We start from the raw sequence: 288,358 nt of genomic DNA, 5'->3' as shown, positions 1-288,358 counted from the left end.
CAAGAAGCTCTCTTGGCTGCCTCTTCCAGGCACATCTAAAAACGAAATGCCTGAGGCACCTGGGTAGCTCAGTGGGTTAAGCATCTGACTTTTTATTTCAACTCAGGTCACAATCTCAGGGTCATGAGATCGAGCTCTGCGTCATGCTCTGTGCTGGGCATGCAACCTGCTTAAGATTCTCTCTCTCCACTCCCTCTGCTCCTCCCTTGCCTCTCTCAAAAAAACAAAAACAAAAACAAAACCTTTGAAAATGCCAAACTGGAGATCCTGCCCCTAACATCTGTCTTTTGGTTCTTCTTTATAAGGGAGTCAGTAGATCCCATGGCTTTTCTGAATTTCAACTTCCTCATTCATAGGATGGAAATAAAAATACAGCTTCATTGCCTTTTATGGATACAGATTAAAAGGTCCAGAACATTTTAACCATTGCAAATTTGTTACATTTTTCTAGAGTTTCCCAGTTGGATTCAATTAGGATCATGACTGGTATGGTTGCCTCCCCTAGTCTGAAAGAAAAATGCCACCATTAACCTTTAATTATTCATTACAAATCCAAAGGAAAAGTCCTTGGTCCAGGTCCTAATAGAGCTATTAAAGCTATTTTCCTACCCAGAGTTTAAAAAGCCGGTAAGCTGGTTTAAATAACTTGGTACTTTTTTTCTATTGCTCTTCTCCATAGAATGTAAAGGACCAAGAGTGAACCCTCCCTACTAATGTCTGTTAGGCAGGTGCCAAACTTCTTTACCTTCTGTCTTCTTGGTTTACTTTTTTCTCCTACTGTTCTCATTTGGTTGTATTTTTAGGGTGTGTGTGTGTGCGTGTGTACACATGCATGTATGTGTGTATAGGAATGCATGTGTGTGGTCTGTTTAGAGGGAGACAGACTTTGGAAGCACAGAATGGTAACGCATGGTGTCTGACACCCCCCCACACACCTGACACACACACACCCCAGGAAAAGGAAAGACCAAGAGAATAAATAATAAAGAAATGAAAATAAATTGAGACAAAAATAGGCAACACAAAAAAGCCTATGTACAAAAACCAAGTCTTTCCTTTTCTCAATTTCATGTTCTTTTTTCCTTTTTTACTGAATTCAGATTTTTTTCCTTCTCATTTCTATAGGTCTCTTTTCTCTCTCTGTTCCCTTATTGACTCAACCTCATTAACACTTCCAAAACCAGAAGTCATTATCCTGACACCATCCACTGCACTCAAGTCCTACTTCTCTCTCTGAATTCCCCAATCTGTTCTCAGGTTCCACTTTAGGTCAGCTGCCCAAGTTAAAAAAAAAAAAAAAAGCAACTCAGAATCATTCCTTATTTTTAAAATCTGCTTTATCGAGATATAATTTACATAGGACAAAACCTCACCCATTTTAAGAGTACGGTTTAACACATTTTTAACAAATGTATGCAGTCATATAACCACCACTATAATCAAGATATAAAATAGTTTCATCACTCCAGAAAGTTTTCTTTCTATCACCATAGTTTTGCCTTTCTTAGGATGTCATATAAATGGCATTAAATGGTAGGTAGATTTTTGTGTCTGGCTTCTTTTCTCAGCCTACTGCTTTTGAGGCTTGTCTATATTGTTGCATCTATTGGCAGCTCATCCAATTTATTGCTGAGAAATATTGCACCGTACAGAAACATTGCAATTGTTTGTTTATCCATTCACCTGTTGATGGACATTTGCATTGTTTTCAGTTTGGGGTTGTTATGAATGAAATGCTATGAATATTCACATATAGGTCTTTGTGCGGGCATATATTTTCACTTCTCTTGGGAAGTTTCATTTCTAGGAAGAGAATTATTGGGATGGATGGTAAGTGTAGTTTATTTATTTTTTTATTTTTTTTATTTTTTTAAAGATTTATTTATTTATTTATTCGACAGAGATAGAGACAGCCAGCGAGAGAGGGAACACAAGCAGGGGAGTGGGAGAGGAAGAAGCAGGCTCAGTGCGGAAGAGCCTGATGTGGGGCTCGATCCCATAACGCTGGGATCACACCCTGAGCCGAAGGCAGATGCTTAACCACTGTGCCACCCAGGCGCCCCAGTGTAGTTTAACCTTATAAAACATGAATAAACTGTTTTCCAAAGAGGGTGCATCATTTTCATTCCCACCAGTAATATATATATGAGACTTCCAGTTGCTCCATATCATTGTTAACACTTTGTACTGTCAGTTTTTAAAATTTTAGCCATTTTTGTGGATGTGTAGTATTACCTTATTGTCCTTTTAATTTATATTTCCCAGATGCTAATGTTGTTGCACATACTTGCAGAATGTGCTTATTTGCCTTCAGTATAACTTCTTTAGTGAATTGTCCACATTCTTTGCCCATATAAACATTGGGTTATTTGTTTTCTTATTATTGATTTTGTAAGAGTTCTTTACATATTCTGGATATAAGTCCTTTATCAGATACATATTTTGCCTACAGAAATAACCTAAAATTCAAAGAGTCATGAACAAGGTTTTCCTATCAATGTTATTTACAATTATGATGAAACTGGAAACACGTTAAAATCTAATAAAAGGGAAACCGTCCACTTCTTTATGAGTCAAAGGAATATTTTACAGTCACTTAATATTAAAAATTTAAGGATTTGTAAACCTGCTTTTGATATAATTTTAAGTGGAAAATAAAATTATGTCTAATATCAGTCATGCATTAAAAAAGCCTGAAGTATATGCTGAAATAATAAGAATGATAATATCTAAGAGGTAAGATTATGGCTAGGGTTTAAATTTTCTATACTTTTCTGTATTTTTCTTTTTTTTTAAGATTTGTATTTATTTATTTGTCAGAGAGAGAAAGAGAGAGAGCGCACAAGTAGGGGGAGTGGCAGGCAGAGTGAGAAGCAGGCTCCTCACTGAGCAAGGAGCCCAATGCGGGACTCAATCCCAGGACCCTGGGATCACGACCTGAGCCGAAGGCAGACACTTAATCAACTGAGCCACCCAGGTGCCCACTTTTCTATATTTTTCAAGATTTATACAGTAGGCATGTCTTAGTTAAAAAGGAAAAGCATCTCATAAAAAAGTACATGGTTAAAGCAGTGGTTGATGCTTCCTTTAAAGGTTCACCTGAACTGTGGCATGATTTGTGATACTAGTGATATTTTGTGATATTAGGAACCAAGTGAGTTAGTTAAATCCTTAACAGACCACCCAAAAGCTTTGAACTATAATTCCAGCTCTGTCCTTGAACTCCAGGCAGTTCTTCTTTCCATCTAAAATGGGATTCAGAACTGTGAAGTACCTAGCAAGGCTGCCATGGGCTCCCCGAGTATGTGCTCTAAAATATGCAGAAGCTCCTAAGCTTGGGTTCAATGACTTGGGAAGACCTTGAGAAGTCAGATATGACTTTAATACTTAGAAGAGAGAATATCTGTGTTTCAGTCAATAGAGAATGAGACCAAAGAGACACAGACTCAGACAGCTGGAGGGAAAGCAGTGTGGGCAAAGAGAAAAGGCTTTGGTTGAAGAAGATATTGGAGCTATGAAGAGGACGGACAGGAGGTAAAGATGAAGTGGACAAAAGAAGGGAGAATGGAAGCAAACAGGTCTCTGGACTGAGAAAGGTCAGACTTGGAATCAGAACTTTGTAGATACATTTTGCATCTGTGAATTCTTAGCCTACAAATCATTTGTAACCTTTTACTCATTTTCATTTCTAGCTCTGAAGTTGTTATCTTATGAAGACTGGAAAGAAAGTACATTTACTACTGGGTTTATTGAGAGGAAGGAACTCAGAGGTCCCTGTAGGGATTACTCTCAGAAGAAGGCAATTTCCTCAGGTAAAATATCTTGAGAAGGTCAGTGATTCAGCTGATAGCAGAGAAATTTTTGAACCCGGTCAATTACTTTACCTAAGGTAGACACAGTATGTATGTTGGCTGATGAGTCATCCATGAAACCAAGAAATAACATTCAAATGATTACTCAGAAGATCCAGTAGAAGTTTTTTTTTTTTAATTTGTTAGCCAACAAAATCTAACTAAGATTTTTTTCTTTGAAGCTTGATAAAATGGAAATGCAAAGGGCCAAGAATAACCCACACAATCCTGAAGAAGAACAAAGTGGGAGGACTTCCTCTACTGGATATTTACATGTGCTATAAATAATTTTGGCACAAGGATAGACATATTGACCAGTGGAATAGAATATAAATCTGGAAAGAGATCCATGTGTATATGGATAGTTTATTTATGACAAAAAAGGCACTGAAAAAAAAAAGGCACTGCAAAGCAGTAAAGAAAAGGTAACTTTTTCAATACATGGTGCTGGGACAATTGGATAATTATGAGGGGAAACATGACCCTTACCTTACATCATACATAAAAATTCATTCTAGATGTATCATTGACAAAAATGTAAATGGTAAAATAAAGCTTCTAGAGGGCGATATAAAACTAGTTTCATGACTTCAGGTAGGGAAAGATTACTTAGTAAGTACTAGCCATAAAGAAAAAGATTGATATATTTGAGTACATTAAAATGTAAAACTTCATTAAAGGTAAGGAAAGATTTTTCAGAATTACTTATTTATTTACATTTATTAAAAAAAATTTTTTTTCAGAGAGAGAGAGAGTGTGCATTCGTGTGTGACAGTGGTGGGTGGGGTTGGGGGAGAGGGGGAGGAAGAGAGAATCCTAAGCAGGCTCTGCACTCAGTGCAGAACCCTACATGGGCCTTGATATCACAATCGTGAGATCATGACCTGAGCTGAAATCAAGAGTCAGCCATTCAACTGACTGTGCCACCCAGGCACCGTGGAAAGATTTTTTAAACAGGACACAAAGGATCTAATCACAAAGAAAAAGATGGATAAATTTGACGTTTATTTAACATTTAAATTTAATATTAGTATTAAGAACTTCTATTCATTAAAAAATTGAAACATGGAGAAGATATTTGCAACAACTATCACCTACAAAGAGCTCAAGTATGGAATACATGAAGAAATTCTACAAAGCAATAAGAAAATGACAGTCAACCCAAAAGAAAAATGGGCAGATACTTGAACAGATACTCTTGGGGGAAAAAAATGGATATCCAATGGATAATCGACATATGAAAAGATACTTAATCACTAATAATGCAAATAAAAACCATAACCAGACATCATTATATACCCACCAGAATGGCTAAAATTAAAAGACCAAACCTACCAAGTGTTGGTGAGGATGTGGGCAAGAAATACGTTCATATGCTGCTAGAGAAGTGTAGATTATAGTATCTAATAAAATTGAAGTTATATATAACTTATGTAACTTATAAATAACAACATCATTTATAGGAACTATACCCAACAAAAATACATGTACATATTGTCTATAAGACACATATAAGAATGATCATAGCAGCTCTATTTGTAATTATCTCAAACTGGAAACTCACTCAAAGTCCACCAACAGAAGAATGAATATAGAAATAGTGGTATATTCATACAATAAAATGCTATTAAGCAAAGTAAAAGAAAAACATGAGCTACACATAGTAACCTGTATGAATCTTAAAAACATATTGTTGAATAAAAGAGGCTAGATCCGCAGGAATATATATGGCATAATTCTACTCTATATAAAGTGAAATACAGCTAAAAAATTACTATTTAGGGTTCCATGCTTAGGAGATAAAACTATAAAGAAAAGCAAGAAAATAGTTATCACAGAAGTTAAGGTAGTAATTATCTTTCAAAAGAAAAGGAGTAGTAATTAGGAGCAATCACTTTGGGGATTTCTGGAGTGTTGGCAATTCTGTTAACTCTTGACCTGGGTGTTGCTTTGTGACAAGTCATCAAGTTGTTTTGTAAACTTTACTGTTTGTGCATCAGATGGGCCCAGAAAGATATAGACAAATCGAGTAGCCAGTAACCATAGAGGATGGTAGCCAAAGATTTACTTCCTAAGAGGAACCAGATCCTGTGATTTTATACTTAGATTCTAAGAAACTTTCGAGGAACAAATATTTCCTATTTTATACAACTATTCCTGTGCTAGCACAATCTTATAACAGAACTAAATAAGAAAAGCAGAAGAAATTAAAAACACAAGTTAAGCTTACTTATAAAAAGATTCCAGCATTCTAATAAAGTACAGTTGACCCTTGAACAACATGGGTTTGAACTGCATGGGTCCACTTATACAGGAATTGTTTTCAGTAAATATACATACAGTACTGTAAACATATTTTCTCTTCCTTATGATTTTCTTAATCACATTTTCTTTTCTCTACCTTACTTTATTGAAGGAATACAACATAAAATACATACAACATTCACAATATGTGTCAATAGACTGTTTATGTTATTGGTGAGGTTTCCACTTAACAGTAAGCTATATTAGTAATTAGCTTAAGTTTTTTGGGAATCAAAAATTATGTGCAGATTTTCAACTGCACAGGGGTCAGCAACCTTCATTCACTTGTTGTTCAAGGGTCAACTGTACTAGTCAGTCAAATCTTGCAATTCATTAACAGAATAATAATTATGCCCACGCAAGATTTATCCCAGGAATGAAAAGATGTTTCAACACCAGAATATCTAGAATGCAATCCACTGGAAAAGCAAAATAAAAGAGGAAGATCATATGATCACTCACTCAGGAGATGACACAGAAGTATACAACCATACCACACATAAGTGGGGTATTATTACCATTTACGAGATATGATTCAGCCATGAAAAAGAATGATGTACTGATACATGGAACCTTGAAAACATTATGCTAAGTGAAAGAAGCCATACACAAAAGGCCACAAATTGTATGATTGTTTATATGAAATTTCCAGAATAGGCAGATCCATTGAAACATAATTTTTCTACACCCGCTATAGCAAAAAACACACCTCAAGCAAGTGTCATGCCAGAAAATGCAAGTATGGTTCATTTTGGGGATTTGTTTTAATATGCCCCAATATTAATAGATCAAAGGAGAAAAAAATACAATCATCTCAGAATGAAATGCCACTTAGCAAAATCGAACATCCATTCCTGATTAAACAAACTGAGATCAAAATAAAACCCAGAACATCTTAGTATCCTAGGAAGAGCTAGATTTTTTTTTTTGCCATCATAAAAATCTGGCATCATGCTTTCATTTCCATTAATGTAAGGAAGAAGATTCCATACCTTGATAATGTTCTGAAAATCCTAACCAGTATAATTAAGTAAGGAAAAAATTTAAGAGGTAAAGAGCATTAAGAGAGAGCATCTTAAGCAGGCCAGCTCAGAGTGGAGCCTGATGTGTGGCTCCATCTCATGACCATGAGGTCATGACCTGAGCTGAAGATAAGAGTCAGTTACTTAACTGACTGAGCTACCCAGGTGCCCTGAGGTAAAGTGCCATTTAAGGTAAGAAAGATTTATTATTTGAAATAATATCAGAGAATAACTAGAGGGGCACCTGGCTGGCTCAGTCAGTAGAGCATTCAATCCTTGATCTCAGGGTTGTGAGTTCAAGCCCCACGTTGGGCATGGAGCCTAGTTAAAAAAAAAAAAAAGAACAACAACTAGAAACTTAAAGAGAATAGGCCAAGGAAATACTAGAAAGCTGAGGGAAATTGCAAGAATAGCTATACTATTTTGCAGTTCTTCTCAGAGGTGGAGTTTATTTCCCTACACTTTGACTGAGTTGGACCATTGACTTTCTTAGGATAATGGGACGTTAGTAAACATGAAACAAGCAGAAACTTGCAAAGTGCTTATGCAATGGAACTTGCCCTCTTTTTTAACCATTTTAAGGAATTCAAAAACCACTACCCTTTTTAAAAAAATTTAAATTCAATTAGCCAACATATAGTAGTACTTCATTAGTTTCAGATGTAGAATTCAGTAATTCATCAGTTGCGTATAACACCCAGTGCTCATCACATCACGCGCCCTCCTTAATGCACCGAATTACCCCATCACCTCACTCACCTCCCCTCCAGCAACCCACAGTTTGTTTCCCCTAGTTAAGAGTCTCTCATGGTTTGTCTCCCTCTCTGATTTCTTTCCATTCTGTTTTTCCTCCCTTCCCCTATGATCCTCTGCACTGTTTCTTATATTCCACATGTGAGTGAAACCATATGATAATTGTCTTTCTTTGATTGACTTATTTCACTCAGCATAATAGCCTCCAGCTCTATCCTCATCGATGTAAATGGTAAGTATTCATCCTTTCTGATGGCTGAGTAATATTCCATTGTGTATATATGTGTGTATATACATATATATATATATATATATCACATCTTTATCCATTCATCTGTTGATGGACGTCTCAGCTCTTTCCATAGTTTGACTTCTGTGAATATTGTTACTATAAACATTGGGGTGCATGTGTCTCTTTAGATCATTAAATTTGTATCTTTGGCAAAACCACTACTTTTGAATTGAGCCCACATTAGCCTGCTGGATGGTGAGAGACATGTGGTTAAGTCACCCCACAGCCCCAGCTGACAGAACCAACTACTAAATATATTTAGGAGTGAAACCATCCCAGCTACCTATGTTAGCTAAGGTGTCAATTGAAGAGATAAATGGAGCCGGCCTAGACCAGAACAACCAGTTGACCCACAGAGATGTGAGAAATAACACATGCTTGTTATTTGAAGCTACTTAATTTGGGGGTGGTTTGTTATGCAGCGAGAGCTAACTGGAACAAAATTATACAAGAATTTATTAAAGTGGTCAGTTCCTTTTTGTACAGTTAATGTGCAAAATTGATACAATGTTAGCAAATACAATGGGAGAAAAAAAATCTCATTTGCAATAGCAATACTACCACCAATTTACCTGAAGATCAACTTAACCAGAAATAGGCAGGACCTCAGTAAAGAAAATGTAATATCTCTATTAAGGGATATTAATTCTTGCTAAATTAATCTATAAATGCAATGTGATCTCAATCAAAATGTTAAAAAATTTAAACATTAAAAAACTAACATTGGGTTTATTTGTAGCAATAAAAATCTGAACAGAAAGATATTGGGAAGAGGGTGGTCAGATTAGACATTTAAATGCATTTTAGAGTTACAAAGAATTAAAAAGTTCAGTTCTAGAAAAAATGTAAACAGATCAATGGAATAAAATAGAAAATCCAGAAATAGACTGAAATACACATGAGATTTTAGTAGATGATAATGGTGACATTTCCAGTCCATGAGAAGAAAGATGGATTATTTTTAAAAAACAGTGTTGGGACTATTTGGGGAAAAATTTAAGCTGTATAACCCCACTCCTTTCATCAAAGTAAATTCCCAAAGGAAAGTAATAAAATGTTAAAATGGAACTATAAAGGTACTAGCAATAAAGAAGCCAGATACAAAAGGCCACATATTATATGATTCCATTTATAGGAAATGTCCTGGAAATCCATAGAGACAGAAAGTAGATTGCTGATTTTCCAGTGGCTGGGGAGACAGGGAACTGGGGAATGACTGCTTGATGTATATGAGGTTTCTTTGAGGGTAAAGAAAAAGCTCTAAAATTAGTGGCAATGGTTGCACAACTTTGAAAACACTAAAAACCACGCACTGTACACTTTTAAACAGTGAACTTACTAGTAGGTCAATTATACTTCAATAAAACTTGTATTTGGAGAATAAGAAAAAGAAGGAGAAGAAGAAAGAACCCAGAGGCTGGAGAGGCCAGAGGGGGACTCTGACCCCAGTAGTTAGCTCAGAGACACTGTAGCTGGGTCTGGAAGGGTGTTTTTTAGAAGCAGATGTTACAATTTGTAGGTGAGAAAGGTAGAAAAGGGATTAACCTCTCTTGCCTCTGACTATTCCATTATTCTGCCTTTCCCCAAGACCTTAGGACTCTGCATGCCCTGGATAATCATTTTAAACTTACTAAATGGTTTTTGGGTTTAAAAAAATGATAGAAGAAAACATTGCTGAATTCATTTATAATCTTGTCATAAAGACATTACTGAGCATGACACAAATCCCAGAAGTCAAATAAAAACGACTGATGAATTTGCACAGAAATTAGTTTTTATGTTAAAAAGCCACATATATGTGATAACAGTATTATAGTTGTTTTTTAAAAGGTTTTATCTTTAAAGAAACATGCGGAAATACTTGTGGATGAAATGAGATGATGTCTGGGATCTGCTTCAAAATAATTTGGGGGGTGAAGCTTGGTAATGAGTACATGGGATACTCTTCTCTCTGCTTTTTTATGTTTGATTTTTCCACAATAAAAAGTAAAAAATAAACAGCAAGAAAAAAGCCTATGTCCAAATTTTCAAAGATGAACTGGAAACAAATATTTGCAGCATAAGATATTAAAAAAGGGCTAATTCCATAATTTGTAAAGATCTCATGAAAGTCACTATGAAAAAGACAACCCAAATGAAAAAGGTAGGTGGAAATATCAATAGGCAGAAGAAAGCAAAAGAAACAAAATAGCCAATGAACTTGTGAAAACATGATGAAGTCAACCATACTCATACATGCAAAGGAAAGCAAAAATAACATGTCATTTCCCACCTGGCAAACCAGCAAACCTGAGAGGTTTGATGAAAAGCAATATTGGGGGGCGCCTGGGTGGCTCAGTCATTAAGCATCTGCCTTAGGCTCAGGTCATGGTCCCAGGCTCCTCGGATCGAGCCCTGCATCAGGCTCCCTGCTCAGTGGGAAGCCTGCTTTTCCCTCTCCCACTCCCCCTGCTTGTGTTTCCTCTCTCGCTGTGTCTCTCTCTCTCTGTCAAATAAATAAATAAAATCTTTAAAAGAAAAGAGAAGCAATATTGGTATAGGAGGAGACACTTGGACTGTCCACTACGGTGGGAGTGTAGGTTGGTACCACCTATTAAAAAGACAATTTCATGGGGCGCCTGGGTGGCACAGCGGTTGGGCGTCTGCCTTCGGCTCAGGGTGTGATCCCGGCATTGTGGGATCGAGCCCCACATCAGGCTCCTCTGCTATGAGCCTGCTTCTTCCTCTCCCACTCCCCCTGCTTGCGTTCCCTCTCTCTCTGGCTGTCTCTATCTCTGTCAAATAAATAAATAAAATCTTTAAAAAAAAAAGACAATTTCATAAGATATGTCAACATGTTAAAAATACATACTGCTGTACATATAATAGAATATTATTCAGTCTTAGAAATGAAGGAAATTCTGCCATATGAGACAACATGGATAGACCTTGAAGACATGATACCAAGTGAAGGAAGCCAGACACAAAAGACAAATGCTGTGATTCCACTTAACCTAGAATAGTCAAAATCATAGAGATTCAAAGTAGAATGGTGATCGCTAGGGGCTGGAGGCAGGGGGTTGTAGAGTTGCTGCTTTGTTTGTTGGCTGGTTTCACTGAAGCAGAGTTGACACACAATGTTATGCTAGTTTCCGGTGTACAACATAGCGATTCAGCTTCTCTATACCTTATGCTGTGCTCACAAGTGCAGCTCCCATCTGTCACCATGCAATGCGATTATAAAACTTTGACTCTATTCCCTGTGCTGTGCTTTCGTCCTCATGACTTATTCATTTCCTAATTGGAAGTCTTGTCTCCCACTCCCCTTCACCCATTTCGCCATCCTTCCATCCCTCTCCTCTCTGGCAACCATCAGTGTGTTCTCGGTATTTATGGGTGAGAGTTATCTTTTGATGGGTAAAGAGCTTCAGTTTTGCAAGATGGAAAGAGTTCTGGAAACAGATGATGGTGATGTCTGCAGAACAGTATGAATGTACTTAATACCACTGAACTGAACTATATACACTTAGTCTTTAAGACAGTAAATTCTACATTATGTGTATTTTATCGCAATTTTAAAAAAAATGGGGAAAAAAACACATACCCCTTGACTCAGCAATTCCACTTTCAAACATTTACCTTATGTTAGAAAGTAAAAATATGCCAAGTATTTCATTCCCATTGTAACAGCAAAAATTTCAAACAACCTGAATGTCCAACAGTAGTAAGTTGGTTAAATGAATAATGGCGAAATGATAAAACAGCCCTGCAGAAATTTCAAAAAGGCTGGGGTGCCTGGGTGGTGCAGTCGTTAAGCGTCTGCCTTCGGCTCAGGGTGTGATCCCAGCGTTCTGGGATCGAGCCCCACAGCAGGCTCCTCTGCTGGGAGCCTGCTTCTTCCTCTCCCACTCCCCCTGCTGTGTTCCCTCTCTCGCTGGCTGTCTCTCTCTGTCAAATAAATAAATAAAATCTTAAAAAAAAAAAAAGAAAAAAAAAGAAATTTCGAAAAGGTGAACTGAGTTCTGAAATACGTTACTGTGTAATCAAGGCAACGGAGTTCCAGAGAGTGTGTATCGTGTGGCCCATGTGGACACATTTTTAAAAATGTGTGTGCTCTGTGCATATTCATGATAATTTTTATATAACCATAAAATGTTTTGCTGCAGTTACAAATAAATTATTAATAAGGGAGAGAGGAGTAATGATGGTGGTGGTGAGAGTAAGACGTCTCGTCAAACCTTTTGGTAGTGTTTGGGTTTTTTCCCCCATTGGAATGTATTCCTTTTTGGTTTTTCTAAGTATAAAGGAAATGTAACATTTTGTACTCAGATGCTGAGCCTCGGCATATGGTTTACCAGATGCACTTCCATTTGAGTATCTTATCTAAGCATCCTTATTAAAAAGGTCAAATTTCAAAATCATAATGTTAAACGTTACTTTATCTACACCTTTCTTCTGTTTTTCCCTCTCTCCTTCCATTCCTCCCTGGTGCTCACTTTCCTGCCTAAATTCAACCACCACCTTGCGTGTGGCTCTTAGATGCTGCGTCAGGACGTCTTTGGAAGTGCTGCCTCGAACTTTTTGTAGCTCTCCTTGTACCTGGTACATGCACAGCATGTACTGAAAGTTCAATACCTCTCCAAAAAATACATTTTTCTTGGTCGTGACTGATGCTCTTGCTTTGAAAGCCTCCACGCTGCAGTCCTGACACTTTGTTCCCAGCATCTCAGCCCCGTACCTCTTTTCCTCTCTTGGTTTTTAGTAGTGTCGTGTGTCGCCGCAACTGGTAAGCCTGTAGCTGTTTGTGTATGGGTAACCTGTAACTTTTCACAGAAGGTTTTCCACGTCTTTGGTCCTTAGCTCCCTTCTCAGGGTGAGCAGAGTAGAGTCCTGGACCCCTGAGCCCACAGACCAAAGTTTAGTCCCAGATTGGTGACCAACTTCCTGCGCAATTCTATGAAATGAAGATGAACTTTGGACCCCCTGACCCTCTAACCACCCCTACCCCATTCTCACTACCGGTTCAAGTCTCGGCAAAGAACTTCAGCAACTTCTTTCAAGACACGTCTCCAAAGTCAAAGGAAACAAAAGTGAAAATGAACTTTTTGGACTTCATCAAGATTAAAAGCTTGTGCTCAGCAAAGGAAACAGTCAATAAAACAAAGAGGCGACCCACAGAATAGGAGAAGATATTTACAAATGACACTACAGATAAAGGGTGGGTATCCACGATGTATAAAGAACTTCTCAAACTCAACACCCAAGTCAAAAGATGGGCAGAAGAAATGAACAGACATTTCTCCAAAGAAAACATACAAATGGCCAATAGACACATGAAAAAATCTTCAACATCATTAGCCATCAGGGAAATTCAAATTAAAACCACATTGAGATACCACCTTACACCAGTTAGAATGGCAAAAATGGACAAGGCAGGAAACAACAAATGTTGGAGAGGCTGTGGAGAAAGAGGAACCCTCCTACACTGTTGGTGGGAATGCAAGTTGGTACAGCCACTTTGGAAAACAGTGTGGAGGTTCCTCAAAAACTTAAAAATAGAGCTACCTTATGACCCAGCAATTGCACTACTGGGTATTTACCCCAAAGATACAGATGTAGTGAGAAAAAGGGCCATATGCACCCCAATGTTCATAGCAGCATTGTCCACAATAGCCAAACTGTAGAAGGAGCCGAGATGCAGTTCAACAGATGAATGGATAGAGAAGATGTGGTCCATATGTAAATGGAATATTACTCACCCATCAGAAAGGATGATTACCCAACATTTGCATCAACATGGTTGGAACTGGAGGATATTATGCTAAGTGAAAGAAGTCAAGCAGAGAAAGAAAATTATCATATGGTTTCACTTATTTGTGGAACATAAGGAATAGCATGGAGGACATTAGGAGAAGGAAGGGAAAAATGAAGGGGGAGAAATCAGAGAGGGAGACAAACCATGAGAGACTATGGACTCTGGGAAACAAACTGAGGGCTTCAGAGGGGAGATGGGTGGGGGATTGTGATAGCCCAGTGATGGGTATTAAGGAGGGCACATGTTGCACGGAGCACTGGGTGTTATATGGAAACAATGAATCATGGAACAGTACATCGAATACTAATGATGTATTATATGCTGACTAACATAACATAAAAAAAAAACAACTTCACACTCTCCTCTTCACTCATAATGTATATCTGAGACATATCTTACTCTCGAGGTTCTTCCCCACCCCCAGAGTCTTTCCTTTAATTCATTCTCTTAAGATATCAGCACAGTGTATTTTCCAGACTTTGTTGTTTAGCATTTCCCCCCTCCTTTCTCTCTTTATCTTCTTATTTCCTTTTGAAGGATGCTGATTCCTTCTCTCAATACTTCAAGTCACAAAAACAAATCTAGTTTCTTTCTATCTTTTCTTTCCACTCTTACTTGAAATTACAACTTGAAATCACCCCTTGCTGAGCATTTGTAGTTTACATTACAGTGTTGAGAAGCAGGGATAAAGCTCGATACGGCAGAAAGAGCATATGTCCTAGAGTGACAAGGACTAGAGTTGATTCCAATATGACCACTTACTCTCTTGACCTCCTTGGACTTCAGGTCCTTCAATGTGCAGAACTTCCTCAACTTACGGTAGGGTTATGTCCCAATGAACCCATCATAAATTGAAAATATCCTAAGTAAAAAATGCATTTAATACATGTAACCTACTCAACATCATAGTTTAGCCTAACTTAAACGTGCTCAGAACATTAGCCTATAGTTGGGCAAAATTATCAAACACAAAGCCTATTTTATAATAAAGTATTGAATATCTTATGAAATTTATTGACTACTGTACTGAAAGTGAAACATAGGATGGTTGTGTGGGTATAGAATGGTGGGAAGTGTATGGGTTGTTGACCCTTGTAATTGTGTAGCTGATTGGGAGCTGTGTCTTGCTGCTACTGCCCAGTGTCATGAGAGAGGACCCTACTGCCTATCACTAGCCCAAGAAAATTCGAAATTCAGTAGGGTTTCTACTGACTGTGTACCACTTTTGCACCATGGTAAAATTGAAAAACAAAAAAATTGTTCCTTGAGAGGCACCTGGGTGGCTCAGCCCGTTAAGCCTCTGCCTTTGGCTTGGGTTGTGATCTTGGGGTCTTGGGGTCGAGTCCCACATTGGGCTCCCTGCTCAGTGGGAAGTCTGCTTCTCCCTCTTCCTTTGCCCCTCCCCTCTACTCATGCATTCTTCTCTCTCAAAGAAATAAAATCTTAAAAAAAAATCATTGGTGAACCATCATAAGTCTGGACCATCCGTATTATGGACAATAAATAGTCATGCTTGCCGATTGCCCAGTCCTGCCCTGCCCTACCTGGTCAGAGCCTACAACTCAGTTTGTCCCTAGGAGCCATCCTATAGGTGACAGCTTCGGCTCCCAGGCCCTCCAGGACTCCTTCTCCTCTCCCACTAACTGCACCTCAAGGCTTACTCCACTTGAGCCTGTCCTCTTAGTCAAGCGAGCTCTCTATGGAGAAACAGTGGGGAAAGGCAGGCGGAAGGCTGCGGAAGGCAGCTGCGAAGGAGATGGTTGGGGGAGATGAAGGACAGCTCTTCAATTCCAAAGCATTCAGTGGGAAGTGGATCCCTGGGGGGTCTGGTCCTCATGTGCCCTTGTATTCACTGTTTCCCCAGGGGACATTTTGAATGATCTCAGAGATAGGATTGCTGGTTAGCTGGAGATTAATCTTACACGGTGAGGTGAGTCATGCTTTCATTCCATTGTTTGAGAGGCCAGTGGCCGCTCACAAGAGGATACCAGCTCTCCCCGGATAATTTCTTCTTAACTTCATGGCTTCCATCCAATCAACAAGAAGAGCATGCGGGTGTTGTTTTATTTCACACTCACGGTGTGCTGCTCTATGCTGTTTGTTATAACACTTTCCACAACTTTCTTTCTCTCCCCCACCTCCAAAAATAGCAAATGACATTGCTTGCCCAGATTTTCCACCTGAGTTTGTTTTTCATTTTGAGAGATCTCAGCACGGTGCTGAGTGCTGCCTCAGCACCAACTAAATACTGGTATTTAACCCCAGGACAAAGTCACATGTTACACATTTCTGTTATGCAGCTGCAAAGCTGTCTTTATTCTTGGGCATGAGAAAAAAGGATATTGTTTGTGGTGTGAGAACTATATATGGGAGTATCTTGGATGTGCATGGATTTTTGCATTAAATATGTTCCTGAAATTTAATGTGTACATAGATTTATCTTGCAGCAAAGTTAAGCTTACCCAGTACGGCTGGTAAATAGGGTTTCTATGATAATCGAGTATCTTGAGAGAAGGAAATCTACATTCTATAGAACACATGTGTAACCTGGTTTCTCCAGGCTACATTGGCCAGAGGATTCAAATGGGGGTCACAGGACCAGTGATAACTCTCTGGCAGGGTCAGCTTTGTGGTCAGACAACCTATGCCGTTGCATAGGCTTCACACTCAGATGGGTCCTGTGCTTGCTAACTCCCTGCTGTGGCCGTTATGTCAGGAAATTCTTTAAAAAAAATTTTTTTTACGTTATTAGTTTCAGACGTAGAATTTAGTGACTCATCAGTTGCATATAACACCCAGTTCTCATTCCATCAAGTGCCCTCCTTAATGTCCGTCACCCAGTTACCCCATCCCCTGACCCCCCTCCCCTCCAGCAACCCTCAGTTTGTTTCTGATAGTTAAGTATCTCTTATGGTTTGCCTCCCTCTCAATGTTCATCTTATTTTATTTTTCCTTCTCTTCCCCTATGTTCATCTGTTTTGTTTCTTAAATTTCACAAGTGAGATCATATAGTATTTGTCTTTCTCTGACCTATTTCGCTTAGCATCATATCCTCTAGTTCCATCCACGTCATTGCAAATGGCAAGATTTCATTCTTTTTGATGGCTCAGTAATACTCCATTGTGTGTATATGTGTGTGTGTGTGTATACACACACACACACCTCATCCTTTCACGAAATTCTTCATGTAAAAACAAGGGGCCCATATTTTCATTCTGCACTAGGCCTTGAAAATTAGGGAGCCAATCCTGTTCCCTGGCTCTGCTTCCATCTACTTTTGCTCCCCATTGCTACAAGCTCTTGTTAAAATCAACCCAAATTCTGTCCAGCAGCTCCCCGGGTTGTGGGTTTAACAGATTCGATGAAATCACCTGGTCACCTGCTTTGTGTCACTGCATTTCCTTCCTTTCCTGCCCCCACAGATAGACACCATGGTTGGGATGCGTGGCAGCTCGTGGGGAGCTACAGGAAGGGTGCCTGCACCCTCTGGAGTGCCCAGAGGGCTGATGTCATGCTGCATGTTCCTGTAGGAGTGCCCTTGGCTCTTTTTGTGATACATCTTACATCTTGCCCCAGAGTCCATCTGCTTGTGCCCCAAACGCTTCACAGAGCTTAGCAAGAAAACAGCTTCTCTGATGTCTGCTTGTGGCCCCTCTCCCCACTCGCAGACCCTAGACAGGACCAGCTACCTTCCCGGTCTCCCTGCCACTGCCTCTCCTCCAAGCCTTCCCTTCTGCTCCAGCTTCCTTCTGCCCTCTGCCCTCTATCCCAGAGCTTTATCAGCAGCCCTTTGACTCCGGCTCCTGTTTTCCTTTGAAGTCCTCACTAAGCAGGGTGAGCACTTTTCGAAGAACAGGTCCATTTACCAACTCTGTGCTTCCCAGAACACCATTTCTGGAGTATATTAATAAGCACAACAACAAAGAGGGGGTATCTTAGGCAAATGAATTTGTGAAACACTACAAATTAGATGCTGTTCTTAGAGATTTAACTAATTACTATTATGTTGAAAGTGTGGGGAGGGGCGCCTGGGTGGCTTAGCCATTAAGCGTCTGCCTTCGGCTCAGGTCATGATCCCAGGGTCCTGGGATCGAGCCCTGCGTCGGGCTCCCTGCTTGGCGGAAAGCTTGCTTCTCTCTCACACTCCCCTTCCTTGCGTTCCCTCTTTCTCTGTGTCTCTCTGTCGAGTAAATAAATAAAATCTTAAAAAAAAAAAAGAAAGTTTAGGGAAGAAACTACTTAATTTAACCCAGTGTTTCTTAAATTGGGCATTCAACCTGCCTCCCCTCCCTCTCCCTCTCTCTCACAGTCGCACACACAATTAAGGTAGCATTCTGCAGACAGTGTTCTTGGGTGATGCCCACTTAGAATATAATACATCGATGTAAACCAATTCTGAATATATCTTAATCTTTCTCCGAGGACTTATAAAGTTCTAGCATTTATCTTTTGATCTATGGACAAACAGAAATAGAGTATATTTTGAATCACATTTAAAATACACCAAAGACATTCAGCCTTATACAACTAGGCACGTGGTAGATACTCAGCAGATACTTACTGCATTACTGAATTTAAAGAAACTTTTTGGGTCTCAGTTTCTTATACTTAGAGGATTAGTTGGTCCTAAGTTGGTCTCTATGATTACTTAATAAATATTCAGTATTTTTTATGCCAGACACTTGGCCAGACACTAAGGTGCAAAGAACAGGCTCCTCCTTCAAAAGAACTCATAGCAGAAAACACGCAATAGACAAATAATTGTAATACCATATGATACCGTTATGAGAGACATATACTAAGTGTTATGGGAGTATAGAGAGGAAGTAACACTGAGTTGGGTCTTAAAGAATGAGCAGGAGTTTATTAGGATGAGAAGATACAGGGAAAGGGAATTCTAAGCTAAGTGCACGGAATGTATAAATGCTTCCAGGCCTAAAGCACTAATTTATCTGAGACATTTCTAGATCTAAATTCCTTGCCTTTATAAATGTTGTAGTAAATTGCATAATGCAAATTATCATGCCCAAATTTATATTTTTATTTAGTTTTTTAAAGATTTTATTTATTTATTTGTCAGAGAGAGAGAGAGCACAAGCAGGAGCGGCAGGCAGAGGGAGAAGCAGGCTCCCTTCTGGGCAGAGTGCCCGATGCGGACTTGATCCCAGGACCCTGGGATCATGACCTGAGCTGAAAGCAGACACTTAAGCGACTGAGCCACCCAGTGTCCTGCAAATTTATATTTTTAAATTCGGAGTTCTATATATAATTCTCCTTATAGTGGTTCCATCTGAGATAATAGCCTGGGCTTTTCTTAAGAAAAATAAGTTACTAGATAGTAACTAATCCCACTTCCCTTCAAGGTCTACGTATGCCAGGAAGCTCAGCCACAGTGGCCAAATAGCTCTGGCCCTGCTCTCTGTTGCCATTCTGCTAACTTCTGTCCTTCTAGCATGAGATCTGGACAGCTCAGGAGGATTACTCCAGACCCTCCACCACAGGCCTTTCCAGATTGTACTCTACAGGTCTCTGGATTTCAGTGGCAGCTTCCAGGGGTCGGCAGCTGGATCTGATGAAATACCTTAGAGTTGTGTGCGTGTGTGCGCGCGTGCGGGCATGTGTGTATAAAATTACTGAGGTTTCTCTTATTTTTTTTTAAGATTTATTTTATTTATTTGACAGAGAGAGATCAGCCAGCGAGAGAGGGAACACAAGCAGGGGGAGTGGGAGAGGAAGAAGCAGGCTCCCAGCAGAGGAGCCTGACGCGGGGCTCAACCCCAGAACTCCGGGATCACGCCCTGAGCCGAAGGCAGATGCTTAACTGCTGCGCCACCCAGGCGCCCCCTGAGGTTTCTCTTATTTTAACCTTGAGCCTATACTTTTTATTCTGGTTCCCTCTTCTCTTCTGTCTCCAGAATAAACTCTCATCTTTATCCTGTGGTGGGTCATCTGTTTTTCAATGCAAAGACTATCCCAGGAAGTGGTGGTTTTCCTGGGCAGAGTATTTGTAAAAGTTGGATTTCTGTTACCCACATAAGGCAAACAAGCAAACAAACAAACAAAAACAAACCAAAACAAAAACCCTGCCATATGAAAAGGCAAGAAAAACTGCTGCCACATCCTCCATCCCCAGCATTCATATGAACATACGATTTACCATTATTGTTATTTATCGGTTACTTCAGGATGTTTGTGCCCAACAAGGTCCCAGGATACTTTCACTTGTGGGTTGCTTTGTTTGTTTTATAAACAATACTAAAGCGCTATCAACTAAAACATGGTACTTAATAAAGCAACCAGTGATGCCTTGATATATGCGCATCTAAAGTCAAGGCCTCATGTTACGGAGGAGAGGTGACTCATGAGGTGGGTAAAGCTTTTGCAGGAGTTATTTTTAAGTGAACTCCTCAGCATGCATTGCCACCTCAAAAAGAGCAGGGTTTTAAGGGGATGGACCGGAAAAAAAAAAAAGGCTTAATTTAGATGCCTGAGAGAATTGTTTGAAAAATATAGGACATTTGCTCAGGCTAGAGAGTGTCCCAGGGAAAAGGGTATTGGAACCAGACAAATAGCACAGGCCTTCTAAACAGGTGGGAGGGACAAACTGAGGGCAAATTTCAAGGGGTGCCTAAATTTTATCTCAGCAGACCATGTTCCATGTTACGATGCTTTAAATTTTAATTTTGATTAAATGTGTCTAACATTCAAGTAACAAACCCTGTGCTCGATTCCCACAACGGAGTACTACACAGCTGCAAAAACAAATGAGGACTAGAGGGAGCAATCCCGGGAATCCACAGTGAAAACAAAGCAAGGTAGAAAAAAGTATCTATAGAACACTCCTGTTTTATCTAAGGAGGGAGTATTCAATCTAGGGGAGCATTTGCTTCTTTTTTTTAAGTGAAAGAATAAACCATAAAACTTGGTTTTTAAAAAAGATCATCTATGTGGAAGGGAAGGAACAAGGTGGAGAGGACCAGAGTAAAAGACACACTCCTCTGAATGCAGCTGGGATTATAGATTTGACTTTAGACACTTGTAAACATTTTACATAATTTTATAATAAAAAAAATTGAAAAGTAGTTCCTAAAAGCCAAAATCAAAATGAAACAAGTGAGCTGAAATGTATACTCTGAATCTGTGGAATAAACACAAGGCAAGAAGCTACACCAGTGGCTTTCATTTGATTTCCACTGTTACTTATGTTAAGCCCTAAAAATAAAAATAGCTACATAACAATATTAAATGGATTTCAGTAATCCTATTACTGCTAGTAGTATTGGAACAGTTAATCTAAGACAGTTGCATGTTTACTGTGAAATAAAGCAAATAAGCAACTGTGCTGATGTCTTTGAGAGTTGGGATTTTTGATAAGAGAGAAAGAAAATATAAATGCAACACTGGTGAAGTTCAGAAAGCATCTTGTAATTCTGTTTGAAATGTCCTATGAACTCACTGTGTATTTTCTCTTGAAAAAGGTGGAGGAGAGGAAGGGGAGGAGAAAAAAAGTATTTCCTAACTGTTTCTACTGAAATGGCCTAGAAACTATGATCAACTCAGTGGCCTGACAACCCGAGAGCCCAGATTATTGTCTCTGAATCTCGTTTCCCATTAAAAAGAATTGGAGCCCTTGGAGAGATGGCTGATTTCAGAGCTGAGGCAGAAAATATATGAACTAAGCCTGGAAAATAAGGAAACTTGTCATACTAGAAATCAAGAAAATTACTAAGATCATGTTAAAAAGACTTGAGAGCCAACATGAATAAAGTCCCACTACCCAAAGATGGCACAAATTAAATATTAATAAGAATAGCGATGGATTGAAATACATTAAAAAAAATCCATGAGTTCATAATGATACTTAAAATCAAATATCGACTTCCAGGAAGATGGAAGGTGGGTAGGTAGGCAGGGGGATGGGTGATATAGGTGAAGGGGATTAAAAGTACACTTATTGGGTGCCTGGGTGGCTCAGTCAGTTAAGTGTCTGCCTTTGGTTCAGGTCATGATCCCAGAGTCCTGAGTCAGGCTTCCTGCCTCTCCCTCTGCCTGCCGCTCCCCCTGCTTGTGCTCTCTCTCTCACTCTCTCTGTCGAACAGATAAATAAAATCTAAAAAAATAAGAGTATACTTATCATGATGAGCATGGAGAAATGTGTGGAATTGTTGAACTACCATATTGTACACCTGAGACTAACGTAACACTGGACGTTAACTATACTGGAATTAAAATTAAAAAAATAAAGCAAGTCAGGAAATAACTACACCATGGACACATGAAAAAAAAATCGAATACCTCACTGGTCAACTTTGGCAAATGCCAACTCTGGCATTTCCTTGGCAGATGCCAGGAAACCAGTTCATCATTTTGAAAAATAGTAAATAAGCATCCATCTTACATTTCCTGTGTAGCCTGTTTTTCAGGGTACAAATAGTTGAGGAAAAGATATTTCTCTTTATAGAAGTACTCCAACTAATAAGCGAAGGAGTGATAGAATTGGAATATCACCATTTGCAACTCCTAATGAATCTATGGACCTAGACACATATTGGTGGCTGTTGACATAGCAAAGAGAGAGCCATACATTGTTCCCTAATGAGAAACATACAATACCATCCATGAAATGTTCCTCCCCCTCCAAATCAAACATGGATCTAATCACAGGAAATACAGGGGATAGAGGAACACGTTACACACATCATGATAATGTGGTCAGAAAAATCCAGATTGGAAAATTCTCAAGGACAGATGACTCAGCACAGCACCTTCAATAAATGAATTGAAAGGGGAAAAAATAATGAAAGGAAAACCTATGGATTGAGAGAAACTTAAGAAACACATCAACCAATTGCAATGTGTAGACCTTAGTTAGATCCCCATTTGAGTAAATTCAAATAAAAAAATTCATGAGACAATTCATAAAATTTAAACACTGGATTTTAGATGATATTATGGAATCAATAATAATTTCTTAAGTGTGATAAAGGTATTGTTGGGTATATTTTCAGAGTCCTTATATTTTAGAGAACATACCAAAGTATTCATGGAAGCAGTGAGGTGATGTCAGGGTTTTGTTTCTCAACAATGTCAGGGTTTTGTTTCTCCACAAAGGATGTGAGTGTGGGTGTGGGTATAGATCATAAAGATCAGACACAAATTGATAATTGTAGAAACATAGTGATGTAGTCACGATATTATTCTTTCTACTTTTTAATATTTGATTTTCCCTAATAAAAAGTCTTTTTAAAGTACACTGTACCACCCTTCTTTTTTTAAAAAAAGACTTTACTTATTTGTTTGCTTACTTACTTACTTACTTGGGGGGAGGGACAGAAGAAGAGGGAGAGAGAATCTCTATCAGACTCTGTGCTGAGTGCCGAGCCCCACCTGGGGCTCGATCTCACGACTCTGAGATCACAACCTGACCCGAAATCAAGAGCTGGATGCTTAACTGACTGAACCACCAAGGCACCCCTGTACCAGCCTTTCAATATGAGCCAAGCAAAGCCAGGAGTGGGGAATGCCTCTTTGCATGTACCTAGAAAGAGCAGTGGATCAAAAATCAGGAAATCACAGACTTCAGGGAGACTCTATTCCCTCCTACAGTGCCCCTAAAGGTTGTTGCCCACTTTCTGCAGGGTTATCCTCAATCCATTCCCCTGTGACAGCTTTGAAAGTTCTTCCTTATATATTTCATTCATTCATTCATTCATTCATTCATTCATTCATTCATTCATTCATCTATTTACTTACTCTTTCTTATATTGAGCAGAAATCTGTCCCCTGTATCTTTTCTTTTACCCATAAATTCTAGGCCTAGACCCTCCTCACACAACAGTCCCTCAAATACGTGAAAACAAGCCTTCACCTGTTCCTCCCACCCTAACCCCATATGCAGGGCCTTTGAGCTCCAGCCCTAACTCTGACCACTGTTCCACAGACCCATGACTTTGGTCCCCTGCCATCCTGGCTGCTCTGCTCTGATCTCAGAACAGTTTGACTTGTAAGTTATGTGTTCTGGAATGAAGTGATCTGGGTGTGGCCTGACAATTGCAGAGAACAACAGGGCTATCACCTCTCTTGCTCCAGTTACGCATTTCTTGTTACTATGGGCTGGAGCCTGGGTACACAAAGTTCCAAGAGCTGAATGTTAAATTTTCAAGAATTCTTTGAGCCAATTGTTAAACACAGCCATAATTAAAAGTTAAGTTACATAAACTTACAATACATATATTTTATTAAAAACAAAGGTAATAAATTTAAGAAACAAAACAGATGAACAGGGACGCCTGGGTTGGGTCAGTCAGTTAAGTGTCTGCCTTCGGCTCGGGTCATGATCCCAGGGCTGTGGGATCGAGTCCCACATTGGGCTCCCTGCTCAGAAGGAAGCCTGTTTCTCCCTCTGACGAATAAATAAATAAAACATTTAAAAAAAGTTAAAAATATAACCCAGATGAACATAGGGGGAGGGAAGGAAAGGAAAAATAAGATAAAAACAGAGAGAGGTAAACCATAGGAGACTCTAAACTACAGAGAACAAACAGGGTTGCTGGAGGGGGTGGGGGTGGGTGGACGGGCTAAATGGGTGATAGGCATTAAGGAGGGCGCTTGTTGTGTCGAGCCCTGGGTATTATATGTAAGAGATGAATCACTAAATTCCATTCCTGAAACCAATACTATGTTATATGTTAACTAACTTGAATTTAAATAAACACTTGGGAAAAAAAAGGAAAAAACCCACAAAGGTAATAAATACTTGAAATGCATCACTTCCTCATTATTTTACTGCATATTACTATTAACTCTTTTCTTGAGCTTATTTACATTTATTGTATTTGTGGGGTGAGGATACTATATAATGGTGTGCTACTGCGAATCTCTTCCAAACAGTGTTTGGTGACATGATGTTGATAGCTTGAAATTGGCCATGATGGAAGTAATTACACGACAGAAATTGGCAAGTGCTATGAATCAAGGTGCTTTTTTCCTCCCAAGAGCCAGTTGTTTCACATTTACCACCACATCACTAGATACAGCTTAAAATCTTAGGGCTTTTTGGCAACCACATTACATTTCTGACTCAAATTGGGCTAAAGCTCTTAGCTACTGCTAAAGCAAGTAAAGCCATTCCTACAGATACAATTAGTTCCTTAAGACCTCATCTTAATTGCTTTTAAATTCATCCTTGTAGATTCAAGTCACTGATTCTCATTCTGTCATCCAAGTAGTCACCATACCTCTAGCTTCAGGTGACCTATAAATTGGATGAGCGCACCTTCTGTATATTTATTATGAAAGTATTTATGAGGGGCAGATGAAGGACACAGCCCTAGGACTCATCATTATATACTCCCTTGTAGTTTGGTATCAATTCGTTAGTCAGCACTTTGTGTATATAATCAACTGGTCACTAATTCATTCAGTATGCTAGAGTCCAACAATTCATATTTCTCCTTCTTTTCCAAAAGAATATCATGAAAAAGCTCATTAAATATCCAACCAATAACAAAATACTCTAAAGCTATGGGCTTTCCCAGAGTTACAGGGCTCATAGCTTTGTTGAAGAAGGAAGTTGATAAACCAGTCTTGGCTCGTCCTTAGTGAATTCATTCTGGGTTTTAATCATTCATTCTTCACTTAGTGCCTGAAACTGTTCCTCTAGTAACCCCTTGTTGAATCTTGCCTGAGACTGAAGTTGTAGACAACTGTCTACAATTTCTCTGGCTCTGGCTTCTCTTTCTGAAAATTAGAATATTGCACTGTCTCTAGTCTTTTGATACCTCCCGTATTCTCCATAATGCCCAAAAGATCACTGACAATTGTTTGGTGATCCCATAATAACTTTTTCTCAGGGTCCTAAGACATTATTCCTCAAAGTTGGGGGCTGGAACTCACTTGGAGCAGCTCTGGGCCTTTCCACATTACTCCATCTTGGGCTTCCATCTTCTGTTACCAAGGTTCATTCCATTTTTCTATTTCTCCTCACCTTACTCATTCCATCTGGAGAAGAAATGTCCTTGCCCTGAAAGTCAGAAACAAAAGAAAATGCAAGAGCTCTGTTTTCTCTGTATTCTCCCATTGACAGTGGGCCCCAAGCTGCAAGTTCTGTCCTTTACTTGAAGTTCTTCCTCAAACTTTCCTAAAAGGAATGGAAGACCCAAATGGCAGTCATAATAGAAAACTGTTGTTTTGGAAAAACTTGAGCTTATTTGCAGCTTTAGCATTTCTGAAGCATACGAATGTGTCCCATGGATATCCCAGCACAGGTATGACAGTAGAATAGATATTTGATAAGAGATTCATGACCTTTCAGAAGTTGTGAAATCACATCCTTGTTTGAATTTGCAACAAGCTCCCCATCTCTGAAAGTGCAGCACTGTGTATATTAGTCTTGACATTTTTAATTAATTGGGTCTGGAGAATTTTTCATCTTTAAGTTTTCTGACAAAGAAAAAAAAAAACTGTAGATAGCTCTGATATCACAAAATCACAATTAAGGGGACCTGCAAATAGGGAAGAACTCCGTATATTTAGGTGTTTTTTTTTTCTTTAATTTTACTGAGCTGATCTTTAACATAAAACAACCTCTTAATATAATCAACTCTTGTTATACCACATTCTTTTACATGGAACTCTCTAAGTTGCCCTTATGCACAGTTCCAAAAAATGTTAACAATGTTTATGGGTTTTAACCGGAGGCCCTGAACTAATAAGAATGTGAAACCAAGGTTTTCCACTTTGTTCTGACACTCATCAACTGTGCAATCTTGGACAGATCCCTTTGCCTTTCTTGTTCACATCTAATTATTGTTGTAAGTCCCTTTTAGATCTAAGAGAAATATCCAACTATATTATCTGTGGGTTCTTGGCGACCACCATCCACTCTCTGTACTTGACATGGGGGTACAGGTTTTGTATGGAGGGGTGGGGAAGAAAGATTTGAGTTGAGTCTTGGTAGGGGGTAGGGAGAGAAGGAGGAGGTAGGGTAGGAAGACAGCCCATATCATTCCTCTTAGGTTTTTCACAAGAGGTAATTTCAAAACAAAAGTAAGTCAACCTATCAAAACAAGATAATGACAAGGGAGAAAGTAAAAGTTTTTGGCCAAATTCATCTCACAATCCTTCTTTCCTGCCCCCACAAAGCTATCTGAACTGAGATCTTGCTAGTGCACCTTCATTTCCAGTAAACATCACTCAGAACAAAAACGGGAAGCTCCCACGTGTAGCCACTGGAAACATTCCCAGATGCAGGAAGAGGTTGTATGACATCATTCAGAGAGTTATGCAGTAGGAAGGTCTCGGATTAGAATAGCTCACTGAAGAGTTCTTTTTGCTCAGAACTTTTATCCAGTATTTAGAAGTCCCAAGTTTCTTGGAAAATGTATTTATTGATATGTGTGTATATTTGACCCAAGTGTAGAAATTGCTGAAATGCTAAGGAAAAGTATTATTTATGTGTCTACATATTTAGTTAAAGGCCAGGGGGAAAAACAGGTAAATATTATTGTCCCTCTGTATGTGAAAAGAGTTTTGTTCGTGCTTTTAAAAATAAACTGGTTGTTTTAGTAAAAATGATTCGTGCTCACTATGAGATGTTGAAACAAATCAGAAAAGTACAAAGAAGATAATAAAAATCACCTGAAGACTCATGATCTAGAAATAAACACTGGCAGATTGTTGGTAAAGTCTCTCCAGACATTTTCCTGTGTATATATATGTTTTAATTTTACATGAGTGGCATGTTCTTTATTTCCTGTATTATATTCTTCCTTCCTCCTCAATAATGTCATTAACATCTTTATGTGTCACTAAATACGGCTATATTGCACGACTTTTTAAGGACTCCTTAGTTTTTCACTGCATTTTGTTTGTTCCATATACTTAGTCAATTCCATATGGATGAAAATATAGGTTGTTGAGAAGGAACTTTTTTAAGCTTCAAAAGAACTGTTATGTAAAAAATATAAAGTTATGTAAAGTAACACATTTGCACAAGAATCTGGTTTGGTTGTTCCTACTGCAAAAGCTTGAAATAGTGTATGGAAACAGTGAGTGTCAGCCCTATAAGATGTACCTTTATTATTACTGAGCCATTAACAAAATTAAACATTCTGAAAAGCAAGGATGAATTGTGAAGTAAAACTCGATAGTTTTGACAACATAGATATGTAAAATATCATAAAGAAAAATAAAAAATAAGAAACAACCTGTAGGGGTGCCTAGGTGGCACAGCGGTTAAGCGTTTGCCTTCGGCTCAGGGCGTGATCCCAGCGTTATGGGATCGAGCCCCACATCAGGCTCTTTTGCTATGAGCCTGCTTCTTCCTCTCCCACTCCCCCTGCTTGTGTTGCCTCTCTCGCTGGCTGTCTCTATCTCTGTTGAATAAATAAATAAAATCTTTAAAAAAAAAAAAAGAACCTGCAAAATAGCTATAGCAAATATGACAAAGGATTAACATACTAATACATAAAGAGCTCATATAAACCAATAAGGACAATAATTTACAATAGAAAAATAGGCAACTAACAATTGACAAATAACACTTAAAATGGCTTACAAGTAAATTACAGCTTAACAGAAACCAAGTATCTTAAAAATATTTATAATCTTTACTTAGTAATTCTACTTCTAGAACTCTCTCCTAAATAATAATTTGAAATGCAGATAAAGTCTTTATACATAAAGAAGTAGATCGCATTATTTATATTAAAAGTTGTAAATGGCTCAAATGTCCAGCAATCAAAGAATGATTAACCAAAGTATGATGCAGCCATAATTAGAATACTCTAAAGACATTTAAAATTATGTTTAGAAAGAACTAGTTACAGACATATAGTATATCGAGTGAAAAATTTTATGTATAGTCATTTCAGCTCCATATACAAAATAGCCTGGAAAAAAAAATACACCAAAATATTAACAAGTACTTATTAGAGGTGGGAGTATGGGTGATTTAAAATTTGTATATACTTTTCTTATTTTCTAAATTTTCTACAAGGATCATATATTCTCTTATAGCCAGAAAAATAATTTTTAACAAAATGTAGAAGCTAATACATATTTAATGAATTTAAATACAAATTCAAACACAATAAAACATAACATTTAAAAATCTGAATCTATAACAGTATTAAATAGCTTAATCACTCTTTATTATTTAGTAAAAATTGCCGAGATTTTCACATCTCTATCATTCAACTAGGTGTGAGATTTTGTTACAGACTGAATGTTTTTGTCCCCCCCCATACATTGAAATCCTGACTTGCAATGTGATGGTATTTGGAGGTGGGGCCTTTGGGAGGTGATTAAATCATAAGGATGGAGCCCTGGGGAATGGGATTAGTGCCTTATTTACATATTTTTTAAGATTATTAATTTATTTTTTAGAGAAGGAGGAAGGGGGGGGCAGAGGGAGAAGCTGACTCCCCACCGAGCAGGGAGCTCAATGTGGGACTTGATGCTAAGACCCTGGTATCATGACCGGAGCCGAAGGCAGATGCTTAACCCACTGAGCCACCCGGGCACTCAGATAAGTGCCTTATAAATGAGACCACTCAGAGATGCTGTTAGCATTTGTCATATGAGGACACAATGAGAAGTTTGTGACCCAGAAGAGAGCCCTCACTTGACCATGCTGGCACCTTCTAGCCTCCGGGACTGTGAGATACAAATTTATGTTGTTTATAAGCCAGCCAGACTTGAGCATTTTGTTATAGCAGCCTGAACAGACTAAGATTTCAAACAAGTGAACTAGTTACCAATTCTGGGCCTCCCACAATTTCAAAGTCTCCTTCAATTCTCATTAATCTACAAACCACATCTGTTAAGTTTAATTTTTAATTTTGAGGTAAAATTCCTTTATTCATTTGTTTCTGAACCTACCATCCTGAAACTCAATGCATTTTAACATTAATGTATTATTTACATAGTATCACATTTGCAAAATGAATATGAGGCAGCAGATGTTATTACTTGGTAATTAACTTTGTTTAGTTTTTTAAAAATCATTCTTTATTGCATTAAAATATGCAAACATAAAATTTACCATTTTAAGTGTTTTAAAGTTCAGCAGCATTGAGTGCATTCACATGGTTGTACGACCATCACCACCATCAGCCTCTAGAACTCTTTCATCTTCCCAAACTGAAACTCCCATTAAACAATAGCTCCCCAATCCCCCTCTACTCCCGGCTCCTGGTAACCATCATTCTACCTTCTATCCCTATGGTGGACTATTCTAAGTACTTCAACTTTATTCAGTTTTAAGCCCTAAATAAATCTCTTCTCTATCTTGGTTGAGAACACTGCTAGTTTCAAAAAGTCAACTTAAAAAAAATCCCAATGTTTTTTAAATGAAGGTAATATTTTCATGCAATAAAATGCATTCTAGATACTTAAAAACATACACATTTTTATCTATCTTATGTGAATGTATATGCGATAGCGTATTGTCAGCATGATTATAAAGTCATGAGGCTCATGTGCCATTTTATTTTGAAGTCACATTATACACCTAAATGAAATAGCAGGCAAATCTATATGCTGTGATTCCACTATGTAAAAGGAATACCTCTGTGTGGAGAAAGACTGGAAAGGAAGACCATGGAAAATAAAAATAGTTTATTTTTAGAGTGCTACAATTTTTGAAATGCGAAAATATCAGGAATGTTATCAAGTTAGAGAACAAAAAGTTTTGATTATAAGAGGATGGCAGAAAACAGATATTGAATTCACAGATCAATCATTTAGAGGAGAGAGGGCTGATAGTATCTTATATCTTAATGTTTCTAAAAAATCAGCTCTTGTGAAAACTTTTTCCAAGCCTAACCAGTGTGAATGTTGAAAGCATATGTATTTTTTTTCCTTCCTGAAAATAGACACAGAAATCACTGGGTATATTTGTAGAAAGGCTGACCCATAAAATGTCCATTATACTTCTGCACATGAGGTACATTTTCTTTTGTTAGCTTGCCCAGGAACAAAAACAAGTGTCAATAGTTTGTTCTTATCAATTCATAATTCTCCATTTCTGTCACACTATGTTCCCATTGATTACACACAGGGATAAAAATAGAAAACTCTGAGATGGTGCTCTGCCAGTTACTCAGATGACTTTCTGAACAAGAAAGTTTTATATGGATGGATGGGTGTAAGAACTTGGCTGGAAATAGGAAAAAGGCAGGAAAAGACAGCAGAATCTGCTTCTCATTGGCGCAGAGCCCAGATTGTCCTGCTTATCTGAAATTAAGCCCAAATCCTAAAAATTCTGAATACCTGCTGTCAGCCTCCTGCAAGTGGGCCAGGTTTCCCGGAGAATGCTAGCTAGAGTGCTGGCAGAGGTAGGCAACTCGACAGACGATAGTGAACACCACTTCATTGTGTAGCTATTTTCACGTCCTACCAGCAGCTCACTGTAGTGCTGACAATGGCTTGGGTTGACTCAACAAATACATCTGGGACACCTCCTTTGTGCCAGGCACAAGGTGTAAAAAGCATGGTGGAGAGCCAGTTTCCCTTCAGCCCCTAAGCCCTACTGGCTACCCTTGGGGACAATTCAGAGCAAGGAATATCAAGGTAGGCCAGATGCAGTCCACCCTTACACCTTAGCCTGCAGGGAGGTAGAATCCCAGAAGGGCCCTCCCAGATCAGTCCTGTTTGGTGCTAGGCTGAGCAAAGGAGAGAGATGGTGAAGTCAGCCTCCACTAAGGGAAGCAGCAAGGCGGCGCTTTTTTCCTTTGCATGTTTGTCTTTGGAAAACATTTTTATTATGTCTACCAATTGACGGCATAGAAAAAAAAATAACATAACACACTAAATAACATGTAGCCACTACCAGCTTTATCAAATCTTTGCATGTTCCCACAGTTGTTTTAGATTTTAAAAAGAAATAAAGTCGTAACACAGTTAAAAGACTTGATTAATCTCTTCCTAAATCCATTTCCTTCCTTCTATGCCCATGGGTAACTATTATTCTGAAAGTGGTGTTAATTTTTTTTCATTTCAAAAATATTTTTTGAAATGTATATATTTATAAAAATGAAATTAAACTGGCCTTTATTTCATGGAGACTTATTATTTTTTTTTTGCTCAGTAGTATGTTTTATATTCAATCATGTTGAGCCATGTAACTGCAGTTCATGAATATTCCACAATTTATCTCCAATCTATAAACGACAGGTTGCTCCCGATTGTTTTTGTTTATTATAAACAACACTTTCAGATCATTCTCCACATGTCTTATGGCACGCATGTGCAAAAGCTTCTCTAGGACATATAACCACAAGGTTGAATCACTAAGTCGTAATGTTTGTGGACCTGTAGCAGAAAATAGCAAAATGTTTTTAAACTTGTCAGTCTCAACAACAGTGAATGAGTGTTCTAGCTGCTCTACATCTTCATGAACACTTGGTGGTTTTTGACGTTTTAATTTCGTGCCAATCTGATAGCTATGATAAAATATCTTCCTATGGTTTTGTGTTGCATGCCCCTCATTATGAATGAGGTCAATCATCTTTTTGCGTCCTGAATGACAATTTATATTTATGTATTTATTATATTTTAAAAAGATTTTATTTATTTATTTGACAGAGAGAGGGAGACAGTGAGAGAGGGAACACAAGCAGGGGGAGTGGGAGCAGGAGAAGCAGGCTTCCCACCAAGCAGGGAGCCCGATGCGGGGCTCGATCCTAGGACGCTGAGATCACGACCTGAGCCAAAGGCAGATGCTCAACAACTGAGCCACCCAGGAGCCCCAGACAATTTATATTTTTAAATGTTTTGTTATGTCTTTTTGTGTATTTTTCTATTGAGTTGTCTTTTTCTTACTGACTCATAAGAATTCTTTACATATTCTGGATCTTAAACCTCTGTTACTTGAGTTGCAGATATCTTGAGTTTGTAGCTTCTCTTTTTACTCTCTTTATGGTGTCTTTTTATGAGCAGAAGTTATTGATTTTGGGTGGGGGATTGGGATAGGCTGGTGATGGGTGTTAAGGAGGGCATATATTGCATGGTGCACTGTGTGTTATATGCAAATAATGAATCATGGAACATTGCATCAAAAACTGGGGATGTACTGTATGGTGACTAATATAACAAAATAAAAATTATTAAAAAAAAAGAAAAAAGAAGTTATTGATTTTAATGTAGTTAAATTTATCAATTTTTTTCCTTAAATTTTTTTTGGTCTCATTTAAGGAATTCTTTCCCACCCCAAAGTCATAAAGCTCTTCTGCTCTTTTTTTTTTTTCCCTAAATATTCTAAATATTTGCCCTTCACATTTGAGTACATTCTGAATTTATTTTTACGACTGGTGTAATGTAAAGGTCCACATTCATTTTTTTTTCCATAGATAACCAAATTTTCAGTACCATTTACTCTTTCCTTACAGATCTATCATATACCAGGCGTCCTGTAGGTCAGTTTCTGGTCTCTTGATTCTGTCAACGGTCTAATTGTCTATCCCTGTGCTCACACTGCACTGTTTTAATTTCTACAGCTTTATCATTAGAGCAACAATGCGTCAGGCTTACTGTGGTGTCCAGCTGCCAACCAGTTTCGCATCTGTTTCAGATTTGTCATTTTTGAAAACCACATACCATTGTTACTAGTTGCATCACAATACGCTGGAATGAGCTTGGTAAACCTCCACTTTGTGTTTCAGCTTCTGCCATCTCTAGTCTGTGAGACACATATGCAGCAAACAGAACTCTCGCTGTGACTCACAGTTAAAATTGAAATATAACCAGCAATAATCTGTATGTCTTTTTCCAACCCTTTCCAGAGTTAAGAGATCTATTAACTCCCTTTCAAGAACAACATGCTGGGCAGTTACTGAACAAATAAGGCAAGGACAGTGAACTCCTTGTGATCTTGGGCAGTGGACACAAAAGTATTAGAAGTATTAGACACAGAAGTATTAGATGTCGCTGCCCCCCCCCCCCCCCCCCCCNCCCCCCCCGCTGATTATTTGGTATACCATGCAGCAGTGCCAGGCCTGCTGGGCCACCCGTCAGTGGTAAACGTGGGAAATTCGAGGTGAGATTATGCAGACTGTGCACAGGAAATAGAAGCTGAACAGCGCTGCAACAGAGTACAGAGAGTAGACTGGACACTCTTGTTATAGTGATTCTGCCATTCATTTTATGGTGATAATAAACTATTCTTTATGTTGTTTGGTGACACTTTCATTTTGTGCAATAAGCCCCTTGACAAAAATGAGCGCAAGGGAGAAAAAAAGAAAGTGCCAATTTAAGAAAAAGTTAAATACTTAATTTAAGTTTCTCCAAAAAATTTATAATGAATATATACGTTTTACTGGAGAAAGAGGAAGAGCCCCGAAAGAATATACATCAAGAGAGACCCTCTCTATAGGTAGGGGAAATGATCATATTTCCTTATGCTCATTTTACCTGGCTATAATTTCTTCATTCCTTATACTTCTGCAATAACACATAACAATAGAAGAAATTTTACTTCCAGAGGTAATTCTTTACTTCAAGACTAAATTCACAATATAAAATAAACTACGTTGAGTTTGTTAAACAGATAAGCAAAGACTTATAAACACAACTATATATCATATTAATGGCCCAATTACGGGCTCCTTGTCTCCATCTCCATATGCTTTGCCTTGTAACTTTGTAGGCCCCTCTCCCTCTAACTCCGGGTTCAGCCCTGTAACTTACTGAGGCAAATGGAATGTTAACAGATGTGAATGAGCACGGGCTTGGAAAGCACCTGTGCATTTCTGCTTGCCCTCTTGTCCCCTGAGCTTGGTCACTTTTCAATCTCTGCCCCAGCATGAGAACTTGCCCCGGCTTGTCCATCTGAGGGATGTAAGATACAAATGAAGAAAAGCAGAGTCCATCCTAGTCCAGAAAACAGCCAGCCAACCTCCACCCTGTGGGAGAGCCCAGCCAAGATCAATGCAAGATCAGGTAATGGCTCAGCTACCATGGACTTGTGCGCAGCGAGAGCAAGTCTTCAGGTGGTTGGTCATCAGATTATTGTGTCAACGGATAACTGACACCACAAAGAAAAACTAAGATGCTGTAGAGAGTGGAGAAAGCCAAGAGACAAAAAGGAGAGTTCATATAAATTTTGCCACCACATCTCCAGACATTGCATCACAGAATATTCTGTCCCTTTCTCTAAGAATAGGCTGGAGTACTTCTTAAATTAGACTAAATCTTAGTCTGTAACACTTTTATGGGACTTTGTTTTTCAACAGCTTTCTTGAGGTATTCACACAGGACACAGTTCACCTATTTAAAATGTACAATTCAGTGGTTTTTAGTATATTTGCAGAGTTGTGCAAGCATTACCACAATTAATTTTAGAACGTTTCATCACTCCAAAAAGAAATCCTGTATCTATTAGCAGCCATTCCCCACTTCCTTCCAACCGCCCTCTCCAGTTACTGCAGCCCTAGGAAACCGTTAATCTACTTTCTGCCTCTATAGATTTGCTTATTCTGGATATTTCACATAAATGGAATCAGTATGTGGTCTTTTGTGACTGGCTTCACTTAATTAACATAATGCTTTAAAGGTTCATCCATGTTGTAGTGTCAATACTTCATTCCTTTTTATGGCTGGGTAATATTCTATTGTATGGATTATACCCTATTTTCCTTATTTATTAGTCAGATGATAGACATTGAGTTGTTTCCACCTTTGGGCTAATATAATATACTAATATATTCTAATTTATATAATATATACTATTATACTATATATATAACATATATCATTGTATATATTATAGTACATTACTGTATACAGTATATATTATATAGTTATATATTGTTATGTACTATAATACATAATATATATTATATATATTATATGTAGTATAAGATAAAATAATGCTTCTATGAACATTCATGTATATTTTTGTGTATAGATATATATATTTTATTTTTCTTGAGTATGTAAGTAGGAGTGGGATTGCTGTTATATGGTAATGCTATGTTTAACCTTTTGTAATTGCTAGACTGTTTTTCACTGGCTGCACATTTTACATTCCTACCAGCAGTGGATGAGGGTTCTAATTCCTCCATGTCTTTGACAACACTTGTTATTGTTTCTCTCATTTATTACAGCCATTCTGATAGATGTGAAGTGCTATCTCTTTGTGGTGTTATTTGCATTTCTCTAATAATTAATGATGTGAACATCCTTTATGCATTTATTAGTCATTTGTGTATCTTCTTTGAAGAAATAACAATTCAGATCTTATGCACATTTTATTTTTTTATTTTTTAAGATTGATTTAGAGAGAGAGAGAGAGAGAGAGACAGAGCATTGGGGGGAGGGGCAGAGGAAGAGGGAGAAAGATTTTTTTTTTTAAAGATTTTATTTATTTATTTGACAGAGATAGAGACAGCCAGCGAGAGAGGCAACACAAGCAGGGGGAGTGGGAGAGGAAGGCAGGCTCATAGCAGAGGAGCCTGATGTGGGGCTCGATCCCATAACCGGGATCACCCCCTGAGCTGAAGGCAGACGCTTAACCGCTGTGCCACCCAGGCGCCCCATGTGCCCCATGGGGAGAAAGATTTTTTTTTTTTTTTATTCTACAGAGATAGAGACAGCCAGCGAGAGAGGGAACAGAAGCAGGGGGAGTGGGAGAGGAAGAAGCAGGCTCATAGCGGAAGAGCCTGATGTGGGGCTCGATCCCGTAACGCCGGGATCACACCCTGAGCCGAAGGCAAACGCCCAACCGGTGTGCCACCCAGGCGCCCCGGGGAGAAAGATTTTTAAGCAGGCTCCATTCTCAGTGCAGACCGCGATGCAGGACTCGATCCCACCACACCGAGATCATGACCTGAACTGAAATCAAGTCGGACGCTCAACCAACTAAGCCACCCAGGCGCCCCCAAATGCACATTTTAAAATTAGTTTGTCCTTGGAACACAATACAGAACCCTCAAATGGACCCTCAAATCTATGGTTAACTAATCTTCGACAAAACAGAAAAGAATATCCAATAGAAAAAAGACAGTCTCTTCAACAAATGATGCTGGGAAAATTGGACAGCCACATGCGAAAGAATGAAACTGCATCATTTTCTTACACCATACACATAAATAGACTCAAAATGGATGCAAGACCTAAACGTGAGACAGGAATCCACCAAAATCCTAGAGGAGAACACAGGCAGCAACCTCTGTGACCTCGGCTGCAGCAACTTCTTGCTAGACACGTCTCCAAAGGCAAGGGAAACAAAGGCAAAACTGACCTACTGGGACTTCATCAAGATAAAAAGCTTTTGCACAGCAAAGGAAACAGTTGACAAAACCAAAAGACAATCGACAGAATGGGAGACGATATTTGCAAATGTCTTATCGGTAAAGGGCTAGTATCCAAAACCTGTAAAGAACTTATCAAACTCAACACCCAAAGAACAAATAATTCAATCAAGAAATCCAAGCAGAAGATATGAACAGACATTTCTCTAAAGAAGACATACAAATGGCCGACAGACACATGAAAAAATGCTCAACATCACTGGGCATCAGAGAAATACAAATCAAAACCACAATACCACCTCACACCAGTCAGAATGGCTAAAATTAACAAGTTAGGAAACTAACTAAATTAACAGAATTAATTAAATTAACAAGTCAGGAAACTACAGATGTTGGCGAGGATGTGGAGAAAAGGGAACCCTCTTACACTGTTGGTGGGAATGTAAGCTGGTGCAGCCACTCTGGAAAACAGCAGGAGCTTCCTCGAAAAGTTGAAAATAGAGTTACCCTACGTTCCAGAAATTGCACTACTAGGGATTTATCCCAAAGATACAAATGTAGTGATCTGAAGAGGTACATGCACCCCAATGTTTATAGCAGCAATGTCCACAATAGCCAAATTATGGAAAGAGCCCAGATGTCCATCAACAGATGAATGGATAAAGAAGATGTGGTATATACAATGGAATACTACTCAAACATCAAAGAAAGAAAGAAAGAAAGAAAGAAAGAAAGAAAGAAAGAAAGAAAGATCTTGCCATTTGCAACAACGTGGATGGAACTAGAGGGTATTATGCTACGTGAAATAAGTCAATCAGAGAAAGGCAATTATATGATCTCACTCACATGTGGAATTTAAGAAACAAAACAGAGGATCATAGGGGAAGGGAAGGAAGACAGAATGGAAAGAAATCAGAGGGGGAGACAAACCATGAGAGATTCTTAACTAGAGGAAACAAACTGAGGATTGCTGGGAGGGATTGCTGGGGCACAGAGGGGTGGGTGGGTAGGGTAATTGGGTGATGGACATTAAGGAGGGCATGGGATATAATGAGCACTGGGTGTTATATAAGACTGATGAATCACTGAACTCGACCTCTGAAACTAACAATATACTATATGTTAATTGAATTTAAATAAATATATATAAAAATAAGGATGCTCCTTTTTTCCATGTCTCAACTTTTTATTCATATTTTTCATCTTTTTTTGCTGCCTTCTGTGTAAGATTCTCAGATTTAGCTTCTAGTTAATTAGTACTTTCTCTTCCATTGTGTCTAATCTGCTGTTTAACCATTTGTTTTAACTTTCTAGGATTATGTCTTCCATTTCTAAATTCTCTCTTTGGTGGTTCCCCATACCCATCTGTTGTTTCTTCATACGGTCTTTCCCTTAATCTTAGGGTTTTGATCTCTTTTATGTCTAAATTAATTTTAAGCATATTCATTTTATCTTCTTTTGGATCGTCAATCTAATAGTTCTAGATTTGAGGCCTCTAATCCTTCTGTTTTGTGTCTCCTGACTAAGCTCATGGTTGATTTCTTTATGCATTTTATGGTTTTTTATTATAAGACTGTTTTTTGCGTGGGTGACCTGAGGTGAAGGAGCATTCTTCCAGAATGGTTTTACATTTGTTCCTATAAGTGCCTCAGGGTTTTTCACTGACCTGGGATCAATCTGTTAATTTCTTAATTTAGGGATTCCTGACTACAAGGGTACTATTAAGTCAAAGCCAAAACCAATGCAGACCTGGGTTTTCAATGTTTCAGTGGAAAAATGTCTTCTTACCCAGTGTATGGGCAAAGAAATATATATTTTCTTGTCTTCTCCCTGTGCTGGTGAGATTTTCTTTTTTTTTTACTACCCTTTCACTGAGGGTGACACCCTTCGAGAGTTCTAGCTTCTCATAGGGATTACTGTTCCAAGTTCCTATTTGAAGCAAGTCTAAGAGCACGTCCTTAATTCTTGAATATACCTTAAAATCTAAGTCCCTAGCTTATGGCAACTCCCTCCACCCCTTCATACCCCCAGAAATTGCAATGGTAGCTGGAACTGTTTCTTTCAGATTTCAGTCCCTGCTTCCTTTCTGTCATCTGCAGATTTCTCCTTCTTTTTTGCAAGCTCAGCTGTATATTTAAAGACTTTTTCTTATATTTCATCCAGCAATTCTAAGTATTTGTAATGGGAGATGCTCTGTGTTTCCAGAACCACCACCACCTATTACTTTCTAAATTTTTTTTTAAAGATTTTTATTTGTTTATTCGACAGAGACAGAGACAGCCAGCGAGAGAGGGAACACAAGCAGGGGGAGTGGGAGAGGAAGAAGCAGGCTCATAACGGAGGAGCCTGATGTGGGGCTCGATCCTATAACGCCGGGATCACGCCCTGAGCCGAAGGCAGATGCTTAACCGCTGTGCCACCCAGGCGCCCCTACTTTCTAAATTTTTTTTAAAAATGTCTTAGGAGTATAGTAACTGTGGGAATGTTGAGGGAGAATGCATACATTGTAAGGCAAAGGGGGTCATGGGCATATGATATTAGGGGAATTAACTCAAGATGCTTCTATTTTCATGTGAATTATATCCTAAAATTGACTCATCTGTGATAAAGGTGGGTGTTGACCCTCTCCCACCATTCCTTTCAAAATTGCCCTCACTCACTTTACAAAAAGGAAGGCATACCCGTCACTATTTACCTCCCTGTGCAAAACCCTCCAGATAGCCAAACAAAAGGATGACGGGAAATACTGGTTTTTGGGAAGCATCTTATAATTACTAATCAAGCCACCAAAACTATTCTTTAAGGCTCTGTATCTTATACTGAATTCTGTTAAGGGTGAAGCGAGGTTAGAAATGGAATATTTTGTTTGTGTTGGGATGTGCCTAATTCAGTGTGAGTCTGGGGGAGTAATGTCAATTTTTTTTAATGACTTTGCCTCTTCTATCCACACCCCACCATTGTCAAAGGAGGCATCACTTTAGGGGGAGCCCCATGAGGGAAGAACAAAGAAGTGTTGGTGAAAAATACTGAGGGCCATAAGGAACTTTTTAAACATAAGCAATTCTTTTAGGCTACTCTTAATACTCATCCTTAGGATACACCATTAGCTGGAAAGAAAGGCATCTTCATACTGAATAAGCAGGACAGGCTTGTGACATTGACTCTTTTAAATGTAAGTTGGGTGTTTTCTGGGACTACTACTATATGACTTTTGATGAAAAAGCTTACTTAATTTTTAAAAAATTCAGTATGAATCCATAAATTAAAATCTATTTTATAAATAATATAATGAAATATTTATTTCATCCAATTAAATGCTTAATATTTTCTTTTTCCTGTTAAAAACAGAAAATTAAAGTATACGCTAGCTTGCAGACCAATTAGTTTTTAGTTTGTCCTTTCTCTTTTATTAAATACACAAGGAAAGTTTGAACATGATATCTAAAGAGTTAACAGGGCTATTTCTGATTTTTTTTTTACATGATTCTTATTCTAAAAAGCCAATGCTTGTATTTCATACATTTTATCATACTCCTTGCTTAGTAAGTGACTTACTTATAACTTCAGCTATACATTTTAGTTCATTATTTCAAAATAATAACAAAGAAATAGCATATTCTTTTTATCTTATTTCATAACATAAAATGTAAAAGCCAGTTATAGTAGACCTAAACTATTATTATTATTATTTTAGACAGGGAGAGAAAGGGGGGAGGGGCACAAAGAGGGAGAGAGAGACTCTCAAGCAGGCTTCATACCTAGCACGGAGCCCTATGCGGGGCTCATTCTCACAACCCTGAGATTATCAAGAGTTGGACGCTTAACCAACGGAGCCACCTAGGCATCCCAGATCTATATTATTTTAATCATAATTGCTTTTAATAATGTTGTTAGATACTATCTGTAATTTACTTCTCAATGTTTTATAATCTTTCTTGAAACATTTAACCATATATTTGTATTGAAAATAAAATTGGGGGAAAAAAGAAACTAGACTTTTCACACAAAGCAAGTTTGATTTACCTGGTAGTTTGAGTAAGAGGACTGGTTTTTCTAGATAAATTAGATCATGTGACACTTTTATAAGTTAAATGAGTAAAATCTATCTCCACAGTTTTGACAAAAATACATTTAAATCACCTTATAAAAATAGCATTTTATTAAGAAATACGCAAGGGTGCTTTGAAGTTAACACTAGTTCTATTTTCTTAAACGTTTTTGAGAATATTGGGTTAAATGACATACCTCTGAGGGAAAGAACAGCAGTCCTGTGCTAAATCTTGGTAAAACCTTTTTGATATATTTCCCAGAAGCAGAGGAAGAAGATGGCTGCAGTACCTGGGTAACAAATTTCTGCAAGTGGTAGTTTTCACTTTTCTGATTTTGATCAAATTTAAGAGGATCAATTAAGTTAAAGTTGATATACTGTTAAAAGTAATTTTTTAGAGTAGATCCCTCTGAATTTTTTTGTGTGTATATCTCAGGAGTACAAAGAATAGTGATAGGGCTAAAGGAAAACTCCTTCAAGTCCCATCCATTTATGTATTAAGAAAGTTTTCCCAGTGCTTGTATCTATAAAAATAAAAAATAGGCATAGAACTGATGGGATTAATGAACTAAATTTTAAAAAGCCCCATTCATCTTGTGAAGAAATGCCTTCCCAATATATTTTTGCTTTTTAACAATTTATCAAAATTTGTATCACATTTGTTGTTTCAATCAACTGTATAAAGCTAATAATTGTTATGATAAATAAACAGCTAACCAGAAGGAATTTTTTAAACACTTAGAGACTTTTACTTACAGGAAATTAAAAACTTAAGTTTATTTTGTTGTAGAGAAGTATAATGATACAATCAATGAAAAAATTTCAAGCATATAATTCTATTACTTTAGGATAAAATTCTGTGGGGGAATTAGAAATATGTGTTCCATAGAGAGGGAGGTTAAGATGGCGGAGGAGTAGGGGACCCCTTTTTCAGCCGGTCCCCTGAGTTGAGCTGGATAGGTACCAGACCAGCAGGAATATCCACGGAATCAGCCTGAGACGCAGGAAGATACATCTGGATCTCTACAAATGAACATCTCCAGCGCTGAGTATCGAGGTACGAAGCGGGGAGCCGTGAAACCGCGCACAGATATCGGAAGCTAAACAGAAGGGGGAGGGAGCCGCCGTGTCAGGGCGCCGGGAAGCGGTAGCCACCTGCAAGGGGGAGCGGACAGACCGCGGACCCGCACGCTTGAGACAGCAGGCTGAGAAGGGAGCTCCGGGAGCGCACGCGGGACGGCTGGCGGTTGGCGGGCCACCTGCACGGGGGAGCAGGCGGACTCGCGGACGGCACCCGCGAGACAACAGACTTAGAACGCGAGCTCCAGGAGCGCGCGCGCAGGGCGGCTGGCGGGCCACCTGCACCGGGGAGCGGGCGGACCGCGGACCCGCACTCTGGAAACGGCAGACTGAGTCCGTGAGCCGGGAGCGTGCACCACCAAGCATCTCACGGAGCTCCGGAGCTCCGGTGTGCTCACTGGATCGAGGCTGAGACCGGGAGCTCCGGGAGCGTCCGCGGGGCGGCTGGCGGCTGGAGGGCCACCTGCACGGGGGAGCAGGCGGACTCGCGGTCAGCACCCGTGAGACACCAGACTGAGACGGGGAGCTCCGGGAGCCCGCGCGGGGCGGCTGGCGGCTGGCGGGGTTGGAAACACAAAGGACAGAGACGTGCCGGCCCTGGAAGTGAGGGCTGGGACGCCGGGTGTGGGGCGCACAGCCCGGGATGCTGCAGGGTTGAGCAGCACCAACAGAAACAGAGTTAAAGTGGCCAGAACATCAGTGGAGAACGATCCGCGATCCCTCTGTTCTGAGACAGAGGCTGAATTTCAGCCGCTGCTGCTCTCTCAGAAGAGGCATAGCAAACCGCCAGGGAAAGCCGCCAGAGAACAAAAGCCCGGAAATACCGGCTCACAGGGTGCCCATCCCCATCCCCCCTCGCAAGGGACACAGAGACTCTACCCAAACAGGGTTTTCTGAGTACCGGCAGGCAGGCCCCTCCCCCAGAAGGCAGGCTGAAAAATCAAGAAGCCCACAACCCGGAGCGCCTGAGTGGCGCAGTCACCAAGCACCTGTCTTCGGATTAGGGTGTGATCACAACGCTCCGTAAGGAGTCCTTCATCGGGCTTCTCCACCGGGAACCTGCTTCTTCCTCTCCCACTCCTCTGCTTGGGTTCCCTTTCTTGCTGACTGTCTCTCTCTCTCTCAAATAAATAAATAAACTCTTTAAGGAAGAAGCCCACATCCCTAAGATCTCTATAAAACAAGGGCGCACGGCCTGGGTCCCAGTCAACACTTGGGCTCTGGACAACCCTGCAATCTCTCTTCATCAGAATGACGAGAAGGAGAAGTCCCCCCCAGCAAAGAAAAGATAATGAGTCTGTGGCCTCTGCCACAGAATTGGCCTCGGCCACAGAATTAATACATATGGATGTATCCCAATTATCAGAAATGGAATTCAGAGCAACAATGGTCAAGATGATGAGTAAACTTGAAAAAAGCATCAGAGAAAGCGTTGCTGAGAATATAGAATCCCTAAGGGCAGAAATGAGAGCGAATCTGACAGAAATTAAAAACTCAGTGGGCCAAATACAGTCAAAACTAGAGGCTCTGACGGCCAGGGTCACCGAGGCAGAGGAACGCGTTAGCGAATTGGAGGATGGGTTAGTAGAAGAAAAAACGAAAATAGAAGCTGGTCTTAAAAAAATCCACGCCCACGAATGTAGATTACGGGAGATTACTGACTCTATGAAACGATCCAATGTCAGAATCATCGGCATCCCTGAAGGGGTGGAGAAAAACAGAGGTCTAGAAGAGATATTTGAACAAATTGTAGCTGAAAACTTCCCTAATCTAGCAAGGGAAACAAGCATTCGTGTCCAAGAGGCAGAGAGGACCCCATCCAAGCTCAACCAGGACAAACCTACGCCACGGCATGTCATAGTGCAATTCGCAAATATTAGATCCAAGGATACAGTATTGAAAGCGGCCAGGGCAAAGAAATTTCTCACGTACCAAGGCAAAGGTATCAGGATTACGTCAGACCTGTCTACAGAGACCTGGAATGAGAGAAAGGCTTGGGGGGGCATTTTTAAAGCTCTTTCAGAGAAAAACATGCAGCCAAGGATCCTTTATCCAGCAAAGCTGTCATTCAGAATTGATGGAGAAATAAAGACGTTCCAAAATCGCCAATCATTAACCAATTTCGTAACCACGAAACCAGCCCTACAGGAGATATTAAGGGGGGCTCTATAAAGGTAAAAAGGCCCCAAGAGTGATACAGAGCAGCAAGTCACAACCGATACAAAGACTTTAAAGAGAAATGGCATCATTAAAATCATATCTGTCAATAATCTCTATCAATCTAAATGGCTTAAACTCTCCCATAAAACGCCACAGGGTTGCAGATTGGATAAAAAGACATGACCCATCCATTTGCTGTCTACAAGAGACTCATTTTGAACCCAAAGATGCATTCAGACTTAGAGTAAGGGGATGGAGTACCATCTTCCACGCAAATGGACCTCAAAAGAAAGCTGGAGTAGCAATTCTCATATCAGATAGACTGGATTTTAAACTAGAGGCCATAGAGAGAGATACAGAAGGGCACTATATTATTCTTAAAGGAAGTATTCAACAAGTGGATATGACAATTATTAATATATATGCCCCCAACAGGGGAGCAGCAAGATACACAAGCCAACTCTTAACCAAAATAAAGAGACATATAGATAAGAACACAGTAATAGTAGGGGACCTCAACACCCCACTATCAGAAATAGACAGAACACCCTGGCAAAAACTAAGCAAAGAATCAAAGGCTTTGAATGCCATACTCGACGAGTTGGACCTCATAGATATATATAGAACACTACACCCCAGAACCAAAGAATACTCATTCTATTCAAATGCCCATGGAACATTCTCAAGAATAGATCATGCTCTGGGACACAAAACAGGTCTCAGCCAATACCAAAAGATTGAAATTATCCCCTGCATATTCTCAGACCACAACGCTCTGAAATTGGAACTCAACCACAAGGAAAAACCTGGAAGAAACTCAAACACTTGGAGGCTAAGAACCATCCTGCTCAAGAATGACTCGATAAACCAGGAAATCAAAAAACAAATTAAACAATTTATGGAGACCAACGAGAATGAATACACAACGGTCCAAAACCTATGGGATACTGCAAAGGCAGTCCTAAGGGGGAAATACATAGCCATCCAAGCCTCACTCAAAAGAATAGAAAAATCTAAAATGCAGTTTCTATATTCTCACCTCAAGAAACTGGAACAGCAACAGAGGGACAGGCCTAACCCACTGACAAGGAAGGAGTTGACCAAGATTAGAGCAGAAATCAATGAATTAGAGACCAGAACCACAGTAGAGCAGATCAACAGGACTAGAAGCTGGTTCTTTGAGAGAATCCATAAAATTGATAGACCACTGGCAAAACTTGTCCAAAAACAAAGAGAAAGGACTGAGATTATTAAAATTATGACTGAAAAGGGAGAGGTCACGACCAGCACCATTGAAATTGCAAGGATTATTAGAAACTTTTATCAACAGCTATATGCCAAAAAACTAAACAATCTGGAAGAGATGGAGGCCTTCCTGGAAACCTATAAACTACCAAGACTGAAACAGGAAGAAATAGATTTCTTAAATAGGCCAATTAACTATGAAGAAATTGAGTCAGTGATAAACAACCTTCCAAATAATAAAACTCCAGGCCCAGACGGTTTTCCTGGGGAATTCTACCAAACATTCAAAGAAGAAATAATACCTATTCTCCTAAAGCTATTTCAAAAAATAGAAACAGAAGGAAAGCTACCAAACTCATTCTATGAGGCTAATATTACCTTGATCCCCAAACCAGGCAAAGACCCCCTCAAAAAGGAGAATTACAGACCGATTTCTCTAATGAATATGGATGCCAAAATCCTCAACAAGATCCTTGCTAATAGAATCCAACAGTACATTAAAAGGATTATCCATCATGACCAAGTGGGATTCATACCTGGGATGCAAGCATGGTTCAACACTCGCAAATCAATCAATGTGATACATCATATCAACAAGAAAAGACTCAAGAACCATATGATCCTCTCAATTGATGCAGAAAAAGCATTTGACAAAATACAGCATCCTTTCCTGATTAAAACCCTTCAGAGTGTAGGAATAGAGGGTACATTTCTCAATCTCATAAAAGCCATCTATGAAAAGCCTACTGCAAGCATTATTCTCAATGGGGAAAAGCTGGAAGCCTTTCCCTTAAGATCAGGAACACGACAAGGATGCCCACTCTCGCCACTATTATTCAACATAGTACTAGAAGTCCTTGCAACAGCAATCAGAAGACAAAAAGGGATCAAAGGTATCCAAATCGGCAAAGAAGAAGTCAAACTGTCTCTCTTTGCAGATGACATGATACTCTATATGGAAAACCCAAAGGAATCCACTCCCAAACTATTAGAAGTTATAGAACAATTCAGTAAGGTGGCAGGATACAAAATCAATGCCCAGAAATCAGTTGCATTTCTATACACGAATAACGAGACTGAAGAAAGAGAAATTAGGGAATCCATCCCATTTACAATAACACCAAAAACCATGCGTTACCTTGGAATTAACTTAACCAGAGACGTAAAGGACCTATATGCTAGAAACTATAGATCACTTTTGAAAGATATTGAGGAAGACATAAAAAGATGGAAAAATATTCCATGCTCATGGATTGGAAGAATTAACATAGTTAAAATGTCCATACTACCCAGAGCAATCTACACTTTCAATGCTATCCCGATCAAAATACCGAGGACATTTTTCAAAGAACTGGAACAAATAGTCCTTAAATTTGTATGGAACCAGAAAAGGCCCCGAATCTCCAAGGAACTGTTGAAAAGGAAAAACAAAGCTGGGGGCATCACAATGCCGGATTTCGAGCTGTACTACAAAGCTGTGATCACAAAGACAGCATGGTACTGGCACAAAAACAGACACATCGACCAATGGAACAGAATAGAGAACCCAGAAATGGACCCTCGGCTCTTTGGGCAACTAATCTTTGATAAAGCAGGAAAAAACATCCGGTGGAAAAAAGACAGTCTCTTCAATAAATGGTGCTGGGAAAATTGGACAGCTACATGCAAAAGAATGAAACTTGACCACTCTCTCACACCATACACAAAAATAAACTCCAAATGGATGAAAGACCTCAATGTGAGACAGGAATCCATCAAAATTCTAGAGGAGAACATAGGCAACAACTTCTATGACATCGGCCAGAGCAACCTTTTTCACGACACATCTCCAAAGGCAAGAGAAATAAAAGATAAAATGAACTTATGGGACTTTATCAGGATAAAGAGCTTCTGCACAGCCAAGGAAACAGTCAAAAAAACTAAGAGACAGCCCACGGAATGGGAGAATATATTTGCAAAGGACACCACAGATAAAGGACTGGTATCCAAGATCTACAAAGAACTTCTCAAACTCAATACACGAGAAACAAATAAACAAATCATAAAATGGGCAGAAGATATGAACAGACACTTTTCCAATGAAGACATACAAATGGCTAACAGACACATGAAAAAATGTTCAAAATCATTAGCCATCAGGGAAATTCAAATCAAAACCACACTGAGATACCACCTTACGCCAGTTAGAATGGCAAAGATAGACAAGGCAAGAAACAACAATTGTTGGAGAGGATGTGGAGAAAGGGGATCCCTCCTACATTGTTGGTGGGAATGCAAGTTGGTACAGCCACTCTGGAAAACAGTGTGGAGGTCCCTTAAAAAGTTAAAAATTGAACTACCCTATGACCCAGCCATTGCACTACTGGGTGTTTACCCCAAAGATACAGACGTAGTAAAGAGAAGGGCCATATGCACCCCAATGTTCATAGCTGCATTGTCCACAATAGCCAAATCATGGAAGGAGCCGAGATGCCCTTCAACAGATGACTGGATTAAGAAGCTGTGGTCCATATATACAATGGAATATTACTCAGCTATCAGAAAGAACGAATTCTCAACATTTGCTGCAACATGGACGGCACTGGAGGAGATAATGCTAAGTGAAATAAGTCAAGCAGAGAAAGACAATTATCATATGATTTCTCTCATCTATGGAACATAAGAACTAGGATGATCGGTAGGGGAAGAAAGGGATAAAGAAAAGGGGGGTAATCAGAAGGGGGAATGAAACATGAGAGACTATGGACTATGAGAAACAAACTGAAGACTTCAGAGGGGAGGGGGTGGGGGAAGGGGATAGACTGGTGATGGGTAGTAAGGGGGGCACGTATTGCATGGTGCACTGGGTGTTATACACAACTAATGAAGCATCAAACTTTACATCGGAATCTGGGGATGTACTGTATGGTGATTAACATAATATAATAAAATAAAATTTAAAAAAAAAAGAAGAAAAAAAGAAATATGTGTTCCAGAAGAAAAAGGAATCATGTGAAATTCCTAGCTGTAGAAGAAGAATTTTAAGTATTTTTAAATGGATGCTGGTGAGTACTTATATTCCATCGAATGTGTGGTATTTAGTCTCCATTGCATACATTGGAAAGAGTGATGGAACAGTTTTATTTTTATTTTTTTAAAGATTTTGTTTATTTATTTGAGAGAGAGTACGAGAGCATGAGCAGGGGGGAGGGGCAGTGGGAGAAGGAGAAGTAGACTCCCCGCTGATCAGGGAGCCTGATGGAGGGTTCAGTCCCAGGACCCTGGGATCATGACCTGAGCCGAAGGCAGACACTTACCCGACTGAGCCACCCAGGCACCCCTGAACAGTTTTATTTTTAAGTGACAGCATCTTTAATATGCCATAGTGACATCCTTTGTAATTATTTAAACTTAAGATGAAAACTTTTACATGTCAACTTTAAAACGTATGAAGGAGGGGCACCTGGCTGGCTCAGTCTGTAGAGCATGCAACTCTTGATCTTGGGGTGTTGAGTTCGAGCCCCATGTCGGGTATAGAGATTACTTTAAAAATTTTTTAAAAATCAGGTTAAAAAAATGTATGAAGGAATACAGGATTAAAAAAAATGAACTTAATGATGTCAGTGAAAACACCTGAAGACCACTGTAATAGTTCCCAAGTAATGTATGATAGTTCTCGGAGGCCTATCTGAAAGACTGTAGATTTCCTCTTGTTAAATCAAGTCCACTGGCAAAAGGAACTATTTGGAAAATATTTGCTGAGAGGCGCTTGAATTGAGGTCAATGCAGCATTCAATAGTTTCTTCAAAGATCATGACCATGAATGATATTTTAAGACTCTTCATTGAGGTATGGCTGAGGATTGGAGCCTGGTCCTCGAAGATACTCTTTTGCGGAAGGACAGTCACTGGTTAAAGTGTCTGCTTGGGCCAAGTGGTCGAGACACAGTGTCTAATTATGTCAGTTTCCAGGAATGGTGTAGGAAGTGGTAGGCACAAGGGGTTCAAGTGTCATTGCAGAGCTATCTTATCAGTGTATGGGGCCTGGGATTTGGGAATTAGGGTATATTACACTCAGGAAAAGAAAGGCTTAGGAGGTAATTTGATAGGTATGTCCACAGGGCTCTATCACTAGTAAATTCTAAGGGTGAAGTAACCATGTTCTAGTTTGCCTGGAAGGTACAGTTGATGTCTATTGTTCTGGCATAAATATTAATAGTCCCCTGTGATATTGTGATTTATAATAAGAAATATATATTTGGTCTTTCCTCCCTGCTTCTGTCATAGAGCTCCTAAAACCCTTGGAATTTCCTAAGTGATAAGAGTGATAGATCTGTGGGCTGCCTGAGTGGCTTAGTCAGTTAAGTGTCTACTCTTGATTTCAGCTCAGGTCATGATCTTGGGGTCCTGAGATTAAGCCCCCCATGGGAGCTCCAGACTGGACACGGGCCTGCTTAAGATTCTCTCTCTCCCTCTCCCTTGATCCCACCCTCCCCTGTGTCTTAAAAAAAAACAAACATGAAAAGAGTGATAAAGGTGTCTTTATTCATAACAAACCTTTTTCAACCACACCTGAGTTTATGTCAGTAAGATGACTTTCAGGAAGTACCTAAGGATTGGGGCTGGTTGCCAGGGGAACCAACTATGTGATCGAAGGGTTGGAACTTTCAGTATTCTCCTCCCCCTACCTCCTGGGATGGATTAGGTAGGGCTAGAGGTTGAAAAATTCCCAATGGTCAATGATTTAATCAACCATGCCTATGTAATGAAGCCTCCATAAAAATCTAAAAGGAGGGGGTTCGGAGAGCTTCTGTATTGGTAAACACGTGAAGATGCCATGAGAGCGGCTGGGAGAGAGCATGGAAGCTCCGTGCCCCTTCCCAAGTACCTTGCCCCATATATCTCTTCCATCTGGCTGTTCCTCAGTTATATTCCTGGATAATAAACTGGTGATCTAGTAAGTAAAATGTTTCTCTGAGTTCTGTGAACCCATCTAGCATATTAATGGAACCCAAGGAGGAGGTCATTGTAACCTCCAATTTGTAATCAGTCAGTCAGAAGCCCAGGGAGCAAGCTGGGCTTGTGATTAGCATCTGAAGGGGTGGGCAGTCTTGTAGGACTGAGCCCTTAACCTGTGGGACCTGATGCTATCTCCAGGTAGGTAGTATTAGAATTGTGGAAAATTGCAGGATACCCAGCTCGTGTCAGAGAATCAGCAGTGTGGGGAAATACTAGAATACTAGAATTAGGGGTGCAGAATCATATCCCCCTTTCATTTCCAAAGTGTTTCAATTGTACTGTAAGTTGTATGGAACTTATTATTATAAATGTTTATTCTTAATTTATGGCCTTATCTCATTGTGGACCCGTAAGGAAGAGTTGAAGGACTGGCACTAGTCTACAGACCATACTTTGGGTATTACAATTCTAAGCAGTCAGAATAAGACTTCTAGGAGTATATCCTTATTGTGGGTATTTGATGAGTGTTTGTTCGGCAAACAGTGCTAAAGTAGTTAGACCCAGAGTCCTAGATTGAACACTCACGTGGATGAGGGGGTAGCTTCCTTGTTGTTCCCTAGACATACACTGTACACCTTCAAAATCCAACTAAGAGGATATGGATGGATGGCAAAAAGATCTCAAGAATACATGCCTCACTAAGGATGGGCCAGGGACACTCATACTGTGCTCTCTGACCATTTCAGGAGCCTCAGTTTACATTTTACATTACTTATAACAAGTACATCTTAGTTCAATTCTTTAATAACAAATTTCCAAAGTGAGAAGGCTGAGTCCCAACTTAAGAAGGCATCTGGCTAGATGTCCATTAGCTTCCCCAATGACCCAGTGAAATTCCTTAAGTGACTCAGAAAAATATTAAGACTCGTAACAACACTGCTTATCTAGAATAATTAAATAGGGGAAAAGAATTCTAATAGGTTTATGAAAAGATTCTACAGCATAAAAAAGCAAAACTCAGTACTCAAGATGTTGAAGAAGGCTACCTTTTGAACAAGATTTACCAAAAGCAATTTCTTTAAAAAGCATCTACTTTATATTTGCAATGAAAATTCAAAAAAGTGGACACACACACACACACACACACGAGGTGATAGATGAGGCACAAATGAAGATGGAAAGGGGGAACCGGCAGTCTGGTAGGGAAGAATCAAAGGAAGGCAGATAAAGTAAGGGGCATTTGTAAGGAAACTAAAATGCAGAATCTAAAGCTACATTAGATGCAGTAAGAAACTACATGGTATGGAGGGCAAACTTTACAAAGTAGAGGAAATGAAAAAGGCATGATGATGATGAGAGATGACACCACAGACTCAAAGGACAGAGAATGAAGATCTGACATGTACATAGTTGTTCCAAAGAAAAGATGAGATTTTAGGGGCATATACCCACAAAGGCAAGAAAAAAAGTACAGGGGACAATAGCACTAAACTTTTGGAAGAGGGAGAATAAAAGAGTAGTAAATATTTAGCAGACCAGGGAAGGGTGCATCCAAAGGCAGCAGGGGAGAAAGCTGAGAATAAACCTCATGTATACTACTGAGTCTCCAAAAGGCTTAGGAGTTGGTTGCAAAAGGTGCCTATAGAAGAACTGGTTGAAAATTTAGAAGCAGGCCAGATCTCCTACCTGAGTCTGAATGGCCAGGTGACTGCCCTCTCCAGCCCTGGCAAAACACTAACGGTTTTTCTCTGAAAAGAGTAAAACAGGGTATCTCCTCTGGCAAACCAAAATATAGCATTGATGCTGAGAAGATTAAGGAATTGCACACTGCATGCCAGCTCCCCTTGGTCTCTCCCTTAACTGGGTTCTCCAAAACAGTTTCTGCCCAGAAAATATGACCAGCTTAGGTCTAAAGAAATGAACTTCAAGGGCGCCTGGGTGGCTCAGTCGGTTAAGTGTCTGTCTTCAGCTCAGGTCAGGATCCCAGGGTCCTGGGATGGAGCCTCACTTTGGGCTCCCTGCTCAGCGAGGAGTCTGTTTCTCCCTCCACCCTTCCCTCCTGCTCGTGATCTCTCTCCTTCTCTCACTCTATCTCAAATAAGTAAATAAAATCTTTAAGTAAGTAATAATAATACATTTATTATTATACATTAAAATACATTAAAAAAAAAAAGAAACAAACTTCAGACGTTTACCCTGTAGTACTGCTTATAGTCAACAAACCCTCGCTAAGCACTCGGTTTCTAGTCATCTTTTCAAATGCCCAGTCTTAAATCTGAATACACAGCCAAGGATTGTCACATGTTAAGGAAAGTCTTTACAGGAAACAAAGAGACCAAGTCAGCCAAATAAATAGAAAAAGGCAGCTTGATGGAAACAGAGACCACGTAAGGAAAACAAACAAAAACCTGTTAATCCTCAAGGAGATTTTATATTCATGAAATAAGAACAGAGTCATATAAAAAGAAATGATTAAAGAATAAGAGTTCTTGGGGCGCCTGGGTGGCGCAGTCGTTAAGCATCTGCTTTCGGCTCAGGGCGTGATCCTGGCGTTCTGGGATCGAGCCCCACATCAGGCTTCTCTGCTAGGAGCCTGCTTCTTCCTCTCCCACTCCACCTGCTTGTGTTCCCTCTCTCGCTAGCTGTCTTTCTCTGTCAAATAAATAAATAAAATCTTTAAAAAAAAAGAATAAGAGTTATTGAAATTAAAAATATAAATATTTCAAATATTCAATGGAAGAATTAGAAGACAAAGGTGAGAAAATACTGAGCAAAATAAAACAAAGACCATGTTTTTCAGCAGAGAGATGGAAAATAGAAAATTACAAAAGAAAAATAGAAGAAAAGGGATGGGTAAAAATCATCAGTGAGATAATTTAAGAAAAATTTCCAGAACTGCAGGATATGTACTTCTAGAATAATACTGGGGACAAACAGAATATCCTATAAATAGTGAGAGAGAAAGAAAAAAAGAAAGACACAGAGAAAGATTCACATTCAAAGAGTCAGTTATCATAATGGCTTTATACTGCCTAAGAATAACCCTGAAAGCTAGAACATAATAGAGTAATGCCTTAAAAATTCTGCAAAAAATTATTTCTATCCTAACTGCGTACTAAGCAAATAACCAAGTATTAGAGTAGAACAAAAACATGGCAGACATGGTATTTTTCAAAACATTTATCCTCTGTACACTATTCTAGAGAAGGTACTGAGGGTAATTCTTATAAAAATAAGAGGGTAATTTTTATCAAAATAAGAAGACGTGGGATACAGAAAACAGAGGTTCCAACACAGGAGGAGGGCAAAGGGAATTCCCAAGATGATGGTGAATCATAGGATGTCAACTGCATATCAGGCCCAGAGGGCACGTATGCCAAACTGAAGTAGTCAGAAGACTCCTAGAAAGATTTATATAGAAAGACGGAATTGATACAATACCTGATGTGAATGATCACCTTGACAGCTGGTAAGAACTTGGAGTTGAATTAGCAAAAGGTATATAGAAAACTAAAGAAATAAAAAAAGAAAACAGCTATTAACTCCAGGAAAACTAAAACGTTCCATGACAAAAGAAAAGAAGTAATCATACCACGTGGCTCCAGTGTGAATAATGTTTACTTATTAATGATAATGTGAACACTGACTACTAATCTAACCAAAACGATGATATAGGTAAATTACAAGATGGACATGGGAAGGGTAATTGAACGTGGTGGATGCTGGAGAAAAAAGGAAGCAAAGTTAATTTCTACCACAATGGGAAATCAACAGATTATGACCAAAAGTAAAAAATCTAAAAGTAGCAATAAAGGCATATTATTTAAATACAAAGAGTTAAAGACCAAAACAATCAACCAAGAAAGGTGAAAATAATTACTTTCTGGAAGGGAGAAACAGGAGGAAAGTGGGTAGGAGACTGCTATTCTTCACAACGAACCAGAGGGAACTCTTTTAACTCTTTAAACTATGTCATATATAACTCTGATATAAATGAAAACTTATAAAAAGTTAAAGCAAATAATCAAAGGTTGTATTTCAATATAGAAGAGAAGACAACTTCCCTGAGGTGAAAAAACACCTGAATCTATAGGAACAGTTAATTAAAAGAACCTATTACCTAGGGACGCCTGGGTAGCTCAGTCGGTTAAGCGGCTGCCTTCAGCTCAGGTCATGATCCCAGGGTCCTGGGATGGAGTCCCGCATTGGGCTCCCTGCTCAGTGGGGAGCCTGCTTCTCCCTCTCCTGGTCCCCTGCTTGTGTGCTTTCTCTCTCTCTCTGTCAAATAAATAAATAAAATCTTAAAAAAAAAAAAAGAATCCTACAGTAAAATTTACTACAAAGGAACAAAAATAGAGAAGGTTTTAGACTTTTCCTCAATAATAAACATTAGAGGACAATGGAGAAATTTCTAAAGATTTGAAGGAAAAAATTACATCCAGGAATTCTATAGTTAGCCAATGTATCTTCTCTTTAACTTGTAAAGACAACAAAGAGACATTCACAGGTATCTTTAAAAGCACATCATCCTCATATCTTTGTAGAAGACAACTGCTTGATGATATATTCCACCTGTTTGAGAGATAACTCAAAAATCTCAAAGATCATGGTATAAAAGAACTCTCTAGAGGCATTAAAATGAGGCAAACAAAGAATTTAATCAATATATTTTTATAATTGTGGTTTCAAAGCAATTCAAATGTGAAAAATTATTGAAAGATAAAATAATAATTTCATAATAGTAACAGCTAACATATTTATAAAGTGATAGGCTCTAGTCTAAATGCTTTATGTGAATTATCTCATTTAATTCTTAGACTAGCCCAATGATGGTAAGTACCATCATTATGTCCATTTTACAGATGAGGAAACTGAGGCATGGGGGAATTAAGTAATTTGCCTAAAGTCACACAGCTAGTATACTGGCTATTTAACTGTTCGCTGAGATCCCAAGGCTGGAACTCTGCAATTCCCATTTCCCAAACTTCCTTGACAGCTGGCTCCCTGTTTCTGCTAATAAGAGGCATTAGAAGAAGACTGGAGGGAGGAAGTAGGACAGAAGATCTGTCCTTCCTGTCTTCCAGTACTGTCAGTGTTGTTCCACCATCAGCAGCAAATTGGCTCTAGTTCCCAGGTTCTTTGGGCCCCCCCAGCAGGAATCCTGCTTCACCCCTGCAGAGGTATTTCAGCAGGGGTGGGGTAGGGAATCCTCTCCTCCTCTGAAGTTCAAGCACCAGCTGACAATTTCCCCTCAAAGATCTGAGCACCACCACTACAGGGTCTCTCCTCTGAGCTCCAACGTTCTGGAAATGACTTCTCCCTTTATTCTTACAGCCCTAAAAGTGGAAGCTTTTTCCTGCAGTTATCAATCTTTGGTTACCTCAGTTTCTCGTTTTTTCCTTTTAGTCTTCCAACATCTATGTAACCAATTCCCGGCATTAAAGAGTCTTTTGAAGTGAAATTATTTTTTTAAAGATTTTTTTTTTTATTTGAGAGCATGCACGCACAAGTTGAGGGGGGGAGAGAGAGCACACAGAGGTAGAGTGGGAGGGAGAAGCAGACTCCCCACTGAGCGGAGAGCCCGATGTGGGGCTTGATCCCAGGACCCTGAGATCATGACCTGAGCTGAGGGCAGACACTTAACTGAGTGAGTCATCCAGGAGCCCCAATACTCTGTTTGAAATAGTGTGGTTTCTATTTTTCTGATTGCACCTTGACTTACACGGTTAGTAAATGACAGAGCTGGGATTCAAATCCCGTAGTTTGACTCTAGAGCCTATACTCTCAATCACTATTCATATTATTCCAAGCTCTTTTTTTTTTTTTTAAAGATTTTATTTATTTATTTGTCAGAGAGAGAGAGCACAAGCAGGGGGAGTGGCAGGCAGGGGGAGAAGCAGGCTCCCTGCTGAGCAAGGAGCCTGATGCGGGATTCGATCCCAGGACCCTAGGATCATGACTTGAGCCAAAGGCAGATGCTTAACCGACTGAACCACCCAGGAGTCCCTTATTCTAAGATCTTAAAAACAAAACAAAAATAAGACAAAAGAGTGAACATGACTTTAAATAACCTTGGGACAAAGAGAGACTAAACACTGTAAAATATAATAAGAGTATTTATTTATTTATTAGAATTAGAATATTAAATAATGATAGAGAAAAGTGAAAACTTCTGTGACATGTGAAAGCTATACTGAGTGAAAGGCTTAGCTTTAAATGGTTTTATTTTGAAATAAGAAAAAAGCAAATAAACCAAATATTTGTCTGAATAATTAGAACCATAACAAAATAAAAAAAAGTAAAGCCAAAGGAAAAACAAAATACAAATAAAAGCAGAAAATAATGAATTAGAAAAATCTCCACAGTTGATTTTTAAAAATCTAATAGCAATTTCTTTGAAAATACGGACAACAGTTTTTCTGATCAAATTAAATGGGAGAAAAAAATAAATATACAAAATTAGAAAGAGAAATGGATATAATAACAGAGAGAGTATTTTTACACTCATGAGAGAATGAAAAATACAAATGAATGAAAATAAACCACTGATTCCCCAGCACTATTTTATGTGCTGAGGATACAGTGGTTAATGAGATAAAACTTCTATCTTCAAATTTTACATTTATTTGATTATTTGATTAACATTTATATCTTAACCATCTTCTTGCCTACTCTGCCCAAGCTAAACTGAAAAATTTATGATTTTTAAAATATGCAAGTCTCGTGTCTATTTTTGCTTATTATTTTATTATTTGAAAACTTTTCAGTGCCTGTTAGAGGTCCTTGCACATAGTGGAAAAAGCAGGCTGTAATGCAGTATATTCTCTATAAACTAAAACTATTATACACATGTTCATTGGTAATATATATGCATACTGAAAACCCTAACTGTTGTAGGGTTTACTTGTGAATAATAAGATCAATTATTTCTATTTTCTTCTTTCTGCCTTTCTATTATTTCCAAATTTTACAAAATGATTATATATTATCATAACTAGAAAAAGTTTTAAAAATTAGCCATCAAAAAAAAAAGCCTAAGATCAAAGTGGGAAAAAGGGCTTTCCATTTATGTGACAATGGTTTTAATTAATGTCATTAATATATAAAAAGTTGAACATCCAGTCTAAAGTAGTCACACAGGTACTCTATCACATCACCCTAGTCTGTATGGCATTCACCACTAACTAACATTTTCCTTGACTTGTTTGTTTATTGTGTTCTCATCTGACCCCAGTGTAAACTCTCTTATAAGGAGAAACCTTATTTATCTTGTTCCATATCATCTTCCCTGTGCCTAAAACATTGCCTTGCACACTGGAGGAGCTCAATATTAAATAAACTGATTTAATTGAATAAAAAGCATTTTCAAATCAACTCTTTAGAAGAAATACTCCAACAGGAAAACGGAAAAGGATCTAATTTTAAAATGAAGAAATATACATATCCAATGAGTATTAGACTATAAACTCTGTAAGGGAAGGAATACATCTACCTTATGTATCATTTTTTCCAGCTCCTAGTGATGAAGGATAGTTGGAAGAAGGGTAGGCAGGGACAAGAGGCCCTGCCCTATGAGGGAACCACTCTTAAAGGGATTTTATGCCAACTTCCACCTCTTCCCACATGATAGATAGATGGTGATAGATGACAAAAACCTGATCAGATGACAGGGCATGGAGCGTTAATCAGATTAAAACAGACCACCAACAAGCCCATAAAAATCACTAGACTTACAAACTTCCTGGTGGCAACCTTCTCGGGTCCCCTCCCTCTCTGGGAGCTTTGTACTATCACTCAATAAACTTTGTACTATCACTCAATAAACTTTGCTTTGCTGCCCACCACTCTTCATCTGGTCTACCTCTTCATTCTTCGAAGCAGTGTGACCAAGAACCTCAGGCGCCGAAGTCAAAGAAATCCTGTAACACTAGCATAGTTTTGGCATGTAACAGGTACTTAACGAAACAACTAATGAATGAAGTAATGAACATGGTGTTAAAGAAAAAATTTTCCTGACACTTGTCAAAGACAGTAAGGAAGATTTTATTCAAGAAGAACTATTGCAATGAGGGTTTTTGAGTAAGGGAGAGAGATGGAGCTCAAGTCCAGATACAACCAGGGTAGGTGGGGACTTACAGCCAAGGGTGGGGGTCAGTGGACAGAAAATTCCTAAGGAGAAATATCAAGAGGAGAAACATCAAGCTAGGGGGATTCTTGCTAGACAGACTCAATAGGATTCTCACTGAAGGCAACCCAAGGTGATAAGATACATAGAATGGGGGATCAGATATCAAAAGTGATCAGATATGAAGGGTGGAGGATTTTTGCTAAACTGACACAGCAGGATTCTTGCTAAGACTGGACTAAGTGGGCCAAGGTCTGGCCCAAGGTCAAGATCTAGTCAAAAAGAGGACTCTGAGGAGCCTGGCTCATGTTTGGCTAAGGACAGAGTCCCTGTCAATTAAAAGTACCCAAGCTCACTAAGTTAAACAACGACAATTTAAAACAATGAGCACCATCTCTACCTATCAAATGGGATAGATTTCTCTTTTAACTGTACAAACTCAGTGTTTTTTGTTTGTTTTTTAGAGAGAGAGAGAGAGAGAGAGAGTACACATGATCAGGGAGGGGTAGAGGAAGAGAATATTAAGCAGACTCCACACCAAGCACATGGGAGCCATTCTCACAACCCTGAGATCATGACCTGAGCTGAAATCCAGAGTTGGATGCTTAACCAACTGAGCTATCCAGGTGCCCGGACTGAATGTCTTCTTTTAAGACGAAAAGCTCCTTGAGAGCAAAGAGTGTATCTATTTTGTTCATTGCAATAAAATTTCTGGTGTGTATGTAACCCATGGTAGGTGTTTAATAAATATATGTTAACTGAATCAAGAGTGGAGAGCAAATTAGTATAACTTTCCTGGAGGAAACACAATTAAATATATATACATATATATATATATATATATATGAAAATTATATACATGTAAATGTAATGTAAATGTATGTAATATACATGTAAAACATTAAAATTTTAAAATAAAATAAAATATTCAACAGTAAAGAGCTGATTATTAAGCATCCATTAAAATAATGTATCTGGAAAATATATAATGAAGTGGGAAATTATTAAATGAAAAAAATAATAGAATGTATCAAATATGCAATGGGATCTAATATGGTAAAAAAAAAAACCAACTGTATTTATATACTGAAAAAAATGCTAAAAGGAAATTGATCAAAATAGCAGAAATAAATGGAAAGACATTCCATGCTCATGGATTGGAAGAATATTGTAAAAATATCTATACTACCCAAAGCAATCTACAGACTCAGTGTGATCCCTAACAAAATACCAATGGTATATTTCATATAAATAGAACAAAAAATCCTAAAATTTGTATGGAACCATAAAAGACCCCAAATAGCCAAAGCAATCTTGAGAAAGAAGAACAAAAGCATCATGCTCCCTAATTTCAAACTATGTTACAAAGCTATATTAATTAAAACAGTATGGTACTGAGCTAAAACAAATGTATCAATGCAACAGAACAGAGAGTCCAGAAATAAACCCCTGAATATATGGTCAATTAGTAAGACAAAGAAGCCAAGAATATGCAATGGGGAAAAAACAATCTCTTCAATAAATGGTGCTGGAAAAACTGGACAGCCATACGCATAAGAATGAAAATGGACCACTATGTTACATTGTACACAAAAATCACCTCAAGATAGATTAAAGACTTGAACCTGAAACCATAAAACTAGAAGAAAACACAGGAAGTAAGCTCCTGGACACAGGTCTTGAAGATGATTTTTTTAAATCTAATACCAAAAGCAACAAGAACAAAAATAAACACCAAACTAAAAAGCTTCTGCAAAACAAAGGAAACCATCAACAAGATGAAAAGGCAACCTACTGAATGGGCAAAAATGTTTGTAAATCATATATCTGATATTGGGCTAATAACTGAAACATAAAGAACTCATACAACTCAATAGCAAAAAACCCCTCGAACAATCCAATTAAAAGATGGCAGAAGAGGGGCACCTGGGTGGCTCAGTCGTTAAGTGTCTGCCTTTGGCTCAGGGCATGATCCTGGTGTTCTGGGATCGAGCCCCACGTTGGGCTCTTCCGCTGGGAGCCTGCTTCTTCCTCTCCCACTCCCCCTGCTTGTGTTCCCTCTCTCGCTGGCTGTCTCTCTCTCTCTGTCAAATAAATAAAATAAAATCTTAAAAAAAAAAAAAAAGATGGCAGAAGATGTGAACAGATTTTTAAAAAAAACCATACAGATAACAATAGGTACATAAAAAGATGCTCTATATTATTAATCACTAGGGAAATGCCAATCAAAACCGCAATGAGATATCATCTCACACCTGTTAGAATGCCTAGTATCAAAAAGACAAGAAATAACAAATGTTGGTGAGGGTGTGGAGAAAAGGGAACTCTTGTGCACTGCTGGTGGGAATGTAATTGGTGTTGACACTATGGAAAATAGTATGATGGTTCCTCAAAAATATTAAAAATAAAACTACCATATGATCCAGCAATTTTACCTCTGGGTATTTATCTAAAGGTAACAAAACCACTAACTCAAACAAATATCTGCATCCCCATGTTCATTACAACATTATTTACAATAGCCAAGATATGGAAACAAGCTAACTGTCCATCAGTGGATGAATGGATAAAGAAATTGTGGCATATATATATATAATGGAATATTACTCAGCCATAGAAAAGAATGAGATCTTGCTATTTGTAACAACATGGATGGACCTAGAAGGCATCATGCTAAGTGAAATAAGTCAGAAAAAGTCAAATACCATATGATCTCTCCTACATGTGGAATCTAAAAAATGCATATATTAAGCTTATAGGTACGGAGAACAGATTGATGGGTGCCAGAGTCAGGGAGTGATGGGTGGGAGAAATGGGTGAATTGGGTTTTTTTGTCTGTTTGTTTAAATAAATCAAATTTAAAAAAAGGACCTAGATCTGTTTATTGGACACAGTAATGTGGAGAACTAATAGAGATGACAAGGATAGACAACTGCACTGATGTGCTTTGCTGGAAAAAGGTGGAGAAAAATGGGGTAGTTACTGGAGGAGAATGAAAACTCAGGGTAAATTGATATTCAACTAGTGACATCAAAATAAACTGCAGGAGAAGGTGGAAATGAGTGACCTAGAACATCTCGGGTGCCTTTCATAGTGTTAGGGAGGACTGAATATTCTGTACCTTTTCTTTATTAATCCTTTGAGATTTACTGATCATCAAATTTTCAGGTCTAGAAACTTTTATGATGAAGGAATTCTTCTAAAAGAACATTTCTGTGGTTAATGAGACTATTAGAGCTCAATCTAATTAGGACCCTGATAAGAAGCATTAAATATGTTTCAGTATTTTGATAGATTTTTTTCATTAAATCACTAACTCATTTCTTAAAAATATTTATTGATTACCCACTATGTATGTGTGAGTCCACTGCAAAGGACAGAAAGATGAGTGTGATGTAATCCTGAAGGGATAAACAGGTTAACCAAGGCTATAATGTAGGTACATTCAAAGTTCTGCAGTAACAGTAAGTAGCAGAACACAGCAGAAGGAGTAGCTGAAAGATTTATAGGGCAATTAAAAAGAGAAAGGGGATTTAGACCTCCAATAGGCTGTTGGACTGGATATGCTGAGAGGTCCTTGAAATTTTGAGCTTCATGAAAATAGTCAATGCAAAAAAAAAAAAAAAGTCAATAGTAGTTATCTCTGAGTGATTTTTACTTTGAGTTGACTTTTATTCTTTATACTACTTTCTTCAATGATTATGTAATTACTTTTCTAACCAGAAAACAAGAACAATAAATGTTCTTGTTAAAGAAGGACAATTGTCGTTGTAATTTCCCTTCTGCTAAACAGTGGTTCTCAAACTTGAATATGAATCAGAATCACCTGGATGGTTGGTGAAAGGGGGTTGCTGCCCCCGCCCCTACCTAAATACGGTCTAGCTGGTTTTACTACGATTGTGCCTTTCTTACTATTTTTAGTTCCCTCTCTTGTTTAATACACTTATTTTACAGGATTTTAAATTCCTTGAAAGGATGATTATATTTTATTCACTTTTTTTTTTTTTTTTAAGATTTTATTTATTTATTTGACAGAGAGATACAGACAGCGAGAGAGGGAACACAAGCAGGGGGAGCGGGAGAGGAAGAAGCAGGCTCATAGCGGAGGAGCCTGATGTGGGGCTCGATCCCATAACGCCGGGATCACGCCCTGAGCCGAAGGCAGACGCTTAACCGCTGTGCCACCCAGGCGCCCCTATATTTTATTCACTTTTAACCCTCTGCTCTCTTTTTAAGCACTAACTAAGGAATTGCTGAAAAGAAATTTCTGAAAACTGTATCTCTGTGTACCATTTTTAGTGCTGGAGAAAATACAACAATGATAAATATGTCAATTATATCTCAGAAAAGCAGGAAAAATATTTATATTAAAAAAAGGTTTTTTAAAATGTTAAACCAGAAGTGGAGTAAAAAAGTATATGGCTCTTCCCCTTAAGTGATGCATTTGATGAGTTCATTATTAGTAATCAAATAGTTAATGATCTGAGTGGGGCCTGATAATCTGTATTTCTAGTAAATTCCAGTGGACTAAAAGCTGGCAATATAGAATGGCTACATGGTGTAGTTGAAAATGACGAGGGTTTTGAGGTCAGTCAGGTCTGCCTCTGCCCTTTACAGGCTCTGTGTAGCAATAGTTGACATACGTTAACCCCGCTCAGCCTGTTTCCACATTGACAAAATTAAGGGTAATGCACCCCTCATAGGTGTATTGTGAAGACTGAATGATATGATTAAATACCCAACACAGTGCGGGTCTTAGGTAAGGTAGTTAATTAATGTTGGTCCCCTTTTCTTTGATTTTCTCTAAGGGTGCACCACACATTGCCATAACTGGGTTTACTGTGACACGAGTTAGCCACACCACAGGGCAAATCATTTTCTCCCAACAAACCATGCACATCCCTCTGCTACTAACAAATATTCACTGTTTATCTATAAAATTGGGGATAATAGGATAATAGCATCTACCTTAATATAATAGATAATAGTATCTATTTTGCAGAGTTGCATACAGGAGGATTAAACAAGATATGTTAAGTGCTTAATACAGTAGCTGGCATATGGAAAATACTCATTAAATGTCACTTTCTTTTCCCCTTCTCTCTCTCTCTTTTTTTTTATGGGGTGGTGGGGGGAGCAGAGGGAGAGGGAGAGAGAGAATCTTAAGTAGGCTCCATGCCCAGTGCAGAGCCTGGTCTCACAACCCTGAGATCATGACCTGAGCCAAAATCAAGAGTCGGCTGCTTAACCTACTGAGTCACCCAGGTGCCCTCCCCTTCTCTTTGATTAGGTATTTATCCATAGTATCTCCTAGACTAAGTTCAAAAGCTCACCTAGTCCAGAATACTTCAAATCAGTTTTTCCACCTTATTCAGATTACTCTGTTTTATGTCACATTTAATTTGAAGTCAATTATTTGGCTTATTTACATACTGGCAAAGGACACACACTATAGCTTTTGTATTGAATGCTCAAGGAGATAAGTAGAAGACTGTTCCTTACTCTGAGTACTTGAGGTGACAATATACATGAAAAGTTGAATAGGAACGCAACGAAGGGTGGGACAAATCACACAGAAAGTAAGTGTAGTAGGAGTTTTGGGAGGATGGTGGCTGGTCTGTGATTATTTTGCACTCAGCAACAAGAAAATTATTAAGAGTTGTAAGAGAGCGCTGGTTTTATGGCTGAGAAAATAGGTCCAGAGATCTAAGTGGTCTAGGGCACAGCTATGGAGTGGCAGAGATTTCCTGCCTCCTGGTCCCTTGCTGCTTGCAGATATGTTTCTAACTATTTTCTAGTATTTTAATCAGTTTATATTTGTTCTTTCTAAGTAGGTAGTTCAGTGTAGCTAGTTAAACACTGGGCTCTAAAGCCAAAAAGTCTGGGTTTGAGCACTGGCTTTGCCAGTCACTATCTGTGTGACTTTGGACAACTTGTTTATCTCTATGCTTCAGATCCCCCATTTACAAAATGAGTACAATTACTATTACCTTATTTCATAGGGTTGTTATGAGGATCAAATAATTTATTATATATAAAGGATTAAAAACTGGAGTTTTGTCATTATAATTATTAGTCTCTGAAAGAATGGAAAGCAAGAAATCCAGTGTTCCAATGTTTTTTCTTTCTTTTGCTTCTTTTTAAAAAAAACCTCCTCAAAGCATCAGGTGGATGCTTGTTAGCTGCCTTAATCCTATCAGATTAAAAACAAGTTTTTGTTCCTCAGAAGTGAGAGTTGGGATTTGCATAAGTCTGGCCTCGTCTGGTAATAGGAATGTCTAGAAAAGTAAAAACTGAGATAGCAACAGATTCTAGGACCCAACAGAACTTCAAAAAAGTCAGTCAAGATCAACAGATGTAGATAAAGATGGAGGTAAATGAATCTAATTCCAAATGAGCTTTCCCATCTATTTTAAGGTCTATTCCAAACTTCCTTAAGAGAAAATCTAGCTTTTTAAGGAAAGTGCAGAGAACATGCCTCCGTGGGCTTCCTTTGAGGGAATGTTTTAGCAGGTGCTGTATTCCGCCCGGGAGGTGGCTGCATGAATTTGTGAACTGAGGTGACAACATTGACTCCCTCTGGAAGAAAAAATGCTGTCTCTACACAAGAAGCTTAACTACAAAGGCACTACTTGAAAAAAGGGGGGGGGAGAAGAAGGAGGAAGAGAGGGAGAAGGAAAAGAGGAAGGAGAAGCAGCAGTTCAGGGCTCAGTTCAACATTCAGAATAGAGAAGGCAAGAACCATTTTTTTCCCCTGGAGTACCTCTCTGGCCTCTCCTCAAATGCCTGTTGAAAAAGTTCTGGGATGAATTACAAACCAAGAGCCCTGTCACAGAATTAGGGAGAGCTGGTGGTGGTGAGAAATAACCTATATTCAGGTGGTTAGAAAAATCGTAGATTTTTTTGGGGGGGGCAGGGATTTGGAACTACTTTCAGCATCATCCATCAGGAAATCTAGGGATGGAGAAGGGTACTAACCGGCCTTCCAAATCTTCTGCATTTGGCTGAAGAAAATCACGTTGTGGACTTTGGCACTCAGGCGGTATCAGGGTAAAATAAGCATCAAGGAGGAAATCTTGAAGTGAAAAAGAAATGACAGAACGTCAGCCTTGGGTTCTTGTGTGAGGGGTTTGTGAAGGTCAGGACAAACAAAGCATCAGCAAAGGGGAAAGAATCAAGCGTCACCGTCGGCAGCCAAGCCCTGAAGTTTGGGATCAGAGCCAACGATTTGGATCTGCTGGTACCCTAGGATCTGCCCCGCACACAGCCCTTAAGTTTCTCGGGTTTGAGTCTCGCCTGTAGATTCCCAGAGGAAACACCGTCTTGTTAAGCTTTCTCACAGCGCCTAGCTCAGAGCTGACTGCTGAGCAGTTCTCAATAACAACTGGGAGCAAAACAGCTTTTGAGGTTGCGGGCAGAAGGGCACAGGTTTTACTTAGGGTTGGCGTTTGGGTGTGGCCTTGTACCAACTGCCAGCAAAATTCTCCCGACCACCCCTTGTCTTCCACTTATTGCCCAGGTGACGTCGGTAAGCCTCGCAGAGCAGGCCAGAGGCTAAGAGGTTAAGCCGCGTCCTTCAGGTGTCAGCCTAAATCCTTTTGGAAACAACAACCCCCAGAATCCCTTGTGCAGGGAGGTCAAGCCGCAAATAAGATGGCTCCAAAAGGGTGGAACATGCAGCAGTTTCCTAGTCCTTGGTCGTCTCTTTACCGGATGTGTTTAAATAACCGAATCCCCACAAATGCACCACCCCATTAACCACCTTCGAGGCCGAGGAGGCCACCGCAGCCGCCTCGTTCGCTCCTTCCGGGGCATTCTGGGAGTTGTAGTCCAGCCGCTGAGTTGCGCCGAACTACCTTTCCCATGGTGCCATGCGGATGCCGTCGGGCGATAAAAGTTATTTTCCAAAACTCTCTCCACTCTGAGACACCCCCCTCCCGGGTCCCCTTCTCTCCGACGACTGCTTCTCGTCTGTCGCGACTGAGCGGCAGCAACAGGAGGGCCTCGGCCCGTCGCCGCGCCGTCCCGAGAGGCACTTCCGGCGGCGGTTTACTTCCTGGTTGGGTGGATGGAGCCGGGCGGGAGCGCGCGCGGGGGAGGGGCGGCGGGTCAGTCTCCGCTGGGCGCTCCGGGGATCAGCTGGCGGGCGGGCGGGCGCCGAACGGGGCTCCGGCTCTCGCTGCAGCGCCGCCTTCTCTCCGCGTCGCAGGCCGGCCCGGCGGCCGTGAGAATGTTGCAGGACTGGTAGCTGGGCGCCAGCCGCCGAGCCGTCTCAAGTGGGTGCCGCCGGGATGCTGCCTCTCGGGGCGGCGGGGAGACCCGGGAGGAGGAGGAGGCAGTGCCCGGCTGGGTCGGCGCTACCCGAGGCGGCCGAATCCTTCCGTTTTCCGAGCCGCAGGCACGGGGGTCCCGGGCTCTGCCGGGTTTTCAGCCCCAGGGCTTTTCTCGCTAGGAAAATGCATGAAGCGTTTCCCCGGGATGATGGCTTTTGCTCTCTCTAGGACTCAGCGGTTGAATTCGTAAGTGTGTTACTGATTCATCCTCTCTCTCTTCTGTCATCACAGGTTTAAACTTACACGAATCGCTCTCTTGAGGAGGAGGGGACCGCGGCGCGATTGACACGCATATTCCTATAGGCATCCTCCCTCAGCCCCCACCCCCACGGCCGGATTCGGGTGGCTCCTTTCCGAGCTGAAATCCGAGAAGAAATCCTTGGATCTCTTGTTTTCTTTAAGAAAAAAAAAAAAATCCAGAAACCGTCGGTATTTTGCTTTACTGCTTCCTATTCGCAAGATGAAGAAGTTTTTCGACTCCCGGCGAGAGCAGGGCGGCTCTGGCCTGGGCTCCGGCTCCAGCGGAGGTGGGGGCAGCACCTCGGGCCTGGGCAGTGGCTACATCGGAAGGGTCTTTGGCATTGGGCGACAGCAGGTCACTGTGGACGAGGTGTTGGCGGAAGGTATGGTGGGACTCTTTCAGTGCGCCGTGAATTAAAATCTTATGCTGATGCAGCAAGACTGGTTTCTAGTTGTTCAGTCTATGAATGGGTTTTGACCAATTGACCCTCCCTTCCCCCTTCCCTTGCTCAGTGAATTATTGTCCTTGAGAAATTTAAAACTGAGATTTGGAAGTGACAGGGCTTGTGGGGTGGAAGGACGTTGCTGGAGATTGTTTACCGAGTGGCCTTTTATTTTATTATTTTTTAAAAAATTGGCAAGCCAATTCTTGTCTGCCTCACTGAATTATAAGGATCAGACGAGAAAACGTATGTGTGAAAGTGTAAAGCTTCACATCAGATGTAGGGTGCTGGGCTTGTCATCCTCCTTAAACTTGAGATTGTGATGCAAGGGCTGAAGGGTGGAGATGGAGTAGCTTTAAGAAGAGAAAGGGTTTTCTCCTTCTGTCCAACTTTCCCACTCCCAGGAGCAGGCATTTGAAGAAGAGAGGATTTTCAGAGAATGGGAATATGTCTTTCTAAGAGCCGAGGCTCTTGGTGGATTTGACTAGTTTTGTTTCCTGACCCAACTGTAATCAGGTCCCCAGGATGTAGCCAAGATAACAGAAATTACATGAGATAAATGTGGTTATTTTGAAACCAGTCTGCTAGGCCCCTCTTCCTCCTGTTTTAGTTTTTATTTTTATTTTTTAGCCAAAAGAATTACTTGAGAGTGCCATCTGATTTTTGTTTTTCCTCTATTGGAGATGTTCTTTAGATCTGCTGTGTAAATTCTCTCCATGTGTGTTCATCTGTATATCTATAGATATGTAAATATATATTTTTTATCCCTGAGGCTTTTTGGAAATCTTTGCATGTATCTTTTGGTAACCTTAACCTCGACCTTCATAATTACGCTAGACTCATACTTTTCACAGCCCATTGCCTGCCTTGTGTGCTTTTATTTTTAATAAAAGCAGCAATTTCCTTGGCATGAAGCTCTTCAAACTAATTGGATGGGGCCAACATGCTGTAGGTTGTGTTATCGGCTGAGAGGGGATGGGGGAAGGGGGAGGCTTCTGTAACTGCAACATGGTGGTTTTAGGGGGACAGTTTATTAGCTGGAGAAGGAGCCTTTTTGCAAGCTAAGGTTGAAGCAAAGGTCCTAACCTGGGCCTGGGAGATGCCCGTCATGGTGAGTGTTGCAGGCGGGTGGATTGAGAGGAAGAAGCTGTGTTTGGCTCTCAGCTTGTGCAAGTACTGGGTTCAACTTGGGCCCATTTTTCTGGGGTTAGGGTGGAAGCCTTTACTTTAAAAACACTTAAAAAAAAAAAAAAGATCTGATAATGAATGTCCTTGTGCAATTCTTGCTCTTTTCCATTCTTAGCCCTGTTCTAGCTGGATTTAATCCGGGGCCTGAGTCACTGTCCCTCTGGATCTTTCCTTGTGGGCTTTGGTGCAGGATGGGAGATGCTTCTGTGCCCGCTGCCAGATCCGCACCCTTGAGTCTGATCTGTGTCTTTCATCCCTGTGCTAAAGCCCTTAACTGCAGTGGGATGGTGAAGGAGTATGTGAGAGAGAAATCAGGAGGGATGAGGGGACACAGAGCCCTTTCCTTCTTTGAATGGCTTCTGCTGACCTTATAGCCCAGGAGCATTTTGTTCAGCTGGGATATTGTCTCATTGTGTAGTTGGTGCTACCCTAAGCAGTGCCTATTCTTAGAGTCTGAATGATGAGGAACAGAAAGAGTAAAATTGGTCTTTGTTATCTAGGCTGTCCTCCTCTTCCCTGAAATTCATCCCTGAAAACTGCACATCATGCATTATGGTATTTTTATGTGGAACTTAGGGCTTGCAGCTCTGCATTCATTTATTCATTCAACAAGCAGTTATGGGGTATTTATGATGTGCAGGCACTGTGCTCGGTCCTGGGGATATGACATAAAACTAGCTGCTATCGTTTATAAACTATGTTGAGAGATGGAAAACAGCCAGTTAGAATAGAGTGATATGTGCTATCATGGAGATAAGCTTAGGGTGCAGTGGCCCCCAGTTTTAGAGAGCCAAGAATTGCTTTCCACAGGAAGTGACTGACTGAAGAATGAGTAGGAGTTATCCAGGTGTGGAGACAGCCTGGACCAAGACTCAGAGCAGCAGGAGAGAGTCTCGTGTAAAACTGGGTCTGCTGATATTGCCCTCTTTATAGTCTTTGACTGTGAGTGAGTTTGAATTTGTGGCTCATAGAAGTATATAGCTATGTACGAGCCTGTATACAAAGTATTTATGTAGCACCTACTAAACCACTAAGTTCTGAGAGGGATAACAGGGAGTTCTAAAGGGTGATGTGCCTTTAAGGAGCTGCCAGTGCAGTTGGTAAGATGAGGCAAATATTCACAAATATAGTACAGCATGGTTACCAGCACTGTCTGCAGTCAGGCAGATCTAGGTTCGAATTCTGCGTCTGTTCTTTACTAGCCGTGAAACCTTGGATAAGACATTTCAAATCTCTCTTGAATCTGTTTCCCTATGGCAGTGGTTCTTAAAGTGTGGAGTCCTGGATCAGCAGCCTCAGCATCACACGGAAGCTTGTAGGAAATGCAAATTAGGCCTCACCTCATAAACCACGAGGGAGGGGCTTTAACAGATTCCTGGAGAGATTCTGATGCAAGCTAAAGTTGGAGAACCCCTATCCCGTGGAGTGGTCGTGAAGATGAAGTGAGGCAATGTATATGAATTATTTAACATTTTTCAGGTGTTCAATGAGTGGTAGTCATTATTTGCCAGCAACGTTGTATCCTATATGTACTTAAGGGGGAGTGGAGGATAATGGGAAGGTTAGTTTGGCCACAGCAATCTGCAGCAATCCTTTTCCCCATTCTGGGTGGACAGTGTCAGATATTTCTCTGCAGAAGCCTCACTGGCTCCTTGAAGGGTCAACAGATGTTTTGGGTAACCATGTTCTTTCCTGCACCCTCTTCTCTTTGAGTCCCCAAGTGTGGACATAACCACCAGTTCCAGCGACAGTTGTCCAAGGATGATAAGGATTGTGCATCGAGTTTCCAGGGTAGTAACCAGGCAGTTTGGGGAGAGTGGGCTTTAAACACAGACTCTTGAGGACACATCCCACCTGTCATCCCTGTTTCTCTAATGTGGGTATCAGTCTATGCTTTATAGTGAGGAATGCAAGAACACCGAGGAAGAGGTGCTGGAGTAAGACAGGACAATGCGTGGGCTGCCGTGTCTCCATCAGCACCAGCCCTGCTCGCCTGCTTTCACTAACTAGTGCGTTGGGGCTTGTTTGGGGGAAGTGAAGGCTCTAGACCACGAGTTCAGAGGGATATGGCTGTCTCCAGGCTGGGTGCAGAGGAGGTTATTTTCTCTAGCTTCCTTAGTGAGGATGCCATGATGACTTCCTAATCATGTCTGAGGTCGTGGGCATGTGATGTCAGGGAAGATTTGGTTTAAGCTTCTGGAATGAGCTCAATGGGAAAATTGGAGCAATGCTCAGAGAAGGACTAGAGAGCTGTGCTTTTGTTATACGTCCTTAGCTATATGAGGCCTTACATCCAAGCTTTAAACAGTAAATGTTTGTTGAATACCTGCTGTGTCCAAGACCACTTTCCAGAACTGTGTCAGTTCTATATAAGGTAGACCGTGTGCGCCATCAGAGCAGTTTCCTTACTTCCACTGAAGGAGTCCAGGTCTAGATTTAATGAGAACTAGTGAGTGAGTTTCCATACTAGTAAACTGACAATTTTTCCTCCCAACATCACAAGTAGGTTTAAACACCTAAAACAAACATATGTGTACATGTATGTTATGTTTGTGTACACACACACGTAGCATATAATTACATCGTGTTTGTATTGATATAATGCACACATGTATTCATTTAGTGAATGTTTGTTAGGCCTTCTTTGTGGCAGGCACTGCATTAGATTCCAGAATTACTAAGATGAATAGGATGTGGGCCTGGCTCTTAAGGAGCTCATAGACCAACAAATAACCCTAAGATCAGTGTCCAGCACTTGGCATGGCCCTTGGTATACAGTAGATGATAGCGAGATGTTATGAGGTGATAAAGAGAAAGGGCCTGAGGGCCGGGGTTTATAGATGAAGTGTGGTTTGAACAGGAATGGAAATTGCCCAGCAGATGGTCCAGATGAGGGTTACCCAAGGCCTTCCCAGTAGAGAGAGTAACATATGCAAATGTGGAGTGGTGAAACAGTATGATGAGTTTAGGGATACGGACTAGTCTAGTGCTATCATCTGGGTTAGTACAAGTTTCCCTTTCAGAAGCAAGGAAGGAAGGACATGGAATGGTAGAAGGAAATTCTTTTATGTTTGTTCCCTGGCTGTTCACTTGCTGCTTGCTTTCTTCAGTGGCCCTGGGTCTTTCGAGTAACTATTGAATAGCTCTCCAGTGTGCTTTGCTACCCTCTGTGCCTCAGCCCTATGCTAATTGTGGGACAAGGGAGGGAATAGTGTTTGGGGGCAGGGGAGCGGTCCTGAAGGTTCAGTGAGAGGCAAGCAGCTTGAAGGAGAAGCAGGTGGGGGAGTGGGATGACCAGTGTTACAGAAAGCAGTGGACGTGGGAGGGAGTGAGGATGGGTGACCAGAGCAGAAGGTATGTTGGAGAGAAAAGAAGAGGCAGTAAGGTTATGGAGAGCTTTAGTGCCAGGCAGAGAGGTTGGTTCTAAGCACCTGAGGTCTTCTCTGACGCAAACGCCAGTTTGATCCCTCCCACTTCAGATGTCTTTGCCTGCTGGGAAGTCTGGTTTTTTAGTGTCAACTGCAGATTTTCAGGGGGTGGTTTGTGAATGGTGTCTTCTTCCTGGCTTCGGGCACGATGACGGTTATAGCTTTGCTAAATATAGCCAAATCTAGAATTCAGGAATGAAATCCAGAATAAGCAATTGCATGGTCAAAGCCTTTCCTTTGGTCTTTCTAACAAAGTCACACTTATTTAATGAGAGATGATAAAGTTTCACATGGGTTTTGAGTGGGAGGTTATGAGGGGAGGGGTCCACTTGTACCTCAGTAGCTAAAACTGCATGGAGAGTACACAGGAAAAGCTTGATAAACGTTCATCCGGGACATGTGAAATATGACTGCATCAGAGCAGTCATTCCAGTATTTGAAAGGTGACCCCTCAGAGAGGGGACTAACACCACGACGTACCTTCATTTTGTGCTCTTCCAAGGATAAATGCTTTCTGAGCCTGCTTAAGAAATAACTGTGACATCTGTATCTGAAAGAGCCAAACAGTGATAATAAAAGAAATGGTATTGTCTATTGAAGTAGCATCTGGCACTGTGAAGTAGCAAAGAGTAGCCTTCAGTCTGCTTTTCTGGAGCCATTTTTTTGATGTGGTGAAAGGAGTACTGCCGTCTAACTGTGGGGATCAAGGTTTGTTGGTTCATTCGTTGCTGTATCCAGTAACCATTACCGAGCGCTCACTATGTGCTGGGCATGAGCCAGTGATCAATAAGACTCTGCCTTGAGGAACTCCAATGTTAGAACTTCAGATGCATGAGCCAGTAGCTCCCAGTGCTGGAGTGGACGGCTATAAAAGGGGGAGGGGAACAGACATGAGGCAGCAATTAATTTTGTCGGGTCAGGAGCAGTCAGGGAAAGCTAAAGAAAGGCGATATTTGAGGTAGGTCTTCAAAAATAAGAACTTATCATAGATGGACAAGAGAGAACATTCAAGGCAGAGAGAAGAACATGGCCAAAGACAAAAAGCAGGGAAGTGCACTGCTTGCTGGGAGCTTTATGTTTTGAGATAGCATAATCTGTTAGTGGTCCAGGGCTATGCTGTCCAATAAAGTAGCCACAGCCACAGATGGCTGTTTAAATTTAAATTATCAAAATTAAAATTCCACTTTAATTCTTCAGGCACACTAACCACTTTAAAGTTGTTTAATAGCCACATGTGGCTAGGACCTACAATTTTGGACAGCACAGATAGAAAGTATTTCATCATCACAGAAAGTTCTATTAGTGTTGGTTTAGAGCAGTGGTCGCTAAACTTTTTGCATAGAATGGCACTATCAGTTAAACATTTAATCCCTTTGTTATATGTATGCTTGTTTGTTTATACATTATATGCATGTCCTGCTGTCATTAGCTAATATCAGAAGGCACAGTATACTTAAAATGAAGTTAATCATTTATGAGAGTAGAGGCAAATCTGTATTTTAAGTCATCTGGATAGGTTTTGGTGAATTTCTTGTCATATCTTACTAGATTTTAATTGTTTTTACATTGTAATGTGACTGATGAAAAGTACACCAGGAGGGACACCTGGGTGGCTCCGTTGGCTAAGCATCTGCCTTTGGCTCAGGTCATGATCCCAGGGTCCTGGGATCGAGCCCCACATCGGGCTCCTTGCTCAGCGGGGAGCCTGCTTCTCCCTCTCCCTCTGCCTGCTGCTCCCCCTGCTTGTGCTCCCTCTCTCTCTCTTTCTGTCAAATAAATAAATAAAATCTTTAAAAAAAAGAAAGAAAAGTACACCAGGAATAGAAATGAGGCACTGCCATATTTTTGTTGTTCGTGTATGCTTGTGTTATCTTTAAGGTATCTTTGCAGGAATCTTCTTAAGCCCCTTGTTTGCTTTATGAGGATTAATTCACTTAAGACAAATGTGATCAGTAAATCCACCTAACCAAGCATGTGCTGCTCGTGCTGTGGAGCTTCCATTCTTTCCTCATTATTCCATCAGATTCATATGAGACCCAGGACTGACAGAGAGACTGGATGGGAGCACTAGTGTTGGGCCATCTAGTAAGTATTAATAAAGATAAAATCTTATTTTTTAAGATGGAAATTAATATAAGTAGAGTCGCATCTATGTATTTTTCTACCCCAGTGGATTGTTTTGTGTACCTGTGTTTGGAGACTACTGGTCTAGAGTGTTGGCTCTCAACCAAGAGCAGTTATCCCCAGGTGACATTTCGTACTGTCTGGAGACATTTGTGATTGCTACAAGGTGGCAGGTAATACTGGCATCTAGCGGGTACAGGCCACAGATGCTGCTAAGCATCCCACAGCAAACCCAGTAGCCCTCCCTTCCCGCCACAACAAAAAATTACCAGCCCAAAATGTCAGTAGTGCCAGGGTGGCGCAACATGACGTGTTGACCATTGTGGGGAAAGAGAGAGGAGTCAGGGATGGCTCAGAAGGGTCTAATCTGACTTCAGGCGAATCACTTCATTTTTAAATTCATTTTCTCAGAATCAATGAGCTGCAGTCTTTCTGTTTAACCTGTTATGGTTAAAAATCTTTGTCATTTTCTGTATAAAATGGCTACTTCCAGAAATAAACCAGTGAACTGAAGGAGACAGAATGGTAAGTCTTTGTAGGCTCTGGCCGAGGGAGTTGTAACTCTACCACTGGCTGATTATGAACTTTAGACAATTCTCTTTATATTCTCATGGCTGATATGTGAGCAACCCCAAAGTATTGTGGAAGCATTTTCTGACTTGAATTGCTTATAGGGAGGTTCAATTGGGAAGGGTTATTAAAAATTAGAATGTTGTGAGAGAAGATGTTGATAATCCTTTGTACAAAGAAGAATTTTCAGGAAGGGTCTAGCACTTGCAATTAAGGATATTGGGTTCAAGTTCTTTGACAACTGTTTGCCCGTGTGGCTTTGGGGAAATCATTTAACCAGTGTCAGCCACTGGTTCCTAATTTGTAATAAATGTCTTTCCTTCCTCTGTAGGGATGTTGTGACCATGAAACAGGAAGGTATAGGTATAATGCAGAGTGCGGAAGAGACAGCTTGCCCTGCCAGCCAGGATAGCAAGGGTTACTGAGCATCTGTGGTATTTTCAGCTCTAAGATGCTGTGGCATACAGAGAAATAATGGAAGATTTGGCTCCTGCCGTCCTTGTTGACATAATGTGGGTAATACACATGAAACAAAAGCACCCTACAACAGGGTGTGTGGTGTAGTCTCTGAATTCTGGAGGTGTTGAGGGGAAGGAGATCAGTGAGGACTGCAATTGTTAGGAAACATTTTGTGAAGGTGGATTGTTCTTAATGGAGTCTTCTCTGGAACCCCTTCTTTGAGTAACCTTGTTTTAGGGAACACGTCTAGTTCTGCACGTTTGCATATGTTACATTCTTAGCAAAGTTGAAGTGAGTATTGCAACATTTTTGGTTTCTTTTGAGGAATAAAATTGCCTACATAAATAAATCATATGTTCTGTGCTTATACCCTAAGTAAAAAAGCCTTTTCATTCCATGTGATTTCAAATCACTTAGCAATCCTGGCTGCGGTATTTTGTGCCTCCTTCCCCCACCCCAGTATCTTTAGTATTACTAGTCTGCTATCTTTATTTTTAGTGTATTATGTACACTTTAAACAATCTCAGTTCTTCTTTGGAGTTATGGACAATTGTTAGGATAGAGGAGTCCTTCTTATGAGTGAGGCTTCCACCTTTGCAGATGGCAAATTCTTCAAGTTGGAACAAAGTTTAAAGAGAAAATCTGGAGTTTTATTCGGGACCTGCTGTGAGTGAATCAGCCTGAACTGGTCAGTTTTCTCCTTGGGCTCTGAGTTAACCTTGGCAGACAGTGGATGGCAATGCCAACTGAAGCTTTGTTATTCATGATTTCTGAAGAGCTGAGAGATAATTGGATGAAAGAGTTTATGGCATCCCTATATTATTATCATAGAAGGCCAAGCATAGCATTGATGTTAAGATTATCATTTGTAATTACAATGATCTTAAATAATGATGCCTTTCATCTAGGACTTGAATCCTGGAGAAAGCAATATAATGCCATGTAATTTTGTTTGCTGCCTGTTTTTGAGGATTCTTATGGCTATTGTACTGGGACCTTTAGGGTGAGAGAGAGATTATTGTCCCTCTGGTACAGAGCATGAGTTTGAGAACAAAATGGAGACTTTATTACCCTTTGGGAACAAGAAAAAAGAAGAGGACTCTGGCCTCATCAGTTGGGCCCCTCTTGGAGGATTGGGGCTTAAGCAACATTTACAGAGGTGGCAAGTCTCCTGCAGTTTCCCCAACTCATCATTTTCCCTGGTCAGTGAAACTTGTTGGTTCAGGAAGTGCTGATTATCCTACTGGTTTGTTAGATTTGTTTAATTTCCCCTTGCCTAGCCCTGTTCCTTAGATCTTTGTCCTCTAATGTTTTTAGAAGCCTGGGCATCTCAGTGGTGGGGATTAGGCAGTGTTGGGAGAAATAATTCCATCTGACCTTTTGGCTATGGAATAATCTTGGTTTGACCAGAAGGAGTAACTCAGTACCTGCTATCCGGTACTGTCTTTCCTCCCCTGTACCCCGGAATAATGGAAGCACTGTGGTGTTCTCTTAGGAGAAGACTTCAGACGTTAGCCCCATGTGCGGTGGTTTAAAAGCCTGGTAATTGGAGCTAGGCAGCCCTTGGCCTGAATCCTGGATCTGTGATGTTGGGCAATGAAGATCCTGGCTTCATTTATAAAATATGGATAATACTGTGGGTGGTTTTAAGGATTCGATGAAATTATGCAAAGTGCTTACCATAGTGCCTAGTGTATAGTTAGCAGTCTATAAATGGTAACTTAGTATTGGCGTGCATGAATTTTGTCTTTATTAGGCAGTATTTGTTTTGCTGTAGTATAACCTGGTGAAGTTAGTGTCTTGGAGATACACACACACACACACACACACGTATCTGTCAATCTCAAAAGTAGAAATATGAGTTACAAGTATCTTAACTCTATAAAGGAACTCAAACTATTTAAATGAATGCTATACTCTGGAGATAGATAGATATAGATGAGGAATAAGGAGAAGAGAAAGAATCTCAGATAAATATTGTGGTTTGATTTTTTTTTCCCCTGCTTGAAAGCCACCCATGTGTTGGAAAAATTTCCCCAACCTGTCATGTTATTATTAGTATGAAGGTCCTCTCTGCCCCTGAGGAACGTCTGATCCCAGCTGCCTCTTCAGCTCAGATTCTTAACACTCTAACACAGGTTATCTGCTTCGTTCAGGCCTGTGCCCTCCTCCTCTCCCTTGTACTACGGATTTAGTTCTTTCCAGCGCTTCACTCATAGTGCTCCCTCTACCTGGGATCCCCTCCCCTGCCTTGCCCAACTATCTTAATCCCACCTAACCTCCTGGTAGTCATCCATCTCTCCTTCTGTCCTGTGGTTGCTTGTCATTCTTGCTGCCTTTGTTGACTGTTGGGGCTCATAAGCTCAAATTTTTGCTTTACTATTTATCTGCTCATTTGTTTCTACTTTCTAGTGTTAGATAATTCTTAGAAGGCAGGGTGTAAACCTTAGGCTTATTTTGTATTCAGGACTCTTACATTTGAACAATGCAACAGTGGGTACTGGAGAATAAATTAACTGAAGACATAATGCAGTAAATCAATACTAATTCAGATTTACTGGGTAGGCAAATGTGAGATATACAGAACTCCCTATTCCTATTCCAGTAATATAGTAGATCTCTTTGGGACATTATTACAATGATAAGAGCTATCAAATCTTGTAGGTTTTTGGTAAAGTTGAAAAATAACAATTCAAACCAAAGTAGAACACCTTCCAGAAAATCACATAAATCTCTTTATTGGTTGTATTCAATTATGGGTACCTAAATCTGTCAATCTCAAAAGTAGAGATACAAAGTATAAATATCTTAAATATATAAAGAAACTCTAAAACTATTTCAGTCTGTATTGTGAAGATGGAGAAGATTAGGTCAAGTATCAGAAACTCAGAAGTAACTAAAATTTGTCTTTAAGTGTGGCATGCATTAATTTTCTAGCTCGTGGTGGTGGTTGGCCTGCGGTAAATTAGGACAGTGATTCTCAACATATTTCGGGTAGTGAGCATGGGAGCAAAGGACAAATAGGAAAAGAGTATATAATTTGAAAAAACACAGACTATCTCCAGGTCCAGCTAGGAAAGGAGGGACCTCAAAGAGAATGGGGAATGGTGGTGTACACTCTGAAGAGGTATAGTGTAGTTCTAAGAGGTTGAGGGAAGGGAGGCCATGAGACTTTTATGTTTATCAAAGAAAATATGGTATTGTTTTGTTTTTGAAATATCTTATTTATTTATTTATTTATTTAGAGAGAGAAACGGCACAAGTGGGAAGGGCAGAGGGAGAGGGAGAGAGAATCTCAAGCAGACTCCACACTGAGTGCAGAGCCCGATGCCAGGCTCAATCCCAGGACCCCGAGATCATGATCTGAGCTGAAACCAAGAGTTGGGTGTTTAACCGACTGTGTCACCCAGGTGCCCGAAAATATGGTTTTTAAAATGTTCATAAATACGCCCCTAGCAGCTCAGTTGTAAATTGATTCTAGAGAGGTGGTACCTAAAATTGATCGCTGTATGTAGCTCTTAGAACATAGACAGACACGTATTTCTCCCTGTTCTTGGTACTTTCAGAGAAAAGCAGTGAAAAGGGGGATCATCAGTAAGTCTTGCCCAGTGCTTTGCCCTGTGAGTTCTGTGACCTTGTTGAAAGATCAGATGTCGGTGGCTCTCTGACCAATGATGAGAATTCACTTGAACAGAGTTAATTTGGGATAATGCAGACTTTCTCAGAAAATGAAGTATTTCTTTCTCTTTTAAAAACATAGTTTTAGACTATTATTATGTTATGTTATGTTAATAATATAAAATGGGTCATTTAAGTGGCTCACCCAGCAGTTTTGGAGTGATTTTAAGGTGATGTGATAGAATAATGTCCAAGTCTATATATTCAAGTTCTGATTCGAGGTTCAGCTCATCTGAGTGAACAACTACACAAGGTAAAGGAAGTAGATTGTGTACTCTCTTTCTCAGTAATCTGGGACACATGACTTCCCTTCTGTGAGCGTGTGTTTCCTTATATAAATATGGAGATCACTGGGTGGTCTTGAAGATATCTTCTAACTGGAAGAAATGATTTTTAAGTTCTGTAGTTTCTGTTGAGACTGAGAGGGACAGTGGTGTGGGTTGCTTAGGTTGAAGTGTTATACTTGTGTAGCTGGGACTAAGACAACATTCCTGAGATGGGTTGTTAACCTTGGCTTCCATGTGAGCCATACTGGGAGGTGTCATTGTTAGTGCAGGCAAAAGATTCCATTCCTTTTCTGTTTACCTTCTTCTGTAGCTCTCCCTTAAACTTGAAAAATCAGTGTTCATAATTAGATATTGGAGGTGAGAGGAAGCTAGGTTGAAGCTTGGGCTTCCTGCTTAAGTGACTGGGTTGATAATGGTGTCAACAAAATGAAGAAAGAACAGTGTATGAGGGAAAGAGAATGACTTTAGTGTGGGACTGTTCAGCATGAAGCACCAGTGAAAATCCGAGTGTGGATATGGTTCAGGATGCTGGCGGATAGGCCTGGCCTGGATTTAAAAGAAAGGTTTGGTGAATGTACCACATGATATTAATGAAAAGTGAAATGGAATGAGATCTCACAAGGAGACTAAGTGGAAGAAGAGAGAAGTGGGCTACGGGTAGGTAGAGGAAGAGGAGCACACCTGGAGTAGAATCCAAACTCCTCGCTCTGACCTGCAAATCCCTGCAGGAGCTTCTGTCTCTTCACCAAAATCCTGTGTGCTCTTTAGCCACAGCCATTCCCCTTTATCTCTTTCGAGCATTTTACATTGTTTTCTCATTGGTATCTTAGGCTTGGCTGGTTCTTTTGCCTGGAATATTCTTTTTTTTTTTTTTTAAGCTAGGAAGGAAGAAATCAAGGGTGGAGGAAAGAAGAAAAGAGCAAAGGAAATACAAAAGGAAGGAGTGAAATAAGGAAAGTGAAAGAGGGAAGGAGGGGGACAGATACTTGGATAGAAAAATATATTAAAATCTATTTTTAAACTAAAGTAATTTTTATTGATGTGTGATTTAAATACAGTGTTAAATTAGTTTCAGATATACAACTTAGTGATTGAACAATTCTGTATGTTACTCAGTGCCCATCATAATAAGTGTAGTCACCATCTGTCACCCAGCAACGTTATTGCAGTATTATTGACTATATTTCCTATGCTGTCCTTCTCATCTTTGTGATTTATTTATTTTATAACTGTAAGTTTGTACCTCTTGAACCCCTTTATCTATTTCATCCCCCCCACCTCCTGTCTAGCAACTACCAGCTTGCTCTTTGTATTTCAAAGTCTGTTTTTTTGTTTGTTTCTTTGTTCGTTTGTTTTGTTTTTTAGATTCCCCTGTATAAGTGAGATCATGCGGTATTTGTCTTTCTCTGACTTACTTCACTTAGCATAATACTTCTAGGTCCATCGTGTTGTTGCAAGTGGCAAGATCTCATTTTTTCTATGGCAGAGTAATACTGCATTTTATTTATATACCACATCTTCTTTATCCATTCATCTATTGATGGACACTTGGGTTGTTTCCATATCTTGGCTGTTAAAAGTAATGTTGCACTAAACGGGGGGGGTGCATATATCTTTCTGAACTAGTATTTTTGTTTTCTTTGAGTAAGTACCCAGTAGTGGAATTGGATCACATGGTATTTCTTTTTTTAATTTTTCATGGAAACTGCAGTCTTTTCCACAGTGGCTGCACCAATTTACATTCCCACCAACAGTGCGCAAAGGTTTCTTTTTCTCCATACCCTTGCCAGCATTTGTTACTTTTTTTAAAAATTATTTTTTATTTTTATTTTAACCATTCTGATTTTGATTGCATTTTTGATTTGTGGTTTTGATTTGCATTTTCCTGATGATTAGTGATGTTGAGCATCTTTTTTTTTTTTTTTTAAGCATATTTTTATGTGTCTCTTGGCCATCTGTGTGTTGTCTTTGGAAAAATGTCTATTCAGGTCCTCTGCCCATTTTTTACTCGGATTATTTGGGGTTTTTTGGTGTCGAGTTATATAAGATCTTTATGTATTTTGGATATTAACTCCTTAGCAGACATATCATTTGCAAATACCTTCTCTCATTTAGTAGGTTATCTTTTTGTTTTGTACCAAACAACACAAAAACTTTTTATTTTGGTGTAGTCCCAATAGTTTATTTCTGCTTGTGTTTCACTTGCCTTAGGAGATGTATCTAGAAAAAATATTGCTGCAACTGATGTCAAAGAAATTACTGCCCATGTTTTCTTCTAGGTGTTTAATGGTTTCAGGTCTCATATTTAGGTCTTTAATGCCTGGAATGTTCTTCTTCCTGATCTTTCCGTGGCTGACTTCTTGCCATTCAGACCTCACACAGGTCTTACTTCAGAGACACCTTCCTTCACCATCCAATATAAGGAACTTACCATGTTTTATTTTGCCAGGTAGCCTGCATCAGCTGATTGTTGCTTGTTGTTTATCTCACTCCACAGGAATATCACCTTCATGAAAGCAGACACCTTGACTGACTTGTTCATTGCATATCCCCAGCGCCCTGTGTAATGCCTGACACATCTGAGGAGCTCAGTGAAAACCAGTTGAAGGAATGAATGAGCAGATGAAGGAGGCAGAATGATTGGAGATATAGATGTAGAACCAGGAGATACTAAGTGATGGAAATGAATACTAAGTGGATTTAAAAGGAGGAGAGTGTAGATACTTTGGAGTTTTAGAAATCAGAAAGGTCATGATAAGGATGGAAGAATGTTTTTGGGTTTGGAAATATGGAGATTATTCATGAGCTTTGTTAGAGCAGTTTAAGTGGAGCTGTGGAGTGGAGTCAGGAGGCAGTGATAAGAGTGAATGGGAAGTCAGTTGAATGCTGAGTCACGGAGGAATTTATTATTATTTTTAATGGTGGAAGAGTCTTGAGTACATTAAACAGAGAAGAAATAGCCAGTAAAAAGAAAGGGGTTGGAAATAGAGCAGAGGGGGGATTATTGATGGAATCGGACTGAGGAGTTGATGACAGGTCATGGATAGAATCCTGAACTCAGGTGCAGGAGAGGACTTTGGGCAAGAGAAGGGGCACTTCATTCACTGGCTTGGAAGGACACAGCAGAAAGAATGGGTACAGAAGATAAGAAATTGGTGAGGTTTGACAGGTTGAGGGAGTTCTTCTTCATGGCTTTTGTTTGTTTTCTTCTTCTTTCTTTCTTTCTTTTTTTTTTTTTTTGATGCCTCCTGGCTTTTGTTTTCTATCGAATGCTATGAGATGGAAGTTGAATTGGGGGTTTACAGAGAGTAAGGTAGGATGGGGAGAAGTTCCTTAGGGTTATGAAGAAAAGGACTGACAGGATGAATAGAAGAGTGGCCTGCCTGGTCATTTGGAAAGCACATGTGAGATGACTCATCTGGGAAGACAGGTGTCCTGACCCCTGAGGGTTTATCAGTTTTGAAAATGTACTGTTTTGGATAGGACTTTTTCTGAAACAAATTATATATTTCCTGTCTTCTAGATTATGTGTCATGGAGGCAGCATGATGTAGGTAGAAAGGATGCCTGATCAGAGCCTGTCTGGTGACCACCGTGCCCTATACTCTGGACAGCTTACTTCCCAACCCAGTCCATCCAGGTCCTTGTCTGTAAAACGAGGATGACGTGATGGTGACATTACTTTCCAAGTCTGACACCTCACCATTCTTTTATTTCTCAAATGCGTTGTTATTAGATCTGTTAGGATCTTTGCTTGATATGAGTAAGACAGTTTGCTCCTGAGTAAACCGCTCCTGGCTTGCACTGCTTGTGGAACTTCATGTTTGTGCTTTATTGTGTTTTCTGGTTCCTTTCTCCGGAGACTATCCCTTATCACTTCTTGCTGCCATCCGTGTGCCTTCCTGAATTAGTGACTCTTTGAGTTGCCGCTTTTAATTTGCAGCGGACTGGGAAACCAGATGACTAAGCCTGTTAGAACCATGTGCAATGGTAAGGAGGCTGTGAGTGAGAGTTGGAGGGTCTTGTCTGTGATTAAAGTCCAGGAGCTGCTCAGCTTGGACTTTGTCTCCTGTTGGCACAGAAATTAGTTTTTTATGCCTCATGTTCCAGAAAGATTGAGTTCTGAAGAGATAACGAGTTACCATTTGATAGTTCTTATAGTTAAATGTGCTTGGAAGCATTTGTCTGAAAAGTTGATTATCAATGCGTAGGGACCTAACCTATTTCCATTTTCCTTTTCACTTTCTGTCCCTTCTCGTCCTGTCTCCCACCCACCCTCCTCATACACAGAAGGCCCTTCCCCACACTTCCAGTGTAAGGCAGTGTTCTAGGCACTGTTATAATATTATCTCAGTCATTCACTTTTCATTTATTTGAAACCACAGAGAAGTTTCCAGGATTATTAACTCACTGCTCAATGCTGTATATGTATGTATCTCAGTAAGGGCTGTGTTGGGGGCTGGAAGACTTGAAACAGTGAAATTAATGGTAGTTCCATATATGATGTGTGGTTGATATGGAAGAAAGCAATCATGAAGTCATAAAATATTTTTTTAAGTTTTTTTTTTAAGTAATCTCTATACCCCTCTGAGTCAGCCAGGCGTCCCTCATAAAATATTTTTTTATACAAGTTAATCCATAGAGATAGTAGAATAGTTAGAAGATAAAGTTAGACAAAGAAAGAAAATATTGGGGCATCCAGCTAGCTCAGCCTGTAGAACCTGTGACTCTTGATCTTGAGGTTGCAAGTTCAAGCCCCATGTGGGGTGTAGAGATTCAGTGAAAAAAAAAAAAATCTTAAAAAAAAAAAAGAAAACATTACCCATAATCCTTATAGATCACCATTGTTAATGTTTTGGTATGCCTTCCAGACTTGTGTATTTTTATAAAAATAAGAATGCACTTCACATCATTCTCTGTAATCTGTTTCTCACTTGGCAGTATATCCTAACTATCTTTTTGTGTTAAATGTCTGCATCATCAGTTTTAGTCCATTGTATGGATGTGTTGTGATTTATTTAGCCAATCTCCTATTAGCCATTTAGGTTATTTATAGCTATTACGAAACAACTGCAATGAGTATTTTTCAGGCCTTGGGTACTTGTTCTGTTACTTCCTTAGAATAAATTTCTTTTTTTTTTTTTTTTTAAAGATTTTATTTATTTATTCGACAGAGATAGAGACAGCCAGCGAGAGAGGGAACACAAGCAGGGGGAGTGGGAGAAGAAGAAGCAGGCTCATAGCGGAGGAGCCCAATGTGGGGCTCGATCCCATAACGCCGGGATCACGCCCTGAGCCGAAGGCAGACGCTTAACCGCTGTGCCACCCAGGCGCCCCCTTAGAATAAATTTCTGAATGTGAAATGGCTGGATTAAAAGATAGGCATATTTTCACTTTTGATATGTATGATAAAATAGCCTCCAGAAAGATTAAACCAATACATAACATAATAAAAAATTAAAAAAAACCGAAAACCAAAAAAAACCCAATACATACTTCCATAAGAAGTGTGTCTTTTTTTTTTCTTTTAAGATTTATTTATTTATTTGAGAGAGAGAGTGGGGGGGAGCGGGGAGGGGCAGAGAAAATCCCAAGCAGACTCCCTGCTGAGCGAGGAGCCCGACACGGGGCTTGATTTCAGGACCCTGAGATCATGACCTGAGCCAAAATCAAGAGTCAGATGCTTAACTGACTGAGCCACCCAAGTGTCCCAGAAGCGTATCTTCTTTTTGAGGTTAAACATGTTCTCTTTGTTTCTTTCCGTCTGTCTGTATGTCTTTTTATCTGTCCTTTGTGTTTCTTCTGTGGTGCTTTTTTTGTTTATGTTTCTTTGCTCATATTCCTGTTAGAGTGTTCATCTTCCTTAACAATTTACAGAAGTTCTTCACATATTGAAGATGTTAATCCTTTCACACACACATATGCATTGTGGCCTTCTTTCCCTATTTTGTCATTTACTTTCTGTTAAAGTGGGGTTTTGCAGATATTTTTAATTCTTGGGCAATCAAATATGTCAATCTTTTCCTTTATGATTTCTGTCTGAAGTCATACTTGGAAAGACCTGAGGAGAAATATAGGGCGTAGATCACAGAGACCCCGTGAGTCTGGTTTGTCTTTTGAGCAATAGGGAAGCCAGCGGGAGTTTAGGAGGGGATGCATGATCAGATTCGCAGTTTAGTTAGATTGTGAATGACGGGGAGGAGCGGAGTCGAGAGCATCTGGGAGGCTGTTGCCACGATCCAGGTTAAAGGCAGTGAGGGTCTAAGTGGCAGAACACGAATAGGAACAGAGAAGAATGCAGACAAGTATTTAGGAGGTTCATAGAGTCAGGACTTGGTGCTTGATGGGATTTAGAGGTTGAAAGAGAGGTATGGAATGGAGAATGAGTCCAGGCTTCTAACTGAGTGCGCAGGGCACAAGACAGTGCGGCACTAGCTGAGCTGTGTTACTCAGGAAGAGAGGGAGGGTGGAAAGAGGGAAGACGCAGTTTTAATGAGGAAGATGATGGGTTGGATATGATCAGTTTGCCCTGTGTTTGGGTGTGTTTGGGTTTTCTGCTGTTGTGTAACAAACTACCTACAGCCCCAGGGGCTTAAAACAGCAATGGTTTATAATTTCTCATGATTCTGTAGGTTGATAGGGGCTCCACTGAGCTTCTGCCAGGGCTTCTGCCCACCTAATTTAGGGTCTGTTAAAATTGTCTTTACTCCTACTACTCTACTCTACGATATACCTGAATTCAGAACATGGACTTGTACATCCCCTCCTCCCTCCCTCCCTTCCTTTCCTTCTTTCCTTCCTTTCCTTTCTTTCCTTCCTTCCTCTTTCTTTCCTTCCTTTCCTCTTTCTTCTCTTCTTTCTTCCCTTTTCTTTTCTTTTCTTTCCGGGGGAAGGGGGAGAGGAAGAGAGAATCCCAAGCAGACTCCATGCCCAGTGCCAAGCCCGATGCAGGGCTCGATCCCACAACCCTGAGATCATGACCTGACCCAAAATCAGTTGAACACTCAACCGACTGAGCCACCCAGGTGCCCCAGTATATCACATTTCTAAATCCATGCTGCATCCTTTACAAAAATATATGTCAGAGAAATTTAAGAAACCCTATGGATTTTATATGTAGAACTCTGGTGTTTTTCACACTCTGGTGGATGCATCACAGTGAGAATTGGTTGAAGGTGTGCCTTTTACAAATTTTGCTCTCTTATTTATTTCTGGTAAAGTAAGATAAGGGCTTTGGGGAACTTAGGCAAATCGTTTAGGAAAGAGTACCTAGGGAAGTTGAATATTATGAAATTGATTTGTTTGGAGTTGTCCATGTGGAGATACTTGTACTCAAGTTTGAAAAGTCAAGAGTGAGAAGACCAGTGGGCTGAGAATGAATTGAGGTTTAAGAAGATTTAAATGATAGCTTGGTGGGGAAAGCCCTTTAAGGAGACTGAGAAAGAATATCCAGAGACGTTTGAGGAAAATCAGTAGACTGCAGTGTCTTCGCACACATGGAACCCTACAGAGGTAAGAAATTGGAGTCTAGAAGAGTATTAGATGTCCCAGAGTGGTCAGGTAGGATGAAGACTGGAAAATGTCCTCCAGTTTGGACGGTGGGATGTCACTGGCCTCCACAAGAGTAGTTTCAGAAGAGTCGAGTAGTGAGTTGATGGTGCGTGCCCCAAAGGTTGCACTATTTCTTCAAGAAAGTGAGTAAGAAAAGAAAAGGACAGATTGTATGGTAGCTAGGTGGTGAGATGTTTGGGTATACGATTAGGCTAATAGGAAGGCATGAGGAGGCAGAGGGGGAGAAAGAGAGAAATTAAAAGAAAAGTAAGGGCAGTTGCCTATTCGAGTGAAGTTCCAGAAGAGACTGGAGGAGATGACATCTTCATCTTTTTGAATTTCAACTCTATCCTTTCAGTTACTCAGGTCAAAAACATTTCCTCCAGTGAGCCAGTTGGGTCTTTCTATATTCTCAGGCTCCAAACCTCTTACTTATCATCTAGCTTGTCAGAAAACTCTGTTTGCCATTCATAATTTATCCCCACACCCAACCACTTCTAACCTCCTTACCTGCTGTCTCCCTGGGTCAAGCTGTCATTGGCCTGGATTACACCAGCTGCTTCTTCATTGGTCTCCACTTCTCCCTGAGCCTCTTCAGTCTAATATCCTCACTGTAGCCAGAATGATCCTTTAAAATGCAAATCATTTCATGTGACTCCTCCGCTCAGAACGATCCTAGTGACTGCCCATCACACTGAAAGTTAAAACTGCAAATCCTGAAGTGGGCCTAGAAAATGCTCTTCTCTGTCCCATAGTCACTTCTCTCCTATTTTACTACTCTTCTCTTTGGTTGTTGTACTCTATCCACCCTGGCCTCCTTGTAGCTAGTGAAAGCAGGGTAAGTTCATGCCACTGCCTCAGGGTTTTTGTTCCTTCTGCCTACAATGGTCTTCCTCTAGGTAGCCCCAAAGCTTGCTTTCCCCCACCTGTTTTGCTTAAATTTCACTTTCTCAGAGAGTCCTTTTCTGACTGTTCTATTAAAAATTACAACCCTCCATTTTTCCCAGCTCTCCTTATTCTTTTTCCTTCTGTCTGTATGCTCTGTAATTTACTTATTTATTTGTTGATTGTCTCCCTTCATTAGAATGTAAGCTTCATGAGCTTGTCTGTTTTGTTCACAGGCTGTCACAGGATAGGCTTAGTAAATATTTGTTGATTAAATTGCTGAATGAATGAATGGGATCGAGGCTGGTCCTTGGAAAAGGAGGAGGACATTTCACCCTCAGAGACAGGAGGAGATAAATGAATCAGTGTAAACAGAATTCAGTTTGTAGTGGGAAGGCTGGGGTTGTGTGGGGGAGATAGGAATTTGAAGGTAGTCATGACAGATACCCTCACTTTTGGGGAATAAGGAGGCAAGGTTGTCTGCTGAGGGTAGTGGTGATTATGGGGCTGAGGTGACTCCTGAGGATTTAGCTAGTCATTAAGAGGAATAGGAGCGGGAGCTATTCAAGGACAAGTAAAGGACGCAGGCCAGGATGAAGACCATGAATTGATAGTGATACAGTTTTGCAAGACTGTGATTTTTCTCTGGTAGAACTCAGGAGATTGGGGTTAGGAGCCAAGTAGGTGGATTTAGCATTGATTCCGGGTTGGGTAGATGTGATGGGAAGCCAGGGGTGCAAAGGAATCAAAGGAGCAGTCCACATTGTCAACCATGGGGCAAGAATCAGGAGAGAAGGCGGTGCCAGGGTGGCTTAGTCAGTGAAGCATCTGCCTTCAGCTCAGGTAATGATTGTAGGGTCCTGGGATTGAGTCCCGCATCAGCCTCCTTGTTCAGGAAAAAAAAAAGACTCAGAAGAGAAAACCTGGGATTGAGTCCCGCATCAGGCTCCTTGCTCAGGAAAAAAAAAAAAAAAGAATCAGAAGAGAAGACTATCTAAAGAGCAGGTTGGTTGATGTGAGAAAATGGAAAGAGAGCCTGGAGGACGGACGAGTTTGAAGAACAGATCAGGCCACAGTGAAGGCAGGGGAGACTGGAGGTGTTGATAGGTGTGTCAGAAAGTGAACAATTGACATTTAAGATTTATATTGACAAGGTCTAAGGTGTGGCCATGGATGTAGGTGTTTGAAAAGACCAAAGCCTTTGTAGTGAAGAAATTTAGAGGCTAATAATAGGAGTAAATCATCCTTGTAGATTTTGAAACCATCCAAGATGGTGGCAAGAGTTATGGCAGAGAGGAAGCCAGGATGCCAAAGTCTTCAGTGAATTTGGGGAAATGAGTAGGAGGTTGGAGGTAAAAGGCAAGGCAGGATAGAAGCTGTGGGAGCCAGGTGGCATGAGCTCAGAGGGGCGGGGATTTTTTTTTTTTTTTTTTTAACATGAGAGTGGAAGGTGGAGGCAGTAATGATCTGGAATTAATTTAAGAGAGCAAGGAAGATTCTGACCTCCTGCCCTGAGGTTGGCGAGGTGTAGGAAAATCTGGCCCGGGAGGGCTGGTGATGCAAGCCATGTTGGCCGGAGCAGAAGCAAGCCAGAGCAATTTGGATGACATATCTTTTGGCCAAGTTAGGAGCTCAGGTGTTGTTTATGGCATTTATTTGACAGCTTTGTGTTTCCTCTGATTATTAAAAGGAATAAACTTTCCTTTCAGTTATATTTACTTGTATTTAAGTGTATTTTTGTAAATTTTACTAAATTCTCCCTTGGGTCTTAGCTTTGTAGAGATATCCTCAGTATGCGGTTTTGAATTTATCTTTTGTATTTTATGGATTGTTGGGACTTTCTGCTCACCTTTAACTTTCAGGCCCTGCTGATCAGGTTGGTTGCCTCTTGGTTCTCTTTCGTTGCACTGGACTAATGTTTAACTCTTCTGGGAGCCTTTTACCTCAGAGGTTGCTGAGTGATGAAGGACCACTTCTCCCTGAGTCTTTGCCAGCCTCTAGATAAAGGAAAAGGTCTTTGTCAGCAAAAATGCTCGATTTGTGAGTTAGACATGGTATCTTGCCTATTTACAGTTATTCAAGAACCAGAATAGTTAGCTCGAGAAGTCTCTATTAAATTCTGCCTCCTCCACACCCCTACAACTTCAAGCTCCTTACTTCACCTCCTGCACAGATCAAGGGTGCTCCTGGGAATACCTGTTGACTTATTTTACATGTGGTTAGTTGTTCCTAGCATTTGTTCTTTCATACACTCAAGCTCTTGGCACACATCTCTTTACCTTTTGTTCCATCTTAACTGTGTTCATTTATCTCTTCATCGTCTAAGCTGTTCTCCACCTACCCCTGACCCAGCTTGGGCTCCTAAAGGGTGTGGTTAGGTTTCCACTCACCTTTCATATATGCTTAATAGATAGAGATACTTAGCAGGTATTGAATTAATGCATTAAACTTAGAATTCAAACAGCCTGACTCACACATTTTGCAAAGGAGAAAACTGTGCCCAGAGGACTAAATGACCTGTCCAAGGCTACACAGGTTCAGATGGAATTAGAATGCATTTCTCCTTTCAGGGTTTTCGGGTTTTCTGAAAGATTAATGTCAAAACAACTAGGCCTCGATTGTGTCCCCCAAAGGTAGAGATAATTGAACTTTTTGAAAATTAATCCTATCTTCTAGGGATAGGGGCTTTCTACTTCTCATTTCACCTGTCAGCCTGTTTGGGGATGGGATGATGGGTGGGACTTTGATTGTTCTTTAATGAGCTACTGAGATTGGGGGATGAGGGCCTAGACACAGGAAGGTTCAGTCCTACTTGTAAAACTGGTAGGTTTGCTTTTTCCCTGACCTGAACCTTCAGGATGCTCTTCTGCCCCGTGGGTGCTCATGGGGACCTGGAGCCGGGCACTGGGAACCTGTAAGGGGTACTGGGTAATCTCTGGCCTGGCAGGCAGAAAGCAGCATATCTGGGGCACTTGTGAGTGGTTTGGGGGAACTTGGGATTAGAAGAAAGGACATTATAATCAGGTGCCAGAAGTTCAGAGATAGGTCATTTGTGGCTGGTAGGGTTGGCAGGAAACAGTGAGTCACATTGGCAGGTTGACAGGGGATTGAAAAAGAACAAATTCTTAGTAATTGCTGGGAGAGCCCTTTTTCCATTTAGACCAGTGGTTCTTAATCGGGGGCTATTTTGTCTGCCAAGGGACATTTGGCAATGTCTGGGGACATTTTAGGTTGTCACAACTTGGCGAGTGGTATGTATGTGTGCTACTGGCATCAAATGGGTAGAGGCCAGGGATGCTACCGAGCTGGTCCTGCAGTGCACAGGACGGCCCCTTGCGACGGAATTATTCACCCAGCCCCAAGTCAAAAGTGCTCGGGTTAAGAAACCCTGATGACTAGTTAAGTCATTAAAATGAATGTTTTTATATATGTTATTTACTTTGAAGTCTGTGGTTAGATGGCAAAGTTGGATTTATTTCACCTTTTTATTCTTTTTTAATTGAAGTGAAATTCATACAACATACAGTCGTTTAAAAGTGAACAGTTCATTTGCAGTTAGTGCATTCACAAGGTTGCACAACCACCTCCTCTGTCTAGTTCCAAAGTCTTTTCACGTCACCCTAAAAGGAAACTGGTTCCCATTAAGTAGTTACTCCCCATTTCCTCCCCCAGCCACTGGAAGCCACCGAATGGCTTTCCGTCTCTATGGATTTACCTATTCCGGATATTTCATAAAAATGGAATCATACAGTATGTGACTGTTTTTTGTGACTGGCTTCTTTCACTTAGCATAATAATTTTGAGGTTCATTCATGTTGTGGTATGTATCTGTACTCCATCCTTTTTTCTGCTTGAGTAATATTCCATTGCTATAATATTCCTCAAAATTATTTGCTGTATCACAGTTTGTTCATTCATTCATCCATTGGTGGATATTTGGGTTGTTTTCTATGTTTGGCTATTATGAATAATGTAGCCATGAAGATTTGTGTACAGGCTTTTGTTTGATAAACAAAGTTATTTTTCAGTTATTTTGGGTGTCTACCCAGGAGTGGAATTGCTGGGTCATATGGTAATTCTACATTTAGCTTTTTGAGGAACTCTAAATTGTTTTCCACAGCAGCTGAATAATTTTACATTCCTACCAGTAAGGGTACCAATTACTCCACATCCTTGCCAACACTTGTTATTTTATATTTTGATAATACCCACTCTAGTAGGTGTGAAGTAGTATCTTGTGGTTTAAAAAATTCTTTTTTATTGTGGTAAAATGTACATAACATAAAATTTACCATTTTGGTATTTTACCTTATGATACAAACTGGTTGTTTGACCAATATATTTTGAAGCCCTGCTCATGAGGGTGAACATTACTTAAATTTTGATGAGCAGGACAGGTATAGGCCCTAAGGAGGAAGACATTATTGACCTCCCACCATGAGGTTGTCAAATCCTGGAAGTGATTTTAGCAGAAAGTAAAGGAGGTGTAGCTACTATATCAGACTTGACTGTCACAATTTATTGGTTTCTACTGTGTGTGTAGTTCCTTTCATTTATGGACATAGTCATAGTGTGAAAGACACAGGGGAAAAAAATAAATGAAGAGAAATACAACACCCAGCAGTGAGGAGGATGGGGAGGAAGGACTGGGGCTGTGGCATTTGTCTCTGTCCTGTAGTCCACTGGGAAAATCCTGTGTTTCAGATCCCTTTAGAAACTCTCTAGGCTGGTTCCTAAAACACCTTCCATTGTGGTCTTTTATCTTTTGAGCCAGGTAGATGGGACAATCATATTTGCTTTTGAGTTGGTTTGAAAGCAAAACTGCGTACCTTCCTCCCCCCCCATCTGCGTCTCCTGTAAGGATCAGAGTCCAAGCGAGATGAGGTGGGCTGGGTGCCTGGCGGGACTGAATCGTTTGGGCGTGTGGAGCCTCTTCCTCTGTGAAGTCCCTGGGATGTGGCTAAGCCAAGGTCCAAGTCCACATGGAAAGCACAGTACCAATGGACGTGAAATTTCCTTGGTAGACTATGTAAGTGAAGCTTCCCCAGAAGGAAGACTTTTGATAGTGCCCATGAGGAAGGAGTACAGCAAAGTGTTTGTCTTTTTTTCTCCCATGCTTGGGGTCATATTATTTTTTTAGGGCTGCTGTGGCTAATGACCACAACAGAGAATTTACCTTCTCACTGTGCTGGAGTCCCTGAACCTGCAATCAGGATGTCAACAGGGCCGTGCTCCCCCTCTCAAGTCTCCAGTGGAGGACCCCTGCTTGCCTCTTGCAGCTCCTGGGGGCTCCTGGGGCTCCTTTGCTTGTAGTGGCATCACTCCAGTCTCTGCGCCCATCTTCACATGACCTCTCTTCTCTTTGTGTCTCTCCTCTGAGTGTCTTGGTCTAAGGACACTTATCACTGGATTTAGGGCCTACCAGTATAATCCAAGACGATCTGATTTTGAGATCTTTCTCTTAATTACATTGCCAAGACCCTTTTTCCAAATAAGGTCACATTTATAGGTTTCTGGCGTTAGGACATGGGTCACCATTCATCCCAGTATAAGGGTGAAGGAGACAAGGTTCTGGGAGTACAGGAAAGCCTTTTTTTTTTTTTTTTTTTTCTGATTGGGAGAGGAGGAGACAAGGTGGGTGGCAAGGGGCATATTTTGCTGCAATATTGCTGTTACCCTCCTTGGAAGCTCTTAGCTTGAAATGCCAGCTCCACCAGAGGAAAGGACTGGGGCAGCCTGACTAAGCCTGGCTTCACCTGAGATAGTTTATTAGACCTCGCCCCACATCTACTGAATCTATCTCCTTGTGACCCTATGTCTGTCTTCCTTCCATGCGCCCTTCCTTTTTTCCCTTTCCTTCCTTGCCAGGTGTTTTTGCTGGTATTTTGCTTTCTTTTGGTATTTTTTCTGTCCCCATCATGAATGGTAAGTGAAACAGAAGTATGTGTGTTAGTAATTTTAAAGCTTATTAAGTAACTCTTTGCTTTTTGTCTTCTGAACCGACTCAGCAGATGATGGTGCTGGAACCTTGCGGTGACCTTCCTTCCTAGGGTCTTGATCTTTGGCCACATGATTGGGCATGTGATTCTAGGAACTATTGGGACTGCACAAGGCATGTGCCTTCAGATATTTGCATCTCACTTTCCTTGACAAGAATACTTTTCTTACAGGGAGCCATTGGACTTGGGGAGGGGATGGGCCTCCTGAGACATTGAATCACCCACTTCTATTTGATTTCCTCCCCTGTCCCTGCCATCCCCTGCCCCATCTAGAACTTGGGCCATCATATATGGTTAAATGCACATCTCCCCTAAGGATAATGATCCTCCTAAAGGTCTGAAGCCTAGTCAGCACTTCTCCAAATAAAGCTTCAAGATTGACAAAAACATGGGCAAATCTATAAAGTTGACATTGTAGGCAGAGTGGAGGACACATAGGATCTGAAGTCTTTGCCTAACATGGAGATCATCACCGAGTTGCTTTTTATAAACTGGAACATCTTCCGCTGTAGGATGAAGGTGCCAGTTCTTAATTTTTCCAAGGAATGCCCTGTCTCCTGAGGCAACATTGAGACTTGCTGGGTAAAAATGATGCAGGATGTAGTTCAATCCTAGAAGAGTTGAATGGTGAAGGGGGCAGGGGTGAAGAGATCTTAATCAGTAAAATACCAAACAAAAATGAAAGCACCCTTCCCTAGATAGTGATTCAGAAATACAGTTACAGCCCTTTTCTGGCCAAAGTCCTGGGAGTCAGCTGTGTCACCCTCATAATCTTAGTCGTCGTCATCACCACCACCACCACCATCATCATCATCATAGGAGGTAACTTTTAGTGTTTCTGTGGTGACTGCTTTACTGGGATTATCTCAGCCCTATGGAGTAGGTGCTGGTATTACCTCATTTTATGTCAGAGAGGTTAAGCAACTTGCCTAAAGCCACAGAGTTATCTGTGGATAAAGGGACTGATGACTCTAAGCCCAAGGCTTTTTTTTTTTTCTCTCTCAGTCGTAAAAGATACATACTGTAAAATATTTTAACCATTTTTAAGTATACAGTTCTGTGGCATTAAGTACATTCCCTTTGTGGTACAACCATTGCCACCATCCCTCTCCACAACTGAAGTCTATAGGCATTAAGTACTAACTTCCTATTTCCCTCCCTAGCCGCTGGCAGCCACCATTCCTCTTTCTGTCTGAGTTTGACTGCTTTTGGTACGGCATAGAAGTGGAATCATACAATGTTTGCCCTTTTGTGTCCAGCTTATTTCACTTAGCGTAATGTCTTCAAGTTTCATCCATTTTGTAGCATGTGTCAGAATTTCCTTTTTAAGGCTCAACAATATCCATTGTACATATTTACATTTTGTTTCTTCATTCATCTGTTGATGGACACTTGGCTTGCTTCTCTTTTGACTATTGTGAATAAGGCCACTGTGCATATGGGTGTACAAGTATCTGTTCAAGTCCTTGCTTTTACTCCTTTGTCGTAAATACCCAGAAGTGGGTTGCTGGGTCCAGTGACAATTCTTTGTTGTTTTTTGAGGACTCATCATATTGTTTTTCACAACAGCTGCACCTTTTACATTCCCATTAATAATTCACGAAGTTCCAGTTTCTCCACATCCTTGCTAATACTTGTCATTTTCTCTCTCTCTCTCTCCCTCTCTGTGTGTGTGGTGTTTCTGTTTCTGTTTTTTAGTGGCCATCCCACTGGGTGTGAAGTAGTAGGTCGTTGTGGTTTTGATTCAAATTTCCCAAAAGATTGGTGATGTTGAGCATCTTCTCATGTGCCTTCTTTGGAGAGATGTCTATTCAAGTCGCTTGTCCATTTTTTAATAGGGTTGTTTGTTTTTTTGTTGTAGAGTTGTAGGAGTACTTTATATGTTCTGGATATTAACTCCTAATCAGACAAATTTGTGTCCCATTGTGTCCCATTCTCTTTAAAAAAAAAAAAAAAAAAAAGGGCACCTGGGTGACTCAGTCGTTGGGTATCTGCCTTCGGCTTGGGTCATGATCCCAGCCAGGGTCCTGGGATCGAGCCCCACATCGGGCTCCCTGCTCAGTGGGAAGCCTGTTTCTCCGTCTCTCACTCCCCCTGCTTGTGTTTCCTCTCTCGCTCGCTCTGTCAAATAAATAAATAAAATCTTAAAAAAAAAATTGTGTCCCATTCTGAGAGTTGCCTTTTCATACTGTTGATAGTATCATTTGATGCAAAAAAAAACAAAAAAACAAACAAAAAAAAAAACCTCTTTAATTTTGATGTAGTCCTGTTTATCTTTCCTTTTGGCATTTGATGTCATATCCAAGATATCAGTGCCCAGTCCATTTTCATGAAGCTTTTCCTTTATGATTTCTTCTGAGAGTTTTATAGTTTGAGCTCTTATGTTTAGATCTTTGTTCCATTTCGAGTTAATTTTTATGTATGTTGTAAGGGTCTCCCTTTTTCTTTCTTTCTTTCTTTTTTTTATCTTGTGCATCCCAGTTTTCCCAATACCATTTGTTGAAGAGTCTGTCATTTCCTCCTTGAATTGTCTGACACCCTTGTCAAAAAATTGACTATATATGTGAAAATTTATTTCTGGCTTTCTAATCTATTTCATTGATCTCTATACCTGTCTTTATGCCAGTATCACACTGTCTTGATTACCGTATTTGTAGTAAGTTTGAAATTTGAAAGTGTGAGACCTCCAGCTTTGTTCTCTTTGAAGATTATTTTGGCTCTTCAGAGTCTCTTCAGGTTTCTTATGAATTTTAGGATGGATCTTTCTGTTTTACTGGGATGTTGATGAGGGTTGCATTGAATCTATAGATTCCTTTGGTAGTGTGGGTTTTCCCCTGTGAAGGTCTATTAGAGGACAATATTAAGTCTTCCAATCCATGTACATGGAATGTCTTTCCATTTATTTGTGTCTTTAATTTTCTTCAGAATTGTTTTGTTGTTTTCAGAGTACAAGTCTTCAACCCCCTGGACTGTTTAGGTTTAGTTTGTTCCTAAGTACTTTATTCTTTTTGATGCTATCGTAAATGGGATTGTTTTCTTAATATACTTCTTGCATTGCTCATCACTAGTGTACAGAACTGCAACTGATTTTTGCATGTTGGTTGTATCCTGCAACTTTAATGAATTTATTGATTTTCACAGTTTTTTGTTGAGCCCAGGCTTTTAACATGCTGTGCTCTTTCCCTGTTCTGTACTTTTAAAATTAATCCCTACCCCGTTTTTATCTTCTTTAACTTCTCTGAGTTCTTGAGGAATTTAAGTTTTACTTTACTAATTTGATTTTCTGTAGCCTTCAATTTGGTGTTCCTTTCCTCCATTACTATTTAAATTGGCATTCAGAGTTTTAGTTACCAGTCTTTCCTGGTTTAGAAATTCCTTTTTAAGTGACAGCTTACTTGAGTAACATAGTTAAATTGATTCCTTAAATCTTATTCCGAACAGAGTTTTGCAACCATCATCTCATGAGAGACGGATTCTTACAGAGATAACTGAGTGTCTGTCTGACTTCTTCATATCCAAGTGAAGAAACAAGGGGAAATTTTAGGTTGATTGAATTTATGTTGGGGCTGCCCATGCCACTTCCAGTTCTTTAGTGCCACTCCCTCTGCCAGACTTGGTGGCCTAGGTGATAGGAGGGTGGGGTACTGCTGGCTCAAGGCTCTGAGAAGAGTCCCTTTGGTGTGGGCCTTGACCAGTGCTGTGGCAGCTCTGTGTGTGCCGTGCTTGCCCTCTTGTGTGTTCTGCTGTCTGCTGCCTGCTGCCTGCATTTAGTGCCAGAATACTTGTTTCTCCATAGAAAGCTTGCTAGCCTTTCTTTGATCCTGCTCCATCTTGAGTGTATCTAGCAGAAATTCCTCAAAGTTCTGGGCAGGTGGGATGACATTCTTCCTGGTTTCTAGCTCTCATTTTTGTGTCTTTAGTTTATTTTAAAGGAAGCTGGGGGCAGGAGACACCTGTCCTCCTGTTACCATCTTGCCCAGATGTTCTGTAAGATAGATGTTCTCTCCACTAATCCACCTGATGGGATTAACAGGCTCCCCTCATTCCTTTTGTAAAACACATGACTGCTCTGCTCACAACAGACTGAGTGGTCAGGGGCTAGTCTCTGCTATACCCACACTGTTAATGATTTCAATCATTGGCCTAATTGAATCGTAGAAGAGAGAATTTCTCCTGTATTACTCTGATAATTCAGGGAAATTTTTTTTTTTTTAAGTAGGCTGGGAGCCCAATGCAGGGCTTAAACTCACAACGCTGAGATCAAGACCTGAGTTGAGCTGAGATCAAGAGTAGCCACCCAGGCACCCCGGGAAAATATCAGTGTTTTAAAGAAGAATTGCTGAATTTAGAAATGGGTTGATTTTAGTATAAATCTAATCTAGAAGGCTTTGATGATGCATTCTTACCTTTTGATGGCCACATTCACATCCAATATGTTTTGCATCCTGGTAGCTAGGGATTAGTTGGTTATCTGTATTTGATAAATTATTTTAACCCTGAGTGCTATTTGGGTGCTTGTGGGAGTAGGAAAGAGTTGCCAAATAACATGGGAAAGACATACAGGTAGAAAGGGATAAAGAGTTACATAAAGTGTCGTCAGTAATCAAGGCAAAGTCCTTCTGTGTCCATGAGCCTTCTTGCTAGTCCTTGAATATGTTCGATATGCTTCCGCCTGCTTTTCCCTCTGTCTGGGACAATCATGAGCCTTCTTGCTAGTCCTTGAATATGTTCAGTGTGCTTCCGCCTGCTTTTCCCTCTGTCTGGGACGGTCTTCCTCCTAAGTAGCCCCATAGCATGCTCCCTTTGTCTCCTTCATGGTTTTGTTCAAATGTCATTTCAGGGAGTCCTTCACTGACCATTGATTTAAAATTGTCCACCTTCCCCTCAACATTTATAACCCCCTGTCAACCTTCTTGTTTTGTGTTTCTGCAAAGCACTCCATACCACAATCTGTAACCTACTTTTAAATTTAAGTATGTATTTTATTTCCTGTCTCACTGTACTTGAAAAGAAAACTCCATGAGGGCAGGTATTTTTATCAGTTTTGTTGACTGCTGTGTTCCTAGTACCTTGAAAAGTGCCTGACATGTAATAGTCGCTCAAAGCATTTATTGAGTGATCAGTGAGTGTGGCTTCTGTGTCCCTCAGCAGCATCAGTATCCATGACTAATGTATTTCTACTCTAGGTCATTGTGTCTTTAAAGTGTTTTCAGGGGACCTGCAGATTCTCAGGATTCACTCATTCCAGAAGTTTCTGGTGTGTATCCTCAGCGAGCCAGGCACTGGGGTAGCACTCATTAGCCCCTTATAAGCATATTTATTTTTGCGTCTCCAGCACTAAGTGCAACTAGTGACCAATAGCACAAAGGAAGGATTTGTGAAAGTTGGTTGAAACCAAACCACTGGGTCTTGTGAAAACAAATGAATAATACATACCCCTGTGTTTGCTGGATTATGGTAAAGTGGGGAAGACATGGACACACAACAATTCTGTGCTCTGAGTGCTGTAACAGAGGGATCACAGAGAAGGGAAAAGTCAGGTGCTTCGGGATGTTGGAGGTCAGGAAGAGCTTTTTATAAATATGACATTTGAGCTGAGCCTTTAGAGATGGTTTTTCTGAGTGGAAAAACCAGGGCGGGAACGTATAGGCATAGGAACAACATGAGCAAAGATACAAAGGCAGGAAAGTGCGAAGCGTGTTCCTAGGGAGTGCATTGTCTTCTCTTGCTGGAATAGTGAGTTTATGGGAGTAGAGGTAAGGAATATGCTGGGACAGCAGATCCAGACCACATCATGAATGCCATGCTGAGATCTATAAACTTTATTCTGTAGGCAGCGGGACACTGCTAAGAATGTCAGTTATGGAGATAGAGAACATATTAATTGTTGTCAGGAATTAGGGTTGGAGCCAAGGGTTTGGTGGGGGGAAGGTGGGGAGGAGGGTGAGTTGACTGTAAAGAAGCAGCACAAGGATCATTGTAGTGATGGAACCATTCTGTATCTTGATTGTGGCGGTGGTTACATAAATCTGTACATGTGGTAAGTTTACATAGAGCCACACCTATACGTACACGTGCATATAAGGTAAAATCTGATAAGATCCGAAGATTGTGTCAGCATCAGTCTCCTGGTTTTGATATTGTACTATAGTTATGTAAGAATGTTACCATTGGGGGAAACTGGGTGAAGGGTAGATGGGTCCTCTCTGTACTATTTTTCCAACTTCCAATGAATCTGTAATTATTTTGAAATAGAAAGTTAGAAAAAAATGCCTAAGAAGGAAAACTTGATGAAGGAGAAGCTGGAGCAGGGAGGCTGATTAGAGTTTTTATTTATTTAATAATATTTTATTGTGAAATGCTATGTTGAGATACTACGTAAGATGCTGGGAAAGCTGTAAAACTTGGTGTCTGCCCTTGAGGAACTTGTCGAGGGGAGGAGACAGACATGTTTTAAATCATGCTCATACCGCACGCTGGTTTTGTACTGGTAAGGACAGGTACAGAGCACTATGAGAGCAAGGGAGCCGACAAACTGCTGGTGGTGGGGAAGGCTTCATAGTGACACAGCGACTGAGCGGATTCAGGGAAGAGGGGGGTTTGGGTAGCATACACTGGGTTCTGCAGTCGTCCAGGTGAAAGACACAGCTATGGTTAGCAGTAGTAGGAAATGAGAGTGGGGACCCAGCTTCACGACCATTTTGGAATAGTATCAGTGCCAGTTGTTGGTGTACTGTGCTTGGACGAAGAGGGAAGAGCCTGAGATGACTGAGGTTTTGAGTTTACCTGAACCCGTGGTGGCTCTGTTAGCCAAGATTTAGAGTAGAGCAGGAGAAAGGTTTGGGCCGGCACAGGTTTGTGGTATCCGAAGAACCCCACGTGGAGAGCCTGGTGTGTAGCCGGTATGTGGTGCTTGGGAGAAGCAGCCCCTAGAGGTAGAGATGTAGTAGACATTAAGCTGCATCCACCCTGGACCACTCGCTGCTTCCTCAATTATCCACCCTCAGCGTGTTTTTTAAGTCTGGCCTCGGCCTGGACCATCCCTTACTTTCTTCCCCATCTAGTGAAATCCCACTCCTGTCACTGTCTACTCCAGAATAGAGGTGATGGCTGGCACTTCGCTAATATGTCAGTTTTGCCACGGATACTGTGGAAGGGCATGATGAGAGGAAGTTGAGTTAGGAACCTGTATTTGGAGGTGGTGAGCCCTAGAGAAGGAGATGAGCAGTGGCGAGAGTGGAAGAATCGAAAAAGTAGTGAGGCCAAATGGAAGTTTGGCTACTCAGCCACAGCAGAGCTAACCAACCAGAATTAGACACATTAGGAGATGAAAGAGGCCACAATCTAAATTGTAGAAGTTCCTGACCATAAAAGATCAGCCTTCAGTCCAGGCCTACTCAGAGCTCTGTTCTCATACGTAGAGCTGCCTGACATTGGACAGTGCTTTGCCAGCTGGATTAATTTTTAATATCTGCTTCTCTGGTGCAGTGGCCGGGCATTGAAGTGTATCAGTGGCAGCTTTTGTTTTTAAGAAGGTTGGACAAAATAATACTGGGGAGTTAAGTTACTGTAACCTTGAGCTCTGGCTGTTCTGAAGGGATGAGATCAGACTCTTTAACTTCCCTGGTTCCAGAAGGCTCTTTACCTTTTGCAGGGCAAGTTATTTGGAATTAGGAGTGGGTATGCTTCCTGTTGGATGCTGGGCCCTTTATTGTTGGGAAATGCCTTATTTTCTGGCCACAGATAGAGAATAGCATCGGTGAATCGGGCTTCCTCTTGCCTGCCCGCTTCCTCTTCTGTCCATTACTTACTTGAATGATGACATGTGTTGTCTGAATTCTGAAAAACTATTGCCTGCCCCTGAAACACCAGAGAATTGAAACACAAGTGTGCTTTGAATGATACGCTTTTACACTGTGTAGTCCCCAAAGCAGATGGTGATGAAGACGATGATTTTAGCATGGGTTCTACTATACAAGAGTCCCTTGATTCTTTTAATTCTTCCATCTGTACTTTTAAATGTTATACCTAAATGTTCTCTTTTTAAATTAAAAAACAACTTTTTTCATCCTCCTATCTTTCTGCACAGAACACATTGATAACTGAGGCTGGCTAGGATCTGAGTGGTGAGGACCTATCTGTGGTGAGAGCTTCTCTGAGGGGACTCACAGGTAGACTGCTCCCATCTGGATCGCTGGTGATTGGTCGGGCGAGGGGGGAGGGTGGTGGAGAAGGAGGCGCACACTCTGGTGGATTCTGTTTTATCAGCTGTGTGCTTTTTGAGAGCCCCTAGTTCTAATAGAGTAATTGGTAGGGGCAGAGTCTGCCTTTTATTCTCAGAATGGGGTTTTCTCTCTCTCCTCTTTTGTTTTCTTGTTCAGCGGCTTGCTATCTATCTACTTATAAATACACCTTCACAAACTGGAAGGACTTACTACTTACTCCACATTATCATGGACTAGGCAGAAAACTTTCTACTCTACTTGCTTTTACATTACTTGAAAAATTTCGCAATAATTGTAATTACTTTTATAATCAGAAGAGTTACAGATATTCCCAGTGGAAAAGAAACACTTAAAAATCTGGAAAAGATGTTCAAGTACTGAGAATTTCTCTTTATTGAATTTATAAGCCTTTTTCTTTTTTGATTCCTATAACTGATTATAATTATTTTAATGGATTTCTTGATATTCATTCATCTATCCATCCCTTTCTGAAAGAACTTGATTTTTGGTCTATTATTTTAACATACTGCCAGATTCCATTTGCTAGCATTTTATTGACTATCTCTGCACCTTTATTTATAAATAGGTAATCTGTAGTTTTCTTTTTCCTATATTTAATGCCAGAGTTTTGCTAATATGACTATAGTTTCTTGCCCCATAAAATTATTTACTTGTTCCCATAAAATAAATGCGGAAGCCTTCTATATTTTTGTTTTCTTTTTAAATTTGAAATAATAAATACCATCATTTATTTTAAGCTTAGTTCGTGCAAGGCACAGTGATTAGCACCCAGATCTGCGAGCTCCAAAGGTCTGTGCTCATCCAGTCCATCATTGCTGCCCACGTCAAAGGAGAAACGCCAGTCTTAGAACCCAGGGCTCTGTGATCAGAAGGCTCAGTCTTAAACATATTATAACCATCTGTGTGTCTGTTTCCTTCCTTCCTTTCCTTCCTTCCTTCCTTCCTTCCTTCCTTCCTTCCTTCCTTCCTTCCTTCCTTCCTCCTTCTTTCTTCCTCAGATTTTGAAATAATTCAGAGTTACAGAAATAGTTCAAAAATAGTACAGAAATTCCCATATATCCTTTACCCATATTCACCAAAAGCCAAGGTTTTGCTACATTTGCTTTTCATTCTATCTATATACACATTTTTTCCTGAACTCTCTGACAGTTACAGGCATAATGTCCCTTTTCCCCTAAGTACTCCAATGTTTATTTTCTTTAAAAAACAAAACACCGTACAGTGGTCAAAATCAGAAGATTAACTTTGATATAATACTGTTATGTAATTATTCAGATTTTACCAGTTGTCCCACCAACGTCCTTTATAACAAAAGAACATTTCCCCCCAGTCCAGGAACTAATTCAGGATGGAACATTTTATTCAGTTGTCTCTTAAGTCTTTTCTAATCTGGACCAGCTCTTCAATCTTGCTTTGTCTTTCATGACCTTGATTTTTTTAGAGTACAGATCAGTTTCTTTTTGTAAGATGTCCCTTAATTTGGTAAGTCTGATATTTCCTGTGATTAGATACAGGTTATGTATTATTGGCTGGAATACCGGAGTGTCATTGTGCCTCTCGGTGCATCCTGTCAAGAGACATGTGATGTCTATTTGTCCTGTCACTGGTGATGAACTTTAATCACCTGGATAAATGCTATGTGCCAGGTACTATTTTTTACTTTATAGTTAATAAGTATTTTCTGGTATAGTACTTTAAGACTATAAATACCCTGTTCCTCACCAAACTTTCACTCAGTAATTTTTAGCATGCAAAATATCTTTTGAGGCCACAAGCAAGGATGCTCAAAGTGAATACAGACTTGCTTCCCTTGGAGCTAAAGTGAAGCCAGGAGAAAGGGACGCATTCAGTCTATTAGGAAGCTCAGCCACATTTTTTTAAACCACGGCCTTTGGTCTTCGAATTTTGTCTTTATGTATGTTAATTTAACTTTAGTCACACTCTTGAGAATAGTGTTTGGCTGTAACCTATAACCTTTGGGCTCCTGGTTTGGTCACCCAGGGCCCAAGATCCATCCAACCAGTTTATTTGGTCACAAGTGCCCTTGGCTATTTGGCCTATGGCTCTGTTTGGTCTTTGACCCCTTATCGTGGCTTCTGATTAAGATGCTGTCAGATGGAGGCCGGAGTAAAATGCTTATGTGTTGAATCACTTGTGAATGAGCATTGTTTCTGACTACAGGGCCTTTCTAATCAGATAACTGTCTTCTGAGCCCAGTTACATATCCTGTGCTGTGCTGAAGCTGCTGTTGTGGGAGACACAGGGGCCAGTTTCCAGTATGTTAAGAGTCCAGCACATGGTAGGAAGTATAATATGAAGAAATGTTTAAAATACTAGGGGGTATATAATTAATTACCAGTTCTTACAATTAGATGCTGTAGAAGTTAAAAGAGAGGTGAGGAAGCAAAAAATAACCAAGGCAGACTTCTTGGGGAAAATGAGCCCCAAATGATAGGATTGGGAGGCAAGGATATTATGAGAAAAGGCACATTGGGTAAGAATGTGGAGCTTCCACACAAAGGATAGGAGTCCATCCTTTCTAGTACATGTCTCATCCAGAAGCTGAGAAGTAGGATGGGGAGGCAAGGTGGTGGTACTTCCCTTTGGTGGACTTCTAGCACTAGGAATATTCGGGAAGGCACAGGCTAGTTGTCTCTATGCTAGTTTGCGGGCATTCGTAATAGTCATATCTCTGCTTCTGGTCTCTGGTTATGGTGCCTTCCAGTTTTTCAGTTGAACTAGAGGTTAGATTGCATGTTGAAACAAAGAAAGTTGGTTTTTTTGGGTCAATATTGGTAACGAGGAAGCTGCTCTCCCGCCTTAAACACGCACACTTACTCAGCAGGTTACCTCACCCTTTTTTAGAGCACAGTTTCTCAGCGTTTGTAGGTTTCTGACCTCACCAGGGTCCTTTTGGGTAAAGCTGGTGACTTCTATTCATGAGACATCAATGAGGTAAGATATGATTAACTGGACATGGTATTCAGCACTCACATTCCTGATAGCCATGACCTTGAAAACACAGCTCTCTGCCATGGTGTCACCACACACCTCTGTCATGTTGTTAAATATAAAACACTGCATTTTAAATAATTTATTTTGAAACACGTTCATATATGGACACCTGAATAAATTCAAGGTTATCCCCTCAATAACCTGACTGTCCCTCAAGGTTTGACTTTTCTTGAGTGCCAAAAGCTACAGCTTTTACCCTTTAGGAGTTAGACACAGCCCACGGGATGTTCAGACTTGAGCTAGCCCTTACGTGAGCCCCCTGGATGTCCAGAAGTGTATGTCTTATTTGTGCATGTCACTGAGCATGCATGCCATGGTAGAGGACAATTGAGTGGCTGGGCTAAAACAGATTCGACTTTGGAAATATACCACTGCCTCACCTCCCTTTCCCAAAGAAAATTTTTTGGGTGTCAGAAATCTCTCACAAAAGCCTCCTCTAATTTGTACCTTAGAAGAGAGACGATGCCCTCCCTTGGTCTTTTTATTCTTTCTCTTTTTCTTAATGAGCTCTTAAACTTTAGGTTTACTACTTAATTAAAAGGGATAAATTAAAATAGAGAAAGACAGCATCCTGGCAGTGGTGAGAAATGACAGGAGCCACTAAGTAAGAGACAAAAACATAAAAGCTGACAGAAGAGTTAAAAGCATTGTAGCCTGGGCTACTAAATGAGTGAGAGAAGTAGTATTACATATTCCAGTAGCTTCCGAGGGCAGCCTGGGGTTGAGTACAAAACAGGTAATTAATATTTGTAGTGATTTCACCAGTTAACGATAAAAGGTAGACTTGTATCCAGTATGCAATTTGGGAACATCTGGATATGAATAATAGCTTATCTGGAAAACTTCTACCATAACTAATTCATATTAATTGTAAATATTTAGAAACATAAAAGAAAAAATATTAAAAACAGCCCACATCTTATCATCTATAAACTACTCAGCATATTAGTATTTAGCTCTCTAGCCTTTTTCTGTGTATAAATAGAAATATATATAATAACATATATCTATGTTATATAGGAAATATATATTATGTGATAGATATTTATGCCAGATTTGTGTGTGACAACTTGGGCTGCTTTTGTTATCTTTTTTCTTTTAAAAGTTGTGGTAAAAAACACATAATGTAAAATTTACCCTCTTAACTGTTTTTAAGTGTTACAGTTTAGTAATGTTAACTGTATTACTACTGTGAAGCCTGCTTTTCTTTGCTCAACAATATAATGTCAACATTTTCCCGTATATGAGTATAGATGTTCGTTTTTGAAGGGGTGTGGATATACCATAATCTAGTTAATTTCCCATTGTCAAATATTTAGGTTTCCAAGATTGGTTATTAACACTGCATAAAGCATTTTTAAATATACATAACTGTATATTTCATCAGGATAAAGTTCCAGAATTGTCAGATTAATAGATGTGTACTTTCTAAAGGCTTCCAATGTATATTGTCAAATTGCATTTCTGTTACTATATTTAAATGCCCTCTTCATTGTATTCCTGCCAATATTTGATGTTATAGTTCTTCTAAATCAGTGTTTATGTAATTCTGTCTTTAATGCAAAAAAAATGCCAACAGGGCAGTAAAAGCTAAAGAAGTCAATTAGAAAAAATGCATTTTAGGGAATGTGATGCATGAGATGATTATGGTTTATAAACTAACGAAGTATTGTTCTTTACAAGAAGAACTTAACATAGTGCACAAGCATGGTAACTTTTGTCTTAAGACACCTACTCATGGAGTATACAAAATCTGAATCAGTCCTCATGAAGGAGAAGAAAAGAAGAGGTGTTAAGTGAGTCTGATTCTCATAACCCAAATTTGTGATCTCAGGATTGGATGTATTGATTTTTGTGTAACTTTTTTATGGTAAAATTTTTTTCAGTTGTCTTCAACTTTTTTGGTGTGTTTTGTTTGCCACATGTAAGTTTCAAAAAAAAAATTTTTTTTTTAAAGATTTTATTTATTTATTTGAGAGAGAAAGCAAGAGAGAGAAAGCAGAAACAGGGGGGAGGAGCAGAGGGAGAAGCGGACTTCCCACTGAGCAGGGAGCCTGATCTGGGGTTCCATCCCAGGACCCTGGGACGTGCCCTGAAATGAAGGCAGGTGCTTAACCGACTCAGCCATCCAGGCACCTGTAAGTTTCAAAATTTAAGGAGGGAAAATCCATTCAATTTTGGTTACTCCTTTCATACTATGTTTGTAAAAAAATTTTCTCTACTTCAAGGTTATAGTACCACCTTAACTTTATTTTAGTACTGTTGTAGTTTCAGTTTTTACATTTAAATCAGAAATTGAAAACATTTTTATTTAATAGCCTGAATTTCACCTCTAGAAGAGGTGGGGATTTTTTGTTAATTTTTTCCCCCCAGTATAGTGTTTTTAAAAGTTGTCATTATCAGGGCGCCTGAGTAGCGCAGTCGTTAGGCGTCTGCCTTCGGCTCAGGGCATGATCCCGGCGTTCCGGGATCGAGTCCCACATCGGGCTCCTCCGCTGGGAGCCTGCTTCTTCCTCTCCCACTCCCCCCTGCTTGTGTTCCCTCTCTCGCTGGCTGTCTATCTCTGTCAAATAAATAAATAAAAAATCTTTAAAAAAATAAAAATAAAAATAAAAGTTGTCATTATCTTCTGATTTGCCCCAGTCCTCAAAACTCCCACTTGTCGTAAACCTCACATATTTAGATTTGAACGTTTTATTTTACCTACATGATGCTTAAGGACATTTGAGTTTGTGACCCCTAATTAGTCAATCTAGAGTTTGTTTTGGTATTTGAGTGATAGAGGGAATTGACTTGAATTCTCCCCGCTCTCTGCGCCCCCCCACCCCACACCCCAGTGACTAGTACCAACAGTTTTTATTGGATAATTCCCATATATATTAAATTCTTACACATTCTTGAGGTCTTTGCACTTTTCTGTTTGTTGTTAAAACAATCACATTTTATAATTTTTTTTTAAAGATTTTATTTATTTATTTGACAGAGATAGAGACAGCCAGCGAGAGAGGGAACACAAGCAGGGGGAGTGGGAGAGGAAGAAGCAGGCCCATAGCAGGGGAGCCTGATGTGGGGCTCGATCCCATAACGCTGGGATCACGCCCTGAGCCGAAGACAGAAGCTTAACCGCTGTGCCACCCAGGCGCCCCACATTTTATAATTTTATATCTAAATTATATGTCTTAAAAATTTTTATGTCTGGTAGGACCAGCTTCCCCCCATCCCCACCCACCATTTGACAATTTCAGTATTCTAGTTATCTTTTTTCCCTAGATGAAATTTAGATTTATTTATTTATTTAAAGATTTTATTTATTTATTTGACAGAGAGAGAGACAGCCAGCTCTCCCTGAGCCGAAGGCAGACGCTTAACAACTGAGCCACCCAGGTGCCCCGAAATTTAGAATAATTTAGCTCTAAACAAAAGTAACCTATTGAAATTTTAGTTTTAATCTTCATTTAGTTCAAAATACTTTCTAATTTTCCTTTTGATTCTGTGTTTGACCCATAGATTATTTAGAAGTGTTCTATTTAGTTTCCAAATATTTGTGGATTTCCCCAGAGATCTTTCTTTTTTTTTTTTTTTCTTAAACATTTTATTTATTTATTTGACAGAGATAGAGAGACAGCCAGCGAGAGAGGGAACACAAGCAGCGGGAGTGGGAGAGGAAGAAGCAGGCTCACGGCAGAAGAGCCTGATGTGGGGCTCGATCCCATAACGCTGGGATCACGCCCTGAGCCGAAGGCAGATGCTTAACCGCTGTGCCACCCAGGCGCCCCCCCCAGAGATCTTTCTATTATTGATTTCTAGTTTAGTTCCATTTAAGATCATGTTAGTCAGAGAACATACTTTGATTTAAATCCCTATAAATATATTGAGAATTATTTTATGGCCATTGAATATGGCATGTCTTGGTCTTCTTTGGGCACTTGAAAAGAATGTATTCTGTTGTTAAATGGAGTGTTCTATAAATGTCAATTAGGTCAAGTTGGTTATTAGGTCAAGTTGGTTGGTAGTGTTGTTCAAGTCTTTTTTTTTTTAATTTTATTTATTTATTTGACAGAGATAGAGACAGCCAGCGAGAGAGGGAGCACAAGCAGGGGGAGTGGGAGAGGAAGAAGCAGGCTCCCAGCGGAGGAGCCTGATGCGGGGCTCAATCCCACAACGCCGGGATCACACCCTGAGCCGAAAGCAGACGCTTAACCGCTGTGTCACCCAGGCACCCCTGTTCAAGTCTTTTATATCCGTATCGCTTTTCTGTTTATTTGTTCTATTAATTATTAAGGGAAGGATATTAGGATCTTTGACTATTATTGTAGATTTGTCCGTTTCTCCTTGCAGTTCTGTTAATTTTTGCTTCATGTATTTTGAAGTTCTGTTATTAGGCAGACATTTAAGAGTATGTTCTATCGATGAATTGACCTCTTTATGATTATGCAATGACCCCGTAATATGCTTTGCTCTGAAATCTACTTTGTCTGATATTAATATAGTCTCTCCAGATTTCTTTTGATTAGTGTTAGCATAGCATATTTTTTCCATCCTTTAACTTACCTGTATCTTTATATTTAAAGTGGGTTTCTTATAGGCAGCATATGGTTGGATCTTTATTTTTTTTCCAGTCTGACAATTTCTACATTTTAGTTGAGGTGTTTAGCATGTATTCATATTTTTTTTTTCTCTCCGGCTACTTTTATACATTTTGTTTTTGAGGTTCATCTATGAACTCAGTATCCTTATAAAGGTAGTTCATACCTTCTTATTTCTGTGTAGTATTTCATTATATCGACACGCCACAATTTATTTATCCATTCACCTTCTTTTTTTAAGATTCATTTTTTTATTTGAGAATTTGAGACAGTGAGGGAGAGCATGAGCAGAAGGGGCAGAGGGAGAGGGAGAGAGAATCTCAAGCTGACTCCATGCTGCGTGCAGAGCCAGACGCAGGAATTGATCTCAGGACCCCAAGATCGCGACCATAGCTGAAACCAAGAATTGGGGGCTTAATCGACTGTGCAACCCACGCGCTCCTATCCATTTGCCCTTTTTTCTTTTTTTTTTTAAAATTTGTTTTATTTTTATTTGTCAGAAGTGAGAAGGAACAAGCAGGGAGTGGCAGGCAGAGGGAGAAGCAGACTCCTGGCTGAGCAAGGAGCCAGATGTGGAACTTGATCCCGGACCTGGGATCATGACCTGAGCTGAAGGCAGATGCTTAACTGACTGAGCCACCCAGGCGCCCTTCCATTTGCCTTTTGAAAGACCGTTGGATTTTTCCAATTTTGGTTGTTAATATCCTCATGCAAGTCTGTGTGTGGATGTTTGTTTCATTTCTTTAGGAGCAGGGTTGCTGGCTCATAGGGTAAGTGTACATTTAACTTTGGAAAAACAGTCTTTTATGAAGTTGTACAGTTTTACATTATTTCTAGCAATGTATGAAAGTTTCTGTTGCTGTACATTCTCACCAAGTTCTTGGATTGTCAGTCTCTTAATTTTGGAAAGCTGTAGATTTTTGTGTGTGTTGGTTTTATAACTAGTTTTCTTACTTAACTTTTATTAGTTATTTTTTTATGTAATTGAGTTTTCTAGAGAGACAGTTACATCATCTGTAAGTAATGGAAGTTTGATTGGAACATTTTCAGTATTTCTCTCTTTAGTTTTTCTTCTGGCTGAATTTCATTGACTTAAACTTCCAAAATAGGTTTAATAAATCTGAAAAAGAATTTTGTCAGAAGAATTAAAATCAACATATGTTGGCATTCTTTGGAAGAGTTGAAAAGCTCAAAACAAACTTATTCTTTAGTGATGTAGTGTGAATGAGTGTTTCTAAGTTGTTAGTTAAATACCTGTAGGCTCATTTGGAAGGTTAAACAAATTCTCTAAGTTTGTCCCCTTGACAGGTAGAAGTGTGTAAAATCCTTTAAAGCATTTTAGTTCTACAACATGTTACATGTTGTAGAAATTCTATGATGGATTTTTTTAAAGATATATCTTCAGTTCTTATAGTTACCACCTGCCTGGCACAGTCATTGTCAACGTTTATGAGTTAACAGGTATGGCTTTGTAATTCTAGGATATATATGTGACAGATCATTGCCTAGAGCAGGGTTTTTCAATCTTGACACTATTGACATTTAGGGCCGAATCGTTTTTTGTTGTGGGGTCCTGTCTTGTGCATTGTAGGATATTAGCAATATTCCTGGCCTCTACCCACTTGATGCTGGTAGGTCCTGCCACCACCTCCACCCACCCTACCCCATCCCCCCAAACCAAAAATGCCTCCAGACGTTACCAATTGTTTCCTCTGGGGGGGCAAAATAGCCCTCTCTTGAGAAATAGGCCTTGGTGTGACAGACCTTGGAGTGGGTTCAGGCACTACCTCACAAGAAACACTGGCAGGACATGAGATTAGTTCACTGGCTGATGGAATGCCCTAATGGACCATTTCTTGAGAATTGTATTCTAGTCTAGAGATCGGAGAAACAGGAAATTTGCAAGACTAGTCTTCCTTTTGTCCCAGTTTGTGGATTCCACAAGTCACTTGGTTCCTGTGCCTCACTTCCCCATCTTCTCTTATTGACCGCCCCTTTGGGAAAGCAGAACCAGGAGAGGGTAACTGGGAGCTATTAATAAAATGTTAGGAAAGTTATCAGCAGATCGCTTGATGACATCTCGCCCCAACTTTCCTATTTAAGCCCATTAGACTGTCTTGTGGTCATTGTGGTTTGAAATATAGAACCAACTCTAACCCTCTTGGTTCCAGAATAAAGTGATTTATAAGTCATTTACACAGACTTCTTCCTCAAACGTGGTCTTATTTCTCCTGCCCTGGTTCACTGTGAGCTGTGGGAATGGTACTTCTGTGCTCTGGTGGCTTACAGCAGAGTCTCTCACGTGGGATCAAGGTGGTGGTGTGGATGATCAGTGGACCTTTCTGGTTTTGATTGATTTCCAATTATTTTCATGCTCTAATTGAGCCAGGTAACATAAGTCACTGAACTGGACTTCATTTTTTTGCTTTGCTGCTGTGACCTTTTGAATTGAGTTCTTTATCTACCTTATGCCTTAAATCTACCTATTTCTCAAAGTCATCGAGAGTATAAAATTGCGGTGATATTTATAATGTTAACCTCTTAAGTATAAATATTTGAACTACAGTTTAAGTAAATGCTGTGTAAAATCTGGACGTACAAAATGGATTTGCCTTTCCAAATCTTTTCCAGCCCTTCAGAATCCATCCAAATTTCCATTTGTCTCCAGAAACTTTCCCTACCAGTTCTACTAGCATGTGTCTTTCCATAGGCTTACAGTTATTGCTCATTGTTTCACGTTTTATCTCTCCAACAAAGCTGTAAATTTTTTTTTTCGGGGAGGTAGGAGTGGGGATTGGAAGGGACATCGCATTTTTGTGTAATAATAAATCCCTTTTATGCTTTATCTCATTTGATCTTCCTACTAACTTGAATATTGTTAAAAAGATTGTTAGAAAAGATATAATTATTCCCATTTACAACTATGAAAATGGAGCTTTAGAGAAGTTGAGACTTACTCAGTGTTAACCAGTTAATAGTTGGTTAAGCCAAGGATAGTATCCATTAGATATTGGGATTCCTAACTAGAGAAATTGTTCAAACCTAAAAATTGTTTTTGATTTGCCATTATGTTTGCAAGGTGCAGAATCTTAGTGTTGCTGGTTAAAGTATTGAGACATCTAAGCCTGCTATATTAAGTAGTCTGTGTACAACAAGGTTAGTGGGGATGGCTTGTGCTGAATCACTCCTGCCCTGGCCCTGTCCTCCAGGAAGGACAGGCACTGCGGAATAGCAGTCTGGGGGTGGGTATGCAGACTGTGATCACACAACAGCTTCTCTATAAAGCCTTCTTGGAAGGTGTGCTCTTTCCTGTTCTCGGGCACATTTGCTGACCAAAGTCCCCAATGTCCTCTGCTTTAATCCTTAGCATTTCTGCTGCTACTGATAGAGCTTTGTGATAATACCAGCTAAAACTGAGTGTTTTAGGGACAGGTTCCAGTATGCCCTGAAGTGACCAGGAAGTTAGTATGCCTCAACCAGCGTGGAAACCACAGAGAATGGCTCTGCTGGTGTAAGAGGATGGAGCTCACAGAATAGAGAATGAAGTTCCCGGCTTGTCTGCATGTCTGACCTCTGTTGTTGGTTTTCCCGTGCATTGAACAGTCATAAAGAGGTTTTTGACTTATTCCCAAGGCCTGGCAGAGCTAGTTTCTGTAGATTATTTTATCAGAACCAGTTGGACCGTTTGGGTTTTTTAAAAATCCTATTGCTTGTCGTTCTTCTGCAAGATCAAATGGAAGCTCCCTTGAAACCATCTAGGAGCTGCTAACTGCGCTGTGCCGGAACGGCTGGTCCAGGTGCTCTCTTATCTGTACTTGGTGCCTGAGGCAGGTCATGCCAGGAGGGTGCTTCTCCTTTCAAGTACGCTTAGCACCCAACACTCCTTTACCTTCTTTAATTTGGAATATTGTGTATCTCTTCTGTTCACAACCCCTAGGTTTCCTTTTCCTGATGATGTTCTTTCTAAGTCTAGGCCCTGTACCTCAGTACTTGACCATTAGCCATATTCAGAGTTCAGCAGTCGTATCATCTGCTCTGTTCAGAGTACAGTCGGCAAATTATCTGGGCTCTCTGATTTATTCCTGACTTTGACAGGTCTCCACCTAGTGTTAACTAGTCTAAGTAAACTGTTTAACTCCTGTCCAACCTGATGGATCTGTGCCCCCTGACCTCGACCAGAGCATTCAGCGAAAACCCTGGTTGCTCATCGGTACGCTGACCCTTAATGCCAGATGACACTAGGGATGGCTTTGTGATGAGGTTATGAGACTGTTTCCCACCCCCCTTGCATACCATATGAGTATTTGTTTATGTGTCTCTCAAGACTGAGTACACCTTTTCTAAAAGACATCTAAAAACTGGCAGAAAATCAGAAGCTGTGTTTTTGGTTAGCTGTTCCTTCATTTGTTCTGTTGGAGATCCTGATTGAGCTCTTTATAAAATATTCTTCCACAAAATGTACTGGCATAGGACTAACAACTGTAAACCTTGATCTACAGTTCAGGTGTGCCATTTGATAAAAATAAATAATGTGGAAGAACTCAATAAAACTAGCCTGTTTAATGGAAGCATCATAAAAGCTTGTATGTGTGTGTGGGGGGGGAGCCTGTAGCTGTGGTAGCAAGTATAAAACAAGTGTCAGGACTGAGGAGTCATAAAATTACACAGCTCAGCACCAAGGGATGGTTTCACGGATGCTCGGATGCCATAGCCAAGACCAAGGCCTCATTTTGACCATTCAGGCAGTAGGATTTCTGGATACTTGCATCATCAGAAGCCATCTTTTACAACAAACCATTATAACGTATCAAGAGTCATTAGCTAAGAAGAAGATGGGTTTAGTGTTCCCTCTTAATATAAGGGATGGAGAAACTGATGCTCATGACAAATATTGAAATTGGAGCAAAGTTTGTACCAGCAGAGCTCCTGTAACCAGAGTTTTACTGAAGACGGCGGGCGGTGTCCGAAACCCATCTAATGCGCATTACTTAGGGAGGACGGGGTAAGGGGAGATGGGGGTGAACATTTGTTGGCTGCTTCTGCGGTTGGATATGTGCCAGGTGCTTTGTGACACTGTCTTCTATAATCTTGATTAACACCTCAGTGGAGTAGCTGGTGGTTCCTTGTTTTATAAATACACTGAGGTGACATTACCGTGGAGTGCTTGCACTGGGCTTTGCCTCCAGTTCTGACTCCAAAGTGTGGCTCCTTGCTACCCTATGATCCAGCCATTGCACTACTGGGTATTTACCCCAAAGATACAGACATAGTGAAGAGAAGAGCCATATGCACCCCAAGGTTCATAGCAGCATTGTCCACAATAGCTAAATCGTGGAAGGAGCCGAGATGCCTTTCAACAGATGACTGGATTAAGAAGATGTGGTCCATGTATACAATGGAATATTACTCAGCTATCAGAAAGAACGAATTCTCAACATTTGCTGCAACATGGACGGCACTGGAGGAGATAATGCTAAGTGAAATAAGTCAAGCAGAGAAAGACAATTATATGATTTCTCTCATCTATGGAACATAAGAACTAGGAAGATCAGTAGGAGAAGAAAGGGATAAAGAAAGGGGGGGTAATCAGAAGGGGGAATGAAGAATGAGAGACTATGGACTCTGGGAAACAAACTGAGGGCTTTAGGGGGGGTTGGGGGAAGGGGATAGGCTGGTGATGGGTAGTAAGGAGGGCACGTATTTGCATGGTGCACTGGGTGTTACACGCAACTAATGAATCATGGAACTTTACATCAGAAACCAGGGATGTACTGTATGGTGACTAACATAATATAATAAAAAAAATATTATTAAAAAAAAACAAAAAGAAAACAAAGTGTGGCTCCTTAGAATGAGTCAGGCTTGCTTTAGAAAAGGAAAGCTGCATGGGGCGCCTGGGTGGCATGGCGGTTAAGCGTCTGCCTTCAGCTCAGGGCGTGATCCCGGCGTTATGGGATCGAGCCCCACATCAGGCTCCTCTGCTGAGAGCCTGCTTCTTCCTCTCCCACTCCCTCAGCTTGTGTTCCCTCTCTCGCTGGCTGTCTCTATCTCTGTCGAATAAATAAATAAAATATTAAAAAAAAAAAAGAAAAGGAAAGCTGCTGATTTTGGCAGAAAGGCTGGCGGTAAGGACTTAGTCTCAATTCCCTCCTTTCGTAAAGATTGCTGCATTTGAAAGCAGGGTCTATTAGTTTCCAACACCAGTTATTATGATCACCTGTGTCTTGTAGGATACCCTATGGAGATTTCAGAAAAAACAAAACACCAAAACCCCAAAACAAACCCACCACCCTGAGGATTCGGAATCTCAGTGGGTTCTGGCTGTGGGGCTGGGGCTTCCAGGGTGATTGTGATGTGCTGTTGGGCTTAAGAAATGTTTCTATAGAGAGAACGATGACATGGATGTGAGCCCTAGAGTGGCCCTGGAGGTAAGATCGCCAACCTTCTTGTGAGCGGAAACTGAGGCCCAGAGAGTTCAGAAGCCAGATATTTCTTCATTCAATATAGCACTTACCCAGCATTGCCTGTTTGTTATTTTAGGTGATTCAAAAAATGCAAAAAAAAAAAACCCCACTTTCCCTGCCTTTGAAGAGTTTTTAGCTAAAGGCCACGTAGTTGGTGAGTGCAGTGCCACAATTGGAATCTAGGTTTCGTGGCCTCATTGGTGTTTTAAAGCCTTTTGAATGTTATCATTGCCAGGTCCTCTTTGAGATCTCTCCAAACTGGGTAAGTGGTTGCTGTTAACGCTGTGGTAAGTAGCCACCAAAGCCCATGGCTCCCTGTCCCAGAAGTCTCCTGCCTGCCTTTCTGCCTCATTACCAGCCTGGTATTCAACCACCCATTTTGCTGTAGGTTCACAGCCCCACAGCTTTTTAGTTGACTGCTTTGTTCTTGATTCATTTTTAAGTGTCTCACCTGGAAAAGGCCTGAAAAGCTGCACAATGATTATTTTAGGAATGTGATGCTTGGACAAAAACTGTCCTTTGGTGGTCATCGTGATCTCTTTGCTGTGCTTTCTAATTAGTACACAGTCGTCTGACTCATCCTAAAGTGTTTTTGTGGGCTGCATACTTTTCAGAGTTTTTCCCAGACCTCTCGGGACAGTGAACACAGCAGAGGGCAGGGAGCCATTCCTTCCAGTCACTGGGGAGGGAAGGAAGAAGGCAGTGTGTGTGCCCAGCGCTGTGCGAGACCCTTTCGCGTGCATTTTTTTTCTTTAATGCTTCTCAGTAGCCTTGGGGAAGAAGTTTTCTGCACCTGCAAAACATGGGTAATAACTGAGCCTTACAGAAGTTAGGTAACTTTGCTAAGGTTATGTAAACAAGTTAAGTTTTGTTGCTAGAAATCCAACCATAGAGCCTTCCGACCTAGAGACCATGCTCTTTTCCTTAGACCACATGCGACATCATATGTAAAGCTTTTGCTCTAGTCCAGACCTACTTTTTGGATAAGTGACCCTCAATTTGATTTCTGGTATCTTCAGTAGGTTTTAGAAATCGAGGCTTTGATTTAACCGTCTAGGAGGGATATAGTAATTGGGACAGGACTCCAGGCAGGGTAGCATTAGGTGTCATAGTCTGAGAATTGTGGTGAGGCGAGGCACTGAGCCCGTAGGCCAGCCCAGGCAGCCCAGGAGCAGCAGTTTTGATTTTGGGTGAAGGGAGCAGTGATTTTTGGAGTGCGGCTAACTCCAGGAGAAGCAAAACCAGTGTGGGGAAGCTGCATTGCGAGTAGGGTGGAAGGCTTCTGATTTTTTGGGGATGGAGGGGCTGTAAATGAGATCTCTGAGTGCCTAGAGTTGGAGGTCTTGGGAGATCAAAGACTAAGCCTGATTTGATGCTGACCTGGGGTCTTACTGAAAGTAGCAGTTGCTGTGTGCTTCTGGACACCATCTTGTGCAGTCTTTAGCTTGGCAATGAGTTGTTGAGAGCCTGACATGACACGTAAATGTGATGGAGTATCCTGTAGAAGTTGAGTCATGTACTGTAACGTGTATTTAATGGAACCAGTGCATCTGGGGTTTGGCATGAGTCTATATGACAGGTTGTGAGACCAAGGTACCAAGACAGAGTTATCCATACAAGTCTGGACTGCTCAACGCTGAAGTTAAAAGCAATATTTGACTCTTACCCCTCCCACACTCTCTTACCCTGTTTCTTTTCCTTTATCAAAACGTGGTATGACTGTGTTCTCAAGAGTGAATTATAATTAAAGTAACCACAGTGTAAAGCTCATCAACCCAGGGTCTCCGAGTGAAGTAGAGAAGCTGGTTAGAGAAGAGGTATTATGTAATGACCTAATTATGAGGCCTACCATCTGCTTAGGAGTCACGCCTGCCTGGCTAGGGTTCCCTGACTGTGTTTTTCAAGGAGGATGCTAGATTGTTCAGGGAGCTCTGTGTGTGTGTGTGTGTGTGTGTGTGTTAGGTACACAACACTAGAAATACTACTGCCTTTCTTGAAGGAGTTTGGTAGGTTGTGGGAAGGGAGTAGAAACAGCCTTGGAGGGCTCCTAAGGAGATGTTACCCATTAGCATGAAGAACACTGGTAGAAGGTTACTTATTCTGTAGAAGAGGCCCCACTTATTAGAGAGGCATTCGGGCGAAGGTGACTGTCAGGATGTAGCCAGACACCTCTAGCCTACCTGGAGAACCAACTGAGACATTTTTCTCCATTTAGGGGAAAAAGCGAAATATCCACTTTGTTTTTTCAGTGGATGGTTTCTACTAGAGATGGAAACATTAAATCCAGGATCCTGAAAATAAAGGAAGAGTCAGTAATAGAACTGAAATGCAAAGCACTGTGCACAGGGCACCTGATGAGTGAGTTGCCTCTGAAGGGACATAGGTCCAAGAATCAATGAAGAAACCATACAGATAGCAGGAAAGTGGCAGGTGAAGGGACTGTGTCTTTGGACCTTCAGTGGGTATTGTGCTCAGCTGGAAAGGAGGCTTTGGACTGTGAGCCATGAGGCGAGACCCAGGGTAGTGATGTGACACAGTTTGTACACTAGACAATAGGGAGTGACTTAACTTTCAGGGAAAATATCAAACTTCCGTTTTTCTTTTGAAAATATCAAACTTTCTAAACTTTGTTTAGGAGAATCTTTTTTTTTTTGATTTGTCAGAGAGAGGGAGAGAGCACAAGAAGGGGGAGTGGCAGGCAGAGGGAGAAGCAGGCTCCCCACTGAGCTAGGAGCCCGATGCTGGACTCCATCCCAGGACCCTGGGACCATGACCTTAGCCAAAGGCAGATGCTTAACTGAGCCACCCAGGTGTGCCTTTAGGAGAATCCTTAACAGAAAATCTCTTTGCCTTCAGGTTTTAAAAATGTGCCTATATCAAGATAATCAGCAAGTGATTGAAGTGAACATCCCAAAGGAAGCAGTGTTTTCCTAGCTCCTACCCCTACTCCCACCTATCAGAGAGCTCTTTAAAATTTATTTTCTTCTACTGCCCAACTGCTAGTCTCTAGTATGAAAGCAATATTATCTTTTAAAGAATAATAATTCAAAGTCCTGGATAGAATTTAGGAGCTCATTTGATGTGTTTCATATCCCTAAAGAATCATCAAAATATGGCAGATACCTCACTCTAAATGTCAGATGTTTTCCTGTCCTTTTAATCCAGTGCCATACTTTTATTTTACAGATAAGGAAATGGAGGCCCAGAAAAGTGTAGTGACTTGCTCAAGGTCATAGCTTGTCAGTTGTGGAACTTGGACCAGAACTCGGTCTCCTGACTCCTTGCCTGTTCTTTCTCTTGCCCCTTGGTATCTTTCATGTGGAGATTTATTTGAAGTGTTGCCAGGAGTTCTGTGGTGGGGACAGTCACACATGACTGCAGTGGGTATGTATTCCAGCGCAGTCTATGGAAAGAACCCTTTGGATGTGATGTGGGCTCTCTCACTGGTGTCAACTACAGCAGAGTTCTCAGAGCAGCAGGGCAGACTTTGAAGGTGCTGGACATCAGTGTTCTTTTTCCAGGAGTTTGCCAAGACTCTGGAGAAGAAAGCTTTGTTTCTACACCTAAGTCTGCCTCTTATCTTCCCTTTGACCACCGCTTCTTGTTGAACCCCATGTCTCTCTCTCTCTTTTTTTTTAAGATTTTATTTATTTGTCAGAGAGAGCACAAGCAGGGGAGCAGCAGGCAGAGGGAGAAGCAGGCTCCCCACTGAGCAAGCAGCCCATTGCGGGTCTCAATCCCAGCACCCTGGGACCATGACCTGAACTGAAGGCAGACACTTAACCGACTGAGCCACCCAGGTGTCCCTGAGCCCCGTTTCTGAAACAACTTTGGGATAGCCTTTCTCTCTCTTTTTTTAAAAGATTTTATTTATTTATTTGACAGAGATAGAGACAGCCAGTGAGAGAGGGAACACAAGCAGGGGGAGTGGGAGAGGAAGAAGCAGGCTTATAGCGGAGGAGCCTGATGTGGGGCTCGATCCCGTAACGCCGGGATCACGCCCTGAGCCAAAGGCAGACGCTTAACCGCTGTGCCACCCAGGTGCCCCTAGCCTTTCTCTTTTGCCCGACTTTCCTAGCATTCAGACTTGAGAGCTGGAGAGGACATCTGGCAAAGAGGTTTCTCTGTAGGATCTTGAATAGCTATTTAAGCTGTGGATTATGTTATATTTTGTTTTTCCCAGTGGCAGTTCTTTTCAGGAGAATAGGAATTTGCAGTCATTAGCTTCCTTTCCTCAACAGACAGCTAGCATGGTCAGACTTCCTTGCTGTTTCTCTTACCCTTAAGCCACTGGTAGGCTTCGTTTAAATTAGTCACACACAAAAAAATAGATTTCAGGGCCCCACCCAGGCCTACTGAATCAGACTCTTTATCAGCATTTAGCTATTTACCAAGTACTGTATCAGTGATGTAACTTGTTCTTTGTATATTGGATACTTAATAAGTGGCTTAAGAATTTCTCTAGAGCCTCTTGAGAGGACGAAAGGTTTTGTTTTTTAGAGCACTTAGTGCACTAACATTCAATGTGGCGTTGTAAGGTGAATCTTTTTTTTCAGCAATGATATAAGAATGAATAGTGAAAAGCATTCTCTAAATATGTTCTGAATTGCGCCATTTGAAAATGGACAGGCTTACCTGCAGAGTGTCAAATGAGTTCTACTAAAAAGCAGAGAAATGTTTTAGTTTAGGGCTTTAAGAAAGGAAACAATTTTAAAATGTATACTTATGGTAAACCGATTGAAAATTGACATGAATAAAACACTTTCTTTGTGTTAAAATAGATATTCTATTTGTTTTTAAACTCCATGTCTTTTAGGGGCGCCTGGGTGGCTTAGTCGGTTAAGTGCCCAACTCTTGATTTCTGCTCAGGTCATGATCTCAGGGTCCTGGGATGGAGCCCTGGGTCAGGCTCAGAGCTCAGCAGGGAGTCAGCTTTAGGATTCTCTCCTTCTCTCTCTGCCTCACCCCCCGCCCAAAATAAATAAATCAGTCTTAAAACAACAACAACTCCACATCTTTTAAAAACTTGGTTATTAAGAAGCACAGTCCTAAGATATGCATTTGGCTGTCCATGATTTTGCACATACTGGATATAGAAATAACGCATATTCTACCCGAAAATTGTAGCATGTTAACGTTTACTGTCCTCACAGAGTTTATCTAATTCAGTCTTCTACTTTTACGGATGGGGAAGCTGAACTCCAATGAGGAAGGGTGAGTTAATCTGAAAGTGTTAATCAAGACTTTCTATAGGCACACGATAGTTAGCTACTTAAACTAGCTGACATATAAAAAGGAAAATTATAAAGAGACAAGATAGGGAGGAGTCTAACATGGAACCTGGGAGCGTGTGTGCCGCTGACCCTCAGGAAGGGGCTGAGATCAGGAGCAAGATGGCTTTCAGGAGTTTCTGTCTCTCTGTCTCTCGCCTCTCTGCTTTTTTCTGCTTCTGTGTTGGTCTTTTCGTTCTTCCATGTGAACCCACCCTGTTCATTCATTCGTGTGGCTCAATATGGTTTACTGTATACCTCCCACTTTTACTTACAGTTTAAGTTGCCTTCCCAGACTTACACCAAATTCCACTTCTGTGGGAGAGAGAATCTGGTTGATCAAGCTTGGGTCAGCTGGTTCCAGCACCTCTGACAGGGTGGAGCTGAAGTTATTCTTTAGTCCCACGTGACTGGAGGAGAGGGGAATATCCAGAGGAAGGTGAATCACTGAGTTGGGCAGATACCCCACAGCTTTTGGGAGAGTACACTAATATATTGTAGCATTCTAGGGGAAGAATGAGGATGATCTGAAATAAGGCAATGGCAATGAGTGTGGGAAGAATTAAGAAGATTTGAGAGAGATGGAGAAAAATCAGTGAGCTCTGGTAATTAGTCGGATATTGGGGAATGGGAGTTGTTGAAGATAGAAAATGGGGTAGGGGGTGGTCACAATCACAGTAACAGAGAACACAGGAAAGGAGGCTTGGGAGGTATGAGGGGGGCAGATGGGGCTTGATTTCAGTTTTAAATATGTTGACTTGGGAGTGCCTGTGAAAATTACAGGTGGAAATGTCTGTCAGGTTAATTGAGTAAGTCAAAAATGTATGGGTCTGGAGCTCTGGGTAGAGTTGTCAATATTATGAATGTAATTAAAGGATGCTTAATGGGTGAGCTCGCCCAGGGAGCATTTACAGGGCGAATAGAGATGACTCAGGACTGAACCCTGAGGAAACACTAGCATTTAAGAAGCAGGAAGAAGATGAGGCATTCTAAAGGAGATTAAGAAGTGGACAGAGATGTAGGAATATGTAATGACCTTTCCTTTTGGAAGCCCAGTGGAAAGAGTGCATGATTCAGGAGTGTCACCAGTGAAAAGTGCAACATGGTTGACACGTGACACAACACCTGAAAAGCAACATACTGGACTGAGCCCCAGAGAGGGTCGTGCAGAGGGCAAAGACCAGATGACAGGTGGCTTTTAAATGACTGGGAGGTAGAATGTGCAGAGAGAAGAGTATTAGACGTTAAAAATGTCTGGTTATAAAAGAGAAGAAAGGGGTGGTAGTTAGGTGGGCGAAGAGATTGCTTTTCCTTTTTTCTTTTTAAGATCAGAGAGACTAGAGCATATTTAAATACTGGTGGGAAAGAAGCAGTAGGGAGTTGCCACTGGAGATACAGGAGACGAGGCACAGTTTCTGGAGTGAAGTCCTTAGGGAGTGATGGGCTCCAGGGACAGGAGGAGGGATGGAGGCAGGCTGGCTGATGGAGGGTAACTAGGAAGAAGGAGTGGTGTGAAAGTCAAGGACATTAGCTGGATTCAGGACTTTCTGGGACTCTAGAACTCTTGGTAGTTTGGGGAGTTGAAAAGGAAGGAGTTGAGCCCCTTTCAGTGTTGAGATTTTTTAAATGATGCTTTTGACCCTGCAAATAATTTTAGAAATGAAAGTGGGTGTCTGTGCTACATAGATCAGTGGGAGTTGGGGGGAAGGTGGTTCACCTGGGAATAGGATCTCCTTGCACTTGAACTCTTATCTGAGCCAGGTTCTAGACGTGCTCAGCATTGGAGTCTCTGGTTTCCTTAGGATTGAATCACTAATTGCAATGAAGCAGGCTCAGACCAGTCAGCATCTCTTAATAGTCAGCATTCAGAGATAAGTCTAAAGGCATCTTTCGGTTCAAAATTTCACTGAAAATAGTTCCCACAACCCCACATACTCTTACTAAATAGTCCTGTTGGGATGTTTGTGTGGTCTGATTTTGTCTAATGCCAACTGCTTTTTACTTCATCCCAAACCCCAAGCCCTTGACATTGCCATAGTGAGTTACTGCTGGAAAGCTGAGAGGTAAGGCACCATGATCCCCTCTACGGCCCTGGGAGTGGGAGGGAAGAAGGACAAGGAGTTCCTCCCCAACAGAGGCCTTCCCCTCCAACTGAGACCACATTGCCCAGGGAGCCTGAATTCCCCAGGGTGCCTTAGTGAAGGTGAAGGTGAAAGTGATACCCAAGGCTAGTGAAAAGAAGTAGAATTTAAGAATAAGATTAGTATCTTCACCGTCTTCACTCCCTCCCCGACCTAGAGTGCTAGTCCTCAACCAAATCTGCTGCTGCCGCTTTGTCTGGGTCTCTTATGCCTCCCGTGGAAGCAAGTGTGGTAGGGATAAGGGTGGGTCTCTTGCCAGTACCTGGCCTTCTTTGGTAGATTGTAACCTGCCTCCCGCTGTTAGAGTGAATACAGCCCAACTAGAGAACAGGGGTTAGGGCCGGGAAGGAAGGCGTGCAACCAAAGCTTTGTAGCTGAGATCCCTCCCACAGTCTGCTTCTGCGGCAGCTGGCCGCTCGGGGAAATGATCTCTTTCACTGTGCTGGAAGGTAGAAGATGATGTGCTGAAAGCTGGCGCACAGTCGCTACTTGGCTGTCTCGCATATTGTCACTCGGCTCTCCTTGTGATGGGTGGGGGGGGGGTTACCGAGAAGGGAGCCCGATTGGAGTGTTAGGGCATCATTTCTCACTCACAGTCGGGGAGTAAATTCTACAGAGGAGCCTGGGTCCTCAGGAAGCACAATGGCCCACTCTTAAGTGTATGGTACCAGAGGTCAGATAACGAAAAGTTCAGTGAATTCTTCGCTTTGCTGAATCCTGCTTTTCTTTATTGTTGAAATGAGACTTGAGTCTCTGAATGGACAATGAGAAAATCACAGTCGAATAAGCTGGGGGAGCCTTTGGAAGCCTGGTAGGTGGGCTTTAGGAAATGAGTGTGTGAGGCACAGAATCAGGGCACTGGGCACGTGCCTGGGTTATTGGGGTTCTGCTGCTTACAGAGTGAACCTGTGGTTCCCCATTGGATAAATGCATATAATAATACTTGCCTCACAGGATTGTCATGAGGATGCAATTAGATGATGCATGTGAAAGTGCTTGGCACAGAGCTGAATCTCAGTAGTGCTATTTTTGGATGTGTCCTAAACAGATGTGCTATAAAGTGGCTGGAAGATGTAACGATCTGATGGAGAACAGGCCATGTAGCGTTGTATTGTGTGTATGTTTCTTTACCTTATATTCCCATTATGTTTGTGTTCTTACTAGAGCAGTTACTCAGACTGCTGTCCTGATGGATGGTGCTTCTGTGATCATTGACTTTATCTCTTGAGCTCTTGAGCTCTAGAGGTTGTTTTTATCTAGACATATGTGCCTCTTCTCATCACCATGAAGACTCAGGCCTTGACAAACTTCTCATAAGCATGGTTAATTGAGCTTATTGTTATAGTTCATTGTCATTCCCTTGCTTCCTAGATGTTTACGTGTGTATCGTGTGTCTATGCTGCCATTAAACTCAAGCATAATTGTTAACGAACACATTTTTTAAGTAACATTCTTTTAAGGACTGATGCTTCTTTTATGGTTGAGTGGGGGTGTCAGTCATTGTGTATTGTATATTTTCTGAATAGAAAGGAGTTTCCTATTTTGATCCCAGGAAATCACTGGAGTGAAAGGTTGGCTGGAGTTGGGTCGGGGGAGCCTGGGAGAGTGCATGGGGCTCTCTCAAGGCCATCACCACTCTTTTGTTCCTACTTAGTACTGCCGTCAGACCAGATAGGCACTGGTCCACCACACTGCCCTGGCTGCGATGGAGGGGTGCAGACATTTTCCAGGAAATTAGCCAGTCAGGATTTGGGTAAGCACAGAAACACATTTTTTGGGAAAGGTTTTATTTATTTGAGGCGGGCAGAGGCAAAGGGAGAGGGAGAGGCAATCTCAAGCAGACTCTGTGCTGTGCGTGGACCCTGAGATCATGACCTGATCTGCAGTCAAGAGTTGACTCTCAACCAGCTGAACCACCCAGGCTCCCGAAGCATAGAAACACATTAATGCAAAGTATCTATGATGAACAAAATATCAGACTTTTAAATAAAAACAGGATCAGTAACAGTGTTGTGCCCAGCCATGTTGGAGCCTGAGGCCAAAGGAAAATAAATATGGATCCTGTCTTTATTTAAAAAATTGAAATTTGAAAAAATAATTGAAATTTATTGGTGAGTTTTCTGCATTGATGTTCATTTACAAAATATGTTAGTATTTTATTTACTTTGATCACTGAGTTTTTTGGCACTCCCTTAAATTTTGTCCCCAGACAGATACCTCATTCTCCACACCCTACTCCCAGCCCTGGTTTTACATCAAAAGCAGAAGGAATTTTCTCCACGTGTAATTTAGTACATTGTTTGGTGCTGGTGTGCTCCTGGTCCTTTTTGAAGACTTACTTTCTTTTTTTTTTTTTTAAGATTTTATTTATTTATTTGACAGAGACAGCCAGTGAGAGAGGGAACACAAGCAGGGGGAGTGGGAGAGGAAGAAGCAGGCTCTCAGTAGAGGAGCCTGATGTGGGGCTCGATCCCAGGACTCCAGGATCACGCCCTGAGCCGAAGGCAGACGCTTAACGACTGAGCCACCCAGGCGCCCCTGAAGACTTACTTTCTTAACACGCCCCCCCAGGTTTGGAGGGCAGGTTTTTCTAAAAAAAAAAAAAAAGAAAGAAAAAAAAAGTTGTTTTTTAAAGACAACTAAAAGAATTTTTTATAACTTAAGAAAGATATGGTCATTATAAAAAAATTTGGAGGGACCTGGGTGGCTCCGTTGATTAAGCGTCTGACTTTTTTTTTTTTTTTTTAAAGATTTTATTTATTTAACAGAGAGAGACAGCCAGCCAGAGAGGGAACACAAGCAGGGGGAGTGGGAGAGGAAGAAGCAGGCTCCCAGCGGAAGAGCCTGATGTAGGGCTCGATCCCAGAACGATGGGATCACGCCTTGAGCCGAAGGCAGATGCTTAAGGACTGTGCCACCCAGGCGCCCCTGACTCTTGTTTTTGGCTTAGGTCATGATCCCAGGGTCATGGGATGGAGCCCTGTGTTGGGCTCTGTTCTCAGTGGGGAGTTTGCTTGAGGATTCTCTCTGTCCCTGTCCCTCTGCCCCCCCAAATGAATAAATAAATTCCGTTTTTTATTTAAAGACTTTATTTATTTCTCAGGGAGAGCGCATAAACGGGGAGCAGCAGGCAGAGGGAGAAGCAGGCTCCCCGCTGAGCAAGAAGCTAATGCGGGACTCAATCCTGGAACCCTGGGCTCATGACCTGAGCTGAAGGCAGATGCTTAACTGACTGAGCCACCCAGGCATCCCTGAATAAACAAATCTTTAAAAAATTTGGAAAATAGAGAAAAGGATAAGGACGAAAGCAATAATCTATAATCCCACCATCCATAGGCAATTCAGTCTTTGAAAGTTTTTGCATGTTTTAGTCATAGCATTTTGTTGTATTTTCTTCTAGTCTTTTCACTGCACATATGCATTTTCACGTAATTGTGTTCCTAACAAGGCTAGAACTTTGTATCTTGCTTTTTTTATTTGCTGTATTGTGCACATTTTAGTATTTTAAAATGTTAAATATTTTAATAGCTATACATCCCTCTCCTCAACTTTATTTATAGCCTTAACAGTAGTACTGGATACTTGGGTCAAATTGTCCTCCTCTTCTTCCAGATTGGGTGGGATCCTCCGTTCTTCAGATCTACTTCCCTTCCTTGTTTGGCATAAACCTCTTAGAACCCTATGACATCTTGGTTTTTCTTAGTGCCTGCCCGGACTCTTGAAAGAGTGAGCACTTTCCTAATCAAGCTTCAGGTATTTTTTTCCCATAGGCTCTGCACTGACCCTGTAGCTTCTTTCTTCAACCCTTTGTTGAGGACTAGAAGATTCTTATCATTGGTGGATCCACCTTTCTCCCTAACTTACATTTCTCTGTTCTGCTGTGGTTGGTACTCACTTGTTATCAATCTAATTGATGACCTTATACTCATTTGGTATCTGGGTTGTTTTTTTTTTGAGATTTTATTTTTTTGGGGGGGGGGGGGCTGGGGAGAGAGAGAGAGCGCGCACAAGCAGGGGGAGGGGCAGGCAGAGGGAGAAGCAGGCTCCCCTCAGAGCAGGGAGCCCAGTGTGGGACTTGATTCCAGGACTCTGGGATCATGATGACCTGAGCCGAAGGCAGATGCTTAACTGACTGAGCCACCCAAGGCATCCCTGGTATCTGGGCTGTTAATACTTGATCTCAGCTTCAGTGAAATTTGGTTTCTTTTTGTTTGTTTGGTGCCTGAGTCAAGTCTGATCTCTGCTGTGTCCAAGAGGGCTTGGGAGTAGGCCATCCCTGGAGCTTTACTGTGTCACTGTAATTGCCACAGAAAGCCAGAAACGGACTCCACAGTTCTGTCTCTCTTCCTGTTATCCAGCCCCCACTGCCTTTAGAGTCTCTCACTGAGTTTCTGTGCCCCCCCTCCAAGGTGTGTCTTGACCTCTCAAGTCTGCCAGGGAGTAGAGGGCAAGGACAGTGTGGACACTGGTGCCTAGGGCAGGTTTCTTTCCAGTGCAGACAGCAGTTTCACGTAGAGCTGAGACTAGAGTGAGGTGCTTCCCTCAAGTCCAGAATTTAAGGGGCACCCTAAAACTCAGTAATCAATCTTAGTAATATTTTTATGCAGTATTTAAAAAATAAAAATGCAAAAAGCAATGACGAACAAAATATCAGAGTTTAAAATACAGTATCAGTTTGGGGAGCCTCAACTCTTGATTTCAGCTCAGGTCATGACCTTAGGGTCATGAGATGGAGTCCAGTGTCAGGTTCCATGCTGGGCCTGGAGCCTGCTTAAGATTCTTTCTCCCTCTCTCTCTGCCCCTGCTCCAGCTTGTGCTCTCTCTAAAAAATAAAAAAAAATAAAATATAGATCAGTTTAACATTGCTGTGCCCAGCCATACTGCAACCTGAGTCAAAAGGAAAAATCAGTAATACTAACTAACTTTGTCTTTTTGTGCCTATGGGATGTGCCTCTCACTCTGCTCATCCTAGTCCCGACCTCGGTTGTACAGCAAAGCAGGGGAAGTTTTCCCCGAGTGTAATTCAGTGCCTTGGTCAGTGCTGGTGTATGCCTGATCCTTTTGGAGACTTAACCTTCTTGACAGCCTCTCCAGGTTTGCCCATGCCTGAGCTCTTTTTTCACTTGGTTCAAAAGATCCCACCCTGTCTGCTTCCTCTCATTGGGGAGCTAAGTCCTCTTCTTGGTGATGCTTTCTGATAATCCCAGGTAAAAACCATCTTCCTGGCTTTACCGGATAATGAGTGTTCTGGGTGCTGAGGATTCCCCCACTCCTTGACTCCGATCTGTGAGCCCAACAAAGGTTATAATGCAGACCATGTTCCCCTGTTCAAATTCCTTATGGACACTCTTTGATAAGGAGCCCGTATTGGTTAAAATTATTAAAACCTAGGTTGTATCAGAGCTCATGTATTCTGTAATCATATTGGTACAAGGTTTCTTAGGGTCATCAGGGTCAAGGAACAGAACTTTCATTCAAATTAGATTAAGTAAAAAGGAATTTATTGGATAAATATGGTGGAACCTTCCAGAACCCAATAGTAGGAAGTGAAGCTGGATTTTGTGACTATTGGAAGGTTTTCAGATGGCCCTTTTTTTCTGTAACTCTCCCCTTGGAGCCACATAGCCTTGCATTGCAGCTTCTTCCAAGTGTCTGCTCCATTTTCCTGCCCTTTTTTTTTTTTTTTTTTACAGAACTTTTTTTTTTTTTAATTGAAGGATAGCTGACACACAATGTTACGTTAGTTTCAGGTGTACAAAGTAGTGATTCAGCAAGCCTATACATTATGCTAGGCTGACCACAAGTGTAGCTAACATCTGCCACCATACAGCACCATTGACTATATTCCCTATATTGTATCTGTTATCCCCACGACTTTTTCATTCCGAGACTGGAAGCCATTTTCTTGCCTCAGGCTCTCAAGGGAGAATGTTCACCAGCTGCCCACTCCTGGTCCAGTTCAGTGTGGCTAGGAGAAGGAGGTCACTGGATACAACCTATCTAATAATTATTTCAGCATGGGGCGAAGAGTGCGGTAAGCTAGACCGCTGTGTTTTTTACAGTGTGTAATAATAAAGTAAAGTCTTTGTCCTCTGAAAGAATATAGTCCTAGTGAGACAGACTGGTATGTAGACAGGTGGGATATAATCAGGGTGAGAAAATAATGTGGGGATGGGCATTCTGTGAGGTGAAAGTTCACAAAGGAGTTCTGGTTTGAGCTACACTTGTATTTAGAGCCACAAGTTTACTAATGAAACAGAAGACAGATAATCCAGATAGAGAATGCAAGGAAAAAGTATGGAGGCATCAGAAAACGCTGTCCAGCAGCTCAGTTCAGTGTGGGCTGCAGATTATGATGGGTCTTGTATACATACCACGTTAAGACAGGGATTTTGATCTTACAGCTGGTTGAGAGCTAGCAGAGAATTATAAGCACGGAAACAACATTATTGGATTTGCTATTTGTGAGACATCTGTTAATCATCTATCATGTACCAAGCACTGTGCTAGCCCTGAGGATTCCAAGAGGAATAAGTTCTTGACATTTTAATTTTCTTTGGTGACCCATTTCTCAAGTGCCCCACCTGGAAAACAATGTAGAATGTTGTCGCTGTGATTTCACAGTATTCAAAGTCCTTAAGGTGGTGTTTAATGAGGGCATTCAAGGGTAATAAAGTATAAACAGTACGCTTCATGTAAAAAAAACACTTTGTAAAGTATCATATAGTACGTCATAAAATTTGATAATGTAACAAGCATTATTTCTACCACGGCAGAAGAGAGTGCCTCCCTCTTTGCCTCAGCCTATCTAGTGAAGTGATTAACATGTATTGCAGATAATCCCAACATGTTGTGATAAGTGTGACAATAGAGATAATGGCCAAATGTGTGCTAATATGAAAGCCTGGAGGTGAGTGTTGGGAAAAGTGAGGACTTCACCAAAGAGGTGAACTTTTGTCAAGCAGAAGATTGGGACAGGATATTCCAGGCGGAGGGAATAGCCCATGTGACCCTCCCGGGGATAAAGTGGCAGAAAGGTTCAAGTTCTGAAAGCTTGGTGGAGGAGGAGGAGGTGTTGGGGGCTGGAGCTCGGGGAGGCAGGGCTGTCTTTAAATTATAAAGGGTCTAGAGCTGTCATACCTTGTTGGTGGGAGTATAAAATGATATCAGCACCTTGAGGAAAGGTCTGGCAGTTCCTTATAAAATTAAATATACACCTCCTCGGTGGCCCAGCACTTACACGCTTGGGTGTTAGTGATTTACCCCAGAGAAATATTTATTTTATGATACAAAAGACTTGTACAAGAATGCATATAGAGCTTCCTTTATAATAGCTCCCAACTTGAAATAACTCAATGTTTCTCTGTAAAAGAAAGGATAAACAGGTTAGCAATAAGAGTAATACACTGATACACTCAACAACATAAGCTATTACGGTGAGTGAAAGATCCTTACACCAAAAAAAGCCTGCACTGTATTTTTCCATTTATATGACATTCTAAAGCCTGCAAACCCAGCAATGGATTAAAAAGTCAAAACAGTGGTTGTCTCTAGGGGGGATACAAGAGTGGGATTGTCTGGAAAGGGGTATGAGGGAATTTTCAGAGTGATGGAAAGGTCTGATATTTTGGTAGGGGTCTGGGTTACATTGAGTGTATGCGTTTATCAAAACTCACCCAATAATAAACTTAAGATTTGTATCTTTCGCTGTAAATAGATTTTATTTCTACCCTCTGTCCTTCCCCCAAAAGAGAACCGTGAACTCTGAACACAAGTTAAAGATACGAATGCTGAAGTGTTCAGGATGAAGTGCACTGAGTTCTGCACCTTACTTGGAAATGGGTCAAAAATAAGATGAGTTGATATTTGCATAGATGGAAGATATATATGTGATAAAACAAGTATACTAAAACATTGTAGACTCTAGGTGGTGGGTGTGTGGCTATTTGAAGTATGATCGTCTCAACTTCACTGTGTGTTTGAAATTTTTTATAATAAAATGAAAGATATAAAGGTTCTTACATACTGCTGTGTAAGGAATTTGGTCTTTATTCTGGGGAACTAATGAATACTTTTAAGAGGAGTTACTAGATATGAATTGGGGAAGAGGAGATTTTAGATATGAGTTGGGGAACCAATGAATGTTTTTAAGAGGAGTTATTAGATATGAGTTTTAGAAGAGAAAGAGATTCAAGGCATATAGAAACTGAGGACTCTCTTTTAGTTCTCCTGGTAAGAAAAGAAGAGAGTGTGAACGAGTACCAGGGATGGAGTGGAGAGGATGGATCCTGGAGAGGTTTAAGGGACAGAATTGTTAGGATTCAGTGAAATCAACTAGGTGATGGCAGGAGTTGGGAGAGGAAGGAAACTGAGCTGGTGCACAAGTCCAGGGGGAGGGACCACACCTAGGGGATGGCGTATGGCAGTGATGGGCCATACATCCAGAAATCCTGAACCTCAGACAGAAGGCTTTAGCACGAAGTGAAGGTGGAATGCTCTAGAATTAACAATTGGGAGCTGAGAGAATGTCAGCCATCCTTTGCCTTTGCCAAAACCCCAGTTCTCCTTTGGAGAGTGTGGACCAGTGACATACAGCAGGGCTTGGTGGAAATGATTAGAGCCAGAGCTTGGATGTCTGTGGTTGGGGGCTCACAGAGTTGACCTCAGCCGCTCTGTTTGCACACCACTTATCAGAAGATTGCTGGCACCAGTGGCTTAGAGAGAGTGAGACAGTTCAGTCCCAAGAGGCTCTCCACTTGTTCAGGGGAGAGGTGATGCAGGATGGAGCATGGGGGTGTTTGATTTCTTTTCCTTCTCCACCGAAGAGGGTTTTCATTTCCAGCTCAAGTGTTATTTTTAAAAGAAGGGATGGCGCACAGAGAAAGTGTCACGGTGTGACAGCACAGAGATTTCTGTACAGCTCTCCATAATGCCACACCATGAGCATGCTGCTGATGTAATTGTCCAGTTGGCTCTCATCTCACATGGCCCTCAGTTGTGCAAGGCTGAGCACTCAGGGCTTTTCTGTATAAGGGTAGACTACCTTTTCCCCAGGGGACCTTTTCTCAAAATGTGGCCCTTCTATCTCCAACTAGAGTTTAATCTTCTGAAAGCCTGGGACCATGCTGTGTTTTCTATTGTTTTGGGGTTTTTGGCGGGGGGGAGGTGGTGGTGGTGTATCCATTTTGGTGCTAGGCAGACACATTGTGTAACAACACTGAGTACCTTCTATGCAGTGGGCACGGTGCTGGGTGACAGAGGCCACAGTGAGTCAGTCATTGTCCCTGATCTTGTGCACTTTACAGGATTCAGGGGAAGAAGGCATCAAACCAGGAATTACCCCCAAGTATTTAATGACACTCCTGATGTGTCCCAAAGGAAAAGTAGAGGGTGCTGTGTGTAACAGGGGATTTAACTTAAATCAGAAGAAGGGGGTGAGGCCATGGGCAATCAAGGAAGCCTCCTCCAAGTAACAGCCTGAAACCTGAAGGATGCTTGGTAGGAGCTGGTCAGGCCACGAGTGCATAGTGCAGAGGGAGGAGCATGTGCAGAAATCTTCAGGGAGGGTGGAGTGTAACACTGGGGAAGAAAGAAGGCAGTTGGGGCTGGACCAGGGTGAGCAGCGGCAGGCTGTGGCGTCCGAGTGAGGTTGCCCAGAGATCATGTCCCGTCACATAGCGCCTCACAGGCCATAGCCGGCATTTGGAGTTTTATTCACAGAGGGGCCGTGAGCCACTGAGGAGTTCCACACGAGTGAATAATACTCACTTTCCATTTTTAAAGGATCATCACCTGGGCTATAGTAGAGAGAACAGGAAGTGGCTCGGTCTGACCCAGGGAAGCTGCTCAGTGATTTAAGTGAACAAAGAACGTGGCCCTATGATGTCTCTTACCCTTTCTCTCTCCTTTGTCCAATAGCTGACCCCATGGGAACGCGACAGCGACGGTGGGGCCAGGGAGCTCCGGGGAAGGCTCTCTTGCTTGGCCTTAGCTGTTGACAGACGCGGCCCCGCGTGCTCTGGCCCTGGGTCTGTGTGCAGTACTTCCTCACACGCCTCTGGTTGTATGTGAGCCAGCTTGAGTTCTTAAACCCTAACCTTTTGTTCCAGGCAGCCAGGTGCCTTCCCTGAAAATGTCTCTCTCTCTTTTTTTTTAAAGAGACTAATGCCAAACCCCCAAAGAGAACCCCCCGAGCTGGGGATGCTCTCCAGTAGTCACAGTCCTGGAAAGGAAGAGGCAGTTGCCATCTGCCCCACATTCAGCCTGGGCTGTGAACTGACTGGGCTGGGTTGACGTTTCAGCACCACTGCCAGAGTTTGCCGGTCTCTGACTTTGTGCCCACGGTTCCTGATGGCGGGCAGGGGGAGAAAGTTGAATATCTCTAGTCTTCCCCCATCTGGGTGTTCTTTCTGCCTGAGGAAGGGACTGCTTAGACATGTTCCCCAGAAGGAGCTGGCACATGGTGATTTTTAATTTGAGGCAAATAAGGAGAGATTGACGTTAAAAAAAAAAAACCCCAAACCCAAAACTCCTAGTCCCCACTGAAATCAGTGTTGACAAATGATGCAGATTGACCTTTTCTCCTGTAAAATCTTTGTTGTGCTCCTTGCCATCTGTGAGAGTGTTGAAAATTTTTGTTCCTTCTGAAACTTTTGGCAAAGTCGTCTTCGATGTGAATGTACAGTAGATGGGAGTTTGTCAGCCTCTTGGTTGTCGCTGTCTGTGGGAGCTCGCAGACACCGCGACCGTGCGCCCAGGTACTCAAGAGAGGGCTCCGTCCCACCTGGTCAGCTGCAGAGGCCCCTGGCCTGTCACTGTGTCTTTTCCCTTCCTTACCTTCCCTAGCTGTGCATGGCTTACTGCTAAAGGGACGGGATGGTGACAGGAGAGAGTGGACCAAGGTGAGGGCCAGGAACTGGCACACCTATATTCCAGCCCTGGCCCTGCCGCTAAGTGGCAGGACTAAGTCCACCTAGGCTTTTCTTGGTGCCTCAGTTTCCCAGCTGGCCAAATGGAGATTGTAATACATGGCCTGCTTACTTCACAAGGCTCTCAGAGATCAAAGCAGGTTTCTGTAGTTCAATCCCAACCTGGAAATAGATTTCCTTAACTGCACAGGTTTTAAGAGATTTTTTTTTAAAAGTTTGTTGCCTGAATTTAAAAATCAGGAGATTTGGGGGCACCTGGGTGGCTCAATCGGTTATATGTCTGACTCTTGATCTCAGCCTAGGTCTTGATCTCAGGTTGTGAGTTCAAGCCCTGCATTGGTCTCCATGCTGGGCGTGGAGCCTACTTAAAAAAAAATAATAATAATAAATAAAAATCAGGAGATTTCACAGAAAACTCCAGCTGCTCTTGGAAGTCAAGAAACTTGGTAACCCTCAGCCCACCTTCCTCCATGGCGACGGGCTGGATTTGAAGAGTGGCTGCTTATGAGCTGGGGAGTGCACTTCTGGTTGGTGCAGTCCCCACCCCGTGGTCCTTCTGCCAGTGAGTTCGTGTCACTGGCCTCTGTCTATACATTGTGTTATACCTGGACTGTTTCCCGCTTTTGCACAATCTGTCTGGTCCCTGTTAGCATTTGGATTTAATGCCCTTGATTTCAAGAAGATGTTCCAGATTTAGAACTTTATGCTATGTTAGGTATCCTACAGATACAGAGGATTTGAGGGGGGGGTTACAGATGGAACCCTATACCCATCACATACCTTTCATGTGCTTGGTGCTCTGCTTATCATGTAATCCTCCCCTAAAGCATGAGGGGGATATCAGCCGCCCTTGACAGGTGAGAGGACAGGGTTTCACGGAGATCGTGGCCCGCTTGAGCCAGGGTTGGAGCTAACCTGTTGGACTGTGAAGGAAGACTGCGTGGTCTCCGTGTACAGTGGATGCAGTGCGCAGCCCCTGCCCCCGAAGCTGCCTGTATGTATTTATATCCGCAGTAGGCGTGTAGGGAAGGGCCCTTTGTATGACTTGCAGTGGTGTAGTCTTTTTCTCTTTATAAAATACTTTTACATAAAACTACAGAATATTTTGGGGTACTTTTTTCTCTTCTCCTTTGAAGCAGAGTCACCCCCTTTTCCCCCCAGTGTCTTTTTCAGAATTAATATTAAGCAGATAGAAAGAAGCTGTGTGCAGAGTCCTACCTTGGCATGGGGTCATTTTTCCTCCTGGGGCCACTGAAGTACCTCCTGTATCCTAGGGCTCTGAGGAGCTGTTTAAAAACCACTAGTTGAATCTTAATTTCTGCAGTTGAGAAAATGGAGGCCAAAGAGACCCAATAGCTTGTCCCATGTTGCCCTTACTGTTTTATCTCCTGGCTAAATTCCACTTTACTGTTCTCTCTCTGATGCTTCAGAGAGGTTCTGAGGGTTAGTACATGCTCATCTTCTCTTCCTGTGTCATTTGAAGAGAAATTGCATCAAATCAACAGCTTTCATTGGGTTAAATCTTATTTTAAAAGGGAAACAAAGAGTTTGTAGGGTGGAAAAGTGGAAGTCAAGAGCAGAATATGGATCCGGACGAGGTTTTCCCCATTTTAGTATCCTCTGGTTCCTTTCATCTCAGACAAGTGGAAGCCATTCCTGAAAGTGTAGGTGAGACTTCTGTTAGGAAATGATATTTCTTTTACCTGTAGGAAATAAGCAGGTTGCAGTTTTTTTGTGGCTAGGATCTATGCCCAATATTAAATACCCACCCAAGCCTCTTTGGCAGCAGCTCCAGAAACCCTGTCTCAGCCCATGCTGGGCTTCTTTTGTCTCTTAGTCCTGCCTCTCATCGTTCTCATTGTCTTCCCAGCTGTTTCCCATCTCTGTGCACAACGCTCTGGAGATAGTCACTGTGGTGTTTTTCTTCTCTTGGCGGTTACCTTATCACTCCCACCCCTCCCGGGTCAGGTCTCAGTTCATTCAGAGCGGCCCCTGGGGCCTGATACTATCTAGCATGATTCAGTCTTTGAGACAAAGCCCGGAGAGGTACTACATACGTGTGGGTTTTCAAGAGCCCCAAGAGCCCCATCGCGGTGCTGAGGGTCATGATTAGGCTCCCGAGGAGGTTCTGCTTAAAAAGCTTCAGCCATGAAAATGACATGGAGGCCCATGATCTCTTGCTGGTGTCAGAGGTGAAAATTTTTAGAGATTATAGAATTCCCCCTCTGTGTATAAATTCTCACTTGTCTGCTTCTCACAGAAGAGAACTAAGCACTTCTGTCCTCCTTGCTTGAGAGGTAGAAGTCCACGCGACCTCAGTAATTCATCCGTGACTCTGCTCCTGTGCTTATTAAATAAAGCCTTTCATCGGGAAGGTGCTGGAGAGCAGCTAATCCTAGGAGTTTAAATGCTGAAGGATCTATAGAGAAATGTAAATTAAAATCATAATGCAGGGGCCCCTGGGTGGCACAGCGGTTAGGTGTCTGCATTCGGCTCAGGGCGTGATCCCGGCGTTGTGGGATCGAGCCCCACGTCGGGCTTCTCTGCTAGGAGCCTGCTTCTTCCTCTCCCACTCCCCCTGCTTGTGTTCCCTCTCTTGCTGGCTGTCTCTATCTCTGTCGAATAAATAAATAAAATCTTTAAAAAAATAAAAAAAAATAAAAATCATAATGAAATATCGCTACACACTAGAATGGCTAAAAGAAAAAGATTAACAATACGAAGTGTTGATGAGGGTGTGGAACAACCAGAACTCTCATCTGTGGCTGTTGGGAGTGCAAAATGGTACAACTGTTATGGAGAACTATTTAGTAGTTTCTTTTTTTTTTTTTTTAAAGATTTTATTTATTTATTTGACAGAGATAGAGACAGCCAGTGAGAGAGAACACAAGCAGGGGGAGTGGGAGAGGAAGAAGCAGGCTCATAGCAGAGGAGCCTGATGTGGGGCTCGAATCCCATAACGCCGGGATCACGCCCTGAGCCGAAGGCAGACGCTTAACCGCTGTGCCACCCAGGTGCCCCTATTTAGTAGTTTCTTATAAAGCTGAATAAATATTTACAATATGTCCCAGCAACTCCATTTCTTGTTATTTGCTCAAGAGAAATAAATACTTATGTCTACAAAAAGTGGACTCCTATATGAACATTTAATTTATAACAGCCCAAAGTAGAAACACTGCAAATGGTCTTTAACAGGTGAGTGGATAAACTAATTGTGGAATATCTATATAATGGAATACTAGTCTGCAATTAAAAAAAAAAAAACAACCAAACTACTGATACATGTAGCAATGAGGATAAATCTCAGAAATATTATACAGAAGAAGCCAGACATAATAGTATATACTGTATGATTCCATTTATTCTGGAGCAAGCAAAACTAATCCATAGGACAGAACGCAGATCGGAAGTTACATGAGGTAGTATGGGAAGGAGCAGATGCCTGCGGAGAGGCACAAGGAACTGTTCACTGTCGTGGACTGATGGAGGTGATGGTGTGTAGTGTATAATGTATGAAGGTGTGAAAGCTCATCAAACTCTACACTTAAAAGGGTGCATTGTATTGTATATAAAGTTGGTTTAAAACATTTAAAAAGATGAAGGATATAGTCTGCACGCTCCCGCTAACTGGCTGTGTGTATTTTTGTAAAAGGAGCTTAATCTCTCTATATTTCTTTCCTATCCGGAAAATGAGGACAGTGGGTAGTTCATCTACCTCATTCAGTTATTGTGAAAATATAAATGAAATAATTTATTTTGAAATGCCTTTGAAAAAGTGTAAAATCAAATACAAATGCTGGGTAGGGGCAAATTCCATAAACTCCTCTTTAGGGAAGGGAAGCAAGAACTGTGATAACCAGCATATGAGCCCCCCCCCATATATATATATTCACTTTGTGTACCCCTGGCTGTGAGACTTCCTCCCCTGGCCATCAGTAAGATGAGAGGTTAGACTAGATCAGATGGAGGAGACTCAGCCTTTCAGATGTGTTTCCTTTAGCTCTGTAGTGTCAGCCTCTCCAGCTTTAATTTAAAATGTGATTGTTGCCTGGATATTTCACATATGATTTTGGGGTTCCAGCTTATCTTTAACACTAGCAGATCTGGGCTTATGTTCCCGTGGCACAGCTTACCTGGAGTTGTGTAGTGGCTGTTCCTTTACATGAGCCATTGCTTCAGTTTCCCGTGGTTCCCCGCCCCCGCCACTTTCTGTAGCCTTTTCTATTCTCTGTAGTAACAATAAGAGGGAAGTTAATTAATTTTTGAGGGCCTTCTGCATGTTAGGCACTATTCTAGGACATGAGGATACAGAGGGGAACCAAAGAGACAAAAACCTCTAATCTTACAGTGAGTGACAAGTACCCATCCATATCATTAAAAATTAGGGGGAGCTACCCTATGACCCAGCAATTGCATTACTAGGTATTTATCCAAAGGATACAAGCATAGTGATTCAAAGGGGCACCTGAACCCCAATGTTTATAACAACAATGTCCACAATAGCCAAACTATGGAAAGAGGACAGATGTCCATCGACAGATGAATCGATAAGAAAGAGGTGGTATATATATACAATGGGATATTTCTCTGCCATCAAAAAGAATGAAATCTTGCTATTTGCAGTGATGTGGACAGAACTAGAGGGTATTATGCTAAGTGAAATAAGTCAATCAGAGAAACACAGATACCATAGGATTTCACTCGTGTGGAATTTAAGAAACAGATGAACATAGGGGAAGGGAAGGAAAAATAAAATAAGACAAAAACAGAGAGGGAGATAAACCATAAGAAACTCTTAACTATAGGGAACAAACTGAGGATTGCTGGAGGGGAGGTGGGTGGGGATGGGGTAAGTGGGTGATGGGGATTAAGGAGGGAACTTGTGATGAGCACTGGGTGTTATACGTAAGTGATGAATCACTGAATTCTACCTGAAACTAATAATACAGTATATGTTAAATTGAATTAAAAAAATTTTTTAAGCAAAAGTAATTTTAAAAAATTAGGGGGAGAAATACCCAAGAGTGCTATATATTTTAGGGAAAGTGGGAGAAAGCATGTTTCTTTGCAGAAGTACAAAGGATATTCCGACCTGTTTAAGGGGCTAATGTGTGTCTGTGTCAAAATTATCACTGCTATTTCACTTGCTTACCTCACATAATGGAATGAATCCTTTTTCCCTTTGTGATTCAATAAGTTCATGAATTTTCCCCCAAAATGGATTCCAGTGAAATCATAGGGAATGTCTTAGCGTTTCAAAAAAGAATGCAAGTAGGCTGAGAGACTGGCACAGATTCCAGTGGGCAGATTGGCACAGCTCTGCTGCATGTTAGCTTTTCTTACCTCTGTCCAAACCCTCCCCAGCTCAGCTTTAGGTTTTTCCATTTAATCAAGGTCTTGTGATGCAACTCAATCTGAAATAAGCATCTCTATTGCCAGTCTTATAGTTGCCTTCTTCTGTAACAGCCTGAGCTCTGTTTAGCTGTGGCCGAGGATCTTCGTACCCTGGTCTGTACGGTGGCCCCGGGCCTGTGCTAGAGCGGTACCTTGAGTGGTGCTCTCTCCCCCTTCTTTCTCACGGAGTAACTTACATCTCTAGTTGGTCAACTGTACACTGATAGTGACCAGCATCTTTAAACTGACACATCCTAGCAGCCTTTGAATTTGATCAAGAAGCTCTGACTTACATGCTTCTCACCTGCAAATAAGCCCTTTTGTGGGCATAGAAGCTAATCACGTGGTTCCATCTGTGTTAGGCACACAGGTTCATTGTTTTACCTTTAGCTCTGTGATGGTCACAGGCTTTGAGAATCTAGGCTGGCTCTTCTCAGCCCTTTGTGCTTGCCTCGATCATGATGTAGGCATATGCCACATTTCTTCAGTTTCGGCTGGAAAGGTCATCTTGCTACCTGGCAAAGAAAACTACACTGCTCCCATCTGGTGCCAGTTATCTCGGATTGCTGCATCATCAACCTGCTTCTGAAGGGACTGCCCCCAGTCCGGTGGTTCCATGTATCACAGAACTGCAGAAATGGTCCTTCCCAGCTCGTGTTCTACAGCACTGTCGGATGTGTCCTTCGTATTTAAAGGGGCTGTTACACAGGTTTTCTCTAAGATGAGTAAAGTGGAAAGAACATTGTTTGGACAGTCAGCAGAGTGACACCATTTTAGGTTCTGCATAATTAGCCAGGAGACTCCTAAGCCTCACTTTCATCTGCTCATAAAGCAAGATGCTCAGATTTAATGCTGACTAGAAGCACTACTGATGCAAAGTCTGTAGTTCTGTAATTTTTTTTTTTTTTAATTCAGATACCTGAGGCGCCTGGGTGGCTCAGTCGGTTGAGCGTCAGCCTTCAGCTCAGGTCTTGATCTCTGGGTCCTGGGATTGAGTCCCACATCGGGCTCCCTGCTCAGCGGGGAATCTGCTTCTCCCTCACTCTGCCCCTCTGCCCTGCTTGTGTGCGCTCTCGCGCTCTATCTCAAATAAATAAAATCTTTAAAAAATATTCAAATACCTATAAAATGAATACTCACTTGGACTGTTTACAAAATAATTATGAATACACATAAATATCTTATAATTTATATTAGCATTTCTAATTCTGATTTAAAATAAGACACATCATGAATTTAGTACCTTTTTGGGGAAAAGAAGATTAAATACTACTGCATTCAATGTACATATTTATTTCAAGAAAAATTCTGATAGCCTAAAAATTCCAGTGTAAAAAATACACATCTTAAAATTGAGATTGTGTGTGTGCGTCATAAGACCTCTACTCGTCAGTACATGGTAGGGTTTTAAACAAATAAGTCTTCGCCTCAAGATCTAGAGTCACTGCTTTTGCTCTGTATCAGTTTTGCATGTGGCTACTAGCCCCAGCACTGCACCAGAGCCTCAGCTCAGCTTCCCACGCTGGTGACTTCTCTCTATGTTCCTCTCTATCAGTTAGTGATCACCCATGTGCAAACAATAGCCTCACAACTTTTTTTTTTTTTTTGCTACCGAGGTCAATGCACAGGATAGGTCAAGCTAAATTATGATGGTGTATGAGCAGGCAGATGGACTAAGTGCCCAGTCTAACTGCTGCTTACCCCAAAGCCTGCAGCTTTGACAGCTTTGCTGCACCTTATCTGTCTATAAGCCCTGTTAACAGTGGCACTGAACACCTTCTACAGTGTTTGGGGAATGAGATCGAAGGAAGGAGTTCTAAGAATCTATGGAAATGCTAAGGTGCAACCAAACCAGAGCATTTAAGAATTTCTGTTAGAGTTATATAAACATTGTTAATGAATTTTGGTCTTTAAGAGAAAGATTGATGTGGACATTAAAACATCTGCCCAGTAATTGAGTTCTACTTTCCTGGTGTCTGCTATGGCAGGGAGCACTTTCATATCTATATTTTGTGTCTCTTCCATAGCCCATGAGGTAGGAAAGGCAGGAGGACTTCTCAAGGTCAATTGTTAGATCTAAGTTGGGGGAGGGGTGAGGAGGGTTGAAAAGGAAGAGAAAGCTTCTTGAATTTGACAGTTATTATTATAACAATTATTAAAATAATTTCCAAGCGTCTCTGGTTAAGTGCTGGATTTAATTTTTTTTTTTTTATTCTTGGTTGAATCTAATCTCTTTGAGCCTCTGTTTTCTTTAGCTGGTAATAGTCTTTAAGAGAAAAATAATACCCAGCCTCATAGGATTGTAGTAAGAATTAATTAAGAGCTCAAAGTGCCTAGGTCAGCAGCTAGAATGTAGTTCTTTTTTCTTCCATCTGTTTGTTCATCTATTTATTTGTAAGTTTTTCGCACGATAATTACTGTTCTTCTTTCTTCCTGACATAGGTGTTTAGGAACAATTTTTCTGAATCTTGCCAGACAATCCCATAGTAATATCCCTGAGTCCCTTGAATCCAAGAGTGCCTTCTAGGCCAGGCCCACCCTCAGGTCTAGCTGATGATGGCATCAGTACCATTAACAGTGACAGCACAAAGCTGCAGCCACTGTAATTATCTGACTGACTTTTTGAACACGACTCAAAAGAGCTTGTATGTGTGTTTCCCTCACAGGTGGATTTGCTATCGTGTTTCTGGTGAGGACAAGCAATGGAATGAAATGTGCCTTGAAACGCATGTTTGTCAACAATGAGCATGATCTCCAAGTGTGCAAGAGAGAAATCCAGATAATGGTAAGGCTGCCCCTCAGACTTGGGATTGCTTGTCTAAAATGTGCCCTCTCATAAGAAAGGTGTTGGGGGGTTTGGGGAGGCTTGTCCTCTCCCTGAGATGGCAGGGGAGTCTCAGCACAAGATAAAGATGAAGAGGCACAGCGTGGAGCATGCTTCTCCCGTCTTGGTCACTCTTAGCTGGAAGGTTGGGGAGAAAGCATATTGAGAGAACTGACCAACTTTTAAGGTTAGAGAAATGTTTGTGCATCGGGAAAAGTTTATTTCATAACTTCATTCCCAGAACTAACTGTGGAGTTTAATCCAGAAACCCTAGCTCTCCAGTGAGCCTCTTCTTCTAGTCTTGTCTACTGTCAGTTACCAACCCTGGTTTTCATCCGTCTTGAGCTTCTCAGTGTTCCATGAACATACCCTTCCATACCTTTATATTTTATGTGTGTAGTTCTTTCCTTCAGAAATGGTTTTCCCTTTTTTTGGACTAGAAACCTCTTATGCATACTCTATGATTCCATGTATAAAAGTCCAAGAACAGTGATCTATGGTAACAGAGATCAGAAAGTGGTCATTTGAGGGGCACCTGGGTGGTGCAGTCGTTAAGCGTCTGCCTTCGGCTCAGGGCGTGATCCTGGCGTTCCGGGATCGAGCCCCACATCAGGCTCCTCCACTAGGAGCCTGCTTCTTCCTCTCCCACTCCCCCTGCTTGTGTTCCCTCTCTCGCTGGCTGTCTCTGTCTAATAAATAAAAAAATTAATTAAAAAAAAATTAAAAGAAAGTGGTCATTTGAGTGGGGGAAATTGACTTGAAGGAGGCATGTGGGAACTTCCGGGGCCATAGAAACGTTTTGGGTAGTGGTCATACAGGGCTATACTGTGAATTTTATTATATGGAAATTATACCTCGCATCTTAAAAACTTTGTTTTTACAATTCAGATACATACTGTGTTTAAACAAAGAGTTCCTGTTAGAGGTATATGCGGAAATATTTATGGATGAAATAACATGATGTCTTGAAGTTAATGAGTGGATTTAGAAGAGAAACAAAATTGGCAAAGGGTTACGATCGAAGCAGAGCGGTGGATGCGTGGGAGTTTGTTAGTCTCTTTCACTTCTGTTTGATATTATACATTAAAAAACAGTCTTTTTTTTTAAAGAGAGAAGGAGAGTGTGACTAGGGGGGAGGGGCAGCGGGAGAGGGGGAGAGAGAATCTTAAGCAGGCTCTACACCCAGTGTGGAGCCCAATGCAGGGCTCGATCTCATGACCCTGAGATCATGACCTGAGTTGAAATCAAGAGTCAGAGGCTTAACTGACTGAGCCACCCAGGCACACCCCTAAATAGTCTTTTATTCTTTTGTGTTTCCACAATACTTTTGTTTACACCAATTATATTGCTTATCTTGTTATCTTATAAGTAATTCTGCCATCAGAAGGGAAGTTTTTTAAAATCGGGAACTTTATATTCCAGCAGACTGCTTGAAGTAAAGTAAATACAGTCGATCCTTGAACAACAAGGGCTGGGGTGTTGACTCCTGAACAGTTGAAAATCCTCATATTATTTTTGACTCCCCCAAAACTTTACTGGTAGCCTGCTGTTGACTGCAAGTCTTACTGATAACAGTCAACACATATTTTGTATGTTATATGTATTATATACTGTATTCTTACAATAAAGGAAGCTAGAGGGAAGAAAATATTAAGAAAATCATGAGGAGGGGCAGCTGGGTGGCTCAGTGGGTTAAGCGTCTGACTCTTGATGTCAGCTCACTTTTTTTTTTTTTTTTTAGTTTTAAAATGGATTATTGAGGTCTATTTTACACTGTAATTTTTTTCTTACCTTTTTATTTTGAAACGATTATCAATTCATGGGAAGTTTTCAAAAATAGTACAGAGAGGTCCACATACCCTTCTCCCAGCTTCCCCCAATGGTTACAGCTTATATGACTAGAGTACAAGCTCAGGTCTTGATCTCGGAGTTGGGAGTTCAAGCTCCACATGGAGCCTACTTAAAAAAAGAAATAAGGAAAAAATCATAAGGAAAATACATTTACAGTACTATACTGTGTTTAAGGAAAAAACATGCATCTAGAGTCGCACAGTTCAAACTCGTTCAAGTGTCAGCTATGTTTAATAGACTTCGGATGAAATGAATGTATGAATAATGGTAATATCAGATGCATATATTCACCTAGAGGTGATGATTCCTTTATGCCCTGGATTTTAATGCTTTCATAAAGAACAAAAATAAGTCCAAAAAATGGGTGAAGGTGGCACCGTAGGGATTCCACAACGGTTTGCTTGCCCCGCCCCGTGGAGTTGCCCTCTTGGGCTTCTTAGAGTAACTAGCTGTACTGTAGTTGGGTTACTGAAAAAGACCTCAGGATTTTAGAGAGCCTGGTGCTATTTTAGATTCCAAAAAGCTGAAACCATTTGAGAAGAAACCACTTGCTGGGAGAAATAAGTGTTGCTGTCATCGTTGCAACACAAAAAACCCCAAGGCTCAAACACACGGGGCCACCTGGGTCTGTCCGCAAGGCACCAGTGCGCGCAGACTCCCACGCCACAGGGCTCCCAACAACCAGCCTCACTTCATCTCCCTCCACCAGCCACTGGGTTTTCTGGCTGCTTCTCTTTGCCCCTCCTCCCCTTGTCCCTGCCTTGCTGAGCTCTCTCACACACACTCTGTTTCCTGTCTTTGCTTCTGCTGTTTCCTCTGCCTGGAATGCCCTTCTCATTCATTTTCTGGCATTATGAAAGTAATCCCATTCTTTAACTTTCTCCCATTCATTCAGAAACATGTTTGAGGGCTGGCTCTGTGGGAGGCAGGTGTGGAACTGGGAGGACACAGGTCCCTTATGAGCTCACAAAGTAACACACCTGATTGGGAACTGAGTTACATGAGTTCACGTTCTGGCCCAGGTGTATATTAGCTGTGAAAGATTTTGTTGTGCTTTGAGTTCATTTTTTCAAAACTTAAATAACTCACATAGGTGAACTAAGCTTGTTCCCAAAAACTTCAGGCAATTCCCTGAGGGGCCCTCGTCTGTCACTGCAAGGTCCCAGAGACAATCACTTTTTGTTGATTCATTTGATGTGTTTCAAAAGAACGTGCTGATATTGCTAGTTCCTGATTTTTTTCTCCATTTTAGGCATTATATAGTATGGGAAGTAAAAATTTAGCCCTCTTTCATCCCCTGCACACCCTTCTCCCCAAATACCTGCAGTCATGCTCATTTCCCATTCTGCTGCAACAGCAGTTAAGTTTTGGTAATATATTAGTTAGGGTACTATTAAGTTTTTACATGTACAAAAACACTACTCTTGCAGAATCTTCCGGTGGACTAGGATTACTGTTCCTTTTCTGTATAACTCTCTTTTCACTGGAATTGATAATCTTTTTCAATTTTTTGATCTGTTTTTTCTGTGTACTTTTCAGCAGTTTAACTCCAAACTCTCCTTAGGCTGTAGAAATCATTTTTTAAAATACTTTTAAATGCATTTATGTGTTCTGTCCATTTTATCTTGAAGAAATCTCAGTCTCCTAACTCAGTGGAATCTGGTTTGGTTGCTCTCTAGGCCTAATTTACAGTCTTATCTTGGAATTTCTTAGTCATTCCCTTTGCCTCGCTTTTTTGTTAGATTTCCTGACTTGTTTTTTGTTTTACTTCCTCATTTTGGTGGAGCTTATCCTGTGGTAGCTTCCTTATGCATGGTAGGTGAATTTTTGAGATCTTGCAGGTCTGGAAGTGTCTTTATTTTATGTTCACACATGTGAAATCTCGTATATAAAGTTCTGGCTCAGGTTATCATTTCATTCAGATATTTGAAAGCGTTGCTGTACCGTATTGAAGCTTTCATTGTTGTGCATAGGAAGTCCAAAGTCATTCTAATATCGGCCCTTTGGGTGTGACCCGTTTTTTCTCCTTAGAAATTTATCAGTTTCCGCTTTGTTTACACTGTTATGAAATATCTTGATGATACACCTTGCTGTGTGCATTTATTATTTATTAATAAATGGTGTTCTCATGTAATATAGAGATTCCCTGCATTGTGAGGAATTTTAGCTTGCTCATTTGGTGATTTCCTTTTCTAATTTTCTTGTTTTCTCCCTTTTATTTTTCATTTCTTTGAGGTTTTTCCGCCTCCACGTTCCAGCAGATTTCCTCAGCTTTACATTCCAACCACCCTAGTGAATTTTTCATTTATCAGGCTTTTTAATTTCTAAGACCTTTCTGTTTGTTTTTGTTTTGTTTTTAACTTTTAATGAAGTCCAGTTTATCTGTTTTTCTTTTCGTGGAACATATTTTTGGTGTCATTTCTAAGAACTCTGCCTACCCCTTGATTCTGAAGATTTTGTGTTTTTTTCCTAAAAATTTCATAGTTTTACATTTTATATTTACATCTGTGATCTGTTTTGAGTTAATTTTTAGGTAAGGTGTGAGACTTACATTGAGGTTCATTTTTTGCCTCAGGGTATCCATTTGCTCCAGCACCCTTTGTTGGAAAGTCTGTCTTTCGTCCATTGAATATGTTTGTCAGAAATCAGTTGGGGGTATTTGTGAGGGTCCATCTCCAGACCCTCCTTTGTTCTGTTCCCATTAATCTATATGTCTATCCCTCTACCAATACCATATAACCTTGATTACTGTAGCTTTATAATAAGTCTGGAAATCAGACTGATTTCTTCTACTTTTCCTAAAATTGTTTTACTTATTCTAGTTTTTTTGCCTTTTCACATAAATTTTAGAATAATCTTTATCTACAGAATGTCTTGCAAGTATTTTGATAGGAATTCCATTAAACCTGTATATGAATTTGGGAAAAATTGACATCTTTTCTGTTTAGTTTTCCAGTGAATGAACATGGTGCATCTCTCCATTTATTTGTAGCTTTGATTTTTTTCATCGACATTAAGTAGGCTTTGTATATGTTCTTAGATTTAGACACAGATTTTTGGTTTTGTTTTGAGTGGTTATAAATGGTATTGGATTTTTAATTTTGGTGTCCATGTGTTTATTGCTAGTATGTAGAAAACAAATGGATTTTTCTTCATTCATTCATTCGTTCATTCATTCATTTTAGAGAGAGCGAGTGCAAGTGTGGGGAAGGGCAGAGGGAGAGGGAGAGAGAATCTCAGACTCCCTGCTGAGTGCAGAGCCCAGCACAGGGCTCAGTCCCACACCCAGATCATGACCTGAGCTGAAATCAGGAGTTGGATGCTTAACTGACTAAGTCACCCAGGTGCCCCAACCAATTAATTTTTCTGTGCTTATCTTTTATCCTATAGCCTTGCTAAATTTATTTACTAGTTCTGGAATTTTTTTCTAGATTCCTTAGGATTTTCTACATAGACCATTGTGTTACCTGCAAAGAGAGGTGGTTTTATTTCTTCCTTTCTGATCTGTATCCTTTTAATTTCCTTTTCTAGCCTTCTTGCATCGGCTAGAATTTGCAGTACTATGTTGAGTCAGAATGGTGAGTGGACATCCTTGCCTTCTTTCCAATCTTAGGAGGAAAGAAGATTTCCACTATTAAGCATAAGTTTAATTGTAGCTTTAAAAAACAGATATAAAAAATAAATTTGAGAAAGTTACTCTCTACTCCTATTTTTCTAAGAGTTTTTATCATGAATGGGTATTGAAGCTTGTCAGATATTTTTTTCTCTGCATCGATTGATATGCTCATGTGATTTTTCTTCTTTAGCTTTCATGTGGTATATTACATTGACTCATTTTCAAATATCAAACCAAACTTGCATCCCTGCAATAATCCTCACTTGGTAATGGTCTATAATTATTTTTATATATTTTTGACTTCTATTTGTTAATATTTTGGTTAGGATTTTTACATCTGTAGTGAGGGCCAGTGGTCTGGTTTTATTAATCTGTCTCTGGTTTTGGTATTAGGGTAATTCTGGCTTTATAACATGAGTTGTAAGTTTGAAACTGTTCCCTCCTCTTCTGTTTTCTGGAAAAGATTTTGTAGAATTGGTGTTTGTTCTTCTTTAATTAAGCATTAGTTGGAATTCTCCAGTGAAACCACGTGGGCCTGGGGATTTCTTTTTTGGCAGTTATTAAGTTACAAAATCCGTTTCCTTAATACTTATGGGGCTATTCAGATTATCCATTTTATATTAGGTGAGTTATAATAGTTTATATTTTTGAGGAATTGGTCCATTTCATTTAAGTTAAGTCAAATTTATGCAAGGTAGAGTTAGTTGTTAGTCGTATCCTTTGATGTGTGCCAGGTGTGTGGTAAAATCCCTGATTCATTTCTGATATTGGTAATTTGTAACTTCTTTCTTTTTTTCTTTGTTGGTATTGCTAGAGGTTTGCCACTTGATGTTTTGAAAGAACCATCGCTTTGTTTAATTGATTTTCTCTATTTTTCCATTTTTTCTTTCATTGATTTTTGTTCTTATATTTATTATTTCTTTCTGCTTGCTTGGGGTTTATTTTTTTCTTCTTCTTTTTTTTTTAAGATTTTATTTATTTATTCGACAGAGATAGAGACAACCAGCAAGAGAGGGAACACAAGCAGGGGGAGTGGGAGAGGAAGAAGCAGGCTCATAGCAGAGGAGCCTGATGTGGGGCTCGATCCTATAACGCCGGGATCACGCCCTGAGCTGAAGGCAGACGCTTAACCGCTGTGCCACCCAAGTGCCTCTATTTTTTTCTTCTTTTCCTGGGTACTTGAGGTGGGAGTTGACACATTGACATGTCATTATAATCTAGAGTTCATAGTTTATGTTAAGGTTACTCTTGGTATTATACATTGAGTTTGGTATTGTGTTATAGTTGTGACAAATGTATAACATGCTATCTACCATTATAGTATCATATGGAATAGTTTCACTGCCCCAGACATTGCCTGTGCTCTGCCTGTTGATCCCACCAAATCCCCTAACCCCTGATAACCACTGATTTTTATTTTACTGTCTCCATAGTTTGGCCTTTTTTAGAACATCATATAGCTGCAGTCATTCAGTGTGTAGCCTTTTCAGATTGGCTTCTTTCACTCAATAGGCATTTAAGTTTCTTCCATGTCTTTTCATGGGTTCATAGCTCATTTCTTTGTAGAGCTGAATAATATTCCATTGTATGGATGTTTCACAGTTTATCCATTCGTCTATTGAGAACATCTTGGTTGCTTCCAAGTTTTAGCAATTATGAATAAAAGCTGTTATAAACATCTGTGTACAGGTTTTGTGTCCGTATAAATTTTCAACTCATTTGGATATATTGCATAGATTATCAACTAAGCAATCATTATTTCAATTCTGAGGATTTCTTTTTGTTTTTAAACCAGTATCTAACTTTTTATTTTATTTTAATTTTCCTCTAACTTTTAAAAATTGTGGTCAAGGGGCACCTGGGTGGCACAGCGGTTAAGCATCTGCCTTTGGCTCAGGGCGTGATCCCGGCATTATGGGATCGAGCCCCACATGGCTCCTCCGCTATGAGCCTGCTTCTTCCTCTTTCCACTCCCCCTGCTTGTGTTCCCTCTCTCGCTGGCTGTCTCTATCTCTGTTGAATAAATAAATAAAATCTTTAAAAAAAATAAAAAAATAAAAATTGTGGTCAAAACCACATAACTTAAAATTTACCATCTTAACCATTTTTAAGTGTACGGTATTATTAACTGTTGGCACAGTGTTGTACAGCAGATCTCTAGAACTTATTTAGCTGTTTTATAGACCTCATGTAAGTGGAATCATACAATATTTGACTATGACTGGCTTTTTTCACTTACCATAATATTCTCATGGTTCATCCATATTATGGAAATGACAAAAAGATTTCTCTTTTAAGGTTGAGTCATATTCCATTATAAATATATGCCACATTTTCTTCAGCCATTTATCCATTAGTGTATGTTTAGGTTGCTTCTACCTACCCCTTGGTTATTGTGAATAATGTTGCAGTGAACACAGATGTGCGAGTATCTCTTCAAGATCCTGTTTTTAATTCTTTCAAATATACCCCGAGAAGTGGGATTCCTGGGTAATATGGTAATTCTATGTTTAATTTTTTGTTTTCCGCAGTGGCTGTATCAATTTACATTCCTACCAGCAGTGCACAAGGGTTCTAATACCTCCACATCCTCGCCAGCACTCGTTATTGTCTGTGTGTGTGTTTGTTTAATAATGGTATCCTAACAAGCATGAAGTGTTATCTCCTTGTGATTTTGAGCTGCATTTTCCTGATGTTTAGTGATGTTGAGCATCTTTTCCTATACTTGTTGGCCATTTCTTTGTATAACTTTTCAATATTCTAATTAATGTTATATATATTAGTTGTATATTATGTCTGTTATATACATATTATATGTGTATATATTACACAGTATGTTATGTATTATATGTTCATGTTATATATGTATATTTTTATATATTAATATGCTATATACATATATAGTGTGTGTGTGAAGATGGAAGTCTGGGCTCCCCACTTGGCTTTTGCTGGCATGTCTGCGGGGAGGGGCTGCAGTTTTTTCTGTGATTTTTGGCTGGAATAGAGTAGTTAGTGTCTATGAGTTTCTGTCTTGCCAGGCTGTCCTTTTCCTGGGTTTGGCTAAAGAGAGCAAGCTTTTATTGGGGCTTTTTTGTCTCCACCCATTGGTGTTTTTAACTTACCAGTTGCTTCAGTTTCCAGTCTAGGATACATGGGACAAAAAGAAATCTCAGGCAGCCCACCACCATTTCATTCCTTGGGTTCCAAAGTTTCTAGTCAGTCCGCTTTCTGTCCACATTTCAGGCCCTTCTTATTGTGCTTTTTAAAATCTATACTAGTGTCCAAAGTATTTAGTTGTACTTAGAAGGAAGAATAGGCAAAAGCACATCTACTCCATTTTCCTGGAAATGGAAGTCTTCAGTTTGTGCTTTTTAAAAAACACAAACTCTTCACATCATTTACTAAGACTTTAGAAGGAAGTAGAGATGAAAGCAATTCAACTTACTTAAAAATTTTTTTCCTACGATTTTAATCAGAAGCCTTACGTGATGTTTTTATCCCTCCTAGGCTTAGACTTCTGCCAGATAGAGGCCATACCCACACCCTACCTCTCTCAGACAGTGTCAGAGCTGTGAAAGGAATTGGAGGAGGTAACATGCTTTCTCACATGCGTGTTAGTGGTCAAAGAAGCAGCGTCCTCTCTGCACTGACAGCAGAGTGAGGATGTGCCTGTTGAACCTACCCAAACTCAGAAATGGTTACTAGTCTCACTAGAGACGTTTAATTTTGATAGATGCTGTGTACCGTTTACCAGAGTAAGGTTGGAGTCCTTTGATTACATCTGGGATGTGTACCCTGATGGAACCAAAGGGATTTTGGTTTCGACGGACAATTGGAAGTTGGGCTTTGGACTTCAGATTCCTTTACCTAAAGGCAGGAAAAGATGAATTATCTTCAGACTTAAAGGAATAAGAACTCAAGCTCAAGCTTGTGCCAGACGCTCCGGGTCTGTGTTCACGTTTCCTGGCCCAGATGGATTACATCCGCAGTGAGCTTGATAGTGAGGACACTGAGCTGCCGCCAGTGACGTTTGAAGACTTGCTTTCAGCAGAAGAGATCTCAGAAGATTTGAGGTGGGAAAATGTTTCCATATTCCTACAAGAGAGGAAGGTAGATTGCGCACAGTAGGGACATCAGGCTTCGTGGGGGACAAGAATCTGGAACAGATTATTTAAAAAGATGCTTTGATGCTATTTTCTGTGTAAGAAAAGATGTGTGTGTGTGTACACATCCATAATACATACTGTTTGGATTTGCCTAAACAAAACACTGAAAGGATGAGAGAGAAGGAGAGAGGGAGGGAGGGTGAATGGGAGAAAGGGAAAGAAACAGGGAGGGTTCCCTATAGGGGATGAGTACTGGAGTAGAAAGTAATTTCGTTTTTTTTTCTTTTTGAATGTTAATATATTACTTATTTTAAAAGTAAAATAAAATTTTAAGCTGTTTTGTAGTCCCTTGGATAAGTAAGCAGGGATCCAAAAAACTTTCAGGTTGGGTAAGAGCAGGCCATGTCATATCAACATCATGGCCTCTTTGGAAAGGTTTCTGGATAGGAAGCTTAGGAGAGTGCACTAGGTCCAGGGTCTATGGATTGTGTCATTTGGGTAAGGACACTCATGAGAGATCTGTGAGCAAGTTGGAGAGTGTAGGCTGGATGCCAGGAATAATAGCTACTGTGTATAATGGTGTCTGACCTGTGGTTTGATATTAATTTGGAGGAAACCTTCTATGGAAGAATGCCCTGCAGCTTACCATTAGTTTTATGTTATTTTACATTTAGCAAATAACTTGGTTAAAGAGAAGACACAGTTATCAATTATGTACCTAATATAAAGTTGGAAGATATAACCACTACATTGTGTAATAGAATCAGGATCCAAAATGATCCGTATGAATTGGAGCAATGGACTTATTCTAATGAGATGAAATAACAAGGCAGGTCATACTCTTGAATTTTTATTTTAACAACTTCACAAGCATAGTTCTGGAAGGCAGAGATTTAAAGCAGTGTAAAATGGAAAAAGGCTTGAGTATTTTAGTGGTCAATTAACTCAATATGAATGTGTAGTGTAATTCAGATGCCAAAAGAAAAAAATGCCATTTTTAGCTACATTAATAAAATTAATAGTAGGTGATGATACCGGTCTACTCTGCATGAGTCAGACCACACCTGGAGTATTCCATTCATTTCCTGGGGCCATTCTTGTCGAAGGGATATAGACAAAGTGAAGCATTTAAGTGGTGATGCAACCAAAAAACTTCCATGTCTATGGAAGTAGGTATATTTAACCTAGAGAAGGAAAAATTTAGAGTCTAATTGATGATCTTTCAATTGTTTAGAAAGTGGAGAAGACATCTTACTCTTTTTGCTCTGAAGAGGACAGTCTAGGAACAAGAGATGGAAGTTTCCAGTTGGATGTAAGGAAGAGTACAGTACAGGCTGTCTGCATTTGGGCTGAGGGTCCAAAGAAGTGGCATTATTGTAAGAAAACTGCTTGTCCAAAGGCTCTAGAAGGGATTACGATTCGAGCTGCCTGACTGCTCTAGATCAGTGCTTCTTAAGGGACCTTGTTTTCTTTGCCTTTCTCTGGCTGGTGTGTTTATTTTTTCCCTAGCTCCTCATACTACTTTTCTTTGTAAATCAAGATAAAATTCACCCTTTTAAATATAATTCAGTGATTTTTAGTATATTCACAGGGTCATTTATCCATCACCGTGTATCTAATTCCAGAACATTTTTTTCCATCATCTCTGAAGGAGACCTATCCCTGTTGGCAGTCATTCCTCATGCCCCCCTTGCCACAGTCTTTGGCCACCGTTAGTCAACTTTGTGGTGTATATTCGGGACATTTCTTATAAATGAAATAATATAATATATGGCCTCTTATGACTTCTTTCACTTAACATAATGTTGATGGTTTAACCATGCTGTAGCATGGATGAGTGCCTCATTTATCCATGTGATAGTATGTTTGAGTACTTTTTCCCCTTTTCATGGCTGCATAATATTCCATGTGTGTATATCACATTTTGTTTATCCTGCTGGACATTTGGGTTGTTTCCACTTTTTGGCATTATGAATAGTGCTGCTGAGGACATTTGTGTACAAGTTTTTCTGTGAACGTGATGTTTCCTTTCCCTTGGGTATATACACAAAGATGAAATTGCTGGGTCAAGTACAACTCTGCTTTTTGAAAAAATGCCAAACTGTTTTCCATAGGAGCTGCACTATTTTGTATTCTTCCAGCAACGTATAAAGGTTCCAGTCTCCACATACTTGGCAACATTTTTTATTGTTTCTATTTTTTGATTATAGCCATCCTTGTGGTTTGGAGTGATACCTCATTGTGGTTTTGATTTGCATTTTCCAAGTGATTAATGGTATTAAGCATCTTTTCATGTGCTTATCAGCCGTTTCTGTATGCTCTTTGGAGAAATGTCCATTCAGATCCTTTGCCAATTTTTACATCGTGTTGTCTTTTTATTGTTGAGTTTTAAGGGTTCTTTATATAGCCTGGATCCTTATCAGGTATATGGTTTGCAAATATTTTTTTTTCCATTTTTTGCATTGTCTTTCATTTTCTTTTTTTTTTTTTAAAGATTTTATTTATTTATTCGACAGAGATAGAGACAGCCAGCAAGAGAGGGAACACAAGCAGGGGGAGTGGGAGAGGAAGAAGCAGGCTCATAGTGGAAGAGCCTAATGTGGGGCTCGATCCCATAACACCGGGATCACACCCTGAGCTGAAGGCAGACGCTTAACCGCTGTGCCACCCAGGCGCCCCTGTCTTTCATTTTCTTAATAGTGTTCTTTGAAGCGCAAAATTTTTTAATTTTGTTGAAGTGCAGTTTATCTGGTTTTTTTCTTTGATTGCTTGTGCTTCAGGTGTCATATATAAGAACTATTACCTAATCCAACGCCATGAAGATTTGTGTGCATATTTTCTTTGGGGAATTTTTAGATCTTCAGTCCATTTTGAATTATTTTTGTATACGGTATGAGATAGGGATCTGAATTTTTTCTTTTGCATGTAGATAATCTAGTTGTCTCAAAATCATTTTTTGAAAAGACTAATCTTTCCCTCATTGAATTGTTTTGGCACCCTTGTCAAAAATCAATTGGCTATAAACGTATGGATGCTATTCAGAGGATGTTGTGCCTGAATGTAAATCCAGGAACTGTGTTCCTCGTGGGTAAAATATCACTAGGAAAAGAAACAAGTCAGCTTAGTTACTTAATTGATTTATGGCCTGGAGCAAATTTCTTATCTCCTTATGGGCTGGTAACAGTTTACTAACCAGCACACTTTTGTGGGCCACACCTAGCACTACTCTAGGTGTTTGCTGCTTTAAATGCCACTGAGGAATAGCATCCTGGGCCCTTTCCTAGAGCTACTGGATTAGAATCTGCTTTTAAACAAGATCCCCAAGAAATTCATATGCATATAAAAGTTTGAGCAGCACTGTTCTAAATCAGATTTTAGATGACTTTAAAGATCTGTTCAGTAAGTATGGGATTAATTAATGAGTAAGACTCAGGAAAGGGAGAGTCAATGTGAGTGTGGAGGAGAGTGGTATTTGGGACTTGTTACATAGCAGAAGCCCGGATACTTTGGCCTTCATAGAACACCAGAGCCAACCTAAATCTCCAAGTGTTTCTTTTCAGTACCATACTGGACTTGATGTTTTACTTTGCCTGTGAATAATTCCTTGAAGAGAGTTATAAAGGAAATTTAGAGTTATTGAGGGGAAAAGGAGCAAAGAAGAGTAAGGCAGAAGATTTTCACAAAGCAACCAGTAGGAGAAATAAACAAACTTCAAGCCTTAGAACTGGATTCCTTCACCTTTAAGTTGAAAAAGAAGCTGAAATTTGCTTTTTAAAAGGGTCTGTGGAACCATGGTGTGATCCCAGAAGCAAGCAGCAATAATGCTGAGTTATAAAAGCCGAAAATGTTGAATATTTGAATGGGGTCAAAGCAGGTAAATTACCTCTTTGGAAATTTGCAGGTATCATGCTGACATTCCAAGGAAGGGTGACCTGAGCAAATATATAGGGAAATTAGTTATATGCCATACTCCTTTTTCCTGTTTGGAGGTGAGCAGCGTTATTGATACGCTCTTTAGAATGCTATCTTCTTTGTTTTCCTGAACTTATATGTAAAAGTTTTTATAGATGTACTTAGGGATTAAGTCCTCACCTAAGGCCTTAACATTCTTAACTAGGAATCCTCTTGCTGTGGGAATTTTGAAGATGGGGATAGAATACTGTTTTATGCTACAAGTGTCATTAATTAGGACCCCAGATAAACTTGAGATTTGTGATAACCTATAAGATCTGGGTTGAAAGCATGATTTTCAAATGGCAGCTTTTGCATGTATTTATGAAGAAAGTTTTTTAGCACTTCAAACAGATAAATATATTAATAAGGCAAATACAAATCATTTAAAATATCTGCTTAATAAAGCAGGTTTTCTAATAGCATGTTTATGTCAGTACTTTATTAGTCCTCTGTAATGTTAATCTAAAAATTAAGTTTAAAATGACAATATACACTCCTTAGACTTATCACTGTTTAAATCATGTAATATAAACTGATCTGATCTATAATTTAACTGAACATTTCCCACTCCCCCGAAAATCAGGTTTTGACTTACACTTACCACAAAGATTTTTATTTCAGTGTACCCCAAATAATAGTTGTAGCCAAGGGCATCAAGGCATCCTCCTTATATCCTGCCTTTTCCTGTGTGATTGAGCTCTAATTCCGTGTGGGCTCTATCCCATACCTCTGTGTCCATTTCTGTTCTCCAAGCCTGGGACAGGGCTTTTAACGAAGGCCAGGGAATGCTTGGGCCTCCTCTGGCCTATTGCTGCTGCGATCTGGGCAGCGCACCCTCAGTGTGAGTCAGTCTCACTTTGCAGCAAGTTTTTCTCTTGACCTTTTCTGCGTTTCGCAGCCATCCAAATCGATCTTCCGCATCAGCTGCAGACTAGTGAGGTGTTACTCTAAAATCTGAGATGTGCTGCATCATCACGCCGTTAAAAGTAAGTACCATGGTCTCCCTCCAAAGAGGAGATCTTTTCTGCTTGGACGTCTCTCAGGAACTGTGCAGAAGACAAAATGAACAGGAATTTGGGCTTGAACCGATCAGCAAACAGCCTGGCACCTGTTCTAGCATGCCATCTGCAGATGTTAATTATCCAGTTTGGGTCCTCTAATAGCTCTTGACCTCCACTTGGCTCTACCAAATGCTTTTTTTCCTTCCTGATTCTTTATTATTCCTCTCGGGGTGAAACAAATCAGAGGTAGCATTGCTGATTCTTTTTCAAACAGTTAAATGTAGACAAATTACTAATGTGGAAACATGAGTCTTTGATTCCTCCTGCGAACATTTGGAGAACATGATCTTCTGCTCTATTTTGGCTTCAAGAACTTCTCCCCGTTCTTCCTCCTTCCTCGACTGTGTAAATGAAATCAAGTTTTTGAAGAGTTGGTGATGAGAGTAAAAAGCAGAGGGAAGAACGGGCCTCTACGACATGAACCCTGAAATCACATTCTGTTGTGCGGAACTTGAGAGACTGCATTTTCTGCCTCATCATCGCCTTTGTCTGTTATCCGAAGTAGTTGCTCTAAGCCTTTTATTTCTCTCATCAAGCTTCTTTCTCATTCCGTTATACTGCAAACGTGGTCTTGTTCTCTACCAAAAACAGAACAATAGAACTGAACTCACTGAAGTTCCCTTTTCTCCAGCTGTAAACCAATAAGCCTATCCATCCTTGTTTCCTTCCTGCTCCTCTTTCTAAGACCCGTTCCTTTATCGGTGCCCTCAGTCCCCACCCCTTCTTCCTGCCTCGCTTGGTTCCATTAGTTATCCGTTGTCCTCTCCTGTATGCTGAAGGTTTCTGCTCCTGGCTCCTTCCGCTCTCCCATACTCGATTCTCTCTCATCCTGAGAATTCCTTCTGGCAATGCTGTTCCTCTCTGGAGCACAGAATGTGAGAAGACTCATCTGTAGTTGCCAGCTCTATGTGCTCAACTCTTTGCAAGTCCATTTCTCCCCCCCCCACCCCCATCCTATCCCTTCTCTGAAACTGTTTTTGCATAGGGCTCCAGTGACTTCCCACTGTCAGTTCCAGCGGTCACATTTCTATTTTTGTCTACCTTTCTGAGGCAACAGTCATTCTTACTCCCTCAGAGGAAAGTTCTAATGAATTTTAACTTTGATGCTCATGGTTCAGGCAAATTCATTTGCTACTATGAGATTTCTTCTTGTTTTGGTATATAATTTCAGATTAAAAGAGACTTTATATGTCACTCTAAGCAGCCAAATCTCTAGTTGGTAGTTGCTGTTTTTATGGCCTGAATTGTCATGTTTGTCTGGTGACTCAGAACCACTTATGTTTCCCCTTCCCTCCCCTCCCCCTTTTTTTAAACAAAGTAAAACAATTTATTAAAACTAGTTTTTTTTTTTTAATCTTGTATTTGTGCAAAAATCCTTTTACCTAGCTTGCTCACTTTTTCTTTCCCCAGCTTACTTCTTGATGACATTGGATTTTAAACATCATCATTACAAAGATTTGCATCTATGGGTGTTGAAGTAACTATGCCAAGGTGTGAGGCAACTTCTAGTGCGTAAATGGGTCCTGACACATAGGAAGTGCTCCATAAACATTTCTTGACTTAGTGAATTCCATAAGCAGTCCCAAGAGAGCATATGCAGTTCCAACCAGAGAGCTAGAAACATGACCTGTCTTACGTTCCATTCGGTTGGCTTGAAAGGCTTAATTACGAGCGAAATGTTTAGGTCTGGGTGCCATTGTAGTCTGTTCAAAACTTTGTAAAACAGTTATTCTTTTCACATATTTCTTCAAGGGAGAAAAACAGTACAAACCATTTAAAGGTCATGTTGAATTCACTTGTGTACCTACAACCAGGAAAAAAAAAACCCACCCGTTTCATTTATCTGAATTAAAAATTCACACGTTTAAATAATTCATACTGTCTGGCTCATGCTCTCTGCAGTACTTGTGGAGATGGGCGTCTTTGCTTCTGGCTGACGTGGAGCACTGATGGAGCGAGCAAGTAGGCACCCTGTGTGCATCTGGTTCTAGAATCTCATTCAGGAGAGTGCTGTATTATAGTAGGAGTGTAGAACTGTTTACTGAAGATCTGGCCATGCGTCTCAGCGACCACTGGAAACCTGCTCTTGACCCTCCTCTTCAGTCTTACCTCTCGTAGCGGTTAAGATCATCTGCATTTAAATTATTTGTGCTAATGGAACCCACGGGCTCATTCTGTCTCTATGGGTGCCTGTAACTAATACTATATTTCTCAACTCTTCTTTAATAGAGAGACCTGTCGGGGCACAAGAACATCGTTGGTTACATTGACTCCAGTATCAACAGTGTGAGCAGCGGTGATGTATGGGAAGTGCTCATTCTCATGGACTTCTGTAGGGGTAAGGATGTGACCCATACCTTGAGCTCCCATTGCTCTTTGAATGACTTTGAATGTCAAGGGCACGGGGGCCATTTCAGTTCATGTGCACTGTGCCCTAATGTATGTTCTGGTTTTAAAGATGTGCGGACTGTGAGACTGAAAGATCCAGAGCCTGCTGTCACCTCTGGGTTATTCTTACAACGGCAAACAATTTGAAGTGGTGGATAATACAAAACTCCCCTTTTGTTAGCTTTAGGAAGGTTTGGTGCTTGTATATGAATGAGAATGTATGAGGGTGAGAATGAATGTGCTATTTGTGATGCTTTAAAACAAGCAATGAAAGCACATAACAAAGACCCAACTCCAGATGGACGGAAGAAACGATTCAGCCTCCCCACTCCCTCCCTCATGTGTTCTCTTCTCCACCCACACCTCCATCCTTGTGTTATGGGGGAAAATAATCCTTTTCGTCTAATGGAAATGACCTTTCCTCTCCTTGCTTGCAAGCTGTAATTGCCAGTAAAGGCTATATTCAAATGATGCTGCTGTGAACAGTGGAGTTAAGTAGTTGAGAGCTTGGGGATTCAGGCAGCATTTATCTTGGGAAATACAGACTGTAGCGCGACTTGATTCAGAATCGACTTCATACAACCGGTTCGGAGGTTTGACTTTTTTGGCCTAAGCAACTGTCACTTACAAGCTTGGGTCACTGCCTCACTGTTTGGTGCCCTGTTTTATAATCATCCCTACTTCCACTGACATTTTCCTTGCCTTTAAAGATACTCTCCATAAATTAAATATGTTGTTAATCCCCAAAATGTGATGTTAACCAATAATTTCAGCCTACTCTGTAATAACTCTTAAGCTGATTTTATAAAAGATACTACCAAATTCGACTTGACAGTTTGTTTCTTCCTGTCCATTCTTCTTTGGACGGTGAGATGTTTCAAGACAAGGCAGTGGGAGCATCCAGGGATCTGGATAATTTTGTAAGTGAAGTCATTAGTCTTTTGGTCCTGGAGATGAAATACTGGTGTAGCCTTTCTACATTCTCGGCAGTGGGTAGTGAGTGAAGCCAGAGAGACTGAGCCATTCTTAAAGTACAGACTATAAAGCTGTCTTCTTCCTGTTCCTGGGGTCTGATGTGCAGTCTGATTCTTACTAAAAGATACGGCAGGTTGAACCTGTGGCCTCATCTCATGCAAACGGAGACAGTGTAACCAAGCAGCTATAGCAGGACCATACTGTCCATTCTACTGATCTTGAAGATGTCATGAAGGCAGCTCATGTCTGGAGTACTTTATAAAATAAACTGGTTTTGAGGCATTAGGAGAGGCTCTGGATTGTAAGAAGACAAATCTGGGCCTGGGAATCGAGACACTTGGGTTACAGTCGTGGCTCAGCCAGTGATCCGTGTCCAGGTTGCTCCTCTAGGGACAACCGTTCATTGTCTGGGGTGAGTGGTGAGTCTGAACGTTGCTAAGCTCTCTCTTGCTCTGTGCCCCCTTGCAGGAGGCCAGGTGGTCAACCTGATGAATCAGCGCCTGCAAACAGGTTTTACAGAGAATGAAGTGCTCCAGATATTTTGTGACACCTGCGAAGCCGTTGCCCGCCTGCATCAGTGCAAAACTCCCATTATCCACCGTGACCTGAAGGTAAGGGCCACACTGTAGCATTAAGTGCATTCTTACAGAGGGTTTTCCATCTGCCCCGAGAATGGGGGAGACACTTCAGTGATGTGAGAGAACAGGCACGGTAACCTTACATTTCTTATATTCTGCTTGGTGAGAGAAGATGCAAAGAAAAAAAGAAAGTACAGTACAGGTATCACTTATATTACTTAAGCAGCCTTTAGAAATTCTTTATAATCAGCAAATGCCTGAATACATGTTGTCTTTGTTTTTCCTGATGTAGTCCCAAATTTACTTTGTCAGGGGCATGGAAAATGATAGACTAATTTAAATAGTTTGCAAACAGCAATGCTTGGTTTTTAACATCTGTTTCATATTTTGCAAAATACAGTAAGTGATTATTTAAAAATTTGTTCTACTAATTACTATCTCCTTATACTGGGCCTTTCATATTATATAATCACTTGACAATGTTTGTTGCCTGGACTTGGCACCTGGTTAGGATTCACCATCATGTATGGCACACCAACTGTGTGCCACGTACCCTACCAGACACTTTACACACACTGTCTCTTGGAGGAAGATGTCTTCTTTACATTTATAGTTAGGGAAACTCAGGAGTAGAAACATTACGTTACTTGACTAAGGTCATATAACCAGGAAGGAGCAGGACCCGGATGTGAATCCTGCTCTTCTGATTCTAAATTACAATTTCTTTTCATTATACCTGTGTTTTGAGGAACGTGCTTCGTAGCTAATACTTTGGATCAGCATCCCCTGGTGTTCTTGTTAAATGCAGGCTACCAGATTCCACACTGAATCTGTTGGGCTGTAACTTTTGTGGCGGTGTCAAGGAAGCCCAGGAATTTATAGCTTAATAATCACCCCCTGTGGGTTTTGTATATTCTAAAGTTTGAGGATCATAGCAGCATAGTAGCATTTCTGTGTCGAGGTGTTTTGTTTTTGTTGTCGTTTTAGCTTTTTTAAAAATGGAGATGTAATTTATAACCATAAAATTCACCCTTTCAAGTATACAATTCAGTGGCTTTTACTATATTTACATGGCTGTACAACCATCACCGCTATCTAATTCCAAAACATTTCATCTCCCCAAAAGAAACCCCGTATCCGTCAGCAATCACTCTCATTCCCACTGCACCCCAGCCCCAGGCAACCGCTAATCTGCTTTCTGTGGCCTGGCCTGCGCATTTCATATAAATGGCTCATACAATAAGTGGCCTCTTGTGTCTGATTCTTTCACCTAACCATAGTGCCAGGGTTCATCTGTGTTGCACTATGTAGCAGTACCTCATTCCTTTTTATGGCAGGATACTCATAGTGTGGAGAGACCACATTTTGTTCTTCTAGTCATCAGTTGATGGACATTTGAATTGTTTCTACTTCAGATAGTATGAAAAGACTACTGTAAGCATCCGTGTACTAGTTTTAAGTGGGTGTGTGTTTTCAGTTCTCTTGTAAGTACATCTAGGGGTGGAATTGTTGGGTCATGTGGTAACCACAGTTAACTTTTGGGGGAACTGCCAAACTGTTTTCCAGAGCGGCTGTCCTATTTTACATCCCACCAGCAATACAGGAGGGTTCCAGTTTTTCCATATCCTCACCAGCCCTCTTGTCCTTTTTTATTTCAGCCATCGCAGTCAGTGTAAAGTGGTGCATACATATTGGCGTTTCTGTACTAAAGTATTTAGCTGACGGGAAGATAGTACATACCTTCAGAAGCTTCGGAAAGCCTTCTCCAGTGTCCCTCTGCAGTCAGCCCTTTTTTCTGCGTAGAAAAGGGAGAATACATTTCAGCAATTATTATGAGCCTAGCATAGTACAAGTACATAATTCTGTGGAGGTGGTACAGGTATAATATGGGTCCTACCCCCAAGATGTTTAAGTATCGGTGAGAGGATATAAATGAAATGTTCAGACTTGAAACAGAGACAGGTGAAGCATGAAAGTTCTAGAACAAAGTGATGAACAGCAGAGAATCGAGCCGCTTAATGTATGGTCAGATGGGGGGACCAGGTAGTGGGGGTTGGAATCTTCCCGAGTGGTGGGACTTCACAGGCTCGTGGGATACGGGTGGTCACAGAGAGGATGAAGGACGTTTTAGGCAGAGAGCAGAGCCCGAGGGCTTCCTAGAGAAGGGGAGAAGGAGGCTTTAGAGCTTGCGTGTTCATCTCCAGGCACACGCCTGGCACAGCAAGTGCCTAAGGGGGCATAGAGGTAAGGGCAAGGGGAGGAGGCAGAGATGGCCACTGAGCATCCTTGCAGAGAATGCTGTTCCCATGTTCTTAAAATATTTCTTTATTTTAACTGGATTAAATGAGGCCTCTGATGAATCATCGTGTACCTGTAAATAATACCTACCTAATTTACCTATTCCCAGTATATCAGTGCCCTGTGGTGCTCACAGTGCTGCTGTTAGGCAGTGATGGGAGCCTGAAGTACAGAGCTCAAGGTCTAGCCTGCGGACAGGGAGTAGGACAGTGTTTGGGCTCAGGCAGCAGGAGCCCCAGATGCTTTCTCCACTGCACGGAACAGTCTGTGAGATATTTTAGCAGAGGACCATGGCCAGAGTGGAAACGGAGGAGAGGCCACAGCATGAGTGAGGACAGGCTGCTGTGTTCTGTTCCCCAGCTTGCCCCCAGCCCTGTACCCCTTAACTTACCTCCTCGGTGCTCTGAGAGTCGCATGGTGCTGGCATTACAGTACTGGACTCTGTATTGTGTCTACATCCGTAGTGGAGACCATCGGGCATGCTGCCCGCTTGCCAGCAGTGGTTCAAGAGACTGTTGCCATTTCTCCTCTACCTTGGAAATCCTTGAATGTAATAGGGGGCCCCTGGGAGGAGGCCTCGATTGTAATTGTTCCAGAAGAGCACCGCCGCAGTCAGTTTTAGTCGTTGACTCCTGGTTGTTTTGATTGAAGCTTTCCCAAACTCCACAGCTTCCACTCTATGCCATCTAGCTGCTCTCGTTAGCAAGTGAGATTTTGTTATTTCTGCTAATACGTGCTTGGTGGGCAGTCCCATTTGCCTGCCACGCTGCCAGCCTCCTAAGGCCCGACCGAAAAGTCCCTGTGTACCTCGTTTGCCATCCCGTAGTCTCATACACTCTGAGCTCCATATCCAGACACTCCAGTGCCAGCAGTAGCCAGAGCCAAGAAGTGCTTTATTCCCCTGCTGGCCGGAGGAAGTGCTGGTTGCTGGTCTCTGGGTGCTTCTCGGAGCAGGACTTACATTTGGTGAGGTGGCACCACCTTGAGTAAGAGTCAGTAGGACACGAGAAAGAGCGCAGGCCAGGCCAGCTGTGGATCCCTTTGTTGAGCCAGTGCTGCACCCCGTGGGAGTGCATTGTTTACATACAGAACTGAGGAAAGCCCGTCTGGCCCTGCCCACCACGCGTGGGGTCTTTCAGATTCTGTGTAGGAAATAAGTTGAAAGCGGTCCCTGTCCTTAAGCAGCTTATGTTCTAAAAATAACCATGACGGAAGTTCTGTTCTTCATTGGAGGTCTTTTCCTCAAATACCTTAACATTTTCCTCATTTCTCTGTTTTGTTTTGTTTTAATTTTTATCTCTCTGAGGAAAGAAAGAGATCATTGCAGATCATGGGGTCATAGAGCTGGGAAGGTCACGTAAGCCAGCCCTGTCCTGTTAACAGTGAGGAACCGTCTGCCGGAAGGGCTGTGAGTGCCCAGCTAATTCTGTGATCAAAGCAGAGCAAAGGCCATGGGTTTTTACTCCCATTTTGGTTTTTGGTTGGTTCATTTTGCTCTATTATACTGTGCTATTTGTCCAAGCATGTAAGAAAGGGGAAGAAAGGGTTAAGATTTAATAAGTGCATTCAGATTGAAAAAGTCATGGATGTCTCTTTTTTTGGTCAGAAAAGAGATTTTGATTTCATGAAGCACAATAGGATGGAGATTCTTGTCCCATTTTTAGAATCTTAAGTTTGAAAACCTACGTTTGTCTAATCCTCCAGAATTTCTAGTGGTAATAAATTCTGTGACTGGAATGTCTGAAAGCCATCTCTGTTTGGAATAATGTCAAGATGAAGGGTCAATAGGAGGTGGCTTTCCAGATCTTTTAGCTAAAGCTATGAGCAGAGTTTGGGAGCGACGACTTTAATAAACTTCTTAAGCCGATAGGTTGGGAAGTAAGGTCAGCAGCATTAATCTTGCAAAGAGCTGGAAGACTACAGGATTGTAAGCAGTGGTAACCAGTGTTAGGCTAACATCCTAAGGGACCTTGCCAAAAACAAAGTCACTCTGCAAATTCTCTGGAGCTTCCAGAAGCTGATGCATGAAGGTCCAGTTGGTTCTCTACCTTCCTAGTCTCACTTAATCCTTCTGGGCCCTACTCTAGCCCTGGCCTTAGTCACCTTCCCCCTGGATGATTGCACCTGCTCTCGTGTTCCCCCTTCTCCTCTGTCACTGGCTGGCCTTCTTCAAACTCCTCTTTTCATCTGCTGCTGAGTGGCTCCCAAGGGGCCTTCCCCGGTCTGCCATCTGTCAGCTGCTCTGGTCCTCTCTTCTGCTGCCTTCGCCCTGTCTGAGCTGCCCGCATTCTCTAACTGCATAACGCACATCAAAGCAGTGGGGAGGGGTAGCCTCAGCAGTCAGGCAGGCCGAGCCCACATCCTGCCCTACCAGCCCTGTGACCGCAGGCATGTTAGGTAACTTCTTTTCTCATCTGTTAAGTGGGGGCAATGGGCTTTGTAAGAATTTCATGAAATAGCGTGGGTAAAAGTGCAGGGAGCAGCGTCTGGCTCATAGTGAGTGCTGTTAGTTGCTAATGCTATTGTTATTATCATCATTCCTGCCTCTATGCTTCTATTACAAGTTTCACTTCCCCGAGTCCTTCACTAACCCGAGGCCTAGCATTATCTGGTTTCCCCATTCATGAGGGCACTAGTCCAGAGAATGTCCAGACCCCTTGTCTTCAGTGTTCTTTGTCTCGCCAGTGCCCAGCAGAGTGCTGTCCCAGCCGCAGTGGCCTGTCTCGGTGCCTCAGATGCCTCAAGCCTGCTGCCCTCTCAGTGCCATCCTGCTGGCTGTCCTCTGGGAGCCACCTCCTCCCCCGGGTGGTCCACCCGTCTCCCTCCATTCAGGTCTCTGCTCACCTCATCACAGTGACCGTTCCAGCTGCGCTGTTGGCAGTAGCATTCCTCTTCATGTCACGTGTGTTTAACCTGTTGGGTTTTTTCCCATGACATTTATCACCACCTGGCAATTATACCAGCTTTCTTACTCGCTTCCACTGGACTCTAAGCTCCGTGAGCAGATGAACCTTTATTTGTTCACAGCCTTATCCCCAGAACCTCTTTGGCATATAGTAGGAGTTTGTGCGTGTTTCTCTATTATATGAATGATCATAACTTCTTAGGTTTATATAGGGAGATTTGTAGTTTGCTTTTACATATCTTCTGTTACTTGCTTCATAACAGCAGTGATAGAAATATTATTAGCTTTCCTTTGCAGGTGAGAAACAAACCCAAAGAGATTTAAAGGTTTGTCTGGGGTCAGACATCTGAATAGTCCCTGAGGTCCTGTGACCTCCAAGTCCAATGTGGTTGTCGCCTGCCAGGCGTGTGAAGTGTATTGTTGATGGTGGTGGTGGTGGTGACAAAGGGCAGCAGCCAGCTTGATCTTGGAGGTTTCCACAGGTGTCCCAAGTCACAGGGTCACACTGAGAAGGTGCAGAGGTGGCTGCTGCCAAGCGAGTTCACCTTCGCAACCCCGTGACCCTCCCAGCGAGCCTGCAGAGCGGCCAGAGCAGGGCTTATGGTTCTTACTGTATTAGTATTTCTGTGATGTTCAGAAGGCTTTCTCCTGCATTGATAGTGCTGGCTTTATGTCCACTTTTGTCCGCACCCTTCAGTTTTAACTGTGTTTCTTTTCCCCCTGCAAATATAGTTTTGTACAATGTTATCTTTATGGGAAGGAGGCAAGCGAGGTGGGGACTAGGTTGATGCAGTATTAACTGCTGAGTTCTGCCACTCTGAAACTAACCAGAAATACAAACCTGGTTTTTAAGGTGGAGGAGGATGAAAACAAAACAAAACCCTTACGTTGTGCCTCATTATGATTCTGTCTTTGTCTGATTGGTTTTCCTCCTCCCTGCAACCTAGTGATTTTGGTTCCTAGAACTACCTAGTTTGTGTTTTGAAGTGAATTAACTTTTCAGTTTTTTAGATTATACGCTCTAGCATCGGAAGTATAGACACTAATTTGGGAAGGGTCTGTGCACGTACAATAGGAGACGCGTGGTTTCACGTGATGCTGGGGAAAAGATTGCTGCTAACTGATAAGGGATCGAGGGGTACGTGGTGTGTGAAATACCGGACTGGGTATTATTGTAGGACACACACAGGTGTAGTATAATTACAGACCGGAGGCTGACAAACTTTTCTGCAAAGGACCATATAGTAAATACTTTAGGCTTATCAGCCATATAGTCTCTGTCACAACTGCTCGGCTCTGCCACTGGCACTCCAAAGCAGCAGCCAGAGACTAGAGGATACGTGACGAACGGGCATGGCTTGATTTGGTCTGAAGGTCTTACTTTGCCAGCCCCTCACGGACAGTAAGTTCTACAGATTTTATAGGGTGGCCACGGAAGATTTTATTGAGGGTTTATGACTCAAGCAAGGCCTCGAAGAATGGCTAAGATTTGAGGAGGGGAGCAATTGAATCAAAGGACAAAGCGGGCGATGCAGGGAATGGTTAAGAGACACTGAGCAATGCAGCCTGGCTAGTAATTAGACACCTGGCTCCTCATCGACTAGATTCCTATTATGGGGCCTTTCTGGACCTAAAGGACTAAGGCAGCCCTGTCCTTAAGCTTGTATCCAGTACAGTGGGCGTACTCGTCACACCCACCACGGTTAGAGGATATTGTGGCTGGGGACCTTGAGCAGTGCTCCACTTTTAACTTGCTTCCTGCCCTGGCAGAAAGGTAATTAATTATCTGTCTTTCTCTAGAGTTAAATGGCCTAGGTTTCCTTCCCAGCTTCATCACTGTGGGCCTCACTCTCTGCATCTGTAAAACAGGGATATTATTATATTATTGTGAGGATAATCCATGTAAAGTGCTGAGTACAGTAATACTCATAATAGTAAAAGCTCAGTAAACGGTAGCTGATCTGTCTATAACCTCTAAATTAGATTGGAAGTATTAGTATTGCTTTGTCGGAATTATTTTAGATTCCTGAAGTGAGTATATGTTCAGGATAGCTTGACTGTCACTTTGTGTAAATAGGTTAAACTGATGAGCTTTATAAAAAGCTGTAGATGGTAGAAATATTTGCTTGCCTCAGCCTTGTCCCTGGGGAACAAGAGCATATCCACAAGAGTTGACAGCTGTAGTTCACCCTGCCTATGTGGCTAAAAATCCCAAGGCCAAAATTCTAGATTAAAGTGATTATAGGTTAATAGTGCCCCAGGTGCAAAAGCGTATCCTCTCTGGAAGAAAAATAGATTTTAAATTCAGTCCTCAAAGGCTTCCCACAGATGAATTCCAAGGAACATGGGTTAACAGCAACAATAACAAAACCCCTGATAACAACACCATGAGTGAGATGCAGTAAGAGTAAGAAACAATAAACGGAGGCATCGGTTTGCAGTAAAGGCTTTAGGTATTAGATTTAGCTGATACAGACTATATAATAAACAATTTTGTAATATATAATGCAATTTTCAGAAGAACTAAAGCAAGTGTAGAAACAAGTATAGAAACAAGAGACTTTCACAATTGACCAGACTTTTTTTTTTTTTTTTTAAGAACCAATAGTAGTAGTAGTAGGCCCAGGCATGTGGTGGCTCCTATCTCGCTTCTGACAGACGGACACACACACAAACACAGTGTTAAGTGTGTTTCTGTTTTTTAATTTATTCCTGTCAACCAGCATGTTCTGTAGCAAGCACTATGTTAGGCCCTAGTAGAGAAGACTCCAAATAGGATTAAGAGATGGTGTTTGTCTTCGAGGAGCTTGTAGTCTACTCTTGCCTTTGTTTCCTAAGGTGATCAGTCTTTGGAAGGCCGATGACAGAGGACAGTGGAGACTACAGACTTCCTGGCTTAACAAGATTTTTTGGCTGCCATTTTACTGCCCACACATAGCCAGGCCTGTCTTCCAACACACTAGTCAGCTCAGTTCACCTATACGAACAGTTACTCATTGCATCTCGAGTACAGAAGGGCCACTATCTTGGAGTTATTCTTTCATTGGCGTAGTCCTTTGATATCAGAGATTTCTGTAGGTTCTGGTATTTGCAAGTTCCCTTCTACCTGGAACTGCTAGCTCACTGTCCAAAGAATTCATCTATAAAAAGATAATACTTTAATAGGAAAACTGCACGTTTGCCCACAGGCCTTTAATCATTTTGAGAAGTACCTAAAATATAGCAAATATTTATTATCCCAGAAATCTTAACATATTGTGGTAAAGAAATTGATATATGTGTGTATAAGGCCCAAATGAAATAATTGACATCAGGAAGAATAAAGTCCTGAAGGACCGTGGGGAAGGAGTGACATTTGTCTCAGTGGGTCCTTGAGGGCAGCTTCAAAGAAGAGGTGCCATTTTGAACTGGAGTTTGAAAGATGAATGGGATATTGGTACTTGGGTAAGGAGGTGGGGGTCACAGAGAGCATTCTAGACTGAAAGAAGAACATGAGAAAAGATATAGAGGCTTGAAAGTATTAGGACTATTCCTGTAGAAGTGAGAAATGTGACTGGAAATCTAGGAAAATGGGAATCTTGCTTCCCCATTATGGTATTCCTCTGTTTGCCCCCTCTACCCTCATTTCACCGTATTACTGTGCTTTGTTTTTGTTCACTTGAGATGACTCCTGTCTAGATACTTGGAGGGGAATAGCTTTCCAGTGCATATTAATGGGATTATCAGCAATAAAATATTTATATGACTATGAATCAAATTTTCAAATGCATTACTAAATAATATCTTGGAATGGGTGGTTGGGGAATGTTTTTCAGGTTGAAAATATCCTCTTGCATGACCGAGGCCACTACGTCCTGTGTGACTTTGGAAGTGCCACCAACAAATTTCAGAATCCACAAACTGAGGGAGTCAATGCAGTAGAAGATGAGATTAAGAAGTAAGCGTATCCTCCTTTCTTGGAGTCTTGTCCATGGCCAGATCAGCAACTGTACTTTCAGCTTATGGGTGAGAAGGTCAGGGTGGGAAGACCATGGTGCTAGTCACGGTGCCCTTGTCTCAGAGCATCATGTTGGCAGTTGAATTGTTTGATTTCAAGTGGAGGATGTGGAAGGGGTCCACAAGTGTTGATCAGTAGAGCAAAATGAAGGAATCATACAGCACTTAAGCAATGGTCCAGTGATCACTGTACATAGATATTTTGACTTTTGTCACATGGTCTTTAAAAAGCTGAATGGTGCACAAACTGTACAGGGACCGTGATGTTTTTAAGTGGAGTCACAACAACTGTGACATTATCAGTCCGTTGGATCTGCTTTTCCCTGAATCCTACATTGCTGTGTACTCCTTGTTCATAAGGAGCTCACCAGTCTAGTGGAATTAATGGTAAGTAGGGCTGTGAAGTCTCTACAGATACCGAATCCCTGACTTCGATGAGAAGAAGCTTCTTTAGATTTCTGGCTCTAGTAAGAAGCTGAGACATTTTCCCCTCCTGTCCAGAGTGTTAGATTTTCCACAGGCAACAGCACTCACCAGTACTACTAATAAACCAGCAGTCTGTTATGCACACCTCTGTCCTGATGCTCAGTCTCCTTTCCTGCACCACCCCGGCAGCCAAGCTGGGGCGGGAAGACTTCTGGTCCATGGCGCTGCTGGACAGCTAAACCATGGTGCCATCTGGGCTTTAGAGACTGGAGCAGCGTAGGTCACGTGCTTGGTGACATCGAGACACTCACTTTGAAGCTGAGCTTATGCTATCTTTACCTGAGCCACAGGTAAGAGGAAAACTGTTGTTTCATCCACCTTCCAGCGGCAGAGACCAGCCACCTCCCACCCCAGCCAGGCCTCACTTTCTGCCCTTCTCCAGTGTCTCTGCCGGCATTGCCTATCTGAGTTGAGCCACACTGAAGGGAATTACTGTTTTTAAAAACAAATCAGAAAATACAGTATAAATATACGATCAGACAACAAGGATTTGCAGGAGAAGATTTTATCATTGGAGGACCCAAGAAAAGTTGCTTTTAGTGTTTATCGAAGTGCCTCAGTGTCTGGGTCTCCACGTGCCCTCAGACAGAAGGACTGCTTCTAGAGGGCCACGGGTGTGTACCAAGGACAGCTTTTCATTTTATCTGCACTAATATTTCATAATCTCTTCTGCAGATTGCTCCCAGGGAACTAGACTTTTTAAATTTAATATATATGTATTTAAAAAGTATTTCTGCTACCCCTGGTTTTTAATTGTAGCATTGACATATTTAACAAAAAACAAATCTCTTGATTGTAGATACACAACGCTGTCCTATCGAGCACCAGAAATGGTCAACCTGTACAGTGGCAAAATCATCACTACGAAGGCAGACATTTGGGTAGGTGTCAACTAACCTATCCACACCTCAGATACCAGCAGTCTTGACCGTAAATTCCCAAGTCTAATGCAGACAGTGCCATAGTGAGAGTGGTCTCTGTACCATGTCACTGTCTCCCTAACCCTCAGGGTTATTCTTCACTCCAGGTGACCAGCCACTGCCTCGTGAAGCATGTTAAAAGAAAAGACTTTAGAGTTCTGTGAAAATCATTCAGGTGACCTGCCCAGTATTTAGGTGGTTTTCATATATGCTTTACTAGTTCTTAAGAGCAAGATAGCTGAAATGCTTGTTCCTTATTGGAGCACAATTTGGTAATGATGGCAGAAATAATGTATGTTAGCAGCTAAATAGTGGTGTTGCGTTCTAAATTCAAATTCCTAATAGGTTAATAGTACAGAGTTATATATCTGCTCGTAAATGTGGATGATGCCAATATTTCTCAGTTACGGTAAATAAATCACTTGTAGCAATCTGCTTTATTTTTTTAGGCTCTTGGATGTTTGTTGTATAAATTATGCTACTTCACTTTGCCATTTGGAGAGAGTCAGGTGGCAATTTGTGATGGAAACTTCACAATTCCCGATAACTCCCGATATTCCCAAGACATGCACTGCCTAATTAGTAAGTATTTGAAGTTTCTAGTTTCATATTTTTATTCTTATCTCCAGGAACGAATTGGGGGACAAAGGGACTGGATTGCAGGAGTGATGGGTTGGATGCAAAGATAAGTCAACCGGTAATGGTTGGTCACTCACAGACGATATAACAGTCTCTAATTAGAGCCCTAGGTCTTTTTGCTAGAAATCTAAGCTCTTGTGCACTTGAGCAGAAATCCTAACTGTGCTTTGAGCAGTACAGTGCTGCTCTGTTCTCTTGCAGTCAGTATGAAAGAGTCCAGCTGACTCCTATCAAGTGATAAGAAATTCATCTTTGCAAAACTGGAAGCAACTCAAATTGAAATGATTGCCATGCGTTGGCTGGAGTGAATACATAATTAAGACTGTATAACTCTGTGGAACAAGGTTTTTTCTCTCTTTCGGTTAATCCCTGGATTTTGATAACAAGCATTTAAACTCAGTGCTTGGTTTCAAATGTTGTTTAAGATTCCCCACCCTTCTGCACCATCCTAGCACGCGTATGTACCAGTTCATCAACCAGATGGTAGAACGAGTAATCTTTGCACAAGCCCTTGTACTAAAATGTGAAACAGAGATATTTTATCATTTTTTCACATTGGTCAGGGGATTTAGCATCGAAATTTTAACCATTATGGGTTTATAAGTCCTGAGATAGTTTGGGTCCCAGTTTGGGCCCTGGGGTTGCATTTGAAAAAAATAGAAGCAGATATGGGTAGAGCATCTGACATTTGTTGAGGGCTTACTCATATCTTACTTAATTCTTAAAATCTTATATAGTAAATATAATCATCCCCATTATACAAGTGAGGAAGCTGAAGCTGAGAAAATATGGGTCACTTACAGTAACGTAGTTACAGCTTTTAATGACCACCCAGTCCCACTGGGCCAATTTTGTAAATCCACTTCTTCTGTTTAGGAGCCAAAAAGTGGGGGGGAGGGGTATTTAAAGAGACAGAGTATGGCATTTAATGGTTGCTGGATTGTTTTCAGAGGTAGAGTAGTAGCGTAGTCCCTCCTTATCCATGGACTTGCTTCTGTGAGTTTAGTTACCCACACTTCACCGCAGTGGGAAGCGGATGATCCTACTTCTGATGTATGGTCAGAAGGTCAATAGTAGGCTAACGTTATGTCACCAGGCCTGTGTCATTCCCCCACGACATCTCACCACATAGGCACTTTATGCTTTCACATCATCACAAGAGGGGTGAGTACAGTATAATGAGTTGTTTTGAGAGAGAGAGACCACATTCACATAACTTTTATTGTGGCATATTGTCCTAATTGCTCTATTTTATTATTCATTATTGGTAGCTAATCTCATACCATACCTAATTTATAAATTGAGCTTTATCATAAGAATGTATGTATAGGAGAAAACAGAGTACATATCGGAGTCAGTACTATCTGCGGTTTCAGGCTTCTACGGGGGATCTCGGAATGTGTCCCCCCGGATAAGAAGGGACAACTGTATATCTGTTCTAGAACTCAGCTACATAAGTGAGATTGGCAGGATATCTAGGAAATGGCCAAATCTGGTGCCAGAATGGTAGGAGTTTTTGGTAATCCATTTTCTTTTTAACATTTGTACAGCAAATTCATATTAGGAAAAACAACTCTTTACAAATGTCTGTAACAGTGACATCTTTCCCAAACTCTGACCTATTTCTTTACAAATTACTTGAAGATTCCAGAGTCACTCTGAAGTCACAGGTCTAAAATTAAATGTATTATCCTTGCCCAATTACTGCCAAAACACAGTTCACCTCTTTTTTTCAGTTTCTATTAGTGGTGTCACCATTCAAGCCGAGATCATGGAAATTTAAGGTTTTCTTTGGATCTGGCTCGCAAGAGAGAGTACAGTCAGGCATTTTCTAAGCAGTGCTTTGGAGTCTGTCCTGTCTCCATCACATTCTCTCTGTTCTCATCACTGTCAACGTAGTGTATACACACTCGGCCAGTGCGTGCCTGTAGGGGTGGAGTGGCCCCCAGCCTCTCTCCTCCTTCAGTCAGTCCAGCCCAGCCTCACCGTGAGATCAGTCTTACACAGCCCCCCCTTCAGTCCCCGTAGTAAACGTCCTGGTTTGCCCATGGTCCCACATAGGGCCCAAGTATTTAGCATGGCGTTTAAGACCCTTCATAATCTGGTTCCACCCCACCCACCCAGCCTTATTTCCCTGTGTTCTCTGACAAGGAAATCTCTGTTCTGTCCTTCTGGCACCTGCATTTTCTCACAACGGGGCCTTCCCTTGCCTTTCTCCCAAGTGCATTTTTGCCCAGACTGTTCCCTCACCAAGAATATCTTTTTCTTCTCTTTCCCCTGACTGACTAAATTCTTTCTTGCCTTAAGGACCAGCCCAAACCCTGCTGCTTCTTTTTTATAATTTATTTATTTCTTAGAGAAAAGAGTACATGAGCTAGGGGGGTGGGGTTGGGCAGAGGGAGAGGGAGAGAAAATCTCAAGCAGAGCCCTGGCTGAGCGAGGATCCGGACGTGGGGGCTCCATCTCACAGCCCTGAGATCATGACCTGAGGCGAAATCAAGAGTCAGATTCTCAACCGGCTGAGCCACCCAGGCACCCCCAAACCCTCCTTCTTCTGCAAGGACTTCATAAGACTGCAGCCTCGTCAGTCTTTCCTCCAGTTGGTGTTCAGACCGTTCATTTGGTTCCTTGAACAGTAACGCCTCGCCTTGTTTGTATGTGTGCAGGTGTATGTTTGTGTGTCTTCACTAAGATGCTTTTCCGGGGGATTTTTCCAGCTTCAGAAAGGGCAGAAACTTAAAGGATCTGGAAATAAACAAGTGTTCTATAGATTATGTAAAAGTAGAGATGTATTTATTATTGCATAATTTCTCTTAGAATGGAAACCAGCTAATATTTCCAACAAAGGAATAGTAAGTCAGTTCTTAAAATTTGAGTTTTGAGGCGTACTTGGCTGGCTCAGTCGGTGGACATGTGCCTCTTGATCCTCAGGGTTTTGAGTTCTAGCCCCACATTGGGAGTAGAGATTATTAAAAAAGAAAGAAAGAGAAAGGGGGAGAGGGAGGGGAAAAATAAGTTTTGATTATAAGTATCAAGGATAATCGTTTGTTTAGCAAGATAAGGAAGCCAGAAGCCTGTAACTTGTAGGTACCAGAATATGAACGTGGTAACTTTAATTTTTTTTTCCTTTTTTTTTCAAAGATTTTATTTATTAATTTGACAGAGAGAGACAGCCAGCGAGAGAGGGAACACAAGCAGGGGGAGTGGAAGAGGAAGAAGCAGGCTCCTAGTGGAGGAGCCTGATGTGGGGCTCCATCCCAGAACGCTGGGATCATGCCCTGAGCCAAAGGCAGCAGCTTAACGACTGCGCCACCCAGGTGCCCCGAACGTGGTAACTTTAATGAGAGCTTGCTTGAGTTCCCTGTTGTACAAGCCACAGAATGTGAACTCCAAGTATCTTTGTTACAGTTCAGAAACTTTGTTACTTTCTTGTGCATATTAAAAAATTTAGGGAAGTTAGAGCTTCCATTTCTGAGAGGGGAGGAAAAGAGCTAATGTGCACTGTTTGACTTTTATGAGAAATGAAAAAAAAATCATTTGGTAACAGAGAAATTAATGTTTTCTAGCTAATGTAATAAATATTAGGGTATTTAAATATGTTCACATATGTTTGTCTTAGGATATATGTTGGAACCAGACCCTGATAAAAGGCCGGATATTTACCAGGTGTCCTACTTCTCATTTAAACTACTCAAGAAAGAATGCCCAATTCCTAATGTACAGGTATGTGAAAGGTGCTTTTTAGGGGGAGTAAACATTATCAGATTGTCATTTAAAATTCCTGGGGTGTGAACCAGCTATTTAATGAATATTGTTGTCCCTTATTTTGTGTGGTAGGGGGCATTCAAGCAGAGCTAACTATGAAGCAGTTACTATAAAGAGGATCCAATTTTCCCATAGAATTTAATTATTAAACTAGGCAATTATACACACACACACACACACACACACACACACAATCCCTAGGGATTGAGTTGAGCACTTTGGGTGAAAATTAACCAAACTACTATCTTGTTAACTTCCACAGTTCACTAAGAGCTCTGTGCCTGTTGTATTTACCTAGTGTGGGTAAAGCAGGCCTCTGAACTTGCCCCCGTACCGACTGGAACATAAGCCCCTTGTCCCTTTTCTCTTTTATTGCATCAGAGCTTTCTTGATTCTGCTTCTACTCTCTGCCATCTATAACTCACACTCCTTTCCCTCTACCCTCCTCACACACATCAGGCCATAGGAATGTTTTCTATTTTAGTAATCCTAAGCTCTGCACTCAACAGTTTTCAGAATACAGTGCTTGCAAACCCCCTTTTTATAGTCTTAGCATATTTTTCATGTGTGAACCAGTTCCCTTGAATATTTTACTAATGGATGCCATAATAAGTTCTAATCTGAAATTGTCTTCCAGTTTTCCCAATAATGAACTTTTGATGTCACTGTTGGAACTTGAGGGTACTGATAAATAACACTGCTCTTTCACTCCTACATCCAAATCAGATGTGGGAATCATTCAGATCGAACTCAGAATATTGGCTGTATTACTAATCAGATTGAGTCAGAGAACGTAGCTTGACCAGTCAGGCTCCCTAACATTAGATCCACGTGACTGAGCAGGGAGCACCTGATTCTGCAGAGACAGGCTCTCCCTTAAAGGAAGGAGGGCATGGGTGAGCCAGGTGAGCTCACTTTTTTCTCCCAGTCCTATCAGTCAAATAAGTTACGCTTCTCCCTTGGGAGAGGAATGCATGGAGAGAGGAAGAGAAGCAAGGAGAGATATCCTAGCAGAAATTCTCCCCACGTGGAAACATGGAGGAAATGGGAGGTGCCTCCTAAAAGCCTAAATATTTACTATTACTAGTATTCCATTTGTCAGCTTTCCAGATTAAAATGAGGAATCTTGTACAGGAACCTAACATGACCATGTTTTTCTTTTGCTGCCCCACTTTCCCATTCATAAAGTTAAATAACCTAAAATATAAATGGAAACATTCAGATTGGTAACTAGTTTTTAAAAAGTCAGCTTCACAAGTCCCAAACCATTTGGTACTCACTCAGCAGTGCCAAGCAGTGGTCTTGTGGCTGGGAGCAGGAGTGCTACCTCTGGAGCCGGTGTCAGGGGGCCCGTGCGGAATCCAGGTGGGAGGAGTTCTGCTGGCCTCATGGGTCGAGGGGTGCCTCACACACGGGGAGAGGTCCCAGTACTGCAACCAAATGGTTCGTGGCTATGGTTTTCTCCCAGTGTTCAAGATAGAACAGAGAATGAGTTCCGGCTGGGCATGCTGCTAGTCAGCGCTGACTTCCATGAGGTCGCTGATAGCTTAAGTAGTAATACGGGCTACAGCCGTCTCTTTCCCATTCCGTTCTTAACACTACCTCTAAGCTGTGTGGTAGGAAGAGAGGGTCCAGAAGGTTGGGAGTGTGGGGGGAGGAGCACACCAGACGCAGGCTGCTCTGTCCTCTTCTCTGATAGCTGCCTCCCTGAGAGGGGCTGAGACTGGTGGGATCTACCTTTGGTTGACTTCCCTTCCCTCTAGTAGACATCGGGGCTTGGCAGCCCCTCCTGGAGATCCCGACATGTATTTCTATCGGCCCAGTCATGCTGGTATTCTTTTACAAAGAAATCTACAATGTTCTTTTTTTGGTTTCTTTTCAATTCTATAGAACTCTCCCATTCCTGCAAAGCTTCCTGAGCCAGTGAAAGCCAGTGAGGCAGCTGCAAAAAAGACCCAGCCAAAGGCCAGGTAAGAACTGCCCGAGTGTGCACAGGCCCCGCGCCAGCTGCCACGGTGGCAGGGCAGGGTGCCTGGTGATTGTCATGCTCCCGTGGCCAGAGGCTGCGCAGAGCAGGAGAGCAAGCTCTCTTCCGGGGAGTGCAAGGAGGAATATAATGGAACACAGCGATCTACATCTGAAAGAGAATGAAGAACTCCTCAGCTGTTTCTCTTGCTTGGGGAGAAGTACGGGGGCATTCAGAGATGAGGCAACAGCCAACGTTAAATAGTGCTAAAAAGAATGTCCTACACAGGTGCCCTGGTCTTCACGTAGCCTGGTTCACCACCCTGGTCCTTCACTCCCCTTACCCTCTTACTTTCTGTGGCCCTGACCACATCAAGAGAGTGCTGGTCAAGGCATGGACTCTGTGAATGGCAAAAGAGCTGTGGGTCTTAGCTAATCACAGTCCATGTAACCTGGGGTCTTCCAAGAAGCAGATGCCAAGAGAGGATTGAAGAAGCTAGGATTTTATTTGACCCTGAGAGAAAATAGGGAGGCAGCCAGGGAAGCTGGAAGAACCATCAAAAGATGATGTAACTTGAACCCAGAGAGAGGAAGGAAGAGTGGGTGGAAGTGACCTAAAGCTGCTACACAGTTTAAGGAAGGTTCTCCAAAGGTGTCAGGGAACCCTGAAGCCAGAGTCAGCTACCAGAGGAGCACCTATGTCCCGGGAACAGGCCTACTTTAATATCCCTGTGGCTGGGGTAAAAGGCCGGGAGAGCCTGTGAGAAGCATGGCCCCAGAGCGAGCATGGCAGTGGATTTTAGGAGCACAGCAGCCGGGGTACAAGGTGTTTGCACCCTTTGCAAGCTGCAGGTCTGCTGGGCACAGCCTCGTGGCTGCCTGCTTCCAAATGGCAAATTCTGAGGGTAGTCAAAGAGATGTTTATACCTCTTTTTTCTACCATGTTCCCATGGCAAGGAAACATTAGCCACAAACTATCAACGAAGTACTCTAGATGGGAATATGTGAATTTTAGTAGAACGGTAAAATAATTTCTACATTTTAAAACATTCTTTAATGTTTATGGAATAAATGTAAATGCTGATATGGCTCCAAAAGTAAGGAGACTTTCATTTTTCACAAACTTAGCAAACTATATTCATGTTGTTACTTTGTGGTTCTTACCTAAGTCTGCCATGCTCGCCTCTGGAAATTGCTTTTGAGGCTGATTCAATTAGCTGAGTATTTGGGGTTTTGGCCATATTACTCTAGGCCCAAATATAGGAGTTACTGAGGCTAAACAAGGATCCATTCCCACAAAGCCCCTGCATTTATAACAGTGACGATAACTGGTACCATTCTGAGTGGTGCTGTGTTGTGTCAAATGAAGAGAATCGTACCTGTGCCATAAGGCAATAGTGAACATCGGTGACTGTGAAACTCTTCTATAAACTATAGAGTGCTCATGCTGTTAGTTTGTATGGATCCATAATGCTGCGAGAATACACAGACCTTGCAGCCAAGAGATTTGGGCCTAAGGTGTCCTGTCTGTAATTTACAGTGATTTCATTTGCATTACCATATTTGCTCCCCAGTCCTAAGAGGTAAGTTTTTCTTTCTAACTCCGTTTTTAAAGTAACCACTCTTCATTGAGGCATCATGTATTCCAGATACCATAGGGGGTTCTTTATATAAGCAAGATGTCTTTATTTTCCTTGAAATAAATCTATGAGCCATTGTTGTTCTCATTTTACAGAGGAGGAGCCAGACTCAAAATTGTAAGTGGCCCAAGGTAATCAATCAATATGTGGTACAAAAAAAACCAGTGATTCCAGCATCCATACTGTATTCTGTACATAAATGATTTGCCCACAAACACATAAAGTGACAACTTAGAGCCAGATCTCCTGGCTTCAAGGTCTGTATTTTTTTCACAGCATATTGAAGGCTATACGAACTAACATTTTGAGCACTCTACAGTTTATAAAAATGGTTTCACAGTCATTGATGCATTTGATGTTCGCATCTGCTTCATGATGTATTATTTTCTCCATTTCATACAGAAAGAACCCAAAGCTCTAAAACTAGGTAAAATGACATACCTATTATCACACAGTTAGTGAGGAACCCAAGCTCAAATACAGTTTTCTCTGATTTCAAATCCCTGTATCTCTAAGATGTTACCCTTAAGAGAAGTCCATCCGGGGGTGCCTGGGTAGCTCAGTTGGTTGAGCGTCCAACTCTTGATTTCAGCTCAGGTCATGATCTTAGGGTTGTGGGATCGAGCCCTGGGTTGGGCTCCGTGCTCAATGCAGAGTCTGCTTGAGATTCTTTCTCTCTGCCCCTCTTCCTACTCATGCACTCTCTCTCTCTCTCAAATAAAAAAAACAATCTTTTAAAAAAAAAAAGAGAGAAATCCATCCAGTGTGGAGGTTCTTAGCATTTGGTTTCTATAGACATCTGTTCAACTTTCTCACCGTTGGCTATATTTTTCTTATACCTTTCCCTTTTTCTCCAGCACTTGTCCTGTTTTCCTTCCTACCTTCCTTCCCCAGGTTATAGCCTCCCCAAATATGATAGCTTTGCTATTATAAGTTTTCTACCCCACACAACAGCATCCCTCTAGCAGGATTCCAGAGGAAAGTCTCAGGGTCCACAGTGAACATCCCTTGGAGATATATCATGGGGAAGGCACGTGGAGGCCATGCCAGACATATTTTGGAAATAGTCACAAAGCTTGTTTATTTTGGCCATAATTTCAGTCATACTCCCTAATGTGTGTTTTCAAAAGACCACTACTCTGGTCTGAGTTAGGTGGCAGCCAGCTGCCTGGACTGCTCTAAATGAACGGAAGTTACCACAAGGAACGAGTAGACCACCCAGCAGTCCTCCCTATATTAATGTGGATTCGATTTGGCAGTTCTGCCCCACACCCAGGCTTCTTCAAGCTTATCACTCTACCTTTCCTACGATTGTATCCATGACCTCACGGACCAAGACGGTAGTAGCATCCTTGTTCCAGGCAACAGACGAATGAATAGCCAAAGAGAGAGAGAGAGAGACAAATGGCATACCCTAACTATTTCTTAAGGCTTCTGGAAACTGCCATATAACAGTCTGCCTTCCCATGTAAGGCTAGAACTTAGACACATAGCCACACCTGATTATAAGAGAGGCTGGACAATGTGATTTTTACTCTGGGTGAAATCCAGCTTAATTTTTTAATTGGAATATATTTTACATATAACATTGTATAAATTTAAGATGTATAATAGTTAAAAAATTTTGTTACCCTGAGAAGAAAGGGAACATATGTATTAGAGGAAATGGATCCCTGTCATATTCCCCAAATCCTTTATCTTGAATTATTTACTTATTCCTTCTAGTTGCCATCTTGGATTCACTCATTTACGTGCTTTTTTTTATTGTAGAGAGACCATTTTGACAACTAGTTCTAGCCAAGTTTGAGTTCCCTCTACATTGAAAAACACCTGTTTCAAACCCCTTTCCATCATCACCTAAAGTGTATTCTGGGAAATCCTTGGAAGTATTAGGTGGAAGGGTCCCAAGGTCAGGTAAGCTAGAGAAACACTGCGTTCTCTATAGGGCTCTCTTCAAAGTTCTCCATGCACATTCACACGTGAAAAGTTCTGCTGGAAAGAAATATGCTCGATATGTTTTGATTAGTTTGTTAAAACTTCTTTCCCACCAACCCTTTTATCGTAACATCTAGTAACACATAACATCCTGTGGAATAGCCTTTGACAAATGTCGATTAAGCAGATCTGGAAGGTTTGGATGAGCGTGGAGGGGAAAGCCAATCCATCAAGTACTCTGTCTACCCCCTCCCACTCTCCCACACATTAATGTGAATCTGTGTTTTTCCCCCTTCCTTTTCTAGACTGACAGATCCCATTCCCACAACAGAGACTTCAATTGCACCCCGTCAGAGGCCTAAGGCTGGGCAGACTCAGCCCAACCCAGGAATCCTTCCTATCCAGCCAGCCCTGACACCTCGAAAGAGGGCCACGGTTCAGCCCCCACCGCAGGCTGCAGGTCAGTAACTCAGTTGGTTTGAAATTTGGTACACCTCTTTGTTATCCCGGACATTAACAGAAGTCTCGCGAAGCCTACTTTTGCTTTAGGAATGGAACCCAGAGGCACATAAGGAATAATGGTTTGCCTTGAAGAACAGGAGGTGAGCGCGCATTGAAATTACATGGCATGTGTCTGGCAAAAGGGAAGTCCTCTCACTGGATTCTGCGGGGGACCTCCAAGACCACTGAAACCTGATATCTCTATTTTTTCTAGTCTTGGCCCTGATTTTGTGGCTTGGTCCATTCATCCCATGCCTTCCTTTTTATTTCATATTCTTCTCTTGGCCTTTAAAGAAACAAGACTGTCCTCTTTTTGACACCAAGGCATTGTTTCTTTAATACTCTGTCTTCTTAAGTATCTTTTACCACTCAGTTTTTTGTTATTCTGGTTCTAATGAGATGACCGAGTTTAGAGGACCCAAATTATCAAGTAACTGAACTTAGTCATCACTTCCCCTACCAGGAAGCTGCTTTTAGTGAATTTGGTGGTCATCTACTTATCGCCAGGCATCTAGACTGGGGGTCGTGTAACTTACATGTAAAACATCAAAGAATGCTTTTGTCGTGATGCTTAAGTGCAAAGATTATATTTGAATACAGTAGCATCAAAGGCCAGTTGAATATGGAGATACTCAGGTGCTGACTAAAGGAGTAATTGACTAAATGGGATGGTGAATAAGGGAAGACTTTCTGAAGGAGGCAAGCATTGAACCTTGTTACTGAACCTTGTTTTGAAAAATAAGTAGCACATAGTTTAGCAAGAAGAAGATGCAAAGACAGAAGCACACAGCTCTTGGGATTATCTGTCCATTTATCACCCCCTCTTTATTTCTTTGGCAAGAGAAAGCAAGCCATTTTTGTTTGAAAGAGTTTTGAGCCCTTATATGAAGTTTATTCTCATTACAGGATCCACCAATCAGCCCGGCCTTTTAGCCAGTGTTCCCCAGCCAAAAACCCAGCCCCAACCCAGCCAGCCTCTACCACAGTCTCAGCCCAAGCAGCCACAGGCTCCACCCACCCCACAGCAGACACCGCCCACTCCAGCCCAGGCTCTGCCCACTCCAGCCCAGGCCACGCCCCAGCACCAGCAGCCCCTCTTCCTCAAGCAGCAGCCACAGCAGCAGCAGCAGCAACCTCCCCAGCAACAGCCGCCAGCTCCCCAGCAGCCCGCGGGCACGTTTTACCAGCAGCAGCAGCAGCAACAGGCCCAGGCTCAACAGGTAAAGTGTTCAGTCTGACCCTTGCTTGGTGTATCTGGGGCAGCGATGCGGAAGGGCCCAGTGGGTACAGGTATCCTCCTTGAGAAGCCCTGGGAAGACAGGGAGCCGTTAGACATTGCATCATTGCTTCTCCCGGAACTAAAGACTAGAAAGCATTGAATAGTGGACCCGTCGCTGGGCCGCTCACACCCCTTTCTTGGGCCACGGGGACTTCTTCACTTAATGGAGGAAGCTCGGCAAAAGAGGTGCTTTTAGGGACTCTTTTTCTTTTCTCTCTCTTTTTTTCTAACACAACTGTACCATTACCATACTAAAAATAATTTCTTCTTATTATAAAATATCCAGTAATGGTTAACTCTTCCTGATGTCTCATAATTTCAGTTGGCTTGTTCGAATCAGGTTCCAAATAAGGCCCACATGTTATATTTAGTTGTGAATCTTTTTTCTTCCATTACCTTTTTAAATTTTTTTCTACATTTTTTACTATAAACATATTCATTTTATAATGATTGACATATCTTTTAAGTCCCCTTTTATTCATAGTGCCCTCTCCCTCTTTCTTTTCCCTTTGCCATTTAATTTTTTGAAGAAACTGGGTCACTTGTCCTGTAGAATTTTCCACCTTCTGGATTTGGCTGATTGCATCCCTGCGGTCATTTAATATGTTCTTCCATCCCCTGTGTAAACTGGCAATTTTTGAGGCTTGCTCAAAATTCGATTCAGTTGGGTAGTTCTTTGTTCTTCTGGTTGCATCACTCAGGAGGCTTATAAAGTCTGATTGTCCTCTCTCTTATCAATATTAAGATTAGTTGGTGAGTTTGGTGTTGCTGTCTGATCCATTCATTCAATGTCCCCGATCAGTTTAGCAGCAACTGCCGATCATTTTCTAAGTCCATTCACTCATTAGGGATGGCAACATGGTGATAGTCTAGCCTTCCCTCTTCACTTAGGGGCTGGAATTTTTCTGTGAAGAATTTTTCTTAACTATTTGATGACCCTGAGGTACTGTTTACACAGAAAAGGCAGAAAAAAATGCTTGATTCTTTGCCTGTGTTTACCAGTTTTCAGAATGGGTTTGTTCCTAGTGTCATCTAAAGGTGAACAGAGGTTTTTGATTTGTTTTTAGTATCATCATGAATTCAGGAATTTACACATCTTTATAATGTGTCCAGACATTGCTGTTTTTGAAATTTTATTTTGATGCCTAAATTGCCCCAGCTTTGGCCAGCGGAAGTTCCTTCAGACTGGCTCCTAGGTCCTTTGGTGGTGACCCAGCCATCTTTAATGGTTTCCTTGCTATTTATTGTAACAGGCCATTCCAGGCTCACTCTGCCCTTGACCTGGATACAGCCATTTCTCTGAAGGAGCTCCATTTCCTTTTAAAAATGGTATTTAGAGACCACAGTTTGGTGCTAAGGATACTCACTTGCTAATGGGTCAGTTATTGTATTTAGGCCTTTTCAGTGGATACTTGGGAAATGTACTTTATTTGTTTTGTTAATGGAATATGCACCATGAAGCTAAATTTATATTCTTAATTCAGAATTGTAATAATAGGATTTTTGCTTAACTCCTTGGATTTTATATTTGAATTTTTCTAATCTGAAAATCTTGATTCCTAACAACATTAACATAATCATTTAATTGCTTTATAATTTCAAGATAATAGTGCCAACACGAGTACTGGAAACAGTGTAAGATTTCTTTGCCCTTTTCATTCTTAGAAGGTTTTGCTCATTATTTTCTGGAGAGTTTGGCTATCCATTTGATACACAGGTTTATTTGTTTCATTTTGCTTTTGATTTATAGTTACTGCCGACTTTTGGGTTAATTTTGTTTTATGAAAACATAAAACATTTACAGAGCTTCAAAGTTAAATCTGCAGAATTCTGCCCCCTCCATCCCATAATATAGAGGGAGCCCTCATTCCTGTTTACAACTTGAGAGGATTCCCTTTTAAGGATACATAGCATGGTTTATTCAATCAGTGTCCCCTGTTGATAAACATTTGGTCAGTTCCAGCATTTTGCAGTTATAAATAGGCAGCTATTTATTGACATCTGCTTCTTTGCTAACCCTTCAAACTTTGCCACAGGAGGCAAACAGTATCCCCTCAGTTACCTCTACAACTAAGTAACAGTGTTTGGGATGTTCAAAGACAAGATCTTGACCTTTGTTAATCAGTAGGCCCTTGTTTGACGTGTGTGTGTGTGTGTGTGTGTGTGTGTGTGTGTGTGTGTGTGTGTATGTGTGTGTGTCTGTGTCTATGTGTTTAGTAGTGCAGAGTAGACAGATAAAAGGTATCCCTATCCGTAGACAGTTTATAAGAGAATATAACTTGAAAGAATTGGTTACCAATACAAGGTAAAATATCAGCAAGTGTGGTAGAGTGTACTGAACATTTTGAATGTTTAAAGGTGGGACAGCTAATAAGAGAGAGATGTAGGGAAGTAATTTTCAGAAGGGCTTGAACGGACTCTTTATAGCTGGCTTAGCATTTAGGTTATTTTCAGCGTCATCACTGCTTCATCCTGTTCATGGAGCGAAGCATTTTAATCTTCGCTGCTTCCAAATCCCTTTACAAGAGGGATTACTTCTGTGATTGGGAGATCGTTTATTAGCTTCTGTTACCCTCCAGCATGGGAAGTCACAAGGTGCATGGTCAGAGGATGCCCTCAGGCTTGCCATAGAAGCCCACCCGGAAGCCAGGCCGCGGTGCGGGAGGCAGCCCAGCGCAGGGGGTGCAGCCTGGCGGTGTCACATGCTGTCAGGTTTCTTTTAATGCCCCGAGGGTCCTCCCTTGCCTTTGGCTTCAGACTGGGCTTGCTTATTCCTGAGGCGTTTGTCTTTTGTGGAATACCGTTCTGAGACAGGCTTTCTTCCCCTCCTTTTTGTCACTTCTCCGGCTCAGTTTCAGGCAGTACACCCAGCAGCCCCGCAACCAGCCATCGCCCAGTTCCCCGTGGTGTCGCAAGGAAGCTCTCAGCAGCAGTTGATACAGAACTACTACCAGCAACAGCAGCAACAGCAGCAACAGCAGCAGCAGCAGCAGCAGCTGGCCACGAGCTTGCACCAACAGCAGCTGCTGACTCAGCAGGCCGCCTTGCAGCAGAAGACCGCTGTGGCCCCGGCACCGCAGCCCCAGGCGCCGCCCACCGCGGCCCCGCAGACGCCCGGGGCCCAGGAGCCGGCGGTAAGAGCTGGCCAGGCTCAGTCAGGGCTCCACGAGGGCTCGGCCAGGGCTCTGAGCGCCAGAGCAGGAGAGCTCGCGGTGAGGGCTGGCCAGAGCCCGGGCGGGGCCCCTGCATTCGGGCGAGGCCCCTGCATTCGGGCGAGGCTGCTTCCCCAGGCTTGTGGTTAAAATATTTGATTTTTTTTTTCTTGTTATGCCTGAGGTCAGGATGAGGTATTCTGTAGAAAGTAGAGGTTTAAAAAAAAAAAACGATTCTAGGCTACTGACGAAGATGAGTGTTCTTATTTATCACTCTAAAGTTAGAGTGGCAGAAAGAGCTGTTCACTATCTCCGTGCCAGTGTTGAGCAGTCAAGGACCTAGGTAGGGTTAGAGTGAAACCCTTTCCCTTCAAGGGCCAGTTTGACCTTTGTGGCCTTTCCAGTCTCTGGAGGTTTACGTGGGTTCCCGCCTTTACTCTGAGTCCTGATAGGATTTTATTTATTCTTGGTCTTGGACAACATTACCTCATTTAAATCTACCATGTAGCGGCCTTGAGGGGCCTCCTTGCTGGGACCATTTACCGTGACCCAGTCCTCCAGGCACCAGAGCAGCTGAGTACTGGTTGAGCCATCCTGTGCATTTAGAAATTGGGCATGTTTCCACGTACTGGCTGACGAGAGCGTCAGAACCCCTCACTCCTCTCCTGATTGAGCCTTACAGCTTCAGCATCCTCAGGCACATTGTGTTTGGCCTCTATTAAGTGCTCTTAATTCTGTACTCACGTATTTCTGAGTGATAGTGAAGAAAGTATTATGGTGATGGAAAAAGACATTTTACATATCCGGCCCATAGAGCATCGCAGCTACTCTCTTATTCCCAGGGAAGTCCAACTACTAGACGAATGAAGGAAAGGTAAGAAGCCATCTTTCTGAGGATTGATTTCTAATAAGAGTCTTGTCGCCCATCTTAAACCAGAAAACCATCCCTTCGAAAAGAAGCAGTGCCATAAATAGATTGTCTTCTTTGAGCCTCAGCTAAGTGTGTGTTCAGTGTCTTTACACCTTCGTTTCTGAAACAACTCAGTCTCCCCGCAGGCGTGTGGTAGACAGCTACTCTCTGTATTTTTAACACGGACGAAAGTTCCTCTTGTTAACGGAGTTTTTAAAAAAATTATATGATGTAGGTAGTTGAGATCATAATTATCTAGCTTAGTCCCCGCGTTTACTGGAATTGGAAACTAGGCCCAGGCTAGAAAGGGATTACCCAAGACACACAGACTGATAGCAGCAGAGCTGGGGAAAGAACCAAAGAATCCTCATCTGTATTTGAGGATAATAATAGCAAATGCTCATCCAGGGGGATGAAATGATCAATAACCATTGACTACATTTCTTACAAGGTTTGCCTTTGCTGTCCCTCTCTCGGGAATGAATTATAAACCTTCTCCATGTTCCTTGGCTGAAAACATATTTTGAGCACTTTGCTCCAGGGTAGTTCTTTGAGGGGATGGAAAAGAAACAGGAGCAGAACTTGCTTCAGCCAGGAGCCAGAGAGCTTCCCAAATTTGACCCATCTCTTTCTCTGGTGACCCCTTGGCAGGACTTACCTAGAGAAACAAGTGAGTGAATGTAAAGAATACCCTGCAGCCATCTTAAAGCAATAATCTGCAAAAGGAAAATGGCAGTCTGCCATAGATGTTTATTATAGCCTTATTAGTAACAGCCAGAAGAATCAAAGTAACCTAATTGTTTAAGACCCAACTGTGTAGCCATTAAAAATCATGGTTATAGAGTGTACAACAATGTGAAACGCTCCTGAGGTAATGTTGAAATTATGGGAAAAGTATGTACTTGGAAAGGGACTTAAATATAAGATACTGAAAAGATAAAAACAGTTGTATTAGGATAGTGGAATGGAAGTCTGGGTGGTTTTCCCCCCCTCTTTGTGTAATTCTTGCATTCTGACTATAGTCCTTTTATAATTATATATTTTGTTCTTTAAAACAGTCTCTAGCAAGACCGACATCTGAGTCTACTTTGATTCTCCTTCCACTGTGGTTTGTCTGTCCCCCCCCCTTCCCGTTCCTAATCCCATCTTTGGAGGAGACATGCTGGTGAAGCGAGGGACTTGGAGTCTGTGCTCTCTAAGGTCCCTTTTGACTCTCATATTCTTAGATTTGAAATGGAAATAAAACTGCCTGACGTGGTCATGGGGAGTAGCTGAACGGATTGGAGCGGTTTTGTAGTAGTAGATTGCTGTGATGGGGCGAGGTGTCCTCGTGATGGAAGTGTCTGTTTGTCAGTACACTGCATATGGGGATAGGTTAAGAGGAAGGGGAAAATGTTCTCTAAGTAGTCTGGACTCTTCAAAATAAAGGGACTCAACAGTGAAGTGTACCCTTCTCAAAGCAATGCATGTCTAAACTCCAAGAAATAAGCTAATCTATTCTGTCTGTAAAGCCATGGTGGTCTCTGTGGGTACTGGCTCTAGGTTGGCTGTTGCAGGTACAGCCCTGGGCTCCTGAAGGAAGTTGTGGAGCCAGAGCTCTGGTCTTCCCAGGCATCCCTTAGAGATGCCTCAGCTGCTTTACCCTCTGACCTTACCCTGACTGATGTTAGAGCCTTGTATTGTATCATTCGTTCCGTTGGTGAGTGGTTGTATACTCATACGTGCACATAACTTGCCTCAGTAAAATTCAGAGTCTGTGTCAATACAGGGACAGAAAATCTCAGGCTGGCAGCGTCCTGACCCAAGTAGCTGGTCCCTCTGGTCTCCTTTCTCTCTCAGGACCTACCTTCGAAGGCACCGAATGTAAGAGCTGAGCTACAGCATGGAGGGACGTCTTAGTCTGAAATGAGACACTGGAGGGAAGGGCTAGGCCTTTAATATTCTGAACCATTTTGTTTCTGAACTGACAGAATTAAAGCATGAGGTGGCCTTCTTAATACTATTTTTGTTCATCTTTCTGATGTAGCACTTTGTAGATTGTGACTGATGCTTGAAGTCTAACCACGTGGCCACAAGGATGTTCCTATTTGTTTTTCTGTGGTGACAGTTTGTTCTGCCTTCTGAAAATGGCCCAAATCTCAAGAGCCTTGTGTTAGTAGATCAATTATCATCAAGGGCTTTTCAGATTTTTTCTTATTTCTTATTCTGTTCTCTGCCTGGTTCTTCAGTGCCACTTCCAAACAGAAGGTGGGAACAAGTTAATCCCACTGCCCCGATGCTGTACGTTTTCCCAGGGGAGCCACAGAAATAGAATCTCGCAGACCCATCTTACCAGTGAAATAAAGAGCCTTAATAACAACACACAAAAAAAGAAAAGCACTACCATTTATGAATCACAGTGGAATCCTAATTTATTCCTAACCAGTAGTCCGAGCTATGTCAGAGTCAGGGATCTCTTCGCAGAAATTATTCAGCTCAAATGTGTTTAGCGAGAAGTGTGCCTTCATTGGCTTCTGACTGTGGTGGTGGATTGCTTAAAGCATGCCAGAGGCATTCTCAGTGAGTTCCTATGGGACCCCAGAAGCAGAAAGTGATCCTGTAGGATACAGTCTTGATTTTGGAGTTAGCAATAGCTGCTACAGTCTTACGCTCTGGGCTGTACTATGCATGGTTGCGCTGTATATCATTGCTGGTGAAGTCTGAAGTTTATGTATAAGCATCAGATAAATACCATACCATCAGTCCCGAAGTTACGGCTCACATTGTCAAAAACTGTTTTTTTCCTTTCTGGGTGTTATTGGTAAATTCAGCCACTTGAGTCCCATGTTAGCTCTCATGTGGCATTTTTTATTATGCTTGTCTATTTGTTTTTCCTTTCCCTTCTTTTTGGAACACTTGCCTTTTTTTTTTTTTTTCCTAGCAAATTCAAGCCCCAGTAAGACAACAGCCAAAGGTTCAAACAACCCCACCTCCTGCCGTCCAGGGGCAGAAACTCGGATCTCTCACTCCTCCGTCATCCCCCAAGACCCAACGTGCTGGGCACAGGCGGATTCTCAGTGACGTAACCCACAGTGCAGTCTTTGGGGTCCCTGCCAGCAAATCAACCCAGCTGCTCCAGGCAGCTGCAGCTGAGGCCAGCCTCAATAAGTCCAAGTATGTGGTGCTTCCCCTTTCTCTTTTTTACTTTTGTGAGCCAGGGCTGCTGTGGGCCACTGCTGTGTAATTCTCTGTATCTGTATGGAGATGTGCGTGGGTATATATATAAAGGTACGTGTGTGTCTGTGTTTACTAAGAAACTGAATTTGCCTGTGGTACATAGACCATACTGATTTTAAGAAATAATTCCATACTTGCTTTCCTGTTTCCATTCTCTAACCCATTTCATGTTCCACAGAGTATTTTTTTTAAATCTTAGTCTGACCAACTCTCTCTCTGATGAAAATCTTTCATTGGCTCCCTGTTGCCAGTGGGACAATATCTGAACTCACTGGTTACCAGACCAAAGGCTGTTGTATCACGTTGGTGGACTTGTCATTCTCCGTCTTTGTGAGCACTCTGTTCATCCTCTGCCCTCTCCCAGAACTGCCGCTCTCCTCCTTGTCCACCTAGGAAATGCTTATTTATTCATCGAAATCCATGTCAGAGGTTACCTTTTCTTTGACCTCTTGGGTGTCATATAAATTTGTCTGAACCTTTTTGGAGATTTATCACATTATATTATCATTATTTATTTGTGTATCCGGCTGAACTAGCCTGCAAATTCCTCCGAGACAAGGACCATGTCTTTTTTTTTTTTTTTAAGATTTTTATTTATTTATTTGAAAGAGAGTGAGAGAGAGAGCACAAGCAGGGGGAGCAGCAAGCAGAGGGAGAAGCAGACTCCCCTGCTGAGCAGGGAGCCCAACGTGGGGCTCGATCCCAGGACCCTGAGATCATGACCTGCACCAAAGGCAGTCGCTTAACTGACTGAGGCACCCAGACGTCCCAACAAGGACCACGTCTTAACCATTGTAAATCCAATGACCGTCTCTGTGCCTGAAATAAAGTAGATTGTGTTGAGTGTTTGCTAGGTTAAATGCAATTCGAGACCCTCAGCTTTCTTGGAACCATGGATTCTATAAAGTTAAAAATCTTTAAGTTGTTAGTTAAATGCAAAGGGCATCAAGAGAGACTTTAGAAGAAAATTAGGCAATGATACCTAGAAACACAAGATAGTGATAGCTGTCTTTATTTCTCCTTAACTGTGTTGGTGACCACTCATGGTGGCCCTTCATTCTATGTGTGCTAGATCCTGACAGATGGGAGGCAGCCTGAAGAGACATCAGTCCTAGCCGCTCTGGGGTCAGTCATTGTGGATGTTACGGTGGGCGCCACAGGAGGCACAAGCCTAACAACGGGTTGCTTTGGGATTCTGGATTGAGAGGACTTGCAGATGAGACCGAAAATCTAAGCAAGAGATTAAAGAAGTAGTGGGAGATAATGGATTGTGAAGGAAAGGGTGACATTTATTTCACACAGTGATAAAAGTATCTGTGGAAACTGTACAATTGCCGTGGAAAGCCCTTTTAGAAAACCACTGCGGAAAATAATGGTTTGACTCAGAAAGCAATTTGATCTCAAAATAAAGAGAAAGCAGATTGACCCTTTTTCAACTTTTTTCATTTCGTGGGGGTGGGAACCTACCTAGGTCTGCAACCACCACTCCATCAGGCTCTCCTCGGACCTCCCAACAGAACGTTTCTAATGCTTCAGAATCTGCGTGGAATCCCTTCGATGATGACAATTTCTCCAAACTCACAGCTGAGGAACTGCTGAACAAGGACTTTGCCAAGCTGGGGGAAGGTGAGCGATTGGTGTCCTTCTGTGATTTGTAAACCCTAACTCTAGAGGGGCATGCGTGTGAAAATGTAGGGTTTTGTCTTTCCTTCCCTCAAAGGCTTGACTTGAAGTTTGAGTGCAAATTGCTTTGTATGCTTGCCAGAGCACTGACATCTTTTCATCCGCCAGAACTCCTAGCCTCTTGTGGGCGGGGGCAAGGAGAGTGGGACACTTTTAGGAAAGATTTGGTAGCATAGATCAGGATGATACTGTCAAGCATGGTCATTCCTTGGAGGCGTGTGATGGTTTTCTTATCCTTTGTGTGTTTATTGTCCCAGAAAGTTGTAACTGCTTACCCAGGAGAGAGTGTGCCCTCACATGAACTTTGAATCTTGGACTATGGTCAGAATTCTGTAGTACTGTTGACTGACTGTGGAGAGGTGATCAAATAAATAGAAGGTACCATTTTTACTCTCAAAAACCCACAGGCTAGGTGGCTTGGTTGGTTAAGCATCCAACTCTTGATCTCAGCTCAGGTCTTCTCAGGGTCATGAGTTCAAGCCCCGCACTGGACTCCACACTGGGTGTAGAGCCTACTTAAAACAAAAACCCACAGTCTGTTTTGGAAAGGTGGGACTTATACACACAGACCCTCATGCACACTTTGGAAAACAACAGCACGCCCTGGGAAGATTCTTCAAAAAGAGTACCTCGGCGTTAGACAAGAGCACAGGGTAAAGGAATGATCAGAACCGAGTGAATAAGAACTTTAACCATGTCTTCTAACTTTACTCTCTTAACTTTTGTTAACCTCTTTTAACTTTAACTATTATTTTATAGATACGTTTTAAAAATTTATATTACTTTCTTATTCTTTTATTTTTTTATTTTATTTTATTTTTTTTAAAGATTTTATTTATATATTTATTTATTCGACAGAGATAGAGACAGCCAGCGAGAGAGGGAACGCCGGAATCACGCCCTGAGCCGAAGGCAGATATTAACCGCTGTGCCACCCAGGCGCCCTGACTTTCTTATTCTTTTAAACAAAAAATAGGGTATAGGATTTAACTCTGATAGACAACTAGCTCATTGTCAAATCATTTCATTGTTATGTATGCCAGTTGTTGTCCTAGAATAAACAGAATACCTTCGTGGTCTATTGAAAGCTCTAGTACTTTAGCACTTCATTAAGAGACTCCCAAGTTTTAAAATTCTTGTGTCTATTTTTCATAATTTCTCGTCTCTCTTCTGTCACATTAAACTGCTGCCATTGTGTCTGTCCCTCGTCGCGTCTTACTGCTGCCACTTCCCCCACTCCCCTTTCTCATATGCTCTCCTGAACTGTTTCCAATGTGGAAAACACATTGCCAAACTCAGGAGAATTATATAAAAACAAATAGATTCAAAGTAAGGACTGGAGGCATTCTTCCTGAGTAATGTGCTTGAGCTTTTGGGCTCTAGCACCAGGCATCTCTTTTGTTGGTTATCTATTTATTTATTTGAAAAAGTTTTTAATTGTGATAAATATACAGGGGCGCCTGGGTAGCTTAGTGGGTTAAGCGTCCGTCTTATGCTCAGGTTATGATTCCTGGGATGGAGCCCCATGTTGGGTTCTCTGCTCAGCGGGGAGCCTGCTTCTCCGTCTCCCTCTGCACCCCCCAGCTCATTCTCTCTCTCTCTGGTGCGTGCCCTCTGTCTCTCTCAAATAAATGAATAAAATCTTTTTTAAAATTGTGGTAAATAAATATAACATAAACATGAACTTCTTAACCATTGTCGAATGTACAGTTCAGTAGTGTCAACTACATACACGTCATTGTGCACCCAGTCTCCAGAACTCCTTCCATCTTGCAAAACCGACGTGCTTTGATTCTTACAACTTCCTTTTTTCAGCTGTTGTCTCAGTTATTGCAGTGATTAGACAAGGACCTGTGAGTGGCTGAAGTGTTGCCATAAGGCGGTAAAAGGAGTCAAGTCTAGCAGTCGGTTCCGAAGGCGCCCTCCACCTCCTGCGTGTGTGTGTGCATCATGGGATTCTGCTGGAATCAACTGAGTGGTGTTTTGTCCCTCTAGGCAAACATCCTGAGAAGCTTGGAGGCTCCGCTGAGAGTTTGATCCCAGGCTTTCAACCAACTCATGGTGATGCTTTTGCCACTCCTTCGTTTTCCTCTGGAACCGGTTAGTATGGCAGATGACTGAAACACAAGGCTTACAGTTGTTTTCTCCACAGCTTCTGCTCCACAGATAACTCTGGCAACACCAGTGAGCCCCAGATCTTGGTGCTAACGTATATTTTCTTTCATTCAGAAGATTTCCAATATAAAAGATAGGGAAAAAGAAATATCTAGAATCATTTTGAATTAAAATGTCAGAATGATGTGTCAGTAATATACAGAATTTGTTCTCTCTAGTTCACACACGTACTTTAAATAAATATTTCTAAATTTAAGAACATCACTCTGTTAATCTCTTGTAATTGCTTAGATCTTTGGAAGGACTTGAAGAATTCAAAGAATTGGATGTTCTGTCCTCTGTCCAAGATTCAACTGAACTGTGTCTCTGTGTGTGTGTGTGTGTGTGTTTACAGGGAGAGAGAGGTATCTTTTTAAAGTAGACCTTTTTTTAAATTAAAGAAGTAATAATAAAAAACTAATTTTCTCCTTTATTAATAAAAATTACACGTAGTCAACTATACTTCAATTAAAATTTCTTAAAAATTAGAAAATCATACATATATATTACATGAAAGTTAGTATTTTATAGAAAAGCGTAGAGAAGAAAGTTAAAATCCCCATAATCTCACCATTGAGAAGTAGCACAGAGATACCATTTTGGTGTCTGTTAATGGCATGTAACCTTTTTAGGGTCACAGGTGGCTTCATGAATGTAATGAAAGTTACAGACCTTCCTTACGAAAATAAATCACCACAGTTTTGTACATAATTTTTAGCCTTAGCTTAAGACTCTAATGTACATCCTTGTAGTCCTATTTTAAAACCAAATTTTTTCTCCTACTAAGTCTGGCACATTTCCCACATCATTAAAGAAGCTCCTAAAAGATAAATTTTAAAAGATCTGCATTAAATTGCTACATATGGATTTGTCCTAATGTATCTAACCAAGTAACCTCTTTTTTAAACATTAATTTGGTTTCACTGGTTTCCTGTTATAATTCCCTCAGCAACCGATTGGAGGTTTTGAGTATATATATTCCTTGTATATATGGAATTTGATATGCTTCCAAAATTGATCTTTTTAATTTTATTGATTAATTTCTAATTTTAATCTTATATATTCTTTCTTCCCGCCTTCTTTAGGTATGTGAGTAGTTTTTCTACTGTCATAAATTTATTTGTTATTGGAACTTTGGCTGTCATTACATAATATCCTTTATAGTTAATTTAAGATAACCTCTAGAAGATTATTGTTAAATCAAAAGACATGTGTCTTTTAAGGCTTTTGGTGCATATTTCTAAATTGGCCTCTGAGAATGCTAATGCTAAACAAATTTTATTTTAATCAACAGTGAATGAGAGTAATTTTCCCTCCATTTCCCTACCCAGCCCAGATCAGAGGCTGTAGACAGGGCAGTGTTTACTGGCCATTTGTTTTTCTTCTGGGATTTGTGTTGTTCATGTCCTCTGCCTTTATTTTTTTATGTTCTTTGTTCATTTCGTTTTATTAATTTGTAAGACCTCTTCGTATATCCTATACTGTTAACATTTTTCCCAGTCTGTCATTTGTCCTACACAAGTATTATGTCATCTGACCCTCAGTACCATCCCCGCATTTGTCACAGTTGAGGTAACTGAGCACAGACTAGTCTCTTTTCCAGGGTCGCATAGCTTGGAAGTGGCAGAGCTGGGACAACAACCCTCTAGCTCCAGAACTTCCTCTCTCAGGTTTTCTGCCACATGATGAGGCTAATTTAGTAATATTTTTCCAGAAACTCATGTGTAGTTTAAAATTTTTAAAAATAAAATAGAATAATGCATTTAAGCCTTTTATAATATTTCCTTTGTATACATATCAATTTTCATTGTTTATATTTGTGTTTCTCTTTTTCTTGGTAACTTTAGCTAGAGATTTGTTGTTTTAGCATCTTTCCAAGACAGCTCTTAGATTTATAAAAATCTGCCGTTTTCCTGTCTTCCAATTCTTTAATTTTTGCTTTTTTTTTTATTATAGTTCCCTGTTTTTCTTAGGTTTGCTTTGTCAATATTAAGAGGAACACAGTAAAATTTTTAAAAATTCTTTTTAAAAATGTAATGAAAGTGTTTAGAGTTTTCTCCCACTATAACAGTGATTTTCAACCAGCATGAGAATGGGGAGAGAGGCACATTATAATCCGCTTAGAAGACTTGTCCACAGATATTTCAGTATTCTCTTTGCTTCTCTCTTTAATTGCCCACCCCACCCTGACTTTTGAGGATTACACTATTTTTTGAGAGTGCTTTCTAATAGGTTTGTGTTTCCCTTGTCAGAAAAAACCTGAAGTTTTAATCTTATCCTATAAGTCTTCATATGATAATCTCATTGTTATTAATTTAGAATATGCATTGGCCTTATTTGGGGACTTTAATATTAAAAAGTTAGTGTTTTGTGTAATTTTTTATTTTTAGCTTTGTTGTCTTACCTATGTAATTTTTAAATTTATTGATATTTTGGTCTGGTTTAAAGTACTTAAAGTTTGATAGGCCACGTGTTGACTAAATGTACCAAATGTAAAAGCATTGACCGTTGTCCTTGAGGTAGGACATCATACTGATGACCAGGTATGGTACTGAGTAAGGTATAGTTTCCCTGGAAAGGGGGTCATGGAATAAACTCCAGGAGAGTTTTCTTTGCTGTTGAATCCTAGCATTTAGTATTGTGTTTGGTTCAGTACAGAGTGTTGAGTGAATGAAAAGAATTGCTTTTTGCCGAAGGATAGGAGCTTGGATTCACCAGTGTTAACAACAGAGACCCCTACACATTTTCCATACACTCCCAGTTTCAGTGGCTATAATTCCTACTTAACACTGTTTTGTTGTTTGTCTATATGAACTGTTTTTTTTTTTTTTAAAGATTTCTTTATTTTAGAGAGAGAGCGTTGCGGGGGGGCGGTCCAGAGGGAGAGGGAGAAAGAGAGAGCTTTAAGCAGACTCCATACTGAGCACGGAGCTTGATGCAGGGCTCGATCCCATGAACCTAAGACCACAACCTGAACGGAAACCGAGTCCAACGCTCAAATGACTGCACCATCCAGGCGCCCCTGTATGAACTGTTTTTAAAACAGTTTTTATTTTTGTTTTAGCCTCTTCTCCCCCTTTATGCTCACTTTGAAGGCTATAAGTGGTTGTATTTTTTAAGGGACTTAAAGGCCCCTGCCTTAAAAAAACATACATTTGAGTAGAGTTACGACAGTAATAATAGTGAATGTATACTGAGCCTGGCAACATGCTAATAAGCCCACTGGTTAAGTGCTTTTTTTATGCATTATCTCAGGTGGTCCTTAAAACAAACCTCGGGGGGTGCCTGGGTGGCTCAGTCGGTTAAGTGTCTGCCTTGGGCTCAGGTCATGATCTCAGGGTGCTGGGATTGAGCCCACATCCCCTGCATCCAGCTCCCTGCTCAGCAGGGAGTCCGCTTCTCCTTCTGCCCCTCCCCCTCTTGAGCTCACTTGTGTTGGTGCTCATGCGTGTGCGCTCTCTCTCCCTCCCTCTCTCTCAAATGAATAAATAAAAAGTCTTTTTTAAAAAACCCCCAAAACAAAAATCAACCCTCAAGAGGTTAAGTGACCTGCCTAGGTCACACCTGGAGAATGACAGAAGAGAGAGTTGTACCTGAGCAGCCCAGCTCAGAAGCTATAGTTGTAACCACGTCTCAAGAATCTTTGTAAATCAGTGACACTAAGCTTTTATGAACATTATTAAACATCTTCGGATTTTTTTCATCTTATCCAGCCATTTTTAAATGACCATTTGGGATTTTTCCTTCTTTCTTATTTGTGGTGTAAATTTTTGTGTGTGAGACACTTTCATTTTTTATGAATGAAAGAAAATTTTATCTAAATCCCAGAAATTAATATGTCCTCATTTGTTTGAAGTATAGGATAGCATCATTTTCTAGAAGTTTTCTAATCAAGCGCAGACTGTTCACTGATTTTAAACCTTCTGATCAACCAAGGGAGGAAATAAGCAGGAAATTTGGCAGTGAGTCAGAGAAGATGACAGAAGGGTTATTTTAAACATTTTAATGGTGATAGCTGCAAAAATGTTGATGAACTGTGTCCATATGTTGGAATAGACGTTTAAAACTTGACATTGTACTTCTTTATTTAAAATATTTTCCTGTTAAGTGATACACATTCATTTGTGTAATTTTGAAAAAATGACTAAAAGCCCAAAGAAACGAGATAAAAGAACTCACAATCCCAGTCCAAGAGGAAAACATTGCTGACATTTTAAAATATTTATGTCCATAATTTATTTCTGTATATATACTTTTTCAAAAATGAATATATCCAGTTTTATGATTTGTGCTTTTTCTTTTCATATATTTCATTGTCTCATTTGAAAATATTTTAGAGATTTTAAGAGCAGTGATTTTACCCTTCTCTTCCTCCATTTACCTTTAAAGAAGCTTAGTTAAAAACCCATTTAATAACCTTGTCAAAATGACAAAATTATAGAGATTGAGAACAGATTAGTGGATTCCAAGGGGGTAGGGACTGGAGTAAGAAGTGGGTATGACTATAAAGGAGAAGAACAAGGGGGTTCTTTGGTTTGATGGAACAGTTCTATATCATTGTCATGGTGGTGTTACGCTAACCTATACATAGGATCTAATTGCAAAGAACTACACACACACACACACACACACACACACACACACACACGTGAGTGCATGTGAAAACTGAGTAAAGTCTGGTTTACAGTATTGTAACAGTGTCAGTGATATTGTCCTATAGTTGTAAAAGATCTCACCATGGAGGGAAGCTGGTTGAAGATTCCCAGGGCTCTATGGACAGCAAATACCTATGACTTCATAATTATTTGGAAATAAAAAGTTTTTAAAAACTCTATGGAAGGCAAAATGAGATTTTAATTAAAGAACAAATGAGTATTAAAATGCAGTGTAAAGAATGGTAAAGTAGAAACCAGCAAGCTTGGGTTCTGACTGTGGGTTTGCTGGTAGACCCCTGGCTAGCCTCTTAACTTCTGGGCTTCATTTTCTTTTCTGTAAAATAAGAAAATTGTGCTAGAAAATCCTAAGACCCCTTCAAGCCCTGATATCCCACAGGGTGTATAGATTTCTGTAAATCTGCGAGTTTGCCAAGTATAGAATGAATGTCAGTGAATGTCAGATGTAATCCAGAAGTTAGGGCTTGTCTAACCTTGCAACAGACAAGAAGCCTATTTCTGTTTCTGTCTGTGTCTGTCTGCCTAGCGCTGTAATAGACATTTGGTGATACAGTGACCTCAGGAATGTAGAGGGCACATTGAAGCACCCATACATCTGTGTTCGATTGCAGAACAGACAGGGTTTGTTTACACGCTACAGTGTGAGATATGGACAATAGTTGCTACAGGAATTCCGGAAGAGAACACGGTAGGAAGAAGTGGAACTCAGGTGTATGAATACACTAGTTCTATCATCAGTTGCATCTTTGAGTACGTTGCAAGGACCGGATTATATCTCTCATACATGTTTTGTCATTACACTGGATCGTATACACTCATCCCTCTTTATTCTGCCTCTAAGTTTAGATTTACTCTATAATTTGAGCTGTTGGGTTAATAGATGATAAATTCATGTAGATTTACTTGATGTTTTCTGCTTTTCTCTTTTTTTTTCTCTCCTTGACCTTTTCTTCCCCTCCAACCAACTCCAGCTGAAAAAAGGAAGGGTGGGCAGCCTGTGGATTCTAGCCTCCCACTTCTAAGTGTATCTGATCCTTTCATTCCTCTTCAAGTACCTGATGCACCAGGTAGGTAAATAGAGCTGATATGAGGTTAAGCAGCTTGATTCTTAGGTCCCAGGGTCTCATGAGAGTTGTTTAATTCACATCCATAAAAAGGATGTGAATTCCAAGCCCTAATAATAGGTGCTGTTAGAATATTTTTTGGTAACAAGAACAGCCTGTGTATTAGAAGGAACATTAGTCCAATAGGATTATAACATGTTGAGGGGGGCGCCTATAAGCATGTGACAGAAGGAACAAAATGCTGATAGTGGGTATAGTATGATGATTGGATTACTGGTGATTTCCTGTCCAGTTCCTGTTTTCCTATAATGTGCTTTTATTTTATAAATAAAAGTTAAAGGGAATGTTGAGTCAGGAGACTCAGGTTCCCTTCCTGGCATTTCTACTATCTGAAAACCTTCTGGGCTTGACTCTTCATCAGTGAAGTAATTTGGACTGCATGAGTTCAAATATCCCTTTAGGCCTACCATATCCTGATTTTTAAGTGAGCAGTCTTAAAAAAAAAAGTAAGAAATTGTTAGTGTGTTCTGATTGAAATAGCTTTTGAATAATAATTGAATGCTTTCTATTTGGGGTTCATGGATGCCAATGATTTCTCTCCCTATTCTCCTCCCCATCCTTTTGGGGGTGGGGTGGGGAGCATGATGTGAGACATAAAAGCCACCCTTTTTCTTCTCTGTCAGTCTTTTTGAAAAAGCAAATAGGTCCAATGCTCTAGAAGCATCTAGCAACCATTTTGTTCCCGATAGGTTTTTTTTTTTTTTTTTTATTCTCTTCTTACCCTACCTGTTCTTGGCTTTAAACTAATAGGATCTGCTTGGTTCTTCTTCTCTCCCAGAATGTTAAAGGTATTGGACTGAACTCAAGATTAGAAGTGATTGTGATGTTTGTACCATCTACTTACTAAGGCAGACGGCAGCAAGGGTACCATGACAGTTTTTATTTCTTTAGGCAATTTGTTGACCCTCCTTAGGGGAAGCAAAAACTTGCCTTGATCTGGTAGTATTGTGTAACGTGACAGCTTGCTGTACCTGGATGTAGGTCAGAAGTACCTAAGGTCACTGAGGAATGATTCGGTACCGGATACTTAAAAGAAAGGGAAGAAAGGAATCAAGTAGAGGCTCTTTCCTCTGTTGTATCGTTCGGGCATGCCTGGCAGTACCAGGACAAGCCAGTTCCTAGCAGAGCACTGGAAAGCTGTGGGCTGCAAACTGAGCCTGGGGCCCACTGGCCTCTTTTTCTTCCCTGTTGTGGCAGGCATGGGATCAGGCAGGTAAAAGGGGTTATTGAGGCATTCTCCCTCTGACACCCCTCAGGGTTCTTGCCTTACTCTTTCCCAGATAGCCCATGAGCTGTGGAAGCTGGAAGGGTGGCCTCTTGGCACAGGCTAGGAGATGAGGGTTCACAGGCACGTAGCTGTCCTCTGCCTCTCACAGGTGCCCTTCAGATCAGGGTGGAGGAGCCAGGCACACGCGCCAAGTGGCTCAGCTTCTGGTTGTAGAGATGAGTTGTGAAGGGTTGTGAAGGTGAGCCTGGGAAACACCATAGGTAGCTGGTGGCCATCCTGCCTCCCTTATTGTCATCTTTCCTGTCTTCTGATCCTCCATATTTCTCTCATTCTGGGGGATTCCTGCTAAAGCGATACTTGTGTGCACTTTAATACCAGTTAGGCCATGGCCCCTCTTGGTTTTAATGGGAAATCTATTAAAATGGAACATTCTAATAGAGAATTACAGGTGTATCTTATTTGCTCTATGATCTGTCAGACCAGACTCATCTGAAAATATAAATTAGACATGTCACTCCTTTGTGCTCCAGGTAGTTTCCATATCACCAAGCATAAAATCCAGACTTCTTATCGTGACCTGAAAGGCCCTAACTAATCTGGTTACCCCTCTGGCTACCCGTCTAACCTGAGCTCATAGCATTCTTTTCTTCAGTCTTTTCTCCAACAGGCAAAGCTTCCCACCTCAGGGCCTTTGCACATGCTGGTAACTCTGCCTGGGAAACTTTTCCTCCATCTCTTTTCCTTCTTGTCATCCAGCATTTGGGTCTCCACTTAAATGCTGTCTTCTCAGGTCCATTGTGGTACCACAGCACTCTCAGTCGCACTTTCTGGCCTTTTTCTTCATAGCACTTACTATGACATTATCTGTTTTTATTGGTTCATTACCTGTCTTTACCCACTAGGATGTCAGTGTCCTGAAGGAGGGACCTTGCTGTCTGATCCAGCACTGCTTTGCCAGTGCTTAGAACACTTAGAGTTGGCACTCCATGAATATTTGCAGATTGGATGAAGGAACAAAGTTAAACCTGAGGCTAAACGGCTTATGGCAGGCCCGTTGCTCTCCATATTCTCCCCAGCTCCCAAATATTAGACTGGTGGCTCCACAGCCTTCCATCTGTGCCTCTGCCAACTCGCAGCCAGGCCTCCCATCCAGTCTTTGAGTCAGGAAGCTGCCAGACCTCAGAGTGGAAGTAGTAGCCAGGCTTAGCAGATCCTTCAGCTCCGACCCTTCCCGGAACCCTCCAGAATTTGGACTGAGCAGGGTGTATTACCACTGTGACTGACTCTTGTATGTACTGTAACATTCAGCCTGTAGCACCATTCAGTTCTGTAGCCTCTTTATCCAAGGATGTAGATAGGATATAGATAGGATTCCCCTACGTGCTTCCTTACCGTCTTGAAATGTCTGAGTGAAGAAAGGCCTGAAAGTTTAGGGTCCCTGGGAACTTAGCAAATGGGCAGTTTGTCTCCCCCCACCTCCTGCCCCCCTAAGCAGTTTATCACTGCTTCCGGCCCACTATGGGCACCAGCCAGGCTTTTTGGTCTGTTTGTTTGTTTGTTTTGCATACATACTTCCCTCCACTCTCCACCTTCCTGATTGTGAGTCATGAAGTCTTAGTCTCCTGACAACTGTATGCCTTTTAATGACTTAACATTTTATTTTATGCTTTTAAAATGTTCTCACATACAATTTAGTTTGATCCTACAAAGAATACTGACTGGTGGGTATGTCAAGTAATATCTCATTTTCTGGGGGAGGAGGTGAGGCCCCAGTGCTACTGTGACAGGTGCTGCTTCAGACACTCGTTTTTGTGGCCGTGGGCCCCCCCAGCAGTGAAGGTTTCCTTGTCTGGAGATCAACAAAGCCTTCGACTGCAGAGCTAAATTTAAGGTTTAGGGAAATACAAAAATGGGTTTGAACTTATAAGACCTGGGCTCTACCCACATACTAGCTTGGTGATTTTGATCAAACCACTTAAACTCTGAGTTCTCCTCGAAATTGGTGCTATTAAAACCTACCCTATGGAGTGGCTTGTGAGGTTTGGGTGAAAGCATGTGTTTGGAATTGCTTTGTAAACTTTAAATTAGTATAAAGATAGGAAATGTTATAACAGCTTTGGTTCTGGGTCCTTATTCCCTGTGGGACAGGCCTACTTATGATAAAGTCTTAGGCAATGATATTTCTCTCTTACAGAAATTAAACTTGCTTTATAACCTTTGACCTTTGCACAACTGAGAGCCATTGAAGTAGACGTCCTTGATATAATGATTATTCAACTGTGGGTAACAGGGACTGAATAATTNATTGGATTTTTTTGGGTTTTTTTTTTTTTTTTTTTTTTTTTTTTTAAGATTTTTATTTATTTATTGGCTAGAGAGAGACACAGTGAGAGAAGGAACACCAGCACGGGGAGAGGGAGAAGCAGGCTTCCCTCTGAGCAGGGAGTCCGATGCGGGGCTCCATCCCAGGACCCTGGGATCATGACCTGAGGCGAAGGCAGACGCTTAAAGACTGAGCCACCCAGGCGCCACTTGTTTGGGTTTTCTTAAAGGAGCGTTTCTATTTTCCAAATAATCATAAAACAAATTTTCTTAGAAAATCTACCATAAAAAAAAAGTCACAGCCATGAGCGTTTGTGTGCTCACAGAGCTGCCAAAGGAAGCCTAGCCCTGGTGAGTCTCAGAGTATTTCATTGATCCTTATGTGCTATGTGCTCATTCATCTTGTCTTCTATTTGTGTCAGAGAACAGATAAGCTATGGGTGGTACCAAATTTAAAATATGGTAGAAGAGAGTGGGGAATTTTCCCTGAGAATTGGCTGAAAGATTTGATCTTTTATTTTTTTAAACTGGTAAAAAATATATAACACAAAACTTACCATTTTTAAGTGGCATTAGTACCTTCACATTTTTTGCAAACATCACCATCCATCCACAGAACTTTTTTATCTTGCAAAACTGAAACTCTCTACCTATTAAACAATAACTCTCTTCCCTCCCTCCCGCAGCCCCTGGCAACCCCCATTCTACGCTCTGTCTTTTTGAATTTGACTGCTTTACCAGTCAAATTCACTCATATAGGTGGAATTGTTTGGTATTTGTCTTGTGACTGGCTCATTTCACTTAACTTAATGTCCTCAGGGTTCACCCATGTTGAAGCATATGTCAGAATTTTCTTCCTTTTTAAGGCCTAATTATATTCCATTGTATGTACATAACCACATTTTGTCTCTCTGTTCATCTGTTGTTGGCCACTTGGGTTGCTTCCATATTTTGGCTCTTGTGAGTAATGCTTCATGAACGTGGGAATGCGGATAACTCCTCAAGACCCAAGATTCTTTTAGGTTTATATATCCAGAAATGGAATTGCTAGATCCTATGGTAATTCTATTTTTAATTTTTTGAGGAATCACTATATTATTTTCCATAGCAACTACATCTTTTTACGTTTCCACTAGCAGAGCAGAAGAGTTAAGATTTCCATAGCACCTCCTTAATACTGACCTCTCAACATCGGTGTTGCACAAGACTAAGCAAGAACGCATTAGTTGCCCCGTAAGTGCCACTTCCTAGAATCAACAGCTTTTCAAACTGTGCCTCCTGCTTTGTGGCACTTCGTCATCTCTTAAAAGGTAGGCAAGAGAAGATGTGTTTTCTTAGTGGTTTGTTGTCAAGATAGGCATTCCTCTCAGAGCTGTTTGCCTGGCATCTTCCTCACTTCCAGTTGCTGTTTTGCGGTATTAAAAAGTCCAAGGTTGGTCATCTGTGTGTCTTTGCTCTGGGAAGTTTCTCTTTCTGCAGATTCAGTTCCCTAAAACGAAGTTGGAATGGGGCATAGTGGTTGACTTTGCAGATGTTACAGTTTAGTGTCTAGTTTCTCCAAGATAGGAACTATTTAAAGTGACTAGATTTTAAAAACAGCATCTCTCATCACAAGACTTTAGACAAGATGTAAATTTGCAAAGCCACAAAGCCGTGACAGCCAAATCCTCTTTTTTGATGGGGCTGGCATCAGGCTCTTCCATGTTCGTTCGTTCAACCTGCTCTACTCCTCGTGATCGTATTCCTAGTTGGGCCTGGAATGGTCCTTGACCAAACCCTTAACCTTTTTAGCCTATATAAGCAGATACCTATCCTCTCTTTTGATATTTCGAAAGAGAAAACACAACTTCGAGTATATCCCAGTCTCAAATCAGGAAGCAGTTTTGATTATCTAACCTTAGACAGGTTTACAAAGGATTTTTTTACCTTCTTGCCTTGTGGTTGATATTTCAGTAACTAAGTCTTGAGAGAAACATGAGAGAAGACTCTGGAATGGATTAATTCCTACCTGTTCCTTTCTTCCCCTAGTCCCCAGTGCCACTTGACTTACGCTTGAAAGGAGAGGGGGGGTGTGCTCAAAAGACCCTTTTTCCAAGTTTCCTCTTAATTTTTCAAAGTACTAACAATCTTTTCCTTTGTTTTTAAAATTTTTTTAATTTTTAATTTTTTAACTTTTTAAAATATTTTATTTATTTATTTGAGAGACAGAGAGAGAATGAGAGAGAGAGCACGAGAGTGGGGTGAGGAGCAGAGGGAGAAGCAGACTCCCTGCTGAGCAGGGAGCCTGATGTGGGACTCGATCCCTGACTCTGGGATCATGACCTGAGCTGGAGGCAGATGTGTAACCGACTGAGCCACCCAGGTGCCCCAATCCTCTCCTTTAAATGCACTCTGCATCTCCGTGCCCAGGCCAACTCCTTCTGCATCCACTTTGCTCCAGGGGTCCACCTTCCTAGTCCTCTCACCATGATTTCAGTGCTTTTCCATGATCTTAACCAGACTCACTTTTATTTGGGAACCCTAGAGAATTGAGAGAGAACTGAGTATAGTGACAGGGTAATGATAAGAAAATACCACCAACAGGAAAATAAGAGCAGACAATTCTAGAAGGAGAGATATAAATTACCACTAAGTACATATTTTGTAAAAGTCCCTCATGATGATGAATCCCAGAAGAGCCATTTATGAAACAATGAGATGCTGCGAGCTCTGCCATCATCTTGGAAAGAGGGAAAACCCCGCCACCTCATGCGTGATGAACGTCTGAGGAAGTGGACACACTCAGATCCTGCTAGTTTACATTCTCTTTCCTTTTCCAAAAAATTACTCTAAGAGGCACCAGGGTGGCTCAGTCAGTTTGGTGTCCAGCTGGTAATTTCCTTCTATTAGACCATGCTGCCTCCTCTCCCATTTCACTTTATTCAAGGAATTCTGCCTTTTCTCATCTCGTACCAAGACAGATGGGTAAAACCTGGAACTCCGCCCATTCTCGCTCCTGAATCTCAGGCCTCTGTGGCTTCGTTAGGTATCAACAGTCGTGAAACACCCAGGGAGAACTCGATTGAGGTTTGGGATCTTAAAGAACACTTTCTGCCCATGTTCCTAAATTCAGCACCCTCTTCTCTGTACCACTGTTCCCCACCCACCCCCTTCATGACACGTGGTCTCAGGGTGTCTTTATATAACTGTAAGAGAGCAGATAGAATTCTTAACGTGAGTGATATCAAGGCCAGCCCTTGATGCACATGTGAGGCCTGCAGGCCGTGCTTTATCAACTCTCAGCCTCCTGTAGCCTTCCTTGTGCCTCCCATGGCGTCCTGTTCTCAGGTTCTTTGTTTCTGGTGATCAAAAATGAACAAGAATATCTTGAGATGTGACTTCTTCTACGAGCCTTCACTTTTTCAAGCAATCAAAGCCTCAGTTCAACCAGGAGACTGAATCTCTAGTGTGAGGAGGTCTGGGTCCTAGTCCTAGTCAGCTCTGTGGCTTACCTGCTGTAGCTCTCAGGCAGGTGGCTTTACCTTTCTGGAGCTGGTTTCTCCATCTGTAAATGAGAAGGCTAATTGAATAAGATCTGAGGCTCCCTCCAGGGCCAACATGTCTTTGCTAATTTGGCCATTGTGCACGGGGCCATGTCTGTGTGAAAACCTATTGTCCTATGTCGATGGACATAGGCAGACCCTGTAGGCAGCATGTGGGGGACACTGTGAAGTCAAGTCCAAGCTCTACCATGTCCCATCTGTGACTTTGGGCAAGTCACATAGTCTCTGTCTCCATTTTTCTCACCTCTATCAGTATTCTCAAACCCAGGTCTTTTTGTGAATAATGAATGAAAATGTTTGACATTAAACTCTACAAATGGAAGTGACAACTGCAGTTACAGTGGCACCTGGGCGCCTGCACTGAGTCTCTGGGAGTCTTCTGTCATCTCGAGCGCACTGGCAGTGGCAGCGGGCTGGTGCCCACGCTGTCCCCCTTACTTATGCCATGGCTCTGTGCTCTCACTCCCAGTTCTCTGTCTGCTCCTGCTCTATCCCTGCTCCCCCTCCCGCATTCAGTATTCGAGGATTCTCAGGCGGCAGTAACCATACAGATTAGCTGGGTGAATCGCCTGTTACTTGAGGTGCGGTCAGAAGATAAGCCCCCTAAATTTGCCAACTTAACCCCATCCCCACCCTGGTCTGTCTCACCACACAACACGTGCCTGCACACACACACACTCATGCACACACACACACACACACACACTCATGCACACACGTACTTTTTTTACCCCCTTCACATCTTTTTTGCTAATGGCTAATAAAAATATTCAATTCCTGCTGAAGTACCTGACTTTCCAGTTAATCTCCTCTTCCTCCCCACCTCCCCAATGAAGCAGAGATGCGGCATAGGGTACGAGAGGAAACTGAGAACTGGGGATACAGAGAGTAAGAAGATACCTTCCGTCTTCAGTCCCATTGTAAGGGCTGCAAGAGAAGTGAGTGCAGAGTGCTCCAGAAGGTTCCCACTGTGGCAGGGAGGATGGGGAAAGGAGTAGAAGAGATGATACTTGAGTGACCAATACAAAAAGGTGGTGGGACCTATCTCCGTTGTACAGTTGAGGAGGTAAGGACAGAAGTTTAAGGACTGACCCCATGGTCGCAACTGGTCACTGGAGAGGCTAGAATTTGGACTCCGAATTTGGCTAGTCTAAGGTTTTGCGCTGAGATAAACTACCGTATGAAAGACAAGCAAGTAATTTCGGGTTATTACTTTTTATCCATTGCTTCGTAAGATTGCAAATGTATGAGTGCTTAAAGTGGAAGAAGAAAATACTTTCCTGTATGTGAAAGAAGCTCTTTTTGAGAATAAAACAAAAGCTGGTGTTCAGCATAATGAAAAATTTTAGACTTTTCAAGAAAACCATCTTATTTTTGCTGGTATGCTAAAAATTGTCACATATTTTTAAACATCTTTTCTGCTAATAAAACATTATGCACGATGCAAGATTAATGCTGATGTGATTACTCTTGTATATTTGGCTAGTACTCTGGGGTTTTTCCCCCTGCTGTTGAGAAGCTTCTTTTCTTCTTCCTTTCTTCAGTATAAATATCAGGTACAAATGAGAAAAAGTTAGCATATTGTCATTTAACTGAAAGATGTCTGCGTACCATATACTCCAAAGACGGTAAATTCATTTCACATATAAAAATTTCTTTTTCTGCAGTGTGTTACTTGCACCAAAGCAAATTATCTTGCCAAGACACTAAAATCCATGATTTTGTTTCATCTGTGTAGTTATAGATCACCTTCAATGACAGATCACCTAAAATTTGGTTTCAGTCCCTCAACAAATATCAATTTCATCTTTACTTATCTTGATTCCCGATGGCCTAGAAGAATGCAGATTCGTTAAAATGTTCTATGCACATACTTGAACATTAAGTTACTTCTTTTTCTCAAACATTTTCATTTTAGTTTTATCTTAATGGCATGGTATTTCTGTGATAGAAAAAAAATGTTGACAGGTTTTAACTGGTCAAGTTATAGAATTTATGTGGCCTCCACCTCCTTGTACATAAAAGGAGGTTGAGCTCTTAATTCCCTTCTTTCTGTAAGATTCTATGATCCAGTATTTTTAATAAACTGAAGATAAATAGAGAGTTGCTGATGGATCAAGGCTGAAAAGATCATAACGAAATCTTAATGTGTGCACTTATGACACATTAAGTTATCAGGTGTGACAAATCCGGCGGCTTCTTACATCCTTTTGTTTCCTAGCCAGAAGACATCAAATTAATCCATCTTCAGGTATAAGTGCATTTCATGAGATCTGACCATAGAATCCTAAGGGTACCAGCTTGTCACAGGCTCTCAGTTGGCAGACAATGAATGATTGTTGAAGTTAACTTCGGCATATTTTGATTCACTTGCTGAGTTACACAGCATTTCTAAATGCGAGTCCAAAAAAATTTTTTCAAAACTAAGCCCAGGAAGGGATATGAATGCATAAAGACTTAACGCATCTGTTTGTGGCAGCTCTATTTTAATAGATAAAAACTAGAAACAACCAAATGTCTATCAGCTGGTGAACGATTCAACAAAATGTGGTACATTCATACAGTGGAGCACTGCACTGCAATAAAACGGAACAAACTACTGATACACGCCACGACAGGGAGGGAGCTCAAAAGCATCATGCTAAACAAAAGACCTCAGACAGAAGAGACTACATATTGTATGGGTCCGTTTATAGGCAATTCTAGAAAAGGCAAAGATGTAGGGGCAGAAAGACCAGTTGTTGCCAGGGTCTGAGGGTCACAGGAAGGCACCGACTAGAATAAGGCACAAGGATAATTCGGGGGGTAATGGAAATGTTCTGTATCATTTCGGTGGCACTTACATGAATGTGTACATTTGTCAGAACTCAGCAAAGTGTACACTTGAAGTTGGTGACTTTTATTCAGTGTACATTATACCTCAAGTTTTTTTTTTTTCAAGTTTTTATTTGAATTCCAGTTAGTTAACATACAGTCTAGTAGGAGTTTCAGGTGTAGAATTTAGGGACTCATCACTTATATACAACCCCCAGCGCTCATCACGACAGTTGTCCTCCTTAATGCCCATCACCCATTTAGCCCGTCCCCCTCCCCCTCCCCTCCAGCAACCCTCCGTTTGTTCTCTATAGTTAAGAGTCTGTTTTATGGTTTGCTTCTCTCTCTCTTTTTTCTCCTATGTTCATGTTTTGTTCCTTCAGTTCCACAGGAGTGAAATCATATGGTGTTTGTCTTTCTCTGACTGACTTACTTCACTTAGCATAATACTCCCTAGCTCCATCCATGTTGTTGCAGATGTCAAGATTTCATTCTTTTTGATGGCTGAGTAATATTTCATCGTGTATATATGTGTACACCACATCTTCTTTATCCATTCATCAGCTGGTGGACATTTGGGCTCTTTCCATAGTTTGGCTATTGTTGATAATGCTGCTATAATCATCAGGGTGCATGTTTCCCTTCAAAGCAGCATTTTTTTATCCTTTGCATAAATATTTATACCTCAAATTTTAAAACAAACAAACTTAGGGCAGTATCTTGAGTGACTTACAAAGTGACTACTTCAGCTGGGGAAATAATCATTTTTTAAACTTTGAAAGCTTATTTTTAATTAACAGTAAAAGATACTAACAGTATTTGTTTTTATGATGAATCTGTACAAAAATTTGAGCCCAAAATATGTTTGCATAGAAAACAGTAAATAATCAGCTTACTTTAATATCTCACTGCGTTTTTGCTTTCTCTTTACCTCTCTGCCCAACCTAGAAAAACTAATTGAGGGACTCAAATCTCCTGACACTTCTCTCCTGCTCCCTGACCTCTTGCCTATGACAGACCCTTTTGGTAGCACTTCCGATGCTGTGATTGGTAAAGTCGTCATCTCTGTTTCTTCAGTCTTGCATGATATATGTGTCTGTCTCAAGAATGATAACTAACTGGTTAGCAGATCCCCAGTGAATAGCCCTGCCGAGGAATGGGAAATGCCACAAAGCCTCCTTTAATCTTATTTGTTATTACCCCAAAAGAAGTGTTTTCTCTGCCTCCCAGGGGCACCACACTGTTATTTTTGCTTTGCTTGATATCCTGAGATGTCTAGAAGGACTTTTCCCATGAATGAGGAGGAACGGAAAAACTCACGGTTAGTTACGAAAGCTTCATGAAGGAAGTTGGTTTCCAGCTGGGACCTTTACCTTTAGCAGATTCTTCTTTAGAAGGCCTCTCTCTGTGCCAGGTATCCGTAACAGAAAACACTGCCCAGTGGTGAAGCCCCCTGAGTAGAATCCAGGCAGGGGCTTGGTCCGCTCAGTCTGATATTGCCCTGTGCTCCTACAGCAAGGCAGGCAAGATGTACAAGATGTCCAGGGGCCCTGTACTCCAGGGCACATCGTCCTCGAACTCAGGAAGGCCACGAGCCTAGAGAAAGATGGGCCTTCAGCTGCAAGATGTCAGACAGTGCAGAAGACCTCCCAGCCACATCAGGGGGCAGGATTCGAAATGGACTAGTGGCCTTTGCGAGGCACAGAGGATGTCTGCCCCCAGGTTTATCCCTTAAGAAAAGCAAAATTCCTGTAAGATATTACGGTGCCTTTCAGCCTGTGTCTTCAGACATGGAAGAAATCTGCTGGGTGGCTTGTGTTCTACATGTATCTGTGAAAACTGAGACTCACCAAGCCTAGTCCGCACGGTTAACCTTGCCCTTGCATGCTCAGTGAAGCCCAAGTACTCAAAACAGCAGAAATAATGTAACTCCTTGTGGTGCCCATCTTGCCCGAGACTGGCATTTTAGAGACCTGTAGAAGAAAGCTTCACAGACTTGTCTAAAGAACGTTTTGACTCCTTTTCCCTTACCCTTTGTTCTCCTTTCTTAATGCTCTGTTACGAAAGAAAAAGCTGATGTTGCTGTTGAGAGTCTCATACCAGGACTGGAGCCCCCAGTGCCCCAGCGCCTTCCATCTCAGACGGAATCTGTGACCTCGAACCGCACAGGTCAGTCAGGTGTCTCTGCCACTGCGGGGACCGTTCATTGTGGTGGCCCTCCAAGTCCACCTTTCCACCTGCAGCAGGTGACCCTGGGCTTCTTGTGCAGACTGGTCCGTTCCCCCTAGAATGGATGCTTTGTATGGTTACAGCCCCAGCTTCTAGATGTTTAGTGATACCTTTCCATGCTGAAGAGCAGAGTACTTTTGGGAGCCATGTTCTTTGTAGAGTGATACTCGGACTTTCTCTGGTTATGGTATTTGTTTATTCAAGATTCTTTTCACTGGTGGCAGGTTCCCTCCTCCTCCTCCCTAAAGAACTCAGCCGAGCTGCAGGGATGACCTTAACTCCTCCAAGGTTTCTGAGCCTTCTTTCTACCTAACGGTGTCAGTGGAGCTCACCCTCTGGATGTTGCCATTCTAGTCCCAGCACAGTGCTTTTAGCCTATATAGGTGGTTTGTTGTTAAATTGTAGGCAGAGTTGAAATCTTCCCTGGTCCAGCATTGTTTTTACCCTAATTTCAAAACTTCACTCTTTTTTTTTTTTAAAGATTTTATTTATTTATTCGACAGAGATAGAGACAGCCAGTGAGAGAGGGAACACAAGCGGGGGGAGTGGGAGAGGAAGAAGCAGGCTCACAGCTGAAGAGCCTGATGTGGGGCCCGATCCCATAATGCCAGGATCACTCCCTGAGCCAAAGGCAGACGCTTAACCGCTGTGCCACCCAGGCGCCCCTCAAAACTTCACTCTTAATAGAATTCCTTAACTGTCCATAAATCCAGAGTTGATAGCCTGCATTTTTATTGAGTCCATAGTTAACTTGGTAAAAGTGTCTGATTTCCTAACTTGGAACAGAAAACAATTAGAAGTCTGGAAACTGTGAAAGTAAACTCAAGGAGGTAGGGGGAAAAATGAACATAGAAGATGAGATGGTTCCTTTCCCTGTGCTTACTTGACTTTTCTGAAACTTTCCCAGAGAACAATTTGTATGTTAAAATGCTTGAACTCTGGATTTTGTCTTCCTTCTGTTCCTTAACTAAAAGTAAGATCATATGTTCAGAGGAGCAAGTCAAATTTAAAGAAGACTAGTAAGAAGCAAGATCATTTTATTTTGAATGGGGAGCTGGTTGAGTTCTAGAAAATGCTGTTTAATCATGTCCTAATAAGGGAGGGACAACCCCCTCCTAGTCAACTTAGAGACCTCAGCCTGTGGTACCTTTTCCCCTGAGTGTTTAGAGAAAGTTTAAATGAAACTCTTCAGTTGCAAAGTCCTTTTTCCCAAATGGCATTTGCTGAGAACTGAGTTGCTGAAGTTTTATTGGCATCCAGAGCACATATTTGCTTACCCAGCAAGCTCTGAGCAAAAAAATTTTCCATATTTATATGTTCATGTTAAGAGGAATCTAGAAATACATGTTTCTATTGATGAAAATGCCGGGGGCTTAAGATGTTACTTGTGGTTTTCTTTCTCCCACCTTGGCTTGTACATGTGACATGTAAGTGCAGTAACTTAAAGGCTGAGCTCTAATCTCATGATGTTGTGTGTGCTATTTAATGCCATCACTGACCTGGGATGCTGTCAATCTGGACTCAGATTCTCTCACCGGGGAAGATTCCCTGATTGATTGCTCCCTGCTTTCTAACCCTACTACTGACCTTCTGGAAGAGTTTGCCCCCATAGCGATCTCTGCTCCAGCCCATAAAGGTAAATGCTTTCCTGTCCTCGGGCTTACATGCGTCCTTCAAGGAGAACTGAATGACTCTGGAGACTTTTCTTTACCGAAAGTCTTTGCCAGTGAAGCGTTTTTGCCCCGTCCTCCAAATGGAAAACTCGAGTTTGTACTCTCAGCCACTGTGTTATAATCCCTCTCGGGAAGAGTGCTTGATACGGCTCAGACAGCAGATTGGTGGGGCCATTGCTCTCTGGTAGTCTACCGGGACTGCAGGTGTCCCACATTCTCCGTTAAAGGCAGAGTCAGTGCAAGTGGATGGTTAAGTTGACTATCCGCTGACTGACTGTTGTTATTAATATGATACTTGTTAGCCTAGGCCTGAAAATTATTTCATCAAATCTGATTTAAAGTGTTTGGGTAGTGAGGGCTCAATAAAGAAGCAGGCATAAGTCCTCAAAAGTCAGTCTTCAGAGATTGAACTTAGAAAAGCTTTAAATTTTGAGTCCTAATTGACTACTGGATTTGTCTTTCTCTTCTACCACTCTCATTTCTTAGTCCTGGGCTAATTAATACCTGTTTGAAATGCTGCTGGAGAGAAGTAGCTTGACTTGAGTTTTCTTCAGTGAGCTGTTCTTGAAAGCGACAGGCACAGCACCTGGCTGACTGGACACAGGCATTCACTAAACTTCTCTCTGTACTTAGGTAGTGAAATTGGTTTTCTGGAAGGAGCAAATATATAGAAAAGGAACAGTGTAAGTTTGTTCTGAAAGAAATTCAAGAAGGAAGCCTCCCCAAAATGTCTAAAAATAATTTGTTTATGGTTTGCAGTGGTAATAGCTGAGTTTTTGTTTTTACCCTCGATGGCATTAAAATGATTATGTTTTTATAGAGTGTTTAACCGATTACATCTGGCAGGAGTGTGTCGGCAGCCGTATGTAATTACAGAGAAGCATCACTTGCAAAATAGGTGCTCAGCTAGCACTTGCCAGGAGGGTAATCTTAATCAGAACCGAGGAGAATATTCTAACAGACTTCTGCTGGAAATCTCAGGACATGTGATCTTGGGCCCCAGCATGCCCTGAGGCATCAGAGTTGATGGAAACTCTTTTTTTTCCCAATCACAGGGCAGCGAGTCCTTTCAGAAGTATTTTGTTTGCCTTGTATATAGCAGTTGCTGCTTCTTTTTTTTTAATTTTATTTTAAATTCAGTTCATTAACATATCGTGTACGTAGCAGTTGCTTCTTAAAGAGCCACTAATTACCTCCTCCCTGCCCCTGGCTTTGAGTTTCTTCAGTATTGTTTATTAGTCAGGCTTCTGTTTGCTCAATAAGGAAGATAAATGACTAATTCCTAGGCCTTTGTGAGTTACTGACACTGAAGAGAGACCTCACAATAACTACAATTAGCGGTCTTGAAATGGTAGAGAGAGTTCATCCTCTAACCCTTCTCCCTAATCATTTATGAAAGTCTTAACATGGCCAGCTCGAAACTATTTTTTTTTTCTGTTTCCCTATTTTCCAGTTTTGCTACTTTTATTTCGAGTCATGAAAATAAGCATTTTCACTGACAATAGTGATTGTATAGTTGGGAACTTTGTGCCTCTTACATGTTCTCTCATTTGCTAATCTCTTCCTCTGTTGTTTCTGCTTGTGTACTTGCATTCTGTATTAAGCTGCAGAAGATAGTAATCTCATCTCAGGTTTTGATGTCCCTGAGGGCTCGGACAAGGTGGCAGAAGATGAGTTTGACCCTATTCCTGTATTGATAACCAAAAACCCACAAGGTAAGAAAGAGAGGATGGGGAAAAGAGAAGAGCTTGACATCACAGCTCACTACAAAATAGTAATGTACCTAAACTGCAAGAGGGGAAAAAGCTCCTCACTAATGAAGGAAACCGGGGGTAATGACAGTCCTTGGGGCGCAACCAGGATAAGGCAGAGATACAGGTACAGATGGAGTACAGTTATCTTAAAGCTTGGCTATGGTGTTTATTTAGAGAGAAGAAAAGTATTTAATGCTTTGACTAAACCCTGGTTTTTACAAAGTATCAAGCCAAAAATAAAGTGGAAATTTCATCAGTGGAAACCGGAAGGCATATGTTTTTTTAAAAAGCACTGAACATTTTTTGGCATTACAATAATCTGTAATAAATATTCTTCCCAAAGAGATTAAGTATGGTGCTTTGATACCATTTGCATCTTTTGGACATTTGTGAAGCATCCTTTTTCTTCTTTGATGGATTAAAAATCATTTGAATGTGCCATGAGACACTGAGTTGCCATGGGACCATCTACGTATTTCTTAAAGCATGCTTCTATTGCAGTGGTCTTAGAAACTGATTTCTCCCCAAAGCAAAAACTACTGATTTTTACTTTGTCAGGGAGATGATTCGATGTTATCAGGAAGTTAAGGTCTAGCCAGCAGTTCTCAGGCAAAATATATATTCATTTGAAAATAGCATCCTCTTTGCAAGGTGTTCTGCCTCTAGCATGGTGTGCCTGAAGTTGTGGTGGGAGGTGGTGGTTACCTAACTTGTATATTTAAAAATCAACACGTAAGAGTTTACAAATGTAAGTTGTTGCTTCTCTAGGGTTTGGTTTGGTTTTTTTTCTCCTTTGCTTGCTCTGCACATCTAAACCTTAACCCTCTGTTTTGTACTGAATTCCTATCTCTCCACTTCCAGGTGGGCACTCTAGAAACAGCAGTGGGAGCTCTGAGTCCAGTCTTCCCAACCTAGCCAGGTCTTTACTGCTGGTGGATCAGCTCATAGACCTGTAGCCGTGACCCAGTAGCAGATGCAGTTCTGTAACCTTCACACCGTAATATACATTTTCATTACGGAATTATAAGAAAATGATTTTTTAAAAAATCTGCTAATAAGGGGCCCTCTAGCCCTTCTCTCCTACCCCTTGCCTTCTCCTGTAGAAATGATAAGGAAAGAAAATCACTTTGGCCCTCCAGATATTCCTTGGCCAGTTCCTCCCTGTTAGTTTGCTGTGTTTTCTCATTACCCTTCTTCAATAGCATTATCTTAAATCAAGCGCTAGCTGCCATGAGCTTCACCTCTGCTGGAATCAACTCCACCCAAAGCTTAACTGTAACTGAAACTAGTGAATTGACACCTTTGTCTCATTCTTGCTAGGAATGGCCTCCCAAACCAACCCTCCCAACCCCTGTCTCCTTTGGCCAGATGCTGATGAATGTGTTTCTCTGTTTTTGCTTTTTATGCTGCTGCATTATTATGAGGACATGGCTTCTTCAGTGGTCTTAACTCTGGGCAGTAGCCTGGAGATGGGTGTGTGACTTAAGAGAGGGTTAAACTGACGGATGGATGGGATATGTTTGAAAAGAGAAATTGAGCCCAGCTCTAGCCAACCAGCTTTGACCTTGTTTGATCATAGACTTAGCCAAGGGATTTTACACCCCATGCAACCTGCCCAGCATTCATCCAGCATTCTGGCTTCCATTGAACCGTGATTTCTCAGATCTGGAGACGTGACTGCAAGTACTTGAGATCCTTGGATAAAATGTGTACGTTATATAAAACCCAAGTATTGCCATTCCTTTTCATGTTAACTGTCCCGAGCCAGGATCTCAGAATTAGACCAAAACAAGACAACGGTGGTAATATGATACCTTTTATTAGAAGACTTTTCATTGGGGGGTGGATGGGGGAGGGGAAGGAATTGTAGCAGAAACAGATGTATTTTTCTTGTGATTTTTATTTTGAATCAAATATTGTAAATTGTGTATAAATGAAGACGCTGAATAGTTCTGTTTCCACTTGGCGTTTCAAGTCTGATATCAGGTGTCTGTACAGGGTTTTGATCTCTTTCCCTTGTATAACTACACAGCAATCCTACGGTGTAACATATGGAATCATTTTGAGTAGACTTGTGTGTTGCTATAAGCTTTCAGCAGGTCCTCTGTCTTTGTAGAATAAGCATGTTGTTCATTTTCAGATAATCAGAAATAAGTGTGCTGACAAGCTAGGCACAATTTGATTCTGGCTACTTACCTTTCTTTCTCTCTGATGTTTGAATCGAAGGACGCAGCCAATGAAATATGTTTAGTCGGTTTTCCTTGGCTTCCTAGATTACAAAACAAAACAAAGCGTAGTTCCTCACTAACCTTAGAATATTGTTCATAAAATAAATAAAGGACCCTGCACTGACATGACAACATGCCTCATGGTCACCCTCTGTATATGTCCTTACTCGTGGAAGTGTATTTTTTTTTCCTTACTTAGAAAGCAATTTTATAAAATTGCCCTTTTGAAAAGAGGTGGGCCCAGAGAAACCCACCGTGGTTCTCTTCCTTGAGCGCCATTTTCCATGATCAGAAGGGGAAACTCTTAGTTGATCAGATTTGTACAAATAAAATTCCAAGCTCATTTGCTTATTTCTCTATCTAGTACTTTTGTTTCTTCTTCCTCACGTTTGCACTTTAAGGGGGGGAAAAAAAAAAGAAAGTTGAGCAGCAACCACGGCCTGCAAAACACTGCACTTTGGAGGTCAAGCTTTGACCCCAGAAACGTGAAAGCAGCCTTTGAAAGGCATCGGAGGAAAAGTCTGAATCTTTCAGTCTTCCTTCTGACTTTAAATACTTCCTCTGCCAGCTGAAACTAGATGAGCTAAGGAAAGCCCTCTGTTAGGATAATGGATCATTTCCAAAATTGAGGGAGGCACAGTCTTCCTGCTGAAGATAAAAAAAGATGTCCTCGAAGAGCTCTCCATGATTGGATGGCAGTGAAAACGGGACTTGGTTTGCCCCTTTATGGACAGGAATATCACCGAAGATCAAAACTGTATTCTTTTTCCTGGACATAGAAAGAATGTATAAACTAATGAAGGAAATGTTTATTTTTAAATAAGAACAATGTTTTATGCCTATGTTTTCCAATTTGATTTTTTTTCATACATATACATGTTAGAAATATAATGAAATATCTAGTTTCTCAATTTAATTGAAACCGTGAAGAGTACAGTTTAGAAATTTGGTATCTCTAAATTGTTCCTTTCATGTATTAACCATAATCACATTGAGATATATTCTCTAGTCATCTGGCTCAATAAAGCTTAATGGAGACTATTAATGAAAACGAACAGACTAGAAGCCAGAGACTAGATGGAGAAAGTCTGAGGGAGATAATGACATGAAATCATCTTGGGTTTATTCTTTAGGAATAAGACCTCAAAGGGGAGAACTATTTTTCTGTTAAGGAATCCATGTGAGTGACTCGGTAAATGGGACCTCCCTTAGCTTATAGCTTCATCCTTGAGCTAAAGGGTTTATTTGATATGACACTAGAGTCACTACAGTGTCTGATAATTGGTAGACACACGGAACTCTAGACTGAGCCACAAGCAGGATCAGAGAGACCAGTCTCTAGTCCATCCACTTCATCTCACAGGCGTGGGACCTGAGGCCGGGCCATGGGAGAAGAGGCCCGGGCAGGACAGGCCACCTGGGATCTCTCCCTGACCTTTGCCAGTCACCTGCCAAGTAGCCGCCAGCAGGCACTCCACTTCTAAGAGCGGTTGTTCCTTGTGTACACAGTGATGAGTTTGGACTGGATGGTCTTTAGGCTTATGGAATTCTAGAGTTCTACGTACGCATTTTATGCTTTGGAAGGACTAGGAAGGATCTGTATAATCCTGATGTTCTTCAGTTACCTTCTGCAGTCCTTACTGTTACTGGAGCAGTATTTACATTCTAGGGAATTATAATGGGCCTTTACTCGCTTGGGTGGCTCTTCCTTGGTTATCTGAATAGAAGCCTACATTATTGGACAGTTTTGGACTTAGATTTTTTAAAAAAAAATCTATCATTTTTTTAAAATGACCCTACCTATTCTAGCAAAACAGTATCAGAAGACTTCAGTTCTTTTTAAATATATAATCAGTGACCTGGCACTTAAAAATGGGCAGATACTATAAGCATATGTTTCTGATTTGCTTTAATCCAACTGTGCCAGAGTACTAACTGTACCAGAACACATCACACTTTTTTTCCCTTACACCATTCAGGTAACTAGATCACCAAATATAAGTCCCAGTATTTTTAAAAACACAGGACTCAGGAGATAAGGTTTAAATGGACACTTCTAACTACGATCATAATTAATTAGTTCTTTATAGCAGACATATCAGAATTTTGGCCGCTTGTTGAGTGTCGTTCCCTTCAAAGGCATCTGGTTTTACTTGGGAGGCTCATACTTACTCTGGTAATGCTGCCTTCATTTAAGTTATTTCTGAAATTACCCCCGTCCTTAGAAATACCATCAAGGACAGTAATAAGGTATAAGAAACTGTCTTGAATTATTATCTAACTAGTACTGCTTTCAGCATCTGGAAGTATGTTCTCTTTCTTGATCTTTTTTCATGACTCCTGGTTCTGAGTCACATTTAGCTGTTTCTAAAAAATGCAATCACCCCCCCCTCCCCAGATGAAGCATGGTTACTATTAAAGACAGGAAAAGGAATAATCCATAGAAAATTCCCAGAGAGGACCTTATAATGGAAAGTGACAACAATCAGCCTCAATTTCCTTAATATTCTGAATAAGGGGACTTCCATAATTTCACTTGTCTTTAGTGGTTTAGAAAATGGAAAGATGCAAATTTTAAAATAACCTCTGAAAGAGGTTGTCACTGTGTTCAGTGTCATTTGATATTGGACTTGGCACTTCCTGAATCAGAGTTATAGAACCTGGATTGCTAATTAGTAGAGGGGAACATACTCAAGAAAAGAACCTGTTTTTCTCAAGATGATATTTTAGTTTTGTTTATAATACTTTTTTTTTTTCCTGCTCTCCTGGCAGGTAATTGAACATTTTGATTCGAACTAACACAGTTTTCTCTAGGTCAGGAACAGTCTGCCTTCAGCAATTTTAGAGGAAGGAGAAGACCTTTGGGGTTGACCTCAGCCTAGAGTATGGAGGGATCTGAGTTCAGCTGAATAAAAGCACATTGTAGATACCTAGGGCCAAAGTAAAGTCTCCCATGATGATGTTTGTCTAAATTTCCAGGAGTCTTTAACTTTCTCCGGCTGTAACATTACCAGGATCATGTAGCCACTAACTTAGAGTTTGGGGACAAAAATGACAGGATTGCCCAAAGTACAAAATTAAGCAAATTAGAGGCTGCTGGGCAGAACAGAGAAACTATCAGAGGGATATTTAAAATGAAATCTTTACTGAAACACTCCAGATAATACAAAGCTATCTTTTATTCCTCTTTAGAGACTATAATTTTACCAACACAAAGTTAGTCTTTTCATTTTCCACGCTAGTCATGTTCCTGAAGTTGGATGTACTTGGGTTTCTTGAGTCAAAATGAATCCCAGATGGCCTCCCTTTCAAATAATCTGTAACAAGATACTACTTTGTTTATCCTGGGTTTCCTTTCCCTAAGGTGGAGGAGGGAGGTTCTTTGGGTAATGCTAACTTATGCAGTTACCAAATGGTGGTGGTTGCTTGAACGGAAGACACTTTCTTGGTTCCCACTTTGATGTAGTGTCCTGACTTTACTCCCTTTCCTGTGAGCATTCTACTTCACCCTATTGCACACCCCCTTTGTCACATGGATGTATATTTACCACAGGTCTTTATCATGTCCTTCCCAAGAAGACAAAGCAAACAGAGGTATGCGAAGCTACCTTACAGAGAAAAGATATGAAATTTAAACATTGCTGCGCAAGTATTGTATAAAAAAAAGTCTGTAAACAATTTATTATGTAAACATACAGGGGAATAAAGACTTTTCTGTTTAAACAGGAGCCTGATGTCCACAGATGTAAATAACTTATAATAGCTGCTGCTTTCCTGAGCCGAAAACCCACTTGTTCAAAAAGGACTTAACCCCATTGTTGAGTGACAGTAACTACCTGTGCACAAGGAAAGTGCAGACACCTGCCGAGGACTTATACCGAGTCACGGCTACCCGTGAGGCTTCCCCTTGTAGACAGGGACAAGAAAACCCCCGTGAGCCTGGATTTGATGTGACTAGACTCAGGTTTGCAAACGGAGCACAGATTTGCAGCTACCCTCCTCTAATTTAATCTTTAATATACCCAGGCCAGTTTAATTAAACATTTGATGTTGGCAACAGCAGTTTTATGCCCAGGGAGAAATCTCTCTCATTTAATGCCCCATTGGCTTGAGAGGCACAGCGTCGCTGGCCCATGTTGGCTCCCACCAAATCCCTGTTCCCCAAGCCATGAGTGTTAATGCCACTGCACAGCATATGGTAGAACCAAACCCTTAATCTTATTATCTAAGCTGAAAGGTCATGGAAATTATTAATTTGATGTACATCTCTTGATCCCCTGAGTTGGCTCCAAGAGTGTGAATTTCAATTGGTGCTGCATTTCTGACCTTCTTGGGAAGGGATAGTTTGCTTTCTAGTTCCTAAATGTATGAGGTTTCTCAGTACTCCCAAGTCTTCATTTTCAGTTTTTGGCAAGAATTATGTCTTCGATACTGCTTGTAACAGGTATTTCCATTTACAGTATGGGGGAAAGTAAAGTTCTGGCTCTGAGTGATGTATTGCACTGAAGAATATACAGCCTGGAATTTAAGTCTTCAGATTCCGATTTTTTTGAAAGCACTCTGATGACCCCGTCACTGTGTCCGTCAGATAAAATCCCCACGGTAAACCTACCCCAAATCATTTAGCACTTGTGGTTGCTTTGAAAGTTAATAGGCAGTTAGTGAGGAAAGTTGCCAAGTCATCAGAGTTTCGGGGACTCCTTTCCTACTCTGTCAAGCATATGAACTCTTACTGAAATCTACATAAATTTGGAGCCTCAAAATAGACTAAAACGGAGTTATCCCTCGTAGAAGTCACAAAAAGTGTGCTCACCCTTAACCTTGCACACAGTCCTACGTGAGAGCAAGAGAAAGAAGTGTGTCTTGCCTTCTTGCTTAATTTAATGTGCTAAACCAAAATGAAAAAGACCTAACCCAGTTTGAGGGGATTAGAACAAAATGGCCTACTTTAGGCTTCATGGTAAGAAAGACCCTTGTGCAGCCCGTGAGACCAGGTCCTGGGTTGAAGGTCTCTACTCCTCGGGAACCACCGGCTGGCTTTAGTGAGCTGTGGTCACGGGGCGTCTGCTGCGCATGCTGTTGGTTGCCAGAGGAGTGGGGCCAAGACATGAGGTTAAATTAGTGCAAATCCGTCTTTGCTAGTAGCCAGACTGTTTCACACACGTTTTCCTAATAGGGGAAGGCCATTTTCATATGCAAGGATTGTTCACCTTGAAAACACATGCTTGCCCTACAAGAACATACGTACTCATATTCCAAAAAGGACCTCTACCTGCCAACAAGATTTAATGTCTATCTTCTGGTTACAGTTACTTAGAATCTCCTCCTCTCTTGACAACTTTGTGCCTTGTGCTGAGGGAGTATGGATGTCTGTGTGTCCCCAAATCCACCAGCATTCTTTGGTCTCCAGAATGCCCGGCTTGGGAGGGCTGCAAAGAGTGGTTGCTCTCTGCTGTAGTCACACTACAACTTCTCGAAAAAGAATGAAGAGGTTAAGAGACTTGGCCATCTCAGGACAATCCTTTAAATGTAGTTTTCCACTCCTAGAAAGCAGATTCATGCTAAGAACCAGAAACAGGTCTGGCTTTGTTTTGAAGAACAGGAAAACAAGTTTCCTCTTCAGACTCAATGTCACAGGGTTTTTGTGACTGGGCTTGTGAGTTTTTGAAAGTTCTTAAAATTGTAGGTGTGGTTTTCCTGTTATGTAACATCAAGGTCCCAGTATATGCTAATTTGGCAGGTTTCCAGTTGACCAAGAACCCACTTTTTAAGTAATTGACATAGGTTAAGTGTGTTCTTCTGTCCAGCTCTGGATATGGTTCCCTCTACTTGGTACTTGATAGTTCCCAAAATGTAGTCTAACACTGCAGGCGTCCAGAGCACCCCTGGTTCTTCAGGTAGCTGCTTTTTGGCATTCTCTGCACACAAGTAGATCTGAGTGAATTCAATTTAAATTTCCCCAAAACACTAACGCCAAACTAGTGTCCGGTTTTCCTTATTGATCGGTATGATGCCAAAATTGGTCATTGGCTTGACTAAATTTACCATTTTCCCCCTAGAAGATATTTTGCTCTCCCACAGAACCAGCATGATAACGCCAACTTTTGGGGTAGCTTTGGAAGATAAGATATTATGCCTTAGTTTTGGCAACTGAAAACTTCATCTAGCTGATGCTGTGTCAGAAAGTGGTTCGAGGAGTCTTGGGAGAGGGGAGCTTTCATGCCTCTTTGCTTGGCAAATCTTATTTTGGAAAGCCTCTTGGCCCCCCTTTTCATTTGAATTTCCTCCCAGAAATCACCACCTAAGAATCACAGTAACAGAACTAATATCAACACACTTGCCTGAGAGGTTAGGATTATGTCTGTCCACATACATTGCAAGAGAGATGTTGCATTGCTTCCTATCAGCTGACTAACGCTTCTGTGTCACCACGCGGGTGCACATACTAAAGCTGCAACGCAGAGAAAACGTATCCTCTTCAAAATCATATTCTGCAAACGCTACTCAGAAAGCGGTTTGGCACCAGTACAGGATTTCACTTAAAGTCTCCTAATCGGAAATTCACTGAATGCATTCAAACTCAGAAAATGAGGGGGACACCCACCTTTTTTTTGTTGTTTCTGAAAACAGTATTTAAGAGAGCTGTTTAAAAAGAAGCGCTGCTAAAGAGTTCTAGCATTCCGAGAAACATAGTATTTTTGTACAGTATCTTCTAAAATGTTCCGATCTCTCTCTACGTCTCTTTACAATGTAATGTCTCTAAGTGACTGGTTTCCCAATAAACTGATTTTGATGCCGCTTCTGCTGTGTTCTGTGTGTTTAATTCAAGCAGAAACCTTAGCCAGGGGATAATTGTTAGCAGGAGTTTCTACTAGTTAATGATTTGCCTAGAAAGGGAGAGGGTAACGTGGGGAGGGCTTGACGGAATTGCCTTAGTACAGAGGTTCCAAGTCATCTACGGAATCCAAACCATTTTACCGAATGCCTGGTGGGTTGGGAAACCCATGATGAAATGATCTCTTTACCCCCAACCACCCTTTCTCTGGATTCTTCTTGCTTAGTTACATATGCCTTTTTCCTGCCCTCTTGCTAACATGTGCCCAATGACATACTTCTAACCTGCTAATATTTCTTGGAAGGTAAGCTCTCTTGCATTCTGATAATTGTCTATTTGATTTAAAAGCCAGAGCACCCTGAGGCATGTCTATCTAGCTAGCTGGAGACTAGTACATTAGAGTTTGCAAATATTTCTGTAATTACCCATGTATTTTACTCCTTCTGCTTAAAGAACTTTATGGTAGATTCATTTAAGCAGAGGAGATCTTCGCTCACTTACAAGACTGAAAACAAAATTCCACAGCAACTCCCGCTGAAGGTGATTTATTTAATATGATTTTGACTGTGTCTCCTCCCCTTAGAAAGCGCCTTCAGAATTGGCATTTGGGGCACTCTTGTGCTCTTTGAGTAGAGCTTATGATTAAATCTTGCATTTATCAAGCAGCCAAGCTCTGCTGCTCTTCTGGGGTGGGGGTGGGGGTTGGGATTAGAACCTGTCCTCAGATTCAGGCAGTGTGGAGCAGATGACCACATGTCAGACACTGAATTGCATTTGTCCCCAGACAATATTTCTACATAATCCAGACCTGCCACGGTGTATGTGGAGATGAGCGACTGGGCTTGTTTTCATGCCATCCTGAGCCAGTGCCAGGTAGAGCAGGTGGCAGTGCCCCGCCCCGCGAGTAGGAGCACTGTGTAGTTATGCTGAATGTCTGTGTGCCTAACATCTTCATCTCCTTTCCTGTGCCTTGTGCCTATCACGTTCCAGAATGTGAGACCGTGATTGCCTGTGTTCCAGTTTGTGTGCCGTTTCCTTGCCTGACTTATTTTTCTGTTTTTCCTTTTCCATTTCAACCTTTATTATTTGGTCCCACAATGTTTCTGCCGCGGGTTGACCGTTTTAAATGTTCCAAGGAGGGTTGAACTGATCTGTGCATTAATCCTGCATTTTGTGCTTTTCTAGGTCTCCAGAGAGAGCCCAATCCCTGTCCTGTCATAACTGTAGAGCACTTTAAAGACTCAGCGGGTGTTAAAGGTCTTCCTCTGTATCCAGACCCCTCCAGAGTACCTGGCACGAAAACTCAGAACAATTTAGAATCTGACTACTTGGCCCGAGATGGCCCTTCAAGCAACAGTTCATTCCACAGCAGTGAAGAGGAAGGGACTGATCTCGAGGGGGACATGCTGGACTGCAGTGGGTCTCGACCTCTCCTCATGGAATCTGAAGAAGAGGATGAGAGCTGCAAGCCTCCCCAGGGGAAGCTGGAAGGACCTATTCCATTCGGTCAGCCAGAAGTCTCTACTGAGCAAGCAAAGGCAGGCCAGGGCGGCAGAAAGAACCAGTTCCAAGCCCTCCCACAACCAACCACGGACGGTCTCGGGGAGCCAGATGTTTTTGCCACAGCCCCCTTCAGGAGCTCGAGGGTTCCAGCTGATGACATGGATATTTTCTCTAAAGCCCCGTTCGTCTCCAAGGGCAGTGTGGCTCCTTCCCAGCCAGAGGAGGCCGACGTGTTCTTGAGAGCTCCGTTTACCAAGAAGAAGAGCATGGAGGAGTTAACAGTTGCCCAGAGCACCTCCCAGGAGGTGGCCGTGCAGGCCAGTCTCCTCGGTCAGACTGATGATATCCCTCTGCTCCCAGGCCTCGAGAGAGCAGTGTATGCCCCTGTCCGAGCTCAGTATTCCATGGCTGCTTTTGTCCAGCAGTCTAACCACCCCTCCCATTCTGTACAAGCAGCAGACCATCTTGACAGCATCTCTCCCAGGGGGCCCTCCCTGGAATCGGGGGGCCTTCCTAATGACAGAAACAAAGGACCTCAGGCCCAGAAAGAAGCTGTCTCAGGCCCGGTGGCTGGCAAACCATTCCGCCCCCAGTCTTTATCCAAATATTCCCGTCACTATAGCCCAGAAGATGAGCCAAGTCCAGAAGCCCAGCCCATCGCTGCCTACAAAATTGTTTCACAGACCAACAAACAGTCGATAGCTGGCTCTGTTTCCATCACATCCCTTTCCTCCAGGACTTCGGAGCTGCCAGCTGCGGATCCGTTTGCTCTAGCACCCTTTCCTTCCAAGTCGGGCAAGCAGAAACCTTAGGAGCGATACCTGAGCCTTCAGGCCTCTGTCTTTACCCCAACCTCTGTACCTACCACGTCACTCCCAGCTGAGCCTGTCTCAGAAGAAATACACCAGTTATTCCCTTTCAGTTCCACCTATCAGAGCAGAACTTCTGCGGGCAACAGACTCAGTTGCAGTGATACTTAGTTGAAACCCCTTTAAGTTATGCTCATTTCTTTTGTTTATATTGATTTCTGGACTTCTGGGCATTTCCATCTCCACCTCCACCCAGAACTCTGCTCTCTTTTTTTGCCCCAAGACTGTTTAAATCCAGACATACTGCACCGCAACCCCAAAGGGGCCATGTTACTGCAAGTTTTTTTCCTGCAGTTCCTGTTCTGAGTCATGTCCATTGAGGACTCAAGATTAGTCCCTTCAGGACTTGGTTTAATGCTCTTGCAAAGGTGATATTTATGGAAGGAAATGCAAGATAAAAATCCTGCAAATCAAGAGGAAGTGTAATCCTGCAGATACTAATCATTCCTGTAAAACCAGCAGCTCTACAAAGGATTCTCTGGATCTGTTTCTGAGTCTTGGCGAGCCAGGCTGGCCTCTCACACGAGTGTTTGTGGGTGTGTAACCTGTGTCAGATCCTTTCCTATGTAGAAATGCAAACAGATGAGATATCTGTGCTCATGTCGAACAGTGTTGAGCCTTCCAACACCCGTGCTTTTTAAATCAGTATGAGTGCATAGGTGTGTGTGTGTGTGTGTGTGCGTGCAGGCACGCGTGCGCAGGGAGCGTTTCGCCTTTAGGTAAATCCTGTCTCACTATGCCTACCTCCGCAATCACTACTGGCATTTGTCTCCTGACCTAACTGACTTGAGCCCTGTTTTAATTTAGTTCTGTCTTTTGGCAAAATTGAATTCATTGGAAGGTGTACGAGAATCCTGCTGAAACTGATGTTTCACGGAGTAGATGTTTTCCTCCAAATTTCCTCCAACAAATTCCATTTATGTGGTCTTAAAAAATTACGATTTTTCCCTCAGAGCAATAGAAAAGAGCACCTTGTCCCAATTCTAACCATTGGTTATGTGGTCTTAGTAATATTTTGAAGTACTTAAAAACCTTAGGTCTGAGCACTCCATGCTGTCCTCATGGAATCAATCATGAGACTGGGCACAAATTAGATTTGCATACTTGTTTGTGTTTTCCAATTCCTTGCTACCCTTCTCTACTGCCTCTTGAGGAAAAATAAATCTGAGACATGTAAGTCAGTTTGGGAGAAGAGTAAAGAGTTGAATCAGCTATCCCTGAAAATCTTTCGATTCTCTATCCTCTGTAGATGTCGAAGTAAGCCAGATAGGTGACTGATTTGTGTTTTTCAAATGTCTTCTATTTCTGGAAAAATCTGACTCATTCCCAGCTGTTTCCAGACCCTTTATTATTAGTGCCTTAAGGTGAAACTTGTGTCCCAATGGAAAGATCTCTGCTGAGGAAGTTCAACCTAATGGAAATAGCTGCAGCAACATGTTTCAACCTGAAAGCTTCCAGTGACTTGTAATCGATGTCAGTGATGTCTCCATTACCTGGAGACTTCGGGAGAGTTGCTTACCAAACCAGATTAATGATTTAAGAATTGGAAATTCATCCAAGAATCAAGCCAGAATGCCAAACTATTGCAGTCGATTAGGTGTCATACTCTTTAAATTTGAAATTCAGGAATCTTGGGGGTAGAATATGGACAGCAACTTTTCAAGACACTTTCTAGTTTGGTCTCCACCTATTTCAAGTGCCCAGGTTAAAAGATAAATAATTGGCACTGGATCAGGGCTATTGGTGATGGTTTTACAACTGAGGTTCCGACCATGCCAGTATTTCACTTTGGTGAATATTAAATGTTCCTTCTAAGAGTCTGCTTTTCTCCCTGTGATTATTTCTGATTTGTGTGTGTGTGTGTGTGTGTGTGCGTGTGTAACAGTGGATGCAAAATCATCTTTCCAGTTGAATAAATAGTTTGGGCTAATGCATATGGAAATTTGCACCCCAGCCTCTCCCCTTGGCCATTATCAAGTAAAGCCCTCCAAGGCAGGAGCTAAGAGGATAGGAATATTCAGAGGGAGTTCTCACCCCAAGTCAGGAACTCTTCAAGTGGAAGGTCATTCTCATTCACTCTCCCAGATATTCAGGATTACCTCTGTAACAGCCCTGCAAAATGTCTTTCCTTTTGGTAATTTAATCACTCCTTCCTAATGAAGTAGCCATTTTAGCTCTCAAGGTAAAAATCAATAAAATCATGGCAATTTTATCACATCGTTGAATCATTTGTCAAGCATGGGCTTGTAACCCTTTTTTATTCTCACTGAAGACCTATGATGGGTGGAGACTCTAAATACATTCTCTGAATAGGAAATGAACATAAACATGCAAATTACTGGCGTTCTTACTGAGTGATGCATGAAAAATTTTGACAATATTACATTAATTATTAGCTAATAACTAGTAAATTCTGCACTGATCTTTGGGTCATATAGGGTAAATGCATCATTTAAAGATAAAATATTCTTGCCAGAGGCCATTCTGAATCTGGAATTCTAGAAAATTTAGTGTTAAGGGAATTAGGAGTGCTCAGGGTGCTTTGAATTAGTAGCAAATGCATGTTTCCAACAACTCTACTGCAAAAGGTTAACATTAAAGAGAAAAAGAAGACATATAGTCAACAAAATGCTACACCTTTTAGTTTTATGTGTTACTTGCTTTACACGTCTGATAGGCAATGCAAGAACTTGTGACTTTCTATTTCAGTGGCACGCAATGAGCCAGAATATATTTAGATATTAAAGCATTGAACCACAACATGCACTGATGAATTCTTTTAAAGACTCTGTGTTAAATGACTAACAGGCACTATTGCATTAATGAAGTTATATTATGTGTGGTGGAAAATATTTACCTCACATACAGCCTGTTAGGCTCCCAGTCCTTGTTAGATTGGAAGATGGAATGAACAAAACTTGATGCGGAAGCAGATGCTGGGCAGGACCTAAGGGAATCTCGGTCATAAATTCAATTTCATTTTGGGCTCAATTGTTATTGAGTTGAAATTTTTCTATGTGTAGATGTGTGTATGTGTTCATGTGCCCATGTTAGGTCTGAGTTTAATCTGGCAACCAACATTTCTTGAAACTTTCAAGAAAAATACCAGCATCTTATTGGCCCGTTATTTATTTAGTAAGTTTTAGAGTACATGTACATCAGTGTTTTAAACTATTTGGTGGACATTTCACTGACTCAAAGTAGCAGATTTCAGTTTTTCTTTAATCACCAGAGTGATCTGACAATACAGATTCAATTATGCTGTATTTGCTTCCATAAAGAAAAGTCATCAGAACATAGGTCATATAATATGTATATGTTTTATCAAATAGGAAATTTTATAGGAGACTGCAGAAGGGTGAGATACAACTTATTCTCCAGCAGGAAGGATACAACTTAAAATGGAGTCACTTGGGTGCCTTTAATAAAGAAAAATGTTATTCTCTGTTTTGTCTTTGGAATTGAAATTGGAGAACACATGCCAGTCAACTCTGGAATGGCTGCTGGTCGCATAGATGCAGTTTTATCTGAGAAATTTGGAACTTGGATGATTTTGCTAAAAGGTACATAAGACAGCCGCTGGAAAGACCGCAGCCTCTAAGGAGGTAGAAACACTTTGTAAACGCCCAGAGTCACCCCTGGGTTCTGATCCTCCAACCCTGCCTGATAGAGTAAACATGAAGATTTTAAATGGAATCATGTAATTTAAATTCAGTTTTCAATGCCTTTGTCAACTACTACTTGTTTTGTTTTTATAAACTATCAGAACACTTGCAAACTTGTGAAATTCACTTAAAGATTTCAAGATGCTTGAAAATAAAAAAAAGTAGTATCTGGTTGGGAATTGTTTCTGTGTTCTTTTTTTTTTTTTAAGATTTTTTATTTATTTATTCGACAGAGATAGAGACAGCCAGCGAGAGAGGGAACACAAGCAGGGGGAGTGGGAGAGGAAGAAGCAGGCTCCTAGCGGAGGAGCCTGATGTGAGGCTCGATCCCATAACGCTGGGATCACGCCCTGAGCCGAAGGCAGACGCTTAATTAACCACTGTGCCACCCAGGCGCCCCTGTTTCTGTGTTCTTTTGCTACAGAATAAGTCTTCTAGGTTGCTGAAAACAGCTAGCTGTCTCAGCTTAGATGTGAGAATCCACACTGGCAGTATCTTGATTCCCCAGGTGCCACCTTGCTCTCTGACTTCCTGGTCCTCCCTGCCTCATTTGTATCTTGATCTTTATTAGGAAACAGGCCTCCCGTGTGGTTGCCAACATCCCATCACTAAAACACTACCAGACACAGCTTTTTCCTGCTGCTTCTCTACTCCGGCAAGTCTTCCTGGCTCACCTTCCTTGTTCCTGCTCCCACTTCATTTCCTCACTTAACACTGCCTGACTATGACCATACTAACAAGTGGATGATGAGAGGTATAACCGAATGAATGATCATGTTAACTTTTATGTGCCTTTGTAGTTGTAAACAGTTTCTTCCTAAATTTCAGCCTAACCAATGATGATCTCACCACACTGGAATAATTACAAATAAGAATGAAATGACTCACCTTCCCCATTTCTTATGGACTAGAAGAACAGATGAAGGAGGGTTCGCAGAAGGCCAGCCTTACTCTGGAGACACAACCCAAAGGCATTTCTCCACCATGATCTGACACAGGCCCAGTGTACCCCAGAATGCAGGGGTAAATTTAGGTGTGAAAGGGCTCCGGGATAGCTTGTAAAAATGGCTGTTAACCAGCACACTGGTGGCTCAGTCCAGTATTCCCAGAACTTGTAATTCTGTAAGAAATTTAGTCCGAGCTACTTCCCGGCAGTCTCAGAATGGGTGACACTGTTGTGAGTTTATAGTAATGTTTTGTTCTTGAAATCAAGTCAGTGTTATCTTCATTGCATTGTGATAGAACTCTATGTACGTGTTAAAGGGATTTGTTTGATTCCTTTTGGCAAGAGATTGCAGAAATGGTTTTTGTTTTTGTTTGGAGAAATGGTTTTTAACAATGTTAGTTACAAAGTGAGACTTTGGGAGTGAGAGAAGACAATGTATAGCCTTTTCACTCTGAAATGGCAAAATAGTTGTATTCTTTGAGTCTACCAAAGACTCCTGTTTGAGGATTGTGAATGGAGAGGGGTGTGTGTGTGTGTGTGTGTGTGTGTGTGTGTCCGTGTCCTCATGCTTTCTGCCATGGTGTTAAGACCTCCTTATGAAGGCCTCCAAAGAATACCAAATGGTGACAGTAGTCAACAACACAGTAGTAGTTGGCTTGAGTGAATTCAGTCCCATTTGCCAACAACTCAGAGAACCGGAGTTGTTCTAGATAAAGGTGGGAAAAATCAGCCATTGCCTTAGCCTGTTTCCACAGTAAGAATGCTCTTCTCATCCACAAGGATGAAACTCAGTAGGGTTTGACCTGAAGCCTTGGCTCATGTGTGGTGTTGGACTGGCAGTAGTGACCAGAACAGCAGAAGGCCTGCAAGATGTTCCTTTGAAAGAGAAAGTGTTTGATGTCATTTGTTAGGGCACAGAAACCAAATAAAGGCCAAGGACCATGCTCATTCCATGGAGAAGTGGTGAATTCTGCTGACAAAATATTTTGAGTTGACTGAATGAGGAAGTTGACCCAGCTGTAAGGAGTGCCGAGGTCATCAGACCCCAGGGAACAGTATGTGCATGCGATCTCAAGGGATGTGAACATGGGAAAGGAAGGGAAAAAGACATTTATAAAGTCAATCTTAACAGTTTTTGCAATACCTCTTATTTGCAGACTATTGGATTTATGTTATTGCACTCTTTGTGTGATCTATCTTATGTGTCTGATAGTTTTTATGAATAATTGTTTTGAGTTGTAAACTCATACACTTTATTAAAATGGACCTAATAAAAGTAAATGATTTATATTTTGTATTATTTCTTAAGTCAGATCTTCCCAGGATTAAAGGGTTCCATAAGTGCCTTTTACAGTACCAAGCCTAGTTTTGTGTCTTTAAGTTTCTAAGAACAACGTTTGGTTGGTTGGTTGGTTGGTTGGCTGGTTGGTTGGTTTCCAATGCCAGTGTTGTTACTTCCTGAGACCTACTTTCCATTCTAGATGTTATATGGAGACATAAATGAAATAATAAAAGACAGCAGGGCCATATGGACTGAGCCAAGGAAACCACAGAGCTCCCCACTATTGTAACCTTTACTGTGAGCCCCTAAAAGATGTTATCTGAATATGACCTGCATCACTATTCAGTCTTCCTTTTTTAAGATTTTATTTATTTATTTATTTATTTATTTATTTATTTATTTATTTAGACAGAGTGTGAGCGAGCACAAGCAGGAAGAATGGCAGGCAGAGGAAGAGGGAGAAGCAGGCTCCCCGTTGGGCAGAGAGCCCTACATGGGGCTCAATCCCAGGACCTTGAGATCATGACCTGAGCCAAAGGCAGATGCTTGACTGAGCCACCCCAGGCATCCCCAGTATTCAGTCTTTTTTTTTTTTAAGATTTTATTTATTCATTTGACAGAGATAGAAACAGCCAGCGAGAGAGGGAACACAAGCAGGGGGAGTGGGAGAGGAAGAAGCAGTGTCCTAGCGGAGAAGCCTGATGTGGGGCTCGATCCCAGAATGCCAGGACCATGCCCTGAGCCGAAGGCAGACGCTCAAAGACCGAGCCACCCAGGCGACCCCCAATATTCAGTCTTTAAAAACAAACAAAAAAAATCCCTTATTGAGAGAAACCAGCATTAACATAACAAATTAAAGAGAGAAGTCCTGGAAACAACAACCAAAAAACCCCAGACTCTTAACTATAGAGACTTAACTGGTGGTTACCAGAGGGAAGGTAGATGGGGGGATGGGTGAACCAGGTGAAGGGTAAGATTAAGAGCACGTTTACCTTGATGAGCACTGAGTAATGTACAGGATTACTGAATCACTATATTGTACACCTGAAACTAATATAACATTGCACATTATACTGGAATTAAAATTTAAAAGTACACAAAGTACACATACACGCAAAAGAAAAATCTTGGGGAGAAATGAATTATACCTAAGAATCTTAAAATCCATAGTGTGGGAGAGAACCTGCCTGCTTATTTCCTCTCCAAATTTGAGAAAATAACAGTGTTATTTGAGCTTTAATGAGTTTGACATCCATCATTCAGGGAGAATTGGTAAAGGGCTGAGTTCAGGTTTGAATTCAAGCTGGTAATGGTGTTCAAAGAATATCCAGGGATCCAGAGAGTTCTGGTATAACATACATGAGTAAAACCAAAGTTGCGTCCTTTTTCTAAAGACTTATCTAAGATCTGATTCATCTATCTTTAAATATATGCCCCACCTCACTCTACAATGTGAAGTTCCTGTGCTTTTTCTGTTTCAAGTGAATAATTGTTTATCTCAACTGAGATAGACGCAGGAATCAGAGCCTTCTGCAAATGTGGACGGACTCACCAGCAGGAACTTAGCTCTGTCTTCCTTGTAGGGAGAGCCAAACTTAGAAGCTCCAGCTCCCACACAGTGCTATCGTTTGCATTCACCCTTTTGTGGCTCATTTTTGCCAGCCCTGAGACTGGTTGAGAAGAGACCAGCCAGGGAGGAGGTGTCCTTAGATCACCCCCAACTGAGAAGCAAGTGGGAAGAACCAGAGTGAGACGCAGAGAAAAGCCATGAGCAGGTGACTTAGACCTTTCCTCTGGATTTGGAGACCAGGATCTTTTTCCTTCCATCTTAAGAATTTTTCCTTGAGGGGCGCCTGGGTAGCGCAGTCGTTAAGCATCTGCCTTTGGNGCTCAGGGTGTGATCCCGGCGTTATGGGATCGAGCCCCACATCAGGCTCCTCCGCTATGAGCCTGCTTCTTCCTCTCCCACTCCCCCTGCTTGTGTTCCCTCTCTCGCTGGCTGTCTCTATCTCTGTTGAATAAATAAATAAAATCTTTAAAAAAAATTTTTTTTTTTCCTTGAGTTTACTTACCTCTCTTTATATTGGGGTAGTAAGATCTAGAGGGCTTCAGTTAGCATCTCAGTTTATATGGAAGAAGACAAGTAATTCTTCATCCTGCTTTTATGTAAGCTTAGCCCAGAGGCCCAAAAGGAGTCCAAGTATTCTCTATAGAAGGCGTGCCACTTCTCTAGCACCAAGGTTTTGGGACCAAGATCATCACTAGATACGGAATTCCCCAAGTCACATATGGAGAAATTAGTATTTCTACCAGATCTTCCCAGGCACACCCTGTTTTTGACCTCAAGGACAGATTCTGTTTTTACTCTTCAGAGAAACCTTAAGTTATCAGAGGGGAATTGATCACAGTTTTCTCACGGAGGAACAAAAAATTATAAACTGTCAACCTTTATTCCATTTATAATGAAAATTACTGGTAGAAATGTTCAGTTCAAGTAAAATTCAAATCCGTTAAAACCACACATCATTAAAAATTGATGGAAAGATGAAATTCTGACAAAATTTAAATCAAAATTTTGACCAGGAAATTTGAATTTTTGTAGGTATAGTAGCCACAAGAGAACTCAGTAGCAGAAGATACATTGGTAAAATTTGAAATGAACCAAAAATTGACTAATAAGTCTCCATTATAAAACAGAGAGACCTGATCCTAATGAAAATAATTACAACAAAATGGAAATACATTGCATTGAAAATTGATCAAAAATTAATTGGCTTGGGACGCCTGGGTGGCACAGTGGTTAAACGTCTGCCTTCAGCTCAGGGCGTGATCCCGGCGTTATGGGATCGAGCCCCACGTCAGGCTCCTCTGCTATGAGCCTGCTTCTTCCTCTCCCACTCCCCCTGCTTGTGTTCCCTCTCTCACTGGCTGTCTCTATCTCTGTCGAATAAATAATAAAAAAAAATCTTTAAAAATTAATTGGCTTAATGGAGTTTCTTGATGAAAATTCATCAATATTAGCCCAACTAAAATATGTGTTCAAAAACATTGCGTGAAACAGCTGCAGTAGTTCAAAACGACTTTCCTGTGCCTGCATGTGGACTGTCAAAGTGAAGTTGTCCAGATGGCCATTAGCAGAGAAATCAAAAGAGATAGAAAAACGTTACCTGGGGGCGCCTGGGTGGCACAGCGGTTAAGTGTCTGCCTTCGGCTCAGGGTGTGATCCCGGCGTTATGGGATCGAGCCCCACGTCAGGCTCCTCCTCTCTGAAGCCTGCTTCCTTCTTCTCCCACTCCCCCTGCTTGTGTTCCCTCTCTCGCTGGCTGTCTCTATCTCTGTCGAATAAATAAATAAAAAATGTTAAAAAAAAAAAAAAAAGAAAAAACGTTACCTGGATTTGTCAGTTGGAGGCCAGAGGTGACCTCAGCAAGAGCAATTTCAGTAAAGTGGGGGCAGACTGCAGTGACTTGAGGAGTGAGCAGGGTGTAGAGAAGGAAGGATATATTTTAAGAACAAGGTGGTTCCATATTATACAAGGACCTTGACTAATCCACAACTTAAGGGCACGCCACAGCTCCACTGTTCCCCCAGAACACCAACCTGGCCCCCAGTTTTGTTTCATTTTTTACATTATATATTGGTTTTTTCCTTAAAAGATTTATCTCTCTTAATCTAACAGCCTTTTCCATATCTTATTATATCAAACTTGCATTCCAATATTATTGATTTGAATGTGTTTTTTTCCTCCAGTTCTCATACTAGTAACATCATTGAACAAATATTTAATGACATTCGTAGGATAAGTAAGGAGAATTACATTATAATGTCAGTGAATTAAAAACAAAACAAAACCACCAGTAGTCACTGTGATGGGCTGAGTAGTGCCTCCGACATTATCCATGTCATACATCGATGTCATAATCCCCAGAACCTGTGAAGGACTCCTTATCTAGCAAAAGGGAGTATGTGTGATTAAATTAAGGATCTCAAGGGGCGCCTGAGTGGCTCAGATGGTTAAGCATCTGCCTTCGGCTTGGGTCATGATCCGAGAGCCCTGGGATCGAGCCCCGTGTCGGGCTCCCAACTCAGCAGGGAGGAGTCTGCTTCTCCCTCTCTCTCTGCCTCTCCCCCTGCTTGTGCTCACTCTCTCTTTCTCTCTCTCTCTCTCTCTCAAATGAATAGATAAGATCTTTAAAAAATTAAAATGAATAAATTAAGGATCTTGAAATGGGAAGACTATTCGGGATTATCCGGGTGGGCCCAACCTCATCACAACTTCCTGTAAGAGAGATGCAGGAGAAGTCAGAGAAGGTGGCCATCTGGTGACAGACACAAAGACTGACACAAAGACTGGAGTGCTACTTTGAAGACGGAGGAAGCTGAAGAACACAGGTAGCCACTAGAAGATGAAAAAGACGTGGAAACAGATTCTCCCCTGAGAGCCTCTAGAAGGAACCAGTCCTGCTAACAACTTTAGTCCAGTGAAAACCAACTCCAGACTCCCTGCACCTGTACCAGACCGTGTCAGACCTCCAGACCGTAAGAGAGGAAGTTTGCTGTGTTAAGCCACCACGTCTGTGAGAATTTGTTATAGCAGCAGTAGGAAACTAGTCACTGAAGTTACTCGCCAAAGTTCCAAGACAAGCTAACAAAAGCACTGTTCTTACTGACAAAGGGCAACAGATATCTTGTGTGGAGGACTGGAGGTGAAGAACATGGGTTCTCAAACTGCTTAGGCTTACATCCCTCGTCCATCACTTCCTAGCTGTGTCACCTTGAACAAATCGCTGAACTTCTGAGTCTGTTTCTTCATCTGTAAAACAGGGATAACATTAAATGCCCCCGTCATAGATTGTTAGGAGTTGTACTCAGGAGAGCCGCCCATTTTGGGTGCTCAATCAGCATTAGTGATGTCTGTTTGACTCCCTCATGTGGTGATGGCACAGTTCCCTTAGACTGCCAGCTCTGAAGGTGTGCTTTACCTGACAGTTTTTCATATTTGCATGTATTCCATATTGTGCATAGGAGTGGACATTTTATTAATCTTTCATGTAATACTTTCAAATTCATATAAAAATGTGACCATGCCAAGGAGTTCCTGGGTGGCTCAGTTGGTTAAACATCTGCCTTCAGCTCAGGTCATGATTCCAGGGTCCTGGGATCGAGTCCCACACCGGGCTCCTTGCTCAGCAGGCAGCCTGCTTCTCCCTCTGCCTGCCACACCCCCTGCTTGTGCTTGCTCTCTCTCTCTCTGACAAATAAAATCTTTCTAAAAAAATGTGACCATGCCATGAACTTGAATGGAAATGAAAAGAGTGCTAGGGAGACTGCCAGTGGGGGATATGGATGGAGAAGGATTAATGGGGGAAGCACTTCGATATGGTTGTACCTTAGCAGCTAAGGAGAAACATTCTGTAGAGAGGGAGCAGACGGGAAGAAGGAATAAGAGAGAGAAAAGAAAATGGATAACCAGCACACCCAGCACCCCGATCTTGGTTTCTAAAGGGACGGAACCAGGACTCCACGGAGAAGTGGCTGAGGGCAGGAAATACACAAGGTGAACTAGGAGTATCTCGTACTGCTAGAGAGTAAAGAAGTGCTAAAAAATTAAAAATAAATAAATAAATAAAGCCACAGGGACACAGGCACCAGCTTGAAAGAACTGCCAATGGTCCAAGCTGGAACAATGTGATCAACAAAATAAATAACATAGTATTAGATTATAACAAAATATAAAATAAATACAGCCCATACTGATATAAAGGTGACTGAAAAAATGGGAAGAAAAGACGTATCTCACATAGAAGAATTTCGACTAATTTTTGTAGGCCCTCCTGCCTCCAAAGTAGAGGTGAATTCCACACACACTGAGTGTTGGCTGTGCTTCCAAAAAATAGTGTACGGAAAGGGGAGGTGGCAAGAGTAACTTTACTAAAGTGGAAAACCTCACAAACACCACCTCGGCCAGCTGATCAAGGTTAACATCAACAGTGATATGTCGATGATATGTACCCTTAATATGATGTGATGAGAAGGGTACGTCACCTCCATGGTCTTCCTCTCCAAAACCCAGAACCCCAGTCTAACAAAGAGAATAACATCAGACAAATCCTGACGGAGGGACATTCTATAAAATACTTGACCACCACTCTTCAAAACTCTCAAATGCATCAAAAACAAGGAAAGTCTCAGAAACTGGTATGGGCCAGAAGATGCTAGGAGATACGACAAGTAAATGTAATATATCCAGATAGGATCCTGGTGCAAAAAAGCATTAGAGAAAAAGTAGTGAAATCCAAATAAATTGTGGAGTTTGGTTAATGTTGGCTCCTTAACTGTAATAAATAGTAACACTGGTTCCTTAGTTTTGGCAAACATATAATGATAATGTAAGATGCTCTCAGCAGGGGAAACTGGTTAAGGGACACACAGAAATAGTCTGCACCGTCTTCGCAAATTTTCTGTAAATCTAATAGTACTTTAGAATAAAAAATTTACTTAAAAAATAATAAACTGGGCAAAGAGAAGCAGGCTCCCCACTGAGCAGGGAGCCCGACATGGGGCTTGATCCCAGGACCCTGGGATCATGACCCAAGCCAAAGGCAGACGCTTAACCAACTGAGCCACCCAGGTGCCCCTGTAACCAGTGTCTTAAATAGACTGAGTTCAGTAAGATAAGAGTTCAGGAAAGGGCTTCAATGTCCTGCCTCATTCCTTGATGAAATTCCTGCAGATCCCATCGTTTACTGGTTACTTTCCAAAGTACTCTCAAGTATTAAAAAATCCAGCCAAGTCTTTACAACTTCCATCTCACATCTGCCTCAGAGCTTCCCTCCTTTCCTTAGGTTGGGCTCAGGGACCAGCGTCCTCCTTCTACACCTGCCTCCTGCAGGTTGGGGCAGGAGGTGGGGCATCGGGATTAGGGTGCATGCAGCAGTCCTCTTCCCTGGCTGGGGCTGCCTGTGGATTTCTGCACTGTTCCTGTCCAGGGTGTTACAAACTCTAGCTTGGGGGGTTGACAAACAATGACCTGTGGGACAAATCCAAGCTATGGAGAATGATTTTTCCATTTTTCCACGTCTGGAAAAAAATCGGAATAATATTTCATGACATGAAATTATATGAAATGAACACGGTAGTGTCCATAAACAAAGTTGTACTGGGACACAGCTACACCCATAAATGTGTGTACCGCCCACGGCTGCTTTAGCTCTGTCAGGGCAGGGTAGAGTAGTTGTGACAGAGACCATATGGTTGGGAAGACTAACATATTTACTCTCTGGCCCTTTACAGATAAGTTTGCTGACCCCTGTTCTAACTCCAACAACCCACTCCCCTCCCCTTCTGCCGCTGGTGGTATACCCCACTTGGTAAGCTGGAACCCCTTGCCCTCCTGGGGACCCTGGTGAGCGGGAGCCCTCCAGAACAGTTCAGCCTGGCTCGCTTCTGCAGTATCACCTCATTGCATGGGAAAGTCTTACATCCTTGTTCCTCCAAATGCCACAAGTGCAAACTGGTCCCCAGTTCCTTCCCTCTTTGCTATGCCATTGTGGGATGCTTCGGTCAGCCTCCAATCTTTAGGCTTCACCCCCAATCTCCTGGGGACACTCCAAGGACTCCCCCCTCATGTTTTACCCCAGTAACTGGGGAGGCAGACCTGGAGTTCCTATAGCTCAGGAAGCCTGCACCCAGCAGGTGAGACAGCACCATCCTCCCGTAGCAGGCACCCTGCGGCCCTAAAACTGGGTTTGCAATTGGCCTGTCTTATACAGCCAGGATGGGTTGAGGGGGTGGTCACCGTTTTTCTACATCTTTCAGGAAGCTTACAGGGTTGTCTCTAATCACTTTAAAATGTTGGAGCCCTTATCACCCTATGTCTTTGACTTTGAGGCTTTACCCCAAACTCTAAAACCACAGGGAAAGTTCCAGACCATACCCTGTGACACAGAGCTATGATGCGGTACAACCTCAGGGGTCATGATCCACACAGCAGCCTGCGTTACCGTGGCCGCTAGGGCTGTAAGGGCACAACCTGCACGGCCAGAGGCGATGTTCCTACGGCTACGGATACACAACAACAAACCCAAATGAGCACGTGTCCTTTTAGATCTCAAATCTAAGGACTCCTTCCTGGCTTTGGAGGTGAAAGCAGACAGGTGCAGTGTGATGAAGGAAGCCAAGGTTTTGGTGGTTGTTGGTACAAGCTTTCAAGCATAAAATAGCAGAGGAGTTCCAAGAAGTGATTTGGGGAAATACTAAAGTAGGACCTTTTGCTTTTATTTATTTATTTGAGAGAGTGATCGAGAGAGCGTAGAGGGGAGGGGCAGAAGGAAAGGGAGACAGAGTCTTAAGCAGACTCCACATGCAGCATGGAGCCCTACACGGGGCTCAATCTCACGATCCTGAGATCACGACCTGAGCCAAAACAAAGAGTTGGACGCTTAACCAACTGCGCCACCCAGGCGCCCAGGGACTTTTGCTTTTAAAATATTTATTCTAGAATTTCTAAGAAAGAGGAACAGATTTTTTTCTCTTGGGCAACCAACCAAAGAGAGTGTGGAGAGAGCTGTATGTAATTAGAGTGATAATTAGAAGGCACAATCTCTGTTGTCACCTGGTTAACATTTCTTGAGACCTTAACTGATCTCTTGGGAAAAATAGGGTCACAATACAATGTTTCCCTTTTCCCACCTTCTCGTAGAAACTCCAATGACCTCCCTCTCTTCCCAGCTATTCCTGGCATCACATGTGCTTGGAATAGATTCTGTTCTGCTATCATTTACATATTTACCTCAACTGCTCTGCCACTTGCTGCCAGATCAGCCCCAGAAGGCCAAGGCACCCATGGTGTCACATCCTGGACTTCCCCTGTCCAGACTGGGCCTGCTGCAGCCTGCTAATAAAGCAGCAGGACCCAGGGCTCAGGGCTCACACAGTCTGGGATATTTTAACAAAGCAGCCCTCTTATTTTGTGGGTCTCCTTGGTTTCAAGCCCCCTTCCTGAACCTCAGCCAGAGTCTACCGTTATTGGGCCAAAGACAGTCTGAGCAGCAGAGCTCACTGATCCTGCATCAAATTCGTGAATACTGACTTCTTCCCCAGAGAGGAATTCTTTCCCAGGACCAGTTCTCTCCCGGCAGGCTTTTCAGTACTTAAGGTGAAAACTTTTCTGCTGGAATTGTCACTGGTCCCCAGAAATGCTCAAACCTGTCTCAGTTCTAAGAAAAACAGACTAGGCTGCTGACCTCAGGTGTTGCTGCTTATAGATGTGTCAGGAATGGGTCTCCAAGTTTTACAGAAGACAATAGCATCGTTATAGCTACCCACGTGACAAGTTCAGTGCAAGACACTTGAAATAGATTTTTCTCTTATCCACTCAACCATTTTTGATATATATTTTTAAGATTTTATTTATTTATTTGAGAGAGAGACAGAGAGAACACAGCAGGGGGGAGGGAGAAGCAGGATCCCCACCCTGCAAGGAGCCCGCCACAGAACTCGATCCCAGGACCCTGAGATCACAACCCGAGCCGAAGTCAGATGCTTAACTGACTGAAACACCCAGGCACCCTAGATAGATATTGTTATCTACATTTTACAGATTAGAAAACTTAGGGCTCATTCATTCAACACGTATTTATTGAGTACTTACTGTGTGCCAGGCACTGTTCTAGGCATGTGAGATTCCTCAGTTACCAATGTAGGCACCCTTGTGCCTTATGCTTTCTAGAGGGGGTAAACGACTATAAATAATTAGCATAATCATGAAATAAAATATGGTAGAAGGTGCCCAGTTCTATGGGACTTCAGAGAGGTTTCAATTCAGCAAGTTTATTCTGAGCTGCTCCTAAATGCCAGGCACTGGGAACGAAATCAAGAAGATAACCTCGCGTGCCTGTATGCAGTTCACAGTCCAGGGAGGCCACTGAGTGAGCAGCAGAACCAGGAGTTGGAGCTGGTGGTCCAGCTCCGCACGGGCGCTGCCAGCCACTGCTGGAACATCTTAACGCTTCTTTATCTTGCAACACGCAACACAAGACTTTCCTCTTACGTGAAGCCTTCCTCGGGCTCTCCTCTCACCCGTATGTCCTCATTCGCTTCTCCCACCTGCCACCCGTGGGCCCTGGCCACCAGGGGGCGACCAGCGGGCCCTTGTGGGGCACGTTGTTCCTGGGGCTGCCTTTGTGGACTTACGGCGTCTCTCCTCTAGGAGCTCCCTGAGACCACGAAGTGTTTTGTTCATCTTTATATCCTTGTACCAGGGATTTTGATCATTTGTGAGTAACGGGATACCTGATTAACCCATGGCATCAGCAAAACTGTGGCTGTTTTTTTTTTTTTCCTCGCGCCACAAGTAGTCTGAAAGAGGGTGGTTGCTGGTGGTTGTTGGCTCATTGCCTCAGGGATGTCATGGTTGAAGCATGGCTGCCTTCACGTCAGCATTCCCGCCCCCAGCCAAGCAGGAAGAAGGGCCCGTGCCCAGGGCAGGAAAGCAAAACCTTCTCAGACAGTTGGGGCTGTCTTCCACATTTATCTTATTGGATGGAACTGTGCCCCATGACAAGCCATAGTTGCATGAGAGGCTAGGAGAATTCTTTTTTTTTTTTTTTTTTAATTTTTTTATTATTTTGTGTTAATCACCATACAGTACATCCCCAGATTCCGATGTAAAGTTTGATGCTTCATTAGTTGCGTATAACACCCAGTGCACCATGCAATACGTGCCCTCCTTACTACCCATCACCAGTCTATCCCATTCCCCCACCCCCTCCCCTCTGAAGTCTTCAGTTTGTTTCTCATAGTCCATAGTCTCTCATGTTTCATTCCCCCTTCTGATTACCCCCCTTTTCTTTATCCCTTTCTTCCCCTACCGATCCTCCTAGTTCTTATGTTCCATAGATGAGAGAAATCATATGATAATTGTCTTTCTCTGCTTGACTTATTTCACTTAGCATTATCTCCTCCAGTGCCGTCCATGTTGCAGCAAATGTTGAGAATTCGTTCTTTCTGATAGCTGAGTAATATTCCATTGTATATATGGACCACAGCTTCTTAATCCAGTCATCTGTTGAAGGGCATCTCGGCTCCTTCCATGATTTGGCTATTGTGGACAATGCAGCTATGAACATTGGGGTGCATATGGCCCTTCTCTTTACTACGTCTGTATCTTTGGGGTAAACACCCAGTAGTGCAATGGCTGGGTCATAGGGTAGTTCAATTTTTAACTTTTTAAGGGACCTCCACACTGTTTTCCAGAGTGGCTGTACCAACTTGCATTCCCACCAACAATGTAGGAGGGATCCCCTTTCTCCACATCCTCTCCAACAATTGTTGTTTCTTGCCTTGTCTATCTTTGCCATTCTAACTGGCGTAAGGTGGTATCTCAGTGTGGTTTTGATTTGAATTTCCCTGATGGCTAATGATTTTGAACATTTTTTCATGTGTCTGTTAGCCATTTGTATGTCTTCATTGGAAAAGTGTCTGTTCATATCTTCTGCCCATTTTATGATTTGTTTATTTGTTTCTCGTGTATTGAGTTTGAGAAGTTCTTTGTAGATCTTGGATACCAGTCCTTTATCTGTGGTGTCCTTTGAGAGGCTAGGAGAATTCTTATTTTTAGACTGAACACATTGCCACTGGAGCAAAGTCAGTGTTGGCTAGCAAAGAAGGGGAAAGTGAACACCGGAAGGTAACTAGCATTGTCTGCCTCAATCCCTAAGACAAAGAGTGCCTGGCACCATGCTATCGAGAAAGCACTCAACAGTTACTGAAAGAAAACAAATGGACAAGGAAAAAAGAGACAAACGAAAAAACAGACTCCTAATTACAGAGAACAAACTTGTGGTTGCCAGAAGGGGGTGGATGAGGAGATGGGTAAAACAGGTAAAAGGGGATTAAGAGTACACTCACCCTGGTGAGCGCTGAGTAATGTGTGGAAGTGCTGAATCACGACATGTACACCTGAAACTAATGGAACGCTGTATGTTAATTACACACGGATTTTGAAAATTAATTTTTTTTAAAGATTTTATTTATTTATTTGACAGAGATAGAGACAGCCAGCGAGAGAGGGAACACAAGCAGGGGGAGTGGGAGAGGAAGAAGCAGGCTCATAGCGGAGGAGCCTGATGCGGGGCTCGATCCCATAACGCGGGGATCACGCCCTGAGCTGAAGGCAGACGCTTAACCGCTGTGCCACTCAGGCGCCCCTGAAAATTAATTATTAATTAAAAAGTTATTTTTAAATCATTTTTATAAGTTTTTTAAAAGTTCTAGTTAGTTAACACACAGTGTTATATTAGTTTCAGGTGTACAACGTCGTGATTCAACAATTCTATACCTCACCCAGTGCTCATCACGACAAGTGCACGCCTTGACCCCCATCACCTAGTTCACCCCCCACCCACCTCCCTTCTGGTAACATCAGTTTGTTCTCTATAATTAAGAGTCTACTTTCGGATTTCTCTCTCTTATTTTTTCTCTGTGCTTGTTTTCTTTCTTAAATTCCACATATGAATGAGATCATATGGTATTTGTCTTTCTCTGATTTATTTCACTTAGCATTATACTCGCTAGCTCAATCCACGTCGTTGCAAATGAAAAGATTTCATTCTTAAAAAATTGTTATTGAATAAATGGTGATGAGTAAATAAATGATTTTTTGGTCCATGTCACATGGTCTGGTAATCTTAGCCAAGAATTAAAACAGAGCTGACATTTTACTGAAATAGTATTGGGGAAAATATCAGTTGTTTATCAGTTATCATGGTGAATGAATGTGTGTGTGTGTGTGTATGTGTGTGTACATGTGTGGTATAGAGATAGAGAGAGGAATAAGCGAGGCGTAAATGGATCCAGATACCTCAAGTAGTAGTTTTACTTTTTCCTAAAAGAGTCACCCTCCCTCTAGTATATTTCGGGGAAAAAATGAAGGCTGTTTCACATCTGTTCCTGAGTTGTCCACCTGGCTGCTGACCCCAGTTTCATGTGCCAATGGCCACAGTCCTCTCCATAAGATGCTACGCCCTGCCCTTGGCATAGCACCAGCTAAGGGGTGATTGAGGCCAGGCCCTCTCTTTCTGCTATCCACACGGTTATCACACAGAGTGAACGAGTGTATCGGATTTGACAAAAGGGTTGAGGTGACTACATTCACTCAACTACTTCTTACTGAGCACCTACTATGTGCCGGTATTACATTCGGTGCTGGGGTACAAGAATAAAGAGACAGACATGCCCTCGTAAGTATTAGGATAAAGCAGGGAAATGGTCATTAGAAAAACTAATACTCAAATCTATAATTTTAACTTGAGACAATGCGCTATGAAGGAAAAGGAGAAGGTATGTTGAGAGAGAATAACGAAGGAGACTATTTGGATGGGGGATGAAAAGAGATGTCAGGAAAGGCCCCCTAAGTCAGGATATTTAGGGAGAATATCCCTACCTTATATTCAGACCTGGGGGAATTAATACAAGCGATTAAAGAAAAAAAGAGGGGGAAAGAAAAAAAGAGAAAGAGAGAGGGGAAAAGGCATTCCCCACAGGGGAGCAATTTATGCAAAGGCCCTGAAGTGGGAAATAATTTGGGGCACAAGGAGTGTGGTTTCAGTGGTTTGAGGAATGGGAGGTGAAAAACTAAAATCAAAAGTGTTTAAAGGGTTAAAACTCTTTTTATGCCATTTGGCTGTGATAGGAAGAGCGACGAGCATGCAAAGTGCACTCAGGAGCCACGGCCTGCTCAGCGTCCAAGCCCACGCCTGCAGCTCGCCTGCAGCCCCACCCTCCCCCTTAGACACTTCTCTGGACCATAGCAACCACCAGGGTTATATTGGGTGTGGCTTCAATCTGCCCAACAACAGGTGTGTTCCTAGTCCAGAAACCAGTACTGTTCTTACCTTCTAGAGCAGTGGTTCTCAATTTTTAGTTGGAGGTCGTGTTAAACCGATTACTTGGGGGGCCTGGGTGGCTCAGTTGGTAGGCTGCATCTACCTTCGGCTCAGGTCATAATTCCGGAGTCCTGGGATCCAGTCGTGCATTGGGTTCCTTACTCAGCAGGGAGTCTGCTTCTCGCTCTGCCCCTCACCCTGCTCATGCTCTCTCTCTCTCTAAAATATATAAATAAAATCTTAGAAAAAACAAAAACAAACAAAAACAAACCCAAACCGATTACTAGACCCCACCTTCAGAGACTGTGATTCAGTAAGTTTAAGGCGGGGCCTGCTAATTCGTCTTTCCAATGTGTTCCCATCCGTTGCTGCCCCCAGTCCACATGTTGAGAACCGTTATCCTAGAGAAAGCGGACTACTCAAGAAAAGTTCTGAAACAGTAGTTAATGGGGTTTAGACTTTGCTCTGGAAACTAGTCCAACACTCATGCTTATACGGCAAAGGGCAGCACAGCAGTAGGTGAGTCCTCCGTGGGATGGGTCCAAGATGACAGCGTCTACAAGCCCAGCTTAACAGAAGGATAAGACAGGTCCACCTCATCCCCATGGTCGAAGGACAGACATCTTGCTGGAGAAAGGCGGAAACTCTTCCATGGGGGCGCTCCAGGGAGCCTTTCGAGGCAGCCATTGAGCTGGGTCTGGAGCGCTGGCAGGATGCTCCAAGCGGCCATGTGGCAGGGTTAGGGGTGGGGAACAGTATTCTACCTGCAGGCCACGGTCCCTGTAAGCACAGCACCCATCAAGAAGGAAAGGTGATGCCGGGCTCAGCGCGCGTGCAGAGTTCCGCGTGCGTGCAGAGTCCCGCGTGCGTGCAGAGTCCCGCGTGCCTTGCCGAGGGCGCCTGCGCAAGAGGCGCCGGGGCTTCTACCCGCCCTGGCGCAGGCTTACTGTGTAGGTGGGCAAAGGGAGCCGGCGGCCTGGAGCCTGCTCCTCTCGCTGTCCGTAGCAACGCCGCCCGCCGCCGGCAGGGTACGCTCTCCGCGGAGCCGGTCCAGCTCCCGGCCGGCCTGCGCCTGCGGCTACGCGGGGTTTCCGCCGCTCGGCGAAGGGGGAGAGCTGCTCCGCTGCTGCGCGCCGGGACTAAGATGGCGGCGGCGGCCCGGCTGGGCTGGGGAGCTGCGGCTGCTGCCGCGGGGCTGCGTAGGCGGTAGGTGACGAGCCAGGAGCTCCGCACCAGGGTGCCGCTGGGCTTAGCAGGGCGGTCGCCCCCACCCCTCCCCAACGGGACGGGGAGTAGTACCCTTGACCGAGCCTTCGGGTCCGCCCGCGTCCCCGCTGTCGGGGGCTTCGCCCGACGGTGGGCGGCTATCCATGAGGCGGCTCTGCGCCCCCAGTTCGGGCGGGATCTGCAGCGCCCTGTCCCAGGCTCTGAAACCCGGCGCCTGAGCCAACGGTGGGGAGGCCCACAGAGACTGGCTGTAGAGACCCCACGGAGGAGCTGTTTTTAAAATCTCGTGGCCCCTCCAGCCCTTCCATCACGTGCAGTCTCTCTGCTTTTTAAACACAAATCAGAATGTCTACCGAATGGGAGAGGAGATACTTCATTTTCTCAGTGGGCCCCGAAAGGGGACTTGACCTGTATGAGGTCACACAGCTTCTAAGCTATGGAACTCTGATGAGCATCCAGACCCCTAGATTTCCTTCCCATCACCGAAACCCACTCTGTTCTCTTATATTTTTCCCTTTCTGTGCAACCTGCCTTTGAGTTTGGCCTCCCCGTGACATCTTAGGTGGAAAGGAATGATGACTTAAGTAGGTGCTGTACCTTGATTTTGCTTCTTGAACCAAGGGACAGAAGGGCCTAACAAGGTGTCGCCTAGTGAATGTTAAGGAGTTTTAGTGCTAATGATGCCCCTGAAGTGTAAATGCATTAAGTTTGCTGGAAGATTTTTTGTTAGTCACCTCCTGGCCTCCTCTGTTATGTTTGGATAGATGTCTTACTGGAATAATTTAACTCATATTTACTATGTTGTCACTTTAAACCCATCTCTGTCACCGTGTTCATCCAGTCTGTTGCCTTTTCCCTGGGCAGAAGGGACAGGAATACTGGTCTTCAGTGTATTTCCACATTCCAGTGTAGTCAAGATTTAGGCAGTGAGCTATAGATAAAAATGTTTTCACCCCAAACCTTAAACTTCATTCAGTAATTAATTATTGGGTACCTATCACTTAATAATAATAATGGTAGCTAACATTTATTGAACTCTTGCCACAAGTGCTTGGCACTGATTTAAGCACATCCCGTGGATTATCTGGGTCCCTCTTTGGCCCAGTCTTTGAGGTAGCTGTGAATATTCATTTTAGAGATGAGGAACTGAGGCCTTCGTTCTAGCTGCTGAGGGTCACAGAAATGAAGGTGCTCCTTTTCCTCAGTGCGTTTGTAGATAAAAATAGAGAAAGTTTTTTTTAAATGATCATATATATATTTAAAATTCTTCAGCGACTTAACGCGAAATGAAAATTGTAATGATAGCAATATATTTTAAAGTAAACTGGATTTTGGGGTGCCTGGGTGTCTCAGTCGGTTAAGCATCTGGCTCTTGATCTCAGCTCAGGTCTTGATCTCAGGGTCCTGAGTTCAAGCCCCGCATTGGGCTTCATTCTGGGTGTGGAGCCTAGTTTAAAAAAAAAAAAAAAGTAACCTGGATTTTTAAAGTAACTTGCATCAAATTTCTAAAATTTTTCACTACTGAAGTTTTTTTCCCCTCTTCCAATAATATTTGTTTTTCCCTTCTCCCTTTATTTTTAATTTGTCAAAGCCATGAAAAAATAGCCAATCAGCACTTCTCTATGACAGTGAAATAACCAAAGTTACAAACACTGGCTTAAGAGGTTTCCAGTCAAAAAGCATATATAGATTGTTGGCTTCTTTAGCAGTTTGGAGGGGAATAGTACACTTTCTATTAGATTTTTTGAAGTGTTGAAGTACCTTTCAAAACAGGTGGTATTGATTATCTGTTTCCAGGGAAACATGGTGGTAGAGACAGAAAAGGGAGGGAGACTTCACAGTATTTGCTTTAGTTCCCTTCGAATTTTGAACTGTGTGACTCTGTTACCTAGTTTTTTAAAATTTAAAAAGAAGAAAAAAAAAACAGTTGGTAGTTCTTTGCATCCTTCATGCATAGCTCAGAGTCTGGGAATCCAGGTTGTAAATCACATATGTAGTTGCATTTGTCTCTTACACTGGATATTGCACTATCCTGTGTACACTCGGTTATCAAGGCTACAAATTTCCACTTGAAGTCTTGTTTTTAAGTTGTTTGCAGGTATTGCTTGGCTAAGGAAGTGGAAATAATGTGGATGGAGAATGAAACTAAACTTTATCGTTTTCATTGTTATATATATGTATATATATATATATATATGAAGTAGAAACTGAGCTTAAAAGATTATCTCTTGAAATGTCATTTTTATTTGTTTTTAAATGTAGATTTTGTCCTATGATGAATCCATACACCATTAAGAAACAGCTTCTGCATCAGTTTGTACAAAGACCACTTTTCCCATTGCCTACAACCTTATGTAACACAGGTAAAATTTCACCTTTTAGAACAAATTATGTTTCGGAAGCTAATGAAACTGTGCTTAAATACAATTTGGTGGATCATAAAAGATAAGAATTTGTAAATTTTCTATTCAGGTGCATAAAAAGAACATAGTTTTTTTGTGTCATAACATAACATTTACTGTAATTATTTGCTTATGCATATTGGCATTAGATTGCAAGAATCCAGAGCACAGGGGTACCTGGGTGGCTCAGTTGGTTGAACGTCCAGCTCTTGGTTTTAACTCAGGTCGTGATCTGCAGGGTCCTGGGATTAAGCCCCATGAGCTCCACATCATTGGGCACCTCACTCAGCACTCTGTGGGAAGTCTTTTTGAGATTCTCTGTCCCTCTGGCTCTCCCCCCACTCGCACGCACACGCTTGCTCATGTGCACCTCTCTCAAATAAATAAATCTTAAAAAAAAAAAAAAAAAAAGAAGAATCCTAAGCATAGTTCCATTAGACTTATGAAATCTCAGTATCTTGACTAACACATCTTCTGGAACATTGCTCAAGGAATGATTTCTCAAATGAAAATATTATAAAAAGAATGTACAAATGGGTTTGTTTAAAAAAAAAAAAGTATGTACTTTAAGCTGCTGTCCTCCTTATTTTGTTAAGAATACACCTAAAAGGGGTACCTGGGTGGCTCAGTCAGTTAAGTGTCTGCCTTCAGCTCAGGTCATGATCCCAGGGTCCTGGGATCGAGCCCCACATTGGGCTGCCTGTTCAGCAGGGAGTCTGTTTCTCCCTCTTCCTTTCCCTCTATCTCTGCTCCTTCGCTGCTCGTGCTCTCTCTCTCTCTCTCAGGAATAAATAAATAAAATCTTTAAAACAAAAAGAAAGTGTTTAAAAAAAAAAAAGAATACACCTAAAATCAGTAAATTTCTAGCTTTCATCCAGGCCTTAGAAAATAGTACTTTCAATGTCATTTTTCTTTTTTGGGGGTTCAAATTAATTAGTTATGGGCTTTATTGATGATTTTGCTGATGTTACATGCTTTTATTTTCATTAATATTGGAAGTAGGCATGAAGATAGGATTTGAAAATATTGAAATGTGACCAGTGTCATATGGTTAGGGAACCTTGGGAATTGTCTCTGTGTGTCTGTATGTAAATGTCTGCCTGTGTGTGCTTATAGAGGTATAAGAGTTTGGATTCAGCTCTTGGGCCCTCTCCCATTTCCATCACTCCCTTGGACACTTTGTGGCCATACTCTGGCAGGTGGTTGACTCTGGCTAACCACATGAGTTGGATCAGGGTAAAGACCTTACCTCTCCTGTATACTGGGGCAAGAAGAGGAAAACCTTGCCTACCTCCTTGAATCACAGAATAAAAATTTAGGCATAAATATTGCGTTAGCATGTTAAGCTACTTGGACTTTTAAATTTTGTAGAATGGAATTATGTGATCATCAGGTATTTCAAATTGGAAAGCCACTGATCTTAGTCTTTGATACTGACTTTAAGCACCATTAATGTATATTTTTGGGGAAGCTTCTGCCTCCCTATTAACCTATTACTTATTAGTACCAAGCATAATGGGAAAAATTGTTTTTGATCATTCTATTTTGTTATAACCCTTATGACACTTTCGGGGCATGTTTCTGGATGATGGACCTGGGAGTCATTTCTGAAATACCTAATTAAGCCCAGCTTAGACTATAATTGAAATGATTTTGTTAATACCTAGTCAAATTACTATTTTGAAATAGCTTTGTTCACTGTCAAAAGAGAAAGTTTATGTCATGATGTCATATATTTTCTACTTCAGACAGTATACATAGATTATGCTCTCTTAAATTTTTTTTTACATTTGTAGTCCTTTTTTAAGTTTTTTTTTTAATTAATTTGTTTTTTTAGTAATCTCTACACCCAACGTGGGGCTTGAATTCACGACCCTGAATCAGAAGTTGCATGCTCTTCCCACTGACCAGCCAGATACCCCACATTTACAGTTTTTACCTTCAAGTATTTCTAAAACCTTTTCTTTTTGCATATATGGTTTTACAGAAATGGATTGAGTAGAAAAATGCCAGATTTAATTCTTCAAATATTGTGGTAGAGTGCTTAATGTGTGTGGAGATTTTGGTCACCAATAAATTATTAAGAAAGACGTCAAGAAATGATTGGTCAGATCCAAGGTTAAAAGAACCTTGTTGTCTTTATATTTACAGAAATTGGTGGCAGCTCTCCTTAATGTTCCATCTGAAAACTTGTTCTCATGTAATACAGATTTTCAGACAAATTTATTCGTTGGAGGCATACCTATTTTATTTTATTTATTTATTTATCTTTAAGATTTTATTTATTAGTGTGAGAGAGAGATCACGAGCAGGGTGGGAGGGGCAGAAGGAGAGGGAGAAGCAGACTCCCCGCTGAGCAGAGAGCCCTATGCCATGTGGGGCTCCATCCTAGGACCCTAGGATCGTGACCTGAGCCAAAGTCAGATGCTGAACCCACTGAGACACCCAGGTGCCTTGGAGGTATAAATATTTTAAATCATGTATTTGGACTTTGAGGTTATCATTTTAAATTTTTCTATTTTTTAGGATTTTCCTGTTGACCAAGTTACCAATTGATATGTTTATAGAACAGTGATGTGACTTAAAATGTATGGGAGTTTAGTTTCAGTTTTTCCTTCACCAAGGAAATGACTCAATGCCATTTAGGTGGCTGCTTGGCAAGGTGCAACAACCACTGTCAGCTGTGAAATTAGAATCTCTTATAATGGGTAAAAAGAAATCACTTCCATACAAATCCTATGTTTTGCCAAATTTAATCTCTTTCTAATTTAAAATAAAGCTGTTGCTTGTTGATACTTTACTGTTCTTCCTCAGACATATGATATGAGGATTATGACAGGATAAGAAGACGGATTTTCAATGTATTTCCTATTATGCTGAGCACTAGTAAGTATGGAGTGGCCGTATGTATGTATGGCGGTTAAGCAAGTCCGTGGTGGGAAATTGGCAGGGCTTTAATCCTGTCTCTGTTTCTTAGCTAGCTGAGTGACTTTGAGCTTTAGTTTCCTCACTTATAAAACAGGATAAAAACAGTGTTTCCTTGGGAGAATGTAAGGACTGCATGGTGTAATTCCCGGAGAGTGCTCAGCATCATACCCCAGCACATGGCAACTGCTCAACAAATTAACCTGTTTCAGTACTGCTCTAAGACGAGAATGATTTTGTTTCGTTAGAAGGTTTATTTTTGTAATAAATAATCAGGACCAGGTTAATAGTTTTAAGACTGTTAAAAACCCCAGGGGCGCCTGGGTAGTGCAGTCGTTAAGCGTCTGCCTTCGGCTCAGGGCTTGATCCCGGCATTCCGGGATCGAGTCCCATATCGGGCTCCTCCGCTGGGAGCTTGCTGCTTCTTCTCCCACACCCCTGCTGTGTTCCCTCTCTTGCTGGCTGTCTCTCTGTCACATAAATAAATAAAATCTTTAAAAAAAAAAAAAAAGACTGTTAAAAACCCCAGTACTGGGGCGCCTGGGTGGCACAGTGGTTAGGCGTCTGCCTTCGGCTCAGGGCGTGGTCCTGGCGTTATGGGATCGAGCCCCATATCAGGCTCCTCCACTATGAGCCTGCTTCTTCCTCTCCCCCTCCCCCTGCCTGTGTTCCCTCTCTCGCTGGCTGTCTCTATCTCTGTCAAATAAATAAATAAAATCTTAAAAAAAGAAACAACAAAAAACAAAAAAACAACCCCAGTACTATCTTTTGTCCTATAAGCTGTTATCATAATAGCAAGGTAGGAAATTGAAGATTCTCTTCTTTATTCCCTTAATGAATTCATTCTTCATCTATTCCTGGCCTTAGAAGAAACAAAGGGAAGAACCTGTAAAGATAATTTAAAAATATTCCAGAAAGTAATTCACATAGGTTCCCACCTACATGGTAATTTATAACATCACTAAGTCTATACCATTGGACAAGTTACTTAACTCTAAGCTTCAGTTTCTTCATTTGCAAAACGGGAATAATGGGGTTTCTTCATGCGGTTGTTAAAAGCTTAAATATATTTAAAGCACTCAGCCCTTGTCTCTGGCATGTAGTAAGTACTCACACAATTATTATTATTATTGTTATTATTATTATTATAAATTTATCTCTCTTTAAAAGAATGGTAGCACTTTGGAAAGAAGAAAAGGTAACATTTTACTGTTCTTAGTATCACAATGCTGATTTATGATTATGACAGCCATTAGCACTAAGTCACCAAATAAAATACATTGAAGACTCTTGGATGATGATATGCCTTCCTAGTTAAAGTAAGGCTATTGCTAGAGTCCGTTGAATAACAAAACTAATCAGTATTAATGTAAAATTCAATGCAATTATGCTAAATATATCAGTAGACTTCTTTGTTGTCTTTACAAATTATTTCATCGACTTGGGCAATAAGGCCTTATTTTATTTTTTCTTACACCTTTTGAGTCTTTGAAAGTGAGCACTTCATAGTCCATAAACTTAACTACTGTTTTTTCTGGAATAACATTCTTTCTTTTTTTTTCTCTTTTAGTGAGACACATGTTTATTCAAACACAAGATACTCCAAATCCCAACAGTTTAAAGTTTATTCCAGGAAAACCAGTTCTTGAGACAAGGACCATGGATTTTCCCACACCAGCTGCAGCATTTCGCTCCCCTCTGGCTAGGTATATTACTATTTCTCATTGCTTTCACACCAAGAAACATAAATAACTAACTTTGGGGGTAGGGCAGCCTCATTCAGTAATTGCATTTTATGTGCACTGCACTGTTTTCAATGTAAAGAATGCTTTATTTTCTTTTCAGGTAAGAGATAAAAGAAAAGTAACAGTTGATATTAGGAAACCCTTCTCCTGAAAAGTAATGTATTTGAGAGATCTATAGCAGGATTAAATAGGAATTTATATTTTTACTTTAAAAAAGGTTCATTCAAATGATAACATGATAAATTTCCATTCTAAATCTTTAAAACTGTTCATAAAAAACAGTAAAAATGTGTTCATTTTTTTCTTAAGGATAGCTGAATTTTTTTAGATGTTTCAAAATGGAGCAGTTTCTAAAATATTCCACTCAGAACCATAAATAATAATAGTTATTAGATTTGGCATGATTTTTTAAAAACACGTCAGAGACAATTTTTAAATTCACTAAAGATATGTTAAATGTATGTCAAATGATCTAGGACAAACAATAAAAGTATTGGAATGAACTTCTGTTGAATGATAATTAGAGAAATTATTTATAATAAGAAGTGTTAGAGTCAGTCTATATCAATTTAAATATTTGGTAACCTAAGCCTGATACTGATTGCCAAGGGTATTTAGAAAGTAAAGCTTAGGTAACTACTTCTTTATGTACAGCTGTTTTATATGTCACACTTAACCAGAAACACACATCTCAGGAATGTTTTTTTAATTTTTAATTCAGTTTTTTTTAGTAGGCTCCATGTCCAGCATGGAGCCCAGTGTGGGGCTTGAACTCAGGACCCTGAGATTGAGACCTGAGCTGAGATCAAGTGTTGGCCACTTAACCGATTGACCCACCCAGACTCTCCTTTTTAAATTTCTCATTAATAAAAATGCACATTTCCTTTGATCTACACATGCCCCTTCTCACAATATGCCTTAGAACATTTGTTTTTCATACCTTTTTTTATGGGCCACAGTAAGAAACATTTTATATTACAACCCAGTACATACACACACATAGGTAGATGGATAGATATGCACATATTCAGTGGGACAGTTTTCACCCTGACATCGTGTAAAACATTCTTATTTCTTTCTAATTCTCTTTATTCTATTGTTTTATTATATTAGATAAAATCCAGGTCAATACCTAATTGATTTTACGAGTTACTAGTGGAGTTGAAAAACACTGCCTGAAAGAACATCCATCTACATACACAAGGTGATACAAGGGTGCTCATTGCAGCCTTGTTGGTAGTGGTAACAAGTTGGAAACAACCTAAATACTCATTAGGAGGAAGTGTTCAACAAACTTTGTCCGTAGTCTATTAAAAAAGGATGAGGAGAACCCTCATTTACTGTCATAGACTGACCTCTAAGATACACTGTTGGGGTGCCTGGGTGGCTCCGTTGGTTAAGCGTCCAACTCTTGATTTCAGCTCAGGTCATGAACTCAGCGTTGTGAGATCAAGCCCCGCATCAGGCTCTGCACTGGGTGTGGAGCCTGCTTAAGATTCTCTCTTCCTCTCCCTCTGTCCCTCTGCCCCCATATCTCTGTCCTCTAAAAATAAAAAAAATAAGACTGTTAAGTGAAGAAAGCATGTTGTAGAACACTGTGTACAATATGATTATTATCTATATAAAAACACAAAACACAAAACAACAAAAATACAGTAACATAAAGGTCTGAAAGAATGTACACCCATCTGATAACTGTGGATTTGGGGGGACAGGTGGTCAACAGGCGTTTTTCACTTTTTATGAATAGTTTGTCAAGAATGAATTTATGTATTGTGTATTTAAAAGAATATAAAAATAAGCAAGAGTGTTCAGTTACAGATTAGTTGGAGATTATTTCTGTCAGATGTTCAGTTGGCAAAAGTCCTTTTCAAATTAGTCTTTTGAAAGCTCATTTCCTGGATTAACAGAATTTATTATCTTCAGTCAAGCAAAACTAATCTTGTTTTTGTTGTTTTAACAGAGAATGTTTTTACTGTGAGCTAGAATGTAAAGCTTCCTGAAAACAGAGACCTGTCTGTCTTGCTCATCATTGTATTTCTAGTGCTTAGTACAGTGTCATGTATTCAGCGAGGTTTCAAATCTTTGTTGAATGAATGAGTAACTGAATGAATGAATAAACAGTAGTGTATCTTACTACAGAGAGGCATTTGACCTATTTCTTACTATCCTTCTGGACAAGACAAAAAAATTTAAGCAGAGTGTCAATCTGTCTCTAATGATGTGTAAGAGGGCTCTGTGGTATCTGTAATATCTCTCTAGTTGGCGTGTTTATTCAATACTTTCCTTTATCTATGACATTAATGATGATAAGATTATCAGTTTCCCAGATGGGAGGAATTGCTTCTATGTTAGATGGCAAAATTCAGAGAAATGTTTAAAGGTTTCATTACCTACGCCTGGGTGGCGTAGCGGTTAACCGTCTGCCTTCGGCTCAGGGCGTGATCCCGGCGTTATGGGATCGAGCCCCGCATCAGGCTCCCTGCTGCACTGGGAGCCTGCTTCTTCCTCTCCCACTCCCCCTGCTTGTGTTCCCTCTCTCGCTGGCTGTCTCTATCTCTGTCGAATAAATAAAAAAAATCTAAAAAAAAAAAAAAATAAAAATAAATAAAGGTTTCATTAGGCCAAAATGATAGGTTAAAGCAAGTAAGATAAAATCTTAGAGGAACAAATATTAAGGCTTATTATTGAAATTTTTTAAGTCAATAGCTCAATTGTGGGATGGAAGAATCTGACTTTTTAGTTCCTTATGTTGGATATGATGTGGTACTAAAAAAAGTCAAACTTTAAAAAGTTTCTTACCTCAAGAGAGGTAACAGTCTTTGTATTCCCAATAAGTCAGACTACATTTAGGATATGTGTTCAGTGCTGGGTATTGTACTTTATTTTGGACATTGTAGAAGTTGAAATTGTCCCGAGGAAAGTAACCTAAATGGCAAAGCATGTATAATAATGTTTGAAACTCCTTTTCACCGTTCTTTCTTTAAGCACAGAACCCAAGAACTCTTGCCTAAAGCGGTCCCCATGACATGGCCCAAAGGTCAGGTTGAGTCTTTCGCATGGTCCTTTCATTTGAAGAAAAAAGCTTTGCCAACAGTGCAGATGCACAGAGCCAATCAAGGGACCTATGTGCTTGGGTTTATTGGATCGTAGTATGCAACCAAGTACTTTGTAACTTCTTGTAAGTTTTATATTGAATTAGAGGACCCAGATGACATCGTTTCAGACAAATTCCTAAATAATTTCAGAATAGTAATTCCAGTAACACTCTTACAATGATAGACAGAGAAAAGGTAAACTGTAATCTTTTTTGGAGTGTGTCAGCTTTTATTCCTAAAAAGGGGTAACGGAAAAAGGAAATTGCTCTGGAATGGTACACATATCAGTGATTGGGAAGGGAAGATGCATTTCGGAATTCCTTGTAGGGAATTTTCAAATTATAATCCTCCCCTTCTCCTCTTAGAGGATTTTAAAAATTAGTTTTATTGAGGCATAATGTACATGAAATGAAATTCACCAATTTTAAGTGTATAGTCCAGAGTTTTGATAAATACATACAGTTCTGTAACCACCACTAAAATAAAAATACAGACCATTTTTATTACTGCAAAAATCCCTCATTTCTCTTTGCATTCAATCTTCTTGCTTCACTTCCATACCCTGGTAACTATTTTGTGTCATGGCAATGAATTCCAACTTTGTTGAGATATAACTGATGTAAAATATTATGTAAGTTTAAGGTATATAGTGTGCTGATTTGATATACGTGTGCCTTGCAAAGTGCTTACCACAGTAAAGTTAGTTAACACGTCTATCACCCTGGTAACTGTTGAGCTTTCTGCCACCAAGTTTTACATTTTTAGGGTTTCGTATACATGCCACCATATAGTCTTTTGTGTTTGGCTTCTTTCATTTAGCATAATGGTTTGAGAGTACTCCCTGGTTTCGCATGTACCAGCAGTTTATTCTTTTTATTGCTGAGTAGTGCTGCATTGTAAGGGTACACACCGTCTGTTCAGTTATTCAGTAGTTGATGGGGATTTCCAGATATTCTTCTTGGCTTTTATAAATAAAACTGCTATAAAGATTCATGTACACATCTTTGTGGAGCTTGTTTTCATTTCTCTTAGGTAAATACCTAAGAGTGGAATTGTTAGATCGTAGGGTAGGAGGATGAAACAAGATTAGCCCGTGAGTTGATAATTGTTGGCCATGAATTGTTGATGCTGGTGATGGGTATGTACACATATACCTTTGTATATGTGTATGTGGTTCAACTTTTCTGTAATAAAGCATTTTATCCTCTCTTATTTTTTATTTATTTACAGGCAGTTATTTAGAATTGAAGGAGTAAAAAGTGTCTTTTTTGGACCAGATTTCATCACTGTTACAAAGGTAAACATAGGATTATATAAAATAATGTATGAAGTTCTTTTAGTTTTTTTCTGAGTCCAACATCCCTCTCTGAAATTTCCTTTCTTGATGTATTATATACATATTATTATTAAAAATCTCTAAGTTTACTTCTCATATTTCTCAAGTTAATTACTAAATAGAATTTTCAAGTTGAAATTAACTAGAGTCCAAGTCCCTCATTTTTCAGAAGAGAAAAACGTGAGCTTCAGAGGGTTAAGTGCAGGATTGTGTCCAGGATTATGTATCTGCCCCACAGCAGGGCCGTGACTCAATCTGGGCAGAACTAGAATTTAGGCTCCAAGTGTTATTTTTACTAATTCTTTTTTTTTCTTTTATAATTGAGACTTTATTGGTGGTTTTGATATTTTTACTAGTTCTTAATTTAAAATGATAGAGTAAAAAGAGAAGCAAACACACTATGTTTATATATTTGACCAACAGAGTGAATGTATTTCCTTTGAAGGGGGCTCTTTCCTCGTGGCGCATCTGCTGTAATATTTGAGAACTTCACAGATAAGAGCAGGGGACTGTGTTGTTCTGCAGCATTTGGTTACCTCTAACTGTCCGAAAGTCGATCTAACTATGCTACCCATTCCAGCAGCTGAGGTGGTATCTGCTAGAAAAGGCGGTTTCATTTTTAAGTCTACTAGATGAATGAGAAATGAACTGTTAAAATTTGAAGTGTGTATACTTTTAGGTCTGTTAATTGATACGTATACACTGAACTTAATCACTTGTTCAATATTGTGTCAAAATCCAAAGTTTTTGGGGCGCCTGGGTGGCTCAGTCCGTTAAGCGGCTGCCTTCGGCTCAGGGAGCCCTGGGGTTGAGCCCTGTGTTGAGCTCTCTGTTCAGCAGGGAGCCTGCTTCTCCCTCTCCCCCCTCCTCCAGCTTGTGCTCTCTCACTTGCTCACTGTCTGTTTCTCAAATAAATGAATAAAATCTTTTTAAAAAATCCAAAGTTTTCATGTAAATTGCTTTTAAACAATTTGAAAGGCTTACTTTTGAGTTCGTTTTTTTTCTTTTTTTAAGATTTTATTTATTTATTTGACAGAGAGAGAGAGACAGGCAGCGAGAGAGGGAACACAAGCAGCGGAGTGGGAGAGGAAGAAGCAGGCTCCCAGAGGAGGAGCCTGATGTGGGGCTCGATCTCAGAACATGTGGGGCTCGATCCCAGAATGCCAGGATCATGTCCCGATCCGAAGACAGACGCTTAACGACTGAGCCACCCAGGTGCCCCTACTCTGAGTTCATGATGCACTGATAGGACTGATAAACATGGACTGGGTTAGTGACGTGTTACAAATAGTCCAGTATGCTCTTGTAGCTATCTATGTGTAGAGGAGAATTAGAGTTTTCCTCTGTGGTGGCAATCCCAGTGGCCATAGTTGTTCTTGCAGATATCCCAATTGTAAAAGGATTTTCCCTGTTGTTTAAAGTGTTATTGGCTCTAAATTCCCAAGAAGCCCTTTCTTGCCCATATCGGTTGAAGTGGCTCTCGCTCCAGGAGCTCATTACCCTGTTTGTTGTCTTCACTGCACTTATCACTTAGTCCCTTTTTTTTTTTTTTTGGTTTATTTTTATTATGTGTATTTCCTACATTGGAATGTAAACTCCCCATATCGGTTGAAGTGGCTCTCGCTCCAGGAGCTCATTACCCTGTTTGTTGTCTTCACTGCACTTATCACTTAGTCCCTTTTTTTTTTTTTTTGGTTTATTTTTATTATGTGTATTTCCTACATTGGAATGTAAACTCCGTAAAGCTAGAGATTGCCCGTCTTGTTAAGTTCACCCAGAATAATGCCCAGCACATGGTGTGCACTTGAAGAAATTTTTATAGAAGGATACAATGACATAAGATTTCATAGACTGAATTTTCAGGCTTTAAGAGGCTTCTTTGAAAAGGGCTGTGGTGAGTAAATCCATGCTGACCGATCCCACGTGTTTACCAGTTTAGAGACATCTGATCTATCTTTGGTATTCTTCATTTTGCTTTTTTTTGATATTTTTTTAAAGATTTATTTATTTATTTATTTGACAGAGATAGAGACAGCCAGCGAGAGAGGGAACACAAGCAGGGGGAGTGGGAGAGGAAGAAGCAGGCTCATAGCGGAGGAGCCCGATGTGGGACTCGATCCCATAACGCCAGGGATCACGCTCTGAGCCTAAGGCAGACGCCTAATGACTGCACTACCCAGGCGTCCCTTGATATTTTTTAAGGGAGGGGGAGGACCAGCTCTTGTTTACTATTTCGAACATCTCTGGTATGGCATTTAGATAGCAGAAGTGCTTTACATATATTTCCTAATTTAATTATTTAAGCTAGGTATTCTTGTCTTTATTTTACAAATGGCAAATTATTTATTTTAACAAGGTTTTTTGTAGTCCTTTTATATACAGCATATAAAAAATTTTTTTAGATGAAAATGTGATTATATCTTGCAGAGTTGTTTTTTTCTTTGATTTGATTTTGGTAAGTCATCTTTTATTTCTTTTCTTGTTCATAATTTAATTACTCTTTTTGGAATTTCTCCAGCCCCACTATTTTTTTTAAGATTTTATTTATTTATTTGAGAGAGAGAGAGAGCACAAGCGGGGGAGGAGGAGAAGCAGGCTCCCCACAGAGCAGAGGAGCCTGACGTGGGGCTCGATCCCAGGACCCTGAGATCATGACCTGAGCTGAAGGCAGCCGTTTAACCAACTGAGTCACCCAGGAACCCCCCCTCCCCAACTATTTTTTCTTAAGTGAAATGACATAACTAATAAATAATAATCTAAGGACATATATTGAAATTTAAAAGATTGAATAGTAGATTTGTTTTCTTTCAGTTACCTTTCTTATGGACTATCTCATCTACCTGATATCTTCAGCTATGGCCTGTTTCCTTTTTCTGATTTGTAATTGATGATTCAGAGACTTCTTTATGCATAATTTATTATTTATTTATTTAAAGTGAGTAATTTATTTCTTTAGCAGGGTAAGGATAGTTTTCTGTTCTTCTATCCTTTGAGATAACTTCGATAATTCCAATTTTTTTATAAGTAATCTCTACACACAATGTGGAGCTTTAACTCATGACCTCAACATCAAGAGTCACATGCTGTACCGTCTGAGCCAGCCAGGCACCCCTGTTATTTTTTTCTAAATGAGTTAATGTATTTGAAGCTTATGTACTGCATTTATTTCTCATTCAGACAACTTCAGAATATTTTTCTTTTTTTTATTACCAATATTTCCCTACTCAGAAGAGCGCACTATTTACTGAAGATAAAATAGCCCTCTGATCCACCTTCTAAATAAGTTATTAAAACGTTACCCAGAACCAGTTTACATCCCCACTCATGAAGGCAACTCACTAGTTTTGCTCTTGTATCCATAGCAGTGCCCATTTATCTTGTCTTCTATATACCATGTCTAAATTGGGTTTTTTAAGAAGATTTTCTTTGAGGGGCGCCTGGGTGGCACAGCGGTTAAGCGTCTGCCTTCGGCTCAGGGCGTGATCCCGGCGTTATGGGATCGAGCCCCACATCAGGCTCCTCCGCTGTGAGCCTGCTTCTTCCTCTCCCACTCCCCCTGCTTGTGTTCCCTCTCTCGCTGGCTGTCTCTATCTCTATCAAATAGATAAATAAAGTCTTTAAAAAAAAAAAAAAAGATTTTCTTTGAGAGAGAGAGTGTGCGTGTGAGCAAAGAGAATCTCAAGCAGACTCCACACCGAGTAAGGTGCCTGACGCAGAGCTCGATCCCAGGACCCCGAGATCATGACCTGAGCTGAAATCAAGAGTTAGATGCTCAACCGACTGAGCAACCCAGGCACCCCTAAATTGGTTCTTAATCCATGATAAAAAAAAATAGCCCCTTGTATGCATGTAGACTCATTTTTAATAGTATTTAATTGTAGCCACTAGCTAACAGCCTCCTGAGAATCTAAATGAACTATATCTAATAGTTTTTCCTCCTCAAGAGCTCTCCTTTAAAAAACTAAAAGAAAACATGTTTCCTTTCTCTTTCTGGTTGTTAATACTATTTAGATGGTTAATGATCATGCCTTTTTTTAATGGAATCAACTAGTTGGCTAGACATAGAGGTGACGTAGTTACGGATTCTTTTTTTTTCCAATAATTTTTTTTTAAAGATTTTATTTATTTGATGGGGAGAGCGAGAGCGCGCACATACAAGCAGGGGGAGCAGCAGAGGGAGAGGGAGAAGCAGGCTTCCCTTGGAGCAGGGAGCCCAAGGTGGGGCTTGATCCCAGGACCCTGGGAATCATGACCTGAGCCCAAGGCAGACACTTGCCACCTAGGCGCCCCCTATGGATTCTTTCTTAAGGATACTGGGCTTGTTGGAAGTCCACAAGTCCTCTAGCACAACACCACAGGTAAGACATGTTACATGTTTTGGTTCTACAGTTGTGTGTCATTGGATTTCTTCAGTAATATATGTGAGTTGAATTTTTTGGATACTTGTGGGATATTCTGTATATTTGATCAAGCAACTCTATCCTGTTTTCTTTAAAAGAATGGGAAGTCTTTTTATCATTTTCTTTAAACACTGAATTCATTCAGTATTTTAACACTCTTCACCTCATGAAGAATTATCTTTTAATCATTGTGGTATCCCCTATACAAGGCATGGTACATACAGCACATTTAACATAAGTCTGATGAATGAATGGATGAATGGATGAGGAATGTTCTAAGATTATATCTTCCAAAAGTCCTTATAAACCAGATCCTTTAAGGACTGGAACTGACAGGTCTTCTCCAGAAATGACTGCTGTTGTTACATAGTATAGGATATATATAGGAAAAGATTCTTAGAAGATACAAAGTATTGTTTTGTATTAGTCTTTGCTCTTGATTGGAAATGTAGCATTTTCCTTTAAATATTTACAGGAAAGTGAAGAGTTAGACTGGAATTTACTGAAACCAGATATTTACGCAACAATCATGGATTTCTTTGCTTCTGGTTTACCCTTAGTTACTGAGGAAACATCTTCAGGAGAAGCAGGTACTGTGTTGGGTAATTAATATTTATTTTAATTTTTTAAAAAAACTTTTCTACTTCACATTTGTCTTGATTTCGGAAGTCACAATGATAAGATTTTTATCATTGTGCCGTGTTTAGATCTGGAACCAATTCCAGAGGGAACAAAACTTCACATATACTAGTTTTATCCATCATTTTTGAAAACTTGTCCATAAATTGAATATATTATACAAAATTGAAATTTTCAATTGTAAAAATTTTCAAACATACAGAAAATAATATGTATACCGATTTGCTCCCCTCTCAGATTTAACAGGTGTTAATTTTTTGCCATAATTGCTTGAGACCCATTTTTAAATAAAACATTAAAGACACAACCAAAACCCCAAAACCCCCATCCATTGCTTTCCCCCTTTCTATTTCCAGAGTTGTATGTAAACCTGGTTTGTTTTTAAACTTTTTCTACACGTATAAGTCTCTGCGGGGAAAATATGGTATTGGTTTTTTAAACTTTAAATAATGTGTGTTATATGCAACTTGCCTTTTTTCACTGAGCATAATATTTTGAAATACAGCCATTTTGAAAAAATGTTGTTCTAGTTAAATAAACTAAGTGCTAGATAGTATTCTGTTATATGAATAAACTACAGTGAATGAATTTGTTCCTTATGGTGCAGTGAATTGTTTGTGTTCATTTCTGTTACAAACATTGCTGCAGTGGGCGTCTTTGTACAAGTCTCTGTGTGTATGTGGAGAGTTTCTTTAGGGTATATTCCTAAAAGCAGAATTGCGCTATTGTAAATTGTTTTAATTTACATGCAAATTAGCAGGATATAAGAATTTGAACTTTCTTATATCTTTATCATCACTTAGTGTCTTTTACTTTTTTTTTTAAACCAATATGTTTACTGTAAATGGTATCCTGTTTTAATGGCAGTTCCTCGATTAACACTAAGCCTGAAAGTTTTCATATGTTTACTGGCCGTTATTTTTTTTGTCAGTAAATTTCCCGTTCATAATCTTTACCCATTGTTTAAAAATTGAGTTGTCCTTTTTGCATTGCCTTTAGGAAGTTTTTGAAAAATATTGTGGGTATTAATCCTTTGTTAGGTATATTCATTGCAAATAACTTCTCCCTAACCATTCCTTATCTTCTCCCTATGTTTAGGATTTTTGTCTTTTAGAAATTTTTCTTTTTCCAGTTTTTTAAAAGGCAGAACATTTCAGGAATTTGCATGTAAACTTTGCTCGGAGGCCATGTTGATCTTCTGTTTCATTCCAGTTTTAGTATTTATGCTGTTGAGGCAAGCACAGAAGTTTTTCTTTTTCATGTAGTCATATATATTCATCTTTTCCTTTGTGGTGTGCTTTTTGTACCTTTTGAATAAGTTACTTTGTGTAAAGCACTTGGAAGAGTGACTGCACATGGAGCTTAGTGTTAGCTGTGACTATTATAATTTGTTGTTGATGAAGTTTTTCCTTTCCCTAGTATCATAAAGATATTGTGCATGTCTTGTACATATACATGTACACACACAAAAATCTGTATAGTCATCTTTAGATGAACAATTCCACTTCTAGATATATACCCTAAATGAGTCTTATAAATGTACACAAAACAATACATGAAGCGTGTTCGTTGAAATAGTTTTAAAATATATCAGCAAGTGAAAGGAATGAACTAGTTTGGGAGATACCAGTGTATAAAGATATAAAAGAAAATACTAATTGATTAAGGAAAATTGAAGGCTATATTTATTTACATACTCTTACATATATACCATTTATGTAATACCTCAAACGTTATATGTGTTCTTGGTGGGTATATACATAAAACTGATAGAATATTTGTAGAGCCTTTTGACTACACCTCCCCAAATTAAAAAATATGCAAGCCTGTTGACCACCACTAGGAATTTATCTCATAGATATGTGAGAAATATCTCATAGATATGTGAAAAATATCTCATAGATGTTGCAAAAGTACACTGATCATACTTCACAGAAGCATGTTCGCTTCAGATTGTTAGGAATAGCAACAAACTGGAAACAACTGAAATAATTGAGAAATTAGCTAAATGAAAATAAATCCATGCAATTACTGTGTACCTATTTTAAAAATTGGGGCACATCTATATATGCTGATATGGAAGGGCCTTTTAGATATATTAAATAGACAAAAGGTATAGAACAGTGTGTGTATGTGATCTCATCTGTGTAAATTTGCACATGTAAATTTTATGTAAATGTACTAGAAGAATATATGCTAAACTATGATAGTGGTTGTTTATGGAAGTGATAGTGGGGAATGGAACTTAGGTTTGCTGGCATAAGAGAATTTTTTTTTTAAAAGATTTATTTATTTGAGAGAGAGAGCATGCATGCTTATGTGGGGGGGGGAGGGGCAGAGGGAGGGAATCCTTCAAGCAGACTCCCTGCTGAGTGTGGAGTCTGATGTGGGCTGACCCATGAGATTGTGACCTAAGCTGAAACCAAGAGTCCAACGCTCACTGACTGAGCCACCCAGGCACCCCGACATAAGAGAATCTTAGATTTATTATATTTTATTTCTTTTATTAAAAAGACTCAAAGTTAATATAATTTAATATTGATAATTGTTCTTTATATTGTTGTCAGAACTTGTGTGTATTAAATTATAATTTGAGTTTTCTGTATTTTTAGTTTCCCTAAAGGTAAATTTCTCAAAAAAAATTTTAAACCCACAAAAAGGTAGTGGTGAAGATTGGTATATAACCTTATAAAGTAAAAGAAAAACAAAAATGACACAAAATGAAAAAACTGATTTTTTTTTGTTCAGATATGTAGAACATTTTGGAAATTTCCATAAGGCTTATATCTGTATTTAGTATGGTTGTCATTTTGAAAACCACTAAACTGAAAAATTAAAAATGTAAGTTAACTTATGAAGTACGTGCACCTTTGTGTCTCAAACTTTGCATCAGAATCTAGGCAATCTTTTTTCTCTGCCACTTCTCAATCCTTGAGGATGATGAAAGTTTATAAATTTATTAACCAAAAAAATTCAAACCCTAACATCATTAGTAGATCAGGTTACGTCAACTTTATCGCCAAGTGTTGAGTTGACCAGTGCTCCTTAATTTTTCTTCAGAGAATCAAGGGGTGCCTGGGTGGCACGGTTGGTTGAGTGACACACTCTTGGCTTTGGCTTAGGTCTGTGATCTCAGGGTCATGGCATCAAGCCCCACACTCCATGAAGAATCTGCTTGAGACTCTCTTTCCCTCTCCCTCTGCCCCTCCCTCCAGCGTGTGTATTCACGCGCGTTCTCTATCTCTCTCTCTCAAATCTTTAAAAAAAAGTTTTTCTTTAGAGAATCAAATGATCTTTCCATCTCCCCAACTATCATTTCCATTTCCCTTATATCTCCATACCAAGTTACGTATTCTATGCATTTATTGTTTTTTTAATGAGACATTAATTTAAAATCATCCTGTTTTAAAACTTGTATTTGCATGGATATAAAATTTCTACCATTGATGTATTTTATTTGTTATTGTTTCTAGGATCTGAAGAAGATGATGAAGTTGTGGCAATGATTAAGGAATTGTTAGATACTAGAATACGGTATGTGCTCATCATTTGCCCGAAATATACTGCAGAGGCAGTATATTTGCATTAGAGCAGTATATTTTAGTTGTCTGTGAGGGAAAAAAAAAAAAACCCTCTAATAAATAAGTATAAGTGAATGTAAACTGTAGTAGGTAACTGTGGCAGTTGAATTTAAAGCCTGTACATTCTGTATATTCACTCAAAATTTTAAGACAATCTGTCTAAACATAGTGAAGAAATTTATCCTTCACAGTCACCATCTAGGTTTGACATTGTTATAATACCAAATTTTTTTTTTTTTTTTAAGATTTTTTATTTATTTATTTGACAGAGAGAGACAGCCAGCGAGAGAGGGAACACAGCAGGGAGTAGGAAAGGAAGAAGCAGGCTCCTAGTGGAGGAGCCTGATGTGGGGCTCGATCCCAGAACGCCAGGATCGTGCCCTGAGCCGATGGCAGACGCTTAACGTCTGCGCCACCCAGGCGCCCCTAATACCAAATTTCTTAAAATGAAAAAAATGAGTTAAGCAGTGTTTGGGTAGATTGTGAGGAGAGAAGTACTTTTTTTCAGGCTATTGCCCATAAAGAGTAAATTTAAGAGAGTGGAGAACCGCAGGCTTCCGCTTTTGCTTGTGGCAGACCAGTGGTCCTGTTGAGAACTCCCAGAAATACAATAAAATGCAATAAAATTTTTTTTCATTTGAAAACAGAAGCGAGCTAACAAAGCACACAGATTCTGGAGAGGAGGGAAGCTCGTGAAGGCTTCCTGTGGGTCATTTTGCCGATTCTTGGTGTGAGTCTAGGGTATGAAAACCTGGGCAGAGGGCAACTGTTTGTACCTACTAAATGTGAAAGTATGTACATTCTTGATGCAGCAATTCCATGCTCAGATGTATTCCCAGTAGTCATATATATGCGCACCAAAAGACATCTGCAAGAACCTTCATAGCTGCACTGTTTGTAAAAGCCAAAAACGGACTTTAACCCAAATGTCCATCCACAACAACAGGGATAAATTCTGGCATTTTCACTTAATGGAGCCCCATGTGATGATGTGGAAGAGTCTCATAAAGAGCAACATAAGCCAAATACAAAAGAGTAAATGCTGTATGTTTTTAAATGGAATTTATATTTATAAATTACAAAGTTACAAAATAGGCAGAACTAATAAGTGGTAATAGCAATTAGGAAATGGTTACCTCTGGTTGCCAGAAAGCACAAGGGGAACTTTTGGGGTGCTAGCTTTGTGTCTTGGCCTGGGACAAATGTGCGTTCACTGTAAAAATTCATTTAATTGATCATACATGATTTATGCATTTTTCTGTATTAATGTTATTTTGATGCAAAGTTTACCTGGAAAAAAAAAAGCCAACATGTGAACATGTGTCATATCAGTCTGCCTCTGTTCATTCAGAAGAAATGAGTGAGTATTAACTTAGGTAATTGCTGTAATTATTAGGACATTTGAGATCTTTTTATTTATTTATTCGACAGAGATAGAGACAGCCAACGAGAGGGGGAACACAAGCAGGGGGAGTGGGAGAGGAAGAAGCAGGCTCATAGCAGAGGAGCCTGACGTGGGGCTCTATCCCATAACGCCAGGATCACGCCCTGAGCCGAAGGCAGACACTTAACCGCTGTGCCACCCAGGAGCCCCTGGACATTTGAGATCTTAAATGCTGAAAAAGATTATTAATAAGCAGGATTAAAATATAATAAGTGGAGCAAATATTTGTATGAATGAATTTTAGTATTTTATCTGAAATTTTTTAAAAGTGACAAATGAAACTAGCTACATTTCTCATTCTCTATTAATATAAGTAGCTCTAACTTTGTGAATTTTACCAATATAAAATCTATACCCTGAGCTGTTTTAAATTTTTCTGATGGAAACTTCAGTTCTTTTACACACATCATAAATATTCTGTGACCACAGGCCAACTGTGCAGGAAGATGGAGGAGACGTTATCTATAAAGGCTTTGAAGATGGCATTGTACAGCTGAAACTCCAGGGCTCTTGTACCAGCTGCCCCAGTTCAATCATTACTCTGAAAAATGGAATTCAGAACATGCTGCAGTTTTATATTCCGGAAGTAGAGGGTGTAGAACAGGTATGCCAATATTATATGAAAGTCGAGATTCAATATTAAACTAAATATTTGGGGAAAAAAAGAAGAAATTTATGACCTGACATATTCTTCAGGGGCTGGATCTCTGTGTTACAATTGTTATCAGACTTGAAGACTCCTTATTTTAGAATTCACTTTAGTGTTATGAATACCTACTATTTGCGAGGCCTTTTTACAAATATCACTCCTTTAATCTCACAACACAGTATTGAGTAAGTCATTCCCATTTTGTACATAGGAAATGGAGACTCAGAGGTCATACTGCTGCTCTGGTTGTAGAAGAATTATGAAAAGGGGATTCAAAACATGAATTTTATAGGTGAGAGTTGGAAGTCCTCAGTGGAAGAGCTCCACTGCATCATATTTATCCAGGCAAGAAGCTCACTGAGAAATCATACTGTGTTGTACAGTAAGATAGAGTACTGAGCGGAGTTCTAGCCTGATAGTGGCTTTTTTTCTGCCCCATGGTACCTCAGGAATATAGCACAGAACCTTCTTAGCAGTAATAGTGACCTTCTCTGCAGCAGTTCTCAACCAAGAGGCTTGGCCTTGTGGAAGGAGATTATCAAGGAGGAAAAGAATGTATGAAAATTAGAAATTTGAAAACACTCTCCAATCATTCTGTGCCTTTAAGGAAAGGGCAGCTACTCAGCTCCTTTGAGAACCACTCATCTCTGGGTAGTATTAAAGTCTGTCCTTTCCATACAATACATGGCATCCCCTCTTTGAAGGCCTTATCGGTCTTCTCCTTGGACTTAGGCTCTGCTTTGGTCCAAAGCCTCTTTCAGTGTGTCTGTTTCAGATCTATGTTGATGGGTAAGTTCCTTGAGAGACTTGTCATCATATCCAGATCTTTGTGTTCCTTTCCAACACTTAGCCCTGTGTGTTGTACATATTATATACATTCTTCGTATTAAATAAGTATTTGGAAGAATGTTTCCAAATTTAGGAATGTTCTGCCTAAAATAGGAATTGATTGACAAAATTCTTTGGATTGTGTGTCGCTGAGATTAATTATAAAAATATCAATTCCTTAGAAGTAAATAATCTGTTTTTACTCAACTCAAAAGAGAAAAAGCAAGAGAATTATTTTTCTTTGATAGTCTCAGATCAGAACCAGATTCTTCCAGTTTTAAAGAAAGAAGCTTATTTTTGTTTCATTATCTTCTCTATGCCTTATACACCTCTTTAAAGAATTGCATTACTTGACATTTTGGTGGATTGACAAAGGAACATTTGTTCACTTGTCCAGGGTGGGGTGATGAATTGGTAGTCAGGTATAAACTTGAGTTGGTGTTTAATTGTAGTAGGTATGTTGAAAAAATTCTTGAGTTTATATAACTCTTTTCCTCTCCAAAGGACAACTCTTTATTTTCTGAGTAATATATTAATTCATGAAAAGATACTAATCTTGGGGCACCTGGGTGGTGTAGTTGGTTAAGTGTCTGAGTCTTGGTTTTGGCTCAAGCCTGATCTCAGGGTCATGAGATCGAGCCTGACATGGGCTCCACACTCAGCTGGTAGTCTGCTTGATATTCTCTCCCTCTGCTCCCTCCCCACTCTCTCTCCCTCACCCCCCCACCCCATGGATGCTTGCTTTCTCAAATAAATAAATCTTTAAAAAAAAAAGATTAATCTTTTCATTTTTAAATCAGGTATTCATTAGTATTTTTCTAATAATTTAACTTATTAGAAATGAAGGTCCTCACTTTTTTCTAATGTTTAAAATGAATTTTTATCTGAGTAAGACCAAAATAATTAGTTGCTAGTATGATATTTTGTTTCTTTACTTTTTTTAGGGATTCATTTTTCTAATATATATTTTTATAATAGTTTGGTGTAGCTCCTAAGAATATATTTAAGTAAATAGAATGTTTTTGGGAAAAAAAACAACAGTCAATTACATTGGTCTTGTGGCTAGGAAATACCAGTTAATTAATTGTTATAGTCAATGAGCAGCTGAGACTCTGCTACTGGAAGATTTTTTGGGGCAAAAAAAAAAAAAAAAAGAAAGAAATCAGTGCTTAATTAGTTTGCAGTATTAAATTTGCTTTTATGTTGTTATGATACCAGGTTATGAGACAAACCCTGTGCTTTGGGGGCTGTTGATAGACTTACTCTTATTGGATTGACAGACATTAGTATAGGGTGGAGTATTTCAGGTAAGCAAATAATGTTATAATCAGGATAATAGCAATTTCTAATCCTTTTCTTAATTCTTAAATTCTCTCATTTTTTTCTTGATTCTAGGTTATGGATGATGAATCAGATGAAAAAGAAGCAAACTCACCTTAAAATAATTAGAATTTTCTTTGGGCCCTACAGTTGGACTTACTGATAATATATACCAAGTTTTTATTATTAATCTGCTAAGGAACTTGAGGATTAATAAAATATGCCCTTTTTTCAGAGACTGATATATAAATATTGCATGTTTGCTTTACCTCATATGAGTTATTTATAACATCCTGAATCATCTTCTGTACACATGGATTTTATCCAGGGATATTTTAATGTTTGTTCTTTATTTCTCATGGTTGCTTTTTTGCATAATGTGTGAAGCAGTTCATTTTCCCCCATTTAATTTATTTGCTTTTTTAATGCAGAATTAAATAAGGAGAATGCTTATAAAAATACTCTAAAGTAGCTTAGCTTTTTGTGAAATATTTGAAACTGTCTTTACTGGATTTTTATCTTGTTAAACTAGACAATTTTGGCTTAAAAATGGTATCTGGCTAGGGGTGCCTGGGTAGCTCAGTAGGTTAAGTGTCTGACTCTTTATGTTGGCTCAGGTCATGATTTCAGGGTCATGAGAACAAGCCCCACTTTGGGCTCTGCACTGGCGTGGAGCCTGCTTAAGATTTTCTCTCTCTCTCTCCCTCTGCCTCTTCCCCCCACCTCTTAAAAAAAAAAAAAAAAGGTATCTGGCTAGAAGTCCCCCATGTAGTAGCACATAACTTCTCACTAAAAGAACAAAAAAAAAAAAAAAAAAAGAAAGAAAGTAGTCATCACGCTGAAAACTAGTGAAGAACCAAGTTCCAGAATGTAGGCAGAATTTCCATTGGTAGAAGACACAGCAAGCTAAATTGAGGGAAAAGCTGCCTTAGCATGCTCAGGCTTTATTTTATGAAGCAGAATCTCTGAAAAAAAAATGAGAAACTGCTTTGGTTCTTCTTCCACTGGCTTCTCCTGACTCAGAGATTTATAATCTCTGCCGTGCCAGAAATTTGGTCAGTTATCTTTCTACCATAGAGGTACTGCTTTTTTCAGATACCCAGCATAGTAAATTACCCTTCTCTCTCATTTTCTATAATAATTCAGAGATAGTAGTTCACAGACAATATCAGGATAAGAAAGAGGGAAATAGCAGCGGTACATTGTATTTCTGGAATTCTGGTTCCCAAAAGTATCAATATTAAGATAGGGAATGGAGGGGCGCCTGGGTGGCTCAGTCGGTTAAGTGCCTGCCTTTGGCTCAGGTCATGATCTTAGGGTCCTGGGATCCAACCCCACATTGGGTTCCCTGCTCAGCGCGGAGTCTGCTTGTCCCTCTCCCCCATTTCTACGTGCGCTCTCTCACTCTGCTCTTCCTCTCAAATAAATAAATAAAATCTAAAATTAAAAAAAAAAGGGGATGGAAACAGGAAGAACTCCAGGGTTTGTGAATGCTGGTATTTAAAGTTTATATTAGTTTGTCCTTTAGTTCATAGAACCAGACAGTGGGGTTGGAAAATTTGTTCCCTGAGCTATTACAGATGAATTCTGGTCAGACTCTGGGAATCGCTTTGTAGACCAGACATATTAACCTGCCCTTAAGAAGCTACGGAATATTGAAACTGTGGAGGAGATGCAGTTAATGACAAGTTTTAGGTGTAACCATGAAGTTAGTGGCTGAAGTGGGGGCTGAATTAGATTATTGGAAGAAAGGAAATCACGGAACTGAGAGGCCAAGGTATCAGGAAGATTTTCTGCAAAAAGGAGCAGCCATGAGGAACAAGGAGGAACAAGACCTTTCTAGGCATACAGAGCAGTGTAAACAAAATCTGGAAGCTGTGAAATGTATTTGGGAACTGCAAGAAGCTAAGTTCGGCCTGAGTGTAAAGTGAAATTCCTTACCTGGAAATGGTTCAGGAGGAAACAGGGAGCTGAACAGAGTGCTACAGAATCTAGTGGTTGCCTACCCAATGTAATATACCTCTGCTTCTTACTGAGAGAGGCCCTTTCAATTCTCATTTGTTTTGTTTTTTTAAATTTTTTTATTTTTATTTTTTTAAAGATTTTATTTATTTATTTGACAGAGAGAGACAGCCAGTGAGAGAGGGAACACAAGCAGGGGGCGTGGGAGAGGAAGAAGCAGGCTCCCAGGAAAGCAGGGAGCCCAGTGCGGGGCTCGATCCCAGGACCCTGGGATCGCGCCCTGAGCTGAAGGCAGGCACTTAATGACTGAGCCACGCAGGTGCCCCTGTTTTTGTTTTTGTTTGTTTTTTTTTTTAAAGATTTTATTTATTTATTTGAGAGAGAGAGAGGGAGAAGCAGACTCCCTGCCAAGCAAGGAGCCTGATGCGGTCCTCTATCCCAGGACCCAGGGATCATGACCTGAGCTGAAGGCAGATGCTTAACCAACTGAGCCACCTGTCAGTTATCATTTGTGATGTGACCAGGGAGGGGATAAATTATAACTAATCTAAACCAGTCATTTTAACTCCTTTTCTCTTTGCCAGTCATTAGTCTAGGTGTGGACATATGACCCAGCTCTGGCCAATGAGCTGGAAGAGGGGGTCTACTGGAGTGTTCTTAAAAGAGGTTTCTTCCCTGAGAGAATTAATCTGTGTAAAAAAGACTCTTTTCCCCTCAAGTCCTTTCTTTCCTGTTTGGTATGCTGTAGAATGAAAACTTAGTGTCTAAGGGTATGACAGTCAACATGAAATCATGATGAAAAGCCAATCCATCAAGAATGGCAAAGAGGAAGGAAACAAGACCTGGATCTTTGAGGCCATTATTGACTTTTGAGCTAGCCTGGGAACCACCCATTTTCAGAGTATCATGTGAGATAAGAGGTTGTCTTGTTATGAACAACCTCTGTGAGCAGGTATTGTCACCTGAAGCTGATTGCCTTCTAACAAAGAGCCTTGGTACATCATGGAGGAGTTGGTACATTAATTATACTGCTTTTTTTATTTGTGGCAGGCAGTGCCAAATGCCAATCTTAAAATGAAAACAACATATTAAATTAATTGAGCCATTTTTTCAATCAAAGATTAATGTAGAAGGTATAGTTTAATCAGGTAAAAGTTTTTACTTTTGAATTTTTAAATTATACTAAATTTTCTCCTATATGGTCTGCAAGAAAGGGAAGTAATCATTCACATTAGTTTGGTGAAAACAAAAATTAGCTCCCCAAAATGTAGAAAATCTTTCAAGTATTATTGAAAACACTTTATAAACATGGGACGTTTCAGTAGGTATTTGAAACTAAGATTATTGGCTAAGAGTCAGCCAAGCACTTGGAGGATTTTTTGCTAATGACAATTAGGATGAAGTGCTATCCAGAATGACAAGGAGCAAAATATTTAAAAATAGGAAACTTTCATTGGCATTCACTATGTGACAAACACTATTCTAAGCACCTTGCATTTATGAAGTCATTTAATCCTATGAGATCGGTAACTATTATTGTCCCCATGAGGCACAGGGAGAAGTAAATTTTCCATTGCCATACAACTTCAGTGGAAAAGCCAGAAATATGAACCCTGGCATTCTGGTTGCAGACCCTATTCACATTGCTACTCTACTACTATTTTGTCTTAAGGGCATTGGACCCATATACCCCACCTGAGTATTCTTACCTGATGGAGAAGAGAGCGTTCCTTGTCTTCATAGGTGCTGCCTTCTAGTGGGCCAAAGTCTTTTCCATCTTTTATTTGCTCCTGACTCTAATGGGCCAAAGCAGTGATATGTGCATGTGTGTCCTTAACCCCTCCGCCCCCCCCACACCCTTTTTCCAACAATAGGAAGCTAGCTGCTCTTCATTCCAGTGGGAATTTACATCCTTTGGGAAAACTCAGCTTTATACTCCATTTCCCCCCCTGCAGAGTTATCTATGCACTTGCTGGCTATGCAGAAATGCCTTTGTATCCCTGAAAGAAACTAGGAAACAGTATTTTTTTTTCCTGTCACCTTACATTTCTAGACATCTTTCAGCTCTAGGCAGCTCCATGAATGGTCTGCTTCCATTCCAGCTCTGATCACATCTTATAGAACAGAAATAGTAGATAGGACCAGTTAATCTCATGATTTCCTATTTGTGGACAATTTCTTGACAGTAGAATGAGTTTCCTTCCAGCAGAGCTAGAAAACTCTGCCCCAGGTTCTGCCTACTGGGAACATTTGGAGGCACCCCAGAGAGGAATATAGGGGAATACACTAATTCTAGTTGAAGTCAGCATCCTTTGTTCCTAAGTGTGAGGTTTCCTGGTGGGGCAGTCAAGGCTGTGTTCATCTGATGTAGCGGGCATCTTTTGTTTGTGTCTTCCAGGTGTCCCTTCATTTTTTTTTTAGCAACACCTTCCTCTTTCCTTTGAGGAAAAGGAGTCTACGTGGTGCTGGGGGAATTCGCTGGCTCTCTTGCTGACTCTGTGTGCCTCTGGTGACTCTGTGGGACGCTAGTGAAATTCTCTAATCACAGTGTCCTTCCTTCTGCCACAGGAGTGAGTGGGGCATAGGAGTCTGCAATGGACCAATCAGAATCCTTGTCTAGAATATGAAAAGTGAGGATGGAGGAATAGCGTCTCTCCGCTTGGACTGCAAACTACAAAGCTATGATTCCAGAGCTGTTTGAGGGTCATTTCCCTGTGCATAAGGTCAGGGAGAGAATCAAAGGGAATTCCGACATTGTTTGTGTCCCTGGATGCAGGTGTACCTGAAACTGTGTCCCTGTCCTTTCCAATGACATTAGCCAGTAAATCCCCTCTTTAGCTACTTTGAGTGGATTTCTATTCTTTGTCATTAAAAGCTCTATCCTTTAGAAATTTAGAACAAATTCATATATTCGGCATTGAGAAAATCAGTACTATCAACATTAAGTTGATGTATTAGGGGTCTCCAGAGAAACAAAACGAATTTTATCTATCTACCTACCTCTCTACCTATCTATATTTATTTCAAAGAATTGTCTCATTAATATGGAGGCTGGCAAGTCCGAAATCTTCAGGGTGGGCTGTCAGACCGGACACAAGGGAAGAGCCAATGTTGCAGTTGAAGTCCAAGGGCCGTTTGCTGCCTAATTCCTTCTTGCTCCAGGAGGGTCAGTCTTGTGTTCTATTCAGGTCTTCAACTGATTGGACGAAACCCACCTACATTATAAAGAGCAATCTGCTTTACTCAGAGTCCACTGGTTTAAATATTAATCTCATCCGAAAGTACACTAACATCCAGAATAGTGTTTGACCAAATATCTGGGCACTGTGGCTCAGCCAAGTTCATACATAAAATTAACCATTATAGAGGGCAGAGTTTGCTTTCATCACCAACTTATTTCTGAGTCCTTCTTCCATATCTTGGCCCCCTCTTTCTGCATTATCACACTCAATTTCACAGGCCCTTATGTTGTCCCTTTTTGACCAGTATCATCAACCAAGGCAATCTGTCAAGATCTTCCCTCTTTCTGATTTCAGAATCAACTTCATCCGCATCAAAACTCTCATTTCCTCAGTGACCTTTTTTTTTTTTTTAAAGATTTTATTTATTTATTCATTCGATAGAGATAGAGACAGCCAGCGAGAGAGGGAACACAAGCAGGGGGAGTGGGAGAGGAGGAAGCAGGCTTATAGCGGAAGAGCCTGATGTGGGGCTCGATCCCATAACGCCGGGATCATGCCCTGAGCTGAAGGCAGACGGTTAACCACTGTGCCACCCAGGCACCCCCTCAGTGACCTTTTCAAACCTGGTATCCAAATGAAAATTAACTCTATATGTAATGTCACTGTAAAGTGTTAATAGATGATAATGACTTACTGTAGACCTCTTGGGGGAAGGGGAGGTGCTCTGCCTTAAATATAGAAATATAGGTAAGAGTTTAGGCAATGTGATAGGTAAAGAGTGGAGGTGATTTTGGACAAAGGAACTTTGTTGTCCCCTTAAAATCCCATTTTGTGGGACTAGTTCTCTATAGTCATGCCCTAACTATTTAACATCTCGTTACCTTTTTAATGCTTCCTTTCAAAAAAGAGCACATGCAAAGATGAAAAAGTATTGTAGTCCATTCTTAGGGAACTAGTTCAGTATAACGAGACCATAAGATGCTCGCTTGAGTGTAGCGGTGGGAAATGATGATGATAAAACTGGCAAGAATGAAATCCTGGGTAACTATGTGTGTGTACATAGGAGTCTGGACTTAATCCTGCAGGTGAAGGGTAGCCACTGAATTGGAAGCAGGGAGAAACAATCAGATTTGTGTTTTTGAAAGGTCACTTTGGCATGAAGGTGTATAGGATGAATTTGGATGGTGGTAGAACCAAAGGGGTTCACTGAAGGGGTCTTTCTAAGGCCCTGACTGGTGGCTTTTATTCTTGTGTTCATTTCTTCCATCTCATAGGCCTTAGTAGCTCCATCTGTTTCTTCTTCCTTTGATATTTACCACCATCTTCTCTGCCCACTGGGGTACATTGCTCCACAAAACTCCCTAAAAATTGGGACATTTATATCCCTGCTCCCCATATTCTTGTTATGCACAGGCCTTTCTTTTTTAATTGAAATATAATGGACATATAACATTGTATTAGTTTCAGGTGTATAACAGAATGATTTGGTATACGTATATATTGTATAATAATCACCACGATAAGTCTTGTTTACACTCATCACCATAGTTATAATTTTTTTCTTATGATAAACTTTTTAAGATCTACTCTCTTAGCGACTTTCAAATGCACAATGCAGTATTATTAACTATGGATACCATCCTGTTTATTACTTATAACTGGAAGTTTGTATCTAGGTCTTTTTTATTGTAATAATTTTATTGCTATTTGTCATTGGAATTCAGGTAAGGGATAACAAAAATCACAAACATGGGGATGTTTAAATTTTTTTTTTTTAAGATTCTAGCCATTTATTTGAAAGAGACAGAAAGAGTGTGTGCAGTGCACACACAAGTGGGGTGAGGGGCAGAGGGAGAGAATCTTTTAGCAGACTACCCCATGAATGGGGAGTCCCACAAGGGCCTCGATCCCATGACCCATGAGATCACGACCTCAGCTGAAACCAAGAGTTGGAGGTTCAACTGACTAAGCCACCCAGGTGTCCCTGTTTAAAAATCTTATAAAGCTATTTTAATTATGGTTCTTCCTTTCCTTAGAAATGGCAGCTGGAAGCCCTAATGGCCTTCTGTCCATCAGGCTCTATGGTGTGATAGAGACTGAGAGCCATCAAGTTTAACAGGACAAATCTATGAACGGAGAAATGGACTTACATAAAAAGATGATGAATGACACCCTCCCTACCATCATTTTTTTTAAAAGTTCAGTTAGTTCAGAACTTTCCATTTCTTCAAATGTTTGAATTAGACTCAAATGTCCCCTTTCCTTCACAGATCATTTATTTTCTTCCCCAGTCCCTATCCCTAAAGGTCCAGCTAAGGCAAAGCTCTGTAGAGATGGGGGTCAGACTAATAGAGTTCTTTTATATTAGTGTCTTGACTGGAGCATAGTTACAAAGGGTTCTTTGTTGGATTCGGTTGGGAAAATATTGGCTTTCAAAGTTTCTCTCCACCTCCTCCTTGCCATGCATCCTGCTGGGCAGAAAGCCATTGGGCTTCCAGTTGGCATATCTAAAAAAAAGGGAACCCACAGTATTATTAACTATAATCACCAAGGAGTCGAAGTATGAGTCCAATGTTTGAACAACACCTTTGTGCACTGCTAGCAAACCTGATGATGCCACAAGAAACTGCCAGCAGTAGCACCAAAGTTCTCATGCTCAAACCAAAATATTGAACCCCTTGCTTTTCTCTTCTGTTACCTTGAATCCTTGGCAATATCACTGTGGTCTTACTAGAAACTCTTAGATAAGGGTTCTGAGGCTAAGATGTACATCTACAGTCTTTTGCCTCCTGAATTAAAAAATGTGTTGTCTATTAACAAACAGATCACTGTTTTTTTAAACTTTGCTGTAGGGTCATTTAGGGGCTTAAGGGCCTGAAATATTAAAGGGCTCTTAGGTAATAAATGCTTTGATTAGTTAAATGTAACATTTTTCTAGCCTCTCTTTGAGGTAAGTAATAGACATATTTTTCCCTCTAAGAAAATCTGAAAAGCACTAATATGGCTTTTTTCACTCCTTCAAAAACATTTTAAAAAAGATTTTATTCTTTTATTTTTTTTTTAAGTACTCTCTACCCCCAATGTGGGGCTCAAACCTATGACCTTGAGATCAAGAATCACATGCTTCACTGACTGAGCCAGCCAGGTTCCACAGAAACATTGATCCATTATTTTGGGCGAGGGTTTATACTAGGTGTTGGGTATGCAAAGGCTTGTTCTAGCCTCAAGAAACAGCCTAGGAGGGAAATACACACACACACACACACACACACGAGTATCATAAGTGTCTTGATTTAAAGGGCGCAGTTCAAAGAATGAGAGGGTAATCCATGTCCTAAGTCTGTCTGGGGAGACAAAATAGGCTTTCCCCAAGAGGTAGCATTTAAGTAGAGATGGGGTGGGGATTCCACGAAGAGTAACTAATGTGTACAAAATATTTGAGAATGTTGGCGCAGTAGGGAAACTGTGTAGCACTGTTAGAGTGTAAAGGACTGAAAGGTGGGGTAGGAAGAGAGCAATAGTGTGAGGTAAGACCAGATATCTAGGGTCAGAAGTCCATGCCATGTTCTGTATGCCAATCAAGTTTTTATTTGATCCTAATCTAGAGCCATTAATAGTTATGATAACCATCTACATTTGACTAAAGATACCATTTAAATCTTCCTAGAGCAAATGCTTGGATAATAAATTCTCAGAAACATCATCTCTCTCTGATTAAGTCTCTCTTGGCAGGAGTGGTGCATTAATTCACAGAATTAATCGTCAGTGAGTCAAACGTAAGGCTGTCAAATCTGGGCAATTCCTCGTCTTCTCAGGTGGGCCATCAGAAGTCTGGGCCAGAAGAGTTTCATAAGCCCAGGAGCACAATGTTGTATCGTTGAGCTTTACATCCTCCCACCTCCCAATCCCCTCTGCCAAAAACTGGGGGTTAGGGAGGCAATGAATGGGGGTGGGTTGGGGTGCGGAGGGCGTTTAGAGGCCAAGCATATTACACAGAGCTTAAGCCCAGAACTGAATTGCCTGTCACCAGAAAGACTGGAGGAACCTGAATGGCGCTTTGCATCAAGAATTTTGGTACCTTTCCTCCTACCTCATTCAGTTTTCTTTGCAATTTTTCTCCAGCCTTATGTCCCTTTCCACCCTGACTTGTGTATTTGTCCCCCAGAACCCCCTTTTCAGGCCTCCCGCTTTCTTCCTCCTTTTTCCGCTGCTTCGGGGGGTGCCGGAGCCTGGGGCCTTGGGTTGCATTGGGTGCGTGCTCCAGTGCTATTTGGTTTGCTGACAATTCCATCCTCCTCTTTCCTTAACGTTCCATCTTTCCCTGCCAGCCACTGAGTTTCTTCCTCCCCCATGGCGTGGTTCCTCCAGCTGCTCGCCCAGGGGCCGGGCGGCTCCAGGAACCCCAAGCGGATGCGGCCGCTGGCTAGTGCCACGTCTGCGCCGCCAGCAGGCCAGCGCCTGCGTGCGCTCGGGGGCGGGGCGGGGCGGCACGGGGAGGCGGGAGCTGCGCGTGAGCGGCGCGGACGCGGCCCAATGGGATCCGCGGAAGGTGGCGGCGGCGGCGCGGTACGCGCCGAGGGGCGGGGCCCGTCAGCAGTTGCTGGCTAGCCCGGGAGGCCGAGAAGGCTGTCGTTGCTTCGGCCGTCGCATCCCCGAGGGAGTCGTGTTGGCTTGCCCCCGGCCCCCAAGCTCGCCGATCGCGCCAGAGGCTCGTGTGTGCGCTCCCGACCTCGCCAGCCCTTCTCCGCCTGCCCGAGGACCGTGCCTTCTGCATCATGTGCGGTAAGGGGGCTGCGGGCGGGGGGCGTGTTGCGGGGCGGTGCTGGGGTGCGGTGCGGGCTCCTCCGAGGCCGTAGGCGCTGGCGGGAGCCGGAGTGTGAGGGTGTGAAGTCCGGGTGCGGGGTGCGGAGGCCGGCCTTTGCGAGCGGGTTGGGGGTGGTGGACCTAGGAGGGCACCTGAGAGGAGGGCGGGCTCTAGAGTGGATCTGGGGGGCCAAAGGTGGGGCGGTTTTACGCGGAGAAGGGAACCAAAATGTAGATAATATGTCTTGGAAAAGGAGAGAGGGCCGAGGGAACTGAGGTGTGGAGGGGTTTGCCTTCAAAAGAGTCCGTCAGGTGAGTGAGGCAACCTGTGGAACATCAGGTGAGATCACTTGAACTTCCTTTCTTCTAGGATTTACCTTTTTAAAAATATTTATTTTTAGTTGCTTTCTTTCGGGCAGGCCCATTAGAAACAGAACTATATATAGCTAGAGCTACGACAATGGCATTCCACATGATCTTACTTCCTGCCACCCCCTGTTTCAACAGAAACCATTGCTAATCAATAACTTGGTAAATGGGCTTAGACCTAAACTTGTGGTGGAAGAGGCCCGAAAGTGACCGTAACATGCGTTATCACGTGCATGTGCACCCATTTAAAACACCTATGAACATTTGTTAAATGTTTTACCAAGAGAAGTTACAACATATGTCCTTTTATTCCATGTTTTGGGGCTTAGTAGTTTTAATATTCCCTAAAACTCTTAGTAAAGAGGATTGTCAGAATTATATCTGAAATGATTGATAAGCTCTGAAATAGGTATTTACTTGGCCATATAATTCTTAAAAGAATTACATTCCTACCGCTTTTATTGAAATTTACAACCAACCTTACACTGGGAAGAAGGGACGCTTTTTTAAGGAAAGTAGGATTGTAATAGAATTGAAGCTATCTGGGAAACTTACTCTTCATTGCCTTTTGCAAGAATATCCTGGCAGGAGGTGGCTTGTACTCATTAGTGTATATTTTTCTTGTATTTAACTTCATGATAATTTCAGCTTCTGAAAGTGAGGAGCAGGTTTAAATTTAGAGTAGATTAAAAAAAACACTCAGAAACATCTATAAATAGTTTCTGAAATTATTAGATTAGAGCTGACTTTAGAAACAGTTATACTTTTGCTGTGCCTGGTTAGAGTGGTTTTGAAAAACATTATTTAGTTCACAGCTGTGAAGTAGTGAATTTGCAAACTGGTTAATCCCCAAGATGCTTCATTTGGTAATTAACTTTTCCTGAATGACGAGGTGTGTACCTAGTTAAGTACGTGGCTTTCTGGTTGCAGGTCATTTCTTCATCTTGTTTCAGGAAAAAAGAGAGTACCATAAAAGAAAAAAATCAGATTTGCTTTTGAAAGGTTCGGATAAGGGTGAGGCTTTGGGGTGGAGACTAGATAAGTAGGAGTTTTTACACAGCCAACATCCCCATTCCATAGAGTTTTACTGTTGAGGAAACACATCGGTTATAAAGAAATAGTATTTGAAACATTTCCAGGGTCCTGCTTTTAGCCTAGAACAGAGTTTTGCATGATTCCAGGAATAGAGTTCAGAATTTATTTCCTCTTTAATGTAAATTCTGAAGCTTAACTGTTAAAAGGATAAGACTTTGTATTTATTTTCTTCCCATATTTCAGTCATTGAAATAAAATTTCTAGGCAGAGGAAGTGAGTGGGAATGAGATTAGATAGGAAAATTTAGAGGTTTACCTTCTTTTTCATTTTAGTTTAATTCCAGTATATTTAACATACAGTGTTACCTTAGGTTCAGATGTACAATGTAGTGATTCAAGGATTCCATACCTCACCCAGTGATCATCGTGGACAAGTGCACTCCTTTATCTCCATCACCTATTTCACCCATCTCCCACCCACAGAAGTTTACCTTCTGATTACCTGCTGCCTATTCCAAGTTTTTCTAAAAGATTATTTTGTTTCAACACTGTACAGTGTTGAAGCAGAAGAATGAAGGTGGAAAATTCTGTGATAATGCTTTTTCCAATCAGATATACTGATAAAACTGTCACAATGTTTACCAGCTTATGTTGGGATGATAATGTGTTAATCAGGAAAAAAAAAAAGATTCTGTGGTCAAGTAAATTTGGGAAGCAGTAGATTAAACAGTGTTGAACTGGCTTTTGTTGTTGTTGTTGGAGGGTTTCTTGGAACCTTTAGTGGGCTAGCAAGTGTTGTGAATCTCCCAGAGAATAATGTTGTGCCTGTTTTCCAAATTTATTTTATCTTCCTCTTATTCTTCGTTCTCTAGAATACACTTTGTCCTTTTTTATTTGTACTACCTTTTGCTTTGGTGAGAGAATGGCAAGTCATTTAAGCTACCCACAGCTTTTAACAAATTGTACTTTTTTTTTTTTAATAAATGTAGTGTTATACTGTTCATTTTCTTCTTTTGATTTTTTTTTTTTAGTACTCAAAACTGCATTTTTAAATTTAGCTTTCTGACTCTGTGCTTGTTCCTTCAACACGTTCAAAACACTGTTCTCCTCCTCAGTAAGCACAGCTTGCTTGATCCAGTCACTGACACAGCACACATGGAATCACCGCAGTCTCTGCTGATGTGTTTTTTCCGTCTTAGACAACCTCATAAGAACTGTAGGTCTCACAGCACAAATGCCTCAAAGTTGGCCTGGGCACATGCCACATGTGGATTTTGGTGCTTTTCCAACCTCCTTGGTATAAAGGTAAACAATTCTATTACCAGGGGTTTGGGACAGCCTGGTTTTGTTAGAGGCTGTGTTATAGGACAGCCTAGGATGTTGTGTCAATCATGGGACCATTCTGAATGCCTCTAGACATTGTCCCTGGAAGAGTGGGTATACCCTTCTGGTCCAATGGTGTATATAAATGGAGTTTTTGTAAATGATGCCATATTTAAAAGCAGTAAGGGAGCTTATAATTTAAAAGTATCCTGAAATGAATCCTTAAAAAGATTTTTGTAATAATACTATCTAATAGCTTTGGAGGTAATTGGGGGATGCTGACTGGCTGCTAGGATAAATCATAAAACCAATACTTTTAACATATCCTTGGAAATCATACTGAATATAAAGTAGTTGTGAAAGAAAAGAATTAATTGCTTAATAAGTATTTCCTCAATTGTGTTTCCTGGAAAGGGAGATGTTAATAGGTGCTGGTTATGAGCAATAGAAGGTGGGAAAGGGTTTTATAACACAAGTGTGGGAAATTCTGCTTTTGGAGATTCACAGTAAGCAAGATTAAAGTTTCTAGAAAGTTCTACAAATAAACCTGTTAACTTGAACTCAACATTTCTTAAACCTTTAATTATGGAACATTTCTTTCACCTTATCCCTATTTAGCATCCTGCAAAATAGTGTTCTCTTTCTGTGGTTTAGGAATATTTTTTAAAGATTTTATTTATTTATTTGACAGAGAGAGAGCCAGCGAGAGAGGGAACACAAGCAGGGGGAATGGGAGAGGAAGAAGCAGGCTTCCAGCAGAGGAGCCTGATGTGGGACTCGATCCCAGAACGCCGGGATCACACCCTGAGCCGAAGGCAGCCGCTTAACGACTGAGCCACCCAGGCGCCCCTGTGGTTTAGGAATTTTTGACTGTACATTGCAAGTACTTAGAAAGCATTAGAAGATATTCGAAGTGATGGCTTTATACTTGGTGCTTTGTCCTTCGGAGAGATGACTAACATAAGGGAATTGCCTTCAAAGAATTGCTGTCTGGTTGAAGGAAACCGTGAATACACAGGTGCAACACAAGGAATGCAACAGGTGTGAGTGTTACTAGGCATTTCTTGTTCATTGTTATGTTATGGACTACAAGTGAATTGAATAGAAATTCAGAGACTAGTTAGGGGAGGAGTGTTCCAGATAATAGGGCAGTACTTTTTTTTTGTTTGTTTTAAGTAATCTCTACACCCAACTTAATAACCCCAAGATCAAGAGTCGCATGCCCTGTGGACTGAGCCAGCCAGGCGCCCCAGCAGCAGTACTCTTATGTTGAGGAATAGCGCCAGCTGGTAGAGAATTAGTGCACTATGAGAGATATCCTTGATGGCATTTACCCAACAGTGAATGGAGTCAGAAATAGGTTGAGAATTGTTGCCATGGGGTTTGAAAGAAGAAGTAAAAATTCCAGGAAAAGGGGCCAAAGAACAGTGGTTAGAGGCAGAAGAGTTCCAAAGTAGTGTATTGACTCGGACAGAATCTGCAGAAGTAGAAGGTCGTTCATGTTTAATATTGCAGAGAGAAATTAATTGCATTGGCTGTAAAGAAATCATTAGAGAAGTTGCATATATGAAGGCAGAGGAACCTGAGTTTGTGTTGAGGAGGAGGGCGTGCATACCAGCAGAGGAGGGAGTATTGTGGAACTGAGGTCCCCTGATAGAGATGAAGAGTTGAGTTCTAGAGCTGTGGTTCTTGACCTGTAAGCTGTGAAGTTATTATGGGTTTTCACTGATTGATTCATATTCTAAGCATTGTCTGTAAAGTTGTATAGAAGTTGTTCTAGGTCACTGGATAATAAAAATTCAACCCACTATTGTGTAGGATCCTCAAAATATTTTGATGTAATAAAAGGCTCTGTATTTAGAAAGTTGAGGAATCGCTTATCAAGAGTTACAGGTCGGAGAGACTGGCTTTAGAGAATAGTGCGTGAAATATGTTTCTCTGTTTTGAGCTTATAGCGAAGGATAAGGCACCGGGCAGTGGGTTTGCCCGGAGGGAGGGGCCTGTGCCTTGGAAAGCTGGGATGTTCCAGCGATGTCTGGTGAGCTCTTGTTGGCCTTTGAAAGTCTGGCGGAGAGGGTTGTAGATGTCTCACCAGGCTGTATCCGTACAGCATGTCTCCAGGGTGAACAGCCTCTGGCATGTTGGAACAACGTAGGAAGGGTAAGAGGGTGTATACTGTTAAGATGAAGAAGAAAGCTTCAATTCTGTGAGGTCTGGAGGTAGAGAAAGGAGGTTTTCACAATTTTTTAAAAAAGGTTTTATTTATTTTATTTGATAGAGCACAGGCTGGGGGAGCAGCAGGCAGAGGGAAAGGGAGAAGCAGCTCCCTGCTCAGCATGTGGTGCTCAATCCAGAACCCTGGGATCATTACCTGAGCTGAAGGCAGATGCCTAACTGACTGAGCCAGCCAGGCGCCCCAGATCTTCATAATTTATTCTGTAGCATTTGTATAATTTGAATCTTTAAAGATGCTAATGAGTGAAATATAACTTACATTATAAGAAAAATTTAAAAATGAAAGTTAAGTGGCATTGCAGATGGATTTTGATTCAGAAAGTATAAAATTTACAGAGGGAATTTGAACACTAATCACTGATAAATTACAATGTCTGCAGTCTCAAAATATTGAA

General features: G+C 41.1%; 3 protein-coding genes, 1 long non-coding RNA gene and 1 other non-coding gene across 30 annotated transcripts in view; 3 read left to right on the top strand and 2 right to left on the bottom strand.

The window, feature by feature from the left end:
• The first annotated feature begins 66,865 nt into the window (after positions 1–66,865).
• AAK1 (AP2 associated kinase 1) lies at positions 66,866–231,526 on the top strand. Of its 22 annotated transcripts, none has more exons than XM_034659254.1 (22): positions 66,866–67,139; positions 67,428–67,819; positions 142,758–142,876; positions 159,733–159,841; positions 161,335–161,477; positions 170,463–170,584; positions 171,929–172,010; positions 172,499–172,631; positions 176,308–176,411; positions 178,344–178,423; positions 182,299–182,453; positions 183,401–183,714; positions 186,626–186,907; positions 190,756–190,988; positions 192,523–192,677; positions 194,730–194,834; positions 200,533–200,628; positions 211,540–211,641; positions 212,659–212,760; positions 214,346–214,456; positions 216,098–216,208; positions 226,496–231,526. In XM_034659254.1, the coding sequence occupies exons 2-22, from the start codon at positions 67,657–67,659 to the stop codon at positions 227,623–227,625; spliced, it is 3,951 nt and encodes a 1,316-aa protein (XP_034515145.1). In that variant the 5' UTR covers positions 66,866–67,139; positions 67,428–67,656; the 3' UTR covers positions 227,626–231,526. The 22 variants fall into 22 exon arrangements, with proteins under 22 accessions (XP_034515145.1, XP_034515144.1, XP_034515163.1 ...); XM_034659253.1 differs by having other exon boundaries at positions 192,505–192,677; XM_034659272.1 differs by lacking the exon at positions 226,496–231,526 and adding an exon at positions 217,109–226,453.
• Positions 231,527–245,724: 14,198 nt separating this feature from the next.
• On the bottom strand, positions 245,725–248,370 carry LOC117801988. The gene is made up of 3 exons (XR_004624950.1): positions 248,226–248,370; positions 247,471–247,680; positions 245,725–245,784 (listed from the first exon to the last, which is right to left on the bottom strand). It is a non-coding gene; the product is annotated as an uncharacterized LOC117801988 (long non-coding RNA).
• Positions 248,369–273,516, top strand: NFU1 (NFU1 iron-sulfur cluster scaffold). Of its 5 annotated transcripts, XM_034659250.1 has the most exons (8): positions 248,369–248,667; positions 250,951–251,051; positions 255,586–255,721; positions 260,089–260,155; positions 265,070–265,184; positions 268,707–268,767; positions 270,688–270,862; positions 273,131–273,516. In XM_034659250.1, exons 1-8 carry the CDS (start codon positions 248,606–248,608, stop codon positions 273,173–273,175), a joined length of 762 nt encoding a protein of 253 aa, XP_034515141.1. In that variant the 5' UTR covers positions 248,369–248,605; the 3' UTR covers positions 273,176–273,516. The 5 variants fall into 5 exon arrangements, with proteins under 5 accessions (XP_034515141.1, XP_034515142.1, XP_019650414.1 ...); XM_034659251.1 differs by lacking the exon at positions 250,951–251,051 and having other exon boundaries at positions 248,546–248,667; XM_019794855.2 differs by lacking the exons at positions 248,369–248,667; positions 255,586–255,721.
• Positions 266,371–266,475, bottom strand: LOC117802111. The gene has a single exon (XR_004625166.1). It is a non-coding gene; the product is annotated as a U6 spliceosomal RNA (small nuclear RNA).
• A 9,271-nt stretch (positions 273,517–282,787) lies between the features above and the next one.
• GFPT1 (glutamine--fructose-6-phosphate transaminase 1) overlaps positions 282,788–288,358 on the top strand; it is a 61,467-nt gene continuing 55,896 nt past the window's right edge. Inside the window, exon 1 of the mRNA XM_034659248.1 lies at positions 282,788–282,981. Within this exon, the coding sequence (XP_034515139.1) occupies positions 282,975–282,981 (7 nt within the window). The 5' untranslated portion in view covers positions 282,788–282,974. The remainder of the gene's footprint in view (positions 282,982–288,358) is intronic.

The sequence above is a fragment of the Ailuropoda melanoleuca genome, chromosome 4, assembly GCF_002007445.2.
Source record: "Ailuropoda melanoleuca isolate Jingjing chromosome 4, ASM200744v2, whole genome shotgun sequence".
In the NCBI taxonomy this organism is placed as follows: Eukaryota; Metazoa; Chordata; class Mammalia; order Carnivora; family Ursidae; genus Ailuropoda; species Ailuropoda melanoleuca.
This window is presented reverse-complemented; position numbering and strand designations above follow the sequence as displayed.

Bases quoted from the DNA above. Each gene is read 5' to 3' on its own strand.
- AAK1 (XM_034659253.1), top strand. From the start codon at position 67,657: ATGAAGAAGTTTTTCGACTCCCGGCGAGAGCAGGGCGGCTCTGGCCTG. The intron at 159,842-161,334 runs GTAAGGATGTGA...GCCCCCTTGCAG, and splicing joins TCTCATGGACTTCTGTAGGG to GAGGCCAGGTGGTCAACCTG. The intron at 182,454-183,400 runs GTCAGTAACTCA...TTCTCATTACAG, and splicing joins GCCCCCACCGCAGGCTGCAG to GATCCACCAATCAGCCCGGC.
- NFU1 (XM_034659250.1), top strand. From the start codon at position 248,606: ATGGCGGCGGCGGCCCGGCTGGGCTGGGGAGCTGCGGCTGCTGCCGCG. The intron at 260,156-265,069 runs GTAAACATAGGA...AAATATTTACAG, and splicing joins ATTTCATCACTGTTACAAAG to GAAAGTGAAGAGTTAGACTG. The intron at 270,863-273,130 runs GTATGCCAATAT...TCTTGATTCTAG, and splicing joins AAGTAGAGGGTGTAGAACAG to GTTATGGATGATGAATCAGA.